This window comes from Bombyx mandarina, chromosome 25 (assembly GCF_030267445.1).
Source record: "Bombyx mandarina strain Sakado chromosome 25, ASM3026744v2".
In the NCBI taxonomy this organism is placed as follows: domain Eukaryota; kingdom Metazoa; phylum Arthropoda; class Insecta; order Lepidoptera; family Bombycidae; genus Bombyx; species Bombyx mandarina.
In genome coordinates this window covers 2,743,937-2,987,729 of record NC_143231.1, presented here as the reverse complement: position 1 = coordinate 2,987,729, position 243,793 = coordinate 2,743,937, and the positions used below count along the sequence as shown (strand labels likewise).

General features: G+C 37.1%; 1 protein-coding gene across 3 annotated transcripts; it reads right to left on the bottom strand.

Moving 5' to 3' along the window:
- Nucleotides 1-333: 333 nt before the first annotated feature.
- Nucleotides 334-211,483, bottom strand: pxb (putative Hedgehog signaling attenuator pxb). 3 transcript variants are annotated; one of them, XM_089738571.1, is made up of 7 exons: nucleotides 210,932-211,483; nucleotides 210,200-210,309; nucleotides 101,857-101,890; nucleotides 47,309-47,860; nucleotides 27,232-27,344; nucleotides 3,982-4,153; nucleotides 334-2,584 (listed from the first exon to the last, which is right to left on the bottom strand). In XM_089738571.1, exons 4-7 carry the CDS (start codon nucleotides 47,837-47,839, stop codon nucleotides 1,952-1,954), a joined length of 1,449 nt encoding a protein of 482 aa, XP_089594697.1. In that variant the 5' UTR covers nucleotides 47,840-47,860; nucleotides 101,857-101,890; nucleotides 210,200-210,309; nucleotides 210,932-211,483; the 3' UTR covers nucleotides 334-1,951. The 3 variants fall into 3 exon arrangements, with proteins under 3 accessions (XP_089594697.1, XP_028031370.2, XP_089594698.1); XM_028175569.2 differs by lacking the exon at nucleotides 210,200-210,309 and having other exon boundaries at nucleotides 210,932-211,482; XM_089738572.1 differs by lacking the exons at nucleotides 210,200-210,309; nucleotides 210,932-211,483 and adding an exon at nucleotides 138,556-138,574.
- Nucleotides 211,484-243,793: the final 32,310 nt, after the last annotated feature.

Below are 243,793 nucleotides of genomic sequence, written 5' to 3'. Positions count from 1 at the left end.
CAATTTACTGGTGGTAGGTCCTCTTGTGATTCCGCGTGGGTAGGTATCACCACACTTCTGCCGTGAAGCAGTAATGCGTTTCGGTTTGAAGGATGGGGCAGCCGTTGTAACTATACTTGAGACCTTAGAACTTATATCTCAAGGCGCATTTACGTTGTAGATGTCTATGGGCTCTAGTAACCACTTTAAACCAGGTGGGCTGTGAGCTCGTCCACCCATCTAAGCAATAAAAAAAAGGTAGGAAAAAATATATAGGGAGCGAGTTAATTGTTAACATGTGTATTCCTACGACATCATATTGTATCATTGAAAGGTGAAAATAAAATAAAAGGCTTTCATAAAAATGTATTTTTTATTGTTATGTTTTATTGTGCTCTTCATATATAATTTATAAAAAAAACGGAACATAAGTGAGTGATACATACAGACAGTATCGGTGAACAAAACAAAAAATAAATAAGATACTTAATTAAATAAAAATAAAAATTAACTAAGTAACAACATAGTGTTCCCCAGGAAGAAAGACAGTCATACATTTCCATGAGCGATTTACATAATACATTTCATTAACAATTTCATTCGTCATACAGAATTGTTTAAAAAAACATTGTATCTTGTCAGTGGTCAATAAATAAAGTAGCTTAATATAAAAAAAAAAACATTGCTAATTCGCGTTATTTTCCTATACATTGCGCGTCACGCGAGGCCCTTGACCCCATGCGTCATGTGCTTTTAATTGTCTTACGTTGCGTGTTGGAAAAAGTCCAAAAATTTCATATTCGAGAACGGTTCTTTTAAGCCACATGTTTAAATGTATTAAAGACGGGAGAATACACAGTATTACTTATTTTGCAACAACAACCCACTATTCAGACGTAACAAGGCCAGACGCGTTTGGTTCCCGAGAGGGAGGGTAATGGGAGAGATGTGCTCTGCACTAAACGCTTCACTCTACCCCCTTTGCCTTTTCATGAGTTCTGTCTCATGCGAGGTTCGGACGTGGGTTGTTGAGCGACAGGAGGTTTTAGTCGATTCGACTCCGACATACCCCACAATACAATATCATAAATAATTCATCATTAAAATTTTAATTAATGAAATCATTAAAAAAAGATAATAATAACCAGTAAATACAAAAGAAAAACCTTTGATTACTGATGCTTGAATTTTTACGGGGAATCCCCGAGGTTCTGCCTACATATTCCTTAGCGCGCATCGATGCGTTGCCGCAACAACTTAGCGCCAGCTTAGTCAGTTGAACCCTCTGCAGATCTCTGCCAAAAAAATAATTAAGCGATCTTAGGCTCAGCAATGGAACTAAAACGGAAATTGTCTATCGCCTTAAAAGGTCTGTGTGATTTTTTTCGTATTAATTACACTTGATATGATTACAAAATTCAATCTTAAAGTATAATTTATTTAACTAAGTTTTTGTACAGTATCTACATTCCGTGGAAACAACTTATCGATAAACATAGCTTAGAAATTTACAAAAAAAACGTATTTATTTCGAATCACATTGTGAAATCTTGTAATTTTAGGACTAGCTCGAATTAACTTACTAGGACGAAACTTCTAAGCCTACGAAATATGGTCATGATTGGTTTGTACAAAAAAAAAAAAAAAAACAAATTTTAACACTAAAAATAATATTATAATTTATAGTAATGACGCTAGTATCTATTCAGGGACTAGCCTACGAAGCGATATTTTACAGAAGTGGAAGTCCCTACTCGATTACTTTAGTAAAAATCAGAAACAACAGGTTTTTTAAGTCACATTATTATCGAAGAAGGCATGAAAAGAATAGGCCATCCAATTTAGGCCCTCGTTAAGGAATCTACGGTATTAAAAATTACGTTAATTCCCGCAAATATCATTATCATTCATCACTTGATCAGTTGATCGTAATTCAGACCGTGAGCGGTTAAAGTCTTAAAGCATATTGTGCTCATGACATAGGCATTTCCGCTGACAGCCTATGACGAGAAGACGCCCTGGTCCCACAAGTTCCACACGTATTGTTGCTGTATCCCGAATCTGAGCCGAAAGAAGAATCGCCGCTAGGAGGTTTCGGTGAAGCTCTCGGTCCTCTCCAGCATTGGATCCCGGGTAATTCACCGCCAGGCCATGCGCCACCCGCACCGACGGGCACGGGGCCTGGTCTAGCGCCAACAGTCCCAACTTGAGGGTATAACCGAAGCAACGCATCCAAAAGCACACCTTCATGGAATTCTGAAGGATCTGGCGGGTGCATGTGTCGAGGGATCCGATGTTGTGCTCTCCTTCTTTCTAGAGATTTGGGTCTACGGTCTAGTCGTTGATGTCTCGGTCTATGCTGTAAAGACTGTGGCGCTGGAGGTCTGGAGCAAGTTCGACAAGGCGCCGCTTCACCGACTAAGCTCAGTTCGTCTTCTGCGAAGTGATCGTCGCTGTGTACGGAGTCATCAGACCGGTGTGGTAGTTCTTCGTAAAGAGGAGCTCCACAGGTCTCGCCGCCGCACGAGTTCCCACCTCGCCATGTGTTGCCTGAGCCGCAAACGAACACGCGGCCAGGACAGTTTGGTCTCCTTGTTTCCACCATCTGCAAGGATACCAAAAAAATGCCTTTAATTTTATAGAATCTGATTTTGAAATACTTCATGTGCCTCAGTTTCAATGAATTTAAAATAATACCAAACTAACTAGATTCAAAATAAATTTCTTAAGTACACTACTTTCTTAATTAGTGCAGATATTATTTTGTGTCGAAATCAATTCAAATTTTGAACTGAGAGGATAATCAAAAAACGATTAATTAAAATCAAAATATTAAGTAATTAAAACACCGTCAACCATCTGGCACTTCGTTACAAACTTACAATTATTAAAACGATGAACATTTTAAACTCAATTATAATGTCAAAAGTAATATCAAGTCTAGACATGACGCACTTTGAGAACAAAAGTTTTGACGGTTCACTAATTGGCTTTTGACAATTTGGCATAAAATAACGAATTAAAGTAATACTTGCTAGGAAATTTGGGCATTGAAACTTTGAAGAGTAAACTTGTCGACTAAAATACCGTATTGTCTTCGAAACAAACTGCTGCCTTTGAAAATTATACTCTTGAGTAATCTTTTTAAGACACCGGGCCTGTTATTATGACGGACTAATAGAAGTTTACTAGCAAACATAAGTAAAAAATAGTTATAAAGATTAACAAAAAGACTCTGTCGCACAGTGATAGTGGGTTAATGTTATTACTATCTTAAAAATCACATAAATCGGTGATATATTAATACCATACCCAAATAAAAACTATGTGACGAAATTCCAGAACATTGGTAGAGATTTGTTGAAAAAAAAAAGAGATAAAATTAATACATTTCAACTGAATTTAAGATTCTAACATTGTGTTTTAACATTATTTCGTGTGGTTCCTAATACCTTAAACCAAGATGAAAACATACAGTAGATTTGACGTACGACCCATATCAAATATTTCATCATTTTTATTAGCATTTTGTTGGCATTAAGGGGCTACTTCAGGCCATCATAAGAAAAATGCTGTCGTCAAAAATGCAAAAGTCTTAACTATCTTGACTATTGGCTAGCTTATCATTTAACACAGAACAAAGCACTGCATTTCGGAGCAAATCAAAATGGTGATATCATAGAATACGCGCTATAACCAACTCCACAGTCCTCATAGCAAGCCATAGATAGCCATCACTGATCCATCACTGTATTGTCCACAGTGTGGCTTTAGCAATAAATATAGACAGTACTCGTGAGGTTCAAATTCGCTTGGAAATATTTAGTGCAAACATTATGATTTTTGGCGTATTTTAGTCAACATGGTTACAATGAATGTTTACCATTCCAACTTTTATCTCAAGAGTGTCAGAACGATGGCTTCGTCGCCAATTCTTGATGAGAGTCTTGGATTTGGAAAATTTATTCTATCGGCTTAACAACCATACAGATATTTTTTTACCTCCAACTGCGGTTCCAATTCTTGAGGTCTATGAGGCAGAGGTGGCCTTCTAGGGAGATCTTGTAAGTCTTCGTATAGCGGCGCCGGCGGTGGGGCCCGTCTCTGCGACCCTGAGCTCTGACTGGGCGCTGATGATTTCGAAGGCAATAAGTTTGTAACTTTTCGTTTGTGCCTAAAAAGAAAATATACATATTTTAATAATGCTTCAGGGCTACAAGACAAGGGCCAATGGAATACATCTTGGCGTGAGAACTGGATGTAGAATTTCTTTGATATATCTCTATGACCGTAAACTCTTAAACAGGACCAGTAGTTAAGGAACAATGCTTTATAAAATCAACTTGCAAAGTTTTTAAGTAGCGAATAAATATTTTTGTAAAATAGCATCATTAATCACAAAACGATTCCAAAGCTAATGTTTTAAAGACGTCAATCTCTTGCGTCATAGAAATTTCTCGCTATCTCTCTCGCACGTGAGTTCTTCAACGGTAGTGACGTCAAGAGTAAAATGAGTTACTGTTATTTAAGCCGTAGCCGATCTGTAAGGTACCAAGTTACACATTTCGGATCGTACATATTTATATATATATATATTTTAGGCTAGTAATACTATATCGTGTTTCACTATGACTATCAAAGATTGCATGAAAAACGTCTAAATCTAGAAACTGCTCAGGCATAACTTATAATTGATGATACTGTGACAAAAGCACTGTAGTGCCTGCCAACAGTTGTACCAAGTTTCATCAAAATCTAAAATAATTATTTTTAGTTAAATATTTATTAACGAAACGCTTAGTTAGCAAAACATTAATTTTTATTTAAATAGATAAGACGTTGCTGAATTTTTTATAAAGAGAAATACGAAAATATTCCTAGTATTATTACCATAGCGTCGCGGCATCTTATAAAAAATGAATCTCCTACAGCGAAAACAAAAGTAAGCCCTAAGCAAACACATTACAGTAAAAACCATATTTACGCTAAAGCCCTCAATCTTTGTTATTTTTTATTACCGAGGTAAAGCTATAAAAGTCCTCTATTAATAAAATTCGAAAGTCCAATATCATATTTTTTGGTACGAAAGTACTCGTATTACGGTTTTATTCTGTAGCTGTTTTTAATAACCGTAAGGAAAGCGTGGATAAGACGTTTTAAAATTAGATTTCGAGCGGATTTGCCATGAGAAATGTTATTTGGTTCGTTACAACAATATCTTTTTATTATATCTATTTCATAGAAAGATATCTTTACTTTTTCATTAATTAAAATATCATGTTACGAACAGCAATAATGCTGTAACTAAAATGCGCCGAATCAAGTCTAGCCTAACCAACTAGATAGAACTAAAAAAGGTAAATTGATTTAGTGAAGTCGTATCGATTACCATGGATCGCGGATTCTTTTAATTCTATGCCACAAATCGGAGAGGCTGCTTTGTGAGTTTTATAGAAGGGGGTTTCTGCTAAAAGGCTGCATGCCCTGTTGGCTTTGAATTTACTTATATTAGCTAGAGTTCAGTCACACATCCGACTCAGGCGAGTAAAGCAAAGCCGCCGTCTCTTGAAATGTGTCTTTTTGGATCCCTCGGATCTACTCTCAATGTCTTTAGGCTCTTCAAGCACCGGTCCTCGTACTCCCACAGCTCGTCGATGATGAACGATCGGATCTTCTTAGCGGGCCGTGAATCCGATCCGGTAGTAGATTGTGCAAAGTATTGCTCTTGCTAGGGCCAGTGTTACCACATTCTCTCAGCTTGAACCTCGTGAGCTTACCTACCAGTGGCGCCGTAGCTGGAATTGTCCCTTACGCTACCAGCGAATGGATAGGAAAATAATTCAGTCAGTTGATAGTGGCTTAGTTGTCACTATGAACTGAAGGTGCATTGTATATTATATAATACACTGTGACGTCAGTGTGCAAATCGACGGCGACTCTATAATGACTTATTCTAAATAATGCATTTTAGGATTAATTAGCACAGAGACATCCACAATATTCTTTCCCCGAACATAATAGCTTTTACGTCCGCGATCCCTTTCAATTACGACAAAAGAAGCGGTAGTTATTATAAACACATTAGACACGCTAATATTGATGCATTGAAGCAGATGTGCCGGTACTTAGACAAATTCGACGGTACTTTAAGATTTTATTTGTTTGGGTTTTTTTATGATAAAATGAGTAGTACAAAGCTTTTGGGCGAATTAAAAAAAATGGAAGCAGTTCTGAATTTGACTCTACTGTTTTGTAGGTTTTCCTGAACTCTTTTTTTATAGGTGAAGAATCGAATTTTAGGATTACTTCTTTCTTTTATTTGAAAACTGGTGATTCTCATTTGGTCTCATTAATTTCTTATTAAATCTAACAAGTGGAATTCGAGTTATTCTTAATAAGGCATATTTGATTCCGTTGTAACTAATGTTCTTTTGGTTGTAACTTATGGATTTGAACTTATTGGACGAGCTCACAGCCCAGCTGGTGTTAAGTGGTTACTGGAGCCCATAGACATCTACAACGTATATGCCGCCATCCACCTTGAGATATGAGTTCTAAAGTCTCAGTATAGTTACAACGGCTGCCTCACCCTTCAAACCGAAACGCATTACTGCTTCACAGCAGAAATAAACAGGGTGGTTGTTGCCTACCCGTGGGGACTCACAGAGGTCCTGCCACCAGTAGCGATGTAGTAGTTTGCGATGGACCGACTAATGGAGACTTTGATACCGTGAAAATCGATAAATATAAATTAGTTGCAAATTACGTAAGTCTACTGGAAAAAATTGTTTTTTTTTTTAAATAAAGAAGTCTTCGGTTTTCATTGCGATTTCGTACCCTAATTCATATGCAATAAGAGCGGTCTATTCCCCTACTCTCAAACAAAGACTCTTACAAGGTTTCATGCCCCCATTGATAGTCCGCCATAATTTGTTCATGTGCATGCTGGCGACATCCGAACATGAAAGAGATGCGACAAGAACAGACATCGAACAGACGACCCGACCACCCACTGGCTGTTTAACCTCGCCGCTAAGTGCTCACAGTCGGCTGGTTACGAATTGGCCATTGAGCTTAATATATTTAAATTCGTAATCTTTGATATTGTTTCGAACTAAAGATTTAGAACACAATTTATAAAAGTAATTTTGCTATTTAGAAATGTTAATAGTAAATTTGGATTTAATGAAATGCATGTTATAATAATACCCTTGAATTGTAAACTTTTTTTGAAAAATATATCAGAAATTAGTTTTCAATATTAAATGTCCGGCAGTGGACGTCTGTTGTGTGATAGTCTACTCGCAGAATAGAAGAAAAAAAATATATCACAATATTATTTTCAAAATGGAATATTATTTTTAAATAATCTTATGGATCCTTTTCATTGATAAAGATTACAAATACGTTTTTATCTATGTTATCATAGCTTCCGATAGTAAATAATAAAATAGTAGGTCCGGCCAATTTCCTACAATCTAACTGTGTGACGGCAACGAAAGCCTAGTTCCACGTTTTTATGTCCACCCTTATCTGTTATCTCATTTTTAAAGATAAATACATTTTATCTGACAATGAAAAGTAAAAGATCAACTTTATGACAATATGCTTAAGGGTTAATTTCGAATTTTTCACGACCGAGACAATAAGACCTTTGGTTTTGGTGTTGCTACGAAAAAGTTTTCGTTCCTTGTCGATAAAAGTAATAAGATAAATCAAGTTAATACGCACGGACAGTAACCACATAACTTTCTTTGTAAATAATAATTTGATTTCGTGTCTCGATTGTGGGGCTATCGATAAAATTTCACTGAAAGGCATTTTGTATATTGTATCGATTCTGTTCGAATTCAGCATTATCTCAGATCTAATTATTTATTTTATTGGTTTCCGATATGAATTATACTATGCGCTCTTTATTATTTATGTCTACTATATAGACATAAATATATAGAAATAAATCGTTTTAGAATGAAGCTCTTTGTCAAATTTCCTTCAGATCAATAAATGTATAGAGTTGGCATTAAAATTACCGTAGACAAGCTGTAAGCTCCCCCCGGTGAAGGTCAAGGGGCGACCTGAGGGGGTGAGGCCGCGCGGCACGCTACCAGCACTCTAGCGCGCTGCCGTGGAGTGAATAGAGCGACCGGTCGACGGTGTATCGCGTCCCGACCCGGCAGGCTGGTTCTGGTCCAGCGGGGTATTCCGGGACACCAGCGGCACCGTCTGGGCGGCCCGACGGGCTGCCGTACCGAGACGGCCGACGTTTCAGAGCCTTCGATTCGCCTCGAAGGCTCCGTCGGCTGGGCGTCCTTGGGGTGAGCCGCGCCGTCTGGTTGTAGTGTTGACCGCGGTAGCCCCCCTACCTCATCCGGGTTCTGACCTCGGAGGGGATCGGACGTCGGGTGTAAGAGTGCAGGGGAGTCGTTTAGTGGGTGGGTCCTAAAATCCTTGGGCCCGCGGTCTGCTCACAACACCATGCAGATCGTTGAGTCTCACATACCCCGCGCGCCCCTTTTGCGCGGGGACCTCGTAGGAGGTTCGGCCCTCTACCCGAAAAAAAAAAAAAAGGTTGTCTTGCGAGCCCGCGTGGGTAAATACCACCAGGCCCACCACTACCTGTTTCGTCACCCGCTTGCAATACCGATTATGCCGCTCGACGACTACCTGTTCTGAGCTTTGTCAAAAAAATGATAATTAATGTGGTCCGTAAGTTCAAAGACCCTCAGCGTGCTATGGAAAGGTGTATGCTTGGAGTTTCTTTGATGGATTGAGTCGGAAATGATGAAATCCGTTAAAGAACCAAAGTGACTGACATAGCCCTAAAGATTAGCAAGCTGAAATGGCAATGGGCCGGACATACGTGTCGCAGAACCGATAGCCGATGGAGCAGACGTGTTCTGGACTGAAGACCACGTACCGGTAAGCGCAGCGTTGGGCGTCTCCCTGCCCGGTGGACCGATGACTTGCGGCGATATGCTGGGAAAGATTGAATGTGGAAGGCGGAGGATCGCTCATTGTGGCGGACTATGGGAGAGGCCTACTTCCAGCAGTGGAGGGACGCAGGCTGATGATGAATGTTGTCGCATAAAGGTGTGGAAAAGAAAAACTATGAAGATAAAACAATGACTTGAATTTCGCGATGAGTCGCTTGATTTGCCGCCCGTGTGTGGTTTACCCTTTTGCACGTCCGCTTACAGCAGCCCTGCGTACCACCGCTCTGTGTTTGTAACCATTTTAAGGTCTGAAGTCACTTGATAGTTTCGAGAGAAATAAAACTGAATTTAAAACAAGCGTCCAGTCAAATCGTCTAAGACAACACGTTTTGTCGATGAAGCCACGATGGACGCGCGGTGTCGGATTACTCGTTATCCCACAATTATTGATCCATCATTAATCTAGCGTGACGTGTTATGAGATTGATTGGCGTTTGTCAACAACGGAATCGACGGGCCGGGCATAATGACGCGTGATTCGGTGTCGCGTTAAGAAATACGTGTCGGATCTGTCACGTTTTTAGGAGTTCGAAAAAATTCGATGGTAGTGTTTTTTTAAAGAGCCGTGTCTGAAATTTTAATTGGTCTAAGATCGTGTTTGAGTTTTTGTTAGTATAGATTTTTTTGTCTTTTTTATTTATTTTTTGTCGAACATGTAGGTACTCATTTAAAGAACTACACACACTAGTATATTATTATGTATAATTAGTAATTATTCAACATATATTATATATGTGTTTATTATGACACTATTCATAACTGCATGAGCTTAACTCGCAAACGAGTTTTGTTATAGCTATTCACCAACAAAGTGATAAAAAAGTACCACATTTTTTTTTTATTGCACACCGATGTAACAGCTCACGACACACCCGATGTTAAGTAACTAACGGTAGACAACGTCTTGGCTCTGCCCCTGGCATCGCTGATATCCACGAGCGACGGTAACCACTCACCATCAGGTGGGCCGTGTGCTCGTCAACAGGTGCAATAAAGAAAAGCTTATCAGGGCAGTCGATAAATGACCACTTCTTGTCACTTAATTACTTAAACTAGCTTTCTTGTTGGATCTTAAATCGCTATAAATCATATAAGATCTTCTCACAGTTTCATCTTACGATCTTTATATACGGAAATTCCTGTTACAGGTGCAATAAAAAAAAGGGTCCGTGTACTTATGTACGCGCGTAAAAAGTTATACTTTATTTTTACTAATTTTTTTTTTTTTTTTTTATATTAAATAATTAATAATAAATATTTAACGTTAATAATTTAATAATATTTAGTATGAACTATATTAAATAATAATTTTGTCATTTATATTACTAAAAAATGAATGCTAATAACACTTTTTTTTACGAGTGTACATGCGCGATAGTTCACCTGCGGCTATATTCAGACTCGCCAAGTTACGTCGGTCGTATTGTAATGAGCGATTTAGTGGGCAACTTCATTTCTGTTAATTTTGTGTCACGGTGCGCGCGCATCGTAAAATTTCACTCTCATCAATTTTTCATAAGGCGCCTAAAGAAGTATAACTTCAAAAATCAGGGCAGTCGATAAATTACCACTTTTGTCACTCACTTAAATTAGCTTTCTTGTTGGATCTTAAATTGCTATAAATCGCATAATATCTTCTCACAGTTTCATCTCAAGATTTTTATATACGGAACTTCCTGCTAAGGCGGTGGTCTAATTAACACAGTATCTACTAATACAATACAGAAAACATTGTAGGTGGCGCCTACGAAGCGTTGGATAGCGGAGTATTACGTGTTGCTTGATAACGATTGAAATTGCTATGGCGATTCGAAGTTTGTTTTAAATTGAGCACCCAGATTTGCATATTGACCAGTATCTATACTAATATTATAAAGAGGAAAGATTTGTTTGTTTGTTTGTTTCGAATAGGCTCCGAAACTACTGGACCGATTTGAAAAATTCTTTTTCCATTAGAAGCCGACATTGTCCCTGATGAACATAGGCTATTTTTTTTTTATTTTTTTTTTGGTTTCATGTGTGTTTTAATGTTTCCGAAGCGAAGCGAGGGCGGGTCGCTAGTTGGTAAATAATTGTGAAGTCGTCGTGGCCTAAAGGATAAGGATAAGATGCAACGGTGTTCGAATCTCTGGCGGGTACCAATTTTACTAATTAAATACGTACTTGACAAATGTTCACGATTGACTTCCACGGTGAAGGAATAGCATCGTGTAATAAAAATCAAACCCACAAAATTATAATTTGCGTAATTACTGCTGGTAGGACCTCTTGTGAGTCCGCACGGATAGGTACTACACCCGCGTCTATTTCTGCTGTGAAGCAGTAATGCTTTTCGGTTTGAAGGGCGGGGCAGTCGTTTTAACTATACTGAGACCTTAGAACTCATATCTCAAGGTGGGCGGCGGTATTTACGTTGTAGATGTCTATGGGCTTCAGTAACCACTTAACACCAGGTGGGCTGTGAGCTCGTCCACCCATCCAAGCAATAAATAAAAAATTTTATTCTTTGTTATGCTTTGTTTTTATTTGTTATTGGAACTAAACACGACCACTGTCGCGTGCACGACATAAAAGTGTGTTTACCTACGCCAAAAAGAAGAGCTTGAAGTATATGTGCACATTCTGAACTGTTATAGTTTGAAAATATTATATTAGTGATGATTTTGTTCTCCGAAATATAACTTCATTTGCAAAGTCCGTGCTGTATAGGAAGAGTTTTTGAAAACAATGATTTTAATGTTATGATGTTGAAAACAAAGTTATTGTGTATAGACACCTACAGACAAAAACAATTAGATTGTTATTTCACCTTTGAAGCTGCCCGCAAATCTGAACGCTTCCAAAAAAATACTCTCTCTGGGATTTCGATGCCCATCGCCACATTATAATGGATCGAAAGACAATTGAACTTTTTGGCGGGAACACGAGGAGTGAAGTTGTGTGATTTGATTTATTTTGTCTATTTAGTGTTTCTTCAGGTTTAAATGTGTAATAACGGTGGTCTATTAACTGTTTAATATCTGTGAAAGTGCACAAATGGGGGAAAATGAAACAAATCCGCTGGACGTAACTTCTCGGGATCCTCCAAAAAGTCCACTGAAAAAATCTCAGTAAATGACCACCATTTTACTGAGATTATATTTCATCTTATATCATCTCATTTCATTTAATTTCATCCCATTTGATTAATGTCTCAAATTAATCATCTTCATTTCATTTCATTTCACTTCATATTATCATTTTTCATAAAATAAGAATATAAATTGAAATAAGACATGACTTAAAGGTCTTAGTTGCCAGGTCATAAAATCCCTTAAAAAAAAGAAGAAAAACAACTGACCTTTGCGATAGCAGTGATCGGTCCATAATCATTAATGTCTATTGAAATTTCACATGCCTTCTCCAGTCGAGTCTGTGTGCCAACAAAGATTCAAACTTTGACAGTTTCATTCCAAAAGTCATCAGATGAGTTGATGTGATCGCTATCCCGGAAAGGTAGCGACGGCTATTGCTATGGCGACACACATTAACTGAAGGAAGGTGTCAAAATTCCAACGAGCGCGTTCAGCTGTCATCCCGGGCACATTGTGAGCACAAAAGCGGATTAAATTACTAGGGTGTTACTCGCGGTGTCAGACCGGGGTTTGTGTGCAAACATTACTTTCCTTCAAAATATGGGAATATTTGTAGCACGATGCTTCAAAATATGGGAATATTATGAAGCACTGTGTTACTTATTTCGAGCCATTGTAACGTTAAAAGTTCGTGTTTTTTAAGTGTGCTTCATTTGTTTTTTTTGTTGCTATATAGTGGATAGGAGGTTCCATTCTGTTATCACATCAAAAACGAATCAAGTTCAGCAATGAAATTATTTATGGATTAATCTTCTAATAACAAAAACTTTTGCAGCGCCAAACATAAGTGTGCTAGACCAATGTTTGATAGTTCTGAACGAAAAAATAAATAAGCACTGTTTGATTTCAGATAGCGAAAATCTATGAAAGCTAGATAATATTGGTGTTAGTAATGAGAAAAATGAGGTAGCCACTGAAGTCTTCTCTCCATTGGCAACATAGACAAAAGCACCCGACTTTAGATCAAAAGGAAAACTCAACGTTGCTCTTAAACCAGAAAGTGTAATTACCTCCCAGCAACACAAAGCTGGTATCGACACATGTAGATTCACAGTTAACCAAAAGTTAAACATACCTTGTGAATCTAATAAACTAGTGTACTGCCTTATTTATGGATCCGTTCCCCTTTAATCTACCCTTGGAATTGATTAAAGACTCCAAGTTATAAACTGTCTCGTGTTTACATTGGAGCCGACAAGTTTTTGATCAATAGCAGTTCACTTGAACCTTACACTAATTAGTTGATGGATTAATTAATTCGTCTTTCGTTGTTTTGGGTGTATCGGACGATGACCGAGGAATCTTTTATTGTTGCTTTAAAATTTTAAAAGTAAGACTACTCTTTATGTTTTTCTATCCTTATATATATTTTTATTCACACTTCTATTTTTGTAATTTATTATTTATCCCAGAACGTAATTAAGTGTATTCTACTCGATTTCGATCTGATTTAGATGTCTATTATGCCGATGATCTTTTACATCTCGCTACAATGATGGGTGCTTGAGGTAGTGTGGTGGAATCATAATTTGATTACAAAGCTTTATCGCTAAATTCATTCATAACGTTATTGTTCATATTTAAATGAAGAATAAATAAATAATAATAATAATAATATTTATTCAAGCCTCTTAAAATACAAACACGTACAAAAATACTTAACACTAGTATAATAATATACATGGCTTTTTTATGAGGTATACCATAACAAATTCCCTGACTTTTATGCTAGGAAAACCTGTGTTACAAAAGTCAGTGGTTCAGTGCTAGGTCACCAGGTAAAGAAAGTTAACCAGGAAGAACGATCTGTAAGAATATAGTACGTACGCGTGTGTGTGTGTGTGTGTGCGTGTGTGTGTGTGCGTGTGTGTGTGTGTGTGTGTGTGTGTGTGTGTGTGTGGTGTGTGTGTGTGTGTGTGTGTGTGTATGTGTGTCATACAATAAAGTATAAAATATTATTATATATTATTATATAAAATATTAATTTAAAATTAGCTACCATAAATCAACAGTATATCATACTATATATATACATCATTATACATTTTTACAACACGACTTGTTCTGTTTCAAAATAGTCTAAGTTTAAGAGCCAAGACTTCAGATTATTTTTAACGTCATACCTATTTAAGCCATCTATCTGCTGAGATATATTTACTTTATTATAAATTCTGCTACCTGACGAATAAATCTGTCGTCTGGCAAATTCCGTCCTACAAGCAATAGTGTCAAAGGCCGGTTTTCGTCTCCTCGTGGAAAGTGAAGTTTCTTTAGGTATTGATGGGAGGCAGGAGTGCTGTCGCAGAACGGACCTGTGGATAAACAGTTGTCTAACCGTCAGCACTCCTGCGTCACGATACAGTTGTCTAGTAGAGTACCCAAAAGGCTTCCCCAGCATCACCTTAAGCACTGCACTTTGCGCTCGTTCGATATTAATAAACTTTGTCTTGCAGGCACATCCCCAAATAGGGATGCAATAAGTTATAAGCGACTCGCAAAGGGAAGTGTATACGGTAAGCAATATTTGCTTATCTGCCGAGCCTCTTAGCTTTTTAAAAATAAAAATTAAGCTTCGAATGCGCGTCGTCACAAGTTCCAGTTGATCATACCAATTGAAACAGCTGTCCACCAACACCCCCAAGTATCTGATATTATCAGTCCTAGCAATCTCCGAGCAATTACATGCAGAATATCGTCCATTACATACATGGGCCTTGAGAGTAATAAGGGTACGACTTGATCGTGACTCAAGAAACATGTTGCTTGGAAGAGACTGTCACGGTCTATCAGCGGCAGTGCACTAAAACCACTCTCAATTTCAGCCTTGCAAATTCAATTGGCCATAAATGTGATTTCCCACCAGAAATTTATTTTTGAAGCTTCAAGACCACGCCGCTATTTTTTTTATTGTTTATTTGGGTGGATGAGCTCACAGCCCACCTGGCGTTAAGTGGTTACTGGAGTCCATAGACATCTAGAACGTAAATGCGCCACCCACCTTGCGATATAAGTTCTAAGGTCTCAGTATAGTTACAACGGCTGCCCCAGCCTTCAAACCGAAACGCATTACTGCTTCACGGCAGAAATAGGCTGGATTTTATTCGATTGCCTACCAATTGAATAAGATCTGTAACTCCCATTTCTCCTTTTGCGTACAAAAAATCTACAACAAACTTTCCTGTAGTCTCATATCAATATTGCAACGCACGAGATTGTAGGATACGTCGCACCGTAAGAAAACGAATTGAGATATTATGCAAATTATTGATTGTATGCAGATTGCATATAATAATCCGTTGCACTCGAAATCAAGTAACAATTCGTTTACCATAATGAGAGAGACAATAGGCTTAATAAAGACGTTATGTGATCCCGAGATAGCATTAGCTATGGCGCCGGTCGTTCCTTTGTCGTGATCGAATTGTTGTCATGAATCTGTTTGGTTACCAGACTGAGTTCGATTGGCTATTTAAACAAAATTATGACGAGAACAACGGTCCACGCCTAAGGGATCATATGGTATTCAATTCCTATAAGAATCCTTCTTAATAAGACGCATTCCTCATGTCTGAGGGCCGTGACCACCTCCTCTCATTATCCTACTCTGTTTTTGTTTTCCTACCTATTCTAGTAACTTTGAAGGGTTATTCTAGGTTCACCGAACTAGTAGGTGAGCTCACGGGGCTCAAACCGGGAGGTGTTGCTAACACTGGCCCTAGTAAGAGTAGTGCTTCGCAGAATCTACCACCGGATCGGAAACGCGACCCACTGAGAAGATCCGGCGAGAAACTCTGTGGGCTGTCTCTATGACTTAATTTACTCGTCAAGCCCTTCGTCGCAAGCGACGGGTTCGGCGAGGACGGTGACCGGTGCTTGAGGTACCTAAAAGCAGTATTAATGGATCGAGAGAATCCGTAATGACGTGTTTAGGGCGATATCGACTGTTTACCATTCGGTCCACCGGATCGGGTATGGGTTCTCTGGATGATGTTTCGCCATCTTCCTCTGTTCTCAACGGTGAGCATCTTAAACTGAGGTATCCAGTATGTATATGGTATGTAGTATCATATAAGCATGGGAGTCTAAATAGGAGGAACATAAATAGTACAGCGTAAATACTTTCATCTACCTTTAGACATTAGGAAGGCTGGCAGAAATTATGCACTGGATGTGTATTCACATACGATTTCCCCGATGACATATTTGGGTATCTTTATAAAATTTGGGTAATTATGTTTTGGGTAATTATACCACCATCCTTGCCCATTTCTGCCGCGAAGTAGTCATGTATTCCCGGTAACACAAACAAACATGCAAACCCACCTATTTTAATATCACTAGTAGATATTAAAGCATAGTTTTGAACGAAAGCTAAGTAAATAAAAGAAAGTAAATTCAATAATTATGAATACATACATATACAGTCAAACATGGATAAGCGACAGTTCAAGGGAGCACAATCTCATTCTCGCTTATAGAGGTTTCTCACTAACCCGAGTTTCGCGCTAATGCTCTCTCTGAGTTTCATTTCCCGATTTTCCGGTTCAAACGCATTTACTATTTTAAATTTATCACTTAATGACAGTACTTTAATTTTCCGTTTTGACATGATGCAGAACAGAACTTTCCTTCGCAATTGATTAACGATAAACTGAGTAAGTCAGGACGGTACACAGGTACACGTGTCCATTCGAAAAGAATGCGATAAAATAACAACGTTATTTAGTTCCACGAAATAGAATAGGTTCAATATTGACGAGAAAACAATTCAAAAATAATGGAAGGAAGTTCCACAAAAGTTAAGAATGAGTCATAAAATCGCAGATGATAAATTTGTAATTTGTTTTTTCATTTGTTCCTCCTAAATAATATAAATAAATATAAACTGTAACAACAACTGTGTGTAAACATTTGACTGTATATAATACGAAATAAAGCTTACAAATAAATTACCTCATGAATTTTTCATGTAATGAATTCACGAATTTGTATACAGAAAAATTGTTCATGCAAAATGTAATTAAATATAATATGGACTTTAATAACAATGTATTTAGGTGCTTGCTCAAAACTTTTTTGTATCAACAATTATGGAACGAAATAATGTTAACAAATAAATTCGTGGAATTTTAATGTAATTAATTCATGAATAACTGATTTTAATCTTGTACACAAAAAACTGTTCATGCGTAATGTAATTTATGTATGTGGGCTTAAAACAATGATAATGTATTTATGTAGTACTAACTATAAGCGTTTGACGGGTGGAAAAACTTGAATACCATCACCTATCTTGAGCTTGAGCTTGATTGAGCATACTGGTGGTAGGACCTCTTGTGAGCCCGCATGGGTAAATACCACCATCCCGTCTGTTTCTGCCGTGAAGCAGTAATGCGTTTCGGTTTGAAAGGGGGTTAGCCCTTGTAACTATACTGAGACCTTAGAACTTATATCTCAAGGTGGGTGACGCATTTACGTTGTAGATTTCTATGGGCTCCAGTAACAATTTAACACCAGGTGGGCTGTGAGCTCGTCCACCCATCTAAGCAATAAAAAAAAACATGAGAATTCAAGGTTTCAACTTGATTGTACTAGGGCGGGTCCCACACTTTGAATCGGAATTTATATAAAACACTAGCGACCCGCCCGCCCTCGCTTCGCTTCGGAAACATTAAAACACACATGAAACCAAAAAATAAAAAATAAATTAAAAAAAGTAGCCTATGTTCATCAGGGACAATGTCGGCTTCTAATGGAAAAAAAATTTTTCAAATCGGTCCAGTAGTTTCGGAGCCTATTCGAAACAAACAAACAAACAAATATTTCCTCTTTATAATATTAGTATAGATTAAATACTAATGGTACCTCAAACTACGCTCTAACAAAATTGATTACGCGAATAGGTAAATTCTACGCGTTTAATATTTATTACACGATGCTATTCCTTTATTGTGGAAAAGGACAAAAGCTGAATACGTATTTCATTCGGAAAAAAAGGTATCTACCCGCAGAATTTGAAGTTCGGCTTTTCCTACCTATGCTGTTTTTTTTATTGCCCTTGTAGGCAGACGAGCATACGGCCCACCTGATGGTGAGTGGTTACCATCGCCCATGGACTTCAGCAATGCCAGAGGCAGAGCCAAGCCGCTGCCTACCGTTTAATACTCTCCACAAGCTGCGTTTGAAGAAGGGCATATCATAGCGCTCGGGAAACACCGTGGAGGGGAGCTCATTCCATATCCGGATGGTACGTGGCAAAAAATACCTCTGGAAACGCACTGTGGATGACCGCAGTGGCTCCAGGTAGTATGGATGAACTTTACTCCGGTGGCGGGCGGTGCGATGGTAAAAACGAGATGCCGGTATCATCTCGAACAATTCCCCTTCCTCGAGATAGCCTTGATAGGCTATATCAGCGTTACCCTAGCGTGTAGGTGAGCTCTCGGGCCTCAAACCAGGAGGTTTTGCTAACACTGGCCCTAGCAAAAGCAGTGCTTCGCAGAATCTACCAGCGGATCGGAAACGCGACCCAAACTTCGGTACCGTCGCGTCGGTCAATACCAATGCTGGTCGTTTTATTCAGTAGGCCACGAAGTCTAGACCGTTCTCTGTGTTGTATCGGGAATAGCCCATTTAGTTTCTCGCTAGATCTTCTCAGTGGGTCGCGATTCCGATCTGCGAAACACTGCTCTTGTAAGGGCTAGTGTTAGTAAATTCTCTCAGGTCGAGGCAATGAGCCCATCTATTCGTCCGGGTGCAGCTGGAATCGCCCCTTAGGCTACCAGGGAATAGGGAATTAATTACATTTGAAAATCGTAATAAGAACAGAAGAATCATGTGCCGGTTATATTTGAATTAATTCAATATTCTGTTTTGTTTTTTAAACTACATTCTAGAATCGTTTTGGAGTAGAATTAGAACGGCCTATTCTGTCGTACCTGGGGCCCTTGTAACTACAGGGCCCTCGACGAGACAAAGGCCCAGTAAATAGTTCATTGTTCCGGAGCCCCGACGGCGTGTCGAGTGGCCGAAGAGTTTACGTGGTTTTTTTTTCTCAATGCTCGCGGGCTGTTCGAAATTCGAAAACTTTTGCGGCTTCAACAATGACGCCGGTTTTTGTTATTCGTGAAAGAGCGTTCGTTTTTCAAGTTCGTATTTTTTTTCTTTCTTCTGTATTTTCAGTATTGAAGTCACCGGATGTTATTAATATTACTAGTGGTCCCGCAGTAGTCGAAATTCGACTATAATTAATTGAAATTATAAGTTTCAACATTATTATGGCCCTATGGTTACAGATTGCCGTCTGGTGTAGTGGTAAGTGACATGGTCACTACACAGGGGGGTCGCGGGTTCGAAACCCGCCAAGGGAAGATATTTGTATAATAAATATAAATGTATTTTCCAGGGTTATGGATGTCTATTAAATATATGTATGTGTATAATAAAAATCTTACATTTATATCCGTTATCTGGTACCTGTAACACAAGTTCTTTACGAACTTATCACGGGACCAGTTAACGTGGCGTGATTGTTAGTAAATATTTATTTATTTCGCCAAGACTAACACTATAGACAAATACTCGTAATATTAAAGATAAACAATACTAACCTATTCTCAATTTGACTACAGACTTTAAAGAATATCAAAAGTTTGACAATAAACAAAAAGTATATGTGTGTGTGTCAAATACGCGGTAGTGTGTGTAATGTTTTCGTTATTTATTTAATGTATCTTTTAGGCATTATTTTAAAAAAATATTAGCATTGTGCACTTCTTCTCTATATTCTCTTTAAGTGTGGAAAATTTCATACTCCTCCGTCTGCGAAATTTTCGTAAAAAGGGTTACAGAGTTTTTGCTTCACGTATTAATATATAGATATATTAATTTATAATGAGACAGCAGACACTAAAATGACCTTGCGTTCCTTGAGATGCGTTCCAGAAATGATTGGTCGCTGTGATAAGGTAAGATTAATGTCATTTGAAAAAAAAAATGCAACGATATAATTGATATATGAAGATAAAACGCATTCATTCGCGACAGATATACAAAACAAATATCCCAATTGCCCCACTGAGTATATCGCCTGATCACGATTCCGAATCGGTGGTAGATTTAGGTACTGGAGATATTGTCAAGCTCTTACAGTCCGAGCCCCGTGAACTCGCCAAACAGTTAACGCGAAGCCAGCATATCCCCTCGAAGCTACTGACAAAAAATTGGTATCGATTTGTGCGGATTCATAACATACTCTATCATTAAATTCAAAACAATAAGACCACAGAAGATAATTCCAAAAAAATATATATTAATATGTATACTTTTCAACATGATTGTACGTATAGTAGGTAGTTCTAGAGGTATAGATTGACGGCCTTCTTTATAATTTATTATCGGAATCTCTAAGTGTTGATATAGATAATTAGGGTATAGTTCGCAGCAAAGCAACCAAGAGATATGTTTCACAGTTTATTCCATTCGAAAGATTAATTGTAAAAACAAAACTATTGCATGTACGAGATCCCCTATCGACTGTTCAGCATAGCGAGTCGAATAATACACTAATTGGGATGGTTACCATAAACAATGTTCCCACATAATGGCGCAAGGCAGCGTGAAGCACAATAGGAAATTCACACACACAAAATTCTTAGTCGATTGAGACAAAAGGCCCCCTGAATATTCATTTTAACGGATCATGCCCAGGAGTCGGCCCGCCCTCGGCTCTGATTGGACGAACGAATTCAAATTGACCAATCAAATTCCTAGTTTATATTTGGCGGAGTTGATCACGCGTCGTTGCGTTGCGAAAAACGTTTTTGCTGTCGTATAACTGATGCGTGTGTTGTAAGTTTCCGGAAGAATAAGGACGTATGTATGACTAATTAAATTCTGTTTTATTATAGTCTCTATATACATATTTTGTTGGTTATCAGTTCTATAGTAGAACGGCTGCCGCACCCTTTAAACTGGAACGCATCACATATGAATTTAGATAATATAATTAAAAGCGTATATAGTGAATTTTTAGTAGTATATTGTAGTTTTGAATAACATATGTTAAGGGAATGGAATGAGGCGTTCGCTCCTGGCCTTTTCATTTTTCATTATTATTATTATTTTTTAATTGTTTTTTTGACTTGTTTTTTTTCCTTTATTGTAAATATTTTTATTTATTTAAAAAAAAAGTAAATATTTGACAAAAACAAAAAAAAAAAGCCCGCTGAGTTTGTTTCGCCGGTTCTTCTCAGGACTGTGGCTTTTTTTGGAACCGGTGGTAGAGTTAACATTGTTATTTATATTTTGACATTCAACAAGTGTGTTATACTGACATCTAAGTTGAAATAAATGATTTTGAATTTGAATTTGAATGAGTTCACTTTACACAAGATTGTTCTTCGCCACCTATGGTATCATAGATTTAAAATTAAGCGCTTGTCAAACAAGTCGAATACTTGTTTTTGTTTTGTTATTAATTTTATTATTTACCAAATTTCGGCATTAATAAAATACACATTATACTGTATTTTGGACTTGAAAAACATTTTTTTTCTAAGTACGAGCTGATGTACAAATATCAAAATTATTTTTTTATATTTTATTTAGTTCTGTTTTTACAAACGGGCAATTAGTATTTGTCCGTTTAGGGTCGATATTTCGAAGCAATCGAGATTTCAACATCTTGTCTCAATACGAACGGTGATATTTCTCATGAACAGTATCTATATGGTAGAGTACTTATAAACTATTCGATAAAATCCTATATAAGACTAGAAATTAGAATAAGAGATCTGATTACGTAATTTCATTAGCAAAACAACAAATCTAATATGTGTTTGAAACAACAATATTGACTGTGTTGAGTTGGGTAATTTTTTGGTCAAACCCTTGGAGCTTATCAGAGAGAGAGAGAGAGTATTCTTTATTGTACACCAAAAAACAAATAAACAGTGCGATATATTAAAAACAAAAAAGTACAATTGGCGGTCTTATCGCTAAGAGCGATCTCTTCCAGACAACCATTAGGTGGACAAGAATCATTTGGAAACGAACTACGCGCGGTGTACCATTCCAGTGAAATACATATACATATATGTACATACATATCTCCGTAAATATACATACAATTAATACAAAGTATTATAATATAATAATAATTATTAAAAATAAAAATTAAATAAAAATTAAATTTAAATTTTGCTTCTTGAAATGAAAGAATGAAAACTTATAATTTTGCTATGATTTACGGTAAGTTTCTCAAAAACTTCGTTTTTGGGGGGGCGGTATGTTGAGTTGGGTAATCTATTTTATCGGTATATAATCTGTGTCGTTGCATTTTTCCCTCCATTACTGCTGCAAAATTTATACAGATTGTTTGTCTCTAAAAAGTTACGTTTAATAAATTCTATAAAGCTATCCAAGTTATTATTTAAATACGACAAAGTTGGTGAACAAACAGACGGACTAATTTAATGTTTACGTACAATGTTATCTTACTGAGCACCCTGTAGCGACAGACAACCACATTTAGCCTCATAGTATTGACATTTTGTATGATTTATTAACTATAAACACACACTCCAAGTTGTATTGTTCTAAAATAGATCACGGGTGTGTAATACGGGGTGTAACTCTGCTATGTGGAGCGATGCTATGGTTCACATGGAACTAAGTGTAAATGTGTATATATTTGTATATGTATTTGTGTATGCATATTTTTACTATTTAATAATGCCTATTTACACTTATATATGTCGTGTGTGTGTATTTGTAATAATTTATATTTCAATGCACCTACCATTATTTAGTCTGACCTACCTTTAGTTGACTGATAGAGAATGCCTCAGGAATTAAGTCCGCCAATGTAAGCAAATATTACATGAAGTGAATAAAAAATAAATGCTTAAATTGAACTTATGTCAACAATTCAAAGAATTTGTGATGTTTGTTAAAAAAGGCTTGATTTTAAAAATTCGTAAATGTTTTTTTTTGTTACCCTTGTAAGCAGACCGACAGTACAGTGTACAGCGCGCTGCATGACGCCGTGGACAGGGGAAAGTGGAAAAAGATCCTAAGATTGAAGCTCATGGGTGATGGTGGTCACGACCCTCAGACATGAGGAACACGACTCGAGGAGGGAGAAAGCAGACCGACATACGGCCCTTCTGATGGTGAGAGGTTACCGTCGCCCATGGACTTCAGCAATGCCAGGGGCAGAGCCAAAGCGCTACCTACCGATACCTGATTTCCATATGTCTGTTTGTAGCATCGCACGATAGCAAGATTAGCATCGCTTCGCTTGTGGGACACAACTATAAGGCACCTCGCACACACAGTCACCGCCTTTAGCTCACCCGTTCCGGATACGATATCCGGTTCAACTTTTTGTTTTCTTCACCTGTACTGAGACGTTAACATCACTGTTCTTATTCAACCAATAGCCACGCGTGGGTGCAAACGTATCTTACGTCCTTGTCTCGTCGAGACCAAACGAAAAGGACGGAGATACCATAAAGCACTGAAGTACAGCGTGTTCCTTTGTTTTTCTTTTTTAATGCATTTTGAATGTTTGCCGCGGTTGTATTAGGATGTAGTAAAAAGATTTCGTGATAAGAAACGTGATAGAATTAACATATAGTATTTATTCGTGATAATAAAAGTTTATTGTTTTTAGTGCGGTAATGGAGTTACAAATCACGTTAACAACTTAGGTATTTTATGTTGGTGTCAACGGAAAATCAAGTGTGTAGACGCTTAAAATAACTGATCGCGTTGTGATAATTGTAGGTTCTGGTAACCAATTCATCCCATATAGACCGTGAGCCTGTTCATCTAATTATGAGCGAAGCACTGCTCTTGCTAGGGCTAATGTTAGCAATTCTCTCCAGTCGAACACGTGAGCTCACCCACCTTCTTACTGGTGGTAGGACCACTTGTGAGTCCGCGCGGGTAGGTACCACCACCCCGCTTATTTCTGCCGTGAAGCAGTAATGCATTTCAGTTTGAAGGGTGGGGCAGCCGTTGTAACTATACATGAAACTTTAGAGCTTATATCTCAAGGTGGGTGGCGCATTTACATTATAGATGTATATGGGCTCCAGTAACCACTTAATACCAGCTGGGCTGTGAGTTCGTCCACCCATCCAAGCAATAAAAAAAAAACTATCCGCGCGTAGCTGGTATAGTCTTTTAGGCTACCACAGATTAAGTAGGAAAAAAATATAATCATCTTGCACTTTTTTTATTATTAGTTAGTTGGGTGGACGAGCTCACGGCCCACTCGATGTTTTTTTTTATTTTTATTTTTTATTGCTTAGATGGGTGGACGAGCTCTCAGCCCACCTGGTGTTAAGTGGTTACTGGAGCCCATAGACATCCACAACGTAAATGCGCCACCCACCTTGAGATATAAGTTCTATGGTCTCACGTATAGTTACAACGGCTGTCCCACCCTTCAAACCGAAACGCATTACTGCCTCACGGCAGAAATAGGCAGGTTGGTGGTACCCACCCGCGCGGACTCACAAGAGGTCCTACCACCAGTAATTACGCAAATTATAATTTTGCGGGTTTCATTTTTATTACACAATGTTATTCCTTCACCGTGGAAATCAATCGTGAACATTTGTTGAGTACGTATTTCATTAGAAAAATTGGTACCCGCCTGAGATTCGAACACCGGTGCATCGCTCAACACGAATGCACCGGACGTCTTATCCGTTAGGCCACGACGACTTCAAAAAGTGATTACCGGAGCCCATACATATCTGCAAGGTAAATGCCACCACCTACCTTGAGATAATAGTTCTAAGGTCTCAGTTTCCACAGTACATTTATATCGGTTATTAATATTATTTATACCGTGTTTTTTAAATGCTTATCTTCTTAAGAAGAATAAAATTACAATTTTTAAAATACAATAAATAAAAACACTAGATTGCCCCTGGTGGCGGGGTTTAAGGCTCCAGAGTGAGAAATTATTATTATTATGTTTTGATATATTATTATATTTTAATTAAATGAATCAATGTGAAGTTAACGAGTTGGCTACTTATCGTCACGAAAGCGTATCGTAAATCCCTTTTCCCGTCAATCTGTCCGTAGCGTGACAGCGAGAATATTGTGACACTTCTAATTATTTTAGTTCTATGCCGTAATGATTTTGAGGTGGCCAGTTTTTAAATCGTAAGCTATCTAAGAATTACATAGTTACTTTTTCTAATTGGCTATCAACTGACTGACTCTATGTCATTAACATTGATAATATAGAAATTATATCAGTCGAGAATTTACTGGTGGTAGGACGTTTTGTGAATCCGCACGGATAGGTACCACCACCCCGCTTATTTCTGCCGTGAAGCAGTAATGCGTTTCGGTTTGAAGGGTTGGACAGCTGTTGTAACTTTACTGAGAACTTAGGACTCATATGTCAAAGTGGGTGGCATTTACGTTATAGATGTCTATGGGCTCCGGCAACCCCTTAACACCAGGTCGGCTGTGACATCGTCCACTCATCTAAGCATTTTTTTTAAATTGTTTTAATGGGACACGACTTTTTTATCGCAATAGGCCGGCTACCAGAAACCATATATCACCATGTGAATAACGCTACTCTCTATGGGGTCAAAGTCGCTGTTATATCGGAGAACTGTCCCATATTTCAAATAGGAAGGCATGGCCACTTCGTGCCAGAAATATTGAGGATCCTGGTAGCTGTCCATGCTCAGACCTCAGTGATATTTTCTTAGGAAATGCACGGTAGTTGAGCATAGTGTTCAAGAAGACTAAAAGAACTCACTAGAGGTGCCTACAAACACAAGTGACGTCACCAAATTCGTTCATAGCCACTTCCCCGCTAAACCTTACCACATGAACTCGACGATAATACGTTAGGATTAAATCTCGTATAGGTGACAGCTACTCTAATCAACTTTCCCCTGCCGTTGTCGCTTCAAACGTATGTGACGACGGTTTTAGTGCCGATTAACTTGTCACACAATGTCGACGCGATCGAGTTAACTAAAGAGATATGCAATCGTAAAAACATAGTTCGGATTTAATTTGACGGCAAAGTTGTATTATACGGTTTGCATTTTTAAGCTATTACATAGCTTTTATCGCGGGCTTTGAGCGCGGCGACCGAATCAAGAAATTCCGTAACGAAAATAAAACCTAACACATCCCACTCCGTCTACTATGTAGCTCGCGTTAACACATTCACACGTTGCGCTTGAAAAACGTTATGCAATAGGTTTAGCGCGACAGTCCCCGAGTGCCACACGTGATTATTTTTTTAAAGTTATAAAAGTTTTATGCGTGTATCGGTACAGTTTGTACGATTTTAATCATAGCTATTTTAATTAGTTTCGATGTTTCTATTCAAAGTGTTATATTAAAACCTTTAAATTGTGCTACTATTGTATTATATTATATCTGTTTGTGTAATTTCTTATAGTAGTTGATTATCTATAGCCGCCTAAATCGATATTTATTTCATCCAAGAAAAGACGCAGAGCTTGTGGTTAATATTTTTTATTTATTAGAAATTTATTTAGGTACAACCAGCCCGCTAAGGCTGCTTAGGGGTCTTTAAAAAAATTTCAATAATATTTGACGTTGTTTTATTTGTTTTAGATAAAATAACACTTATTGCGGCATAATTATAATAGTTAGACATATGCTGTCACTTTTTGTAAATAATAATGTGTTTTACAAAGTCGTAGAACATTATATTATTCTTTCATCAATAGTTTTCGCAGGGCACGCGATGTAAAGAATATTTTAGGTAATTTTTTTACACCTTGGGTTACATTATTGGAGTAAGGATCCCTCATTTTTTCAAAAAATATTATAGCCTATGTCACTCTGGAATTGTGTAGCTTCCAAACTGAGAAATATTTTTTCGAATTGGTTCAGTAGTTTCGGAGCCTATTCAATACAAACAAACAAACAAATCTTTCCTCTTTATAATATTAGTATAGAAGTATAGATAGTATAGACTAGTATATATGAGACATAAACGATGAAGACATTATGAATAATAATTATCGAACTTCGGACTCTTGCCCGAATACATGTTTCTAAATGCTTGTGACTTTTGGGTGTTAAGTTTCACTTACTTCCAAACTAGGATAATTCCGATGAGAACACACGCGGCCAGCACGAAGGAACACAGTCCGATCACAGCAGAAGTCTGCAGCGATGACCCGTTGTGGTTATACGCGTCGATCTTCTGTAAACAAATGAATGGTTAAATAAATAATCTGAGCAAAATTATTGGTGGCTTAGCTGTAACGTATTCGTGTTTTTTATTAGTGCTGTAGTGGGACTTTTTGGTTGGAAAACGTCAAGGCTAGTTGTGTGAGTATGGTGGTAGGACCTCTTGTGAGTTCTGGTGGTAGGACCTCTTGTGAGACCGCACGGGTAGGTACCACCACCTCGCCTATTTCCGCCGTGAAGCAGTAATGCGTTTCGGTTCGAAGGGTGGGGTAGCCGTTGTGACTATACTGAGACCTTAGAATTTATATCTCGAGGTGGGTGGCGCATTTACGTTGTAGATGTCTATGGGCTCCAGTAACCACTTAACATCAAGTGGGCTGTGAGCTCGTCCATCCATCTAAGCAATAAAAAAATAAAAAAAAGTATTTTGGCGATTTAATGGATTTTTCAGGCTTCATTGTCTAATGTAGACTTATTAGGCACTTGAAAGCTGTGAAAGGGTACGAGTGTGGAAAAATGAGAGATAATTTCAGAACGTCACTCCTCGCGTTTACCCAAAAACTCCTGTGAAGGCACAGTAAATTAGTAGATTTAAAAAAAATGCAGTATTTCTCTTGCTTATGTAACATTGTGTATTCATATGAAAGTATGTGTGGGCTTATTTACATTTTTAGTATGTAGTATGTTAAATAAGTATGTAGTCTTATTTTAATGAATTTAAATGCTCCACCATAAAATATATGTACCGCCAATCATGAATTTAGGTTAACTGGTATATAATCCTTTACAGCGTTACGTTTGCCGATATACGTATCATTTGTTATTGCAAGTTTAATACACAGGTGTAGTCCTATCGATCGATATGAGTACCTACACCAGGCGTCCTTATCCTTTAAGGCTTCGTCAAACAGAACGCGTAATTAACGCTGCGTTTTAACGTCGCGTTCGTTACATGTCACACAAATTGACTAGATGAGCCCAACGCTCCTTGACGCAACGCATTCACCAAATCATAGTGCCTTTCGATAGCAGTGTGAAAATTTAAAAGTATTAAGATATCGAGTGATTCAGATGTGGCATTGTATAAACATGGGTGTTTCCTAACTATTTCTATCTATCCTATTCGCCGCCTATCCGTGCCGTCAGTTTAGCGCTCTGAGGCGCGCTAATTACGCGTTCTGTTTGACGAAGCCTTAAAGTCATAACGATAATTTAATTACACTAAACAAAGCATTCCGAGTGAGCACATCGATAATCGTATAGAACGAATTGGATGGTTTCCAAAATACGAAACATCGACCGCGATTTGTCTTACAACCGCTCGTTACCGATGCCAAATAGTGTTGGCGTAGTTCATCCTGAATCGAATCGGGGGTCTTATTAAAATAGTCACTTAAAAACCTCCATAGTCTCTAAGACCGGTTGTCGATCTTTTTTTTTTTGTTCAATGCCCTCACTCACAGTCCGGGCTAAGCGGTCATAGAAATGCCCATGGACGCCATAAATGCGGTTGCTTACATACTTTTACACATATATATATTCACGTCATCACGGATCCTCCTGATCCATTAACGTTGCTTTTAGGCACTACAAGCACCGACCACCGTCCCCTCGTCGAACCTGTCGCTTACGACGAAGGGCTCGACAAGCGAATTAACCCACAGACACAGCCCACTGAGTTTCTCGCCGGATCTTCTCAGTGGGTTGCGTTTCCGATCCGGTGGTAGATTCTGCGAAGCACTGCTCTTCCTAGGGTCAGTGTTAGCAACTCTCCGGTTAGAGCCCCGTGAGCTCACCTACACACGCCTAGGGTAAGCTGACATAGCCTCTCAAGGATATCAGCATAGGTAGGGAAAAAAAAACGGTCATTACTTTGGAAGCTAAACGAAACGCAGCGATTCCCGAGAGATGGCAGCACGATTGCGGTATCGTCGAAACTCGGCTAACTTCCTAGCCGATGGAAGCGCGTAGACGCCATCACACTTACCAACCAGCCTTCTTGAAGAGCGGTGCCTCCGTCCTAAGCACTGTCATTCGTTTTTGTTTGCTAACGTCAAGAGAAGATTTCTACATTGTTCTAAGACAGCAAATGTGATCTTAGCTCGATCGTCTTATTCTCCCCTATGATGTCTGACGATGATGTTACTAATGTGGTTTATATATATAACCGACATATATATAGGTATAATTGATCGCAAACCAAAAATCTTGACGGCGGCGATATCAAAAAGTTGGCGATGGCGAATCATTTTTCAATTACTTCATTTCTCAACGGGTTTAATGACATTCGCCATTTTAAATTTAGTCCAACGCTCATTTTAGATATAAACGAATCTAAATATGTTCACGTAAAAATTAGTCATCGTAGTTTGGTAAAAATCAAATCTTCATCATCGTCATTATCAGCCGATGTTCACTGCTGGACATAAGCTTCCCCCGAGTTTCGCCACAACGACCGGTCTTAGGCAGCTCGCATCCAGCTGATTCCACCAACGATTATGACAACCCTCCCAACGTAACTCACAGACATGTAATCAGATGCACTAAGCTTATTTGGTGTGATCATTGGTAAAGCTGGAGCATGCAGGGGTACGTTCCACTGTTGTATTTTTTGGCCCGGAGAGTGGATGTGTCTTGGTTTGAAGAGTGCGACATTCCTCCAATGTAACCTTCAACGTCATGACTCATGGGTGGGGCATCGATGGTATCCTTTAACTATGAACTAGATGATGACCGACCGATCGATCGGTATTTTTTTTTGATAACGCCATCTTGTTGTGTCTTTAAAGCGGTTAGTTGCCCTCAATTAAGAAAAATAATATTATTATTCGCCAATAGATGTCGGGAAGAGTTGATTATTGAAAACACGGATAAAACAACCTTTTTCTGAAAATAAATCGTAGCTAGATCGATTTATCGCCCCTGAAATCCCCTGTATACTAAATTTTATGAAAATCGTTGGAGCCGTTTCCGAGATTCAGATTATATATATATATATATATATACACAAGAATTGCTCGTTTAAAGGTATAAGATTAATAAGACTACCTAACACTAGATGAATAGTTAAGTTCCTTTATTTATGTAGCGCTACAAGAAAAACTTTGAAACGAATTCGACATCCCTAATATTCGATATCCCTAAAGGTGCACGAGGGTGTGTTTTCATATAAATTTTTTTCTATTTCACAATCACCCCAGTCACGCGATCGTTCGTCGATGAGGCGTTTTGAGGTCGTATACCGATCAGAAAAATAATGTCTTATTATAATTGTTAAATAGTGAAATTAGGTTTTTTTTTTAGGGTTGTATCTAACGTATAATTTTAAATTTTAGATTTTACATTTTAAGTTGTTGCACAGGCGTGGGGCCACCCACGCAATTTGAAGTATTTTTGTCGCAAAAAGGGCTATGCGGCCCTGTTCATTACGTATGATTGCTTCGGAAATAGATGATCACCGGTGATCACAAATGATAAAACAAAGTTTGATTTTTATTACATAAACCTTCACCGCGGAAGTCAATCGTGAACATTGGTTAATTTATTTTTATTTTTTTTATTGCTAGATGAGTGGACGAGCTCACAGCCCACCTGGTGTTAAGTGGTTATTGGAGCCCATTGACATTTACGACGTAAATGCGCCACCCACCTTGAGATTTAAGTTCTAAGGTCTCTAGTATAGTTACAACGGCTGCCCCACCCTTCAAACATAAACGCATTACTGCTTCACGGCAGAAATAGGCAGGGTGGTGGTACCCACCCACTCACAAGAGGTCCTATCACCAGTAAGTTTTTTTATTTGATTTTTATTTCATTAGAAAAATTGTTACCCGCCTGCGGGATTCGAACATCGTTGCATAACTAGATACGAATGCATCGGACGTCTTATTCTTTAGGCCACGACGACTTGTAACTTTGATATCAATAAATAACAATGGCGACCCTAACGTTACACTGTTCAGCGAAATACAATTATAATTGTTCAAAACGGCATTCGTATATTCAGCGCGGAGTGCAGAGAAACACAATTAATATTACGAGTTAATTGGATAGATTCTATCTGCGCGGGGCGTGCTCGCGTCTAATTCGTTTCGGGGTGACTTATAATCGGCCGGTTCCGCTTTCCGTTTAATTTATACACGTGTTCAAAGGTGAATCTATTTCTTGTTCAGATTATTCGCTTGTAACATTCATGGAGATATATTTTATTTTTAAGCAATATTCGAATACTTTCTTGCAATATACGGTCCGGCCATTAGAACGTTATTAGTGTTGGAAGCAATTTATAAGTATATCTCAGAGATGACTTATTTGAAATAAAATTAATAAAAAAGGCCGGTAAATAGGTAAATAGGCTCACTCGTGAACACTCTATTACATCTTTAATTAATGTCAAGGATTTTATATTTATTTACAGAATCTGATTCTAAGCAGTAGATAAGTGCCACTATATAAGAACTTTTTCTTATTAGTAATTTAAGTGAAGAAATTTGTTGTTAAAAATAACAGAATATCCTAAAATTACAAGCCTGGCTTAACTACGTTTTATTAAATATTGTTTAAGTAAAAACTAATCTATGTTTTTCAAATCGTCATCTTGCTAGGAAAGTCTAGTATGACTTAGCAATGTCTTATTGTAAATTCGAGTCTCATCTAAATAATTACGGATTATTTAACATATGTTGATAGCTTACTTGGTAATAAATGCCTGCCGTGGCTTATAATAACATGAATACCACGATCTTAATGATATGAGATCATTGTCTCGATTAATTATATTAACGGCTATCCTATGTCCAAAAAAGAATCCATGACTATCCATCTGATCATAGTTGTAATAGATCAGATAGTAGAACCTACGCGTGCATTCTACAAGCTCTGCTACCGTTATTTATTTAATATACATACATTAAACGCATTTAAACAATTTTTTTTCCTTCTTGGCTGGCTTGGCTTTTTTTACTGGTAGTAAGACCTCTTGTGAGTCCGCGCGGGTAGTTACCACCACCCTGTCTATTTCTACCGTGAAGCAGTAATGCGTTTCGGTTTGAAGAATAGGGCAGCCGTTGTAACTATACTGAGACCTTAGCACTTATACCTCAAGGTGAGTGGCGCATTTACGTTGTAGATGTCTATGGCCTCCAGTAACCACTTAACACCAGGTGGGCTGTGAGCTCGTCCATCCATCTAAGCAATAAAAAAAAGAAGCTTAAATCACTAGAAATTTCGGTCATTTTAAACCCAAGGACCTTCTGTAGGATCAACAACAAAGAACCTGTAAATTTCACTTATCGTAATGCGAAACGTAATACGTGCACGGCCGATATCAAATGGCAACCCACAAAGAATGTTAAGGACCTCTAGCGCCCGTCTCGCGATAACCATCAAAGCGCATGATCCCATGCATTATACCCCGGAGAGGCACGGCGATTTGTCAAAAGCTGGCATTATCTGAACGGGAATCCGTCATCGGCACAAGACGATTTACCGAGTCATATCTCACGGCATCTTCGGAGGCGCGCAACGAAAAAATAAAGAGAAGCCCGTTCGTTTATTGACGCTTCGGATTCTGTAGGATACTAAAATGCTGATGTTGAAACATACGCGAAGTGGCACGCTTAAGTGTTTAAGTTTTGTTTCCTAAATTTTATTTTGCGATACTGACATAACTGAATATATGCGGCAGGCAGCGGCTTGGCTCTGCCCCTGGCATTGCTGAAGTCCATGGGCGACGGTAACCACTCACCATCAGGTGATCCGTATGCTCGTCTGCCTACAAAGGCAATAAAAATATAGGTATAAGTAAAGGACTTAACATATCTCTTATTGAGCGAAGATCAGACATGAGTTGTGAAATTAACGAAGCAATAATTATTTATGCTTGGATAATGAAAAGAATATAGTTTTCGCAAGTTTATTACTGGTAGTAGGAACTCTTGTGAGTCCGCGCGGGTAGGTACCACCACCCTGCCTATTTCTGCCGTGAAGCAGTAATGCGTTTCGGTTTGAAGGGTAGAGCAGCCGTTGTAACTATACTGATATCTTAGAACTTATATCTCAAGGTGGGTGGCGCATTTACGGTTGGAGATGTCTATGGGCTCCAGTAACCACTTTACACCAGGTGGGCTGTGAGCTCGTCCACCCATCTAAGCAATAAAAAAAAAACTTGTAATCTATATATATGAAAATGAGAACCGTTCGTTAGTCTCGCTAAAACTCGAGAACGACTGGACCGATTTGGCTAATTTTGGTCTTGAATTATTTGTGGAAGTCCAGAGAAGGTTTAAAAGGTAGATAAATATGAAAATGCTCGGAATTAAATAAAAATAACAATTTTGTTTTTCCTTTGATGTGTCCCCCGTCGGACAGATTCCTTTTGTTTGTTTCAAGTTTATTTTATACAAAAGTTTAGGTATTTTATTTATCGATTGAGGCACTACGAAGTCTGCCGGGTCAGCTGGTCATCAATAAATATACGGCCAAATTAAAAGACTATTTTCCAGCCAAATTGAATAGTTTCTGTTCTTAGAATGTTACGCCGGTCCCTAATATAAAATAACTGGAATAAAAATATTCAAAACGGTCGCCGATCGTTCCTTATCGAACTGTCGATCTCTAGGCAGTAGCCGATTTGTCAATGGTTCTCTTTAATTAATAAAAATGCCTCATCGTATGAATACCGGGTCCGGTGGCGTCGAGGGCCGTGTGCATTTCAAATTGTATGTATATATGACGCTTGCGTTTGTGTGCAAGTAGACGTTTTTTTGTGCTTAACGGTATTCGATTGCAATTATTCTTTATACAATTAAAACCTACAGTCATTTTTCTTAGGAAACTAGCAATACAGGAAGGACGTTTAGGTGGTTCTTCCAAATGCTCACATAAAAGTTTTATTGACTGAAAAACCCCAATTGTTCGTGAAAACTACTTATATATTGGCAGTTGCACTGCGCAAAACAATTTGAAAAAACTAATTCGTTATTGGAATGATTCGGGTCCAGTTTACTGTTAAATTGTAAAATTTCAACTTCATCTAATGAGATAATGAATAAACTCGTTTTTTAAACCTATTTGTTCAAACAACTCACTCATTGTACATTGTACAATTTTGATGTTGTGACAGAAATTGCCCAGCTTTTGAGACTGTTTCAAAGTACTTTTGTGCTTCGGTTGCCCCCAACAGCTAGTTTATTAAATTCGCCCTGGTCTGAAAGCATACCTATATAAAATTATCCTTTTTTCCAGGTAAAGGCTGAAGACATACAATAGTCTTCAGTCGCGAACCTGCGGCCTCTCGTATGAAAGACATGATAGTGCTAGATCAATCATGTCATCAGCAAAACTGACAAGGGAATATTAGAAATATCACAGAAATGTGTTCCGAAGCCGAAAAAATCAGAATAAAAACGGTAATTAATTCGTGAAAGTTCTCGAACTTTCGTGAATTATGATTATCGGGTGCCCGAAAGTTTCGCCGGGGCTTCCGAGAGACGAAGAGAGAGAAAAAATTGAAGTTCCCCCCGAAATAAAGAAGTGGAATTGAATTTAATTATTCAATTAATGGATCGAATTATTAATATTAAAGGGTCGGTTCAGAGTTTCGGCGTCATCAAGGTTGTTTTTTTAATGGGTCAAGTTAAAACCTGACTCGAGAGAACGAGAAAAACTTTTTACCCCAATGCAATAAATAACTATCAATCATCATTCATTCTGAGTACATATCTTAATTTTTGTGAAGAAGACGAAATATGCTGATAATATGAAACTACCCCATTTTTGGCAACAAAACAGTGTGGGTTTTCTATTGCCTTGCCTTGAGAGGCTATTTCAGCTTCGCTCTAACATGTAGGTGAGCTCACGGTGCTCAAACCGGAGTGTTGCTAGCACTGGCCCTAGCAAGAGCAGTGCTTCGCAGAATCTACCACCGTATCGGAAACGCGACCCACTGAGAAAATCCGGCGGAAACTCAGTGGCTGTGCCTGTGGGAGGACTTGCTGTCGATCTAGTGTTAAATGGCGAAATTGAAGCTATATTTACCACACCACATTATAAACAAAAATTTTATTATTACTTTTATTTGTCATACCACAATATTTTGGTTTATTATTAACACAAATAACCCATAAAACTACAGAGTACATTCTAGAAAAAAGAATACCAAAACCAAATGAATGGAACGCCCAAAAAGGAAGAAGACAAACGTTGTCTCATCAATCTCAAACCCCATTGCTTGTACAAACAAACAAACGACCAGAACTAGCCTCCACGATAATGACAAAACAAATTTTCATTTAATTACCATTTAAAACAATCGAAACATGATTCTGTTTAGCGCACCGGAAAGATATCGAGGAATAAAATATAAAGGGGCCCTTATTATGCGCATATTTATAAGTCTCAGGTTGCGTTGTCATTTCGAATGATTATGTAGATTGCGGGTGCGTGTGTGTGTATCTAAGATAAATGGAAAGTAGTTTTTTTTTTGTCTCAGTTTGGATGGCCAGATGTTTTAGGACCGTGAACGGCCTCCTTCGAGCCAAAAACCTTCAAGAAGCTCTAATAAGAAGCTTATTAATTACTGAGCCACCTTCGAACCTTCAAGGAGCTCCAATAAGAAGCTTATTAATTACTTTTTTTTATTTTAAATGACAGACGAAGGAGATCATAGCTCACCTTGTTGAAAATAGTTATCTATATATTAATACGTGAAGCAAAAACTTTGTATCCCTTTTTACGAAAATTGCGCGGACGGAGGAGAATGAAATTTTCCACACTTATAGAGAATATCGAGAAGAAGTGCACAATGCTAATATTTTTTTAAAGTAATGCATAAAATATACATTAAATCAATAAAGAAAACATTACACACACTATATACCATGTATTTGACGCACACACGCATGCATACTATTTATTGTCAAACTTTTGTTCTTGACGTCTGTTGTCAAATTGAGATTATAATATATTGTTTGTCTTTGTTAATATTTTTTATAGTAAGTATAGTCTTGGCGAAATTTGTGATTATAGAAGTATAAAATACAATCATAATAGTGTACAAACTTACAATTCCAATTAATTATAGTCGAATTTCGACTACTGCGGGACCTCTAGTTATATATTAAAAGACGACATACGCTTCGCATCGTGAATGTATGCAGCTATCTTGATATGTGAGGTCAATGTATTTATTGCATCGAAACTAATTACTGCTCTTCTTTCTATAATACTATAGCACTCAATTATCGGTTATTGAAAATATATTAATTAAAACCTACAATGTACTATGAAAAAAAAGTCTTATATTTATTTCATGCAAGTAACTTTAAAAACAAAATCGAATCTATGTGATTATCTAATATGTTTGTTAGATAATATTAGGTTCTATTTCCACTTGCAAGGACTCGGGTAAAAGCTTTCTCCAAAGATAGCAAATCTTCTCTAGATTGGGCTGTTTTAACCCAATTTGTAGTTGCTAATTTCTTTATACCTTCTTCCCAGCTAGTATATGGTCAATGTGCAAATGTGTCACGAGGCAATGTATTTACCAGCAATTAAAAAAGCAATGTGTAATGATAAACGCGTCCCAATAATAATAGCCTTGTATTTTGTAGTTAAACAAACGAAGATTCTATTTCGGCACGTGTTCAATATAATTAATATGTTGCGGTAATTAATATTATTTGCCAATTAACTAGCGCTGAAGTGTACATAAACGTTACACGGTGGTTTACCCGTATGCTGATTAAATTTATACATGTGTATATCTTAATTTAGGGATGTCCAATCGGTATGTTTCGTTGAAATTTTAAAATAGCTGAGTCGCGAAATTTAGACCATGAATCATACATTTTTTGTTATTTAGTTATGGCAATCGATGGTTGGAAATGATGCAAGGTTCCTAATTGCCGCCAACAAGCTAGAGATGGAATTTTAAATTATACGATAACTGTTTCCCATGTTAAAATAATCTTATGAGTCTTTCACGGCCTAATTATGATGGTGGGGAAGCTGTCCACAGTGACCAGTTTTCGTAAGGGCTCTATGAATTTATATTGCCCCCACGCTGTTCCAATTGATAATTTCTTACAATGAGCAGTGGCATATTTGTTGGACCTTCTAAAATCCCAAATAATAGTTTAGAATCGAATGGACTTATGTTCGTTTGCCGGTAAAGTAAAAAATCGATAAAAAGACTGCTACGAATCGTCGAGCTGCAAACAAAAATCGATATGGGATCAGACCACCGCGAAATTCTCCTAAAGTATGACTAAGGATAACGTGTGTGGATTTTCCTAGAGGTGTCAACATTATATCGTCTTAGTTTACCAACACCTTAAATGATGTCTTAATCACTGCGATAAAGCTGTTCGGACCACAGGAATTTGATTCCGGAAACTGCCCTACAAGTAAGAACTATGCTACGCTATTTTGAATTGAAAAGAATCATTTTTTGTTTTGTTCTTTTCAAATATCTGTTTTACGCAGCTGTGATAAATACATGTGACTGTCAAATTATTTTCTTATTTTATTTGGATAGGTAGGCGGAAGAGCTCACTGGTCACTTGACGTTAAATGGATATTACGCACAGTGGCTATGAGCTTTGCTTAGTTTGTTTGAATTTTAGTTTATTATTATTCTTTCACGTCATCACGTCATTCTACTAGATATTACTGGTGGTAGGACCTCTTGTGAGTCCGCACGGGTAGGTACCACCACCCTGCCTATTTCTGCCGTGAAGCATTAATGCGTTTCGGTTTGGAGGTTGTTGCAGCCGTTGTAACTATACTGAGACCTTAGAACTTATATCTCAAGGTGTATGGCGCATTCACGTTGTAGATGTCTATGGGCTCCAGTAACCACTTAACACCAGGTAGGCTGTCAGCTCGTCCACCCAGATAAGCAATAAAAAAAGGTATTCGGAAAAAAATAGAAATTGTAACGGTATTTGAAAGCGAAATCATTCGGCACTATCACACTGATTCTTAGATGATTCATTGATTTTCTTATTCATTTTACTTGAAATTTTGTCATGAAAAATATGTTCTATACATAAATATAAAAAAAATGCATGTATATCAACTTATACCTAACTCAATTACGAAATAATCATCATTTTTCTCACGTTAAAAAAGTGTATGCTATGCGAGCCGTGGGCTTCTTTGAGAGGCGCGTCGCGCGCTATCGCTCTCCATCGCTTCACGTATGTGGGTTAACGACTTTATACAGTAGCTCCGTATAAATTCGTAATGATTTAAAATAAATAAATAAAAAGTTTTTATATTTATTATTCAACTTTCATTGATACGAATTCATTGTCCAAAACGGGTTGATTTACTATGGTTATTGTACGGCTTTGGAACATACTCGTATTATTTATTTAATATTGTGTGCTGACAGATGGATAAACTCACGAACCGCCCGCTATATGATCCGGAGATCACAAAGATAATGCTGCTACTCACCTTGAGACATTGTATCAAAGTCTATTATCGTTAACAGCTGTACTTCATAAGGGAATTCATACATAATATTTGCGGTAGAAATAGGAAGAATTTCGTTACCAACCCGCGCGGCATTCATAGAGCGACCCACCAGTAAGCATTTAGAATGACGTTAGGCTTGGTAGGCAGCGGCTTGGCTCGGCCCTTGGCATTGCTGAAGTCCATGGGCGACGGTAACTACTTACCATCAGGTGGGCCGTATGTTCGTCTGCCTACAAGGGCAATAAAACAAAAAAAGGCCCGTCTGGCGTAACGGTGAAGTCACAAAATAATAAAAAAACGATGATACGTTTATGCAAAATGTCACACAAAAACTTCATAAATTAAAAATAGAGTGTTAACATTTCGAATATTCTATGTCCTACACAATTCTGAAACTGCTTTAATCTCGCACATTCTATAAATTCAAATACCGAAAGGCGCACCTCTGTTTGAATTAGCGCTCAAAAGCGGCAACATCAAAAGAGTTTTGAACAAACACTTGGGACACATTCAAATGGTACAGAGAATCAACGCGAGTGATGCACACAAAACATTTATATGACGTGATTCTTCATGTAAAATTTTAAAGGAACATAGGGTTTGTTTGTCATTGAAATTGCATTGGTAAGCGGAGAACAGATGGAGGCGGACAGGAGGACTTTAATGGTGGTATGACATCTTGGGAATCCGCGCGGGTAGGTACGATCGCCCTGCCTATTTTTGCCGTGAAGCAGTAATGCGTTTCGGTTTGAAGGGCGGGACAGCCATTCTACTGTAAAATTGAGATCTAAGAACTCATGACTCGAAGTGGGTGGCGGCACTTACATTGTATATGTCTATGGCTTCCGGTGATCACTTAACACTAGGTGGGCCATGAGCTCGTCCACCCATCTAACCTGCTTCACGGCAGAAATAGGCGAGGCGGTGGTACCTACCCATGCGGACTTATAAGAGTAAAACATCATGTATTATGAGTATCTAAATAGTATAAGTCGTATATATAAGTATAAAAAAATATAAGTATGTATAAATATAATGGTAATTACGGTGTTTAAATAAGAAAAGACGAAATTGCGTTTCTTCTAAACAACAAGAAACAACATTTAATGCCCTTTCTTCAATAATTCTTTAACACACATTTCACAACGTCCATTAACCGAAAAATTATTTAAACATCTATCAATTGTCATATGACAGATTGACATTCAATCATTCATTACATCTCCCCCGCTGAAAAGACAATTGTAAGAGGCAGTGAATGGTTTTACAATTGTTTATCATATCAGATAGACACTGGAGACAACTTTGTTATATGGTAGAGGTTTGATTCTGCTTTTTTGTGTCCGGTGTCAACTTCATAGATCGATTCTGAAATCTTCTTTAGTATTTTGTATGGCCCTGTTCTCAATTCATCCATTTTCTTCCTGTTTAGTTTATTTCCATTCTCCACATAAACACTATCTCCTTCTTCCAATTTATACCCTTCTCTGTACTGGTCAAATATATTTTTATTATAATTGTGAGATTTTATTGTGTTTTCTAAGGCTAATTTTCGATCTCTTCTCAAATCTTCTGTTGTATAACTTGTTTTCAAATGTAGTGGTAGAATACTCACATTTTCACCCTCTAGAAGGTACCTGGGAGCAAACTTTGTAACTGTGTGTTCTGTTTCATTATATTTTGCTACGCATTCTTGTGCAATTGTTGTCCAAGATGTCTTCTTATCGCTTTCGTTTATTTTACATCTTATCTTATTTGTTAGTGTTTGATTTAATCTTTCGTTAAGCCCATTCGAAAAAGGCGCATCAACAGCTGTGAAAACTATTTTGATATTATTATTCTTTAGAAATTCTTTAAATTCTTTTGAATTTATGCCAGGGTATTGGTCTGATAATACCATATTAACGTCATAATTTTTTGTTACCTTTTGCATTAGCTTAATGAAATCATTGGAGCCTTGAGTTTTTGATGTACAAATATAGGCATACCGTGTGAAATGATCCACTAGAAGATGCAAATACCTTTTGGTTGATCGGGATCCTCCAAAGCCCCCAATAGTATCGATGGATACAATTTCAAACGGGTGTGTGGCTGGTCCCAAATGTGACATTAAACCATATTTCGACTTCCTCCTGGACTTGTTTTTAATGCAGGTTTCACACGCATCACACATTTTATTAATGTTTGCTGTAATATTTTTGGCTGAAAAGAATGGTGTTATTTTATTTGTCATCTGGGTTCTTCCAATGTGGCAGTATGTGTCATGGACTTTTTTTATTAGAGCTTTGCTAAGTTTTTCTGACAGTATAATCTTATTTCTTCTTTTATTTTTCTTGTAATAAACTTCATTTTCTAATATGTGCTTATTCTTTTCTTTTTGTAGGTCTGGATTTGTTAGCTGGTCATTCTTTATTTCTTGTAGGTCGATTAAATTTACGACCTTTAAAAAATCGTCATTATTATCATTTGCTTCTAAGACTGGATTTCGGCTTAAGCAGTCCGCTTCTTGATTTGATTTTCCTGGGTTGTATTTAATCTCAAAATTATATTGTGATAGATAATATGTTAAATCACCTAGTTCCTCATCAGTTCGAGCTTTAATGTTCATATTTTCCAGGGGTTTATGATCTGTGTATACCATAAATTCTTTTCCCATAAGCCAATGCTGCCAGTATTTGACTGCTTCTTTTATCGCCAGACATTCTAAGTATATTGCCTTCTTCTTTTTCTGTGCTTCTGTTAATTTCTTCGAAAAATAAGCAACCGGTTTACTCACGCCGTTTTCATCGTCTTGTTTCAACACAGCTCCAACTCCTTTGATACTAGCATCTGTGTAAATTCTTATCGGTGAATCTGGGTCAAATATTTTTAGGATTGGTTGTGAGCAAAGCAATGCTCTAATTTTATCAAATGCTTCCTGGCATTCTGCCGTCCATACAAATTTCACATCTTTCCTTAATAAGTTATGTAATGGATCGAAGATAATTGCACTATGTGGTACAAATTTATGATGAAAATTTACTTTTCCCAAAAACTGCCGTATATTTTTCCTTGTTTCTGGAATTGGGAAGCTTTTGACAGCAGTTAAATAATCTTTCAGAGGTCTAACTGAATTGTCTTCTATTATATGACCCAAGTATTTAGCATGGTGACTTGCAAATGTACATTTTGAAAACTTCAGTCTAAACCCTTCCTTTTGTATTCCTTCCAGTAGTCTCGATATGTGTTGTATATGTTCCTCAAAAGTTTTAGAAAAAATTAAGATGTCGTCAATAAAGTTTACTGCAAAGTTAGATAGTCTGTGTTTTCTTATAATATTGCTCAATATTCTTTGGAAAATCGCTGGTGCAGTCTTTAACCCAAATGGGAGACAAGTCCATTGAAAATGTCCTTCTTGTGTCACAAAAGCAGTCTTATGTCTATCTTGAATTTTCAATGGGATCGACCAAAATGCTGAGTTTATGTCTAATGTAGAATAATACTTACAGTTTACTGTTTTGGTCATTAAGTCCTCTATAAGTGGGAAAGGTTGTGATTGTGGAACTACTATTTTGTTTAAATCTCTGAAATCTATGCATAATCTTGTTTTTTTATCATCTTCTTTCTTATATGCTAGAGTTACAGGAGCAGCAAACGGGCTGTAAGATTCCTCTATCAAATTTTTCTGTAGTAGCTTCGATATTTGACTTTCAATTTCTGTTCTGTCTTCAATTGTGCATCTGTACGGACGCTTATAGCAGTATTTATCTACCATCAAGTCTATATGGGCTTCATAATCCTGCACAGAGCCAACATCATATTTGTCCTTAGCAAAAACAGATTTGTATTTATCTACTAACTTCTCAATTTTTAATTGCTGATATAAATCTAGATGATTTACAGACATTTGAAATTCATCAATGTTTACATGTTCATTGAAATTAATTTCACACAATTTGTTGGTATTTATAGTAGTACCCTTTTTTACTATCTCAGAGTATAGTTCCATCTCTATCTTCTCTTTCTCTTCTATTCTCTCTTTAAATGTTTGTTCTTTATTTTTGTCACCTAGTACATCAGGAATTCCGACATTTGTTACATTATTCTCATTAGAACAATGTTCATTTGAGATTATGTTTTTCTTTTCGGGATATTGTATGATGTTAAGTTCTTTATTTTGTATTAATTTGAATTTTTTTATACAATCCAAACCAATTAAGAAGTCATAGTTAAAATTTTCATTATCCACCACAAAAATATCCATATTTCTTTCAATATTGTAGATTTTTATTTTTAGCGTTACCATACCTTTCGTTTTTTTCTCACCATTAATAGTTTTTAAGTTTACAACTTGCATATCATTTGTCTTCTGTTTCTCTTGTATTTTCAATAATCTTGCATTAATTAAAGAAACATTAGATCCAGAGTCATAGATTCCAGAAACCTTCAAAGTGTCATTTATTTGTAAACTTATTTTTATTAATGGTGGTATTTCTAGTTTTTTGGGTTTTTCTCATTCAGTTCTATTTCCAATTCTGAATTATTGACTGTTTTTACCACAGCTTTTTTATTTTTTTCTTTGAACCAACAGCTGTCCTCTGGGTGGAACCGTTTCCCTTTTTTCTCATTTAAACAGATTGGGCATGGTTTCTTTTCGTCAATCTTTTTCCCTTTATTATCTAAATTATATGAGCTGTTCCTTTTTTCATATTTATTTTTCATCACCAGATGTTCCAATTTTCTTATCTCATTGTAAAGGTCTTCCGTTCTTTGTAATGTTTCTTTGTCAATCTTGTCCGCCACATAATTGGGTAAACCAAATGCTATGAGATCAATAATTGTTCCGGTATCCACTGTCTTCCTGACTTCCAACAATAATTTCTCCTTCTTTAAAGCATACTCAAGTAAGGATCCCGATTGATATTTAAAGGCAAGAGCATATCTAGTGGAGGACCATCCTTTGTTCGCAAATGTCTCACAAAATTTTTTCTCCCATTTGCTCCATTCTGATTGTACTGTAAGCTTCATCAGCATACAACTGTACCAATCTACACTAGCATTTTCTAAGAAGTTCTTCAAAATTTCAATTTTTTGTTTATCCTCGTTTATTTGAAAACGTTCACATTCTTTATTAAAATCTTTGATCCACTGTAATGCATTTGAATTACGGCCGTTGAATTTTTCTATAATAAAATCCTTTGCAATTTTCCCTAAATTTTGTTTTTCTGGTTTCTGCTGTTTTTGTTCTTGTAGTTTTTCTAACAGTTTTTCAAGCATGTGATTAGAATCACTAGATGTCGATTCATAACTAACAGGTTGTTCTGAAATCTCTTCCAAATAACAATCATTGAATTGCAAATTTTGTTCTTCATCCAAATATGTTTTTGAAATTTCCTCCGTCACAGTTATCCATATTTTCCTCGTTTGATGCCTTTTTACTAAAGAGTTTTTTACTCTGGTGTAGTTAGGAGTAGTTGTGATCACCTTATGAAGATTTACGGGTTGATATTCGACTGGAATTCCAAAAACTTGTCCACTTGGTGTAGCAATGGAAGTTATGCATATGACGTTTGTTTTTCCATCCGCCATTGATTTCATTGTAAAATCAAATCTTAATTTCTCCATTTTCTCAATATATTAGCAAAAATGTTGTTTTATAATGGTAATTACGGTGTTTAAATAAGAAAAGACGAAATTGCGTTTCTTCTAAACAACAAGAAACAACATTTAATGCCCTTTCTTCAATAATTCTTTAACACACATTTCACAACGTCCATTAACCGAAAAATTATTTAAACATCTATCAATTGTCATATGACAGATTGACATTCAATCATTCATTACATAAATAATAAAAGTATATAAATTAGTTAAAGGAAAAAATAATTTCACAGAGATAGTCACACGCATCGCATAGTGAAAATATACTGAGAGACGTATATGATTCACCATAAAGATAGAAAGATAAACTCCATTGTCGCACACGGCTTCATTAGTGCCCGCATGTATCAAATATTTACAGACAGAGATAAAAAAGTTTTCTCGTAAGTTTTGATTACGTAGCGTCCAGAACAAAAATGTGTGTCTGAATTCTGAATGTCGTCTTAAAAAGAAAGAAAAATAAGCAAGATAACCAGGCTGTATAGCTAAGTTATACGAGAATGTACTATTTATGAATAAGAAAATTGAAAATTAATTCATAGCCCCTCGTAGTTACTAGTTATAGGTAGGCAAAAAATAATAAAAATTAATTATTATTCAGTCGAATGACTACCGCAATAGCGCCCCTGACTGCTGGTCCGAGGGGCGTGAATTCGATTCCCACATCTTCCAAACATTCGTGTCGTGAACAGGCTTATTTGCAATTTATCCATATTTATTAATATGTTTTAAATTTTCCTCTCTTGTGCACGTCCCATGTTTTTTTATACTAATCTAGTTATAAAGAAAATTGAAGAAAATTTACGAATGAGAAATTTCGCCGCTCGCCGTCACCCACTGCAGGACATATAGACCTCTTCCAATCCACACCATTGAACCTGGTCTTTGGCTCTATCTACCTGTTTATTGTTGGCCACGTTTTGAAGGTTATCGTACTACATAGCCAGGGGATATCTCCACTCAAGAGTCCGTCTACTCCAGCAATCGTCAGTTTAAAATGTCCAGACCACTGCCACTCCGGCTTGCCAATTCTCTGAGCCATATTGCTGACTTTAGTTCTCTATCGAATAACCTCATTGTATCATTTAGAGGAGCTCCAAGCACACTTTATCATTTTTTAAATGATTTTTGTACACCATACTTATGACTAAAAGCGTCAATTTCAGTGCACCGAATGCTACGCATACAGTTCTCAATTCGAAATTCATCAATGCCGGATACCATGCACGACAAGCGCAGTTAATGCTTGATCAATGCTTAGATTCACTTAACAAAGATTAAAAAACTAGACCCTTTACTATGTTAAGTTGGTAGTTTTTATCTTAATTCCTCACTTAGTTTATCAGATAGAATTTACATTACACATTAATTCCTGAAGCGAGACGCTCTGGATGGCTAAAAGATAATTTTAATCCTGCTTTTAATAATGCTGCTAATTAACATAGCGTCTCTCCGTAATCAAGGGAGTTTTTTAGTTTTCAAATTTATTATGCAGCTGAATTATCTTTGTCAAATAAACGAGATAATTTCTCACATACTTACATGTTAATAGTCTTGTTGGTAATGAGCCCGGATCGCAACCATAATCTTTATTGAATAGATTTAGTAATCTAGCTTAGGTGTCAAGCACACATTGGTATATGCGTTCCCAATAGCCACGATGCGGGAAACGAATTCTAGCTTGGGGTTTTGTGATTGACATATGAAACTTTCGTTTGTTTTACTTATCTGACTTTGGCTTTATAGATTCAGATTGATTTCTAGTTATAAAGTCCTTCAAAATATTCAGTGTGAACTCTACACGCTGCTCTACATGACGCCACGGACAGGCGTAGAGGAGCATCATTAAATAGAAATTAATCTCTCATCAAGTAAGTCACGACTTTAGATAGTGAGCAAGACGACGCGACGAGAAGTAGAATTCAGTCCTTAATTACGAATAATAAAATAGATATAGTTTAATTTTATGTAAATTATTTATACTATAGAAGCAAAATAACGACTAGTTATTTATTGTACACTGAATCCATTGGCAAAGGCTAGAAGCACTGTTGCCTCTTACAACATTAATATCTCAGCATTTGAGTGGGCGCCTGTCTAATCGAGATAAAGAGACCATATAGAATAGACCGTGTAAATGAATTATTTGTGATACAGCATAGGTAAGATCTCTTGAGAGCTTAATACCTTACTAAAGCAATTATTTAAAAGCTCAATGTATTTGTTTCATGAACGACATTTTTTTTAAATGAGTTTTGATTCTTAATTTGTTCTTCGATGGCTCATTGTGTATCGTACATATAAATATAATAAATAATTGCAATTAATTTCTAAATCATGTTTTTGGTGGCAGGATATTTTGTAAACCCACATGGGTAGGTGTGTAAGCCCACATTATTCTGCCTATTTTTACAGCAAAGCAGTAATGCACTGCGGTTCGATGAATGGTTCACCGGTTATCAAATTAAATTGTGACTTCGACCTCAGGTCTCAAGGTAGGCAGCGGCATTCACTCAGTGATGTCTGTGAGCTCTGCTAATCACTTAACAGTAGGCCTTGAGCTTCTTCACCCATCCTAAGCATTAAAAAAACCTAAATTGACTAATCATGGATATGGCATTTTAAATGGGCCACTTTGACAAAGCCCAATATTTCGCCCGGTTTTAAAGAAATAAAGGCTCATTCGAAAAAAATAAAAACAAACAATGCAAGTGCCAAAAATCAAAGCTATTTTAGATAAAGGACAACAATGGAATTCTGAATTGTTTCTGCAAAGTAACGGTATTACAACTCGCAAATAATAAATAGGATGAGGAAAATCAGACTAAAATTTTTTTACTAAAATAAACTTACTGGTTCCGTATCGCAAGTTTCTAGGTCAGGTATAGGATCGTCGCCGCAGTAATATTCTGACTGAAGGAACGGCGGTCTCGGCGGCGGAGGCAGGAGAAACTCTGGAGGTGGTCCCAAACAGTCGCACTCCGTCAGATCGGTGGGTTCCAATTCCCACATCGCGCTATTATCTAAACTAACACTATTCACAACCTGCTCACTGATATCACTACCACTTACACCACGTTTATTACGCTTAACATCTGTGGTTCTGTGTTTTATTAAATTCGTTATGTATAGTTCGTCATCGACGTCACTCCACACGTTCTTCCTGAGTTGGTCATTTTCGTCTAGCTTAACTTTAGCAGTCGCTATAACATTGATAGCTTCTCGTTCTGTCTCATATTTTGCTTGATTTTTTCCGCTATTGGCATTTTGTTGTTTTAAAACTCCTTTGTTTTTATTGTGATTAAAGTCGGACCAAACATCGCGTCGTGTCCAAACAGCGTTCGTCGACGCTTCCTTTGGACTCCCGTTGTATCTCTCGTCCATACGCAATCTTGAACGTTTTATCTGAAACAAATAATTGTATAGTTTTTAACATTGTCATGTTCTCGATCCAGTTTCGTGTTTGATATGCAACGTGCGGCTTCTACATGCACCGTAACCTCTTATTATTTAATAGGACTAACACCTCATTTTGTTTAACAAAGCCGCCTCAATTAGAGGCTGCCACGTTTGAGAGCACAATGGGTGCGGAGCCCGTATCGATATCATCGGAACGGCCTTCGGTTATTTTAATTTATTTTTTATCGTTTCAAATTGAACGGACGAGTTTCTAGGTATGCGCTCCGAAGTTTATTTCTTTCATATCGAGATGTAGCTTGATGTTTAGAAAGTTTAAAGTTCAGCGTTTTTCGATATTCCATTTTGATTTGCATTTCGTTTTAGAGTCGTTATTGATCGAAAGCCTCTGATCTCGTTTGAGAGCGTCATAGCGAGATTGAAAGTTTTTGATAATTTTAACATAAAACACACATTGAAACAAGTACGCGATATATCTGGCCGAGTAAAAAGATTTTTCTTATTTTATTTAGAAATTCAAGAATTTTATTTATTTTTGGCTGGAATTTGCATTTGGGTATAACATGTACGAGTATGTGCCATTTGGTTGAATAAATTGTTGCCGTTTTGTAGATTATGTATCTATATGCTGTAGATGTTTCGGGACTTCAGACCGCAACAAATCTCTTGACTTATATTATTAAGTCGATGTTTCAATTATTGTAGAGTGTACTATTACTTACATATGTATATTACTTATTTATACTATCTTTCTCTTAAATATAATTTTACTTACTTATACGTATACTTGTGAACTATTCTTTTTTTTTTTATTGCCCTTGTAGGCAGACGAGCATACGGCCCACCTGATGGTGAGTGGTTACCATCGCCCATGGACTTCAGCAATGCCGGGGGCAGAGCCAAGCCGCTGCCTACCGCTTAATACTCTCCACAAAATTCGTTTGAAGAAGGACATGTCATAGCGCTCGGGAAACACCGTGGAGGGGAGCTCATTCTATAACCGGATGGTACGTGGCAAAAAATATCCCTGGAAACGCACTGTGGATGACCGCAGTGGCTCCAGGTATTCTATCCTTTGTATCGAAATATATGACTGCCGTAAGCAAACGTAATGTATATATTTTTTTAATTCTAAACTTTTAAGTTCGTCTAAAATACTGGTAAAGTCTGGAAATCGACTAGGATAATTCCGTTTCATAATTCGCCTTTTTAGAAGCCCGCAAGCACGAGTCCTCAATTATGCATGGGTAAGTTTGCAAGTGGCGCAAGGTGAAAACTGCAAAAATTACGCGAAATCCCAACATGCACACTCTGCTTTGCGCGCACGATTTTATGTATGTTTCAAACACACGAATCTATAATATGGTTCAACGGGCATTGAAGCGTTCGTAATTCTTTTAAAGCACTTCAATCTTGAAATACCATTAACGGACGTGAGAAAATCATACAGAATGACATCGTTAAGTCGCTCAAGAACCCTTCGCGCTACGAGTGCCCGACGGAACAGTGACGTGACGTGAATGTGACGTTTAGAATGCGAAAAATTAATAGAAAGTGGTTGTGGTCCACAATTTTTTTCTACACACAATTATACAGGTTTTGCCTGCTCTATTATTCTTGCACCTCAAGTTCCTGGTTCAAGTACTTTCATAAAAATCTTAATCTTTTTATTTTACTTTTTATTGCTTAGATGGGTGGACGAGCTCACAGCCCACCTGGTGTTAAGTGGTTACTGGAGCCCATTGACATCTACTACGTAAATGCGCCACCCACCTTGAGACATAAGTTCTAAGGTATCAAGTATAGTTACAACGGCTGCCCCACCATTCAAACCGAAACGCATTACTGCTTCATGGCAGAAATAGGCAGGGTGGTGGTACCCGCGCGGACTCACAAGAGGTCCTACTACCAGTAACCAGTAATCATTCTCAAAATTAAATAATCTTCATATTAATACGCTTTTATTAGCTTCAGACGTATCTATGTTGATAACATTTGGTATACTTATTAAGGACCGATGACAATTCAATATTAAAAAAAATTAAAAAAATTGAAATTCAACAATAAAATGTAAAATAAATAATAGTTTAAAAATATTTTATAGATAAGTCTGTGGGTTAATTAGCTAGACGAGAACGACGACCGGTGCTTGGGGTAGTATGACTGTCCCGCCGTCCAACTCGATATGCATTACAGTTTTGAGGTGAAGACAACCAGGGTAGTGGTACCTACTATACGGAATTCAGAATACGAGTTCAGAATAAGTCATTACCAGCCATACCCGATTCTGCGGGCTGAAAAGTTAACAGTCGCCGTCGCCCAAAACACGTCATTTCGGATTCTGCCGAGCCACTATATACTTTAGGCACCCCAAGAACCGGTAACCGTTCTTGTCGGAAGGGTTAGAGGAGAAAATCAACTCTCAGACAACAGCCCACTGAGTTTCTCGCCGGATCTTCTTCGATCCATTGGTAGATTCTGCTAAGCATTGCTCTTGCTAGTGTTAGCAAATTCGCCAGGCTAGCCCCGTAAGCTTGTCTACTCTCTTGGTGAAGCCTGTATAATCCCTCGAGGGTACCAATATAGGTAGGCATCAAAAAACCACTACCAGTGAATATCAATATATACATTCATAAGTCGAAAGAATTTGACGTCCACACTTAACGTTGCGCCACACGTAATGTAAATGCAGATGCAGCTTGAGTGTTACTTAGTACAAATTCACAAACATTACTTAGACTTACTTAGCATCGCACCCGTTATGTCTACGAGAGCTTCATAGAAAGCGCAAACACGATAAAGAGCTTGCGAGTTTATTTGGCTTTCGTAAAGTATGTTTAAAATTTATGGTTTTAATTATATTTTTTGTGGAAAAAAAAACGATCTGCTCTTAAATTACAAGAGCCCATAGTCATCTTGAGGCATGAGGTCGAAGCCTCAATCACATAAGCCGTGATCTTTAAATTTGGTTTCGAAAATACAGCTCGCTTTCCATACAGTTAGTTATAGGTAAATATATTATTAAAACAGGTATCCCGAAGTGATTGCTTTTTGCATTATCTCAGTTCTCGGCCTGTAAGAACCCCATTAGTTCGTCCTGTAGACTAATTACGCTAATTGCAAATGTGTTCTCGTAATAAATTAATTAGTTTCGTGTATAAATGAAAGTACATTACTATGTTTGTCTTTAGAGGAGTTGGTCTTGTTTATTTTTGTTAGAAACTTTTACGACGAAGATCAGTTTCCGTTTTATTATGAAGATTTGTCATCAGCGCTACACGAAAGTATTGTATGTTAACTGTATTATTATCGATTCTTGATGCGTGCGCAAAATTTCACGGACGTCTGAAGTCGTTGAAAATGACTTTCAAAGATTCCAGTAAACACAAAATTACCGTCTTTTCAATTAGAGCTATTTTCAACACTGGAAGAAATCTCTATAAGGGAAAACCCTGTCCATTACAACCGTCTTCAACGTTTGTCTTATCAGCAATCTATTGCGTCTTGGTCTTCTCATCAAATTAAATATATAGATGTGACCCAATCTCACGTATCTTGTGAGCACACATCACTACATAACAACAAGAAAGCGTGTGCTCATCCTAGAAGCCACGTTCACTCGCATCCGGTCATTTAATAAAGCAAAAATGCAACCTTCCGATGGAAATCAACAGTGTAAAATCAAGTCATAAAGCCGTCGCTCCATATTACCGTAACTAATAGTGGTTATACCTAATAATGGCGTTGTTAGCGAAGATTTTACGAGTACCTAAACATTTGAGTGTACGAACCATGAGTCACCGTGCTAGGTGGTCTGTGTAAGGATCCCTTTGCGTGGCCCGCACATTTCGAAAGTTATTGCTTTCGTTTAATACACGAGCTTAACCGCTACACAGAGTAGTCACGTTCAGTTATTAAATACAATTTGTGATTTGAGTAAACGCGCCAACGTAATTCACGGTGTGAACTGGTTACTGGAGTCCATAGCACAATGGGAACTTCCTTCAATTATAAAAAAAAAAACAATGGGAACGCCAACATTGAGATACTAAGTCCACATCTCGATTATATAGCATAACTAGCTTTTGCTCGCGACTCCGTCCGCGTGGAATAGTTACTTTGACATAACGCTAAATTTTACCCCCACTTCACTTACGTTGAAAGTGAAAATATTTTTGAATTATAGAATGTTAAGGAGCTATTTAAACCCCTATTTTGAAACATTCTTTATTGGTGCTCCACTTGTATTTGCCTTACCGTGATGTTATATAGCTTATAGCCTTCCTCAATAAATGGGTTATCTAACACTGAAAGAATTTTTCAAATTGGACCAGTAGTTCCTGAGATTAGCGCGTTCAAACAAACAAGCTCTTCGGCTTTATAATATTAGTATAGATGGATGTGTCTTACTTAAAACCGGAAGGTATAGATGCTACACGTACCAGAAAGAGCCGGATTGGTGGTACCGACCAATTCCGAGGCCACGTTCACTGATGATATCTATGAATCGGTAAACATTATGTATAAGTGGAACTAGACTTCTCGTGACCACCTAAAGCGATTTAAAAATATTCATTTTAACATCGTCGGAAACGCTATATGAGCTGAACTGATTCACAATTCATTTCTACAGAACATTCTCATCACACCCGCTTGCCGATCTCACTAATACTTCAAAATTATTAACTACCAAACCTACTGTTCATTACTGCACTGTGGATTACGTCGGTCGAGCCATTAGCCACAGCGACGCTAACGCCAAAACAAACATTTGAATACACCGCATCTTCAGCTAGAGCCTGTGTCAACTGCGTCTTATCCTACTAACACAAGGGTTAGATTAGACATTGCCGATTCGATTGTAATCGTATTTGTGTTATAGAATTAGGACTTGTTCTGAGACTAGCATTGCTATTCAAGCAATACTAATGAAACAGTGATGGATGATCTATGATCTAACTTATTAGTTTAAAAATTTCGAATAGTTATTGATCTATTGGTAAGGCGTCGTGTGAGCTCATACAGGTAGGCAAGGAATTTTTTTATTGCTTTATTTCTTTGATGGTTGGACGAGCTCACAGCCCACCTGGTGTTAAGTGGTTACTGGAGCTCATAAGCATCTACAACGTAAACGCGCCAACCACCTTGAGATATGAGTTTCGAAGATCTCAGTCTAGTTACAACGGCTGCCCCATCCTTCAAACCGAAACGCATTACTGCTTCACGGCAGAAATAGGCAGGATGGTGGTACCTACCCGCGCGGACTCACAAGAGTTCCTACCACCAGTAAACCTACCTTTTACGTATTTTGGCCACGAAGCAAGAATGACTTCTGTTTTTGAGGGTATGGGCATTGTAAATGAGACTTAGATCTTATGTCTCACGGTAGGGAGGACTTACGTAGCGATGGCTATGGGCTCCGGTAGCTCCTTAATACTAGAAAGAGCGTGAGGTCGTTCTAGGAGAAGTGAAAGCGATTTCCGCATATATTTTACATCTGACCTACCTTCATGATAGTGATCTTACTATAAATGTATATAAGCTATAGAATAGACAAGAAGCAACCTATTATTACCAATGTTCAAGACTAATATTAAAATTTTATTGGAATTCTTCTTTTAGGACTGGTTTTACGACACGCAAATGCTATCCGCATGGAATTTGGGGTTATCTGGTCATTTCGAAGTGTTTCGTTTTGGATAGGGATGCGAATGCAAGAGATTTTCATATTACATTAGCATCCAAAGACCAAGTTTTTTTAAATTATTGCTTAGATGAGTGAACGAGCTCGTAGCCCACGTGGTGTTAAGTGGTTACTGGAGCCCATAGACATCTACGATGTAAATACGCCAGTCGCCTTGACATATAAGTTCTAAGGTCTCAAGTATAGTCACAACGGCTGCGCCAACCTTCAAACCGAAGCGTATTACTGCTTCACGGCAGAAATAGGCGGGGTTGTGGTACCTACCCGCGCGGACTCGCAAGAGGTACTACCACCAAAGTTATCTATAATACAAGTATTCAAATCTAAAATTGAATCTTTTAGAAAATGATCACCACAGTCATAGTGAATCTTTAGAAAGCTACCCTACCCCATAGCTTACAAAAAAAGATGTAATTTACATTAACTAATCCATTATTAAAGCAAACATTATGACAATATTTGAACGAACTATTTACGCCATTTGAAGAGCTTTCATCTCGTAATGGTGCGACAAACTTCAAAAGCTCAGATGCCGTTACACGAAAATAGAGTTATTTTTGTTGAAAGTTTTTCGTTTCTGATGCGAACGAATCTATGCGCAGAAGTTGCATTGCATTCGTTTGTTTTTCACGACAGCTTTTAAAAAGTTGAGTTTCGGAATACATAATCTATTGTTATGGAATTTAAAATATTACTTTTACGGTTTGATAATTTTTACGGTTTGATATTTACGTTTAGCATTTTTTATTTTATTTCTGTCGGTTCAAATACTTTACGGTTTTTGTGGTCACGGAGGATCAAGGGCTATGTATTTACATTTCAAGATTGTACTAACTACCGTAAAATATTGGCGAAAACTTCTTCGAAATAGATTTATTCGAAACTTGATAAAACGAAGCAAAAGTGACATTAAAACGAGATAAAACAATACGAAAGAATGAGACAGAACACTTCTGAATGTTTCACTTCTATCGCGCGTGAATTACACGCAGTTTTTTTTTCATTTACGTTTTACTGCTTAGAGGAAGAAATAGCTCTAACTTTAGACCCGACGTTGGCGTCCCACCGATGTATACTCTACAATAACAAGCAGCTACGCTACGCTATGCAGCTATGCTACTATCACTGTACCTCTCACCTGTACATCAGTCATACCACAAGCAAGTCGATCACACAAAAGAAGCCCAGATCAATAAAATCATCCAGTTGAAACTGGATTGGGTCGGTTAAGTTTCAAAAGAAAAACCCAGTAACCTAATTCTCACTTAAGAATGAGCGAGTCAAAAGCGACAAGCGTATATCTGTGACTGCCGAGCCTTTGCCAAAAGGCGTTCACTGCCAGGGGTCGGAATTCGTTACTGATGGCCCGCCTTATCTAACAGTCATAGATTATGCAGCGTGTAGATGTGAAGAGGTTTTTGACGTGACAATGTCTTATAATTCGACGGAGCGGGCTGCACGCACGAAAAAATATGACCCATGCGGCGTTACCTCGCTCTGAGGTGTTCCATTTAAGGCTTGAAGTGCAAGCGAGAGCGCGCAACGAGCGACAAAGAGGCACAATCGGCCTCCGTGTTCGGCAGCGTTCGACATCTGTCTCTCTCCTACTTGAGTGAGCGATGCATCCGCGTGGACAGCTGCTATACAATAATACATTTACATGTTTTCGTCAAGTATGAAGTTCAGTGAAAAGTGAATGTGTTGTCAATTGTTTATAGCAACGATAATTGCGATAATTTAAAAATGAAACTATTCCATCAGTATTTTCTTATGGCGTTGTCACGTTCAACTATCGTCAGTAAACCGACTTTACAGACAACCGTTTTTTTGTAGTAACTACTATTGACTACTCATACCCGATCCTGTGGACCGAATGGTAAAATTCGACGTCGCCTTAAGCACGTCATTACGGATCCTCCCGATCCATTAACGGTGCTTTTAGATACCACAAGCACCGGTCACTGTTCTCGCCGAACCCGTCGCTTGCGACGAAAGGCTCGATGAGTAAATTAACCCATAGACACAAAAATAAAAACTTTGTAAATTTAACAAGCACGCTTAGGATTTCGATTGTCTTCCATGTTTTTATTTAAAAGGTTTTTTTAAAAGTTAGGGAGCAAAGGATTTCGTTTTAGTATTGAGCACAATATTTTTTTAAAGCTTACACTCTTCAAACATAAGATGTAAATGAAAAGCCAATTCAATACTGCAAACACACATATTTTCTTGCCCTACAGTTTATTCGCTAGTCGCTTATGGGGCTATCTATCTATCTACGCCTACAGATGAGCCTACAGATGAGCTCACGGGCTCAACCCCTAAGTCATTTGCTAACCCTAGCCCTAGCAAGAACAGTGCTTCCATCAGATCCAATAACCTTTGCATTAGACGACTTCAGGTCTAACACTAAGAGCGGGCTTAGGGATCCCGGTAACCCTACTCGTCGAATTCGACAGAAGCTGACGTGCAACCTAACCCATGCATCAGCCCGCTGAGTTTTTCGCTGAATCTTCTCAGCGGGTCGCGATTACGATCCGGTAGTAGATTCATTCGCGGAGTAATTGCTTTTGAGTTGTTAGGTCTCCTTCGGAGGCGCTCGGGCAGTTGTCAATCCCAACCCTCCTGGCTGCGCCTTTGCTCGCCCACCTGTCCTGGTGAAACTGGAAAGGCCTCCAAGCCACCAGTAATCTTTCAAAAATAAAAAAACAGTGCTTCGCAGAATCTACCATCGGATCGGAATCACGACTCACTGAGAAGATCAGTGTGTTGTGGCTATGAGTTAGCATGCCGAACTCTTCGTCGTAACAAGAGTTCGACGAGGACGGTGACAGCTCACATCTGTTCGGCATTATTCTATACGAATCAAGAGAGGGGTGACTAGACTTGGCAACAATTCAGGTTGCTCGCATATTGAGTTCAACGTTTTGTTTGAGACTAGATGAGACATTGCCAAAAATTCGTTCTCAATTTTTTTTTATATGTAGCTTTTTCCTTTTCATATTTATTACCAACGAGCAACGTTAGTGAATAAATACACTTTTATATGTATCTTTATGATTTATTTGTCCGTTTTTGTCAGTGGTTTCGTTGTTTTTTTTTCTAATTTTCGGTTCGGCCAACGAGTCGTTGTGCCTATAAAGCTGATTACTGGAGAGCAATAAATAAATAAAAATAAATGTATTTTTTATAAACTACCCACACTTAGTATTAGTGCGAAAGTACTACCCACATCAGTGTGAAAGGGAGTTTATCTGTTTATAGAACTTTCACTGCTTAACTATTCAACTTATGATCATGAGTTCATGAAATCATGAAAATTACTATTTTTGTAGCTTAAATTAAAATAATCATAAAGAAGTAACATATGAAAGCGCAAAAACGGGTGAGATGAAGTTTGATACATTTTTTGGCATGGCAAGTCGTCGTGGCCTAAAGGATCAGACACTTGGTGTAGTCGTGGCGAGCGACGTGACTATGCCGGTGTTCAAATCCCGCAGGCCTGTACCAATGTTTCTAATGAAATACGTACTTAACAAATGTTCACGATTGACTTCCACAGGGAAGGAATAACACCGTGTAATAAAAATCAAATCCGCTAAATAATAATTTGCGCAACTACTGGTGGGAAGACGTCTTGTGAGTCCATATAAGTGGGTTCTACCTAACACCCTGCCTATTTCTGCCGCGAACCAGTAATGCGTTTCGGTTTGAAGGGTGGGGCAGCCGTTGTAACTATACTTGAGACCTTAGAACTCATATCACAAGTTAGGTGGCAGCATTTACGTTGTGGATGTCGATGTGCTACGGTAATCCCTTAAATCAGGTGGGCCGTGAGCTCGTCCACCCACCCACCTAGGCAATAAAAACAACACAAAAACAATTATGACTGCAGATAATTAACCACAAATTCTATGCGCATTGGGAATATTGACAGTTTTCATAATTGCTTCCACGTATACCCTCATTTGGAAACGAACGTATTCAGAAATTGTTCGAGATCCGAAACGATTTTCGCTGGTACGTGGTTAGGACGCTTTATTGCAATTTCTAACTTAATATAATTAATAATTATCTTTTTTTTGAACTGAATAATCTCATATGCTATTCTCGTACTAAACGTTTCAATAATAAAAACTATGGTATTTATATTGTACTAGCGACCCGCCCTCGCTTCGTTTCGCTTCGGAAACATTAAATTTTATTATTGATAGTTGAGTCCCGCGATGTTAACCCCGGTTATTATCGTACCACGGGTGACGCCGTGGGGCAAAGCTAGTCTAAAAGTAGCCTAAGTTACTCTTTATATCATCAGCTGCCTGTCAGTAAAAGTCCCGTCAAAATCGGTCCAGCCGATCCAGAGATTAGCCGGAACAAACAGACAGGTTTACAGCGGTAGGCAGCGGCTTGGCTCTGCCCCTGGCATTGCTGAAGTCCATGGGCGACGGTAACCACTCACCATCAGGTGGGCCGTATGCCCGTCTGCCTACAAAGGCAATAAAAAAAAAAAAAATCAGGCAGACAGACAAAAATTGTAAAAAATGTTATTTTGGTGTATGTACCGTATATATATTCATATGCATGTAGTAAAAAGCGGTTATTTCAATATTACAGATAGACACTCCAATTTTATTTATATGTATAGATAGTACTTGTGAGCAAAAATTAATGTTTCTCCGTGTACTTTTTTTTTTTTTTTTTTTTTTTTTTTTTTTATGATTGAATGTTTACTGGTGGCCCGAAGGCCTTTCCAGTTTCACCAGGACAGGTGGGCGAGCAAAGGCTCAGCCAAGAGGGGTGGGATTTGCTAACAACTGCCCGAGCGCCTCCGAAGGAGACCTAACAACTCAAGAGCAATTGTTTCGCGAATGAATCTACTACCGGATCGGAATCGCGACCCGCTGAGAAGATCCGGCGAGAAACTCAGCGGGCTGATGCATGGGTTAGGGGTCCGTGTACTTGTGGTCCTTGCGCTTCTTAGCAAGCCCACTGAGTTTCACTGAGTTTCACTGAGCAAATTCCCTCAGGTTGAGTCCGTTAGCTTACATACCCGTCCGGACGTAGTTGAAATAGTCTCTTAGGTTACCAGGGAAATAGGTCGGCAAAAATAGCTGGTAAGCAGTTCATACTATTGTGTCGCAGTACAGTCATAGTTAATTATATTAATACTATTACTTCATGTAGTATTCCCATAGTTACACCATGAACGTGCGATAGGCAGCACGTGTGTAGTGTGCATATCAACGCTTGAAAGGCAAACGTGACTAAGCGACAATAACTGTTTTGTACATAAATGATAGGCAATAACCATATTCGATGCGCGAAAAAAATATATTTCTAGGTCTATTAAAATCATTTCAATCCTACAGCTAGATTCATTAAAATATAATTTTTTTCAGGTATTTCTCAGGTATATTTTAAATTAATTTCAACTTTAAATTAGTCTACTGTAAAATTCACGCACTGTCGCTTAGTCACGTTTGCCTTTCAAGCGTCGATATGTATTGTTTATTTACCGCTAATAATGGCTAAACAGTGGTACCGTTGGCGCTGCTACTCCGTTTATAATTTTATAATTTTGAAAGCATCTAGATGCGACAATACAAAAATTCGTTCTGTCTATAATTTTTAATTGAATTATGTCAAAACGGAAACTCAATTATGGATGCCCTTTTGTGTGAGTACAAAGCGCATTAGAAACTACACACTCTATTGAGTTTCGAAAAACATTCACTTCCCTGTATTGTGTTGAAATAATCTTATTTTAAGAACTTTATATTGTTAAACTATGCAGATATATGTATGTATATAAGAATCGTTTGGTGAAACTGGCTTGATGTATTTTATACACTAATCACGACCACAGTTTGCTGTGACTTGTCTGATATTATTTATAACTTCTCTAGTTGAATTAACGAACAGCAATTCATTTTTATATATAGAGATTACTTTCGAAAATATTTTCATGTTTCTTGTATGTTTAAAGCTGTTATTTTGACTTTATAAGCAATTCTTTTTATTCTAGAATCAAACGCATATATTTATAATAGACTAGTTTGGCAATAAACAATGTACAACTGATTTTTATTAAAATAAGCATTTAAACGTTCAAAATTCATCAGTCCCTTGTTCGTTGACAGCTTAGCGTTTGTCAAAAAGCCACATGTCATTTGTTACTAAGGACCACGTCAAAGTTGTATTATGTCAAACGTCAATCGTGTTTAGAAGTTGTCACACTGGGTTAGGCCAATGAAACGTCGCTTTCGCCTGTTAAGCACAACACGTCAGTGTGTTTTAAAAGCTAGACTTAAAAGGCAAAGGGTTTTTAATACTTATTCCGACATAGAATTTAAACCCGGATCCCGTGTGCTTAGGTTTACTAAACACATGTCCAACAAAAATAGCGTCACAATAATGTTTGTATCTATCTTGTATGTGTTTTATTTGTGTACCGAAGTGTAATATTTTTTTTTACGTATTGATACATTACTGCGTCATTGATATGAAAAATATTTCAATGCAGTAAAACTCGATAAATAGAAAGGTAAACATTAGTTTTTGTTATCATAAAAAAAACTAGTGACAAAAAGTGAGTTCTTTACTTCGAAATCCGTTCGATGTTCCGGTCTTGAGCACATCGCCTGTTGGGGATCGGTTGGACTACGAAAATTTACAAGGGGTATTATAGAAGAAAAATTCTGTGTCTTGCTAATGGCAGGTTTTTTTTAGTTTTATTCTTTTTTTTATTGTCCTTGTAGGCAGACGAGCATACGACCCACCTGATGGTGAGTGGTTACAGTTGCCCATGGACTTCAGCAGTGCCAGGGGCAGAGCCAAGCCACTGCCTACCGCTTAATACTCCACTTAAAATGAACTACCCTTCACTGTCTACGGTAAGTATGTTATTCTGAACGATGATATACGTTTTCTATGATGTCTTTTGATAAATACTATGATTTTCGCCGACTTTTCTGGCTTTTTAACACGTATTATTGAGTCAGCCTAATTATATTATGGTAAATTACGGTACGGTAATGTTGCTTAAGACAAAATTTCCTGCACGACTCCTTATTTTATTCAAAAACATACGACCTACCGAATGAAATATGGATTTCAACAAACAGGACGATGGCATAGGCAATCAAAGTTTTGTATGAGAATACAATATATATACATTATATTATTTCCTTTTTTATTTATAAGAAAATTAACTTCTACTATTCGTCAAATAAAATTAGAATCTAGCGTCATTGGCTTCTGTAATAGCATTGACGGTCTTCATTCTCTTAGTCCGCGCCTTAAGGTCGGAAATATTTTCTATGCACGTACGATCACGGTCGTGATCGGGTAAAAACTGACATTTGATAAGTTATTTGTTTGTGAGATCGAAAAAAAAAAAAGAAATGTCAGAACGAACGAAGGTCTCTATATTATTAATTTGATACGGAATAAAAACGGACGATTATGTTTTTGAGAAAATAATATAGGATTAAGACGTTACAGCGTTGTTTATTTTTGTTTATGTAAAGTATCAAATTATATTTTACTAGCTGTACCCGTCCGCTTCGTTGGGCACTTAAAATTAACATTATTATTTCTCACCCCCACAAAGATTCTCATCATTAACGCCCCCGCAACTGGTGTAGAGAGTCCAACACTCATATAAATATTAGCCTATCCATTAACTACATGTGTTTCCTACATGGATACCAAGTTTCAAGTCAATCGGATGCATGGTTCAGTAGTTATAACGGAACATCCGTAAAAACCACTGTAGATTTATATTATAGTACAGATAATTAATTACATCCAAACAAATACTAGAAAGTACCTAACTAGTGTAAAACAGATAATATAAAAGAATATTTTATCTTACGCCTATGAATAAAATCATAGTATACTATAGGTTAATCATTTTTGACAGCGAGCAATGTATGTAGACTTTTAAAATCGCCTTGGCTTAAAAGATAAAATGCTTGATGCATTTTATGGTATGACTGCACTGCAAAACTCGCCGACACGTATATTATCTTTTTTCCAGAAAATAAGACGGAGTGAAAATAAAACCCGGATAGATTAAAATTCCCGAAATTACCAGTGGTAACACAGATTAATTTAAAATTTTCGTAATTACCGGTGGTGATGATACATCCATCCTATTGTAATTACGGAATACTTGGAATAACCGCTGCCGATAAACTAACATTAATTTCGGTTTGAAGACAATCTATTGATTCTGGTGTGACAAGGTAAACTCTCTCACCCATCCATGCACTGCCAAAACACAAATAGAGATAGATGTTAATTATGATACGATGATTGAGAATTCGACATTATAATATAGTTTTGAAGTCGTCGTGGCCCAACGGATAAGACGTCCGGTGCATTCGTGTTGAAGCGATGCACCGGTGTTCGAATCCCGCAGGCGGGTACCAATTTTTCTAATGAAATACGTACTCAACAAATGTTCACGATTGACTTCCATGGTGAAGGAATAACATCGTGTAATAAAAATGAAACCCGCAAAATTATAATTTGCGTAATTACTGGTGGTAGGACATCTTGTGAGTCCGCGCGGGTGGGTACCACCACCCTGCCTATTTCTGCCGTGAAACAGTAATGCGTTTCGGTTTGAAGGGTGGGGCAGCCGTTGTAACTATACTTGAGACCTTAGAACTTGTATCTCAAGGTGGGTGGCGCATTTACGTTGTGGATGTCTATGGGCTCCAGTAACCACTTAACACCAGGTGGGCTGTGAGCTCGTACAAGCATCTAAGCAATAAAAAAAAAAAAAACAAAGTAACCGGAAATAACTTCGAATCAAGTGATCCATCCGTGCTCACGTGCAGCAATAAGAAAAACTGACTCTTTTGACTCTAGAAATTAGAAGGCTATATGTAAAACTGTTTTTACGATTTAATCTAGCCTTTTTTAGTGTCATTATCACTACATAGTATAAAACAAAGTCGCTTTCTCTGTCCCTATATCCCTATGTATGCTCAAATCTTTAAAACTACGCAACGGATTTTGATGCAGTTTTTTTTAATAGATAGAGTGATTGAAGAGGAAGGTTTATATGCATAATAACATCCATTAAATAGTGGAGAAATCAATAATAAATTACAGTTTCCGAAGCGAAGTGAGGGCGGGTCGCTAGTTACTTTATATTTCGTTGATTTCAGTGACCACGTTTAAAGTATTCAAAACATCGTAAATAATATAATGTCAATAAAAAAAACGTGAAATTAAACCGTAAAAGTTGTTATGATTTGTTTTTGTTATATCTGAGATGCGTGGACGAGCTCAAGGCTGACCTGCTGGTTACCGGAGCCCATAGGCATCATCAACGTAAATGCCGCTACCCACCTAGGGACGTGGGTTCTGAAGTCTCAGTTTTCACAATGAAAAGTCGAAAAGTACGAGTCGCGAAAACCGAAGAAAAAACGATTAGAAGTTTTTTTTTTTATTGCCCTTGTAGGCCGACGAGCATACGGCCCACCTGCTGGTGAGTGGTTACCGTCGCCCACGGACTTCAACAATGCCAGAGGCAGAGCCAAGCCGCTGCCTACCGCTTAATACTCTCAACAAGCCTCGTTTGAAGAAGGACATGTCATAGCGCTCGGGAAACACCGTGGAGGGGAGCTCATTCCATAACCGGATGGTACGTGGCAAAAAAGACCTCTGGAAACGCACTGTAGATGACCGCAGTGGCTCCAGCTAGTATGGATGAACTCTACTCCGGTGGCGGGCGGTGCGATGGTAAAAACGAGATGCCGGTATCATCTCGAACAATTCCTCAAATATTATTTTATTAAGCTCATTCATTGAAAACCCTTACATGAAATTATACGGTGCTTGCTTTGTATTATTGCTATGTATTATTCATAATATATTTCTCGAACAAATATTATGGCAGAAGTAAAACTTTCAACGCAGGAGAACACGTTCAAAGCACACCGAAGTTAAATTCAGTCTGACGGTTATAACGCAAAAACAAGCCGCTTAAAACGATCGTAAATTGTGTACGGGGGGAGTTCTCTGGTTTTTTCTTCGGGTTCAAAATCAAATTTACGGTTAAGGCTACTTTGAGAGGATTTTGTGGTTGTGTTACAGTATCAAAGAGATGCTATGCGTTTATAGCAAAATGGCGGACAATTAGTTCGTGTTGCGTTATAATTGATTAAGCTTATGCTTATGTGGTCTCCCAGACATGAATTAGAGAAGCTCATAATTACGGGTCGCATACGGGCAAGCGCGCCGTGGGCAGAACACCAGCCAGACGGTCAGATCTAGCAAGAGAAGCACTTGGTGGTAGTCTGTACCATGCAGTCCATGCCACCCATGATCATGATCGAGCACATTGGAAGTGCGTCGCATGTGGTCGCGATCCTCAGTAGTGAGGGAACGATATAGAAGAAGATGCTTATGTATAGCTAACTGATTTTCTTTTGTGTTACCGTCCGTGGCACAAGCTAATTAAGAGTGGTTGCTATCGCTCATGGACATTAGAAAACTCAACGTTTTATTGTTTCTTTTTACCTGATGTCATTATTGGCTAATAGCAAAAGCCGTTCGCATGAAATAATTTTAAAATTAATCCACCAATATCATTTTTCTATTATTATCCATAATTATTTAAATAAGTCACATACCATCGTTATATATTATCAACTAAATAATAATAGGTAAATAATAATAATATAGTTTCCGACAATCGATTTCTATCTCTTATTCTTATTAAAAATGTAAGTTTAGTGCTTACTAATCTGAAACCCTATGTACGAGTATTACATAATTCAACCTAAACAGAAAAATCTGTTCTTTATTTGCCATATTTCCAGACAATAAGCAAAAATACGTTGTCTGGTAGGACATTCATATCCATCCAGAGTACTTTTATTAATCCAACCAGGTTCAGGTTAATGTTGGGATTCCAGTCTCCGAGGCTCCGCACTTCAAGGCTCTGCCCTGATGAGGATCGAGCTTGCTGGTGAAATATCAGAAGACTATTACGATCTAAGGCGTTAAGGCGAACGATGTATAAATGGAATACTTATCAATTCAGAAAGTTATGACATCAAACGAGGCTTGTGGAGAGTGTTAAGCGGTAAACAGCGGCTTGGCTCAGCCCTTGGCATTGCTGAAGTCCATGGGCGACAGGAACCACTCACCATCAGGTGGGCCGTGTGCTCGTCTGCCTACAAGGGCAATAAAAAAAAGTTTCGTTGTACCTGTAATGTAAGGTGAAGGTAGATGCATTTTTTACTCGCGTTACACGAGGTTATTGACCTCGCGCTTCACTTGGTCATCTACTCCACACGTTAGTCTTGTCGCATATTGCTTTGAATGCAAATATAGTAAGCACTAGTAAAATACTTAAATAGCGCTACTTCAGAACTGGAGGTCAAGTTCAAGCCATTCGTTATGCATTTTCTTTTACAACTTATCTCCTCAATGGAGACGAGCCATGTGTTTTATGGGATGTTGCAAACATAAAATTTTATATAGGAGATAAAATCTACCGATGGCCATGGTGCGGCAACAGGGTTAAAGTAATTAAAACTTGCCTCGCAGAAAAGTTTCGGGGGAAATCTTGTGTAGGCTAATGGGATTTAAAAAGAAACCGTTAATTTTAATGCGTGACTGAACTTTATGATCGCATTGCACAGGGTACATCGCTAGTCACAACGAAAAGTCAGGTTTTCTTGTGTTAGACTAAAAAATAAATCGAACCTCTTGACAAACCTACAATAAGACCAATGAAATAAAAATAGATCCGATTCTAGCCAATAGCGTTTAAATATTTACTAGGTTTAATATAACCAGAAAATTCTTAAGGGCCAATAAAAAAAATCTTAATTCGAAATGTCATCAATCGAACGTACGCCAATCCGACTTTTGTCCTCAAGACAAAAACAAAAAAAAAACTTTATCCTCTAACATTTGAAGCAATTACAGCGTAATCTGTCACTGTTCTCGGCTATCGTCGGTTTGATTCCTTTAGTAGGAGGGATTTTAAGATTGATTGATTGCTCATTCACGATTCGTCCAACTATTACGCTCTTTGCTTCTTTTTAAGTACTATGTTTTTTTTCTATCACAATCCTTAGATGCTGACGTCAATGCTGCTGCTTTGGGAGATAAGATCGCTGCTCAATTATATCGTATTATCTGCTTTTACACTCTCCGAACTGAAAGTTATGAACGCAGAAATTACAAAGGCGGTATTTCTCGTTGAGAAGTTACAACAAGTCCTATCATCAATACTCAAGATAGCAATTACGCTGAGAAGTTGAGGCACTTAGGATCGTAAGGTTGTGAGCTCGTTTACGCATTCAGAGGATATAAAAAGAAATGTGACGACATTGCTACTGCGGACGAATGATGATCAGGTACTAAAACTGACTCGGGAAGGCGGTGTTTAGACTTTTATCAGTCCCGAAGAACATTTCTGGTCTTAATTAAATCGTAGCATTAAATAAAATAATATACCATTTAGTTATTTCGAAGTTTGTGATACGCTTAATTCAGGGAACCTTAAGCGAGTTCGGACTGGCAATGTTCCAGTGGATTAGCAGTGAACTTTTATTGGCCGAACGAGTCACAAACAGAAGCAGGCCATGAACATTATTCCTCTAATTTATTACACTTGTTTAATTCGCTCGATTTTTTTTATTGTGACTAAAAATTTGGTGAATTCATAGAAACAGGAAACGGCACTGAAAGTTTCAAAGCGTTGGATAATCAAATGAAAGATCGATCGATCGATTGAAGTTGAATTTTCGAATTCAATTCGCTTAGTTCTAAGAACTCGGTGTAATATTAATAACAAAATGCTTGTTAATCAACAAAACGAAATACTTATTAACTTGACTGCCCATGAAATTGGTAAAGCTGGACAAAATTACGCTGATCTTGTAAGGTTTCTTCTAAGTAAGATTATAGTAGGTTCGGAACCTAAGGAAGTGAATATTACTTATAAAAGCGACGATATCGCAGCTGTCTAATTAGTAGTAATTAGATAAGGAGTAACAGCTAACCAAAACGAAGACAGGCGATGATTCTGACGGCTGCTGATACGAAATCAGTGACATCGAGAACAGAAAATTTGCATTTTTATTACCGCGATTGACGATGAATATTTTAATGAGCTTGTCAGCGTTAAAAACTAATAAAATCGGCTCTCGGAAATACTTGTCATACGTTTTAGGGTAATTACTGATTTCGAAGCGTTTTGTCTTGTAAAGGTTGGTATCACAGCTTAAATTACTATTGACACAAAAATAACTATACAGATTTTAAGGTATTCTAGCGATTTTCGATTCTAACCGGCGCCATCTAGGCGGGCTTCGGACAGCCTGCCGACCAAGAGGACTAGTGGTCGTGGCGCCAACGACCGCGGTTCTGGCGTCCCGAGGGAGAGGGTCATGGCAGAGATGTGCTCCGCACTAAACGCTTCACTCTCCCCCCTTTGCCTTTTCATGAGTTCTATCTCATGCAAGGTTTGGATGTGGGTTGTTGAGCGACAGGTTTTATTCGGTTCGATTCCGACATACCTCGCCCGCCATCCCCAGTGGAGGGTGGGAGTCCGGCGATTTCCTACTGAGACAAAAAAAAGCGAATTTCGATAGTTAAGCTTCAGCTTACAATCCTCGGCGCGAGTTGGCTGCTTATCTGCACAAATAAATGTATATTTCGTCCAAAACCAAACTCACATAGTATTTATCATTTATTCTGTTTGCTGTAACATTTTTTTATCATCTATAACCGACGTAGTCTTCATTAAGATCTGCCGGGCAAAAACTCATGTGAGTAGACTATTGTACATACCATTTGAATTGTTCTTTTCTTTGATATATTTATGTGTACAATAAATAATAAAATATTGCTGTTTCAAAGTCTCCCTTACAAACTATTCGCACATCCGCTGTACGTTGTTAAGCTTGATATATGTGCGATCATTATTTAGACGTTTAGGTCTAGTCAACCGCACCTTAAAAGCTCCTTACAGAATATAGCTGTTGTTAGCTATTATTATTGCTGTCAAGATCTGCATGAAACTCTTATATCGATTTTACTGAACTTTTTCGTTGGATTGTGAGCTAAAATAGTGGATATTTTCAGTGTGTAAATTTCACCAACGTTTTCCACTTGTAAGGATTTTTGTAAATAAGGACGTATTGTATTGTTACGCCGGTAAGAGTAACGCCATCTATCGCCGAATAGTCGAACGAATATCTAAGAATCTAGCAGCATCTAGAACGCTCGAGAAGTACGACGCCATCTGTTGTCAGATAGCGGAAACACACATCGTACTTTCGATGTGTGTGTGTGTGACTTGTGGAATATTACTTTGGTGGAATTTGATTTATCTTGAACCCCAGCGCGTAACAGTATATTTTTTTAAGTTTTCAGTGTTGGCTAACGAGCATACGGAGCAATTGTCGGTTTACCATCATGGATGTCAGCAATCTCAGGGGTCAAGCCGCTGCCTACCCTTGAGTACTCCGAAACCCTCGTGTGAAGAGAGACATGTGGAAGCGCCCAAGAAATACCATACAGGGAAGTTAATTTCAAAGTCTTCTCTGAAAGCGCCTTGTGGACGAACCCAGTGGTTCTAGGGAGTATGGATGAACTCCGCTCCGGTGGCGGGCTGTGTGATGGTGAAAAACGAAATAATGAGGTCATCCCAAACAATTCCCCGGATCACATGTTTATATTTTATACAAAGATTGATGTTAACTTAAAAAAAATACATCATGAGTTTTTTAATACCTATTAGGCCGCTATTACAATATGTTTTTATTTTGTACATTTTTTCTTCTCGAATATTCAGCGAAGTCTCAAATTTAAGATCTCTCAAATCAAAAATAGAATTGTTAAATATTAGACCCTAACACACATCGAAAAAAAAAAAAAAAACATACTCAAATTATATTACGCCTTCTTATTCATAAAAGTAATCCTTAATGCGAACAGAAAATTATGTTTATTAACTTAATTTTTTCACAAGTCCATTTCAAATAATATAAATCAGAATTAACTCTGAAAAAGGACGATCTCAGTAAACGAAAGACAAAGGTTGATTTGGGTACAGAGGCCGCGAATAGGGCTGCCACATATTATCGCCAATTTTAATTTAATGCGAAATTCTCTTGTTCTATCGAAGTGAATGCAAGTCGACTCGTGGCATAAGTCAGAGCAAGCTATATAGCAAGATATCGTAAATGCTACTATATAGCTAAAGAGATAATGTTAAAATCTCAATGATACTGCTAAGTTGTGATTCAAACGGGAACTTAATGTATAGTGAAGAATTTATTTGGCAAATGCTAAATCCCTTGATAGTGAGCGTATAGCTTTTTTGTTCTTATGTTGATGTATATAAATCACAACGTGAGGGCCCGGAGACTTAAAGAAGCTTCAACTGGATTCAAACAAAATGGCTGCTTCTATAAACCATACCGCCGCGTATTACGTCGTATCTAAGCACTGACAGCCATCGATTGTAAATTGGATAAAAATTAAGGATTTCAATTTGCCGAAATTCCAAGCCCTCATTGAAAAGAAAGAAAATCTTGACTTCTTTTTATATACAACAATTTTTTAAACTTAAACTAAATTATTTTATTTAATTGTCCAAAGAGAATCCAGGATTTAGTCAATCCCTATTAGATGAAATCATTTATTCAAATAGCACAATGTTTTGAATACAACAATGGGAAGTCATTAAAGAGGAATCCTTGATAACAACGAAAATAGAATCTCTAGGTTTACAAATTGAATTTGATGAGAATCATTCTCGGATTCCGTTGTTTAAAATTTTCGAATTAATTAGACACGGATGTTAGAGTGAAAGAATTACTTTATTATGTGATTAAGTTCGAGAACTATTTTTATTAGTATAATGCATCGTGGGAGGGTAATATTTGGGATTTTTCTCCGAATAATGAGGCACTAGATTAAACAAAAAAAATGCCATCAGTTAGTAAATTAGTAAATTGAACTTAGAAAACCCATTGAATAAAGTATCTATTCGCTCGAGCGTCATACAAAAACACAATGCTTATGAATTTTACGGTTACGGAAACAAGAAACGTGACGACGAATAACATTTTTCAGAACAGAGTGCAACCAATTCGAGTTCCAATTTTAATTCTTATTGCTACTGTAGCACGTGCTATTTTAGTAAAAAATACGAAATCTGGATAAAACCGATTCAATATTAAGGCTTAGTAATTGCATAGTACAAGACGGATAAGATAAGTAAATATAGAAAGAGAATTCGATGTGTGTGAAACCAGTTAATGTAATAGAATTTTTTCTTCAATCCGTATCCACCCAATGCCGAGTGTTCTCCATTCTCACCCATTCTCTCTATCTCTCTGGTCTCTGGCCTTTCACATCCAGTCCCTATCAACCACTTTGACCAGGTCATCGGTCCACCCCGTTGGATGTCTGCCCACGTTACGACGTCTAGTATGAGGTCTCTACTCCAGTACTTTTGTGCCCCATAGAATAGAATATCGTGTCATTATTATTTATTGATTTAGTACAGTTGAGTTAGTTTAAAGACGACGTGCGCAGGATAGCGGGCGGTGGATGAAGATGAGAATCCTAGGATCGGGTCGCGTGGCGTACCTTGGGAGAGACACATGTCAAACAGTAGACTATATTAGGCTGTTAGTGCACGAGTGATGAGTTAGTTTGATGAGGTAGTGAGAGATGTGGTAGTTTAAGAAAATTTTGTACTTCCTTAAGTTTTTGCAAAACTTTTCCGTTAAAATTACATTAGAATTAAGTATTTTCTAAATTTCAATAATCCCGAGTACCATAATATGAAGAATTAACATTTTTTCTTTCGCGAATAAATACGATTTTGTTAAATGTTATAAATTTTTTGGCACAACTATCCCTAGTCTTTTGGCTTATGTATCCAGTTATTGTTGACATCCGCAATTTGTTCCTTAACACTTACCGAAATGGATCTTTTTTTTCCTAGCTAATCACTGGTAACCTAAGGGGCTACTCAACTTCTCGCGGATGGATAGGTGAGCTCACGAACTCAACCTGAGATAATTTGCTAATACAAGCCCTAGCAAGAGCAGTGCTTCACAGAAGCTACTACCAGACCGTAATCGCGAATCCCTGAGAAGATCCGGCGACAAAATCAATGGGCTGTGTCTATGAGATGTTTCTTAGTCAGTCCTATATACGAGATCCCACAGTTTAAAAACTACAGTTTAGACGTCTAACATCACAGAAAATATTTGGAAGGTATTCGTAACGTCCTTAATAATAAAATGTAAATAATTAACATGAGTTAATAATATGGAAACGTAAAAGTCTTGAAAAATAAACGGTAGTTCCCTCTTATTCAATTATACACTAATTTTAAGATACATATATAATATATATGAGAAGAATAAAACCTTAGTCGTCCGTGACCGCGAAAACTGTGAAGTATTAAAAAAATGGAATACAATATAATTATAATAATAAATGCAAGATTAAGCAATAAAAGTAGTTTTATTTAAATGGATTTTCTCTTAGATATTGCGAGGTGAAAAAAATAAATCACAACCAACCCTAATTCAGAACAAGCAATAATTGGATTTGGACGTCCCTGTTGACAGTTCATTTCGGCGTATCCTCCCCTGACGTATTCCTTTAAGATTATGAAAGTTATTATTTCTCTGACTAATTTGGCTGAGAGCCAATTACACGATTCTTCCTTTGATGTGTTAGCGAAGATGTATTTTATTCAACAGTGATTTTGGTGATTATTTACGTGAGAACTTAGAGGGATCAGTTACCTTTGTTGGAACAATTTTAGACATTACTGTAGACGAAAGAAGACCTTGGCAGAGAAATGTGAAGAGGATGGATTTCGGAATATTGTTAGAGCCGTTTTAATAAGGCACATTACAAAGTCAATGATAATTAACTATCATAGTTGTTTATTAATTAGCTCTCCAGGCACTCACTCCAGCGAATTAAATTTTCAAAAATTTCTTTCTCCTTTTTTTCGAATATCGTTGGAATTTTAAAAGTTTACACCAGGAAAACAAAACATAAAATCAAGACAGCTGATTTACTAGATTAGTATAGAAAAGCTCATTCGACTAGAAAATACACATAGAAAAAGTGTTATTGGAAGAGGTAAATTTGAATTAAATTTTATATTTTGTATGAAATGTTACTTTATGACTACCAGGTCTGAGCTTACTGAAGACTGATCAATAAATCTTTAGAGACATCGTCCATAGTTATAATCTTAACAAAATATTTTCATCGCATTCATTGCTAACAAAAATAAAAAATCACTAATTTTGAACCTAACGTCAATTATGTTTAAAAGAGATGCCGAATCCGAATCGAACCCAATTTCTGCAGCAGAGTCAATTTCACTAATCCTAGTACAGGATACGAGGCAATCTTAAGAAAAGCAAGCAAAAACGAGAAAGTAATTTAGAAACCTTTACTGAATTCGTATAGAATTAGTCATGTTGTTTGTTAAGTGAGTGTTCGTTTAATAATTGTCTAATTAGTGCGACTCCGTATAAATCGCTCCAAACTTTACTCCATTAATCCGGCTAATTATGTTTGAGAATTTATTTTCGTTGGAATTAGCATCGTGTTTCTTACGTTTATTTCGGCTTTATTTTGTTTAATTATACCGTTTCAGGGTTTTGAACGAAGCAATGAGTTTGATGGTATAGTGGGCAATTTTAACTTATTGATGCCATTATATTCATAAAATCCTATTCGATCACCCAATTCAAATTCCAATAAAAAATAGATAGAAATAGAGGTTTACTATTTCCACGCCTTAGGTACGTATTAAGTATTATGTAAAAAAATAAAAAAATCTTGTTACAGTTTTCTGAGTTTAATATAGTTGCTTATGTGCGCACTGGTCCACAAGCTATATACAAGTATATATATAGAACCGTTGGTATATAAAATCGTGAACCAAAAAAAATGCACTGTCACGTTTACACACCCATTTATTTGTGTATCTTTACCTAAATTTGTTTAGCCACGTTTGCGTGATTAAGTTACAAACGTACCACATTTTTCATTTATCTCAAATCGGTATACATCGACGACATCAAAAATCAAACAAAAGTATCGATGGGTCTTAATAAAACAAAACAAATTTTCGAAACGAGACAAAGTAATCAAGTAATTATTCCAAAGTTCACGTTGTAACTTGTCAACGAACAAAAACCGGAGACACGAATTCAAAATGGTTTTTGTGCAATACGAATTGTCGTAAAAACGGTCCTATCAAAATGTGTATAGCAAGGGGACAGGACGTTAAGAGTTCGAGGGGGAAGGCAAGTGACAAGATCAGTTGTCTCGTAATGCTCTGGTTTTTGCCCCGAAGATGGGCACATGGTACAAAAAGATCATCATGGTTAATTATCTTTGGCACTTTCTAGTACGTAGCAAAGAGTAAGCAATAGGCACACCGAAACTAAGCAGATCCCAGATTTCAACCCGACGGTAGCTACACTCGCGAAACACCTGCCTTTGAACTAGGAGGCCTCCTTTGGAAGCGCCTGAGGATTTGTTAATATCCCCTCCTGACTGACCTCGTGTGCACCCATGTCTCCTAGCGGGTTTCGTGCAATATTAAAAAAAAATAAGTGGTAACTTTGAAAAGACTATGTCACCTTTCTATATCCAGCATCGGTTAAATCAATCATATGAGAGCCGAATGGGAATTAAAAGTTGACTATCAATAGGTCATGTCTAATGTAGACAATAGTAGTTTTAAGGCAACTACGAAAATCATTGAGGGTCGCTCAAAGTGATGCAGTACTTAGCTTCATTAAATATTTGACTTTAACTAATAAACACAAACATCCCTTAAAACATTCTCATTATAATATATTTCTGCTGTTTAATGAGACAATCATTCAGTACGTCACTTGTCAAGGCGCAAAAACTCGAGACGGGAGAAAAACGGTCCGTTTTAAGACGAAGACGGGCGCAAAAACGGCGATATCAAAATATATTACGGTAATCTCGTACGATTTGTCGTGAAAGATTTTTATCTTAATTTACTTTCATTCACGATTGTCAGTATTCGGACGAATTACTGCCTTTTAATGACACAGTTCATTGGTAGACAGACGAGTTCGTGGTTCACCTAACGATAAGTGATTGTCTGAGTACATAGCGACACCAAGCCCACATTGTCAAATGAGGTGAGAGTTCCAATAAATAATATATAATTAGATCACCAGATATCAAAGTTTGGAAACGAAGATATGTAAGCATTTTTCAAAGTGTACGGACACAGTATTAACACATAAACAAGTCTTACAAACCAATTAGTAGCTATTGAAAAATCATTGTTGTATTTTTGTTGTCTTCAATTGCAATCAGTCCTTTGAGACCATTTGAAGCCATTAAATTCCTTAGAAACGGTCACAAGCACTACATATCGAAACACCCCAGGATAATACTGTAGTTTTATCCAAAATAGAAGACAAGAATATGTTTGTCCAAAGACTGGGTCTGATAAAAAGCTAAGTGACGTTGGAATAGAATAGCATTATCCCATTTCTTTCCACATGTATACAAGGCGACTAAAGGTCATCGGAGAACGAGTAACAGTGTTCTCTCAGTCTAATGTTAGCCTACTAGGGTAAATAAAGCGTATCGAGAGCCTGCACTAGTAGTTACCAAAATCCTGCCTATTTTAGCTGCAAAACCATCATGAGTTCGGGTTTGAAGCCTAGAAAGAACAGCAGTTAAATAATAAAATTGTGACTTCAATCGAGGTGGGTGGCGACATTCCCCTTGGGATGCCTTTGGGACTCAGTAATCGGTTTATTCGTTTACCTATTTAAGCAATAAAATGATTTAAAAACCAACTGATACTGATCAGAAATGAAAATCCACCCGAAAATTTATCAGTCAATCACTCAAGGCTGAAAAGTTAGCCAAAATAAGTCAAGAGTCCAATAGTTTTCCAACATTAAATCCACTTAAAGAAAACAAAAGGTAGATATTAAAATGTATAACACGGCGTGCCTTTTTGTCGCGATAACTTTGTTACTGCAGGGATTAAGCGATTTCCATCGCGTTCACTTCAGCGTATTCTTTTCGAACTTTTTCTTTGAGTACTTAATTGTTTTCTTTATCTATAAGTTCTGAAGCTCCTTCATCTTCAGATTTTGTCGAATGAAGTTCCGAATTAAATCTAATCTGGATCGTTTAAACGAATTTGACATGACTACACACTACAAAATCTTTTACTCTTCATTCAAAGCAGTATCCTATAGTATTTACAATAGGTATATCATCCATCTATTTAGAAATCACACTAAAATTCATTTTTATTAACCGTTACTCACGATACTTGATATGAGCACACCGGACGTCTTATCATATAGGTCAGGGCGACGGAAAAAAAAAAAGAACTATGTTACAAAAATAATCCCAACCACTTTCAATGGACAATGCAAACAAGCATCAATATACGAGACGTAGATAAAGCGCATGATATATCTAAAACAGATAATCATTAGACTAAGGTAATTTGTTCCATCGCTTGTAATTTGTTTATATATAAATCATTTGTCAACACAGGACCCTTCTGTTAGATCCATTGATTCAGATAGCTACACAGTTATTGCTCAATGGCGTTCATTGAATTTGGCTTTTAGACAAACGTATTACAGGCTTGTTCTCGGAATGTATCTTTGATAAAAAAGAATACAGATCTGCTTTTGTTTTTTGATCTATTTATGTTACCAGAAGGATAAGTAAGGGTGATTGAGAGTATTCAATTTTAAATTATGAGAAAACTTACAGTTCCGAATTAAGGTTCAAGTTTTAATAAACACGAGGCTGCGTTGAAACTAAAATATTTATAGAGAAATGATCAGGATAGCTAAATTTAAGAAGTCTTAGTTAAGTTAAGAAATATCGAAAAAGGCTCTGAAAATGTAATAATAATTCATCCAGTCGCCATCAATAAGACAAGCAAGTTTAATCATGCTAATAATATTACTTGTAATGGAGGGCCAGTCCACAGCCACTTCCTAACCACTTTCCAATTAATTTGTCTTCAATACTGGTGTAGACTGGTCAAGCACGTGTCGCTGCGAATTATGCCTACTAGTATAAAATGACATTGATATTGCCAAATGAGCAATGTCTGACACATTGTAGTATATCAGTGTTAAAATTATACATACTTGAACAATTAAGATGTTGAGAAACCTAACCACAGCTGAAACAAAAAGAATTAAAATACATCATCATCGCTTAACTTCAGGTGTCATTAGTGTAACCCATAGAACGTTTCTTTAAAATTTCAAAAACGATTTCAATCGGGACACGAACGATGTCAAATGTAACAACGAACTATGAGCAAAATAATGAAATTACCAACACGAAATTGAGCAAAAGGAAATTAATACCGATGTTGGCGACAAACTCGATCCGGTACATCCTGACATATGTCATGAAGATGAAATATCTTGTCGGCGCGACGTAGCAGGGGATCTTAATGTTAATACGTCTACAGTAATACATGATGACGTTGAGAAATATCAACTTGTTAGTTTTGATTTGAATTGAAAATTAATAAAGGGTTGACATAGTACATATGGAATACAATTTACGAAAGGGCAAATGAGCACGCGAACCTTATACTAAATAATGAATTTCTTTGATTATCTAGCTTGTTCTATATTTTTTGTCTTAGATGTAGCTCAACGGCATAATTTGTTCAGTTACAGTTCATTAGCATGTGCTTGTGTAACTGGAATTCAGAAGAAAATAGTGGGAACTTGAGATATAGTCTGTTGGGTATATGTAATAATAATAATAACTGGGAATAAATTACACACGTCATCCGGCCTCAAATTAGAATTCCCTATGTAATGGGTACCGGAGATCGATATATACATATTAAATATATACATTTAGATAATATAAGTACCCAAACAAAGAGCAAATAAACCTGTTCATCACGCCAATCGAACCCACGACCCTCGGCACAACAGTCAGGGGTGCTACTACTGTACCACCAAGTCAGTAATTGGTATATCTATAAGTATTTCGCCAGTAAATACCGCTTGACAATCACAGCAAGCTGGTATAATACTCGGAGAACGATACTGACCATTCTTCTGTGAGCCCCTCAGTTGCTTCTTACAGCACCTCCGGGAAGAAATGCGGTGGTACTATTCTACTCCACTCCACAGTCAAATTATTATATAACTCACAAATCGAGAGGTAATCGAAATCAAAATTGAGTTGGTGGAAGTATTGGGATTTCTGGAATCATTTCTATGGGTGGGTTCTGGTAGTTACATTTTATTTGCCTATCTAGAGTAATAAAGGTGCATAATAACGTTCTGTAGACGTTTTTAAAGATCTTTTAAAAAAAAAAATATATATATGACGGTATTTCAAAATCATTTAAATCGAATTTCATTCGACGTATCAAACATAACGTCTCACCAAATTTTCAAATCCATCTAAATATAATTCTTTAAGTAAACATTAAACAAGATATTAAAAACAGTTTCATATGACTTAAAGTGTTTTTTTTGAAACGGACGTTTGTACAAACATAAAGAGGTTTTCCTTTCTATGATTAGAAAATAAACAGTGGAGGAGCGGCTGGTAAAACACACATCAAGTGTTTATTAGACCACGGATTCACGTTAAGCAAGTTATATGACCACCCAAGATGAACAATGTTTTTAAAAGATTCCCCGGTATCATAAAATCTACGTTTTTATCGCGTTCACGTTCGTTTAGGCGTAAGAGAATCGAGGAAGAGACTTAGACGCCCACGCGGCTCCATCGAATGTTTTACAACCATAATAAGCGCTGAACTCACCTTTGCTTATGAAATTATTGCTAAATTTATAGGGTCGTATCTCTTGTGTTTATTGGTGTCGTTAAAACATAAAATATCGGATCCTTTGACTTTCGTTCGTATAAGTGACGTCTCTAAAACATTCTGTAGGTACGGTTTTATTGTGGTTTTCAAAAAATCAAACAGCACTATTTGAAAATCAATGCGCATTGACTTTGTTTGTTAAAATTCGCTAAGGATGAAGTAGGCGATTTTAGAACCTGAAGATCAATTGGATTAAAAATTATCTACAAAAAAATGTATTTTTATGAACGGACTAACTAGCTCACGTACACTTTCTGATAAATTGTTACAGTAGACTATAAACATTACAACGCAACTGCCTCCACCTAACTTAAGATGTGAGGTCTCAATTGTAAATTATAACGGCTGCGGCACCTTTCGTATAGGGTAAGCAGGACTGCTTTCCGGCAGAAGTGGTGGTACCTACCGGTGCGGACTCAGAATAAAACCCTACAATCAGTAATATATTTGCGTGACATATTTATACTGCTTTTCATTTAAACGGCCGTCTGGTGTAGTGGTAAGTGACATGGTCACTACACAAGGGGGTCGCGGGTTCGAATTCCGCCAAGGGAAGATATTTGTATGATAAATATAAATGTGTTTTCCAGGGTTATGGATGTATATTAAATATATGTACGTGTATAATAAAAATCTTACATTTATTTCCGTTGTCTGGTACCTGTAACACAAGTTCATTACGAGCTTATCACGGGACCAGTTAACGTGGCGTGATTGTTAGTAAATATTTATTATTATTGGAGTTTACTCCTTTAGAATCGATTTACATATATAGGCCCGGGGTATGAAAATTATGGGGACCAAAATCGTACTAGCATGTCACACGAAATGCGTTATGCGCCTGATTGGCTCCTGATTGCGTGATGCGTGCGCGCGCCAATCAAAATCGTACTAGCATGTCACACGAAATGCGTTATGCGCCTGATTGGCTCCTGATTGCGTGATGCGTGCGCGCGCCAATCAAAATCGTACTAGCATGTCACACGAAATGCGTTATGCGCCTGATTGGCTCCTGATTGCGTGATGCGTGCGCGCGCCAATCAGGAGCCAACGCGCGGCCGCGTTATCGCAGGTGACGCCGGGCTGCTGCGCCGGCAGTCCGCCACAAAGCCTCGTACTGATCGCGCGTTTCTCTCATTATTGTATTTTCATATATTTGTTAGTCGTTTGTTTTGTGTCTCGTTAATTTGTTAATAATCTGTAGTGTATCGTGTTGTCGTAATATAGAACTATTTCTCGTATTGTTTCGTTTAATTTTTTATATCCAGTAAACTCCAGTCGTGCGTCGGAGCGGACACACACACTTTTTATTTAGAAGCGTTTGGTTAATTTATACGCATGTATAACTCTAGTTGAATTATAGTCGTGGGCAGAAAGACGATGTCAGATATTTATTGTGAAACATCTCGTATATTTAAAAACAATTTATTGCTGTTTAAACTTGTATAATATAATATGTTTTCAAGAACTGGAACGTTTCTCATTTACTTGGAGTCGGGTTCGGAGGAAAGGTCTTAGAGGTATTCTTTTTCGACCACCATCAGCCAAATTATGGTCCTTCTCCCAGACAAAATTCAAGTTCCAACTTCACCACAATGATTTTTTTTATTGCTTAGATGGGTCGACGACCTCACAGCCCACCTGGTATTGAGTGGTTACTGGAGCCCATAGACATCTACAACGTAAATGCGCCACCCACCTTGAGATATAAGTTCTAAGGTCTCAAGTATAGTTACAACGGCTGCCCAATCCTTCAAAGCGAAACGCATTACTGCTTCACGATAGAAATAGGCAGGGTGTTGGTAGCTACCCGTGCGGACTCACAGGAGGTTCTACCACCAGTAACTACGCAAATTATATTTTTTCAAATTATAGTTTAATTTTTATTACACGATGTTATTCCTTCACCGTGGAAGTCAATCGTGAACATTTGTTGAGTACGTTCATTAGAAAAATTTGTACCCGCTTGAGATTCGAACACCGATGCATCGCTCAACACGCAATGGACCGGACGTCTTATCCTGTAAGCCACGACGACTTGCAAACAGAACTTGCATACAGATAGATCTGTGTACATGACATTCATCGGATGAAATTAGCACGAGATGCGTGTTCCACTAATTTCATTGAGTATTAGACTTGTCTTGCGATAGGACCTGTCTTAAAACTTTTGTTAAAATATTGATATGTTTGCTTAGTGTCTCATAGGAATCGTGTAAATTCCATAAAAATTGATGAATCAAGTTCTATCGCAATTTTATCTAAAGGTGGATAAATTTATTTTGCATAGATGTAAATTTTTACACTTTACTAATTATATGGGAACCCTGAATCTAACCAGGATAAAATGATTAATTCAAAACTCTTCTTTTATTCAGAAATATTCGCGTCAAAAGCGTTCAGTCAGATTTGGTGAATGGCCCCATAAACAAACAGATGTACAAATAATATTAACATAAAAATTGTATTACTTAAGTACATTTATTACCAGTGTTTTTGGATTGCCCGCAATGTACTACAGATCAAATGACGCACAGGGTCAATGGCCTCTAAGGATCGCAAGAGTCAGCAGTAAAGTTTGCATTTCATTACGGGTTTGCGAAACATTAATAAGCAACAACATCAGTGAATCAATGTTGTTTTCAATTATTTTGAGGTCAGTTTTTTCCTAGGTCGGAATGATAAAGATACTGTTTTTATACTTCATGGAAATAGAAATACATGTTTTATAGTTTTTTTATAACATTTCGTGGTACAACTCGTCTTATAGTCTCTTTTCAAATAGATTTTAGCAATAATTTGGGAATAGCGAAGCTTTTGTCTACCGCAATTTCTTTAAATAGCATAATCCGATTTAAGCCTAAAGGATAAGACGTCCGGTGCATTCGTATCTAGCGATGCAACGGTGTTCGAATCCCGCAGGTGGGTACCAATTTCTCTAATGAAATACGTACTTCACAAATGTTCACGATTGACTTCCACGATGAAGAAATAACCTGGTGGTAGGACCTCTTGTGAGTCCGCACGAATAGGTACCACCACCCCGTCTATTTCTGCCGTGAAGCGGTAATGCATTTCGGTTTGAAGGATGGGGTAGCCGTTGTAGCTACACTGAGATTTTAGAACTTATATCTCAAGGTGGGTGGCGCATTTACGTTGTAGATGTCTATGGGCTCCAGTAACCACTTAACACCAGATGAGCTGTGGGCTCGTCCACCCATCTAAACAATAAAAAACATGTGTGCAATTCACACGTGGTAGAAGTGAAACCTTCCAAAATTAAAATACAATTATCCTAAACGTCTTAAGTATATGTAAAATTTTGTCATTAGTAAATAATTGTAAGGTAGCACCCTCTGTGAATTGATATTTTAATTTCACGTATAATCCTAAATTAAAATTCACTACAAGAGCTTTCATACACACGTTAGTATTAAAAAATCTCACAGATGGCGCTGTATTAAATAGTATGTATATTTCTGTCTCATTCTTTGCTGGCTTCATCCTACACATTTTTGTATTTGTGTCTCTTACCTGTCGTTTTTTCCGTTGCATCCGGTTTGAAATCACAACGATTCTAAAGAAGTTTTAATTTCAAAAAAAAAAAAACTGAAGTGAATTTAAAATGTTATCAACATAATTCTTGTCTATTAAACATTTCGGTCTATGAACCAGTCTTAAAGGCGAAGCTCGTAACACCAACTACCGTGAACGTTTAACTACCACTTAATTCGTTGTAAATAGATACTGAAAATATAAAATACGGAGCAATATCAATAAAATGAAACGAAAGACGTTTACAACTATACCAGGCTACTCAATATTAAAGAAGCTATAAAATAAAAAAGTGGACACGGAAGTATGATAGTTTTGGACATTATAGACAATTGTCTTGAAGGTACAAAGGTACAAAGTAAGCCGTAATGACAGTACGACCGGTTTATTGGTATTGACCATTGCAGTGTCCCAAGTTCGAATTTTTTTTTTTATTGCCATTGTGGGCAGACGAGGTTACGGCCCACCCGATGGTGAGTGGTTACCGTCGCCCATGGACTTCAGCAATGCCAGGTGCAGAGCCAAGCCGCTGCCTACCGCTTAATACTCTCCACAAGCTTCGTTTGAAGAAGGACATGTCATAGCGCTCGGGAAACACCGTGGAGGGGAGCTCATTCCAGAGCCGGATGGTACGTGGCAAAAAAGACCTCTGGAAACGCACTGTGGATGACCGCAGTGGCTTCAGGTAGTATGGATGAATTCTACTCCGGTGGCGGGCGGTGCGATGGTAAAAACGAGATGCTGGTATAATCTCGAACAATTCCTCAGAGCACTCCCCATGGAACATACGGTACAAAATACAGAGGGAACCGAAGTCCCTCCGCAGACCCAGAGGTTCTAAAATTCCAAAATTATTTCGTCATTGCCGAGAAACTTGCCCTTCGCCTTCAAATAGTACTTTTAATAAGCTATTGTAACCCAATAGTGCCGGTTCATGATTCTCTACACTCGGCGGCTGATAGGTGCCGAAATAAAGGACCCAGAATAAACTGTTGTTGCGAGGATGTGGTCACAACTCTCAGTATTGGGGAAACCGAAGCGAGAAGAAGCGCCAGTGTAGCGTGTGCCTATTTGGACAGATTCGTTCTTTCGGACCGTTTTAAAATTTTGCAACTATAAATACTTTCATTTTACGTTACTTAACATACAAAATCAAGAAATGACTAACTGTAAACATATTAAGTGATGTAAACGATTTATAAAAAAAAAAACCAATCGGCTCTATGCTTTTGTTTTATCAATCTATTACAAAGACGGAGATAGAGCGGTTGACCCATGGCAATACAATGGTCAGATAATTTTGACAACATAAAAAAGTCACTAAACGTAACAACAGACACTACACAGAACACTAAAACGGAGACACTAAAGATTTACAGCTCAATGAAACATCAGAAGCGATTAAATTTATTAGCCGAAGTTCGTGCAAACTAAAGTAGTAAATATGTTCCCGAGCGGAATCAAATTTGTAGATCCGGTTCTTGTTTTTGATTACAGACGTTAAGTAGTTTATTTTTCGGGTATATGCTCGCCACTTGTTCCCACCATTGTAACTAATGTGTGGCAAGAATCCACTGCGGCCACTACACGAAAGGCCTGTAAACTATGAGCATCAGTGAGCCCGAGACAAAGCTAATTTGTCTTGGACCCCGCAAGCTCTTTTCTGATTAAGTACATGCATAACGTGTACGATATTACGTCCAGACTTCCTTCACTTCAGTACTGGATGTAGTTAAAGTTGAGAAGGTCCTTTGTTAGAAGCTAAGAAGAGTTGTAGTCGCGGGAAGATGTACTGCGTTGAACTATGACTATTTTTTTAATATATGTAGTATGCGACCTATGTTATGACTGACCACGGCTTATACGCTGTTTTAATTATAATTATATACATAATCATATATTATAAGCTACAACTCGAATAGATAACAGATACAAAATCAAAAACAAACAAATAATTCTATTTATATATACCTAGGAATGGGCCTTAATCCAAATTTGATTAAAAGAACACCTACATATTATGGAGAAATTCAATAACATACGCCAATAAGATCAAAGGAGTACAAAATAATTTTCAAATTCACTTTAGAACAATCAGTAGAGAACAAAATGTAATTAGTAGGACAATAGATTGAGTGACGTATTAAAATTAGCAGCGCTATAGAACACACATTCTATTGATTAAAGTCAATTGCACAGTCCAATACGATCCAATACAGTACGTCTAATTTTATTTCATTCAAACCGAATGCGATATTCAAATCTAACCCAATACAGTTAAGACTAAAATTGCATGAATATATTGCATTGTCATACAGTCCTTTATTAGTGGATTTATTGACAGGACAAAAACAGGTGACACAGGCGCTCACTGAATTGTTTATCAAATATTTGGTCGGCCTTTTAAATAAATGAATTTTGACATAGCACTAACAAATGTAAAGGGAGTTCGGTATATAAGTAAACAAACACTGCCAGCAACAAATGTTTTGATATCTGACAGCTGTTCTCGTTAGGCGTAAGTATTATAGTTATGTTACTGTTGAAAAGTTCTAATATTTGTTCAATCAATCTGCCACTTTTCATGTAGATTCGATTTAAAATTGCGACGACCCAATAAAACCATACAAAGTGAACATATAAAAGAGTTTTTTAAACTAACATTAAAATTGAAATACATTAAAATTGAAATATCCCGTCTAAAATTCAATTTCATCGTAGATTGTTTTTAATTAATATATATATTGCACTAAATTTAATAATTTTGCAAAACTACTTGAATAGCACGCTATTTTATGGCATAGGAATTACAAAAATGTTGATTTGTATAATAAAACAATACTTCTGAAAGAAGAAACCATTTAGATCGTTTTGAATCATAAAACAGGTAAAGGATATGAAGACATAATTCAAAATAGCGCTATGGAAATGAACACGTATCAAACTGTGTGCAGTCATTACCAATTTCTAACATCATTACCTGTTCGCTTTTATGGGGCCGCGCCAGTCTATAACGGCCACTGCCCACTTGGCTACGGAACAAAAAATACCACGACAGCTGGGGGCTAATAATAAAGTAGGAATTTCGGAGAGACAATATCCATTATCTTAATTTTGATGCGGTACAAAAGAGCGTTAACTGGGGACATATGTGTATTGGTGATAAAACACATAGGACGGACTTAGGAGTGAGATAGGAAAGTAATATTTTTCAACTAGTTGATTTAATTGGGAAAATAGCAAAAATAATACCTTATAGTAAAAAAGCACTTAAAAAGAAACATTCTGCATTATTATCCCAATACAGAAATAATGTCTAGTAAATGTGCTTTAAAAAAAAACATTCAGCATTATTATCCCATATAGAATCCAACAATGACAACAAATAAGTTGAACATGTATAAAATACTGTCTCTGATTAAAAAAAAGGGAGTTCATCAATAATCCAAACATACGACAATATAAGGCAGTTGGTAGGATATTTATTTGAAGTAAAAAAAAGGAAAAAAAAGATACTTGTTAGCGGTGCCCGAACAAAGCGAATTGATACAAATCTATAATTCTGAGAAGTCTCGAGGGATGTGAACCAATGAAATGTCCGCCCTACACTTTGTTATTTATTCTTAACTGTTCACACTTTATGAACTCGAGAATTTACGGAATGAGCTGTCAAAGTCCCTGAAGGTTGCCCCGATCGCAGATAAAGTAAATTATGGCACAATTCTCAATGCAGGAATGCGATATGGTCATGGAGGTATGGTCGCCAATGACCCATCACCGATCGAACGAACAGATATTAGTCTGACTCCTAAAACATTAAATTTAGTGGACGGTGTCATCAAAAGCGTTGATGAAGACATTAAATACACACCTTTGTATTATAAATGTAACCGAATAACTTGTTAGCAAGGATTTCCAAGAACAGTTTTGTATTCGATCCTTGAACGTAGTAGAACCGCTTCATAAATTGAGTTGTCTCACTATTTTAAACGAATCTATATTATTTTTTTATCTTTTTTAACGATCGCAGGTAGGCTACAGCTTCAACATATGGCGGCAAACGGTGTATCACGTGATTGATGAAGTTTTATATCACAAAAGTAAGTGGAGACTTCCTTACAAAAGCCGTTTGGTAGGTGCTGATAATGTGTCTTAGAAATATTGAGTGAAATGAAAAACGAGCTAAGTTTTAGAATTCAAGAAACCTAGATCAATAATATTCAAGGCACAGCCCCGTAATGGGAAAGTTTGTTTATTTGATTTTTACAACACATGACATAGAATCTATATATTATATTAATACGTGAAGCAAAAACTTTGTATCCCTTTTTACGAAAATTACGCGGACGGAGGAGTATGAAATTTTCCACACGTATAGAGAATATAGAGAAGAAGTGCACAATGCTAATATTTTTTTTAAATAATGCATAAAATATACATTAAATCAATAAAGAAAACATTAGACACACTACACACCATGTATTTGACGCACACACGCATGAATACTATTTATTGTCAAACTTTTGTTCTTGACATCTGTGGTCAAATTGAGAATAGATTAAATATTGTTTGTCTTTGTTAATATTTTTTATAGTGTAGCCTTGGCTAAGTTTGTGATTATAGAAGTATAAAATACAATCACAATAGTGTACAAACTTACAATTCCAATTAATTATAGTCGAATTTCGACTACGGCGGGACCTCTAGTTATTCAAAAAACATAAACGTTTGAAGATAACGAAATGTGATTTCGAAACGGTGGCGGAAAATACATAAAAATTAAGTTTTACGAGGAGCGTTTTACAGGAGAAGCGTACACGTCACGTTTAGACAATGGCACACAATAGAAGTAACAGCGGGGAAACGTCATCTTGAAGATAAATTCAGGTCGTTTTTCATTCATTTTTGTCGGCTTTTTACGGTAGTCACTAGCGCTAAGAAATTTGGAGACGAATTCGGTTTGAAGAATTCACACGATACTCGACATTAATATTGGAATCCAAGATTTTAGATTTAGGTATCTCAAGGTTAAACGTGAAATTATGGTCGTCGATAACAATTTTACCATTTATATGAATGGCCATGCTCTTACTTAAATATCGTTAAGTTGGGCATAAAAAACAAATGTTGTTAGTTTCGGAAAGGATCCAGTGAATGATGTTCATCTTATTCCGGATACCGTTTAGGGGTTTATTATAGAAAATTACAGAAAATTAATAATAAATACAAAGTCCCAGCTGACTTTATTGAATACTAGTTTCAATCGGACATTGAAACAGAGATCGAAAAATATTATAAGCACTTACATCTCAAAACTTATGTTAATTTTATGTCATTAAAAGTTCTCTTTTATTTGATAGCTTATTGCGTAAAGGAGAAAAAATAATAAGAACAAGAATAATAACAATAACAATATTAAGAAGAATATTTTCAAAAGTTTTTTTGATTGAGTTAAAGCTTGTGTAAAGAGAAAACAAAAAAGTATTGCTGATATTTGATATTATATGTATAATAATATTATGTATAGGTTTAGACATGGCAATCTGGGCTATATAATTTGGTACGCTAGGAGTAATATTGATAACAACGATTTACAGAATTGTGCCTTAAATAAATTAATGGATGCACGATAATACCCAAATTTGCACGAAATGATTAAGAAATTCAGATTTGACTACTAAATCTATCTTAATATTTTTGGGTTTATTTAAGTGCTATTTCTTACCGAAATAAATTGACCTATAGTCTAGAAACGTAAGAAAGATAACTCAAAATATGATTATAGTCTAGAGAGACTATTGCAAAACGAACTCTAAATGACAATCATAATTCTTCAAGAACTGAACAATAGGATATAAAACTTTAAAGACATCCTCAGGTCTTTCAATTGTTCACGCTGTTTAGTATTCATGATCTGAAAAGATTTTTACGTCGAGAATATAAATTTTAAATCTGTCATTGGAAATGCATAGTTATTATTGGTATTTGATTGCCTATGTGACTGAGAATATGAGCAGAACTTAAAGGTTTTATGGTTTTTTTAAATATAATTTAACGTTATCTGATGCATATGAAAAAAGGGACAAAATACTAAAAGGTATATTATAAATCATTTCGATGCCTGCAATGAACACTACTCTAGCTCCAAATTCGTAGGTTTACAGGAGGAGAGCTTAAACGAGAAAAGTTGGTAAAATCTTTATTATTGCAGATATATTTATGGTTTTTTCTCGTGTAATTAGCTGATTTACTCTTGCTTCGAACCCCATCAATAATTAATTTGTAATACTTTTAAAATAGTGAAGCGATTTGCGTGAAAAACGAAAATTTCAAAATTTTGAGTTAGTGTTCATTGGAGGCATCGATTTGAGGTAGCCCGATTATAACATAGTTTTACGAACGCTAATAAGTTGCTAGTTTGATGAAGTACATGAGGTTTAAATGGTACCGGGTACATGTATACCGAAATACGTGTAGTGACCATCTTAATTTGGCAATTTCCAAAAATTAACGATACGAACGATATATAAATATTTTCCAAATTTGGAGTACAATTCTAAAGAAAGTAACTAATCTTAACCTTCAAACCCAAAGGTGCGATTCCTTTGAGGCAATAATAATGAAGTCGGTGGCAAAAGTACTATAAAATTCGATCTACTAAAAATAAACAAAAGCAACACTATTATTTGGCCGTTTAATAAATTCCCCAATGAAACGCACCCTGACCTAGTATTGCAACACATGTGCCACTAATGAACATGTATTCATTCAACAACAAAAAAAGTACAATCGTCCTAAGCTTGGACCCTCATAAAGTGTAAGGACTCATTCACAGTAGCCAAATAAAACAGTGGCGCTGCTAAGGTATCAGTATATTGGACGTATTATTACTAGACCTTGATAGGTAAGTGAGAATTAGGTATGAATTAACCCTGAGCAAAATTAAATAAACTAGGTAAGGCATTTAGAATCGCCTCTTTGGCAAAACTTTAAGTATTTACTTATTTAAATCACGGACGCTTAAAATAACAAAACCCCATTTAAAATACAAAATATTAGGTTTGGTCTGTTTCTTGTCAAATTTATCAAACGAAATATCCAAGTTGGAAAAAACTAAAGGAGTCATTAAATTTAAAGTAAAAGGGTGCTTAAGCCGTACAATAATTTCTATTAATCTGCAGGTTTATAAATAATTACAGTTTTACCAAATATAACTTTATTTTGATACCAAATATTTTTGAATACGTTCCATTTGGTGTGTGTTGTGAATAACCCCTAAAGGATTTAAAAGCGGACAGTAGCATAACAGTTTCCATAGTCATCCTGACAAGAGACAAACAAACTTTACGAGGGGTTGAACTTTACTAGTTTTTTGAAGGATCGTAAACACTTCAGTGAGGATCTCTCGCACCATATGCTTGGCGCCATCGAAGCGCCGCGTGAGAGGATTTTAAATGATAATCTTCGATGGCATTTGACCTGTCTTATCAACAGCTAATAAGTCAGAAACGACAAAGTTATCTATACATATAAAAATGAATTGCTGTTCGTTAGTCTCGCTAAAACCCGAGAACGGCTGGACCGATTTGGCTAATTTTGGTCTTGAATTATTTTATAGAGGTCCAGAGAAGGTTTAAAAGGTAGATAAATATGAAAATGCTTCATGACGGATTCCTTTTGTTTGTTTTTAGTTTGTTTTATACAAAAGCTTAGGTCTTTTATTTATTATCGATTGAGGCACTACGAAGTCTGCAGGGTCAGCTAGTTTGTAATAATTATAAGAATAATGTTTTTTAAAAGTCCTATAATCTTGAGTTATGATTAATTTAATGTACGATCATGAAAGGAATTACTATCTACAACATAGATGACTTTAACAGACATAGAACAGGCTTCATGGTTGGTGTGTGTAAATTTGTATGTAAATTCTAAAATCCTGATTGGAACTTTGGTCTGTTTGTATCACGGAACAGTCGCGATTCGCGAAACGTGTGCCACAAATAAATACATGTAAGCTTTGTGTTGACGTTGACGTTGACAGAACCATTAATATTTGGGTATGTAGGTAGGTATCAGAAAAACATTCAACCATTTTTAATAAAACTCCTTGTGAATTAGCTTAATTATAAAAGTAAAAAGGACGATTCAAATTTGAACATAAGAACAGTAAAGCATGAACATTTAATTGTCGATTCTCTGTTTTAGGTTAGTACATAGCTATTTCATTAGTTGATATTTGTTAAGTAAAAGTTTAACTGTATATAATAAATAAAACTCTGTTTTAGATGAATCACATAGTGTTTTGTTTCAAGAAGAAAGATAATAGATAATCTTATATACATCGAATACTATTGTACCGAAGTCTTCACTAAAGTCCTATGAAAGTTTCCGTGAACGATATGCGAATTCAAAGAATACGAATATTCACATAAACAATTAACTAATACCGATTTATTTTTCTATATATATATTTTTATTTATAATATAACAAATCAAAATAATTTAACACAAATCAACTCACACAGTAGAACAAATCTTCCAATGCGCTTGAAGGAGGCACAATTCCCAAGATACCGGCTACGTTAACTCGTTGGACAGCCAGACTCACTCTCTGTGCAAAGTACCAGCCAGCCTTAGCATCACCTGTAACCTCCTTCAAGCGTTTGGCGATTTCTGATAAAATCGATTTATTATATTAAAAAAAGTAGAACAACACAATTAATTTTTTTGGAGTACTCAATGCAAATACGACCCTTAAATTAAATTTGTACTTAAAGGAAATCTGTACAAGTGTTATGTACACATAATTAAAAGCAATATGAAAAATAAATTCCGGTTCGTTTAAAAACGCCTTTGTCACGTATAATGGGATTTTTATAATAAACAATTTCTCTGAGCTCTCACTTAATAGTAAATCGCTCTATTATGAACTCCCCTAGGATAAAAAGCTATCGAAAAAATGAACTTTATTATCAGTGAATTATGGTTGATTTTTATCGAACTTCTGGTTTTGTTTAATTTATGATTTGACATAATAGTAATTTTAGTTGCTATTCAAAGCATCTGCCGTTTATTAGTAAATATGGCAGCAGATTCACTTGGTTTGGTTCACTTTTGGTTTGTTAAATATGCACACAGTTTATCTAAAAATATATATATATACATTAGAAGGAAACATATGATATCGTTAATTAAAAATCTAAGATGACAACTTGTAAGCTAAACGATTCTTAAAACAAAATAAAAAATAATACAAAGAAATAAAACATTTAAATAATAAATAAATAAATAAATAAATATTTTACTAACAATCACGCCACGTTAACTGGTCCCGTGATAAGTTCGTAAAGAACTTGTGTTACAGGTACCAGATAACGGATATAAATGTAAGATTTTTATTATACACATACATATATTTAATATACATCCATAACCCTGGAATAGACATTTATATTTATCATACAAATATCTTCCCTTGGCGGGATTCGAACCCGCGACCCCCTTGTGTAGTGACCATGTCACTTACCACTACACCAGACGGCCGTTTTTGTATTATTTTGTATTTGTATTATTTTTAATTTTATTTAACTAAGCTATTCTTAAAACAAAATAAAAATAAAACAAAGAAACAGAAATCCAAAATTTCTCATATCTAGAAATCCACATACCTTGTTAATTGTCAATTTTGAATCACACAACACTATTATCAACAAAACTTCACTTCAAAATATGGTTTGACTTTACGAATTAGGTTTAAAAAGTGCAAAATTTCCTTCTAATATAGTTATAAGTTACGCACCCAATTCCTCTTAACTTTCCGGTTTGTATACTAAATTCACGTAACATCCCAAACATCCAAAGGAGACGACAGCGTATTTGCAACGCAGCTTACCCACTAGACATGTGTAAGTAATGCGAGTGATATTACTCGGGTAATATTACTCTACGATGTAATGCAACATCACACATTACGCGAAGGAAACAAACATCACACCATCACCCAACATGTTTCTTTCTTTGTCGTGTAATGTTGCTTAATACACGAACGGAACCGAGCGAGCGAGACAGACCGATCGACGCAAAATAAATGAGCAAGCGACACGGAATTATTCCTCCATTCCGACAGGAGCCCTCTTCTTCGATATAGCGAAGGCGTTCGACAAAGTCTGGCACAACGGTTTGATATTCAAACTGTATAACATGGGAGTGCCAGACAGACTCGTGCTCATCATACGAGACTACTTGTCGAACCGTTCGTTCCGATATCGAGTCGAGGGAACGCGTTCCCGGCCCCGTCACGTCACAGCCGGAGTCCCGCAAGGCTCCGCCCTCTCCCCGTTACTATTCAGTTTGTATATCAACGATATACCCCGGTCTCCGGAGACCCATCTGGCGCTCTTCGCCGATGACACCGCCATCTACTACTCGTGTAGGAAGAAGGCGTTGCTTCATCGACGACTTCAGACCGCAGCTACCACCATGGGACAGTGGTTCCGGAAGTGGCGCATCGACATTAACCCCACGAAAAGCACAGCGGTGCTCTTCAAAAGGGGTCGCCCTCCGAACACCACGCTGAGCATCCCCCTCCCGACTAGGCGCGTCAATACCCCCGCCCCCGCCGTTCGCCCGATCACGATGTTCGACCAGCCCATACCGTGGGCCCCGAAGGTCAAATATTTAGGCGTCACCCTCGACAGTAGGATGACATTCCGCCCCCACATCAAGACGGTACGCGATCGTGCCGCCTTCATTCTAGGACGTCTCTACCCGATGATATGTAGGCGAAGTAAAATGTCCCTTAGAAATAAGGTGACACTCTACAAAACTTGCATACGCCCCGTCATGACCTATGCAAGTGTAGTGTTCGCTCACGCGGCCCGCACTCACTTAAAGTCATTCCAAATTATTCAATCCCGTTTTTGCAGGATAGCCGTCGGAGCCCCGTGGTTCGTCAGGAACGTCGACCTCCATGACGACCTGGACTTAGAGTCCATCAGTAAGTATCTGCAGTCGGCGTCCATGCGCCACTTCGATAAAGCGGCACGACACGAGAACCCTCTCATCGTGGCCGCCGGTAACTACATTCCCGATCCTGCGGACAGAATGGAAAGCAGTCGACGTCGCCCAAAACACGTCATCTCGGATCCGCCCGATCCACTAACGGTGCTTTTAGGTAATTCAAGCACCGGTCACCGTTCTCGTCGAACCCGTCGCTTGCGACGAAGGGCTCGACGAGTAAATTAACTCTCAGACACAGCCCACTGAGTTTCTCGCCGGATCTTCTCAGTGGGTCGCGTTTCCGATCCGGTGGTAGATTCTGCGAAGCACGATCCTTGCTAGGGTTCGTGTTAGCAACGTCATCAGGTTTGAGCCCCGTGAGCTCACCTACAAAAGTTAGGGTTACGCTGACATAGCCTCTCAAGGCTCTCAGCTTAGGTAGGAAAAAAAAAAAAAAAAAAAAAAAAAAAAAAAAAAAAAAAAAAAAAAAAAAAAAAAAAAAAAAAAAAAAAAAAATTATTCCTAGTGATTTGGAACCGTATGTCGCGGCCGCTAGGTACATTTTTATACCTATGGTACGTCTGAATTTTAATATAGGTATTTGTGTTTATATTTTTCATGCGGCCAGCCGGTAGTTTCCCGCAAGTACTTACTTAATTTTTTATTCGCAACTTTTGTAAAATCGCTAGTCGCTCGTAATTGTTTAGTAATATTTCATATTAATTTTTGTGTTTGATTTGAATTACTTAAGCACTTGTTTGAAGATAGTTTTATTATTTGTTTTAATGCGTGTTTAATAAGTGAAAGAAATAACGGCGTCTAAATGAAAGTACAGTCCTCCTTGGATGCACTTTGAGGATATCGCGCCGAAACAATGCATCTACTGCTCTCGTATATTAACATTATTGTCGAGCTCAATTTGCAGTCTAAGTCGCCATATGAAATCCGTTCATCCCACAATAAATTATATTAAGTAAAAAATAAAATTATTATATTATTAAGTAAGTCAATCTCTGTCAAGTAATATAACAGTGTATTACAATACAAAGTTCATACTTTGTATTGTAATACACTACTGTAATGACACACCCGAATCATTACCTAAGTGATGTGTTGATACACATCACTTAGGTAATGATTCGGGTGTATAGATACAATGTATTCGTCGTCACAGTATCTATTGAACGCACCGAGTAATGTTAAGAGTGATGTGTAATGTTTTCGAGTAATATCACCTGTCTGTAAAAGTGATGTCATATCACATTACATTGAGGAGTGATGTTTTGCGCAAGTCTATTACCCACTGGCCTCGAGCGAAGGCTGAATAAAACATTAACCCGGCATATGGTGGTCGAAAACCCCAAAAAAAAAAAAACATTCACACAAAAATTTATAACACGTCAAATCTTCGGAGAACCTTCCTCGGGAATAGAGACATTTAGGAACGTATAAAATTAATTGTGCAGCTCCGAGGAGACGCATCTGCCGCCTATTGTGCGTGGTTTTTGTGTATAAATCTGTTGGTTTGGATTCGTGTAACCAATAAATAGTGTAAGAAGATGTTTATAAAAAAAAAACAAGTTTTTTTTTATTGTCCTTGTAGGCAGACGAGCATACAGCCCATCTGATGGTGAGTGGTTACCGTCGCCCATGGACTTCAGCAATGCCAGGGGGAGAGCCAAGCCGCTGCCTACCGCTTAATACTCTCCACAAGGCTCGTTTGAAGAAGGACATGTCATAGCGCTCGGGAAACACCGTGGAGGGGAGCTCATTCCATAGCCGGATGGTACGTGGCAAAAAAGACCTCTGGAAACGCACTGTGGATGACCGCAGTGGCTCCAAGTAGTATGGTGGCGGGCGGCGCGATGGTAAAAACGAGATGCCGGTATCATCTCGAATAATTCCTCAGAGCACGTGTTGACGTTATGAACAGGTTAGCGAAGTTTTGCGAAACATTCGGCGATCGGCAGAATTTATTTAGTGGTTGAGCAAGGTATAGTGACTGAAAGCTAAGTAAGTAGCACTATTTTATCTATTTGAACGGCCGTCTGGTGTAGTGGTAAGTGACATGGTCACTACACAAGGGGGTCGCGGGTTCGAATCCCGCCAAGGGAAGATGTTTGTATGATAAATATAAATGTCTTTTCCAGGGTCATGGATGTATATTAAATATATGCATGTGTATAATAAAAATCTTACATTTATTTCCGTTATCTGGTACCTGTAACACAAGTTCTTTACGAACTTAGCACAGGGCCAGTCAACGTGGCGTGATTGTTAGTAAATATTTATATTTATTTATATATTTATTTATTTACTATAACTGTAAAAACTGAGACCTTAGAACTAATATCTCAAGGGACTCAAGGTAGGTGGCGGCATTTACGTTGTACATGTCTATGGGCTCCGGTACCACTTAACATCAGGTGGGTCGCGAGCTCATCCATCCACCTAAGCAATAAAATAAAATACCAGTTTCTGAAATCGAAATCTACATTTTTTTCTCCATTCTATTCAAACAAGAACGTGGAGGTTCAAAAAAGATTTTAACATAGTAAAGAATTCTGCATCATTCTCCTTTGTTTAGGGATTGCTCACAAAGGATTACCTAAGCGTTCTGGTCCAAAAGCAATTTAATTTTATACTGTACAGCTTTACGACACCGCCGCTCACTCCATGTACTATATCACCAACCCTTATCTAACAAGGCCCCACCACCCCTAAAGTCACGTTCCCAACTAAGTTTTCGTAAAGCTTCAAGACTGATATCGTATTCCACATTACCATATTATGTGTAATCGATATCAAAATTATTCGAATGATTCGACTACAATGTTCTGTCAGTTACTCGTGTTTTCGATTCGATCATATTAAAACGATAACGAACTAGAAATCGAATGCTTATATTACATTTCAATTACCATATAAAATGTTCGTACAAGACTAAGCAAGACCCATCGAGTCCGTTCCGATAATCATCTAATCAGAGATCATTCAATAACTTTTATTTCAAGCCGATCGAATGAGTCTACTCGAGCGAAATGAGCCTTTAATTGACTGTGAATAGGGGCGGTAATGCGCTGAGGGAATCGGGAAGACTTCAAATCGAATCTCCGGTCTTATCTCTATCCCATTTCGTTGGCGACGTGTCGCGGGATAGATTGGTACGGCAATCGAATTTAATTCGTATTTATTTTGCTGCTGAGTTGGTTTCACTTAAAATTATTTGTTAGCGTATCGATCTTCACGTTCCGTTAGAGTTGAGGATGTGGGGAATGTCAATGAATCCCAATTCGAAATGCAAAGCGCCAAGGATCAAGACAAAAAGCGTCGGTTGCTAAGTGCCTTTCCGATGTTCATTTTACCAGTTTCATTGTAGAGCTTTGTAAGAAATCCACCCACAGACACAGCCCACTGGGTTTCTCGCCGGATCTTCTCAGTGGGTCGCGTTTCCGATCCGGTGGTAGATTCTGCGAAGCACAACTCTTCCTAGGGTTCGTGTTAGAAACGTCGTCAGGTTTGAGCCCCGTGAGCTCACCTACTAGTTAAGGTTACGCTGGAATAGCCTCTCAAGGCTACTAGATTAGGTAGAAAAAAAAATCCTGTAAGCGATTGCCTGTACCTAGAAAGTTGCAAAAAAATATATATCAATAAACTTTGTATGAAGTTCACAAATTCGGTAAGTTTGATGATCAAATAAAAAATTTACTAGCTGTTCAGATTGAATTTATATTCTAGACATACAGGTCCGCATCGACAACTTCTTTATTGTCAACGGATAAGCCCAATGAAGCTATAACTATGTATATCAAATCCAAAAACAAAAAGAATCATCTGTAAATAGCACCATAAGTTTTTTTTAATTCCACTTATATAAATATAAGAATTCTAATACAAAAAGGTAAGTTTACGATCGTACAATCAAAGAGCATTAATTTCCTAACAACAATAAAGCTTGAATGATTTCAGCTCATCGATCGACTGTTCCCCTTGATGGCAATAAAAACAATGTACAAAACTTTACAAGTTAATTACTTACATCTGTTAAATCGAGCCGCTTGCCACAATTTATAATGCGCCATAAATTTAACAGAGTGAATAAAAGTTTTGCGGCCTCAGAACAACAACAAACCAGGGTTTTTATACTAGAATATCTTTTTGATGTAACTGGATTGAATAGGCAGTTCGTTTGTTTTTATTCATCTTTTTTTTATATAACTTCATTGGATTGGTATTATAGTTTTGTGGCATTATTATTGTTAATTTCAAAATTTGTATAGTTTACACCATTTATACAGAGATAAATATATCGATTAGAAAAAATGTAACTAATGCGCGACTATTATGGAATCCAAGCCTTGAAGACGCGTATCCAAACTTCTTAGCAATAACGCATCTGTAACGAAGTCAACAATGACTTCTAAGATGAAATGAATCCACTGAGTCTCTGGTCGGATCTGTTTAGTGGGTCACAATTCCGATCCGGTGGTAGATTCAGCGAAGCACTGCTATTGTTAGAGCAGATTCCTTCAAGCAAAGACCCGTAAATTCGCCTACCACTCATGGGAAGCCAGTATTTGTAGAACGTTGAACGCAAATTGAAGAGATACCTTAAAACAAAGAAACTTATATCTACATAATAGTATATCGTCTATAATTTGAGTCTTAAAAGTTCAATTCCAATGTAGACATCTGCGATCTCAACCCAAAAACGTATCGTATAAATTTATAAACACCCCAGCACTATAATTATGAAGATACTTCCAAAATCATCGGTGAAAACACAAAGCGCATAATGAATTAGGGATCGTAATGTAGTATACACCTGCAGAAATGATGTCTTCATTAAAAATGAGATAGGTCGACAGGTGTCAGTGCTCCTGAATTCGATCCGCTGGCAAAGCGTGCTGTCCTTTGATTACTGGTTTGAGGATATCGATTTTATTTTATTTTATTACTCATTCATTTAAAATTGCCAGTCTCATTTTGACGTTTTAATACTTTTTTGGTTATTCACGTAGTTTTTCGGTAGGCAGCGGCTTGGCTCTGCCCCTGGCATTGATGCAGTCCATGGGCGACGGTAACCACTCATCACCAGGTGGGCTGTATGCTCGTCTGCCTACAAGGGCAATAAAAAAAAGCATATTGTTGTTGATATGAAAAAAAAAAACTATATCCAATGTTAAGTTTGAACTTATGCACGTAAAAGTCATCCAATACCACCAATCGTCGCATTGAAGTTTACTTTACTAAGCCGTAACAACAAAAAAGTACTCGTATTACACGTATTTAATACCGTTTCAAAAGTCACTACACTGTTAATTATTTGCTTGTTCTGTCAGCAGTCACGGCGGGACGCATTGGCGGGAATCTTTCAAGATGGCCGACCCATACGTCAAGCTCAAACACGGAACATCTGTTTTAAAACCGACTGGCAGTTTAATACGAATTGGAATTCTTTTTTTCCTTGAAGCGACGTCTTAATTTTTGAATTTTCAGAATAGATTCCGATTTCTTGTTTGGATATAATCCTTGGTATGTCATTTGGGCGTTAGCTTGTCGCTTGGTTTTTGTTACGTGAAATAAATTTTAGGGGATTGCGTGCACAAATTCGACGCAATTATTCAAGCTCAATATCTACGTTGTTAAACAAATAAATTTTAAGTATGTTAAACAAATACGGGAAGAAGGGAATCTTGCGATATACTAATAGACAACAAACTTCACTGGCGAGCCGAAAAATTCTGTAATCGAGTGATAGAAAACTGGGAAAGATTTTAGCGTTTTTTATTAAACGTATAGAGTAAGCCATCCGCAGAATTTGTGGATTTTTTAAATTACGGACGATAAGGCAGTCTGTGAGTTTACGCGGATACCGCCGCGACCTGCCATGCATTCGAATTGGGTTATACATACAATACAATCGATATTTCGACCTCATATCCCGATGTGGTTCGCAGGACTCACACTGTCAACGGCACCGTTAACCAACTTACACTTACACTTTACACTAGGTGAGCTCGTGATCTCTTTCATCTTATCAAGTATAATAAAAAAAGGGTGCGTGTACTTATGTACGCGCGTAAGAAGTTATACTTTATTTTTATTAAATTAATTTCTTTTTTTTTAATATTAAAAAATAATAATATTTAAGGTTAATAATTTAAAAAATGAATGCTAATAACGCTTTTTTTTACGAGCGTACATGCGCGAAAGTTCACCTGCGGCTATATTCAGACTCGCCATGTTACGTCGGTCGTATTGTAATGAGCGATTTAGTGGGCAACTTCATTTCTGTAAATTTTGTGTCACGGTGCGCGCGCATCGTAAAATTTCACTCTCATCAATTTTTCATAACGCGCCTAAAGAAGTATAAGTTCAAAAATATAATACAAAGAAAAAAAAAACTTGTAATATTACACTGATCTGAATAGTAAAAAAAAAGCTAGTTAAAGATACTTTAATAAACAATTAGCATTAAGGGTAACAATGAAGATGAAAACAATAATTAATATACTATCCAAAAAAAAAACCCGACAGATTTAAAAACGTAACATTTTTAAATGGAGCACACTATAATGCACCGTAAATTCTCCCGAAGCCATCCGTAAACAGACATCAAGAGGATTACGCGTTATCATTGTTTATAAAAATTTTCTTAGCGGCCTCCGCTATAAACTTAATACAAAAGAGCGTAATGGACGATGGCTGGCGGCGTGCAATTTCCGCTTGGCTTCTGTGCCGAAACACAAGCGGTATATATTCCCGGGGTAACTTTGATTGTACATCACTGACTCGTTTTGTTTACAAGAGTCGTTAGCATCTTGAATGATTGTTCGCGGTTTCGTTAGAACGATTTTTGCTTCACGAACGTGATTCAGAAGTTTTGGTGCTCAATCGAGATCGATTGGTGGAGTGATTATTTTAAATGGTTCTGTGATAATTATCTTGTTTCTGTTGGTGCTATTCTAGTTCCAATAGAAATTAAATTAATCCAAACTGTGTGTGTTGGGAATCTTCGTGTAAGCAAATATTATTGTATGTGTTTGAGTTTGGCGAAGCTGCTCTTTAATAACAATATTAACATGAACAAATTACTACTACGCAAGTAGGTATCTATTGAATATGTATATGGTATAATACTTTACTATAGTATAATATTATATTACGCTTCGATTATGTACAAAGATATTACGATTGGGATGTTGAACTTTCCACTGATGAGGCAGGCTATATTTTTTTAAATTCATATTATGCTAAACTTAAATAGCTTTTTTAATTAAGTAGTGAGCAAAAAGAACTAAAATTCGTTAAAAGTTTTGATTGTGTGAACAGAATGAAATAAAAGTTACATAAATATATAATAATCATGACTATGATTCACACAGACACAAAATACTGAGTTTTTGTTGGATTTTCTCAGCAGGTGGCGATTCAGATCCAGCAGTAGATTTTTTATTTATTGTATTTTTTTTATTGCTTAGATGGGTGGACGAGTTCACAGCCCACCTGGTGTTAAGTGGTTACTGGAGCCGATAGACATCTACAACGTAAATGCGCCACCCACCTTGAGATATAAGTTCTAAGGTCTCAAATACAGTTACAGATTCAGCGAAGCACTGATATTACTAGGGTAGATGTAGGCATATCCTCTGAAGATGAGCACCTAGAGCCCAGCAGTCATGGAGAAGCCAGAATAACCCTTTAACACTACGTGCAGATAAGCAGGCCTAAAAAAGTGGGTATGATTTTCTACCATAAAAGTATAGGATATCATAAATGTTGCATCTATTTGTCTAAATAATTGAAATTCATTAACATAATTGAATAGACAAGTCCAGGGTTCGGTTAAGTTACTGGAACTCATAAATGCCACAAAATGAATGTGGACTTTGCGAAATTACATCCAAACCTCATTGGAGCTGAATTCCTTTGCGATAGATATAAAGAAGTATGTTTTATCAAACCATGCGACATAACAAAACGCCAATGCTGAACCTATAATAAATGATTTAATAAAGGGAAAAAAATAGGAAATAATAGTTTATAAAGATACCTAATGATCACTATCAAAATAATATTTACTTTACTTTAATTTACGTTAACGTTAACGTCAAGATCCGTCTGTCTACAATCTGTATGCAGCGTCTCCTCAAGTACTTCGGACACGTGGCCTGACAAAATCCTGAGAACTTGGAAAAAATAATAGTTGTAGGTCACGTGGAAGGAAAGAGAAGTCGAGGAAGATTGCCAACCAGGTGGACGGACATTATCAAGGAGGCCACAAACACCAGCGCCCCGGGCGCCATTAAGCAGGCCAAATGTAGGGAACATTGGAGGAAGCTGGTGCAAAAACTGGACCAAGGTGGTCACGACCCTCAGTAATGAGGAAACGACAAAGAAGAAGAAGAAGAAGAAGAAGGAGAATTTACGTTACTTTAATGTAAGTCGAGTTTACACATAATCTTACTGGTGGTTGGACGTCTTGTGAGTCCGTACGGGTAGGTACCACAACCTTGCCCATTTCTGCCGTAAAGCAGTAATGCGTTTCGGTTTGAAGGGTGGGGCAGCCGTTGTACCTTAGAACTTGTATCTCAAGGGGCTCAAATATTATCTATTTAAATTAAAGATAAATCTCGATTGCAATCCGTAGTAATTTGGATGAAAACGATCTGAATACAAAATTTTATGAGCCGCAAAATGGACGCGTTGAGAAAATTAGATTTACGATAATTTCGTGGTTTTTATTTGTGGTTTTCCTGAGCGAGAGTCTATCTGAGTTGTACTTAATTTTGTGGAACGTTTTTTGCCTTAATATACATATGTAATAATAATGTTTAAGCGGATAATAATTATATACTTAAATCTTAATAATAAATCTAAAATATTTATAATTAGTATGGAAAAATAGTACATAGTTACATTGCAAATCAGTATTATAAATTTCTGTAGGATGTCGGATCTATTATATTTTTTATTGTGTTGATGACTTATTAATTAATGCGATATTTTTTTTATTGCTTAGCTGATGGGTGGACGAGCTCACAGCGCACTTGGTGTTAAGTGGTTACTGGAGTCCATAGACATCTACAACGTAAATGCGCCACCTACCTTGAGACATGAGTTCTAAGGTCTCAGTATAGTTACAACGACTGCCCCACCATTCAAACCGAAACGATTACTGCTTCACGGCGGAAATAAGCACGGTGGTGGTACCTACCCGCACGGACTCACAGGAGGTCTTACCACAAGGTCAAATTATATTTTAGTGGAGCGATAGGTATTGTAGAACAGAAAACTTTTTGACAGCCTTTTGCCTGAATCGCACCAAAGACATTCAAGATAAGCTTGCGTTTATACAAATTTCGAACAATAAAAACTGTCGCTCTAGTAGGCAACTTCAGTGGATGATGTTGCCTATGCTGCTTCCTCCAAACTGACATGACACACCCAGACACACAAGTTTCTAAGAATATGCGTAACAACATACAATATAAAACTCCCATTTAAAGAAAATATTTCAATCACACATAGCTTATTCTCTCGCGTACAAATGGTTGATATCAACTTCTACGACTGACTATGAGAGAGTAGAAACTCTGGTAGGACCTCTTGTGAGTCCGCTCGGGTAGGTACCACTGCCTATTTCTGCCGTAAAGCAGTAATGCGTTTCGGTTTGAAGGGTGGGGCAGCTGTTGTAACGAGTTTACTGAGACCTTATAACTTATATCACTTAACTTAGAACTTATATCACTTAAAATACACAAAACAGTCGAACTCAAGAAGTACCTTTTCATTGAAGACGCCGGAGCCGCATTACCATCTGGAAAACAAAAAAACAGCGATGAGTGTTTTGATTCTGTATTCACAAATTGAGTTTTGATACTCGATACTGTTTATTTATAGTGTGAGCCCACTGAGTTTCTCGCGGGATCTTGGGTGGTAGATTCCAGTAAGCCACTTAACACCAGGTGAACTGTAAGCTCTTACAACCGTTGAGGCAATATAAAAAAAAACCTTAAAAATGACCGCAATGCGATATTCGATGCGATATGCAATGCGATTCGTAGTGCCTCAATCGATAAATAAAATATCTTAACTTTTGTATAAAATAAACTTAAAACAAACAAAAGGAATCCGTCCGACGGGTGACACATCAAAGGAAAAACAAAATTGTTATTTTTATTTTATTACGAACATTTTCATTCATTTATCTACCTTTTAAACCTTCTCTGGACTTCCGCAAATAATTTAAGACCAAAATTAGCCAAATCGGTCCAGCCGTTCTCGAGTTTTAGCGAGACTAACGAACAGCAATTTATCTTTATGGATATAGATAGATAGATTAGCGACTCTATAAGCAATCTGTAAAAAAAATGGAGTTGGTCTATTGACAATTTAAAGTCTGGCAAATCCGCAAATTCTGAATAACGCCACAGATATTGAAGTACTACTCAATAAAGATACACCTAGGTGTATTGACTCTCGGAAGCTCTTATATTTGTAACAAAATGTCCATTATTGATGAGAAGGTGAATATGTCACAGCTACTGGGCAAACTTTTGAATAATACCATAAATAATAAAAATTCCTTTCCTATTCTCAATCCACATTAACACTATGCGTACTCTGATACAGTACGACAAGTCCAAATTAGAAAGATTCCCACTCTATCACGCTTAACCGCACTGACGTAGTCTCTCGTCTCTCTCATTCGCCAATAACACCGTATCTCGGTCTCTTTCTACGTTGTAGCGGCACGAACAGACGTGCATACATACAAAATTAAGCAATTATAGTTAATTTCGTGGAGTCGTGTTAGATAAAAAAATATGTGTTATTTTCAAAGGTAATTTGTGTGAAGGTATCTTGAACAGCTGTAAATTATATGAGAGAGATTATATTATGCTTTTTACTGTCTCTCTAGTTTTGATTAACAATGCACTCAGGTGATATCTTTTGTTTTTCATAAGTGGATCTTCACTATGTGTGACGTCATTTGGGCCTAAAATAACAGGCTTTATTATGATTCACAACAATTATTTTTTTAATTAACGAATGTCAAATAATTTTATTCTATGGTTAAGAGAGGAAGGACTATTTTTCTTGATACTTTGATTGTTTATGTAATTTAAGCGTCTGTATAATTGAGAATAAATATAATGAAGAGCCAAGACTGCAAGAGCCAAGAAGTTTGATTAACTACAAAGTTCGCACAATTCTGACGACAATTGAATAATTTTATTTGATGTAGAAACTAGACCTTGGCCGCTTGTTAAGAAAGTGTTTTTTTATTTATTTATCTTTGAACTATATTTCTATTTTGTTCTAAACTGTTATATATATAATTACTTTGAACGAAAATCATTTATTAAAAACAAAAATCAACGATTGATATAATTAGATACCTTGTTACTTAAATTTTTTACTGCTTTGTTTGTGCGGTGAATTCTTCGATACTCGTTTATTTGAATATATTATTGCGTTAATTGACGTTTGAGTTGACATCACAACGGAGTTATAGTTTATGACGTACAATTTTGACCACAAGTCGTCTCTTTCCGTGGGAATCGTAAGATATGACGAAGAGATTTATCGGAGAAGGCAGCAACGACATTTACTGGTGGTACTGTTATATTACCCCTCACGGAACGACCACCATCCGTCATGCGGTCCGGAGTTAACCAAATGACCAATTGAAACCTCATGTCTTAAGGGCCAACCTCTCGGCCAACCTGCCAGCCTCCCGGGTGGCATAGACATTATAATGAATGGTCTCTGGTACCGGTTTGACTTTACACACTTTTTATTTAATGAATCGAGTCTCTTCTTTGTCGAATGACTCTGCCAATGTCAGGTAGATAGAATATCACTGATATAGTTAAATGATAGTGGATGAGAAAAATGAGAACGTTTTGACTTTAGGTTGGCCATAATCTTGTTGACTTAGTTCAATCTACGCAATAATCTGCTGAGAAGTTAGAGGAAGAGTTTGTTAAAAGTGAGCCCACATAGTACCATTTATTATTTCATTTAAAGTGTCAACCATACCGATGCATAAAACACAATCTTATATCTAAAGTCAGGCGATGTGGGTCTCTGTTTGCTTTGATAGCTGCTTGACATCAAGGTGGGTTATCAGCTAATCCATAAATTAACACAGAATTGCCTTACAACGCTAATTAAACGAATAAGGTTCAAAATCGATATGAACAAATCACAAGATATCGATAGATGTAGCGAGCAGTCATTTATACTAACAATCAATCACATATCACTGGGCCGTAAGTAACCGTTGTCAAATCGAATCACTATTTCATATTTCGATTTTGTTCGTTCGTAACACACAACACTAACGACAAATGTTTTAAATATTAAAGTTTTACGTCCACCGAGTAAGTAGTGTCGGCGACAACGTTGTTATAAATTGAGATGATTTTTTTATGCAAGCATTTTTATTTGAAGACCATGAAATGTCATTAAAATGCGCTATAAGCATCTACTGTTTTATATTAGGGCACGGGTGAACGAACTCTGGACCCATATACGTGATCTGTGGTTACATGAGCTCATAGGGATGGCGGTGGGTACTGACTACCCTTTGTGTGTAACGGCTATCTTAATATTTACACTGCAAAAATAGGTATGATTCTGAGACCTACCTATGCGGTTTTAGAATCACCCTACCACTAGTAAAATACTATTATTATTTGTTGGATGGAATACGATTATTCATTAGGATATTGATAGCCTGAAGCCTGTTTTACCAAGACAGCTGGGCGAGCACAAGATCAGCCGGGAGGAGTGAGATTTGCTAACAGCTATCCGTGTACCCCCGGGAGAGACGTGGCACCTCCCTGATCGGAATTGCGACCCACTAAGAAGATTCGGGCCTCAAGAAACTCAGCGGCCTAATGTATGGGTTAGGTTTCTAGTCAAACTCTTCTTGTAAAATGATACCTCAACATCTCAATACGCACACGTACAGAAATCGTTGCAAGCAAGCACTGGTATCAATGGGACTATTGAACCTATGACCTACTGTGTAATAAGTAGATACTGGAAGCCGTAAACACCAAACGTATTGTAAAAAGATAGGACTCTTCAAATCAGAAATTCACTCTTAGCTTACTTAGCTTTTGTTTGCGCGTAATATGAAGTGCGACCAAAACTATTCACAATTGAGAGAATGGGTTACAATTTCGTTTACCTATAGAGTTTTTGGCCGGCTGGCTTAAATAGCTAACTTACTTGGGCTGCATAACCATACAATTTCGATAAAACATATTTTTTGTAGAAACAAATATCATTTTATTTCAAAATCGGTATTTGGAAATGGTTAGATTGGTACTAAATTTGGAACTGGTTAAGCGGCTAATACTAGATGGTTATAGGCATACGTTGCGGGACTATCGGTCCCGTCAAAACCCAAGTCAAAGTCACACCTAACGGCAGTTGATTCCGACACGACACTCCACGTCTGCGTTTCATTATTTGATTGGACGTTTTTCATATAAATTGCCGCGTAGACTCCGCCTAGTGGTGTAATTAAAAAACATAGATCATTATCGTGAGGTTTCCGGAGTGTTTTTGTTTTGTTTTCGAAAAACGTATTATCGTGTCGTGTAGTTACGGGGTCAGTGTTATTATTAATTACTTTTTATTGTTTTTATTACTTCTATTTTCGAAGGGTGGTTTGTTATTAAATTAGCTATATAATTTAGATTGATGTTTTCGTACGCGCAACATTAAGGGGTGAAAAATAGTGCTAGCTGTATTATTGTAAGTTGACTGTGGAAGTTAAGCCTACTGAGTTTCTCGCCGGATCTTCTCAGTGGGTTGCGTTTCCGATCCGGTGGTAGATTCTGCGAAGCACTGCTCTTGCTAGGGCCAGTGTTAGAAACACTTCTGGTTTGAGCCTCGTGAGCTCACCTACATGTTAGGGTGAAGCTGAAATAGCCTATTTAGGCTATCAGCATAGGTATAGAATAAATAATAAAGTGGAAGTTACTGATTCAAATTTGTATTTGGAATTGTACGTATCGATACAGTCTTCTTCTTAGATTGCATATTGCACACGAAAAAAAGATTAGAGTAAAATATACTAATAAAAAAATTAAGTAAATTATACAGTGGCCACATAAGTCTCTATTATTTGGATAGATTGTCTAAAATGTTGGCAACCTTTCCTATTTTAAGCTTATATGTGTTTGACTTTTTATTGTCTTTATTAAATTTTATATTAATACATTTGTTGTACCCATCCGCAGAATTGGTGTGGTTTGAATAATCTCATGCATTGCACTATCCGACTTTGAATAAATACGATTTTTATGTGATCTTTATGTCACACTAATTGCTTATTATAAACGAGATCCAGTTTTTCCAATGAAATTGAAACTATGGCCTCTTAATATGTAGCTTGATGGTACTTTTTTATTTTTGGTAGAACCTCTTGAGCTCGCACGGATAGGTACCACCACCCTGCCTATTTCTGCCGTGAAGCAGTAATGCGTTTCGGTTTGAAGGGTGGGGCAGCCGTTGTAACTATACTTGAGACCTTAGAACTTATATCTCAAGGTGGGTGGAGCATTTACCAGTAACCACTTAATACCAGGAGGGCTATGAGCTCGTCCACCCATCTAAGCAATAAAAAAATAAAAACCTAGAAATAGAAGGCACGCGTCATAGTCATTATTATCGCGAACATGCGACCTCTCTAAGGCGGCGCAATGTACCATACCAAAGTAGCTACTGATGTAACTAAATACAATACGTATTAGAGACACGAGTAACATTATACAAGCACGTGTCACAAGTCACAATACCGTTCCTTATCGCGTCTTGATGAATTATCGCTGTCTGAAAGCTTAGTTGTTGTGTGGCTTAAGTTATGAGCTGACGTGCGATGAAATTACTCTTTTGAAATAGTCCAAGATTGTTTGAGTTAAACGAATTGTAGGTAAAGTTGAATAGAGTCATTTGTTTCATTTTGGGAAATGGATTATGAGCTGAGATATTAATTTATTTCGAACAAGTTCAGGTTTGTTTTTTTGCTCAAGGTCACGTGTCCAAAATCAAACCTTACTTCGTATAGACAATTAGGTAGAGGCATTGTCTTGCTTATAATTACTAATTTCATAAGAAAAACCGATGGAAATCGTATTGTGTGACGCCATTGACACTTCGGAATCATGTCCCAGGATGAGGAGATGAGTTTGCCTTATCATATCTATAGGTTTCGTTAGCCGCATAGCAACAGATGGCCCGTGTACTCATATATACCCGAAATAATCGCCATATCGCTATATCTTATAAAGTTATAGCCCGCCGCTTACCAAACGGGGCTGGGAAGCTAATATGGCTAAATTCCCCCTCCTGCGCCATTAGCCCAGCGCTGGGTCCTGCGGGGAATCGTTTGAGATGCAAATTCTGACGCTCAGGTATATTAAGCTGATGGTTTATTGGTTACTACGCATAGCTTCAATGGATGACGCGGTTCTAAATAGCAGTAATGTATTCTATCCATTTTATATAGGTTTGTTTGTGAACGGTACACGGTCGGTATGTTTGCGTGTCTTACGCTATGTATGCGGATAAAAATATGCAAAAGTTCTGAATTGATAACTTAGACAAAGTGATGACGGGTAAAGTGAAAGAAAAGAGACCACCCGGCCGATCGCCTAGCCACCGGTGTGACAAAATAACCGCCCTAACTGGGCTGCCAGTCGCAACCGCCCTACGAGAAACTGAGGACTGGACGAGGTGGAAACAGCCCACGACAGGCCACGGTCGAATTTCAAAGACACAACCTTCAGTGATGAAGAAAGTGAAGAAGAAGATGCCTGAACGATAACCGCAGTCCGTAAATAACACAACGCGATAGTTAACACAAATATTGAAGTTGAAGTCTCAATGGTGTGGTACAGCGGCTGGCACGAAGTATGAATTAACGGCCGTCTGGTGTAGTGGTAAGTGACATGGTGACTACACAAGGGGGTCGCGGGTTCGAATCCCGCCAAGGGAAGATATTTGTATGATAAATATAAAAAATGTCTTTTCCAGGGTTATGGATGTATATTAAATATATGTATGTGTATAATAAAAATCTTACATTTATTTCCGTTATCTGGTACCTGTAACACAAGTTCTTTACGAACTTATCACGGGACCAGTTAACGTGGCGTGATTGTTAGTAAATATTTATTTATTTATTTAATTAGTTTTACTGAGGAATAGTAGAAGCTCGCACGGGTAGGTTACCATATTACTGATTTTCATGCGAAGGGCGATACAGATATTATGACACAGAACGATAGGCAGTGGCTCGACTGTGCCCCAGGCATTGCTGAAGTCCATGGGCGACGGTAACCACTCACCATCATATGTTTGTCTGTCTACAAGGACAATAAAAAAAAGAAACGCAAATCTCCTTTTTTCCTTATTTTATTTTTGGGACATGGCGCCGAACCTTCCAAATGAAACCGCGTCTAGGGGGCGCATGGGGTATGTGAGACTAAAAAGAAAGTCAACCTCCTGTCTCAAGGTGATTGACAGCATTAACATTGTGATGTTATTAAGTTATGATAACAGTAATAGGAGGGTCTAAAGTTCGTTTGCCTATACAAAAAAGAAAGTTTAGAAAACCAATTCGGATCGAATCGGCTCATTGCTAAACTAGTTTACACTCCTCTAAAGATAATAAGGTTAATGACTAAATCAACCATACCGCAAGTTCTATGTTCCTGTTTCCTATCCACCATTGCCTATCCAGCAAATCAAAGCTTGCTATTGTTTAGTGTAACGCTTATTTACCTATTACTATGCCTAAACCGCGCTTTTATTTAGTAAGAATGACATACGCCGCATTTTCCCAGGATAAAAACTACATGTCGCCGATTTACCAGTAGATTAGTAAATCCGTTGGGTACCTATAATCATAATCACAATTGCTGGAAAACAATCTCGTATTTATTATTATTATAGCTTTATGACCATACTCTTTTTTCTGTTTTGTCTATTTTTTGCGTGATTCAATAACAAAGATCCAAACATAAAAACTTGTACATCAATCATTTTATATATATCGTGCAGGTAAATTATACAGGGGCAATAAACAATACAATTAAAATTTAATGACTCAATCACACTGGATCCAGATGATTACAAAAAGATTCTTCGTTAAAACGGCATTCGAAATAATTACTAACAATTTAAAGCTAATTACCGTTTGATTACAAAATAATTGTACCGATACTTTACTGTTCTTAGAGATCGACACGTTTATTTCTTGTTCGATCGATTGAACTTCGTATTATTTAATTTACTAGTTTTGTTATTGAAGCTATTGAATTTTAAAATTCATTTAACGATAATCTAAAAAGTACAGTACGTAAAGTTTGTCGCAGACTACATCCACAAGGAGTGTAAGGATTATGTCATGATTTTTTTATGATCGAAGGATTACTCGTGGCCCGGAGGCCTTTCTAGTTTCACCAGGACACGTGAGCGAGTAAAGGCTAATCCAGGAGGGGTGGGATTTGCTAGTAGCCGCCTGCTTAGAAGAGCTGATGCATGGGTTAGGTTGCACGTCGAACTCTTTATCGAGTTTGACAATTTCGTTTACTGGGGTCCCTGAGCCTGCTCCTAGTGTTGGAGCCGAAGGCGTCTAGTGCAAAGGTTATTGGATATGATGGATCCGTAAGGAAGTGTCGTGCTATTAAATTTAGATTGGTGTATATTATTAAATTGTGCAAATACTGATATTCGTAGCATGCATTGTGTGATGCGAAGAATTAATGTGGTCAGCATTTCTAAACAAGACATCTCAGAGTAATAGATGCAACAAACTCTGGCATTTCTAGTGACGTGCGCATCAACGACTTTATCTCTTCACAAGTAATGTGTACTGTGAGGAAATGGTCACAATGATGGACAAACTCTTGAATCTCCTAAATAACTATTTTTTTTCCTACCTAAGCTGATAGCCTTGAGAGGCTATATCAGCGTTACCGAAGTGTTAGATGAGCTCACGGCGCAAGCCTGGCGAAGTTGCTAACACTCACCCTAGCAAGAGCAGTGCTTCGGAGAATCTACCACCGGATCGGAAACGCGACCCACTGAGAAAATCCGGCGAGAAACTCAGTGGGCTACACGACAGCGCTCATACGACACAACAGACGGTCTATAAGATACATGAGCTAGGATTGCAAGTTTTTCGTTATCCACCGTACTCGTCAACAGACTTCTACTTTTTCCAAAGTTAGAACAGCTTCTTGACAAAGAAAAATTCAATACCCGAGAGTCAATACAAAATGACTTCGAATTGTTGGTTGGCTTCCGTAATACCTCCGTGTAGCTTCGGAAACCACTTTCCGGGTCGTGAGTTTATTCATCCATCTAAGCAATATAAATAAATAGGGTTTCTGTAAATGATATTGTGTCGCTCACACAAATAATAAACGTATTTAAGTATATCGACGCTTGAAAGGCAAACGTGACTAAGCGACATAACTGCATTGTACATAAATGATAGGCAATAACCATATTCAATGCGCAAAAAATATATATTTCTAGGTCTCATCATCATCATCATGCTTTCCTATTACCCTCTGCTGGGGTGTAGGGCTCGAATCAAATTTTTCCATTTGTATCGGTCTTGGGCAGTCTGTTCTAGCTCCTCCCACGTCATGCCCAAGACCCCTAGCTCCTGCTCCACCGAGCGACGCCAAGTTGTTCTGGGGCGGCCCTCTTCCTTTTACCAGACACTTTCCAGGTCAGTTCTCTCTTTGATATTATTTCTAGGTCTAGTAAAATCATTTCAATCCTACAGCTACTAGCTAGATTCTAATACAGCTGGATTCTTTAAAATAAATTTTGTTTTCAGGTATTTCAACTTTAAATTAGTCTACTGTAAAGTTCACGCATTGTCGCTTATACACGTTTGCCTTTCAAGCGTCGATATTCATAATTTTGTGTAGCTCTTTCAATTTTCACTTGTTTGTGTTTTTTTTTTATTAATTCCAATTTACATATATTGTTTTAAGCCTAATGGGTCACAGGTAAGTGCTGCATTAGATTTCAAAACCACATAATGATTCTTGTGAAGCGGTAAAATGTCATTGCTTAAGAGCGATGTAGTCGAAAAGGCTTTAAGTCACCTCAGTTTGAAAACCTTCAAGATTGCAGTTGACACTTCGCTTAATACGCGATATATGTATTTGTAATTAATTATAGGTGCATTTTATTTGGTATTAGCATCAACAGTTCAATGTTTTAAATTAAACTTCAATTCAGTTTACTCCATTGGAATAACTGAAGAAGTTTTTTTTGTTATGATATTTTTTGCAATGATATGCAATATATGATTTTTTTTTGTTTTTTTTTTGTTTGCCTATATTGGCGGACGAGCTTACAGCCCACATGGTGTTAAGTGGTTACTGGAGCCCATAGACATCTACAACGTAAATGCGCCACCAACCTTGAGACATAAGCTCTAAGTCTCAATGTAGTTACAACGGCTACCCCACCCTTCAAACCGAAACGCATTACTGCTTCACGGCAGAAGTAGGCAGGGCGATGGTACCTATCCGTGCGGACTCACAAGAGGTCCTACCACCACCAGTATTATTACCTCTCCACGATATTATTTGTGTTGACTATCTACAGATCATTTACACTGTGACCGTCAGTAGCCAATCGTCACGAGCGACGCATTGCACGACTCGAACGTTTTTGTAACATTTGTTAAGGTGTTTTTTTTTTTTTTCATTTAATTTTTTCAACTTGTTGGTTTTGTGGCAAAGGAATCGAGTCGACTGTCGATTCGTTGCGCTTACCCGTTTGTGTACTATGACGATGCTATTTCACTATCATAATATTAATGCTAGAGTTCTATTATAGCAAAATAGTTCTTGTTTCGTTAGTGATAATGATCGATTTTCTTCTTTTTTTTCTTCATCAGGACCCCTGTAGAGATGTGATGGGTTAATTTAAGGAAGACGTGGGTGCAAGTTTGCGAGTTTTTTTTTTTTTGTGATCTGCAAAGTAATTAGCGTGCGGCATTAACTTTTTGCGTGGTCCGCTGTTATTAGAGAATGTAATGAGGTTTTTTTTTATTGTCGTAATTCGAAATTGAAATTTCATCCGAATGCGTTTTTATGTATTCGGTTATTAAAATTATAATGTAAATTTATAATGACATAGCTGCGTTGGGTATTAGAATACTGTGTATCAAAATCTAAAGCGGACGCTGAAAAGTTACGAGTACGTATTACCTTCACCGACACCTTCAAAGGTATCGTCACTAATTAAAGGATGTGTTTTTTAAATGATTCTTGTTATTCTAATTACCATTGAGGGTAGAAGTAAAGAGCAGCATCTCAGTCAATTAAAAAGTGTTCGCTGAAAGAGAGCTAATTAAGATGGCGCCATAATAGCAAACGGAAAGATTTTAAAATCTTTTTCCCTATACAAGATGGTGCTCCTTAAATCTACCCGCCATACAAATATCAATTAAAATTTGAAAACAGAACAGTGTTGCCAATACATTTTTGAATTGTACTTGGCTAATGTGTGCTTTCTTCATATTCCGTCCATTTAAATATGAAACAGAAAAACAAAGAAACAAATGTCGTGAGAAATCACATTGTTTATACGAAGGATAACTAGTTTGAACGCGAAGCAAATGAGAGTGGATTGAGACGTTAGCACAACCTGTTGGGTCTCTGGTTCACAGTTTTTGTTTTTTTTTTCTCGTGGCCTTTTGTTCCTAATGATCCCTTTGCGTTCGTCCAGACGTAAAAAGTTTTTTTTTTCTTTCATAAATCGAACACGATTATTCTAATACCTATTATGTACGGTATATCATGGACGCTTTATTCACATTTTGTGAAATTCAAAAATCGAATTGAATATCAGCAGAAGTCTGTTTGTCTTAAACTTTTATTTTAATAAATTTTTAAACTAAAAAACTGCAAAGTATCCGATTTTTAATTACGACTGATTAACTAACAACAGTTTGATACGGCCATTTTTAAGCATGTCATTGTATTACTTTGTATAACACCGATTTATATAACCGACAAATAAGCAAAGGGCATTATTGGTATAGCGGTACCTAATTGCCTAAACTTGTCACTAGAATTATTAACACTATTAATGAATAGGTAGCCATCAAAGTTGTTGTTATTTGTGAAAATCGTAGTAAGAATCCATTTAATAATAGCTGACATGTAGATAGCCGCGAAAACTTAAAACAATTTGTGACTAGACGATCATTCCCAAATTCAGAGGTTTTCAAGCCTGCGACAATGATAGCGCCGTGGTTAACGGTATTCTTTAAGACCTTATATCTTTATTTTAGGGTTGCAGTATTACTGCTGGCCCGGAGGCCTTTCCAGCTTCACCAGGACAGGTGGGCGAGCAAAGGCTCAGCCAAGAGGGGTGGGATTTGCTAACAGCTGCCCGAGCGCCTTTGAAGGAGACCTAACAACTCGAGAGCAGCTGCTTCGCGAATGAATCTACTACCGGATCGGAATCGCGACCCACTGAGAAGATCCGGCGAGAAACTCAATGAGCTGATGTATGGGTTAGGTTGCACTTTGTCGAGTTCGATGAGTACGGTTACTGGGCCTTATATCTTGATTTCCTATCTTCATTAGTACTGACAATCGCTTTAGTTCATACTGTAAAAAGTAGGTAAAAGACCTCGGACGCGACTAAACGCAGTTCCACATCGTATCACGATTACGTCATATCACCTGACGCTTATACCGGCCAGTATAATTGTCCATTGATTCAAGTATACACATATATAGATGATAAACATCCAGACAAAGGGCAAACAAACTTGTTCACCACAAAAATGTTTGTCCGCTATGGGAATCAAATACCCGACCCTTGATACAACAGTCAGGGCCGCACTACAACACCACGGAGCTATAATTGAACATGATCATCAATCCCGCCGCGAATCACGCTCACAAGCGCCTAATATCTGTAGAATATGATAATAATTGAGCATCGAGCCCCGGTGATTGCCACGCGCCCACATCTAAACCCCGATGAAGACATTCCGAAATAGCCGTAACGAATTAGTCAGTCTTGTTGAGAACTTATAATCTTTATGTTTCCGTATCACAGAGTGGTTCGTCAGACTTGTAATTCTATGTACACTTTCTAACGATATCTATTTAGTTGTATTTCCTTCCAATTTCGGCATACTAAAGTGATTTTTTTTATTATTGCTTAGGTAGGTAGACGAGCTCTCAGCCCACTAGTGTTAAATCGTTACTGAAGCCCATAGTCATTTACAACATTAATGCCGCCACCTACCTTGAGATATGAGTTCTAAGGTCTCAGTATAGTTAAAACGGCTGCCCCACCCTTCAAACCGAAACGCATCACTGCTTCACCGCAGAAATAGGCAGGGTGCTGGTACCTACTTGTGCGGACTCACAAGAAGTCCTACTACCAGTACACAAGAGGACCTACCACCAGTCACAAAAGGTCCTACCACTAGTAATTTTATGAAAAAATCTGTTGGAGCAGTGAAATAGGGTGAAACGTACAGTTGTTGACACTGCATCAATCGGTGCAGTTAAATGCCCATAGTTATACCGTAAGTTGGGTATAATGATTGCCAGTTCTTCTTCACAAATTCGGCCCTGTATTTTTACTGAACTACTCAATCATATAAGATGTTTCCCCATAGACACAGCACACTGAGTTTCTCGGCGGATCTTCTCAGTGGGCTGCGTTTTCGATCCGGTGGTAGATTCTGCGAAGCATTGCTCTTGCTAGGGCCAGTGCTAGCAACACCTCCGGCTTGAGCCCCGAGAGCTCACATACACGCTAGAGTAAAGCTGATATAGCCTCTCAAGGCTATCAGCATAGGTAGGAAAAAAAACACTTTGGCTGTAAACAGAGCCTACATGGAACAATACAAATAGATTTATGATTGAATATATCTTTTTAGTACATAAAATTATAAACCAGGACTCAATAATGAAATAATTACGATATATTATATCACCCTTCAATACCTATAAAAACATCACCCTATATTTTATGAGGACGTGTTAAGGCCGGCACACACACACACAGACACGTAGGCGCACTATAATTACGCGATCCATCCGCGTGCGGCGACTTGTAACAGGCCCAAAACAAAATGGCCGCCAATTTTCATTATTAAGGTGTAACTTTAATAAGTTTATAGTTTCGTATGTAATGGGCGGACAAGTAAATCGTTTGAGGTTGTTGATATTTTTTCATAGTTTGGTTTTAATTAATTCATTTTATTTTTGCACTTTGAACATAAATTTAGTTTTTGGTTAGTTTTATTTTTTTAAGAAAATGAATATGCGACGGTAATCACACAAGAATTATATACTGGACCGCGATCAAATTGAATTTTATTTTACTCATGGAAATTTTATTTTAATAACAGCTAAAATAGCACTTTCAATTAATTATTCTTCTAAAATAAGCGTATACATTAAAATTTGCTTACGCACCTACGTAATTTAATTAATGATAATATATTGTTAAATGGTAATTACCAACAAAGTTAGACAAGCGTACAGCCTATTGACAAAGACGCACCTTCCAGTTGCGAGCTTATTTTCACGTAAATTTATGCTAATGCGTGTATTTAATAATTTCATTATAGAAACTTATCGTTAGTGAAGTGACGCATATTTTTAAAAACATCGATGCTATTTGTTTACTTTGCACGTTAGATAAGAAATGTTTTCAAATAATCTATAAGGTGATAAGCGGTTTTTCAAAGCTTTTATTTCCTCCCGATCCACTAACGGTGCTTCTAGGTACTTCAAGCACCGGTCACCGTCCTCGTCGAACCCGTCGCTTGCGACGAAGGGCTCGACGAGTAAATTAACTCCCAGACACAGCCCACTGAGTTTCTCGCCAGATCTTCTCAGTGGGTCGCGTTTCCGATCCGGTGGTAGATTCTGTGAAGCACGGCTCTTGCTAGGGTTCGTGCTAGCATCGTCGTCAGGTTTGAGCCCCGTGAGCTCACCTACAAACGTTAGGGTTACGCTGAAATAGCCTCTCAAGGCTCTCAGTTTAGGAAAGAAAAAAAAAAAAAACAAAGCTTTAAAATAGGCTTTAAAGCGCCTAAATTGCCAAAGTTTCATCAACCAAATTTAAGCGGGTATCAGAGCCCTCAATATTAATATTAGTTAGTTAGATATCGCTATTGTTGAATTAGATTCTACTCAAATAACAGTAAAACATTAGATACAATTGCCATTGTATTACGAGTATTTGTGAAGTTTATAATAGGTTTTTTTTTATTGCTTAGATGGGTGGACGAGCTTACAGCCTACCTGGTGTTAAATGGTTACTGGAACCCATAGACAACGTAAATGCACCACCGACCTTGAGATATAAGTTCTAAGATCTCAGTATAGTTACAACGGCTGCCCTACCCTTCAAACCGAAACGCATTACTGCTTCACGGCAGAAACAGGCAGGGCGGTGATGCCTACACGCGCAGATTCACAAGAGGTCCTACCACCAGTAAAGTAATTTTACGTACTAAAAAGCAATTTTAATTAATTATATCTACGACCCGCTTAAAACCGAAGATAATCTATAATAGTGATTGTTACGCAACTCTTCAAACTGAATTCGATGGAGAAATAAGCAGCTTATATTTTCCCTACCTGTTCACTGGTAACTTAAGTGTCTATTCCAGCTACGCTCGGATCGGCTCAACTTAGGATAATTTGCTAACACCAGCTCTAGCAAGAGCGGTGCTTCGCAGAATCTACCACCGGATCGGAATCGCGACCCACTGAGAAGATCCGGCGTGAAACTCAGTGGCTAAGCAGAGTATTGCACTATTAAGACAGTATCATCGGGTGTTACGGTAAAATGAAAAGTTTACTGACGGAGAAGGATGAATAGTTAGCCTCTAAAAGACAGAGCTCGCCTATTTCAATCGACTATAATTTAATCAGAAGGCTTAACTATTGAAAGATGTTAAAGAAACAAAGTGATTCTATGTTTATGTTTAAGGAAAATCGTAATCTTGTAATTTGAAATGATTATAGATCGGAGTACCAGCAACCACAAAAGAAGACTGAGTAGACCGATAAGAAATGGAGCTATGGCGTCTTATAAGCTGCAGAAAAATGTGACCAAAAACAGAGCGACAGAGCGAGATGAGTATTGCAGGAGACTTTTACTAATAAAGGCGAACCTATTATAAAGTCAATCGTAACGTAGCTTAAAGTATGAAGTAACACAATTAAAAAAAAAAGTTTGAATCTAAGTGTTTTTTGAACCTTAAACTTAGCCAAATGGGCCGATAATTCGTAGAGGAAGACCAAATAGATTTACATCCCATCAAACAATTAATACTTAAATTATCAACAGTCGCATAAGTACGCAAACCAGTGTCTCCTGTCTATATTATCTGGCAACAATAAATTATTGTCCATTAAAATGGTAGTCCATTTACAAATTTCCGAATAAAATATCGTCACACAACAGCAAGCTATTTATAACATAAGAAATAACGTTAAAACTAAATTATGTTATTAAAGCAACCTGTTATTTAAGAGCCCTGCCCACATTGCTTGTTATATGTTAATCGAGGCTTTATGAATTAAATTACTTTGGTCATCGGTAATTTCTTTAACAGTAGCACGGAGTTACATTCGAGTAACTGAACCATTAATATTTATTAGGGATCTCACTACTATTTGTTTTCTCGATTTGGCTTGTATTTTGCAGTTCGATGTTACTTAGGTTTTTTTTATTTATTGCCTAGATATGTGGACGAGCTCACAGCCCACCTGGTGTTAAGTGGTTACTGGAGCCCATAGACATCTGCAACGTAAATGCGCCACACACCTTGAGATTCTAAGATCTCAGTATAGTCACAACGGCTGCCCCGCCCTTCAAACCGAAACGCATTACTGCTTCACGGCAGAAATAGGCGGGTGTTTGTTAATTTGCTTCACGTTATGTGTGTTGAGTCTTTGTGGCGAGGATTAGGGGAGGCTTATAATAAGCAGTGGACGTTTTTGAACTGAAAGATGGAATATATCTAATTGATAATATTTGTTTATATATGTTTTTATATGTATATATTTATGATATGTATGTATGTATGTATGTATATTTATGTATATCTATAAATATTATGTATGTTATATATATGTCGTAGGCGGCGGGGCCAGGGATGGCTAAGCGGTAGTTTCGTCATCACTCGTATTCGATTGAACTCAGTTCAGTCAACAAAACCTTTCAATAATAATTATTGAAACTCAACACACACAACTTTCACAATGACAGGATAAACCGACAGTTTCGTTGCACATACCGACAGACCGACTGACTGACTGACTGAGACGGACGGACCGTCTGATACGGACTGAACGACTGTCTGACACGGAATGCCACGACTCTGTCCACGTACCGCCATTTTATAACTGTGGCGTTACGGAGTCTACCCTTCATTTTGTGATATTTATCAAAACAACATTTCATCATTTAAAATAATAATCAAAACCACCGTCTTAATATTACTAAAAGTCGTCAACCACGACACGGCCATTCTGTCACTTTGACGTTTGTGTATCGTTGATATTCCGAACTATTGACCCGGATGCGACATATATATATATATAGTTATACACATATGTTTAAGTAATATCACTATCACACTACACCTACCAAGATTCATCTCTGCACTCCCCTAAGGTAGACTGTTAGAGAATGCCTATGGCATTAAGTCCGCCTTTATACCTTCTAGTATATGAAGTTATAAATAAATAAATAGATATAGATAGTTAAGTGAGTTATGGTTGCCATGGCAACGGGAGTAGTTTGGGTCGTTGGAAACGTATGGAAATTCTCGGATAGCGATAGCTTAGTATATTTAAATTCATAATACTAATAAAGAAATGAACGAATGCTAGTTGGTCAATACCTATACTTTGAAAGGATAAGTAACTGGTGGTAGAACGTCATGTGAGACTGTAGCGTTATATTCCACTGCCCCTAATTGTATCTATTGCAACGCAGTAATCCATTCCGGTTTGAGGAGTGGGGCAGTCGACATAAAACTGGGACTTAGACCTCATATATCAAGGCATTTTATGATATCTACGGGCTTCGGCAACAGCTTAATATCAGGATCCTCAGACACAGCCCACTGAGTTTCTCGATGGATCTTCTCAGTGGGTCGCGTTTCCGATCCGGTGGTAGATTCTGCGAAGCACGGCTCTTGCTAGGGTTCGTGTTAGCAACGTCGTCAGGTTTGAGCCCCGTGAGCTCACCTACTAGTTAAGGTTTCGCCGATATAAGGCTATCAGCTTAGGTAGGAAAAAAATATATATCAGGAGACCTGTGAGCTCGTTCACTCATCTATAAAATAATAACAAAATCGAATAATACAAAGGTTTTGAATACTATAAAGTTTTACTCGAACTGGTCCGAAGTTTTGTTACTACTATATGTTCAAGCCTTCGAACGCATAGTAGGGTACCAAAAATTATGAAATCGAAATGAACAAATTCAATGAATGAACTTATATTACGTACCTCTATATCTAATGTAAGAGTAATTTCCATAATTTTTATTATAGAACAAAAATTATACTAATAACAAATTTACATTATGACGTCGCAATTGGATGTAATTTGAGATGTAATTTTGTTGTTTTATATTTTATTTTTTGTATATTTACGTATCGGATTAAAGAAATCGTTTAGATAAAATTCTCTGAATGTAATATTTAATAAAGACATAATATATGTTGATGAAGTTGATGGTTGATATGGCGGTGGAAAGAGAAAGAAAATTGGTCTACGCTCAGAACAGAAGAGACAGGAAATGAGTAGAGATTTGTTGATAATTTCGTGAGATTTGTCTTATTTGGATAAATAGATTTTTATGTATTTCGATTGCCGTTTAGGAATTCTTTCAATTTAGTTTATGATAATAAAGAAGGTATACATTAGTGCAGTAACAAAAATAATAATTTTGAACTCTATGACTTTCGTCATAAAATTAAACGAATTATCAATGTGTTACTTTTGAGATTACGAGAGTAAGGAATCTAAGTGAATTAAAAAAGTCTAAGTTCCATAATAAAGTTTCAAACTGTTTAGTAGACAATTTTGCTTGCGGCCCACACAATGAGGATGGTAAAGGCAAAACCTCGTCGCCGACAATGTTTTAAGCATTAATAAAAACATATAATTAGACTTGTATACATATTGGTTTTTTGATGTGAAATATTAGGCAGTGAACTGTGTTTTTTTTTTGTAATCTCTACTATTATTATTGAGATTAAACAATTTTAATATGAAGCGAAGCAGACTGCGATAGTTTAGTTACGGGGTTGATACTAAATCAAGAATCTGAAGAGTAGCAGTTTCGTCAACTGAGCAACTTGGGCCATTGTCGAATTCCGCCGCCTCTTCGGGTTCCCATCGACTAATCCGCCCGATTTCCTCAAGAAATATTCACGAAATACAACAAAACATGAGGCGTAGTGAGCATAACCGGATACAGTTGCATGAAATGCTTAGACTCAAATCAGACAGTATCTGAGAAGCATGTTAATTATAAATACTGAGAGGCTAATAGAGGGATGCAGACCGTACGCAATTATTACTTTAATATCGTTATGTAATAAAAACAAAAAAATGTTTTGAGATACATATAGCTTTATAGCAGTGTTACGTCATTCCAATTTTAGATATCCCGATCTACACTTAAATAAAAATATTCCTCTAAGCGGGAAACAATTGAATTCTAGAAACATTTAAAAAATTACATGAAACAATAACAAATTTAAATATGATTAAACAATTCTGAATACAAAATCAGACAAATAAACAATTAAGAATAAAAAAGAACATACAAAAACAATTTCCGATACAGAGAATTAAAATAAAAAGAAGACCGCTCATTCGAACGCGTCCGCGGCACCAAACAACATACACATAATCAAGATTGTGGGAAGAATAACTGAGTAATTATTGAAAACACGATCATTATCAAACTGGATGTTTAGCCTCGAGAATTTTATGACGAACTTTATTTTTATATGACTAAAGAATGGTAGCTTGTCGGTTTGTTGATGGCGTAAAAAATATGTTAGTGATTTAAGATTGTTTGGTTTCGACTGACTACTTTACCGAAAGTTGTTTTTTTTCCTACCTATGCTGACAGTCTTGAGAGGCTATATCAGCTTCGCCCTAACGTGTAGGTCAGCTCGCGGGGCTCAAACTGGAGGTGTTGCTAGCACTGGCCCTAGCAAGAGCAGTGCTTCGCAGAATCTACCACCGGATTCACCGAAACATTCTTGCTATCAACAAGTTTGTCTGCTCTTTGCATGGATGTTCATATTTATATTGTATATACATTTAAAGGTTTAACAGTCTTTGGTTTCCATTTTACAAGAAATCCTAGCTTGGGAATACACGACCTTGTGTGACTTGTCCCTGGTTATTGGTACATTCAAGTATTCAACACAAAATTGACAAAATTTCATTAAGCGGCCCCAAATTTGAACTTTGCACTACGTGTGTCGAAAACGGATAAGACACAAGAATACCAGACCAGGAAACCAGACTTGGTTTACCAAATGCCTTACACAAAATGATGAACCAGTAGGTCAATGATTTTCTCGAAGCTGTTTCATCTAACCAGCTTATCTTATCGTAATTGGTCACTGTTGGATAATGCTAGGAGTATAGTGGAAGCGTCGCCTTCCGTGGAGATAATTAAATGGGTACCAGGATTATACCGAGAGCTAATCTATGCATTAAGCTTGTTAAATGTAATTTTCTATGTCTCCTATTATCTGGTATTTTACAAGTACAATCATATACAATTCGGTGTTGCTAAAATAACTTTAAAGTTTAATTAATTTTGTGAACATAGAATTTAAAGAAAACACGGAAGTTCCAGATTGTTTGATTGTTTATAGGAGATTTGACCCTGGTCCAATCGAGCTGCTTATTTTCTCAGTCAACTTATATTCCCACCTAATTTCAAAGGGGTGTACCCTTCAAATCTTAACCCATTAAGTATTGCAGAATTGCACAAGTTGGAGCCACCGCTGATGTCTATTTCGGCTCAGAAGCAACCATACGCAACCATAAGCAAACAAAAAAAAATATCTTATGTATATGTATATTTCGATACGTGAACAAAGAGTTAGGATATCCAAATAATAATAAAAAAAACAAGAGAAGCCACATTCGAAAGATAGTTTTTTGATAAATGGTGCATCATTAATGCTTCTCAGTAATTGTCTGGCGTTATGATGGATTGTAACGTGCTGTCGTGTGTAAGCTCCGAGTGTTTAACACTTTTGAAAGCTCACGGTAATAAGTTAATTAGCTTGCAATGTTGTCATGATTTTTCGGGTTACGGTCTTCTGAGTCGTTTAAAGGTATTTTTTATATCAACCTTACAAATAATTATAAAAGTTTAAGTTTTAAGAGATGTTTTTCTACAAAATAAAACGACCGTTGTATGTACTCAAATCGGGTCATTAAGTGAGCCGGTGTTCAAATCCCGCAGTTATATACAAAAAAATTCTGAATAAATACGTATTTACATGATCAGATAGCACGGTTGAAGAATTGCAATAATTACTTGCTGTAGAGTGTATTGTGAATCACTATTCTGTATTATTATATACCAGTTCAAAAATTTCGACAGTCGGTATAGTTAGTTGGTCAAAGAATACAATACTCAAAATATATAATAAAATAGTAAGAAAAAGTATAATATTTTTTTATATATATAAATATTTGGCCGTTTGTAAATGAGCTTAGACAGAAATTATGTGATTATCAATCGGCGCTAACATATCTTAGCGAAACGTCACGTTCCGCCGCGACTCTAAATATATATTTTTTTAGTTAAACAGATTATTTACCTATATCACATATAAGGTTCCCAAAAAGATAAATAATAATATGTGAATTAAAGCATATTCGATCTAATGTATATAACTAGTCAGGTCATAAATATTGTCACATAGTAAAAACTTTTCTTTTAGAATGCTGGCCACAAAAAAGTTTATTGAATTCGAATTTCGAATTGTTCATGAAAATAAAAATGTATACTTTTAGAATTATACTCATTTTTAAATATGGAGTGGACGCTTAAAGAAGACCGTGTTGCAGTTATTGCGTTGCATCGTAGCGGTTACGCGCCAATTCAAATTTTTAACATACTGATAAATTTGAATATAACCAAAAGATTCGTTTATCGTACCATCAAACGATACAATGAAGACTCTAGTGTAGATGACAGGTCAAGAAGTGGTCGCCCTCGGTCTGTTAGGACTCCAGCAGTGATAAAAGCTGTGAAGGCGCGAATTCAAAGAAATCCCAAACGTAAGCAGAAACTGTTGGCCCTTCAGATGGGGTTAAGCAGAACCACGGTGAAAAGGGTGTTAAATGAAGACTTAGGGCTTCGGGCATATCGAAGAAAAACAGGACATCGTTTGAATGCTCGTCTAATGGACCTGAGACTGAAGAGATGCCGCGCTTTTTTGAAGCGGTACGCGGGAAAAAAATATCGGGAAAATCTTTTTTCGGATGAAAAAATTTTTACCGTAGAAGAGAGCTACAACAAACAAAATGATAAGGTGTACGCACATAGTAGTGAAGAAGCGTGCAACCGTATTCCGCGTGTCCAACGAGGTCATTTTCCATCCTCGCTCATGGTATGGTTGGGAGTATCTTATTGGGGCTTAACAGAGGTACATTTTTGTGAGAAAGGTGTAAAAACGAATGCAGTTGTGTATCAAAATACAGTCCTGACGAACCTTGTGGAACCTGTTTCTCATACCATGTTCAATAACAGGCACTGGGTATTCCAACAAGATTCGGCGCCAGCTCATAGAGCGAAGAGCACACAAGACTGGCTGGCGGCGCGTGAAATCGACTTCATCCGGCACGAAGACTGGCCCTCCTCCAGTCCAGATTTGAATCCGGTAGATTACAAGATATGGCAACACTTGGAGGAAAAGGCGTGCTCAAAGCCTCATCCCAATTTGGAGTCACTCAAGACATCCTTGATTAAGGCAGCCGCCGATATTGACATGGACCTCGTTCGTGCTGCGATAGACGACTGGCCGCGCAGATTGAAGGCCTGTATTCAAAATCACGGAGTCATTTTGAATAAACTTTAGTGTCATAAGAATCTATGTTTTATTAAGTTCATTTTGGTATATGAGTGGTTACATAATGAATAAACTTGTTTCAATTATTTTACATTAAACATGTGACAGAATTTATGACCTGACTAGGTATTTTGAGCTATCTACTTATTTTTTCTTCTTCTTCTTCTCAGTCGTGTCACTCTTGACAGAGTGGTCGTGATCGTCATGTAGTGTTGGAAGGGGCAGACTTGATGCGTCTCACGATGTCGCGCCAACTCTCCCTGCTTGAGGCCATTCTACTGCACTCATTTAGGGGACCTCCCACTGCTGTTTTAATTTGGTCGGTCCACCGCATTGGTGGCCTCCCGCGCGGTCTTGTACCATCAACGCTTCCCTGTACAACGAGACGTTCTATGGACCGGCCATCTCGTCGCGAAACGTGTCCGAAGAAATTCACCATTCGAGACTGTACTATACCAAATAGACGCTGCTTATATATATAAATGAATTGCTGTTCGTTAGTCTCGCTAAAACTCGGGAACAGCTGGACCGATTTGGCTAATTTTGGTCTTGAATTATTTGTGCAATTCCAGAAAAGGTTTAAAAGGTAGATAATATATATGAAAATGCTCTGAATTAAATAAAAATAACAATTTTGTTTTTCCTTTGATGTGTCCCCCGTCGGACGGATTCCTTTAGTTTCTTTTAAGTTTATTTTATACAAAAGTTTAGGTATTTTGTTTATCGATTGAGGCACTACGAAGTCTGCCGGGTCAACTAGTTGAAAATCAATAACAAAATTGCGCAAGTTTCAATTTCGAATCACTCATAATATACAACAACAATCCTTCTTTATAAAATAATAATATCATTCCCCTTTTCACAGAATATCCTCATTTTACTCAAAGTTAATTTGTTTACGAGCTCGGACAAAGTCACAAAAGAACTTAAAGCCTTGTCTTATTTAAATTAGACAGTTAAATAAATACAGTACGTTTGAATGGATAGAGACGATGTTGCCGCGATAATGTTATTGAATTTCCGGCTTTTTTTTTTGATTCTCCAACAAAAGTGTATTAATTATGTTGACTTTTGGAAGGTAATTCGTATTGTGGGATTCGGTTAAATTTATTACGTGTACGTGTTACGCTTATTTGTTTGTTTGTAATGAGAGATAAAATTAAAAATCAATTCAACACCAAAAATATACGCTCTAAAGAAAAATTTGTTAGTGTATCAATAATTACTGCTGCTAGCTTACTGGTGGTAGGGCGTCATGTGAGTCTGCACGAGTAGGTACTTAGGTACCACCACCCTGCCTATTTCTGCCGTGAAGCAGTAATGCGTTTCGGTTTGAAGGGTGGGGCAGCCGTTGTAACTATACTGAGACCTTAGAACTTATATCTCAAGGTGGGTGGTGCATTTACGTTGTGGATGTCTATGGGCTCCAGTAACCACTTAACACCAGGTGGGCTGTGAGCTCGTCCACCCATCTAAGCAATAAAAAAAATAATAAAAAATTGTTAATGTATCAATAACTACCGGTGCTAGCTTACTGGTGGTAGGACGTCCTGTGAGTCTGCACGAGTAGGTACCACCAGCCTGCCTATTTCTGTCGTGAAGCAGTAATGCGTTTCAGTTTGAAGTGAGGTGGGGCAGCCGTTGTACTGTAAAAACTGAGACTTAGAATTAATTTCCCAAGGTGGGTGGTAGCATTTACGTAGTAGATGACTATGGACTCCGGTAACCGCTTAACACCAGGTGAGCCGTGAGCCGTGAGCTCGTTAATACATCGAAGCGATAAAAAAAAGCTAGATTTTTTAAGGGGAAATTTCTATCGTCTAAACCAGTTTAATTACTAAAAGTACAAATGTATGACATATCATATTTTGCTCCCATTTGGTAAAAACATTGTAGGGATTTTGACAAAAAATAATAATAATTTCGATTTGATAAACGTATCGTCACTTATCCTCTGTTGAATAAAACAGGACTGACTGAATAAGAGAAAGGGCCCAACAATACACAATGTGTCCAGAAGCTTGATGCTTTGATATTCTTGATATTTTAATGTACTACTGAGATAATGTTTTTGAGAAATGTCCGATATATTACGTAGAAGATGAAACCTTTTCACAATAATCTTTATGAAAATTAAACAAATAGGTTATAAAAATTATGAAAAATTAAAAAAAAAGAAAACAGAGTATTTTAAGAGCTTTTCATCTCGTTTTTACCATCGCACCGCCCGCCACCGGAGTAGAGTTCATCAATACTACCTGGAACCACTGCGGTCATCCACAGTGCGTTTCCAGAGGTCTTTTTTGCCACGTACCATCCGGCTATGGAATGAGCTCCCCTCCACGGTGTTTCTCGAGCGCTATCACATGTCCTTCAAACGAGGCTTGTGGAGAGTATTAAACGGTAGGCAGCGGCTTGGATTTGTCCCTGACATTGCTGAAGCCAATGGGCGACGGTAACCACTCACCATGAGGTGGGCCGTATGCTCGTCTGCTTACAAGGACAATAAAAAAAATTAAAAAAAATTAAAAGCTGGGAAGTGACGCCTTAATATTTTCCAATACAATAAATAGTCAACAATTGTCATAAATTTTAAAAAGTTGACAACATTCTTTGAAATGTTTTTCTACAAACCCCTGCTCGAGACAGCGGACGCTTTCAACCAAATTGTATTATTTTGCATGTATTTTTGACAAAGTACACTTTCGCAGTGTTCCTCGGACGCCAGATCTTTTAAAACGCGAGTTCGTTAATTGGCTAAAATTCTTCGAAGGAGTATATTTTTGTTCGTTCATTTTATAATATTAATTTTCATTTGTTAATTAAAACTTACTTATATCTGTATTTTTTACTTGCATGTTGCTCATACGTATATTGCTTGACTTGTGTTCTTCGTTGCATGGTTTTTTAATATTTATTTTCCTGCTATTCTTTCACTAATTTATCTTGTTTTGGTTGTAGTTAACGGAATCGTATTGGTTATAACTTTATTTCCGTTTTAATACGTACTTAACAAATTGATTGACTTCCACGGTGAAGGAATAGCATCGTGTAATAAAAATCGAACCCGCAAAATTATTATTTGCGTAATTACTGGTGGTAGGACCTCTTGTGAGTCCGGACGGGTAGGTATGCCCATTTCTGTCGTGAAGCAGTAATGCGCTTCGGTTTGAAGGGCGGGGCAGCTGGTGTAACCATACTGAGAACTTAGAACTCATATCTCAAGATGTGTGGCAGCATTTACGCTGTAGATTTCTATGGGCTCCGGTAACCACTTAACACCGGCTGGGCCGTCAGCTCGTCAACCCAACTAAGCAATAAAAAGAAATAAATAAAGTCTGGCGTGTTTGCTCCATTAAGATTAAAACGAAAAAAATTAACGCTACATCAAAATACGGTCATATCCGTACCCTATAACTCGTCAGTGATGCGAATCTCTCATTAAGAATATCCTTAATGAAGACTTCAAGAAAACGTATCAAATAAAAATAATCACAAGCTGTCTTAAGATTAACACGCGAATCAAAACGGCGAAAACGACTATCAATTTAAGCAAATTCGACCTTTAAATTGTTAGCATCTGAAGCTATTGTCGCTTCAAAGACAAATTGATAAATTGACTTTCCGTTTTCGAAGGATTTAGTTATCAAGGCGACCAATTTGTTGAACGTTAGTCAGGGTTGTGGGTGTGGAATTAATTTGCGGTTTGACGAATTAATTACTTAGAGGTTTTGGGTGATAAAATTTCACTAAACTTATACATTTTTGTGCTATTAATTAGATACTAATTTGAAAGATACACCAAATGCTTCTATAACAACATAACACGAATGAAAATATATTGTATTTTATTGAACTCGCAGCTCGACGCGGCTTCCAACATTGTAGGTATAAAGAAAATGTTATTAACACTAATCATGCCAATAGTAACAAATGTAATGTCTATTAGAGATAGCCGCTTAATAGCGGAAGAGTTCTGAGCTCTTCTGCTTTGATATAAGCTTGAATTTGGAACAGAGTGATTACGAGTAAATCGGATATAATAACTGTGATATCACGTGGTGCGGCGTATTTTAAGGCCGAAAATCTAGGTACAACAACCCTATTTCTGTCGTGAATCAGACATACATACCGAGGGGTAAAATGTTATTTTATTTAAGCGACATTTTTGCAACTTTACAGGAGAGCCATTTACAGGTTTAAAATTTGGAAAAATGTCACTACCAAAAAAAAAACTTGTTCAGCTATTTTGAATGGAGTGAACTTAATTGAAGTTCAATGAAAAACATCGACTTGTTGATCCTAATACCAAATAAACGCAACTTTAATTACAATTATAGATGTCGATGTATGAATAAAATGTCGGTTAAAACAAGCCTCTCGATATGTTCCGATTTTATGATAGATATAGACGTTTTACGACATAATTGTGGCTTAGACCTCATTACTCAAGGTCTGAACATCGTCTCTCAAGCTCTAACTGGATCGAATATAAGATGTGCGTATAAATTACGAACAAATAAACACGCGATCATTTGTTTGTATTAATACAATAAATACTATAAGATCAACAGAATATCAATACTTAACACTGCTATCAATAGCTCATTCCAATAAACTACTCCCCCGTGCGTCGTATTCCTCAGTGCTGAGGGTTGTGAACTTTACGGAGCACTTTTGTTAGGACTATGTTCCTCCATTCACTCCTGTCCTCCGCGCAGTGGATAGCGACATTGATGCTGGATTCTAAAGTCGTCTTAATCTAATCGGACCAGCGCATGGGACTACGCTTCCTAGGCCTCTTTCCTTCCACTTTGCCGGTGATGATAAGTCTTTCGAGATTGTTAGCCTTTTTCCTCGCAACGTGACCGAAAAACTCTAAAATCCTACGTAGGCAAATGGTGGAGAGTCTGGAGGAGACGCCTAGTTCTTCCAGGATTTATGTGTTTGTCCGATGCGCCGTCCAGGGAATCCGCAGCATTTTCCTCCAGCACCACATCTCAAACGCGTCGACCCGACTTCGATCAGCCTTCTTCCATGTCTCCGCCCCATATAAGAAGATAGAAATAACCTAGATATTGGTTGTATAGCGTTGACCCCAATCGTTCACTAAATTACTTAATCGTATTTCGAAATAAGCAAAAACTTATTACATTTTCTGTTCAACCCTATACTACAGATTCGCAGAAATCGTTCGGCCTTTTTGTTCGTCCCCTATTTTGGTCGTTTTCACCAAGTTATTTCGAGTTCCGTTTTTGTTGACGAATAGTTTGAAACTTTTGAACAATAGTATCGATTCGATGGGATTCTAGTACAAATAATTATTCAGAATTTAATTATATTTTTTACCGATAGATTATCAAAAGACTAATCGATATTTTCAAAAATATTAATTTGTAGAAACAAACAATTTATATATTAAAACAAAAAAATCATAAAGTGGGCTATTAAATATATAGTAATGGCTTTACCATCTACTGCATACGAAGTTTCACCAAAGAGTCAAATTGGAAAGAAACAATATGTTTTACCCTTTTTTTCATTAATCACCTTCTACATTACAACACTTATATTTTAGATGAGCACGAAGGCGATTTACTATGAGAACAACTAAGGTTACAGCCAATAGATCTAAATATTATAACTGCACATTAACCAAAAATTTATTCACAACTTTTGCTGTACTAACCAGAATTTCACTTAATGAACTGCTTAATTACCACGTCCCGATCTAGACATTAGCTTCCACGTAGTTTTCATATTATAATGGCTGTAAGCTCTAGTAACCACTTAAGAATATAGACCGAGACTTATCTAAAGCATTATCCAAAACCGCCACAATTCCAAGTTGCATGCCTGACAAAATAGAACCTAATAAATTTACTCTATACTTTACTATACTAAATTTACTAATCAGAGAAGGGCGCCTCAATAGCGATCTCAATTAAAATACCTCATAATTTAAGAAACAGAAACCGAAAGATTCACATATTATGAAATCAATTCGAGTTGATCACACTTGTCTTATAAATCGATAAGAATGACAGATGAAATGAGTTTCGTTTATTGAACGAATTTGTGTAGTAGTGAACCAAACTACATTAGTATTGTTTGCGATATTTTCTCTTATAGATTAATTGATACGGATACTATACTAATTCTACAGATATTAAAGAATGAGATAGAAGAAACTATGATTGGAGAAATTTCCTCCAAGAAAACAGGGTGGGATTGGGACCAATGGTGCTTTATGGTGTCGAAGGCCAAACCTTACTACGAATTGCTGTACCAACTGAGTAGGTATTCTTTGGCGTTTGCCGAGAATAATGAGCTAGCAGTCTCCAGTTTGATAATTTTTTGAAGAACCTTCAACTTTTGCCAAATGAATAATTTTAACAATATTAAAGAAGAAACATAAATAAGAAAGTGAATGTCTCTTTTAATAAAATAAGCCAGCCCGGTGTGGGTTCTTTTTTTATTTTTGACTGCGTAGTTGGTTGCAGTTTGACATGTCTTAAAAAATAAACATGGTAATCGTATAGAGCGACTTTGTTACACAGCACAAGTATAATTCGTTGAATGGGTTTGAATAAATTTCCTTTTTGGCTTTCCAAATTTTAAACCTTTTACGCGGGAAAAACAGAGACTAAAAACTTGTTCTTAATATCATGAGCTTTCCAAATACTTTTAAAATATAAAGAATCATAAGAAACGACAAAAAAAATAAAAAGTCAATCAGAAAAAAAAATGTAATGAAAATATTTTGACTGTAACTAGCTTCTTGGTTCCGTTTTATATAACACTATCCAACTTCCACATACGAGTAATCTACCGGATGACACTAATGGAGATATCAAGAATAATAATACAAAACGATGTATATCAATTAGTTTGATTCAGGAGAATAATTTAATTTAAAAATGCTTTTGCTATTTTTGTATACCCTGTGTTGTAAGCAGATCTTGAATAACCTGTTACGATCTGTCCATATTTTTTTAACCGAAATTAGTATATTTTTTCTCTGTCGCCTTAGTATTAAGCATTTACTAAGGTTTGGGTGAAAGACACGCCTGCCCTGTGAGTTGACTTAGAAGTTTAAAAGCATCAGAACGATTATTCTACTCTTCGCATTGATACCAATAACTGCTTCGTAGCAAAAATTAACGGAGCTGTTGTAACAGCCTGCTTAGACTTACAAGACACCTCGTGGAATAAGAACACAGGATTGATATGTAAAACATTTTGGTCAATAAAATCTGTTTTGAAACTTCTCAGAGTGGGAGACTATTGTGCCATCCCTTGAATCAATAAATGATCGACATTTATTTAGTGATGATTTTCAAATTTAAAAGCAGTGTCCATTTTTTCACTCGATAGTACAAAATTATCTAACAAAACAAGAATACTCAAATTTAAATGACCCTAAAATATTTCGGGTTGTGTAATATAATATGCGGTTTCACAGATGGACTACTGAAGATTGTATCGACTTAATGATACATCAAAACTTAACACATTTTCAACACGCACACACAGTTAAATTTTTGGTCGATTTTTTATGTTTTTAGTGTTAAGAACACTAAAATGATTATTTCGTTTTGAAATGGTTTTCTTTCTATTTAATGAGTTTGGGTTAAATATAAAAAGGGCTAATATTTAAAAGATAACTTATATAATTAGCTACCTTTTTCCGAAGGATTTTATTTTAAATTAATTAAAAACAGTACTGGGGTTGGACACTAAAACATGGTGGGAACAAGCAGAAAATGATTAATTTTGGTAAAACAGTAATACACCCTAATACCGGCCCCTTGAATAGCGACTCAGATATTTACCAACATCGCCAACCGGGCTATCCCATCTGTCTTAAATCATGACTCGCGTTACGTCACTACGAGACCTAAATAATTCATAAACTCAATTTGAATAACGTAATAAAATGTCAGCTGTTAATCCCTCAAGGCATTAGTGTTAAATTGACCATTCACTGGATGGCTTCATTTGTAACAATTAATCATGGACTAGCCGCTAATGACGATGAGACAGACCAAGAATGAAGTATACAATTCGTGGACGTGACTGTTTGTAATTATGAAATAATTTACGTTTTAGCATAGTAGTGGGTAGATTTTGATTTGGGCTAATTGCTTCGAGCATGCAGTCCACATGAAGATGTGTGGTTACGGTAGCTCTGGTACTTCAGTAGGTCCCAAGGTAGAGCAGTTATCTGTTGCCTACCTACTTCAAATTTTGCCCCAAAGCTAATGGGCATTCCAATTTGAAGCGTAAGTAGCATTTTCACTGTCACTTAATGTGGTCGCCAGATGCTATATTCGCCTAAAATTGTCCATGTGTCGTTGACAATAGGTGGAGCGTGAACTCATATACTCATTAGCTTCGTGAAAAATGACCTTAATTTATAAAACATATTATACGCCACAACTAAGGCAGTATTGTTGGAATTTTATCGAAAAATATACTTTAGTACGTAATAGTGTATTATTGTTTTTAATAATTTTAAGTATTGTGAATATTTCAACTTTTAAAACCAGTTTGAATGAAAAATCCATTAGTGGACCGGATTTTTTTCTAGATATGTTTTTAGTCAGGTCATTTAAAATATTTAGAATTTAATGCCTTTTATTGCTTTATAGAAATATTTACATATTTTTTTATAGAAAGTATTACAAGATAAAAATATATATATATCGATTAATTTCGAAAATATAGTAAAATCTTTGAATTATTTTTGAATACTAAATTTTAATATAAAAACTCTAATATCGTATAAGAGTTTAACATAATTTAAAAATCAATGTTCAAAAAGGTAAAGGCCAAATTCACAGTACCTTTTACTTAGCCTAGTAAACAACACTCAATTTGACTTAGTCCAAATTATGACGGTAATAAAAACAAAAAAAAAACAATGAAATTCAGTTAAAACGTACAAATCACGAGGGACGATATGGATGTAAATGGTACCTTCTCTCCGCTTTACAACAATAATGGTAGCCGCTCGTAACATAAATAAGCTAAAGTCTCATCTTACCAACGACTTGGCGACGTGTAAAATATTGTTATCTATAATAAAAACTAACAATGAATCAACCACATTGCTTTATACGAAATCGGGTCACGTATTGAGAAATTCAAGAACGCCATGTAACACAATCTGCTTGTAAACAAGATTGGCTTTATGAATAAATTACGGCTATGTAAAGTATGATAAACGATGGTAAGGATTGTAATGAAACGGCATGGGGCGTACAAACGAACGAACAAGTACGCACGAAATTCTATAACGTGTACTTTAGAGTCGATAATGGAGCCATTCCAGAGATGGATAGCGCAACTTGTGCGGGTGACTGTACGGGCGCCTCACATCCAACTCAGCGGGTGGCTCAGCCAAGTAAACTAGTATCTTGTAGAGAGGGTAACGTTGTAATCTGTGTGTTTCGCGACCAGTTTAATGAGATATTTAATAATAACAACGATAAAGTATAAAAAGCTGGAGCCGATGTATCGAGTTATAGTGGTCATGTAGTATTAATTCTTATGTTCATTGAACACTCACGACTAGAATGATTATGATGTTACGAATAATTAAAGTTCTGACGTGACGTTAGTGTATCAGGTCAAAAGGTTGGATTACAAAAGGAACATTAATATCTTGACTTCGATCTACAAGCGTGTACAAAATTGTGTGGCTTTGATTCGGCCTATTTTATTCTGATGTAGAATTTAGATGGATTGGTAGGTTTGATCGATGACCCATCGATTTGTTTAAAGACTCCTAACCGTGCGTTGACATTTAACATTGATAGATCGCGTGTTGATTGATAAGTGGACATTTAAATATTTACAAATCAGGGACATACAATTCACCCTCCGAACACAAAACATGTACCTATTTAATGAAAATAATGCACAATATGTTTGCGTTTTGTTTTCGTAGACTAGCTGTTAAAGCAATCATGACACGTGTCAATATCAATGACAATGGCTTACTAATCGATATACAGCATGCAATTTCTTGCATTACTCTTATATGTGTATATTTTTTGCCATTCGATTTCATGTGACAATTAAATTTTTTTAAATAAGCCTACAATTTTTTAAATTGAAAGTGTATTTGTGTTAGTTTATTACATTGTTTAGTTTGTTTGTTTTTCCTTCGTTCATGACGAAACGTAGCAAAGTATTGAAATTATTTTTCTAAACTGATAATATTAAGTTAAGAGATTGACATACATGGGCTCTTTTTAATCCCGAAAAAACAAATATTCATTTTCTCGGGAAACTACACTGATACTTTTCCTTGACCACGCCAGCGAAGCCGCGGGTGACAACTAGTGTTATATGGTTATGGTCGCTTAAGACCTTTTTTCGAAGTGTATGCGGTTTTTTTTATTAGTTCTAACTATATTGAACGAAAATCATTCTAAAATACGAAATTCAATAACTTTATTTTGAATGGTTAATAAAACATATTCCCATACGAATCTTAGCTTCATTAAATTTTAAATTCGTTTCTCTATGTAACATAGGTACTTATATTATGCACCTTCGTAAAAGGCGTTACGGAGCAAGAAAATCAAACATTTCGAAATATTATTATCGACTTGCAATCTGAATCTCAATATCTTTCAAGAATTCAACGTGTGATATCACAAAAACAAAGTCTTATATTACACTGAGGCTCCGTTCATTATTATGAACATAATACCTTCGGAAGGCGGAGGCAGGTGACAAAAACTGTTATGAATGCCGGTGCAAGATCCGCGCTTTTTATTCTCGAACCCGTTCTGAATGTGGCACTCGAGAATGCAAGACAGAAGCTCGACCAAGTGGAATTTTATAAGCGACCGAATTATATTTGAGCCGTTCAAAAATGTTTTTTTTTTTTTTATTGCTTAGATGGGTGGACGAGTTCACAGCCCACCTGGTGTTAAGTGGTTACTGGAGCCCATAGACATCCACAACGTAAATGCGCCACCCACCTTGAGATACAAGTTCTAAGGTCTCAAGTATAGTAACGACGGCTGCCCCACCCTTCAAACCGAAACGCATTACTGCTTCACGGCAGAAATAGGCAGGGTGGTGGTACCCACCCGCGTGGACTCACAAGAGGTCCTACCACCAGTAATTACGCAAATTATAATTTTGCGGGTTTCATTTTTATTACACGATGTTATTCCTTCACCGTGGAAGTCAATCGTGAACATTTGTTGAGTACGTATTTCATTTGAAAAATTGGTACCCGCCTGCGGGATTCGAACACCGGTGCATCGCTTCAACACGAATGCACCGGACGTCTTATCCGTTAGGCCACGACGACTACAAAATTAGTGATCAAAAGTGTAGTAAGGTTTTTTTTGCTATATCTACTTGAATGAAACTAGATGTTATTGTGTGAATATCACTATCCAAAGATGAAAGCGGCAGGCAGCGGCTTGGCTCTGCCCCTGGCATTGCTGACGTCCATGAGCGACTGTGACCACTTACCATCAGGAGGGCCGTATGCTCGTCTGTCTACAAAGGCAATAAAAAATAAAAAAGCTTGGCCGCTTTACGACAGAAATAGAAAGGACGCTGGTACTCGCCAATGCAATACGATCAATAAGTCATATGTACATATATTATGTGCAGTGTGTTCTGAAGTGCTCATGATTGTAGATGTTTTATATCTCCTATACATACATCCTAGTTTACTTGTAATACTAAACTAGGATGTATGCATATTAGATATGAAAGAAAGAGCTAGAGTAAAAATAAACTATAATGAAAATACTGACCTTAATCGGATAATTAGACCGATGAGAGAATCTTAGACGTGTGTGGATCGTTTCTCTCCAATATATAAAAAGCTTCCAGAAATCGCTATAAGCATAGCAGTAATGAAGTCTGCAGATACACAATACAAAACGCACGTCAAAGACGTATTCAGAACAAAATACCCGCCACCATCAACGCCCAATAAAACCTCAATACCTGAGCGGATATTTATTAAATATTTCACTTTTAATACCACTGTTATTGAAGCTTGTACGATGAAAACCGAACTGGTCGCGCTTGCAATTAAATACATTGTTATGTTAAAGATTTCTTATTGAGATATAAGACGTATCGTGATTACTATCATCTCGTTCGATGTTCATATGATTAATGTTGTGAGCGTTAATTTAGTTTAGTAGTGATAGTGAGAGAGGATGGTGTGGATAATATTATAACAATCAAGATATAGCTCGCATTTGTATTTGTTTGCTCGGTGAACCTGATAAATTATTTAGTATGATAGACGTAGCTAATGCCAAATAAAGCTTTAATAAAAATTACCAGATTTATTAAAGTGACCTAAAACCACTCTGTGCCTAAAATACTTAACGAAGGCAAAAATAATGACAAAGTACTAATAAGAACGAATACTATAAATAAAGAAAATAGACAATAAAGATAATATTACTCTAATTTGTGCTGACATAGTAAATTCAATTTTGTAATACCCAACTCTTATTCTATGGGACTTTGATCACGACATTTTTTTTTAAATCAAATTAAAATATATTTTATTTACTTATTATAAAGTAGGAAACTAATTAAGAAAATATCTAATGAGGAGCATACTTATTTATAGACGGTTCTTTTAAATTTTAACCAAATAATTAAATTGCCTTCCGTTTCATTCCAGGAAACGTCATATTCAATTCACGTAGAATGGAAAATCCTCCTTTTGATCTCTTATATCCGAACTATGAACTGTCATAACGAATTTAAAAAAAAAAAACAACTCCTTTCGAGTCTCCTCAACATTTGTTCCCAATTAGGATGTTGAAATACGCTGAGAAATATTCTTAAACTTGGAAGGTAATTAATAACGTCAACACATGGTGAGTCCCCCAACAGATTTATTGCATAATTATTTATTTATTTTTGATATTTTATAATGTGTTAAGTGGACCGTGGAGTGAACAATTAAAGAAGTGAGTGAGAGAGCGCATGGTTTATCGGTCGAGTTTCTACACTATATTTATGATAATTGTTTCATTCTAATGTAATGTTAAAATGTGGGAATGTCATTTTAAAGTGTCAGTGAGATGATTCGATTGTAAAAGCTTGTGTATTGAGGTATAAAGCACACAACCGAAGGGATTTGATATTAAAAAAGTTTGAAATAAAAGACCAACGGCAGAACAGTTAAAACAAAACGTCAGCCGAACCCACCCATCTATCATTTACCCCATGGAACCCGATACGTCCAAGCGTCCACTTTAATTAAAAAATGCCCCACACCTTTTAATATCAGCACCGGAATACAAACACAGACGTTAAAGCAAACATACCCGATTTTACGGCGACGGCTAACGTTATCAAAGATATAGCCCGAAACGTCACGCTCGCACAGATAATGGGAGAGGCGGTCAATATTTGAAAACCCATCAATGACAACCACGAAATGACTTCTTCACTTCGCTTTGTAAAACTTAAATGTGCTGTCAAAGATTACGTCATTACTCCTATTCGCACTGAAATAGAGTACAAAATCTAATAACACTGAATTTTTGTGGTGTTCGTCGGCTACTCTAGTTGATGCATTAGGCAGGAGTGTTCGTATTGAAAATAAAAGGCATTGTAAAGTACATGTCATAGTTAATGATGCTATTGGTGTTATTATAATAGAATTTCGGAAGTAAGAAGCTTAAGTATGGTAAGAATAGGGACATGAGGCTCTTGAAAATATTTAAGTAGTGGAAAGCACTTTTGTGTAGTTTTAGCGGTCAATTCTTTCATGTAACCACATTAGTTATTAACTAAAACAATAAAAAAAATATTTGATACAAATTCAGTTCCTACAAAGGAGAGAATACATAATATATAAATATATTATGACCTAAACATAGTTTCTACTATTTCGTCCCTTTACCACGGGTAATCTTGTTGTAAACATTCTTGGAGTTCGGAAGTAGGGAAGGAATGTAATCCAAGGTCCGCTTAAAATAGTTGACAGTTGCAAAATATCCTCTCAACGAAGTCCGAACTTAACTTGGGCTCATTAAAAGTTGGATAATAAATCGCAAAGCAAAACTGTCTGCGCAGACGTCCCAGTAAATAAAGATTAAAGTATTTAATCAGTTTGTACTGGTTTCGTCGTTTTCTTGCAATGTTAAAGCAAAGTTTTGACGTGACTTATATCTCATGGAATTTTGACGAAATTAAAACAAGAGTAACAAGAAAACAAAAAACAAAAGTTAAACGAAAAAAGCTTTGTAGTATTACGAAAAATCCCTTGTGCTTACTTGCGAACGAACTGGAAACAGACGATCGCGTACTTACCTGTAATAAAGACATAATCATTAAAGATCCATTAAGTACAAACAACAATTAAATGTTATAAAACATCACGTGATTTGTATTTAAGCTTTCTTGTTGCTATCGGAGATACATTAAAATTTGACAGTGCATTAGTATTATATTGGTGGTGTATTACTATTTAAATATATGCGTAGGTGTGGGATCAAAGAAACGTTGTGCGCTGCGGCTTACTATACCAAGATAAAGGCGTGTTATAGAGACGCCTATGCTATAGGGTAAAGATTAAAATTTTATTTACTACTCCAAAACGTTTGATAATCTATGTCTTAATTAACTAAGCGAGAGGAATGCTCTTACCACGAGAGCGTTCTTTTTAATTCTTTAGATTAAAACGTCGATTCGAAACTCAACCTTACCCGTAAGGTTTTTCGTTTTATTTTCGATTAAAATATCAGATTGATAGTCATAGAAACATCGTTCTGGCTTCATCAGTGTCGGGTGCTTTACATGTGTTTTCCCGAGTACCAATATCCATTTGCTCGTAACCGATTTGATTACGAGTTATTTTTATGTCCAATGTTGATGTTTACAACAAAATGTCGCTTAAGGAAAGACGCCAGCCTCTCTCCAAGCGAAGTTGTAAAAACACTAATAAATCACAGAGAAATAAATTTTGTTTTAATAAGTACGTCTGCTTCACCCAAAGCGACAGAACCAATAAATTCGAACCCTTCAAATTCACTTTTAATATTCAAACATAAAACGAACTGACAAAGATCCTTAGTGTTATAATCCCTAAGGAAATTTATTAAGAGGAACTCGAATCAATCACAAAAGGTAATCCTGTAGGGCCGTAAACAATCTGGACAAATGTCGATAAAGTTGTTTTACGATCTGCCACCTTGTTTATGGCTGAACGTGTTGAATCGAGACAAAAGTCCTGTGCAATGCGTTTACAAAACGGATAATACTCAGTGATATTGTTGGGAATATCAACGAATTTACGATTATCCACGGCACTATAAATTATGGATATGACGAAGATTAGCTTGATTATTGCATCGTTATCGATTCCTGTCTTTGTTAATGACTCTCGTTCTAAGATCGATTTTCATAAACATTATTATCACCATAAAATGGAAAAGACCCTTAATGAATATAAATTTAACGATTTCCTGACCGTGAATTTAAGAAATCAGAATCTAAGGAGTAATGAAGAATTTTGATTAGAATTCTAAGACATGTCTCTATGAGATATTTAAGCACAAAAGCTTCATTTCACGCGTGTTATATTAAAAGACTTATGAATATTCAATACGCACCAAAGACTTCGTTAACACACTTGACCTTCCCATATTGACGTTGATTCATATCTTTAACGGTGACTATTGCTATTTCATTACTAATATTCTATTCCGATCATCATAGTAATATAAGTCTTAAATCTAAATCAAGTAAGGTTGATTATTGTAAATATGATATTAAATACGTGATATATGTGTGAGAAATTTGAAATGAAGACGTGATTCATGATGTAGAACCCGTGGAAAGTGTAGGCAACAAACATTGGAATTTACCTATGATATGGGTGCGTATCGAAAAATTGTCTAACCATTGGACTAGGAAAGCTTTCACAATTATAGCTTGGTGCAAAGATTCTAAGTCAGAAATGTGTAAGTCCACCTTTACCCAGTAAAATTTTCATCATCATCATCAGCCTTTATCTGCCCATTGCTGGCCATAGACCTTGTGATCTACAGTAATTAAACTAAATAATATGTGTATATGTATGTATGTGTGTAATAATGTGTGTAAAATAGTATGTGTGGACTTGGAAATAGGTTTAGCTTCAGATTGTTTCAATTATAATTGATTAATCTAAGATACTGTGCGTAACTAATATTTTAAATCTTCATTTTAATTCGAATGTGTTAGTAGTTTTAAAATTGGAAATATGCAGTAGCATCGGCGATGTTTTTTTTTTTTTTTTATTGCTTAGATGTGTGGACGAGCTCACAGCCCACCTGGTGTTAAGTGGTTACTGGAACTCATAGACATCCACAACGTAAATGCGCCACCCACCTTGAGATATAGTTCTAAGGTCTCAGTATAGTCACAACGGCTGCCCCACCTTTCAAACCGAAACGCATTACTGCTTCACGGCAGAAATAGACCGGGCGGTGGTACCTACCCGTGCGGACTCACAAGAGGTCCTACCACCAGTAATTACGCAAATTATAATTTTGCGGGTTTGATTTTTATTGCACGATGTTATTCCTTCACCGTGGAAGTCAATCGTGAACATTTGTTGAGTACGTATTTCATTAGAAAAATTGGTACCCGCCAGCGGGATTCGAACACCAGTGCATCGCTCGATACGAATGCACCGGACGTCTTATCCTTTAGGCCACGACGACTTCTAAATACTCGGTGTGGTATATCTCAGTTTTAAAAACAGGTACCCGTTAGTAAGTATCTACCTACCTAATCCGTGTACAAAACTACCCTCCATAATTAAGCAATAATATCGTTGTACACTACGAAGCCTTTGCGTAATTAGTGGCATCGTAGGATCTTATATGTCTGTACAGGTATTAACATCCTGTCTATTTCAGTTAAGGGTCATTTGGGCTCCCGTTTGAAGGATATGGCAGTCTCAATTTAAAATTGGTTTAAAAGGGACTTTAACCTCATCACTCAAGGTAATAGGGTAATAGTAAAGTCATAAAAATACGATAAAATTCCGAGTCTATACGCGATACAATCAGTTTGACATCCGACTCACGAGTAATCGAAATCTTTGGTGCTGTCACGGACAGCGTCCGAGACGGTATGGGAATGAAATGCTTCTGACAAGGTCACTGTGCTCGCACTCAGATTTAACGATAGTGACGATATTTGGAGATACTGATTAAAGTGCAATCCGTAGCCATAAATGTATAAACTTAATACCGGAAAGGACATTAGGATAAATTTATGATTTGTACGACAAACAGCAAACTGGAAAATATTGTTATTTATTGCTTTGATGGGCGGACGAGCTCACGGCCCGCCTGGTGTTAAGTGGTTCCCGGAGCCCATAGACATCTACAACGTCAAATGCAACGTCAAACGTCATGCCAAATGATCAGTTTTAACGTTACAACGGCTGCCCCATCCTTCGAACCGAAACGCATTACTGCTTCACGGCAGAAATAGGCAGGGCACCGGGCGTCTTATCCTTAAATACCTATCTAGGCCACGACGACGACTAATGAATTTGAAAGTTTCACATATTATGTGAGAGGTTAAATATAAGCTATGAAGTTCTTAATTCTGCTAGGTTTCCGTAACTAAAAAAAACACTGTGATATGTCTTAATATGAATCATTATAGATCCGATTACGTTGCATTTCTTTTTGTTACTATTCACATTTTATATATGAAAATCCAGAGAAGTCCAAAACCAATAAAAAGTCAATCCCCAAAACAGGTTTATTAATAAAACGTCCATCGTACAATTTACGTCATTCCATCAAACTAGCCGTGACAACAATCGTGGAGCTTGATTGTTTCCTCAATACTCAGAGAGTCCATTAGAAAAATTGTCCGATCCATTTCTGAACGTTGCCTTTCTGAGAAAAAAAAAATAAGCGACCCAAGAGCAACAAAATGAAGAAATTAACTGGAAATCGGCGAAACAGCGAGAAGATAACTTAATCGTTCGCTCGCCAATAGTGTTGGGATGTCTCGTGAGTCATTGTGAGCTCAAATGAGGCGAATAACATTTATAATACATTATATGTATATGTTTTCTGTTTTCATTTAACGCTTTTTAAAAAGTAGCTTAGCGATTTGGTGATTTATATATGTTACTAGCTGACCCGGTAGATTTCGTAGGGCCTCAATCGATAAATAAAAGACCTAAACTTTTGTATAAAATAAACTTAAAACATACAAAAGGAATCCGTCTGACGGGGGGGACACATCAAAGGGAAAACAAAATTTTTATTTTTATTTAATTCCGAGCATTTTCGTATTTATTTACCTTTTAGACCTTCTCTGGACTTCCACAAATAATTCATGACCAAAATTAGCCAAATCGGTCCAGCCGTTCTAGAGTTTTAGCGAGACCAACGAACAGCATTTCATTTTTACATATATAGATGATTTATATATTGCATGTAACTTCATCTAATGTTCTAACGTTCGCCCATTTTGAACACGCTTTTATTAGTTTAACTTAAAGGTAATCTAAGGTCGTTCATTTACTTCCCTATGTATGTAACCTTTCAACGTAATTTTCCCTAACCTTTAAGACGTCCAATAAGTTAGAGAATTTCCCCACAGATAAAGGACTTATCAAAATACATTATAATAATGATATTGGCTTATTATTAGTATTAGTCGGCCCCTTCCAACACTACATGACGATCACAACCACTCTGTCAAGAGCGACGCGATTGAGAAGAAGAAGAAATTGGCTTAATATTACAACAAAGATAAGCTGATTAAAAACAAAAAGTTTTCGTATTTACTTACCCATACGCTGGGTATTAAAAGGTGTTTTTTTTTTAAAGTTTTGACATAACTTGTTTTTTTTTAATTATTAATATTTTTTTTCAAAAGTTCCTTTATTTATTGGAAGCTCACGCAAGAAACCTCGGTCAGGATCGACCCCGGCACTAGTACGAAACCGGTTTTGTTCCGGTGAGGTCTAAGCTGGATCCGTCGTTTGTAATGCCGGCCGTGATTGCTCCATATTATGTTGTGTGGCATTGTCGAGAGAGAATTCTGCAGCGATCAATGCTTATATGCTCGCATGTCTTGTCAGCTCTTGTATTATTTTTTGTGGCCATGTGTGTTCTGTTGATAGGAATTTTCAGTGTGTACGTATGCTTTATTGTTAAATTGCTTTAAATAGTTTTGCATTTCAACAGGATATCGATTTTTTATCTTCATTTAATGCTCTTTTTATATGTATAAGCGAGTCTACGTCTAACATGATGTTGAGTGGTTATCATGTAACTTGAACTTCCGTATGCAGACAGTTATTAAATAATTCAGTTAAAAAAATTGAGATTTAAAGACGACAATATAAACCTACCAAAGACTCCGTACAAAGCGATAATAATAAAAAAAAAATTATTTACAATATTTATACATATACATTTTTGTTTTCTTTTATTTTGCTATTTTGATATTAAATTTGATTTTATTAATGTTCGAATTTAATTCACATGTTAATAGCTTCCAACGAAAAAAAATAGAAAAAGCTCTGTTCACAAATAGAGCAGATAATGGTAATTAACTGTTCTCTGGTTGTCTATCTAATCGTGCATGTAGAGACAAACTAACACATCAGCTACTAAACAAATAAGAAGATAAAGTTCTAAATAAAAATAAAACCGCAATAAGCAAACTCCGACAAGCTGAGAAACTTGCATCGTAAATTCGGTATCTCGGTAGCAAGCGAGGCTTATGATACTTCAGAGAACACACCGCGCCGCCCTCACGCTACACCGCTCAGCCCACCAAGCTCAGCGGGATTTACACCTCTGCCCGTCTTTAAAACAGACGTTAGGACGTGTTTTAGGCTGTGACATCATTTTCGTAAAGAAACGATACTACAAATATCTTGGTATATATATTTTTGGACACATCTACTTTTATATTCATAAACAAATAATGTTTACGAACACTAACAAGAGATTCATGCCGTATTTACAAATCAGGACTTAAAGTTAGCTTATCAGTAAAGCTAAATTTTTTTGTACTTGTACAACCGTGTCTTGTGAGAAACTTATAAATAGTAAATAGTTTGCACAGAGATAAAATCTTATGCTTTCGGACAGGATTTCTTCGAATTCTTTCCCTTACTGCTTTGACCACCTTTTTCGTATGAACACTACGTGGACGGCCAGATCTTTTTCTGTCACAAACAGAGCAGATCTCATTGCACCTATTAATAGACCGGTACACAAACATTTTACTAATACCAAGCGTATGGAGAGTTTTAAAAATTGCATTTGGCTCCATACCTACTTTGTGTAATGCAATCACAGCGATTCGGTTCTCTTTATCACCCCACTCCATTTTAATATCGCAAAATATTGTACAATGTATTGGCGCCAAAATGAGAAAACTCAATGACCAATCATATAAAAATGACAGATTCCAAATTCAAATGTAATATTTTGTTTATTTTTAATTGTAACAGTATTTATGGCCAGACTAAGTATTTGGATGAAGAAACAAACAAAAACATTACAAAGCAGTTTAAAAGTTAAATACCTAAAAAGCAATCCCACTAATCGAACAAGTATCGTGATCTTAAACATCTAAAAATAATCTAAATTCCATTACTTTAAATATTTTAAAGATCATAAACTCAATAGGCTCGAATAAGGCTTAATTTGCTGTTAATCCTACTACGAGTAACTTGATTATGTCTGCACGATTTAGCTTACCCTCCATGAGTTCGTTATCAACACGGCCGGTCTTGACATCATGGACGTGTTCATAGTGTGGCACAAGTTCAGGAATTTTAGATTTATTTTTATTAACAACTAGCGACCCGCCCTCGCTTCGCTTCGGAAACATTAAAACACACATGAAACAAAAAAAAAAAAAAATTTTTTTTAAAAAAAGTAGCCTATGTTCATCAGGGACAATGTCGGCTTCTAATGGAAAAATAATTTTTCAAATCGGTCCAGTGGTTTCGGAGCCTATTCGAAACAAACAAACAAACAAATCTTTCCTCTTTATAATATTAGTATAGATATAGATAATACCGTCACCATATTCCTAACTTTGAGGCAGGCGTAGGAATATGCATAATAGACAAGATGGGGGTACCCAAAATCTAACTAAACATAAAATTTGGCTCGGCATTAGCAATTAATTGATAGAATTTTGGTGGATTGTATATTGCAAAACTTCAACAATAAATATTATGGTACCAGTGGATATGAACCACGGCATAGTAGCATTGCTTAATACGAATACAACCTTAGGCATGACCCCATAAATATAAAATGAATATATACCTTTTTTGTATTAAAACAAAAAGAATTTTTTTTTTTTTTTATCATAACATTAAAAGTCCACAGATAACAAACTCCCAGAATTACGAGAGCTTGAGAAGAATGATAAAGAAAAACGTACTTTATTTGACGTCGCCGTGAGAGGATATTACAATACGGAGATTGATGAAATTGTACTCTGAAAGTAACTGAAGGCCGCGATGTATTTAGCGGGGAGTTTTATTTCAATTTCGCTGATTCACTTGACGGCTCTTATTCCCGTGTCAGTCGTTTTTTTATTTCATAAAAGGCTTTACACACGATCAACAACACCAACCTATTATTTCCTATGAAAGTATTGTATTGCAAATATTTTTGCGTGTGTATGTGTGTTTTATGAGCGCTATTGTTTGTATTGGCTTAAGGATTTTTATCTCGATAGATGTCTAGACGAGGTCATTGTCCACTTGGTGTTGAGTAGCTTACACACCCAATGTTTACATTAAGGGTCAATTCCCACTGAAAGAGCAGCGGCCGGCAGCGTCTTTTTGAGGCAAAATATTACAAACTATTTTGAATCTTATCTACGTGATTAAAAAGTTCATAGTCATTTGAAGGCAAAGGAGGGGTAGCGTGGCGTCGCGAGGCTGCACGAGCCTTCTACCGACTAGTCAAAAGAGGCGCCGCGCGGCTGATCGCGGCGCAGCTAGCTGACGTGCGGCCGACCGCGGTGCAGCTGACAGACTCGCGGCTGCGCGCGAGCGACCATTTCATACCCGCCCGCCCTGCCGCTTGCGCATTTCGCGTCATTTTATTAGAGGGTATCTTGTTCTTCTTCTACAGCCAGTGCTATGATACATAAATCCAAATCTACCATATTTATTGCCACACAACTTTCCTTGAGTGAAGTAGATCGCACACTAGTTTTCAAAGCTACCACGCGGAGGCTCATTGCGGCGCCTCGGGATGCCGCGCTGCCTCTCGCGGCGCCGCACTACCCCGCGCGGCGCCACACTGCCCCTTGCGGCGCCGCGCTCAGTCACTTGCTCTTACGGCCGCTGCGCGCCGCTGCTCTTTCAGTGGGAATTGACCCTTACGCAACCACCTTCTGAGAGGGGTCGAATTCGGCCACAAGCAATGTGCAAAGCAAATGGAATGCCGGATATCTGCTTAAACCGGAAGATACTCTTATGCTACTGCCACTTCCATTCATGGAAGACCGCCCTCTCTCTCTTCGATCGGTTCCTCACTGCTGAGGATCGTGACTCCGTCCGATTTCGTCAACCAACTGTCTCCATCGATCCCGCCCTGCAGCCCGGTGGAGTGCGTCGCTGATAGGCATCCCCAGTTCCTCCGCTATTTTGGAAGACTGCCCACGTCCACCCTATCCTCATGAAGGGTGACCGGTCGGACCCGTCGAGCTATAGGCCTATCACGATAATTTTCTTACTTTCCTAGGTGATGGAGCGAATAATAAATACGCAACTCCTGAAGTATCTTGAGAATCGCCATTTGATCAGTGACCGACAGTACGGCTTCCGTCGCTCAGCTGGCGATTTTCTTGCATACCTTACTCACAGGTGGGCTGAAGCCTTGGCAAGCAAGGGCGAGGCTCTCGCTGTAAGCCTTGATGTCACGAATGCCTTCGATAGGGTCTGGCATAGGGCAATTCGATGTTACCATCTTACGAAATTCCCGAGGGACTCTGCATGTGGATCGCTAGCTTTTTGGATGGGCGAGACATCACTGTTGTTGTAGACGGCTGTTACTCCCATGATTATAATTAACGCTGGCGTTCCACAAGGCTCGGTGCTCTCCCGCCCACATTCATCCTGTATGACAATGACATACTATCTATTTATGGCATGCACTGCTATGCGGGTGACAGCACGGGGGATGCGCGATATATCGGCCATGAGATTCTTCCTCCATGGGTCCATGGATCCACGGGAAGTCCATGGGTGACGGTAACCACTCACCGTACCCTCGTCTTCCTACAAGGGCAATAAAATAAAAGGTGTAGTCTGTTTATTTTACTTAGTCTATGTATTGTGTAATCTATTCTCTGTTTTCCTTCACACTACGAGCACGTTTACATTGAATAGTCAACATAATGCACTCGGTACTGCCGGTAACATGTTTTCCGTTTTTGTGTTCTGAGCCAGCTGAATATTTTGTTCAAAACTGCTTCGCTAAGAAAGGTTTTTTTATTTATTGCTTAGATGGATGGACGAGCTCACAGCCCACTTGATGTTAAGTGGTTACTGGAACCCATAGACATCTACAACGCAAATGCGCCACCCACCTCGAGATATAAGTTCTAAGGTCTCAGTATAGTTACAACGGCTACCCCACCCTTCGAACCGAAACGCATTACTGCTTCACGGCGGAAATAGGCGGGGTGGTGGTACCTACCCGTGTGGACTCCCAAGAGGTCCTACCACCAGTAAACCATCGGATCGCAATCGCGTGCCACTGAGAAGATCCGGCGAGAAACTCAGTGGGTTAAAATAATATCATTAACCGTGTTTAAGTTATAGTTAGTTGCATTATTAAGGATTACTCAAAAACTAGTGATCAGATTTTCATAAAATTTAAAAAAAACCGTATGAGAAGCACATTAGCTTTAAAATTAAATATCATTGAATTCGGTTCGCCTAAAAAAATTTCGAAGATATACATTAATAAAATACAATCGAAATGAGTATGTACTGTATTGTATTGTATTGTATGAGTATGTGTATTTGGACGAAAAGGCGTCGTTAAAAATTAGTTTGAGCTGGCTATATCTAATGAAATATAATCCAAATTCTTAATTACGTCAAATTCTCAAGTTAGAAAATTTTAATTGGGGTTTGTGTAGGCAAGCCTTGAATTTGAAACAATCTTAATTAAAATTTTGACTTACGCTTGATGATGCGAAAGGAATTCCTCATAAAATATTTACAACGTGATAAAATAAAATTATATTTTAATTATTACAAATCAAACCTTGAGTCAAGTGTCAATGAAAACAATTTTTAAAAATTAATAAAAAACACTATCCGTTTTCAAAGAAATACACATAGAAAAACAAAAATAGGCTGTATATACACATACAGTATATGTCAGTAGACACTGACTAATTCAACATATAATACAGAAAATAAAATTTTAACAAATAATGTACTATTTGAATATTATTATGGATCTGTCAGTTTTCTATTACGTTATATGTTACTCTGTTATGTAAATATATGATGGTAAGTGTCAGCGCAACGTCTAGCCTCTGATACAAGAGGATGTGTTGAAGAGGTATATGAAAGAGTGTGGGATTCAGTTCCACAAGTGGGAATCGCGCGTTCCCATACGCTGGAATAAACAACCACTACACAAAAGCCGTAAAAAATGTTTTAATTATGTTTAAAATTCGTTAAAACTAAACTAAATACTACACGCTAATATCTTTACCGGTGGTAGGAGCTCTTGTGAGTCCGCACGGGTAGGTACCACCACCCTGCCTATTTCTGCCGTGAAGCAGTAATGCGTTTCGGTTTGAAGGGTGGGGCAGCCGTTGTAACTATACTGAGACCTTAGGACTTATATCTCAAGATAGGTGGCGCATTTACGTTGATAGATGCCTATGAGCTCCGGTAACCACTTAACACCAAATGGGCCGTGAGCTCGTCCCACATTGAAACAATAAAAAAAATGCACTTAGTAAAAAAAAAACAAAACAAAAAACCTAATTTGTTCGATTAGAAAAACAAAAATAAAAACAAAACAAAAAGACAAACAGCATCGATCATCCACGATCGATCATCCGCCCACGTGAGCATCTAATCAATTCCAGTGTTTCATATAATTCTGTCGCCTTTCATCGTCCGGTTGATAGCGGCGGCTTCCTTGGCACCTCAAGATTATACGGGAATTGTTTATAATAACGTACGCTTTATCTTTGACACCTGTCAAAGCTATAGTTTGATTGTCAAACCGAATCGGCTTTAATAGTTCTCTTTTTAACTGGTCAATTTCGTTTGATTGGATGGATTGGATATAGGAAATTATAAAAAAAAAAACGATTATTTACATGGTTAAGTTATTGCTGGAGCACAAACATATAAATATCTATATCATATATGTATATTATTATCTTGGCGGGATAATATCACACAATGACCAAATGTCTAAATAAATGGACAAAGGAATTGCAACTGGATGGAAGCAATATTGGGCTTTGAAAGAAATATGAAAGGCCAGGAATTGACATTAAGATCAAGAAGAAGACATTTGATAGGTGATCCTGCCCTCGATCCTCGATCCAACAGTTAGGGGCTCTGACTATTGCACTGCAGAGTCAGGCAAACCACTCGACTCAATCTACACATATAAATAAAATTGGAGTGTTTGTTTGTAATATTCAAAAAATCCCCGCTTTTTACTACATGCATATGAATATATATTATTCGGTACATACACCAACATAATATTTTTTACAATTTTTGTCTGTCTGTCTGTTTGTTTCTACCGTCTAATTTGTGGAACGGCTGGACCGATTTTGACGGGTCTTTCACTGGTAGGTAGCTGATGATATGAGAAGTAACTTAGGCTACTTTGTTTAGACTAGTTTCGCCTCGCGGCGCCACCCGCGGTACGACAATAACCGCGGGTAACATTGCGGGACTCAGCTAGTCTTCTTCTTTATATATGTATAAAAATGAATTGCTGTTCGTTAGTCTCGCTAAAACTCGTGAACGGCTGCACCAATTTAGCTAATTTTGGTCTTGAATTATTTGTGGAAGTCCAGAGAAGGTTTAAAAGGTAGATAAATATGAAAATGCTCAGAAATAAATAAAAAATAACAATTTTGTTTGTCCTTTGATGTGTCCCTCGTCGGACAGATTCCTTTTGTTTGTTTTAAGGTTATTTTATACAAAAGTTTAAGTCTTTTATTTATCGATTTAGGCACTACGAAGTCTGCCGGGTCAGCTAGTACTCCAATAAATAAACAAATCTTATAGTCATTCGAAAACACTACGTTAGCTTTCTAAGCAAATTCAGTTACTCTGCTTAATTGGCTACGCAAGTTTTTAATCACTATCACGACAATCGCAAAGCCAAGGGCATAAACACATCACTTCAGACTTTATTTACAACCCAAAGGACCATTTATAAAGCGTTTACAAATAATTTATTCGGAGCGACTAAAACTAAATCGTTGTAAATTAAAAGTCGCGTTTGTAATGTACAACTGTCACAGAGCACAATTAGTTACATGCTCTGAGAGAAGAGAATTGTGTGCCGAAATTAAACATTAGTTGGTAGTCGATCCGCTAATCCGTATAATGAAATATATACAATTTTAGTACTATTTGATTGTCCTTGGTTTTCGTGAATAGTTGACATAATTAAAACAACTTTTACGTGTTGCCCAATGCGTGTGGACTCTGGACCTCACATACCTGATCCAGTGGAGCGAATGACAAACAGTCGACGTCGCCCTAAACACGTCATTACGGATCCTCAGAATCTACTAACGGTGCTTTTAGGTACCTCAAGCACCGGACACCGTCCTCGTCGAACACGTCGCTTGCGACGATGGGCTCAACGAGTAAATTAACCCATAGACACAGCCCACTGAGTTTCTCGCCGGATCTTCTCAGTGGGTCGCGTTTCCGATCCGGTGGTAGATTCTGCGAAGCATTGCTCTTACTAGGGCCAGTGTTAGCAACACTCCCGGTTCGAGCCCCGTGAGCTCACCTACTCACCCGGCTATGCTGACATAGTCGTTACCAGGTCAAAACGTTATGCCGCCACCCACCTTAAGATCGCCTCTAACATCATTTAAACTCTTATTACTTTTCTTACCATGACAACGTATTTTATATTGCTTCCACATTCCGATAGTGTTTTACTAGTAACATGTCACTGAACGTTTTAGTGGACTTCGCACTTTAAAGCAGAGACACGCAATTAATGGAAGCCTACACTTGCAAGTTATCTCTCGGTAATTAAGTCTTGTAAGAGAAATACAACGCATTGAATCGCTCAGATCTCGAAATACTAGTTTCAATATAATTGCAAGGGTATGTACTTGATTTGAATAATTTTAGTGGAGCGTTTAAATTCACGATATATATAAGAGGTTTTAACTGGTGGTAGGACCTCTTGTGAGTCCGCATGGGTAGGCAACACCACCCTGCCTATTTCTGCCGAGAAGCAGTAATGCGTTTCGGTTTGAAGGGTGGGGCAGCCGTTGTAACTGTACTGAGACCTTAGAACTTACATCTCAAGGTGGGTGGCACATTTACGTCGTAGATGTCTATGAGCTCCAGTAACGACTTAACACCAGGTGGGCTGTGAGCTCGTCCACCTATCCAAGCAATAAAAAAAACTGCATCTCTTTCTGATTAAATCCATAATGAGATCGCAGATAGGATTAACGCTTGACTTTCCTGTATTTATTCCTATTTAATACACACACAAAAATAAACAGTCCCCCGTATTACTGAAGAGCACAAATCCGAATTCCCAACATACTTTAGTTTCTTAATGACTTTTAAAACGACCTGTAACTGAGTTTGAACATAAATAATTAAGACAGAACGTACATTTTGTACGTCCCACGCGTCTCGTAGCTAATTAAACTATAGCCGAGGCTCCCTAAGGATTTCTTATAAGTCAATCTTAAAGGAAAACGACTCTTGTCACGCAATACACAGAAATTAAGTGACGCAGAAAAGCGATTCGTCCGCTATTTCTCTGCGACTCGATTAAGTTTATCGAGATATAAATTGCGTAAAGATTGCACGCTTCATTTCCGAGCCAATATTCGTGGCTGAAGAAGTGTCGTGGCAATTAACAGATTATAATAGATTGTTCGCGGGATGTATGTAGTCAATGACAAACGAAGCTGTAAGAATTTGTTTTTTATCTATTGCTTAGATGGGTGGACGAGTTCACAGCCCACCTGGTGTTAAGCGGTTACTGGAGTCCACAGATCCACAACCCAAACGCGCCACCCAACTTGAGATATAAGTTCTAAGATCTCAGTATAGTTACAACGGCTGCCCCACCCTTCAAACCGAAACGCATTACTGCTTCACGGCAGAAATAGGCGGGGTGGTGGTACCTACCCGTGCGGGCTCACAAGAGGTCCTACCAACGAACAATATTTTGATTTAGAGAAATTAGCGTCACATTTTTTGCGTGTTGAAAAGATTTGGGATCAAAAAGGACAGCAGTTTTAATGTTATCAAGAAGTTATGATTGTTTTGTAGAATGACGTAGCAAGCTCCCCAGAGGTCATGACAGAGTACCGAGAATAAAGAAAACACAAATATTGTGTATTAGTTTTAATAAACTTGGAATTTTTGGTATTAAGGAAGTGTTAAGGAATCATATAAGGTGAATTTATTAAGACACCGAGATAAATGAATGAATTTATTAATATATATCTTTTAATACTGTATAAACTATTATATGTATGTATGTATATATATATATGTCGTGGATAACGACTTTTAGTAATATTAAGACGGTGGTTTTGATTATTATTTTAAATGATGAAATGTTGTTTTGATAAATATCACAAAATGAAGGGTAGACTCCGTAACGCCACAGTATAAAATGGCGGTACGTGGACAGAGTCGTGGCATTGGTGTCAGACAGTGATTCCATCCGTCTCAGCAGTGAGTCTCTGACAGTCAGTCAGTCAGTCAGTCGGTATGTGCAATGAAACTGTCGATTTATCCTGTCATTGTGAAAGTTGTGTGTGTTGAGTTTCAACAATTATTATTGAAAAGTTTTATTGACTAAACTGAGTTCAATCGAATACGAGTGATGACGAAACTACCGCTCAGCCATCCCTGACGTGTGCCAACATATATATATATATATGTGTATATATGTAAATATATTTTTTTGTGTATGTATTTGTAATTTAATATAAATTTCATTGCAATTTTCAATAGTGGTAGGTACCACTATTTACTCTGCACTACCTTTGGTTGACTGGTAGAGAATGCCTTAGGCATTAAGTCCGCCAATGTAAATAAAAATACGAAGCGTAATAAATAAATAAGAACTTTTACTATCTTTTTACTATCTTATGCTCTTATGCATTATTGTAAGTGTAAATTTAAAATATACAAATAAATTATTTAAGACATAGTAAACCCAGAGATATGGGTAAATATTAATTTTTTAAAAACTCAACTGACGCCGTGTTGGGTCTATGTACTACTAGCTAATTCAATTAAACAATAAATCGGAGAGCTAATTGAATTAACACAAACATTGATAAACAAATCGAAAATGAATCGAAACTGGTTACCCAATATTTAATTGGTTAATTGAAATTTATTATTTACGTAATGTAGTAATGGAAAACGGATAACTAGTATGTAACTAAATAGATTGTATTAATTCAATATTTTTTTAGTTTGTCAGTATTTTGTAGTTATTACTCGGGAATCAATTGGTTAAGAATTCAAAACCGCCTCTGAGAAGAAGCAAAAATGAACGCAACACAGATAAAATAAAATCTCTGAATATCTCATAATAATTTTCGAAATATATCGACAGTCACACTGAAGAAAGCTTTCGATCATTCCTTACAAAAGCTTATAACACACTCGGCGGCTAACCGTGTGGAAACTGGGACGTGTCCGAAAATATTGTTCTCAATCGATTCAATATGTCACACGATGTCATGTGTTGCCAGCTGTCAAAAAAAAATGTTCCCCTTCTTAGGAAAAATATTTGTTGAATAATTTTAATTTGTTAAATGCTTCAAATACCTACGTATTTGACGTAAGATTAGTGCTTAAGAGTGTTATAATTGAATTGGGAGATCGGACTTTAATTTAAATTATGTTTTGGAACAATAGCAATAGAATAAATTAATAAATGATATGTAATTAGTAAAACACACTCTTCATTGAAACTATGAGCGTATCTTTTGTCGTATCGTATCTTACTATGATGGTAATATGTATAATTATGAGAACGGCGTGCTTATGTGCCATCAATGCGCAAGGAGTTTTGCCGCGAAGATAGGCTATATAAGCCATCTTCGAGCGCACGAGCGCCAAATCGACGGATAGGAACGAGCGCCAAATCGACGGTCGCCATCGCCGAAATCGGTCGGATGAATCATCAATATCTTCCAAAACCTTTTTGAAAGTGTTAACAATGACATAAGCTTTAACCGATTATTAAAAATGAAGCACAAACAAACAATACAGCATATTTCATTTTACTAAATGAATGCTACAAATTCATTTGATTTATAAATATTTGTGGTTTTTAAAATATTTGTATTTATGTACTAACATTTTCGAAAACTACTTTTAAATTGTAATTTATTTAAAATAGCATTATATTGCGTTACAGCCGCCGCCACTAAACCTACAATATTTCTATTCCTTGATAAACTTATTGAAGCGCATTTAATACAACATACGCCAGTCGACGCTTAGATCAATTTGCAATCGTTATGCAATTATTATTACCAGGCAACATGGTTCAAGCAAAATTGTTCAAAACAAAAAAGAAAAGTAAGCAAATACAGAAACTAAGCTAGCAGCCCCGAAGCGAAGCAAATCGTCAAGGCGGAGTCTACATGTCATTTTTTTTTCTCCATTCGTCCCTACTCAGCGTGTTGACATTTTGATGCATGATCTATTTCCAGTAACGAATGGAACGGATCGCTGGTTCCCGTTCAGGTAGACTGTTTCTATTATTATTATTTTATTTATTTACGTTTTCTGATGACGTGTGCGTAGTGAAGATTGAGGATTATAGAATATCAATCCGATGCTTAGGTACGGCTTAAGTGAATACGCAGTTGTAATGATTATATAGGTTAAAAATTTCACGACCCATCTACTTTTAAGGGATTATAGAAGTGCGTAGGTTTTTTTTTTATTGCTTAGATGAGTGGAAGAGCTCACAGCCTACCTGGCGTTAAGTGATTATCGGAGCCCATTGACATCTACAACGTAAATGCCGTCACCCACCTTGAGATATGAGTTCTAAAGTCTCAGTATAGTTACAACGGCCGCCCCACCCATCAAACCGAAACGCATTCTTCACGGCAGAAATAGACGGGGTGGTGATACCTACCCGTGCGGAGTCAGAAGAGGTCCTACCACCAGTAATTACGCAAATTATAATTTAAGCGGGTTTCATTTTTATAACGCGATGTTATTCCTTCACCGTGGAAATCAATCGTAAACATTTGTTAAGTACGTAAATACTTTAACGTACGTAACCTTAATAAATACGTACACACAGTACGATTAATTCTCTCAGGTAGAAATCATTGATATGCCTAAGACATAGTATATATGGGCGCAAACGCCACTATTGGCAATAATTAAGATAATAATATATAGTTTAGTTTATTCTATATTAATATTTATTTATTATTAGCAAGATGAAACTGTTATTCTACCATATTTAATAATTATCAGACACTGTTTTGATGTGAAAATGTTCATAATATGTTTAATGTTTATATTATTGTTTAAAAACACAAATGACTGTATAAATAATTAAATATGAATAAAGCATAAATATTGATAATAATTTATATTATAATTAACAGTAATAATTAAGTATTGTAAATGTTAAGCAATGATGTTGTTGGCGCCATCTATCATTAGGCTGGATAATAACAATGTTAGTTAATATTACTTAAAAGTAATTCACGTAAAATAAATTAAATGTTAGTCATGTAAAAATCACTAAAATATGTATTTTGAATATTAAGCTATATTTTGTGAATTGTTTCACAGTAATTACATTTGTTTGTATAAAAGAAGTTGTAGTTGCTATAACCATCAATCACAAAATGACTAATTGTGTAAGAACCACTGAATAATTCAGGCGTGGCTATTTGTTGTAAACAAGTAATGTTAAAGTTTTATAGAATTGTATTGTATTTTCATTGTAAAAGAACTTATGTGTGTAAACCCTGGCTTAACGCCGACATATACTTATAGTCTTGTGTATTTGAATCATTGTTAGTACCATCTTTTATACCGGAAAATATTATCATTGCCTATGTTAAATGTATATTTAATTTAAATATCTTCCAAGAACGTAAAATCGACCGAAATATGGAGCGAACGAAAACACAACACCGAATTTGAATCCCGAAACGATCGGCCCAATAACTTGAACAGAAGAACTCATTCCTAACAAAATCACTGGCCGACCTTAATTTTATTCAACGTGCCAGCCGAAGTATTGGTTAGATAAAAATCTGCGAGAAAGGCCCGTAAGAAAACAAAGGAAATGAAATATCTAAAGAGGAAAGTAGACGAGGCGTTTACACAGAATGTTACGCTGATGCAATAAGGGCAGCCCGTAATAAGGAAGCCTTTTGAGATAATACAACGTGAACACATTTTATACTTTTCCCGAAGGTTATTTTTAGTAGATGCCCGTGAACTATATTTTTTTCGTTATGGCGGAAATTTTCATTCAAAGATTTTAAGGAAGCACCCGATGTTCAAAATTTTCTGATTTTAGGACCACAGATGAACAAACAGATTCTGATGATGATGATGACAGATGAACTGTTGAAAATTTAATATTATTAGGTTTATCTTTCATTGCTAAATAAACTAGACCACTTTAAGAAAAACATAGTAAAGTACTTTATTTAAAAAGAATATTATTACAATATATTATTACAATTACTGTTAGCTAAGAAAATGTTGTATTTGTGACAGTTTTTGATGAAGGCTGAATATTTCTAGGAACACAGTAGTTAGTCAAACCATTATTTCTTCGGGTACAGAGAATCAATTTATTTCTCCCCCAAGCAATCACGCGTTTCAGTTCTAAGGATAAGATTGTAGAGTTCAATCTAACATAGTGGGTGGGCGACCCTGGCATTTAGACGACACACAGTGACTACCTACAACATCACTACTTGAATCAAGATACATGTCGCGAGGCACGAGGTCAGTCTTAATTGTACGGTACAAAAGCTGGTTGTAAAGTATAAAAGCTAGCCCTACTAAACGAAAAGCATGACTGATTCGTGGCAGAAATAGCTAGGATGGTTCTATGCAGCTCAGATGAAATAATAATAAAAAAATAGCGACCAAAAAGATAAATTTCGAAGATACACATTTTCAGAAATATGGAATACGAATAATCTATCGTTAAATAAAGATTTAAGAGGCAGGGTTAGGCTACATTACTACCCAAATAAAATTCCGAAAAGAAAAACGGCTAGGAAAGTGATAGTAAAGACTGATAAAACTGTCAGTGCTATCCCTTACGAGTTCAATCAAAGAGAGGGTATGTTTTACAGCATGCGACACGATTTATCGTGAAATAACTTTTCTTTCCACAGTAAAAAAATATATTGTATTCTCTATAAACATTGGAATCAGCTCTACTCGGATTTTTTTAATATTATGACAAGTCTTTCTTCAAGAAACGTTTGAGGAGAGTACTTAATGAAAACTAATGCCGCTAGATTATTGCTCTGGTACTTATTATACGGGAAGTGACTTCTTTCTTACAAACAGACAGATTATAAGCCTGCTTTTAATGACATTAAAGCAACAAGTTGTACAATGTTGTCAATAAACAAGTAATTATTCCTTAATTATTGAAAAAATTAATAAACAGTTATGTGATTCTCGAACGTTTTAATACAAGATTCGTTTGTTACAATATTTTTTTTATCTCAAACTTAATCAAATCAATAGAAACATAAAAAAAAAATTGTAATGTAAAAAATCAGAATTTTTTTACTCGTCAATATCAATAATTAAAAAACATTCAAAATTAATTAAATTCTATCTTTACCTAGTATCGTATGGTCTAAAGCGAAGAAATAATACTCTTGTCCAACCTAACCTCAATCTTTCTTGACATTTGAACGGAAATCCAGAGGGCGACTATGTTTGACTTGAGTTAAATACGTTTAGATTCAATATTTGTACGGCCTTATAGCACGGAGCTGCGCAAATAAAATGGTGACTTAGCGGTGGTCACCCAACGGTCTAGTAATTTGGTACATCAAGTGTTTGTCAACTTGTGAGGACTGGAGTTAAAAGATTGGAAGCTTTCCGAGCTTGTAAGATGAATCGTACACCAATAAAGTCCTATCTTTAGGATTTTTCCAGTGCAATGATAGACAAATTGACAAGATGATTATGCCTGTACGAACCCATAGTCTTCGCTAACTCCAGTAATATCATCAGTTTTATTTGCTGTATATTGCCTTTGGTCTGTTTTTACGTAACTAGCTAGAAAGAAAGCTAGCGTAAGAAAATACGGACGTAATCACAAAGCTCATAACGATATTTTTTACGAAATTTTTAGCAATTACGGTTCTCGTAAATTCTATAAATATAACTTGGGGATTGTCTCCAGTTCCGGGTTTTTGTCGCGTATTTGAAAATTGATAACAATATAAGAACATATTCAAAAAGTTTTTTAAAAAAATACTTCCATGCAATATTTACTTTGAAAATACCGCATTCAATAATATAACATCATAATAATATCCCAACAAGCGGCAACTTGAGAGATTCTTGGTCTAAAAAATGTAAGTTCTCATGCAAGCCCAAGTATCTACACTGCCTTAAACGACCGCATCCATTACGTATCTTTTATAAAACCACTTGAATACTATAAAGATACTGAACTCTCATAAATTATATCTTAAATAGATACTAGTTAGGTCGAGTGGCCACTCGAAGCAGGTGTGGTGGAATCGCGAGATTAGAAAATGCTATTGAATTTTTTTGAAGAGTACTGTTATTTCTGTATGAACACAAAGTGAGAAATATATAGCTATGATTTTGAAAAAAAAGACGGAAATAGGAAACTATTGGATTTTTAATTATTATTAAAGTGAAACGGCAATAAAATGTAACAATCAATCAAATTGCATATGAAAATTTATGTAAAAAAATTACCTTATTCAACACTTGATTTTCTGTAATATATTTTTTTTTAATTGCTTAGACGGGTGGGAGAGCTCACGGCCCACCTGGTGTTAACTAGTTAACGCAGCCCACAGACATCTACAATGTAAAGTGCCGCCACCCACCTCGAGACATGATTTCGAAGGTCTCACTTTTTACAGTACAACGACTGCCCCATCCTACAAACCGAAATACATTACTGCTTCACGGCATAAATAGGCAGGCTGGTAGTACCCACTCGTGCGGATTCACAATACGTCCTACGATCAGTAAATATTAAAATAAAACCGATCAAAGTGAGATGCGAATTCCAAATCCCTAACCGCCGTCTTCCTTATAAAAACTCTCAAAGCTTAAGCCGAAATATCCTCAAACATTTTCCATGAAAAGGAGAAAAAATTTACCCGAATATGTTTAATGTTACAAAAAATAATAATATCAAAACGACAGAATTATAAAAAGAAAAAATCGTGACGCTTTATTATAAATCCTATAAGCAATAGCGGTCCCCAACAAACGTGTAGGTACATCGATAACTCCCTCGCATGTCTGTAGACATCGGTTTTTGTATTGTCAATGCAATTCTAAAGATCGTTGTTATGTCTCGTCTTCAATGCTGATCCAAATTCGTCACAATGTGATGACTTCCGGACTGTTTTGAGTATACAATGTCCAGGTATATCCGTAACCATATGTCGTGAGGTTTTGTATGCGAAGAAGAAACGGTTCAACATTTTGATGGTAATTATTGAAATAGTTGTTTGTTTTTGTGTTTGTTTTATAGTTGTTGAAACAGTTGAATTATTGAAAGTTTTGCCTATTGTTTTCCGCACGCTGCTCTGCCTTATTAGACTTCATTTTCTTAAATTTGACTAACATTGGCCACTTAAGCATACGAAAACATTTTTTAGCATCATAGCCATTGGTCCAAGATATTTTAAATTCATAAAAACAACAATTCTCGTTCATGCATTAGTGTGCGTACTGTAGTGTAAACCGTATCAAAATATTCCACTAAAATATGCTCTTTTATCAATACGAAACGCATACACGAACAAAAAGAAAACTAAAAATTTGCCCACAAAAAGCCAATTGGTCAAACGTTAACACTGATTAATTATTCTCAAATTTACGATCATACATGTCAGACACTATCGCCACTTCATTCATAAATCACGCAATTAGCTCGGGTGTCCATAATTTAAGACAGAGGCCTTTCTTTTTTGATAATTTTTCTAACTGTAAGATTCTTAGAAATAACGATTCATTCACTATTGGTTAACGGAAGTTAAATACATGTCATTACGGATCCTCCCGATCCATTAACGGTGCTTTTAGGTACCACAAGCACCGGTCACCGTCCTCGTCGAACCCGTAGCTTGCGACGAAGGGCTCGACGAGCGAATTAACCCATAGACACCACATAATTAACACCATTGCTAGGGTCAGTGTTGGCATTACTCCGGTTTGAGCCCCATGAGCTCACCTATTAGTTAAGGTTACGCTGAAATAGCCTATCAAGGCTATCAGCTTAGGAAGGAGAAAAAACAAAAAGGAAGTTAAATAACACGTACCTATAAAAACATGAATGCAACGAACGAAATGAATTCGCGAATGAATACTAAATAAACTAAGATCCACTCTACAGTATAATAGACAGTAACAACTCGACAGGGAATGCATTCAAGAGCTTTGCCTACCATTCCCTGTCCCAAGTGGGGCATAGATGATCTAGGATTATGCTGAACAATCAATCTCTGATTCGTTTGTAACTTATCTGTTCTTGTACACCTAAAGTGTGAACATAAGCAACAGGAAATATAAAAATTCGATAAGGTGCCAGAGAATTTTCGCCAATTCTAATACAGAACTAAACTACAAATTTAAAAACTTACACAATAAGAACATATCTATGACAATCGCAGAATTCCGAACGTAATGTAATACGATCTAGTTCAATACATCCGAGGATAAAATAGCTATAAAAATATTGTGTATCAAAATAAACAGGCTTAGTGAAATAAGAGAAGCTCTCTCCACGATTTTAGTCAAAACAACATCAGCAATGGCTTTTGTTAGCGATCCACTCCTGTGGGTATCGAATTCGTGGAAGGGGGATTCTTTGACGTTATACCCTCATTCGCCATGATTTTCATACGCCGACATAAATTTGCAAGGAATTCACGAACGGAAATATTGCTCCTTACAAAAAAAAAAAAAATCTACCAATATTTTTGGTTTATTTGTACAACACTGAATTTTATATTCAAAATTTTAGCGCTCCTGTGGAAGTTCTAAGTCTTATTTTCATGTTTGTAGGCGATATAGCACTATCACCGAGAAATGTAGACGAGACCCTAAAAAAATGATCTCTTAAATAATGAAATATTGTCAAAAAGGAATTTTTAAGTATACCTTAGTCTACTTGCATCAACTTAAATAAGGCATATATACACAACTAAATTCCTTTAACAAAGATATTGCCTCTCATTGAGAAGAATATTGTGAATCCGAATCCCGTCGTGTGGTATGTTGTGATCAAATAAAACCAGGCCACCTATTATTATATTTTTCTGCAATCTATCTTCCAGATGTCGCGCAACAAGGAAGGTCTAAAGGGCTAAATCTTGTTCCCCTAGTAAACAGTGAGATACTGTAGGGTCGAATTACGTGCGCGAGTGCTTTACCATTATAGAACTTAGATTCATAATACAGGATTCAAGAAAAAAAATTACCATGCAATAACTATTTTAATCAAGACGAATAAGGATAAAAGACTCGGATAGAAGAATATTTGAAATGGCCTGCAATCAGATATAGATTAAGAAGTAATAGGACAAGTGGAATACTTTACTGGGGCGTCTTTTGAGCCCAATCAGGTAGGTACCTACCACCAATCTATCCATTTCTGGCGTGAAGCAGTAATGCGTTTCGGCTACAAGGATTAGGGCAGCCATTGTAAAGCTCAGAATATCTTAAAATAAATGGCAGCATTTACGTTGTGGATATCTATGGGCTCTATTAATCACAAGGTGGGTAATGAGTTCGTCCACCCATGTAAGATAAAAAAAATTTTGCTCGATTTTGCCTTTTTAAGTCTCAATTATTTTACAAGAGAAAATCTTTGGTTTAATTGAGTATGGTGTGGTTTAATTGACTGGTTTACTCGTAACAAGTAATGTGACCATGCCGGAGTTGAAAGCAAGACAGGTGACAATTTCTCTCAGTAAGCACGTACCCAACACGAGAAAACACGTCGTAAAACAACAATGAAGCACGCAAACTTTGTGTAGGTAGTACTTTTGTGCAAATACTAGTGGTAGGGGTCATTGTTATCTTATACTTACTTACACAAAACATAAACTATTTTGTCTTTCCTAAAATATACTTTTGTCTATTAATTTCAGTATTTAAATCCAATTGTTAGACTGTTAAATTTATTTTTGGGTAATTTAAGCTTCTACCCCATATCGTAGACGTCATAATTTTTAAAGTATGGATAATTTTTTTATAACGCTAATTCGACGCTTCTAAGCAGAACGCAAGAATGAAATACGTACTCAACAAATGTTCACGATTGACTTCCACGGTGAAAGAATAACATCGTGTAGTAAGTCGTTGTGGCCTAAAGGATAAGACGTCCGGTGCATTCGTGTTGAGCGATGCACCGGTGTTCGAATCCCGCAGGCGGGTACCAATTTTTCTAATGAAATACGTACTCAACAAATTTAATGTTCACGATTGACTTCCACGGTGAAGGAATAACATCGTGTAATAAAAATCAAACCCGCAAAATTATAATTTGCGTATTCACTGGTGGTAGGACCTCTTGGGAGTCCGCACGGATAGGTACCACCACCCCGCCTATTTCCGCCGTGAAGCAGTAATGCGTTTCGGTTAGAAGGGTGGGGTAGCCGTTGTAACTATACTGAGATCTTAGAACTTATATCTCGAGGTGGATGGCGCATTTACGTTGTAGATGTCTATGGGCTCCAGTAACCACTTAACACCAGGTGGGCTGTGAGCTCGTCCATCCATCTAAGCAATAAAAAAAAAATAAAAAAAAACCAAACCCGCAAAATTATAATTTGCGTAATTACTAGTGATAGGACCTCTTGTGAGTCCGCACGGGTACTACCACCCTGCCTATTTCTGCCGTGAAGCAGTAATGCGTTTCGGCTTGAAGAGCGGGGCAGCCGTTGTAACTATACTGAGACCTTAGAACTTATATCTCAAGGTCGGTGGCGCATTTACGTTGTAGATGTCTATGGGCTCCAGTAACCACTTACCACCAGGTGGGCTCTGAGTAATGGTATTTTATGATGATGTTTTATAACATTCCCTATCTTCCCTTTCATGATACGAACAAAAGGGCTTTAAGGGATTATGAAGATCTGCTAAGCAACTTTCTTTTAAAATTATAATTTTTTTCTCTAAACATCTTTCAAATATAACAAATTCAATGTGATAATTGCTTAATAATACGTATTGAGGCATAACATAATAGTGATGTTGAAAAACGAGTAAATTACAAAACATTTATCCAAAATTCCTGATTAATTAAAATGTTAAAGTTTTCAATAAAAATTCGTTCCCTAAACGCAGTTTGGTAGTTCCCTTTCCGCTCTACTAACGAATTTTCCCTATCCATATACTAAATGTTTTATTAGCTTGCATCTTACAGATATCCGGGTGTGAGGCCCGGACGTAAGACCGAGACCCGGATAAACAAACGCGGTTATCCCAAGAGTCAGTTTGAGAAATATTACGCTTCTTACCGGGCATAATTCAGAAGGTTACCTCCGTTTTGGATAGCGGTGAAAAAATTATTTGAAATTTTTGCAATTCGATGCGAGTACACAAGAAGTTTCAACGTAGAACTTATAAGCAAGTATTCATACATTATTTTCTGTTTCTTTTACAAGAACTGACATATGAATTTGCGTTACGCAAAAAATATATTAAATTCCCTAGCTCTTATATTCGGCCTGCTTAATGGCGCCCGGGACGCTGGTGTTTGTGGCCTCCTTGATAATGTCCGTCCACCTGGTTGGCAATCTTCCTCGACTTCTCTTTCCTTCCACGCGACCCACAACTATTAATTTTTCCGTTTAGCAGGCCGAATGCAGGCAGCATTGGAGGAAGCTGGTGCAAAAACTGGACCAAGGTGGTCACGACCCTCAGTAATGAGGAAACGACAAAGAAGAAGAAGAAGAAGCTCTTATATGCACGGTCAGGGTAAACAATAATTATCATAATATATATTATTACATAATGTTTTGTATTTTATAAGAAAAGTAGTCGAAATACGAGATAAAAGATCTTAACGAATTGCGGGGCACGTTTGACGTTTGCAGAGCTTTGAGTGTGGTCAGCTCATACTTTAAATATTCACCTACGACAAAGTAAGCCGGAAGATGAAATGCAAAATCTCTCGCGTTTCTTTGGCGTAAGGGCCTACTTTTTTAAATGAGGTTCATAAGAGGTCACAGCCGTTGGAAAACCTTGATGTGTCCTTGGAATTACGGAGGCAATAAAAACACGACATTCTTTAAAAATTGATTACGCGGAAAGTAATACAATTGAGATAACCACATTTTTTGTTGGTTCAGTCATTAGTTATTCACTCGTAAAAGTAAGCAGCTTGTGCAGCAAAAAAACGCTAATTCGTCCGGATAATATTTAAAAAAATCCGAAATCGAGATTAATCCTGTTGTACAAAATCACTTTACACATTATTCAAACGTTCGTACCTTTATAAAGTCTTAATCGGGTCGGGGAATAGTTTCGTATCGGTTCCAGGTACCGGACTGTTTTTTACGATCGGCCGTGCCCTTTCATTCTGTTTGAGGGCTAAATTCGCTTTCACGGTAAATCGGTTTGCGAAACCCCTTTGAATTAGTGGATGAAATAAAAAAGAAAGAAAAAGAAATCTTGTTTCTCACTGACCTACGATCGTTTAAAAAAAGATTTCGAGCTAAGTATGGCGCTTTGTGATAGACAAGCGTAATCCTTTTAATTTGCGTTCGAATCTTGTTGTCAAATGGGAAGGCAGTGCTTTTTTGCGAGACGGTTAAATAATTCATTTATGAATATTAAATGTGGGTTTTTAAAACGCCTGTGATTTGCCGAAGCAACACCATTATTCTTTAACTATCTTCCGCAGATGTTTGAATATTTTAAAACGGCTTCAGGCTGATATAAAATTGGAAGGATTAAATAAAAAGTCACAATAAAAGTTTCAGTTTTAAGTAACTAAAATGGGCACACGAAATGGTGACACTCCTGATGCTAACTTTTACCAGTCCATAGACAAAACATCAGAAGTGACGTTACCCATGTTAAAGCATAAAAATGAAGTTTCAATTGCGTGGTACAACATGATTTAAGTCGAAACGCTTTGTAGAGCAGAATGTGACAGACTTAGAAAGTTGAAGGTACCTAAAAAAAGGATTCGTGTGTCTGACAAAGATGAAATGGTAGAAGAGACAAATCTCCGAAAATAGAATTAGGTTAGATGTACCCGAATGAAAATGAAAATACATCCAATAAAGCCAGCCCACTGCTTTAGTTCACCTTGCGAGACATCTAGCAACAAATCGCTCAAAAATCTCCTTTAAATTCAATTTTTAAAACCAAAAACGGCTGTTGCTACACCCAAAGTTATTTCATTAAGACATTAAACAACATACCAATACAACAGAACAGATAAATTAAATGATAAATCAATTTTGATAGTACATTCTTTAAAAAAATACTTCAATAGATTTTCGAAGGCTAATAAATTGATTAAGCCAATAAGTGAACCATTAAAATAAATCAAAGGCTATGGGAGCGGAGACAAAACGGGCAACAAAGAGGACCCACCGAAGGAAATGATCACGATATCACTACTAGCGACGAAACTCGTGATAAACTGGTCTCGGCGCGGTCACGAGAAGAATTTATTAGCTATTCCTGTTATATATAGACAGTTTAAATATTTATTGCTGATGAAATTGCTTTGGATTGCTCTATCCATAGATATAGGATTCGTGGCCATATCCGCCTATGAATGTCGTCAATGCGTTTAGGTTCAATGCAGCCATGCGCATTTGCTTGATGAAGGCATACTCAGAAGAGTGATCATAGAATTGCTAACATAATCAAGGATAACGCAAGTATATAGTAGTACCAATCAATTGATTTTTTGCTTAGCTCTTCAGTTCCGAACGTTTTAATTAAGTAACTGAATATTGAAAATCCGCGCTGGTAGCTATCACAAAATTGTTATGCAGCGAAGAAATAACGGGTTCCCTTCATAAATTCAAAGAGTAAGTAGGAAAGACGTTCTACTAATGCAATTAATGCTCGGATATTTCAATACTGATGAGGAATCATTCAAGGTGTGGTGGTAATTAAACGGACACCACTTTCCACTTGATATTAAAGGGACCGCAAGCCAATCTGTCAATTTTATTATTACTAGCCGTACTCGCCCGCTTCGCTGGGAATTTAAAATTAACATTATTATTTATTGTCGTAAGACTCATATAAATATTAGCCTATCCATTAAGTATATGTATTTTCTACATGGATACCAAGTTTTAAGTCAATCGGATGCACGATTTAGTAGTTATAACGGAACATCCCTAAAGACCAATGTAGATTTATAAATTAGTATAGATATAAAAAGCGATTCCTCACCGGTCATAGTAACATTACCTTCAATAGAGTTTAAAATCATTTTCATGTCACATTCAAAATAAAAGCACCCTGTTCGCAATTGACAAAAATGATAAATTAATAAAGTTTAAAGCAGTTTATTAGGAAACAAAAACCGAATTCGTTACGCTACGGTGCCACGAGAAGTCAATATTATCTTGTCAAATGCCGAAAGACCTCTCTCAGTACAAGCCTCTGTCTCATTTGCGGGCCCATTGGAGCTTGACGGGTTTCAGTCACGTATTGAATAATAACGGTTTGGTACAATATGACTCGAGAGCTGACCACTCGCTGAGACCTCTTTGTTACACCTTTGTCTTTGTATCAAAGGTCTCAATGGCTCTTCAACTTCACCAAACCGCAACAGAACCTCGAAAAAACATTACTCACACGATTCTGATTCTTGTACAATTGTAATAACGGCGTTTAAATTTCTATTTCTATTTTGTCAACCGCAAATAAATGTTTGTGAAGAGCACTTGTAACCTGTCTTAGTTGTCTGTTAATTTGGATGGTGCTTTTTTTTTTCAATACCGAGAAAAAAGTTTCAAGTACTCGTGTATGAATGAATTCGTTCCGAGCTCTTTTATTGTACTGATTGTTGTATTGTTTTACGTTTATGCATTGTATTGTACTGCGAAACGCTTGTCAGTGTCAATGTCGACGTGTCAATTTGAAACGGTGAATTGATCTTCGCTATTACTTTAATTATAGTATTTCAAATCATCATCATCATCGTCGCGATTGCTGATTCGTAGCCTCTCTTTTTTTCCTACCTAAGCGGATGGTCTAGAGAGACCACGTCAGCGTCGCCGGGCTAGTAGGTGAGCTCACGAGGCTCAAATCTGACGATGTTGCTAACACGAACCCTAGCAAGAGCCGTGTTTCGCAGAATCTACCACCGGATCGGAAATGCGACCACTGAGAAGATCCGGCGAGAAACTCAATGGGCTTTCGTAGTGTAATACCAAGTCTGAGCTGTGGTTTCAATCGCTTTAAGTTTGTAATTCTAAAATAATCGGGCACGTGACTTTTATACAGTTATAAGTATAGACTATATCGCTTTCTGACCTATCAACCGCTTCTTTGTAGAAAAAATATCCGGCTTTTTAGCTGTGTAAAAGAAGGATGAATTATTTTACTAAGCAAAACTATTTATACTATTTAATCTTGCGCTTTTTTGGTATCATTATATAAGTTATTTTATTGCTTTTATAGGCAGACAAGGATACGGCCCACCGGATGGTAAGTGGTTACCGTTACTCATGGACGTCAGCAATGCTACGGGCACAGCCATGTCATTGCCTGCTGCTTTTCGAATAGTTTTTCAGTTTTCGTACTCACAAACCACTAAGGTGTTATTCGTCGATATTTGAATATTCTGCTAATTATATCCTATCTATGGTATTTTCCTATAAAAACTAATTTTAAATTTCTAGACTTTTACGTTACATTTTCGAAATGTCTGATATAGTATGATGGCAATAAAAAAACGGAAGATTTAACTGTAAAAGTAATTTTAATGATGTCTCCGATTTTTGCATTGTATCGCATATTACTGTTTAATACATAAATACATATATTTGCATGTTTTTAATTTGAAATATATGTACATAGAAAATATGATACTCAAAAATAGAGATTACGAATACAGTACAATTTGATATAAACGTATTCATCCACAAGTGTGAATAAAAATTAATGAGGCGTGCCCATCTCACATGGGTTTCAATAGACAGATATTTATGTTAAAATTTCAATTCATGTAATCGTTCGGATTTAGAAGTACGTTTCACTAGCGACCCGCCCTTGCTTCGCTTCGGAAACTGTTATTTATTATTGATTGCGGAGAAATCATTTAATGGATGTTATTATACATATAAACCTTCCTCTTCAATCACTCTATCTATTAAAAAAATCCGCATCAAAATCCGTTGCGTAGTTTTAAAGATTTAAGCATACATAGGGATATAGGAACAGAGAAAGCGACTTTGTTTTATACTATGTAGTGATACAGCTTTAAACACATTACAAACTAGACTCACACACACAACCGACTGAGTTTCTCGCGGGATTTTCTTAGCGAGTCACGATTCCGATCTGGTGGTAGATTCAGGGAAGCATTGGTCTGGGTAGGGCAGATATTAGCGATGTCTCTCACACTAAGCCACGTGAGTTATCCTACATAATCGGTGAAGCCAGTATCACCCCTCGATGCCGTTGGTAGTAGGCACGCAAAAAATACAAACAAAACTATCATTATATTGAACAGTAAAATTTTAACTACTAAAATAAAATTACCAATCAATTTAATTACATAGATATATTTTGGACACGTATTGCGACGGCCAGCAGAGTCTATCGAGAAACTTGTTGTTCAGGGTAGGGTCAACATTAAAATATCTCGTGGACGAAGCCCCATGCGCTGGACTGATAAAGTGAAAATCCTGACCAAAATCCCGCTTAATGACTGGATGCGCCAAGCCTCAGTTCGTGAATTATGGAGAACAGCTGTCAAGGCCTTAATAAACAAGGATTCTACATGACCACGACTGCGCTGCCAAGAGTCACCGACTAAGACGATGATGACTAAATAAATAAAAAATCACAAATCTATACTAATATATAAATCTAATGTGGTTTTTACGGATGTTCCGTTATAACAACTGAACTATGCATCCGATTGACTTGAAACTTAGTATCCATGTAGAAAACACATGTACTTAATGGATAGGCTAATATTTATATGAGTGTTGGACTCCCTACACTAGTTGCGGGGGCATTAATGATGGGAGTCTTTGTGGGGGTGAGAAATTATAATGTTAATTTTAAATGCCCAGCGAAGCGGACGAGTACAGCTAGTAGTCTTATAGTGTTCATGAAAATTAAACACATTCCATATACCTAACGTTTTTGAAACATACATTATCGATACAAATTTAAAAGCGAAGAGCCCAAAACTTTGTTACGAATACTAACAGGGCCGAAGGGAGCATTGGATTCCACATCAAAGCATATCTGTACAAACCGGAAACTGATCGCTTTTAAGTTCATCGTTTGTTTGAGCTTTAAGTTTATAACTATGCGAGCTTCGATAGACTTTCATTTGGCACTCGATTTATTTGAGGTTTCAGATCTCAAGCACGCTTTGTATTTCGTAAGGCTTCGTACGGTTTTTAGTCCGAAATTCACTGTGGTTATATTCTGTACGATTCACTAGAAACAGTTACAGGGCAAACGTACGTAATTAGGATCAGATTTACATAAATTCTTTAATCAGTATTAGACTGAGTACTAGTAAAACCCGGTTTTTGTAAATGTAGCCAAATGGATGAAAAAGACACTTATTTGGAAACGTCTTGCGTCTTACCTATCCTATGTTACTGGTTCTAATATATTTCCTAAATTACTACGCTGCCAATCTACAAGCTAATGAAATAATCCATATATGAAAACATAGACAGCAATCACACCAAAAAAATATTCGTTTTATTAATTATATTTATTTTGAAAGAGCGTGTTTTAAATCACTTGTATCTTTTCGCAAGCAAGTTAATTTAGGATAGGGAGATGATGTTCAGAGGATCGAGATCAAACCATACGATAATTTGACGGTTTGCTCTTGTGAATTCAGAAGATCCTGGTGTGACTCTCTATTTGGTTAACCCTGACGGATACAATATCATGTGATTATACCATTTTTCTTATCTATATCAATTCTAAGCCCCACTTCACAGTTTCATTCTCTGTCTTAATACTATTCAAATCAAATCAAATAAAATAAAAAATATTCAACATAAATGAAAGTACATACTTGTTTAACGTCAAAAGAACTACCGCAAATTCACAAGAATTAACCTCCGTCCTGAGAAGAATTGGCAAGAAACTCAGCGGGCATGTCTTTTTTTTTATATTAGATAAAAAATGTATTAAATTTTTTTTTAAATATTCATTTTTACAATGACTATTATAACGTAACAATTATTACAATATTGAAATGCCCGGAGCGAGCAACTCATTCTCACTTTGTGCAATCTTCTAGATAATCATTGACTTTATAGTAAGCTTTATTGCACAGATGTTCTTTAATAGTTTTCTTAAACCTATGTATATGTAGGTTCTGAACATCTTGTGGAATTTTGTTGTACAGGCGCACAGACAAACATCCGAATGAATTTCGTATCTTACGTAACCTACTCATCGGCACAACAAGCTTGTGTTTGTTAACTCATAGCCACACCTCAGTCTGTGCACCTGGCAATATTGGCCACAATCAACCGCTCGAACTGGTTGTAGTAATGAAGACATTACTGTCAGAGTGAGATATTTATCAGCCGATACGTAATCGTTCGATCACGATTATGTGCGGTATCGGTCGGACGGTGTGTTCGCCTTTTTTTTATCTTTCTTTTTTTGAGCGACCTTTATTGAATCTTAAGCGTTTGTCCAATCCTACTTTATGGTTACTGTAAATATTTCTTTGATTCCTATCACGATAGTTTTTATATCGATGGTAGTTTTGCTTTGTTTGCGCAAGGTAGCTATGCTTTATAAGGTTAAAAGTATGGACATTTTTTTTTCTCATTATATTTTTTTTTATAACTTAATACGTAGTACATAGCTGAGCCCACTGAGTTTCTCGTCGGATCTTCTCAGTGGGTCGCGATTCCGACCCGGTGATAGATTCTGCGAAGAACTGCTTTTCCTAGGGCTAGTGTAGCAAATTCTCTCAGATTGAGCCCGTGAGCTCGCTCACTTACCCTTCCGGGCGCAGCTGGAATAGCCTCTTAGGCTACCAGTTAATAGATAGGAAAAAAGTAAGACTGGAAGGTTTCAATTTATTACAATAATTAAGCAAAAATACCACTTAACACCAAGTAGGGTGTGAGCTCGTTCACCCATCTATGCAATAAATAAATAAAAAGAGGGAGATGGAAGAGTTTGAAACGGAGAAATTAATTGAAGTAAAGGTTTTCTTCATTAGAATTAATTAAAACTACTGTGGCAGTAGTACCTATGTTAGAGGTCGTGGCCGCCTAATCGCATCCCCTGGCACCCGAACCGCGAATTTTGAGAATATCCATCAAAATATTGTAGCAATCGTGTAGGTCGAACAGAAAAATTAAGAGAAACGTCTTCAATTTTGTCTAAAATCACAGAAAAATAAGCAACGGTATCTCATCTCAATTATTATTCTCCCAACGTCTGCACTGGGACTTGGACAATTCATTAAACGTAATTGTAGTGTGTGAGTCAGCGTATATCACGGCTAATGTGAAAGATAATATTATATTGGTCACTAGTTAGTTATTTCCATTTCTATTCCGCTAATGAGGCAAAGGGTTTTAGGATGATGTGTATTGTGATAATATACCCGGGGTTTTTGCTGCGAATAGTAAGATTTGTCTTAGTTTTTCCGCTTTTGTGTTCTTCATTAATATTATTGTAATGTATTGAAGACTGCGGTAGGCAGCAGCTTGGCTCTGCCCTTGGCATTGCTGAAGTCCATGGGCGACGGTAACCACTCACCATCAGGTGGGCCGTATGCTCGTCTGCCTAGAAAGGCAATAAAAAAAATAAAAAAAACCCAAAATGAGTGTTCGGTTCACGAAGTTTTTATTAACTCGCTTTCCTTCGCTTCCTAATTTGTCGCAGAATTTTGTAATCTATTTTGAACTAATTTCTTGATGAGTTCGATACACGATGTAATGCAACAAATCCAAAGAGTAATAAGCATCATTTACTAGTTTTTATAGGATTTACATTACCAAAGTACATATGCGACAAATTTAAAGTAGTAGATTCGTTGGAGCTGAAGAAGAATTGATAGTTACTAGACCAGTATTATTTGCCCTTTTACGGTAAGAGGCAATAGTACTGGCATTGAAATATGAATGTGGAAGGATAAAGAGAATAAGCAAAACAGATATCAAAGGGTTGATTTAAAAACTCATCCGTATCAGCATTATTAAAAGTAATGCACATTTCAACTGTTGGTGAAATTAATTGCACATTTTTGATCCTCCGAGCTAAGTGATTCCATTGTACCATCGAGGAGTAATTTCAATAGTCAGTGTCATTACTTTACTATAAAAAACATGTTTTGCCACCTTTATTATATAAAAAATGCTGTATAAAATTAATAAATGTAGAACGTACAAAAAATCTCATTACATTAAGTGATTTAAGAAGCGTGGAATACGGCTAATTAGATTAAGAGCAATTTACAATTTATATTTAGATTCATCATCAAACATTTGTGTCTTTTCGAATCCTTCAAGGTGACTTTAATCCGACCCAAAACAAGTCGTAGCCTGAAACATCGAAGAAATGAGACGTTACATTCTAAAATTACCATTGTTAGGTGACGAAAAATCAACAGGTCATTCGATAAACACAAATCCAAGATGCTAAAACATGAAACGCAAGTAGCGCTAGCCCTTTTTCAATTCAGTGAACCTTGGCATTCACGTTCCTCTTATCGAGTTAGTATTTAAGCCAAAGATTTATTCAAAACAGTACGACCATTTACAGTATCCGCTCGGTCCATACAAATGAGGGGAGGGGTGTTTAAAATTTCGTCGATACTTCATCCTCGCTGTACCGCGTCTTGTGTTTTTACTGATTTTGAATGTTTTTCGGGTTTGTTTTTTTTTCCTTTTGGAGAAAGAAAAGACGTGCTAATTGAATGTTAAAGAGCTTTCGTTGTATTTTCTGTGTTTTCTTTTTCATACCTCTAAATGTAGACGAGCCACTTGATGTTAAGTCGTGGCTCAAACGTATAGATATCATAGCTTTAGGTGTTATTTCGATTTAGTTTTTGATTGCTTTGTTTAATTACTTGTTTTCTTAAGGCGTATTTATTCTAAGTCTGTATGGTTATGAGATACGAACCTCATTTCCCAAGGTGGCGGGATTTACATTATGGTTTCAATAGTATTAGGTAACCACATAACCAGTTGGGCCGTAAACTCTTTCATCTTTCTATTCAATAAAAAATAAATAACGAAGAAATTTTCAATAAGTTTTCTTACTTAAAAACCTACGAACTATAATTGAACAAAAGGAAGTAAAAATCTCATTATAGACACCGAACTACCAAACGCTATCATTACCATCTGAATGTACCGTAAAAACGTTAGTCACACATTACGAAAGCTTCCACAATTATTTCGCTCGAGACTGTCCGAACATCCAGAACGATCTATTAGTATTCAGAGGAGCGAATGCTTCATAATTCCCTTGCTGCTTAATACGGCCTCACACTCGACCACCGCTGGTTTAAATCATAAACCAGGCCCCCCTGCCTCCCTAGTTTATTCGAAAGTAAGATTTCACCGATGGAAATGTTTTACGACGGAGGATCATTGTAAAGTGGTCGCCTTATCTCATACTTGCCCTCATCTCTTTGTTTCACGAAAACGTGATATAAAAGATTAACTTATTAGTATTCGGGGAACGGTGGGTCCTGTTCCGTGGACGCATGATGTTATTCGAAGTTTTGTATGAGTTTCGGGATTGTATGTAGTTTGAGAATTGCAGTTGCGCACGGAAACTCCTCAGAATACCGAACTTTGTGTGAAGGAATGTTTTACACTTTGAAAATATTGCGGTGGTGTTTTCGAGTCTGTGAATTTGAACGTGACTGATAATAAACTTTGTCTTAAATTGTTGAGCATGACGTATTCAGAATTTCGTTAATTATAAATACTTTAACGATTCTTTTCTCGGGTTCCGTCCTACATTTTTAGAAATTGTAACGAACACGTCTGGGTTGGGAATTTAAAGCATGCTCGGATTGAGAAGGCCTCTATTTCGGAGGTAAGTTTGGCCTTTTGGATAGCAGGCGTTCCGCAAAAGACTGACGAGAGTCGTGAAGTGAACAAAATAATTCATGTATTTTATTATTGTTGCGTTTTATATTCTAATTCATTCGTCTTATTGGAAATGGGATTGTCTTAAGCAAAAACTTTTCATGGACATGTAAAAACCTCCTTAGTTCTAATCGAAGATGCTGCAATAAATAATATCGAATCTGTTTTGCCCAAACCGACTGTGGTATTTACGAAAAGAGATATTGAAAAACAAAAAACACCGGACCACAATATTCACGAAAGGCATCATCCCATAAGCTAATTGAAGAAATATGTTAATTGCATCAAAAAACACTAACAAACTGCTTGTACAAAGCGAAATGTATACCTTTCCGGGAGCATATTCTTGTTTTAATTAAATTAACATGTGCTAGCGAAACGTATAGAAGGGTCTAACGTTCTTTTGTGGGATTCGGAGTGAGGGTTTCCAGCCGAGCGTTTTTCCCCAAATGTCTGTCCTAATTTGTAAGGTTTTTTTATTTTATTGCTTAGATGGGTGGACGAGCTCACAGCCCACCTGGTGTTAAGTGGTTACTGGAGCCCATAGATATCCACAACGTAAATGCGCCACCCACCTTGAGATATAAGTTCTAAGGTCTCAGTACAGTTACAACGGCTACCCGACCCTTCAAACCGAAACGCATTACTGCTTCACGGCAGAAATAGACGGGGCGGTGGTACCCACCCGCGCGGACTCACAAGATGTCCTACCACCAGTAAAGGTTTCCGAGGTTTTCTGGATATTTAAGTGACATAGTTTATTTAGCTTTTTTTTTTTTTTTTGTGCATACGCGTTTTGTCGTTTTACGCAAATTCTCTCGTACATTTTCACGGAACATGTCGTCTTCTCGCATCAAACATGTCATAGTGTGTTATAAGAGATTGCTGTACATGCCTGTAACTAGCTCACATACCAGTACTTAATTTTATGCATGCTAATTTTAAGCTTGAATGTTTTGTGTGTACTGCTGTGTTGGTGTGTCTAAATAAATAAATAAAAACAGTATAAATCTCAAAACTTACTAATTTTACAGGAGAGCGTTTTAAAGGTTTAACATGTGGTATTTTTAATATTAATCATCTTTGCAATATTATTTTTTTTATTTTTACCAGTTACATTATCTGTCTTTTAAATTAAGATAAAATTATGACATTAATTTTGTTAATAGTAGTCAAAACATAGGTCAACAAAAAAAAACTAAACTACGCTCTTTTGGCAGTATTTATGAGAAAAATATTGGTGATACCAAATTATTCCACATTTTAAGTCAATTTCGAAGATATTTGGAAATTTTACACTTTTAATGCGAAAAAAAGTTGTTTTACGAGTAATTCCACTCAGGCTAATGTGACGATGACATGTAATAATGCCACACTACCAGTTTAAGTTACTGAATCATTTATAGCCATAAATTGTATTGAGAACTCTTTGGAAGAGTGAAAAAATAATCAGAAAAATGTCAATATTAAGATTGGCGAACTGAATTTTTATTCCGAAAGTAGTCGATACTCGGCAAAGACGATTAAAAGCCAACATTATAATGATTATCCTTAAAGGCTCTAAAGCTGACAACCCTGTTCATTACAAGTATAAGGGAGATCAATAATTAGAGTAATTAGTAGGGAAGTACAAATTTTAATGTAATTAGCAATGTTTACATTTCCGGTGTTTTTACCTCTAAGTCGTCTGAATGGAATGATTGGAATTTATTGTGGTTATTATTACTATCATAACAAAACAGTGGTACAATGAAGTCTTTATCTATACTACATCAAGACTGCCAAAAAAAAACCACGTATAATTCTAGCGTTATTCCCAGTTAAATGTTAGCGTCTAAAAGTGGCGCAGATGTCTAAACTTGGTTTGATATACCTAAAAAGGGCGATAGATGTGTGCGCTATGAATAATTTCACATTCCAGTCTCGAAGTTTGCCCGATACCTGGAAGAGATGTGCTCGTTCTAGTTAAACTTGTACAGAGAGTGAATAAGCATGGACATATCACAGCAGGTAAACATGATAAAATATCGTCTTCTCGCATTAAAGCTGTATAATTTCAAAACTTACTAAATTTTACATGAGAGTGTTTTAAAGGTTTTTAACATGTGATATTTTTAATACTAATCATCTTTGCAACATTTATTTTTTAGTTTTTACCAGTTAGTTACATTATCTGTATTTTAAAGTAAGATAAAATTATGTATTAATTTTGTTAATAGTAGTCAAAATATAAATTAGCTAAAAAAAATATGTGAGCCGTCACAGGACGTGTGGCAGATGTGAAACATCGACATTATTTTGTAAAAGTAATATGCAGAAAAGAACAGATTGTGATAGGAACAAAATATGTCATAATGATAAAATAAAATATTACGAAAAAATAATTTGTTTTCAAGTAAAACACAGGTTATGTGTACTGTAGTAAACAACACTGTATACACGACGGAGTACACACTATAGGTATCCGAGCTCAGTGTAGCGAGAGAGATGGCTTAACGCCGGATCGAGTGGGAGAGAATCGCACAGTCGATTGCGCATGGCGACGCGTCGCCACACCGTACACACTACTGCATATAGACAGTATATATATACCATAATATAGCGTGGCGATGCGTCGCCACGGCATGCGCCGCCACGCCAGAAATCGGTTTTACGTGCGGCTATAGATGTTTCACATCAAAAAATTACACTAAACTATGCTCTTTTGACAGTATTTATGAGAAAAATACTGGTGATACCAGATGATTCCGCATATTAACTCATTTCGAATATTTTTGGAAATTGTACACTTTTAATGCGAATATGGCACGCGAATTACTTGAATTTTTATTATTAATTGTAATTAATTATTCTTTTATTTATTTTCTCGAGTTCTAATAAAGTTTGTTAATGCCAGATATATTTCTCAAAGTTTTTTTTTATTGCCTTTGTAGGCAAACGAGCATACCCCACCTAATGGTGAGTGGTTACTGTCGCCCGTAGACGTCAGCAATGCCTGGGGCAGAGCCAAGCCGCTGCCTACCGAGAACCCTTTATTGTTACCATTAATATGCCAAAGATACGCGATATTATGCCATTGAACTAGAGTGCATTATATGTAGTAACAACAAGAAAGGGAAGATATTCCACCAAGCGAGTGTCTGCGCGATAGGCGTAGGGTTAGAAACTTTTAATGTGCAAAAATATTAATTAGTCTTGTTCAGGGTTTTGTCGAACTATTCTGTGATAACTACCGCCTCACCACTTCAAACTGCTGCCTTTATCCATAGTACATTTGCAGAGACCATTTCAGTAATGTATCATCCTTTTTTATTTGTATAAAATGCTCAATGATATCACGGCCCACCTAGTCTTAAGTGGTTACCGCAGCTTACAGACATCAGTAACATTAATACCGGCACTAAGTTTTAATACTAAACGGACTGCCCCAACTGTAACACATTACTACCTCGTATTTCGTACCAGTGTCAGTACACAAGACGCCTTAGTATCAGTAAAATAACTGTAGCTATGAGTTGTGAGCGCCTGACCACGTTCAATGAGACGGGTGATGCTTGTAGATAAGCTTAACAAAATTGATCTCTGAAAACGTAGATGGACACATTTACTCCACGAAAATAGCTGTTCAAGTGGAGATAACTTGTTCATTAGTTCATAAACATTCACCAAGAAAATATAATTTCAACATAAAATTAACAAATTTCTCAGTATCTCTCCGTAGAATGTATTTACAAGTCGATCTATAAAGGCGGGTCTCATCTTATCTGTCGTTTAGTTGGGATCAGATAAGGAATGATAGCATAAACCTTGTGTTAATTTCAAATTACTTATCTTTAAAGTTATAAAAGCATTTACTAAGAGTCGTTTCAAAAGGAATACTTAATTACTGAAAGCTACCGATGTTAAATGAGCTTCGAGCAGTTCAACGAACTTGGTTTTTAACTAAACGAAGATACCACCAAAAGATGAAATAGTGGGTCCATGTTAATTGGTCGTGATTAGATTCTTATCAAGATAATCTCTAATTGAAATCTGATACGAACTCCGTTGTTTCCAGTAACGAGTTTACGTGAGACGTAGAGATTTTAATGATTCATAACTATAATTTTGTTATTAACAAAAGGGAGATTTTTGTAAATTTTATTTATACCTTTTCACCTTACTGCCAAAAAGGTGGTAGAAAGAATATTATAATTGAAGAATATTTACATTTTATTTCACTTTACGACGTCCCAAAAATACGATATAATATTTATTACATGTACAAGTGAAAATGTCTATCTTCCTGAAGAAAGGTAAGTGAATATGGAATTGTAAATTAAGCCTTCCTTCCTATATGATGTAAAGCAGCCATACTGATGAGGTTATAAAATCTAATTTTCTTAGTCTTACGATCCAATTTAATTTTAAAAGAATTGCCTTCTCTTCACAAGAATACTAAACTGGTACTTTACTGGTACTGGTTTTTTACTGGTGGTAGGACCTCTTGTGAGTCCGCGCGGGTAGGTACCAACACCCTACCTATTTCTGCCGTGAAGCAGTAATGCGTTTCGGTTTGAAGGGTAGGGCAGCCGTTGTAACTATATCTTAGAACTTATATCTCAAGGTGGGTGGCGCATTTACGTTGTAGATGTCTATGGGCTCCAATAACCACTTAACACCAGGTCGGCTGTGAGCGCGTCCAATCATCTAAGCAATAAAAAAATAAAAAAAACATATAATTATTATTGTTTGTACCGTTTAAGAAACAAAAGCATTACTCATTAATTCAAGTAACCTAATCCATTCGATGGTAAATACTTATTCAGGATTTTAAATTTCGTGTAGGTACTTAAATGTGACAAATCAACCCTAACGCCAATATAACCAAATTTAACGAGTTTCCCATTAGGGAGGCCATTGAAGATTCCTTTCGTTCGAGTTCGCAGCGAGATAAGGTCGTGCAATTTACTTAATGCCCGTATGGAGTAGTCGAATTCAGTAATAACTTTTGGGCGGGGATAAATTTAGAGTTCGCTAGCGTATCTTCGCGTAGTTCATGTTGCTTTTAATTTTTGACTTTGCATTTATCGTCATCAATTTTATTGTTACCTTCGAAAGCAGAGTTGAATATGGGACAGTTGATGTCAATAATGAGAGGGACATAGAATTAACATTATGATATCTATGGGCTTGGGTAGAATTGGTTTACAATTTCAGGAAAAATGTAAACTAGTTTGCCCAGCTAAAGCAAAATGAAATAATGATATAAATTTTAGATTTAAACATGAAAGTCAAAGGGCCAAATCAAAGCCAAAGGACCATACATACAATTTGTAGGTTAACCATTAACCTTAGGCAAAAGAAAAAAAATTTACCCGTCTAGTTTTTTTTTTTTTAATAATTTTTTTTGCCAAAATTCTTCCATAATCACAAACATCTCAATAGCTAGATTCATTATATGTATTAAATTTCCTTTTTGATAGTTTTTTTTTTCTTAAGTGTAAAAAAAATAATTGTTTCTAATCCTTTTAACAATAGCATGAACTCGAAAGATGTGTACAGATTAGTCTACAATTCTTCAGTTTATGCATGATTATAGAGTATGCAGCGATGGTAAAATCGTGGTAAGAATATGTAGTAGGTAGATATTATCATAGAACACAAGATATTTAACGGTGGTTTTAATCTCGTTATGATCATATTCAATATAATTTTACATAATTGTATACAAAGCGTGACATACTGAACCGTCGGTCTACCGAGCAATATCACTCCCAAATATATTTTAAATAATTGTGTTCATAATATATCCTAATATGACGCAAACTATGAATGACGTAAAACTGTAGTAGGGGATGGAAACACTGGTGTAATATGACAGCAAAGAATGAAAAGCAAGATAGCATAATGTAAACCAGCCACAGGGCCAAGCCAATAAATAGTCACCGTATCAAAGAATTTTCAATGGAACCCTTAAAAATATTTACGTTTTTAGCACAGTGATTAAGGATCCCTCAAATTAGTGTAACAAAATTTAATAAGGCCTAAACAAAGTCAAGAGTACATTTTTGTCGGATATCTAATTCCGCTACACATTAATTTAATTTAAAAAAGGCTAAGTGAATCCAGTTTTGCAAATTCTGTCGTGCTTAACATATTTTTGGGAAAAGTAATCAAAAAGTCAATTTCATGCAGAGTTTTTAATTAGAAAGTTACAGTATTTCTTCAACCTTTAATTCTTAATATCACCACGTCTTAAGTTTTACGTAAACTTAAGCACGAATAAATTTATTACCAAACTGCTTTAATACCATTAACATTATTAAACTTAAGATTTATTTTCAGCGAGTTTTCTTATCCAAGAAATGGGTTCTAACAATTAGCAGCGACAAATACAATCAGCATTACAAAGTCGTCACAAAGTAGAACATCTCGATAAGTTTCACTTACGCCATCTAGGGTTGCGAGGATTTTTTTTTTTTTATATATATATTTTTTTATTGGCAATTGTTTTGATTTCAAAACTTTATGATTGAAAGTTACCGAATCGGATTCAGTATAAATTAGGTCGATACTTAAGATTATCATTTTAGTTTTCCAAAAGTGCTTGCTATACATGCACAGTCGGAGATATGTTCACGGGTACTGACGATTTGACCTGGAAATTGTTTAATCCCGTATTTCCGAAACCTATAAATAACTAGATACAAAACATATAGTCAACAGTTATAGCTTAATGTTAATTAACCTAGCTAATTCCCATACAGAAGACTTCATTCAAATTAATCTTTTGGAGCGTTCCAGTAATAAAAAAACTCTTAAACCGCTCAATAGATTTCCAAACAAATGACTTAAAAGACTTTATACAATTGGATTTTTGTTGAATTAAAACAAAAGAGTGCGAGAGAATTGTTTGAGAAGTAGCAACCCTTTATTTCCTGACTCCTGTTGGGTTTATTAGATACGATAGCGTCAGTTAGCTCTCGATATCTTCCCAGCTACACGGGGACAGTTCGCCGAGTAGATACTCTCTGAAAGAAACCGACTTAATTTAGCTTCTGAGAAGCTTTGCCGCCAAAGATCTCTTGAGTTTCGAAATGAAAGCGGAGTTAACGAAATAGTTTATTAATTTTGTTGTCATCTAAAACTACAACTTCAAAACGTTAAATACTTATTATTTAAAATCAATCAACTTTTTATTCCCTAACGACGTTTAGGATGAACAAACACTTTTTTATAACTGAGATGGTTGGATGAGTTCACGTTCTCACCAGGAGTTAAGTGGTTACCGAACCCCATATACATAATAATATATCAACAACGTAAATGTCGCCTATCATCTTGACATATGAGTTCTAAATCTCAGTTTTACAGTACCACGGCTGCTCCATTCAACAAATCAAAACGCATCACTGCTTCACGGCCAAAATAGGCCAGGCAGGTACCTACCTGTGTTAATTTACAAACATCCTAGCCCCAGTACCATCTAGCTATGACAATAGAATTAGAATCGTTGCAGATTGATGCTTTAAGTTTCATAGCTTCAAATAACATAGTTTTGAAAAATAAATGTTGGTCTGTGTTCAGATTCTAAATGTCAAATGTCCGCCATGACACCAATCCCCTTTCAATTTTTTTTTTTTTTTTTTATTGCTTAGATGTGTGGACGAGCTCACAGCCCACCTGGTGTTAAGTGGTTACTGGAGCCCATAGACATCTACAACGTACATGCGCCACACACCTTGAGATATAGTTCTAAGGTCTCAGTATAGTCACAACGGCTGCCCCACCCTTCAAACCGAAACGCATTACTGCTTCACGGCAGAAATAGGCGGGGCGGTGGTACCTACCCGTACGGACTCACAAGAGGTCCTACCACCAGTAATTACGCAAATTATAATTTTGCGGGTTTGATTTTTACTGCACGATGTTATTCCTTCACCGTGGAAGTCAATCGTGAACATTTGTTGAGTACGTATTTCATTAGAAAAATTGGTACCCGCCAGCGAGATTCGAACACCGGTGCATCGCTCGATACGAATGCACCGGACGTCTTATCCTTTAGGCCACGACGACATCGAAACGACATTTAGCCGCCAAGAGAAAATAATAATTTTTTTCGCTTATATTAAGTCTATTGTAAATAAAGGTTACAAGAAATATCTCAAAACAATAAATACAGTCCACGTTTAATTACCACAACACAACACTGTCTGTGATACGAGCTTTAAAACAATTCATTGCGGAAAAAAACACAGAGAATAATCCCCAACTTAGTACCAAACACTACGTACATCTCACAGCTCACCAACTGATTTAAGTGATTTCTTTCTTGCACTTACGAAATCATCATGTTATTCACAAAACCAAGATTTTCATTAGCACAGCACAACCCAAATCCAAATGGCGTATAAACTATTAATCTTAAAGCCAAAACAATTGTCTCATTAAATTATTTACCAAATGCTACGCTTTCCGTGAGTCGGAGTCCGGAGCTAAATTGTATTTCCCGTTGTATTTCCTGATGCATCAACGATACGATGGATTTATGCAAATTTGTTCAGTAATAGTATCGTATCGCGTGTACATTCATTAACGTTTGCAACAGATAGACGGTAAATAATACCTTATCTCGTGTTTAGTTAAGTTATATAGTGATTTTGATGTGAGAGGGTTATATGAAAATCAAATCAGCGAAATTGTGAAGTTTGCTTTAGTTATTGGAAACCAGTGCTATCACATTCAACAATAACAACATCCAAATTTTCGGATATATTTTTTTTGTAAATGCCTATTTCGAAAACAACAGCTTAATTAGAAATACAATAATAATATGGTCCGACGATTAACACACATGAAAAGATACAAGGTTATATTAAATTCGACCCAAGTCGTGATAGAGGCACAGTGAAAGCTTCGGGAACAATCAACATTTGCGTTGCCATAATATCTCTCCAATAGCTGATAAACCTGTCTACCCCATAACCACACAGCGTGAAGACAAAACACATTCCTAATCACGTAAGTGGATCTGAGATTTCATTGAGCATGGGAACTGTACCGATCGCAATGCGGGTTTGATTGCTTACTCAATTGACGGGCTAATTCTTGTGTCAGTTACTGAAAGGTTATTCCGATTGGGAGCTCTGTGTTTGTCTGATATGTTTATTGGCCGAGGCAAATGAGTTTGACCTGTCAATGTGTGACTCGTTATCGAAATTTAGGTCACGTAAGGAAGATGCTTCGTTTAGCTTGAGCTGGTAGATGAACGAGCTGTTTGCGGCATAAGTACCTGAGACGTGTTCGGGAATGACTAATTAGTATGCATGGTGATATCGCAATCAGCATCACGCTGAGCTGTTACGAGAACTTTTAATTTAACTTGTTTTGTTACTCATTCGTTTCTTCTAAAACAAGACCACCCCGCGATTTCTTCCGCGTTAAATTTGTATTTCAGATAAATGACTATCTTTGCTATATAGATAAAAAATAGCTTGTCATATTACATATATATTACTGGTGGTAGGGCCTCTTGTGAGTCCGCACGGGTAGGTACAACCACCCTGCCTGTTTCTACCGTGAAGCAGTAATGCGTTTCGGTTTGAAGGGCGGGACAGCCGTTGTAACTATACTTAGACCTTAGAACTTATATCTCAAGGTGGGTGGCGCATTTACGTTGTGGATGTCTATGGGCTCCAGTAACCACTTAACACCAGGTGGGCTGTGAGCTCGTCCACCCATCTAAGCAACAAAAAAAAAAGCTTAATTAAAAAAACAAAAACATTCAATTCGCAACGTTTTTTAGTTAAAGAAAACAATCATCAAGAAATAAAACAGCGTTGAAAGCGAACGATGGGAAGAGTTTAAACACGATAATTATTTAAATTCCCTTTAATTACGGGAAACTGGTTCTCTACTGCTTATTGAGACATCTGTGTAGGGGTGACACGAAATTATTTTTTAATTTCAATGTTTTAATTTCACATCTTTGTAAGTGGTATGAAATCATTTCAAATCTGTATTTTATGATTTTAACTGCACTGGATCTCACACGTATTCATTCTGTTCGAGCAGTATCATATTTTCTTAAATAAGTTCATTATTTGTGAGGACATATCTTCTTTGTTTTCACATTTATTTAAACATTACAAGACAAATTATATACATATTTCGGAATTTTATTATTAAAAATTAGAATGTAGTAGGCATTTTCACTTTTCAAAGAAAGAGTGCGAAAGGGATATTGCTACCCATTCTTCCTATGAATATCAAAAGTTTTTTTTATTAGTATTTCTTGCTGTACCGTGTATATATTTTTTACAAAACCTCCGTTACAAGCAGTGATTGGGCCTAATAGCTTTTACAGCACTTTCAATGAATCAGAAATAATTTTGATTATCCGTGTTTGAAACACTACAGTACAAAGGATCTCATCACGAATTCATCAGTAAATATTTCAGTGCAACCGGAAAGACGAGCTTACAGACCAAACAAACTTTTACAAAAGGTCCGCAAGCTGACACCGAAGCTGACCCGCGGAGATCAAAGAGCTTATAAAACCTGTAACCATAAAAGTTTGAAAGGATAAAAAAGTTTTCTTCGTTTCAGTACAAGAAGGTTAAAGCTCCGACGGACATAGTTTGATATGATACTTTTTTTCGAAATTGGTTTATTTGGTAAGTTAGACTATGAATTTTTCTTTCATATTTCATTTATTTGTCTTGAAATGTTATTGATAAACACATTTCGTTACATATTTTTATTGTATAGATGGATATACGTACAAGCTCTCCGCAGCTGCTTGGTTACGGTAAGCATGGCTTGACTCTGCCCCTGGCATTGCTGACGTCCATGGGCAACGGTAACCACTTAACAACAGGTAGGCCGTAAGCTCGTCCACCTAGTTACGCAAAAAAAAAGTGTATATATTTTTTATTACATTTTAAATAGAATCGTTGTGAGGCAGCCCTGTCACATCGTGCGTGTTATGGACGGCTCGATATTTTTCCATCGAACTGTACGTAATTCCTTTAATTACACTCCAACAAAACGATCTCCAGTTTGTACGATGTACGTGTAGAAAAAAATCAATTCCGAATTTGTTTTTAACGTAAGTAATATCACGGTTAATAATACTAAATAAAAATAATTAGATGGACTTAAAAACGCACACACATTCGCGGTCTTCATCACTCCCAATTTTGTAAAGAGCGATCCCATGAATTTTTACTAATAGCTGCAATTTTTTTTACAGTCGACAAATTCCTGTTTATTGCGATTGTGACATATTTTTTATAGCTTTTATATCCCTTATAGGGAGACGAGCAAACGGCCCACCTGGCGGTGAGTGATTACCGTCGCCCATGGACCTCAGCAATGCCAAAGGGGCAGATCCAAGCCGCTGCCTACCAAATATATAATATAAACAAGTACCGACATATTGGCACTTTTTTATATTGCTAAGACGGGTGGTAGAGGACTCGCCGGATCTTCTCAGGGGTGGTTATTCCGGTGGTAGATTCAGCAAAGCACTGTTCGTGCTAGAGCTACTGTTAGCAAATTCTCTCAAGTTGAGTCCGTGAGCTCATCTCCCCGTCTGAGCGTAGCTGGAATAGTCCCTTAGGCTACTAGCGATTAGGGTGGGGAAAGAATGTGGACGGGAACATTGACAATGTAAATTCTTCCTTGCCCTTTGAGACTAGAGATTCAAGTCTCAGTTTTTACAGTACAACGGCTGCCTCGCCCTTAAAACCGAAATGCATTATTGCTTCAAACCAAAGGCTGGAGGTACCCGTGCGGGCTTACAAGACGTTCTACCATCAGTACTATTAGAACGGCTATTACTGGGGTTTGATCTTTGAAAATAAAAGTTCACATTCGGATTCAGTGGTTTAGGACTAGACTAAGTATCATATGTAAGACTAAGTGTCATAGTAACATGTGATAGGAATTCTTTTTTTTATTGCTTAGATGGGTGGACGAGCTCACAGCCCACCTAGTGTTAAGTAGTTACTGGAGCCCATAGATATCTACAACGTAAATGCGCCACCCACCTTGAAATATAAGTTCTAAAATCTCAGTACCTATAGTTACAATGTATCTTGTTCAATTATATGTAACTTGTCGTAATCATGCATTTTGTGAGCTGCTATCTAACTCTAAACTCATTCTTTGAGGCAGGTTGCTTATACTTATATTTTATATGAGTCATGGATACTTGAAATAAAAACATTATTATTATTATTTATTTATATTTATTTAAAATCTTATTAATTACATAATATTTTTTAAAAAAGATATTAAAAATACAATTTTTAAAAAACACTATATAAAAATAGATTGCCGCTGATGGCGGTGTCTACGACACAAGCCACCAGTGGTTAGGACTCCAGAGTGAGAAACCTCCTCACAATGCGTGCAGTATCGAGAATAACTGCTTTCTGTATTAGGCTCTTAACCCAGTTGGATAACGAAAGTTTCTTAAGATGTTGATCGAAACTTTTCGCTATCAAGCCGTGTACCGATACAACTATTGGAACAATGATGGTTAATCAACATGCCACATGGCGGTAGTCTCGTGGGCCAGGTCTAAATATTTTATTAATTTGTCCTTTTCTGCCTTCACGAGGTTCTCGTCATGAGGAATGGTGACATCAACCAACACTGCTCGACACGCAGATCGATCTATTATCACAATATCAGGTGTATTGGCAACAATATACCTATCCGTGATAATAGATCGGTCCCAGTAGAGCGTAACATGACCATTATCAAGAACTGGTTGAGGTTGATATTGGTAATAAGGTACAGCAGAATCAAGAAAACCATATTTCAGAGCAAGTTGTTGATGGATAATCCTAGCCACTTGGTTATGTCTATGCAAGTACTCGCCGTTAGCAAACCGAGAACAGCCAGAAACAATATGTCTAATGGACTCTCCCGAACGGTGGCATGCCCGACAAATGTCGACCGTCCCATCCTTTAGTATATTATTATATTTCCGGTAGTTGTTCGTCATGATAACTTCGTCCATAATTGCAAAGATAAAACCTTCAGTTTCCCCAAAGAGGTTACTGAATCGTAACCAGGCCACGGAAGCTAATTGGTCTACATCAGGCCCTGTGAGAGCCCGGTAGAACCTACCGTGTAACTCCTTGCTCCTCCATACGGTTATGCGATCTGAAATACCCTCTACCTTCAGCCTCTTCCAATTCCCGTTAGCAAAGGATAGCGGAGTTAGCCCCTTATCGACTGCAACGACATCCCGATACATATTCACGTTCATCTTAAGGAAATATTCCCTAAGGTTGTATATCTCTCGGTTATGTAGATCCTTGGCATTCAAAATACCACGACCCCCACATTTCCGAATTATTATTTATTATTATTATTATTATTATACCTTTTGTATATTACAAATAATTCTAGATTTTTTTTCCCTACCTAAGCTGGTAGCCTTGAGAGGCTATTCCAGCGTAACCGTAACTAGTAGGTGAGCTCACGGGGCTCGAACCTGACGACGATGCTAACACGAACCCTAGCAAGAGTCGTGCTTCGCAGAATCTACCACCGGATCGGAATCGCGACCCACTGAGAAGATCCGGCGAGAAACTCAGTGGGCTGTGTCTGAGAGTTAATTTACTCGTCGAGCCCTTCGTCGCAAGCGACGGGTTCGACGAGAACGGTGACCGGTGCTTGAAGTACCTAGAAGCACCGTTAGTGGATCGGGAGGATAATTCTAGAACTAATTTAACTAATACTCATAGAACCTTTTTCTTCAAATCACTTAACTAAAACTAGGTCAATCCCCCTACCAGTTTTTATTATAAAGTAATACTTTCCTATTTCGAAGAATTACTTTCCTCGAGAGCTTATCAACTAAAAGCTTCAAGACGTAATGATAAGTTCAAAGCTGTTTCTACCTCCGACAGTTAAATTAAACCAATCAATAGTTACTTTGTTATCAAATGGATGCTGTAATTAACATCTCTAATTAAGATTACTAAGAAGATACATTGTATTGTAAGAAGACCTCCAATGGGCTTCAATTTAGGCCATGCGTTTATTTTATTTTGTTTGATTTGATACGTTAACGAGTTCATGGCTCAACCGACGCTAAGGCTGACCGCCACTTTCGTGGTTTAATGAATGAAAAAATTCATAATCTTATTATGTTCAAAAAAAAACCTTAGCCCTGTCCTTTTGTTGAACAGCATTTCATAAAAAATCAGAAAGTCTTACTTAATTTTTATTAATAAATATGTATTAATATTTTATAATTATAATATTAAATAAAAATAATCTTTTATAATTTTAATTAAAATTTTAATATTTATTAATATTAAAATTGCTTAATTTAATTATATCCAAGGAACAACTAATAACTGGGAATAAATCACGAATCGACATCCGCCCCCAAATTAGGATTCCCTGTGTTATGGGTATCAGAGACGAACAAACATACTTACATACGTTTAAATATACACATAATATATAGACAATAAACATCCAGACAAAGAGCAAGCAAACCTGTTCATCACATGAATGTATGCCTGATGTGGCAATCGAACTCACGACCCCCGGCGCAATAGTCAGGGACACTAGTTACTGCACCATCGTGTCAGTCAAAAGGAATAACGACTTGTAATTAAAAGCAAACCCACAAACAAGGTAATTTGCGTAATTACTGGTTTTAGGCTGTACTGTAATCCCGCACGGGTGTGTGCACACCACCATGCCTACTTCTGCCGCGAACCGCAAACACGTTCCTGTCTGAAGCCTGGGATAGCTGATATTATATAAAAGCTTTTTTTTATAGCTTATGTGGATGGAAAAGCTCACGGCCTACCTGGTGTTAAATAGTAACCGGAATCTATAGACATCTACAACGTAAATGCCGCCACCCACCTCGAAACATGAGTTGTATGGTCTCAGTTTTAACGCACAACGGCTGTCCCACCCTTCAAACCGAAACGCATTACTGCTTCACGGCAGAAATAGGCAGGGTGGTAGCTACCCGTGCGGACTCACAAGACGTCGTACCACCAGTAAGTAAAGTAAGACTTGAACCGATGTTTGAAAATGGGTGGTGATGTGTGAAAACCCCTAACGATTACATGGAGACAGTCTTATGTAAGCTGCGTCGTGTTATCTATATATTAATACGCGAAACAAAAACTTTGTATCCCTTTTTACGAAAATTGCGCGGACGGAGGAGTATGAAATTTTTCACACTTATAGAGAATATAGAGAAGAAGTGGACAATGCTAATTTTTTTTTAAATTTTTTTTTATTGATTTAATGTATCTTACATTAAATCAATAAAGAAAACATTACACACACTACATACCATGTATTTGACGCACACACGCATGCATACTATTTATTGTCAAACTTTTGTTCTTGACGTCTGTTGTCAAATTGAGATTAAATATTGTTCGTCTTTGTTAATATTTTTTATAGTGTAGTTTTGGCGAAATTTGTGATTATAGAAGTATAAAATACAATCATAATAGTGTACAAACTTACAATTCCAATTAATTATGGTCGAATTTTCGACTGCTGCGGGACCTCTAGTTATAATTTATTAGATTACTTTAGAATGAGTCAACGTCCCCTTAAAATATTTCATTTGTACAAGTGATTCTTAAGATAATTAGATACAAAAGTTGTTTTGTCATATTGTGTTAGGGAATGCAGCGTAACGAATTAGTGCCGCCGGGTTTTTCTGTTTCGTCAACAATACAAATAGACAATGCCGTCTTTACCATAAGGGCACACGGGGCCCGTGCCCAGGACCCCATTCTCAGGGGGCCCCGAAAGACCGACAATTTCTCTCACACGTTTATTCTCAAAACATTTTTGTCGGGCACATTACACTTTTCACAAATCAGTAATCACAAGGCATATACTATGCCTATAATAGAAGATTTTGCTCAACAGAAATCCCGAAAGAAACCGTTATCGTAACCAAAAAACCAGCAGCATTCTAATATCATTAATGACATATTATATCAAACTATATTTGATTACCTATAATAAATGGTCATACTCAGTAAAAAAATGTTATTCGCTTTTTTTACTTTCCAAAAGGCCTCAATTCTATTGTGTACCCAAGGGCCCCGTCCTAGCTTAAGACGTCCCTGCAAATAGATACACGTCGCACGGCAAGGGCTGTCACTAAAGAGAATGTCTTAGGGTTCAATTTAATAAAAGCATTCCTTTTTTTATCGCTTTTATAGACAGATGATACGGTCAATGTGATGTGATGGTCATGGTCGTTAGCAGTGTCAGAGGCACAGCCAAGCTGTAGGTATTAGAATCGATGTTATACAATGCAAATCAAAATTTGACCCTCATGACCATCTGTCTACAGATGAGTAGCGGCATTCACATGTGATGTATAAAGGCTTTATGTGGGTGACCACTTAATACCAACCAGGTGGGCCGTCAATAATGACGAAAAAATAATAAATCGTGTTACACCCTTACTCTGTATAAGTTCGTAAAAATACAAACAACCAAAAAAGGTACTCAAAGAAACAATAACAATTGAAGTGTCATATTAAAGAATTCGGAACGAAAAGGTCGTATGAACAAATTGTGTATAGAAAAATAGATTCTCGTTATAAACAAATAAATATTTTATGATTATCGTTTTTCTCAAAACGAATCAGCATCTTCATACACTGAAACTGTCTATTCTTGAACACCTTAATGACGGTGGTAAAATATTTTTGAAGTGGAAACTACACTAAAGAGGTTCGTTCTATTGTTGTGACAGAAATGATGTCAAAAAAATTTTTCGAAAGTTGTAGCATGAAAACTTATTAAGACTAAGTTAAAATGGGTATGTAGTTTGATCTAGTAATAACTCTGTATACAGAGTGTTCACGACTCAATATAAAACGCAGAGAGTATGTCCATTAGGCGATTCGACTCGTTTAATTATTTTTTTGCAAATAAATCGCAACTAACAACTGTTTTGTATGTAAATTGCTTATTCTTATTTATGTGTAAAGAAGCAAAAAAATTTTTTTAGCAAAATTTTTACATTGTGCATTTGTATCTATATCTATGTATGTATGTATATATTATATATATGTATGGTATTTGTGTATGTATTAACAACCTTTGAAGCAACAGCCTCGTAATTTTTTTAACTTAAGGGTCGTCTTAAGTCGGTCATTTTGGTTAGAAAAGTTATAATAATAAAATCCAAACGATTTTTTGTATGTGAATATGCATATATATGTGTGTATATCTATTTCACTGGATTGGCACACCGCGTTTAATTCGTTTCCCAAATGATTCTTGTCCACTTGATGCTTGTCTGGAAGAGATCGCTCTTAGCGATAAGACCGCCAATTGTACTTTTTTTGTATCTAATGTATCGCATTGTTCATATATATTTGGTGTACAATAAAGAATACTCTCTCTCTCTCTCTTTCTCTAACACGTGTCCTCGAAAGAATTTAGCGACGAAAGTAAAGCGTCGTGTCAAATAACTGAAGCCTGTTACTCGTAATAGTACGTATTCTGGTCTCACAACGGGAAGACCTACTTAATTGGCATATGACATTTCCATGAGAAGATGCTCTCGAAAAAGGAAAATAACATTTTTTTTAGGTTGAAAGAAAGGAATTTAACGAGTCGAATACTCTAATGAACATACTCTCTGTGTTTTGTGTCAAACTGTAATGTTAAAATGAGCTTTATGAGACTTACGAGGGGGGGATCAAAAAGTACTAAGAAGGAGATAGAATATAATGACTATTGATAACTTTTAATTGATAACTTTTAATTTGCGTAATTACTGGTGGTAGGATCTCTAGTAAGTCCGCGCGGGTAGGTACCGCCACCCTGCCTATTTCTGCCGTGAAGCAGTATGAAGGCTGGGGCAGTCGTTGTAACTAGACTTGAGACCTTACAGCTTATATTTCAAGGTGGGTAGCGCATTTACGTCGTAGATGTTTATGGGCTCCAGTAACCACTTAACACCAGGTGGGCTGTGAGCTCGTCCAACCATCTAAGCAAAAAAAAAAAAAAATACTACATTTACAGAGAGTGTGGGAGGAAATTTACATAAGTTTGAAGATTTTTCAGTCATTTTTCCCCTATCTATTTACTGGTAGCCTAAGGCTATTTCAGCTTCTCGCGGACGGGCTTGCAAGCTCACGTGCTCAACCTGAGATAATTTGCTAACACTAGCTTTAACAGGAGCAGTGCTTTGGAGAATTTACCACAGTTTCTTCAAAATATCAATCAAGATGTAAATATAAACGCCACCCTTTCAGCATGAAACCAATTACATCTAACAACAGTTGAACAATAACAATATAACATTTTTTTTATTTATTGCTTAGATGGATGGACGAGCTCACAGCCCACCTGGTGTTAAGTGGTCACTGGAGCCTATAGACATCTACGACGTAAATGCGCTACCCACCTTGAAATATAAGTTGTACAGTCTCAAGTATAGTTACAACGACTGCCCTAGCCTTCATACTGCTTCACGGCAGAAATAGGCACGGTGGCGGTATCTACCCGGGCGGACTTACTAGAGATCCTACCACCAGTAATTACGCAAATTAAAAGTTATCACCCACCTCGAGATATAAGTTCTCAGGTCTCAGTATAGTTACAGCGGCTACCCCACCCTTCAAACCGAAACGCATTACTGCTTCACGGCAGAAATAGGCGGGGCGGTAGTACCTACCCGTGCGGACTCAGAAGAGGTCCTACCACCAGTATACCAGTATTCAATTATATACAAAAAAAAAAAAAAATTATAATAATAATGCACATGGTATATTTTCTAAATTGTCTCCATGTCAGAAACGCAGTGTTTTTGAAGAGCCAGTGAGTACGATCACTTACTCGTTCATCTACGTAATGAGGCTTCATGAACTTCGGGAATGTTTGTTTAAAATATAATTATGTATGTATTTTCAGCATCAAATTATTTGCGTAATATTCTTGTGTATAACATCGACTTAAGTTCTCGCAAATCAGTTTTAAAGCAATCGAATTAATTTTGAAAATTCTAATTACAATGTTATTTAAAGGATCTTAGTATTAACAATACTAGAATTTGCGCACAGAGCATCAGCCCACTGAGTTCCTCCACGGATTTCTTCAGTGGGTCGCGATTTCGATCCATTAGTAATTTATTAATCTCCTTCGGAAGTGCTCGACAGCTTTTCGAAAATCTCTCCACTCCTGCCTGAGCCTGTATTCGCCCACCTGTCCTGGTGGAGCTAAACAGACTTTGGGGTTACCAACAATCCGCCATATCACCCATAAAAACCGCATAAAAGAACCACATTCGTAACCACGAAACACATTTTAGTAATGTAAAGAAGTATAAATAGTTACAGTATACATAGTTTGAGGGTGTTTTTTTATTTATTTTATTTATTTCATTTAATTCAGATTTTGCATCCATATTATATTCATTAACATTTCATATAGTATACCAGAATTAAATAAAAACAATAACTACAATCTCGGAATAGAACAAAAGCAATAATAATAATAATAATACAAAAAAAAATCAAATTATAATAACAAAAAAGAACTCAAAATTAGCGTCAAAACTACCTTAACCCAAAGGCTGATTTGGATCCAGAGTGCTCAACATGTACAGGTCTCCAGTGTTGTATTGTTGGGTAGTCCAGATCCATCCGCGAGGCTAAAAACCCAAAGGCGTTCCTGTAGGAGGGCAATAATATGCGCTGGTTTTCTTATGAGGAAATTTCGAAATCAGCTCCTAAACAACTGGCTTTGACCTGCTCTTTATAGATAGAATCACTTAGACGCAGCCAGGCTAGTTTCTAACATATCAACAAAAAGACAAGCTATTGCTTAAAGAAACCGAAGTCTGAATCGTAATTGATTATCATAAATAGATTAAAGGACAATGAAAAGTCAGCTGCCGAATATATTGATATTGAAGGGACGGTTAGGGAGACCGCGGTGACTAAAGGCAAGAAAGTTTTTTAATAAAATATGTGCTGGTCTCGGAGCGCGGACGATTTTACGATCTCATTTTGTTTTGTTATCGGTTTTTTGACGTTTTCATTATTTGAAATTAGATTTTCGGTACCCGAATATGATTTTAAGTTGATACTAAGATGCTAAGATATAAATTAGGTCTTGCTTGAGTTTTAAAATAATTGTATAGAGTGAAAAAGAAAAATGAAAATTATATATTTTTTGTTTTTTATTGCTTAGATGGGTGAACGAGCTCACAGCCCACCTGGTGTTAAGTGGTTACTGGAGCCCATAGATATCTACAACGTAAATGCGCCACCTACCTTGAAATACAAGTTCTAAGGTCTCAGTATAGTTACAACGGCTGCCCCACCCTTCAAACCGAAACGCATCACTGCTTCACGGCAGAAATGAGCAAGGCAGTGGTACCTACCCGTGCGGACTCACAAGAGGTCCTACCACCAGTATAGAAAGATATTGAAAAGTAAATAGAAAATTGTGTTTCTGTCAAAAAAAATACACACACACACAAGCCAAAAATACGAGAAAGCATCTATTTAAATTTGAAAAAAGCTTCGAAGTTTGGTGGTAAGTTTCAAAGCTTATTGCGTCGTAGATCACACGTCCATAATTGCTCAGTCATGTCAGAGTTTCCGTGCAACGTTCTTTACGAGCGACATAACATAATCAGGGTAAGTTAATACCAACGAACACGTGTTAAGGCATTTACATATTCAAGACGACGGCTCTGATTTTAATGAAGGAAAATAATTAAAATCAGAGCCTTTAATGCTATAAAAAAATAGTTTAAAAAAACTACTGATACCATGCACCCCACGCTTTTTTTACAATAAAATCATTTTTTCTTACACTATTTGAATTAAAATTTATCAAAATTTATTTTCTATTTTTTATTTGGATTTTCTATAAAAGCGTATTTTGTTAGTTTTTTTAAACTATTATTTATTTTACATTTTTTAGTTGAATTTCAATTTTTTCAATTATCTTTTTTTAAATATTTTTAAAATATTGAATTATAATCATCGGTCTTTAATAAGTATACCAATTTTCGAGTTAATCCGACGTTTTGAAGAGGGTCAAAATCATGTTCGAAGTTTCCGTTACATACTAACATACATACATCTAAAACTAATAAAAGCGTGTTACTAAAGGAAAGTGCATTTACTATCAGCAGTACTATCCGGCTGTTTTTTTTTATATATTTTCCAGAGACGCCAGCAGTTTATGTATTTTTGATTGAGTCTTTGCTATTTCAAATTCTCTGTTCCACTATTTCCCTTAACAAAGAACTCTAGAAATATCGGTAGTATCATCATCGGCCTGTATGCTCCACTGCTGGATATAGGCCACTCCCATAGTCTACAATGAACGGTTCTCCGCCTTCCGCATCCAATCTTCTCTAGAATATCGCCGCAAGTCATTGGTCCACCGGGCAGGGGGACGCCAACGCTGCGCTTACCGGTACGTGGTCTCCAGTCCAAAACGCGTCTGCTCCATCAGCCATCGGTTCTGCGACACGTATGTCCGGCCTATTGACACTTCAGCTTGCTAATCTTTACGACTATGTCGGTTACTTTGGTCCTTTCCTCATTTCTGACTCGATCCATCAAAGAAACTCCGAGCATTTCCCTTTCCATAGCACGCTAAGCGAACTTAGTTCTAATTTGGTATTATAATTTACTGCCTATGTTCATTATATTTAATAAACTACATATAGTAGACAGTAATTATTAAAACAAAAATAGGAATGATGAATTTTTATACATAATCTGTACACAGTATTCGTAAATACCTGTTATTTTAGTGAGTTCATGTGAAGAGGCAATGTAACAGAAACTTGCCTAGACTGCAGATCCTACAAATTCGTTGCGTTTCGACTGTGCTGTACATTGCGTAGGGCTTTGAGTTTATTTTGTCTGTTGACCGTCCTGGAGTCTGATAACCGTTTGTCACTCGGAGAGCTAAAAACTTCCCTACGAATCTATACTAATATTATAAAGAGGAAAGATTTGTTTGTTTGTTTGTTTGTATTGAATAGGCTCCGAAACTACTGAACCGATTTGAAAAATTCTTTCACTGTTTGGAAGCTACACTATCCCCGAGTGACATAGGCTATATTCTTTTTTTTTAATAGGAATCCTTGCTAAAACTCCTATAACGTAACCCAAGATTATTTAAAACAATTTCTTTATCTTTATAATTTTCTTTTTTTAGTAAGCTGACGCAAGTAGAATGGTTGATGTGTGTGTTGTTAATTTGGAAATTTTTATTAAAGACTCGAGCGAAGCTGGAGCGGGCCCCTAGTATGTAATAAAATATCCAGTGTATTTTACATCACATTATAAACAGCAGTCACGAAGCAAAAAAAAGGAGCTACTTGCGTTGGCGCAATTCGACCTAAATCATAATTCAGTAATTCGTCTATTATATTGTTCAGCTTTTAGGGCATGAGTTCCGGTCAACAACTGAGGAAGCGTCTTGGGCAACATATCGGCTCTTTTGATGCTGATAAAAAGACATTACTTTTCCAACTTAGGAAATAATCAAATTATTGAAGTGCATGTTATTGATTAAATACGGCTATAGTTTGAATTGCGCTAACGACAATTTCAAGATGAATTTACATAATATAATAATAAACAAGTTTCAACTTTGAAGTAGTCGTGGCTTAAAGGACAAGACATCCGGTGCATTCGAATCTAACGATGCAACGGTGTTCAAATCCCGCAGGCGGGTACCAATTTTTCTAATGAAACACGTACTCAACAAATGTTCACGATTGACTTCCACGGTAAAGGAATAACATTGTGTAATAAAAATCAAACCCGCAAAATTATAATTCGCGTAATTACTGGTGGTAGGATCTCTTGTAGGTTGATACCTAGGGTGGTGATCCACCCTGCCTATTTCTGCCGTGAAGCAATAATGCGTTTCGGTTTGAAAGGCGGGGCAGCCGTTGTAACTATACTTGAGACCTTAGAACTTATATCTCAAGGTGGGTGGCGTATTTACGTTTTAGATGTCTATGGGCTCCAGTAACCACTTAACACTAGGTGGGCTGTGGGATCGTCCACCCATCTAAGCAATAAATAAAAAAATACTAAGATTTCAACTCATTGTAAGTTCATTCATAAAATATATTTCTTTTCCATTCGACTAAATCGTCAATTCGGCTCAAACGCGCGACGTCGGTCCGAGCCTTTAAGCGGCGTCTCATAAAAAGTGTTTTATGACATATTCCGTTCAATATTTATATAATAAATCAATTCAGTGATCTGTTTTCTTTGAGACGGATGCTGCGACGTTATAGGAGGTGCGTCTATTCAGGTTCTGGTGTATATATCGGTTCGAACATAAAAATAGTCTTAAACGATTCCACAATATAACAACATAGCTCATGAGGATTTTTAAGGAAACATTATAAATTTTTATGTGCACTATTATTGTTTTTTTTTTTATATAGAAAATATCTGCTTTTTTTTTGGGTTTATACTTAAAAGTAGTAAGTACATAGTTTCTCGCTAAAGATCGTGAAATTAAATATCGTTTTTCACGGCTAATCACATATTACCGCGATTTTGAACACCAATAACGAGTAATCAATGTTTTAGTAATAATAATCGTAAAATGTATGCATGTTTTTACATGATTGCCACAAAACTATGCTTCAGATAGACATCGCATCTTTTCTGCCATTAATCTCCTACCTGCAATCCTCGGTTTATTGGTGATCATTGGATTTCCAACACTAAATCACTGAATATAATGATTGTTATGATATTATACGGTACGGCATTGTATGATATGTATGTATGTGTGTTTGTCTGTGTATTTACATTTTACATCTACATATATCTATATTTTCCTTTTTTTTTTCCAAAAAGGAATGCACCTAACAGAGGTCTCTACACCATCATTGGTTGTCTGTACTGTCCGACACTGTACTCTTGTGTGTCCTCCTTGCCTTCTTCTTGCGTATTCCTCAATGCTGAGGGTCGTGATTACCCTTCGTTAACACTCTTTCTGGCACGATTTTTGTCCATCTGTTTCTGTCTCTGGCGGTGTGGAAGACACTTTATGCATTCTCGTGCATAAAGTTGTAATAAATGCACGAATGAATAAATAAATAAATGTAAAGTCAATACATTTAAAATGTTTTGCGATAAACTTGCCTGCGAACACAGCTAAAAGCCAAAAGCGAAGTCCAACTCACCCTGACAATGTAAACCACCAATCAGGTGGGCTGTGAGCTCGTCCACCCATCTAAGCAATAAAAAAAAATGGCAATCAGAGTCCATAGATGCCATAAAGTTTGTCTATCATCAACCTGTCATCAATGTACTACCAAATTTCTAATACCGCGCGTGGGAAGCTACCGTGCGTCGCGCCACATATTTTTTGTAGCGAAACCATTGAGGAACCAGTTTGCTGAACTCAACCGTTGCTACTCCAGTACAATATCTTCAACGTCACAGAAGAGGACGGAACCCGTGTTTCTATTATTCGGCTTACCGATCTCAATAAGCTAACTGCCTAATCGTACAAAAAAAAGAACCTTAAAGCGATAAAACAACAGCCATTAGGCGTAACCGTAAATTTTAATGAAAATATTTACAAACGCGATATTAGTGTCCCGTCTGAAACGCTGCCGAGATCAAAGAGCCCGATATAGAGCATTCGATTCTAAAGACACGTTCGCTTACAGAGTTCACGTAATCAAAATACGTACCAAATTAAATTAATGGAACGCTTAGTAAAATCTATGAAATCCTGCGGTAGTTCGGATGGTTATTAATTATGGAATCCAAATTTGGCGTGGAAATGTTATTTGTATCCCACTAACTAGTTTAGACCAGATATTAGTTATTGATCTGGGTATGAGCCCGGTTTGGCCTAGAATACATCTTTGCTGTATCTTCCCGTTGATGTCGTACGTAATTATTACCGTTGTGGATTATAGGTAAGTCTTTGATCTTCTTCAGTCCTACAACCCACTTTGAGACAAGGAGCAATAATGCCATTGTATTATTTACGGACTGCCACAGTCTTCACCACTGAATCTCTGTCTGTTACCAGCAGAAGAAATAGTATGGAGTTACCTACATATTGCGACCCCATAAAATGCCCTAACAGCAATAGAGAATGGTTATACAGAATAAAACCTCACCCATTTTCCGAACTCAATGTAGGATTTGAACCAAAGTGTAATTCTGTATAGAGACATCCAAACTGTTGAGTGCCTTTAGCAAAAACACTGACATTTATCGAGTCATTTAATTCAAAACTAGAACATGACTTTGATGTAGTTTTCGACAGGAAATATGACAAAGTAAATATTTCTATCGGCTGTATACTCACTTAAGTCTCTTATCGCTCCGGTGACTAGCAAAGGAATGATTCACTCAGAATTCACTGTCGTTGTACTATTCAACGACAAAAGTCGACGTTGTGATAACATTCTAAAATAGCTTATTTAGAGGTGTATTATGGTGGAGCTCCCATTACGTGATATGAGGTTGAAGTTACAATATCTATATATTTAAAAAAACACTTTTAAATGTGTTTCCTGTAGACTCCGAAACGGCTCGATTGATTTCGGTGAGGCTTTCGGGAAACCTTCAAATAGGCCTAGCGCGAGATCCTGTGGAGTTTGGTAGCAACCGGCCCAGAGTCGAATCAAGTCTGGAAAGGCTTCTGGGCCACCAGTAATCCCAAATTCATAAAAAAAAAGTCGAATCAAAGATCGGCCCTCAAGTCAGGCTTGATTAGTCTTCTATAAAAAAATGAGTGTTTGTATGTTTGTCTTCTGTTCGTTTTTAAACCATTCATCCGATTATAATGAAACTTGGTACCTTAATTTTACACTCCAGTGAAGATATTCATCCAAATACCGCTAACGTATGACACGTAAGTAATTTCAATAAACCGATGCTATTCATGCAATAAGCGTTAGTCAATTACTATCTATATATTAATACGTGAAGCAAAAACTTTGTATCCCTTTTTACGAAAATGGCGCGGACGGACGAGTATGAAATTTTCCACACTTATAGAGAATATAGAGAAGAAGTGCACAATGCTAATATATTTTTTAAATAATGCATAAAAGATACATTAAATCAACAAAGAAAACATTACACACACTACATACCATGTATTTGACGCACACACACGCATCCATACTATTTATTGTCAAACTTTTGTTCTTGACGTCTGTTGTCAAATTGAGATTCATTATTGTTTGTCTTTGTTAATATTTTTTATAGTGTAGTCTTGGCGAAATTTGTGATTATAGAAGTATACAATACAATCATAATGGTGTACAAATACAATTCCAATTAATTATAGTCGAATTTCGACTACTGCGGGACCTCTAGTTCAAATTAAAACGTATAATTGTTTTACTGCAGATGCAAGTGGACTGGTTATTCTACCCCGTGAGGGCTTTCGCTATGTCCTATCTAGAACTGCGATAATTAGATAAGAGGCCATGGTAAAGAAAACAGTACTACGAACGATTGGAACTACATTAGTTGCATTAACTTGCGAGGATCTTTGAAGGCGCTGTATTTAACAACAAATCGTGAAAAATAAAATATTGTAAAATACTTTTTCTACAAAAATACATAATTGCGTGCAAAATTTTGGACTATGAGAAATAAATATTAATGCGAGAATTTTGCGTCTTGATATAACCAACTCAAAAGTAACACATCCAATTAGATCAGCGTCAAAACACCTCAAATTTACACATATAACTTGCGAGATTAACTTTATTCCAATAAAACCCTCAAAATTAATATCCCCAAGCGTGTACTTGTAAATATACGAAATTAAACTTCCATCAAAGCCGGTTAGTGATGAAGAATGATGATGAAGAATGATAAATTCTGCGAAGCACTGCTCTTGCTAGGGCTAGTATTAGCAAATTTTCTCAGGTTGAGCCCGTGAGCTCACCTACCCGTCTGGGCGTAGCTGCAATAGCCCCTTAGGCTACCAGCAAATAAGTAGGGCGAAAATCATTTCGAATAGCAATTATCAGTGATTTCATGGTTTATTTTTAATTGCTTAGATGTGTGGACGAGCTCACAGCCCACCTGGTGTTAAGTGGTTACTGGAGCCCATTGACATCTACAACGTAAATGCGCCACTCACCTTGAGATACAAGTTCTAAGGTCTCAGTATAGGTACAACGGCTACCCAACCCTTCAAACCGAAACGCATTACTGCTTCACGGTAGAAATAGGCGGGGTGGTGGTACCTACCCGCGCGGACTCACAAGAGGTCCTACCACCAGTAAAAAAGTTGGCCATACTGTTCAGACGTTTACGCAGTAACAGACAAATTAAATAGGAAACTATTTTCAGTACTCATAACTAAAGCTAAAATAAATTCTTATACCACCCAACGTTCAAGAGTCGTGCGCGATCAGCAACTAGGGATAATGTACAGACACGTTTTGAATAACATTAAGCTTATTCTGGCTGATCGAAGCCGATATTGAAATGGCAAGAGCTTTAATCTGGAGTACGTAACTATGCTAGGGTGTTAAATAAAATCGTTAAATAGCTTCAGTGAACAGCGGCATTGGCTGTGTCTCCGGCATTGGTGGTGTCCGTGGTGATGCTGATTACTTACCATCAGGCGACATCAAGTAAATGGTATAGCGGTAGGCAGAGGCTGGTCTCTGCTCCTGGCATTGCTGACGTCAATGATGGCATTGATGACGGCAATAATAAAAAAAAACAATAGTCACGTCACGGCATCGGGCTTGATGCTTAAGAGAAAAGTGTAAAAATGCTTTTAATAATTTCAGCTAGTCAGAAAAACCGTAAAGTATTTAAAGCACAAAATTTTTTAAGTTCTCAACGAAGCTTTTACTTTGTAAAGAACGTTAATTTGTCGCTTGGTTTTATAAATTTCTGTTTGGAACGCAGTTTCTTATCATGTAACAGGGTAAGCTCATACAAATATATATAGGTATATCTGTTTGCCTTGTCGTTCAGGGCAAAGTAGAAGGCACCAGACCGCGCGGTAGGGTGCCCATGCGATGGACCGACCAGATCAAGTCGGCAGTTGGCGGCTGTTTGCATGAGTGCATCAGGCTCACCACAAACTGCGAGGAGTGGCGATTGCTCGTGAGGCGCATAACATCTGCCCACACCAATGATGCTGGATGACGACGACGACCGCTCTGACAAGAGTGATACGACATACGAGATCTACCAACAACATAAATTTTTATCGCGAAGCAATCATAGTTCCTGTTTGAAGATTTGGGTTTACTGAAATGCGACTTCTAGTTTATGCCGCAAAATGGACAGAGCTATTTACTCAGGCTTTATAACTACTTAAGCTGTTTCAAGATCTCTTGTACCCATTGACGAAAACAAACAACTTTTTATTTTATTTTATTGCATAAATGGAATGAAGAGCCCACAGCCCACCTGGTGTTAATTGGTTACCATAGCCCATAGACATCTACAACGTAAATGCCGCCACCAACCTTATGATATGAGTATTAAAGTCTCAGTATAGTTACAACGGCTGCACAACCTTTCAAACCGAAACGCATTACTGCTTCACGGTTGAAATAGGCAGGGTGGTGGTACCTACACAAGACTTCCTACCATCAGTAATTACGCAAATTATAATTTTGCGGATTTGATTTTTTTTATTGCACGATGTTATTCCTTCACCGTGGAAGTCAATGGTACGTACGTATTTCATTAGAAAAATTGGTACCTGCCTGCGGGATTCGAACACTAATTCGTAATAAGTAAACTAATTAGTAAAACTTACCATAATAATAAAATACGTCGCTTAATTAAAAATATCTATTTGGCACGTCTTCGTTTGGAAATACTATCAGTATCACACAATAAGAAGCTTAACATTTTTCATTTTTCATCTTCGGAACTCTAATGATCTTTAATGAAAGTAGGTCGATACAACCCTCCATTTTTAGGGTTCCTCGGGACTAAATTACAAAACGAAGGTCTTGCAATTTTAGGAAGAAAATGTGTAATTATTCTAATGGATTCTGCTCATTTTGTTTGACCATCATTACGTATATGAAATATACATAATTGCTGACAGCTATGTTAGCAACTTACATTAATATACCATAAACCTTTTTTCGATTTAAAGATCCAATTCATTCCGACGAACGTGGCGAAATAATTACATTATAGGCTTCATTTATTAGTTTTAAGTAATATGATGAAAATGTTAAGCGCTCCACAGTCAATCATGACATATGTACGTGACCAAGAAAACTGTAAAAAACGTTTGTAAGAAGACATTGTAAAAGCATAAATATCAAAAAGAAATGTCAAATGTTTGGGTAATTTTCAATTTGAAATCCGCATCGGTAATGAATGAGTTACTACCTGGTTTGGTCTGAAGCGTACACGTCTAACACTAAAATCCCGAATGGCAAACATCTCTAAAATATAGCACAAGCCTTAGTCCGCGATTACGAAGACCTAAAATATCGAAGCGTCTAAAATAATATAACTATAAAAATGGTAGATTAAACCCTAAATCTAATTTTTCTATTTTCAACGAGTATCCAGATTCCAATCAGCAATCGAACCAGAACCGCATTTTACAGGACTCAAGGCTACCAGTGACTAAAACAACTAGGAATCGCCCAATTTCAGTAACATACAAAATATTTAAGAGAACTTCAAATATTGTACGGAGCCCGCCTTGCGAAAATTGATTGTATTTTTCAATATTTCATTCCAACATGGCCGTTCATTACTTATAGTTCATTGGCTCTGAATAAAATATACAAAAAAAATGTATATATATAAATATCTTACAGACGTATCAGGAACACTTGTGGCTCCAGAAACATGCGCTTCGGGAAAAGCGGATAGCTATAAAATTACGCTCTAGAGAATACATTTACTGTTTTTATTGATATTTTTCCCAGAGCTATGGCTTATTGAATTTCTCTTTCAGTACTGCTAGTGTATTGAGCAATAGTGGATATATTTCTTTTGATTTCTTGTAAATAAACAGACGAGCTTATGGCTGATCTTTTATGAGCTACCGCCTTAAGACGTGAGGTCGAAATCTAAATTATAATAGCAACTTGCCTACCTCTCAAATCAGTGTCATGTTTTGCTAACTTTAGAGAAAGATTAGTTGTATCTGTCATCTACAGGGCTTCTAAGCCCCCCTTTTTTATTGCTTAGATGAGTGGATGAGCTTACCGCCCACCTGGTGTTAAATGGTTACTGGAGCCCATAGACAACTATAACGTAAATGCGCCACTCACCTTGAGATATAAGTTCTAAAGTCTCAAGTTTAGCTACAACGGCTGCCCACCCTTCAAACCGAAACGCATTTCTGCTTCACGACAGAAATAGGCAGGGCAATTTCAGAATTAATACTGTTGTATTAGCGCCTAATTATGTAAGTCGGGTATGTGTGGCCCGCTTAATTGTTACTTTAGTGCCGATTTCGTACGCGTGTTGTCTAGAGATTTCGGTAAGACCGGATACTAAGTGTGGGCTTATTTACAGTAGAAATATGTAGATGGCGGCTTGATTGTGCTAATGACCATGAGCGACGGTGATTACTTACTATTAGGTAGACGCTCGTTGTCAAAAAACTTAAGCTGCATTTTTCTTTGCGAATCAAGCAGAGTACTTACATAGGTATTTCTACAGGGAGTATTTTTTTATACTACTATGTCTATGATCACTTTTTTAATTTTTTTATTGCTTATATAGGTGAACGAACTCACAGCCCACCTGGTGCTAAGTGGTTACTGGAGCTCATAGACATCTACAACTTAAGCGCCACCACACACCTTGAGATATAAGTTCTAAGGTCTCAAGTATAGTTACAACGGCTGCCCCACCCTTCAAACCGAAACGCATTACTGCTTCACGGTAGAAATAGGCAGGGTGGTGGTACCCACCTCCGCGGACTCACAAGAGGTCCTACCACCAGTAATTCTACAGAGTGTATTTTTTTATACCGCAGTGCCTATAATCACTTACTACCCGATGGGCAGTGAACGCTTCTAGGTATCTAAACCAGAAAATAAAATAGAAAAACAAAGAAAATCGTATCTCTACTAAAGCTTGCTAGTTAAAGACTGAGCAACACAAAAGATTCTCGTTGAAGTTCGGCGAATGTTCGAACAAAAACGTGTTCTGTTTAAAGAAAGCTTTTTTTTACGTAACAAAATAAGTTGTCGGTTATAAGCTATGCCGAACCTTGTAGCTACAATTTTTATCTATAGTAACATTTTTATCTATTACTGGTGGTAGGACCTCTTGTGAGTCCGCGCGGTTGCGTACCACCACCCTGCCTATTTCTGCCGTGAAGCAGTAATGCGTATCGGTTTGAAGGGTGGGGCAGCCGTTGTAACTATACTTGAGACCTTAGAACTTATATATCAAGGTGGGTGGCGCATTTTACGTTGTGGATGTCTATAGACTCCAGTAACAACTTAACACCAGGTGGGCTGTGAGCTCGTCCACCCATCTAAGCAATAAAAAAAAATTATATTTTTTTACAAAAGACAAATTATTCTCCTCTGTAAATATTTTTGAAATCCTATATCTTCATCGCAGCGCCAAACCAAGGAGTCAATATGTATTTTTGCTTTCCACAGAAACCTAATATCGACCTCGCAGAGAATATAGCAAACGCTTAGTTAACTTCGGTTTTGATCATAGTGAAAATTTAATAAGTTCAATTAGTTGAAGTTTTTAAATTTTTAGAAGCGTCTAGACAATTTTGTGGCTTGACTCAACCCAACAACTGGTGTATTGGTAATATTACTGATTATTATAATTCCGTTAAAGGAATTTTACAGTTGATTTTATTTTTATTTTTCTTAGTTGTCTTGGTTTTCGAGAATTTCTCTTATTCTAATTTGATTCATGTTTTAGATTCTTGATTGACTTTTTTTTTGTATTTACGCTTTGTATTATGTATAAACTATTCTTAATCGGTGTTAGTTTATTTGTATTTCTATGATTGTATTTTAATATAACTGAAGAAGTGAAGTCGTCGTGGCCTAAAGGATAAGACGTCCGGTGCATTCGTGTTGAACGATGCACCGGTATTCGAATTCCAGGCGGGTACCAATTTTTTCTAATGAAATAGGTACTCAATAAACGTTCACGATTGACTTCCACGGTGAAGGAATAACATCGTGTAATGAAAATCAAACCCGCAAAATTATAATTTACGTAATTACTGGTGGTAGGACCTCTTAAGAGTCCGCATGGGTAGGTACCACCACCCTGCCTATTTCTGCCGTGAAGCAGTAATGCGTTTCGGTTTGAAAGGTGGGGCAGTCGTTCTAACTATACTTGAGACCTTAGAACTTATATCTCAAGGTGGGTGACGCATTTACATTATAGATGTCTATGGGCTCCAGTAACCACTTAACACCAGGTGGGCTGTGAGCTCACCCACCCATATAAGCAATTAAAAAATTTCAAAAAATAACATGTTGAGAGCCTATACCTAGTCTTACCATAAATACTGAGACAAAGGAAAAAAAAATCTATTGCAAATAACATTTATTACTTTTACAGTGTGTTAGTTTAAAACATAAATATAAAAAAAATTAAAGTATAAAAAGCTTATTCGAAGTGGTCTCCATTGGTTGCAATACGGTCCTATAAACGTTGAGACCAGTTATCAATATAAGAGCACGCACTCTTTCCATGGGAAAATTTTTCACTGCCAATCGTACGGATTGTTTTAGGGATTCCAAATTATCATGGCGTTTAGAGCAAGCCATACTCTCTAAAACTGACCATAAATCATAATCCAGCTGATTAAGATCGGGACTAGACGACGGCCAGTCTTCAGCTCTGATGAATTCCGAAACATTCGTTTCCAACCAAGACTGCGTAGACCGAGCTTTATGACCTGGCGCCGAGTCTTGCTGGAAAGACCATTCTTGATTATTGGACATGGTGTTGTTAAGGGGCTTCACTACCTTCTCAAGAATGGTATCTTGATACACTTGTGCCGATGTTTTGATATCTTTTTCACAAAAGTATGCCTCAGTCACTCCGCGGACTCACAAGAGGTCCTACAACCAGTAATTACGCAAATTATAATTTTGCGGGTTTGATTTTTATTACACGATGTTATTCCTTCACCGTGGAAGCCAATCGTGAACATTTGTTGAGTACGTATTTCATTCGAAAAATTGGTACCCGCCTCGAATTCGAACACCGGTGCATCGCTTCAACACGAATGCACCGGACGTCTTATCCTTTAGGCCACGACGACTTCAAATGTAGGGTAAATGTCGCAACGCCACTATTAAAAGATGGTACACGAACAGAGTCGAGCTTAATCCTCAGACACAGCCCCCTGAGTTTCTCGGCGGATCTTCCCAGTGGGTAGATTCTGCGAAGCACTGCTTTTGCTACCGGCCACCACCGACCACTGAGACTAGAATAAATGCGAGAGATTTAGCCGTAATAGCAGATTTAATTATTTTGTCTACGACTTGCGTAAACTATTGAAACTATCGAATGTAAAGTGTCGTCCTCAACTTTTTAATTTTGTATGGTTTTTTTTATTGCCCTTGTAGGCAGACGAGCATACGGCCCACCTGATGGTGAGTGGTTACCGTCGCCCATGGACTTCAGCTATGCTAGGGGCAGAACCAATCCGCCTACCGAGAGCCGCTGCCTCCTATACTCGTAGTTGTAATGATAGTTAGTTTGATAATTATCGAAATTCGACCATAATCACTTAGTATAAACGACATCTAAGGTTCATTTTACTTCTTACTTCTACGGTTTTCTATGATTTATTTTATATATGTATTACATATTCGCTTTTATTTAAATGCGGAAGATTTGAACAAAAAACTACTTCCCGATTTTTTTTTCAAAGCTTTTCCGCAGTTTTTATGGTTTATTTCTAAGCCAAAAAAGTAAATATAGACAAATAAAAGACAATATGTCAGTGTTAAAGGAAAAATATCTGCTTGTTAGATATGGGTTCTAATTTTAATGTACCTATTTAACTTTTGACCTCTTTATAATCCAAGTCAATCCTCTCGCGCTGACGCACGAAAATAATTAGTGATCTAAAATTACTTGGAAAATAACTTGTTTTCATAGATTATTTTTACAGAAGTCTTTACTTAATTACTGTGTACGAAAACAAATTATTTTAAGAGTTTTTGTTCACCATTAGACTATTTTGCACAGCTTGTGTGGAAGATTTATAAAAACATAGCTTTTGCCCGCGACTCCGTCCGCGTGGAATAGCTACTTTCGCTAACGCTAAATTTTACCCCCCACTTCATTTACGTAGAAAGTGAAAATATTTTTGAATTATATATTAAGGAGCCATTTAAACCCCTACCTATCCCCTTGAAACATTATTTATTGGTGCTCCACTTGTATTGGTCTTATCGTGATGTTATATAGCCTATAGCTATGCTCAAAAAATGGGCTGTCCAACACTGAAACAATTTTTAAAATCGGACCAGTAGTTCCCGAGATTAGCGCGTTCAAACAAACAAACTCTTCAGTTTTATAATATTAAGTATAGGTTATTTTTTATAATCATTAATATTAATTATAATTATGAAATGTGTATGATTTTCTTTTTATTTTATTTTTTCTCCATATTAATTGACTGATTGACATAATGATAGCTAATATTGACATAGAGTGGTTACTACTGTATTGATATAATTATGTGTTTCTAATTCATTTCCTTTGTATATTTAATTAATTGAATTAGTATATTGTTCATTTTCTATTTGTATTGTTGAACTGTTTGAGTGCTGACTATTGTATTATTATTATTTTATGGATTTTTTCTGAAATAAATGTTTTATTATTATTATTATTAATAAACGCACGTGTTTAAAATAAAAAACGAAGAAAACAAAATATGTTAACTTAATTACCTATACGTCATTTAAAAAAACAGTTCTACGGTTTCAAACCACAATCGTGTTTGTAAATAAATATAAATAAAAACGAGTGAATTTGTTAAATTTATTAAAACTAATGCGAGAATCAACAGTAAAAATGAGTAGTAGTCTTAGATCGAAAACCTAAAAATATTCTACTAAACACTTACTTGATAAAGTTATTCCTCTTAAAAACTTTCGTGTTATTAATATTATGATGATGAAACAATTCCCACTTCACTTTACTGTGTTTTGTAGCACTTATATTTTTCAATTATACCTGAAAAGATATCAAACATTTAACTACATTTAACTGTTTCGCTCGCGTATTAGCTTGCCTTTGAATTTTTGAAATTAATTAGTCTTAAAATAATATTCATTTTTCGCGGTTAAAAGTAGAAGATGCATTTTTGCTTAATTAATATGTTTTATCAATGCTCCCCAAAACAAAGCCAGACCAACTAACAAACTATTGCTGAAATTGATACAATTAATGATTATGAAAAATTGTTTTTTATTTATTTTTATTTTCATTTTTTTTATTGCCCTTGTAGGCATACGAGCTCATGCCCACCTGATGGTGAGTGGTTACCATCGCCCATGGACTTCAGCAATGCCAGGGGCAGAGCCAAGCCGCTGCCTTACATTCATTAATCAGCTTTAATGAAATCAAAATCTCATTCAGGAATTTAAATCGGCAATTGTTTTTATAATATACATTGTACATCCCACTCAAACTACAAAAACTTACACACAAATAATTTAATTAACCAACAAACTCTCGTACGAACGACGAACAATGAACTATTGTTTAATGAATTGTTTTGTTAAATTATCACCAGAAAACAGCCACATCATTACCGACTTGCGTTACTCCCACGATCAAAATATTGTTGTATTACCTTCACTTTTGTCGTTAAGGATCGGCAGCACATACGAATCACGTCGATCGTTTAGTTCACTAAGCGGCACATCACTATGATTAAAATTAAAAAGGCTGTTCTTCTGCAGCTAATCTTCATTCAACGTATCACGATCGAGCCTCGTGACTGTTCTTGCTATTACAATTTCCCAGTCACCGAAACTGCAACTAAGCTATTTGATGTTTCCGCTTTAGCGTCGCTCGTGTGCTGCATCCATTAAAACGTTAATAGCAATGCAACTATCCTATTATTTAACATCTGTCATATCATGTTTACTTTTGCCAATCAAACGGATCTCACTGCATTAGGCACATCCGTATGTTGCAACATGAAAACAACGAGTACCTAATTAACGTTAAATCACACACTGACACAACTGAACTATTCCGGCTTAATTGTCACGGCACGTATCCTTAGTAAACACTACGTAGGAACGAACATCCCTATAAAAAGGATGCAACGTAGCGATGTTTCGTTTGCGGGAGCGAGGGGAAACGATTCGCCTCCTCCGGCGGTCGGGAAGCGACTGCCACCAAATTATATTCAGCTGAGCACACCGGCTATTGCATCCGAGCATAAACGAAAACGGCCGAATGTGATTTTGAGGTGGGAACGAGATGCACGTTAAATCGAAGGGCGGAGAGAGGGACGGGTGAACAGGTGGAATGGGCTCTGCATGTACATAAAGGGGTTCTATGCAGGTCGGGGCTAGGAGTGCATTCGGCCGACAGACGCCGCTGGGAGATGCCCCCTGGCGCCCAGGGACCTATTATTTAAGACTATTAATGAATTGATGACTTAACTGGCCTCAATAGCGTCCAATCTCACTTAATTGTGATCGACGATAAAGCAATTTTATGATAAATTGCTTCGGGATTAAGAAAATTGTTTTATGCGTTCTCCAAGCAACGCTTTTTCCCTTTATATCTACAGTTCGTTATAGTTTGTATGTGTTTATTAACGTCATAAAACATCGTGTTTAATTTACACTGATAATTGCTACAGAGATGCCACACTTTTACAATTAAAAATTTCTTATGTGGATATAATTATAAAAGTTGGTTGTATTCATCTGGTCGTCCCATAATTTTTATTAGATTTTTTTACGAGGTAAATAATACATTAATTGACCTATCTACTCTACAAAGTTTACGGCTTAATATAAAACAAGACTCTAGCTAGATCAAAAATCATAAGTCGCTCTACATTTCAGATTAAGTTACCATATTATTATGAAATATGTATATAAAAATTTAAAGTGTATTTTTTTATAGCGTAGACAAGTGAAAGAGCTCACCACCCACCTTATGTTAAGTGGTTAGCTTAGCTCATACATATATACAACGTAAATGCCGACCTTCCTTGAGTTCTAAGTTTCATTTTTACGGTACAACGGCTGCCCCACCCTTCAAACCAAAACAAACTCCTACTATAACAGGCAAGATGGTGGTGCGCGCTCACAGAACCAGTGGTTTTCTCTCTCAAAATCTTGTTTGTAGAACAACATGTCATAACGCGCGGAGAACACCGCGGAAAAGATTCTATTTTAGCGCTAAAACCTATAAACGGAATGTGGTCGCATTGTGACTCCGGGAAGTGGGGGTGAGCTCTGATCCAGCGGCGGGTGGTATCATCATCAGCCTGTATCTTTCCACTGCTGGATGTAGGCCTCTCCGATAGTCCGCCACAATGAACGATCCTCCGCCTTCCGCATCCAATCTTTCCCAGCATATCGCCGCAAGTCATCGGTCCAACGGGCAGGGGGACGCCAACGCTGCGCTTACCGGTACGTGGTCTCCAATCCAGAACGCGTCTGCTCCATCGGCCGTCGGTTCTGCGACCTTATGTCTGGCCCATTGCCAATTCAGCTTGCTAATCTTTAAGGCTATGTCGGTTACTTTGGTTCTTTGACGGATTTCCTCATTTCTGACTCGATCCATCAAAGAAACTCCGAGCATACACCTTTCCATAGCACGCTGAGCGACTTTGAGCTTACGTCAGTAGCGGGTGGTGCGATGGTAAAATGAACAATCTCCCAAAGTACTTTCCATCGATTAGACATAATAATAACTGGAAACAAATCACGCACGGTCGTCCGGCTCCAAATTAGGATTCCCTGTGTTATGGATACCAGAGACTGACATACAAGTATACATTCAAATATATACATTTCATCATCATTATCCTGCCCTTCTCCCAGTCACCTGGGGTCGGCGCAACATGTTTTCTTTTTCCATACTCTTCTATCATATACCTCTTCCTCTATATCCGTCCACTTTCGTAGTTAACATTCTCTTACCAACCTCATTTTCATTTCGTCTCATCACATGTCCATACCATCCCAAACGCGCACTTCTCAGCTTCTCTGACACAGGTGCCACTTTCAGACTTCTTCTAACATATTCATTCCGTATTCTATCCATTCAAATATATACATAGATCGATAATAGATACCCAGACAAAGAGCAAATAAACCTGTTCATCATATGTTTTCTCGATGTTGGAACCGAACTCACGGCCCTTTTTTTATTGCTTAGATTAGTGGACGAGCTCACAGTCCACCTGGTGTTAACTGGTTACTGGAACTCATAGATATCTACTACGTAAATGTCGTCACAAACCTTGAGATATAAGTTCTTAGGTCTCAGTATAGTTACAACGGCTGCCCCACCCTTCAAACCGAAACGCATTACTGCTTCACGGCAGAAATAGGCAGGGCGGTGGTACCTATCTGTGCGGACTCACAAGAGCTCCTACCACCAGTCTGCGCTACAGTCAAGGACGGTAATTACTACAGCGCCGAGTCAGTCAAATTACTTAATAATATTCATAGTTTAGTATATTTTGATTGAAAGTTTCTATTGATATCGTTTATTACCTTTGAGAATAATTTACCAAATACATTCACGTCAAACTAGTTTTATATTAGTACACAATAAGCATTTTGAATATGAATTGTCTTTTATACATTTCACTGTTAATGTATTATTATAATTCTCGACTGAACCAATCGATAGTACAAACACTACAAACCAATATTTACTTTTTGAATTAAAGTTGTTGAATATTTTATACGAAATATTCCTAAGATAAACTCGGAATATATTAAAATAAAACCCACAGGACCATTCGTATGGACACCATAAAAACATGGATAATCTCATCTTTCATAAAAATTGTACTAAGCAGGTCGAGGTAAACATAATGTATTCGGGATCTGTTCGTGTGATAGCGATGTGCTAAAAACGATATATTATTACTATTATATTATTTTTATTGATGTTGAGTGATTACCGTCGCCTTCAGCAATATCAGGGGAAGAGCCAAACTGCTGCTTATTATACACGCAGTTGTAATGTTATTTAGGAACTGAGGTTGACTTTCGTATAAGTGAGTATTGTGTGAAAAAAATAATTCCGTATTGCATATTTTAAAAAAAATCCTGTCTAAGTCGGAAGTAAATTTGAATTTTTTAAAACAACAAAAATAATAAACAATAAAATCGTTCGTCAATTAATTTGAGTTATTAATAATTAATAATTTCATCGGACTTGGTTGAGGATGACGGTCGATCGAACACTACGGCGTAACATAGGTGAGGCCTAGCAGTGATATATGTAAGTACGTACATTGAGGAGTAAAAGGCTCTAAAGTAATTTTGTTGATTTCCCTCTTCGTTCTTCTTACCTAAGGCGCCGGAATATCTAGTAGACTCTCGGAAAGACGAATTCGAAGATACTGACAATGAATCTATTTCTAAGAGATCGAAAAGACTAAAACATACAATAGCAAACAAAAGAAGGCCAGGTTAGGCAACAGAAACCGCTGTAGGTGGCGGCCTCCCCCCGGTGAAGGTCAAGGGGCGACCTGAGGGGGTGAGGCCGCGCGGCGCGCTACCGGCACTCTAGCGCGCTGCCGTGGAGTGAATAGAGCGACCGGTCGACGGTGTATCGCGTCCCGACCCGGCAGGCTGGTTCTGGTCTAGCGGGGTATTCCGGGACACCAGCGGCACCGCCTGGGCGGCCCGACGGGCTGCCGTACCGAGACGGCCGACGTTTCAGAGCCTTCGATTCGCCTCGAAGACTCCGTCGGCTGGGCGTCCTTGGGGTGAGCCGCGCCGTCTGGTTATAGTGTTGACCGCGGTAGCCCCCCTACCTCATCCGGGTTCTGACCTCGGAGGGGATCGGACGTCGGGTGTAAGAGTGCAGGGGAGTCGTTTATTGGGTGGGTCCTAAAATCCTTGGGCCCGCAGTCTGCTCACAACACCATGCAGATCGTTGAGTCTCACATACCCCGCGCGCCCCTTTTGCGCGGGGACCTCGTAGGAGGTTCGGCCCTCTACCCGAAAAAAAAAAAAAAAAAAGGCAACAGAAACCGACATAATTACTTTAGTTCACATGGCAGTGAATGTGTTAAGCTTCTAAGACCACCAGGTCAAGCAGAAGGCTTCAAGAGTATTTCGGCATCGCGGTCGGTTTTAGGCTACGCGCTGTACTTTGGGCCAGATTAGCTCAATTGTCTTCATGTCCGCTGCCACGGTATCCGCTAGGTCTGCTTGGGACGCCCTACTTTCCAATTAATTATCTGGGTATGCAATATTTACACAATATTACCTATTCGTATAAGTATACATATCATTCCCAGTTCACATAGTACAGGAAAATCTAGTTTGGAGATTGAGGACCATGTGGGATTTGAAATGTTATAAGGTAGCGAAATCCAAGTTAGGGTTGACCATAGGCTACAGAAATCAAGGTATTTTATACTGTTATTTGAATATCAACATAATAATATATCAATATCACTACCAAAATGCAATTTAATAAACACACTACAAAATCTCTGCTCCATTATAGTTGATACTTTAGCAGACCCCTATACCTACTTTCTGTATAGAAGCATTGTAAAGATCATTAAGTACACAGAGAGCCTGTGAGTTGCGGCGCATTCTATGATCGTACTTTACTTATTATTTACACCAATAGTCAATGTGTGATTTGAGCGTAAAGCTGAGTTTAGAAGTACCTTAACGATTTAAGTATATTTTTATTTTCAAAAAAGGAAATTCTGAAAATCGGTACAAAAGTCGTAACTTTTTTTCCTACCTAATCGTTGGTAGCCTAAGAGGCTATTCCAATTTCGCACGGACCGGTAGGTGAGGTCACGGGCTCGACCTGAGAGAGTTGCTAACACTAGCCCTAGCAAGAGCAGTGTTTGGCTGAATCTACTACCGGAACGGAATCGCGACCCACAGAGAAGATCCGACGAGAAACTCAATGGGTTGGTAAGTTTAATTCTTATAAACGTCTATAGATTGGTATTTATAAGCATCGAGGAACATACTTTGAGTGTCTTAAGTCACATACGCACTATGTTTGTATACATATGCATATATATGTATGTGTGTGTGTACAAATTTTGACATCTGGTCAGCCGCGACAACCTGACAGCTAACCGCAACGCAAATAGTGACAGCAGATATCTATGTGACATATTTACTAGAGCGTATTATGTATGAGCATATTATGTATGCTACGTATGTATGGTGGACGAGCTCACAGCCCACCTGATGTAAAGTGGTTACTGGAGCCCATAGACATCCACAACGTAAATGCGCCACCCACCTTGAGATATAAATTCTAAGGGCTCAAGTATAGCTACAACGGCTGCCTCACCCTTCAAATCGAAACGCATTACTGCTTCACGGCAGAAATAGTCGGGGTGGTACCTACCCGCGCGGCCTCACAAGATCCTACTACCAATAATCCGATCCTGTAGTAGACGCATTCGCAAAGCAGCTGACGTTGAGCTGCTAGGTCTCCTTCGAAGGCGCTAGGACAGCTCTTAACAAACCCCACCCCTACCGTCTAAGCCCATGCTCGTCCACCCTGGTCAAAATGGAAAGGTCGCAGGGGCACAGGTAACAATTTCTTCGTAAAAAAATGTCTCGAAGTAGCGTTCCAGTTTTAGGGGTGGGTTAGGAATCAATAAGCTCCCCCTTTGAGATGGATGTTACAATGTAACGTCTGCGGGTTCCTGTAAGCATTTAAAACCAGCTTTTAGCCATAAGCTTTTCAGCATGTTCAATTTTCGATTGTCAATATTGTCTTTTGGATCATCAATTTACGTACCCTCAGAGAGAAACAGTAAATGTCTTTAGAAGAGGTCAGTGTACAATAAGCCTAACGAGGCACAGGACCCGTCAAACTCAAAAAGCTCTGCGAAAATAGTAACGTAACTTGCAATTAGCGAGCTTGTCTTTTAAAATATTTATTGCCTATTCGCCGTCCCGACTGAGAATTATTATTCCAAGTGTGAAATTAACATTTTAGTAACGGCTTCGTGTGCTTCGCAAGCTTTCTTGTAAATGACAGTAGGTAGAATTAAAGTGAGGTTCAAATTTATTTAAGATACGACACCGTACACATACAACAATACTGTTTCGATCGAAAAAAAACAAATGTATGATTGCTATATATTTATTGAAGATGGGATAGCGGTTCCATATTTAAGAAGGTTTTTTCTAGTCGTAGACATAATAAATGTAGAATTCGGATCGTGGTGCATAAAATAAAACTATTCCACTGTTGCATTTTTATTCTTCTTTTTCAAAATCTTCTCTATTATAATAATTAAAAATAAACTGACATATTTTTTAAGTCTAGCTCATTCAATCGTCTCGCTAAATCTTTTTCTTTCTTCTAAATCTAAATCTTTTTCTTTTTTCTGAGATAATGATCTCTTTTCCCTTTCTTATCGTTTTCTCGCACTCACCTACACTCATCTTAGCGCTTCGTTCCACATTCTTTTCATGCATTCCGTTCTTACCGATCCTAGATTAATGTAGTTACAATAGTTTTAAGTCTCAAATCCCGCAGACGGGCCCCAATATGTCTTAATTACCCACGAAATATATGTCAACGAAAGCTTTTCCGGTTAACGCACAATATTCTTCATATTGTAAGCCCGTACGGGTAAATCCCACCAAACTGCGGTTCCGTTGTGAAGGATGCGACAGCCGTAATACAATTCAAACAAGATTTTCGCGGAGCTTTACACGTTAGCAACATGAAAAACATTTTTTTAGTAAGCTCTCGTGAGGGTAATAAAGTTCTTGACCATACTTAACAAACTGTAGGGACAAGTCGTGAAATGTTCGTTTGAATATGGTCTGAGTTCTAGCGATTTGATAGATGCTAATTTAGTGAATGTTAATTAGATTGTTACTGGCTGGCAGAACTGGCTAAACAGAATAATATGCAATGTCCTCATTTGCTAAAAGTATTCAAGTGCCATCTATTTAGCGCTGATAGTACTATGCTATCATATTTTAAGCTTTTTTCCTACCTAACTATCCCAACTACTCGCGAACCGGTAGGTGAGCTCACGGTCTCAAACTAAAATTTCGGATTTGCTTCTCAATCGAAATCAGTATATTCGTTAAAGACATATAGTTTCTGCGTGCTCTTGATTTCTATCAAATACGTGTCGGTCACTCATAACATGGAAAATAATACTAGGTTGGGGCTAAAATCGATATGTCCACTTTTTAAATTGATTTTAATCAACAAAGTTTCGACTCTATTGCCGTTACTGCACACCCTGTACGTTTATTGGTAGAAACTTAAACTGTAACCAACAGAATGTGACAGCATTTATTACGTATCGACGGAAGAAAGCGAAATAGTCTTATCTTGAAAAATCCAACTGTATACCAAAGCCATAAATCGATGTATTAAAATTAATATAATCAGATAGGATTTAGATACCACACCATACTAATTTTCAACTTTCTATCACTATAGATATAATATGAGTTATGCATTTTTGAAAGAATTTTATAGCTCTGGTGTAAAGTTGGCTTTTTGAGGTACAACAATTTTGCTTTCTTCAGTCGATATATACTTTATCAGTATTGAATAATCAAAAATCGCTTTCAAACAGGCCACACCCCACACGCCCACAATATAAACTGAGTACTTGGCGATGTTTGCACGAATGTGACGCGTCAGTTGTGGGCGAAATCCTGATTTTATTGCTTTACTTATTCAGCCTGTTTTATATAATAAAAAAAAGCGTGTACCTATAGCTCTGATAGAAGTTCTTAACGAGACCGATAACGAGATTATAGAGCGGATTCTGTAAGATATTACGTTAAGAAGACAGTAATATTGTCTATTGAATGGTAACGATTGGATTCTTTTCCTTTTGGGATACTTAAATCTTGATATTTGAAATCTTAAAACTATTGTCACTAATTTTAGGGTTCCGTAACCGAAACGATAAACAACGGAACGCTTGTAAATTTGTCGTGTTCATCTGGTTATCTTGGGCACATGTCCGTCTGGCTGGGTATCACAAAGCCAAGTACTTCCAAGCACTCGCCAAAGGCCCATCAACTATTTTTTTTTCCTACCTAAGAGGTTGGCCTTGAGAGGCCATTTCAGCGTAACCCTATCAAGTATGTGAGCTCACGGGGCTAAAAACTGACGACCCTGCTAACACTAACCCTAGCAAGAGCAGTGCTTCGCAGAATCTACCAACGGATCGTAAACGCGACCCACTGAGAAGGTCTGGCGAGAAACTCAGTGGGCTGTGTCTGTGGGTTAATTTACTCGCCGAGCCCTTAGTCGCAAGCGACGGGTTCGACGAGAACGATGACCGGTGCAGCGTTTCCACTTTAATGATTTTCTTTCCCCAAGCCTCAATTCAAATTTCTCCTTCTCAGGCCTTTTTTCCCCTCAACATTTTTTCTCTGTAGTTTTTACTTTTGGCCCCAGTGTAGTAACGCTAGTCCACGGTAGAATCTATAAAAAAATAGAAAAAATAGTTCCGAATTACCGAAATATTTTATGCTAGGTTTTACCCATGATTTCCCTCAATTTCCCCTTTTAATGTCTTCCCCCTTTTCTGCCCATATGGGGAATTTCCTCTCATTGTGGAAACACTGAACCAGTGCTTGTGATACCTAAAAGCACCGGTACTGGCACTGAGGGCATTGATATAACAAACAATAGATTGAATACAAAGAATCCTTTGGTGACGTGTGTTCGGGTATTCAAGTTTTGAAACTCTTTGCGATACGTCAGTCCTAACTGTGCTTGAGGTACTTAAAAGCACCGTTAGTGGATCGGGAGGATCCGAAATGACGTTTGATCATCTATCAATTATTTACTTATTTATTACACTTCATGTAAAATTTACATTGGCGGACTAAATGCCTAAGGCATTCTCTACCAGTCAACCAAAGGTAGTGCAGAGTAAATAGTGGTAGGAGCAATGAAATTTATATTAAGTTACGAATACATACCCAAAAAGTATATATATACATATGTACACAATCACATATACATATACAAACATACATATAATAGCTTATACAGTATTAAAAGGAATATATTATAGTATAGTATAAATGGTATAGTATAAAGGAATATATTATTATTTAATTTACTATCAAATACTTTACTCGATTCAAACAGCTCACAGAACCAGCTACGGGTCGTTTGATCAAAAAACCGCAGGCAAACACTAAAACACTGTGTATGCATGAACCATTGTTCGCGTAATGGCGACCCGGCACCGAAACCCATAACTCTATAGAGCTGCATCGTAAATATTCTGCATGTGCCGGCCAACATGTCATTGCGGATAAAAACTCGAGCAGACGCGTTTGATGACGAGTTGCAGGTTGTATTACTCGGTAGATATAAAGTGTACGATAAATGAGACGGGCTCGTGAAAGATTCATTGATTTTTCCGGTTTTTTTTTAAAGTTTGAATTACGACTGGACCTTTACCAAATAGAAATGTTAATGTGAATGTGAAACCTTGAGATGTTAGATCGATTTCTCATCTGAATTATATAACAATTGTATCACAATATTCAATTGCACGATTAAATAAATTGATGAAATACAAAAGATAAATTACAACTATTGGAACGAAGTTCCTTACGGCAGGCTTGGAGGGGATAGGGATTTTGCTGCGCGACCGAACTGAAAAAAATGTGATAGTAAAACCGTAAGAAAAAGTCCATGGAAAAAAGTGCTTGGAAAAAATCCGTGGAAAAAAGTGCGTGGAATAAAACCGTTAAATGAGACGTGCGCAGGCGCGACAGTCGCATACACAAGCGAGTAGTGTATAATACCTTTCTCTTTCTTCCCCTTTCTTTTTCGTTCTCTCATCCCTTCTCTCTCTATTTTGTAATTATTTATATTTCTATGTAATTTTATGTTGTCAAACAAAAATAAAGAGACATATTTTGTTATTTTAATTGATAATTTGAATTACGATTTTATTTTTATTTTACGTAATTTATTATTTCCTAAAATACTGAATTTCCTAAATACTTTCCTGTACTTAAATAAAAACTAATCAGCAAAATTTAAGAGAAAAATCAAGAAAACCAACATAAAATTGGGCTCGATTATTTTTTTTGCATATTGTGTCGATTCTACATTAGCCGAAGGAACTTCGTTCCTACCTGGTGTCCCATGACACCACATTTTTTTTTTTAAATGTTCTATGCAATTATATTTTAATAATTAATAGAAAATGTTATCAGTTTTTTAGATGTTAACATCATCAGTGGTATAATGAAAGCTGTCGCCTTAAAACAAACCATGATCGGATTTTTATACAACATAATAACATATCTTTTATAAGTTTTAAAGTCATAACTACCTCCATGCTTTGAGTTGAGTAAAACACAGAGTATATGAAAAATGTAGGCTTAAGTTTAAGTAAAAGTCCCTAACAAAGTAAAAGCTTCTCGCATTGAGTTCACCAGCTGACTGATAGTGGAACTGACTCTCTAACTATGCGAACTAGAGCTCAGCTCAGAACTAGAGCCGCACACCCGAAAAATATACGACAAGCGTTTTAAATTATTTTCGGTATTAAATATAAAAACTCTACTATGGTTATATGGAAGAGTTTTACATAAAACAATCTATATTCAAAAAGGTACTGGTGGTAGGAGCTCTTCTGAGTCCGCGCGGGTAGGTACCACCGCCCCGCCTCTTTCTGCCGTGAAGCAGTAATGCGTTTCGGTTTGAAGGGTGGGGCAGCCATTGTGACTATACTGAGACCTTAGAACTATATCTCAAGGTGTGTGGCGCATTTACGTTGTAGATGTCTATGGGCTCCAGTAACCACTTAACACCAGGTGGGCTGTGAGCTCGTCCACACATCTAAGCAATAAAAATAATAAAAATAAAATACAACTGCCCCTCTATTTTTTCCGCACACCATCACCTGGTTTCTGAAACTCGAGGCCAATGTATAAAGCAATATTTTTATTACCTTGGACAGTTCGTTAGATGATGATATTTAGGCATTAACTTTAGTCAGCAATCCCGGGAAAACTTCTGTATGTGGCAAGAATTTAGTTCTTCCTTATTTAATAATTTTCGTACGAAATATAAGTTCGTTAAGTCAATAATATCCGCTGGTATTATAGTTTTATGCATTATTATTTGCGGATGCCGCACATTCAATAGCAACTACTTTCAGCAGCAACTAATTCATTTAAGTCGTCGTGGCCTAAAGGATAAGACGTCCGGTGCATTCGTATGTAGCGATGCACCGGTTGTTCGAATCCCGCAGGCGGGTACCAATTTTTCTAATGAAATACGTACTTAACAAATGTTCACGATTGACTTCCACGGTGAAGGAATAACATCGTGTAATAAAAATCAAATCCGCAAAATTATAATTTGCGTAATCACTGGTGGTAGGACCTCTTGTGAGTCCGCACGGGTAGGTACCACTGCCCTGCCTATTTCTGCCGTGAAGCAGTAATGCGTTTCGGTTTGAAGGGTGGGGTAGCCGTTGTAACTATACCTTATATCTCAAGGTGGGTGGCGTATTTACATTGTAGATGTCTATGGGCTCCAGTAACCACTTAACAACAGGTGGGCTGTGAGCTCGTCCACACATCTAAGCAATAAAAAAAAATTAAAAAAAATTCAAGCGTGTTGCAAAAAGCCTTTAATCCTTATCGAAGTCGTCTCACTAATGAAATAAGATCATCGATCGCCCCAATGCTTTATTCAGTACACATAATTTATACTATTTTTACGGTTTATAATTTAAGTTTTACTATATTCGACTACGGATTTTTGTTGTCACGGACGATTAATGTCAAACAGAAATAAGAAAGTTGCAATGAACAAATAAAATTTGAGAATGTAAAAATAATAATCAAATCAATTATAAATTTGGACAATGATATTTTTATAGCCAAGCGCTCTTAGTCGAACCACGCACTTGTATGCATGAAAATCGTTCTGTTGAAAATTTGTGGTTTATGCACAGAGCAGACAAACTTAGATTCAAATTCGAACCGGTCGGTAATACTGTATTTCATAAGGAGAGTGGGAATACGGCTGCACTGTATGTGTGGTTGGAAAATGGTTCCTGTGATTTTCAAATGATTTTCAAATGAAGAGCAGGTAGAAGCAATGGATCAGGTAAGGTTTTTAAGCAGCACGATGACTAAAGAAAAAGCAGTCCCAATCAAATAATCTAATATCAACCAAGTTTTTTTTTTTAGGATTGAAATATTACTGGTGGCCCGGAGACCTTTCCAGTTTCACCAGGACAGGTGGGCGAGCAAAGGCCCAGCCAGGAGGGGTGGGATTTGCTAACAGCCGCCCGAGCGCCTCCAAAGGAGACTTAACAGCTGCTTCGCGAATGAATGTACTACGGGATCGGAATCGCGACCCGCTGAGAAGATCCGGCGAGAAACTCAGAGAGCTGATTCATGGGTTAGGTTGCACGTCGAACTCTTTGTCGAGATCAACGAGTACGGTTACCGGGGTCCCTAAGCCTGCTCCTAGTTTTAGAGCAGAAGGCTTCTAATGGAAAGGTTATTGGATCTAATGGATCCGTAAGGACGTGTCTAGGGCGTCGACGGTGACTGGCTCCTGCGTGATCAGGATTCGAGGAGTAGTCAGCGGCGGCAACGATAAGGCGATTATCATGACGCATAGCCTTATCGAATCACGAACCACGGAGGAGCTTCGACGGTTAACCTGCAAAAGCGGGATTGTAGAGATTGGAGAGTTTCTATGTGTGTGCGGGCCGCGTGAGCAAACACCGCACTCGCGTAAGTCATGACGGGCAACCAAGTTCTTCCTCTGTTCCAACGGTAGGGTATCCTAATGGCAATCAAATGGAGGCGAGGAATTCAATGTAACATGAAGTCTGGTATGGTAACATACCGACGACATAATTAAAATTGAAGAATATATATGTCGGAGACGGTCATTAGTTTGGTAGCTAAACGAAACGCAGCACGATTCCCGAGAGATGGCAGCACGATTGCGGTATCGTCGGATCTCGCCTAACTTCATGCTACGACAGAGCTTAGCCGATGGAGACGCGAAGACGCCGTCACACTTACCAACCAGCCTTCTTGAAGAGCAGTGCCTCCATCCCAAGAACTGTCAATCGTTTTCGTTTGCTAACGTCAAGAGAAGATTTCTAAATTGTTGATTGAAATCCACTGAGCTTGCGTCGTAATCTTGTACTCTAAATCTAATATTATGTTGAAAGATAAAAGGCGCTTTTTTTGCCGCCACCCATCTTGAGATGTGACTCTAAGTGTCAATTGCATAGCAAAACCGCTGTCCCAGAAATATGCATGGTGGTGGTACCTACCCGCACGGACTCGTGACACGTACTACCAGATAATTACGCAAATTAGAATTTTTGGGTTTTAATTTTTATTACACGATGCTATTTCTTCGTCGCGGATGCCAGTCGTGACCTTACGCCGGCTACGTATTCCATCATAAGAATTGGTGGCTGAATGTGGAGTTGAATAGCGGCATAGTCGTATCGCGCGATACAAGTAGGTTGGGTGTCTTATCCATTTAGGATAGATGAATATAATACAAAATTAAATATATAAAAAAACAAAATACAATCAAATAAATAAACAAAAAAAAATTAACTTTGAAACATTTTATCGAGGGTAGGACCTCTTGTGAGTCCGCGCGGGTAGGTACCACCACCATGCGTATCGGTTTGAAGGGTGGGGCAGCCGTTGCAACTATATTTGAGACCTTAGAACTTATATTTCAAGGTAGGTGGCGCATTTATGTTGTAGATGTTTATAGGCTCCAGTAACCACTTAACACCAGGGGGACTGTGAGCTTATCAACCCATCTATAAATGAATAAACTTTTGTATAAAATGAACTTTAAACAAACAAAAGGAATCCGTCCGACGGGCGACACATCAAAGGAAAAACAAAATTGATATTTTTAGTTATTTCCGTAAATTTTCATTCATTTATCTACCTATTACTTACTACTACCTTCTCTGGACTTCCACAAATAATTCAAGACCAAAACCAAAGCCAAATAGGTCCAGCCGTTCTCGAGTTTTAGCGAGACTAACGAACATCAATTCATTTTTATATATATATATATATAGATGAGATTAGATTCGATGCTTTACGAATTTAGCATATCGCGTGTTCTATATAGTGCATTCCCAGAGGACATTATGGGCTGTCTGTTCGTATTTGTGTTCGTATGCTCCCACTGGGAATAGGGCGTTTTGTAAGCTCGGCGTGTGTTGCATAATGATGCGTTCCGTTTTCAAAATAGGAGCAGCCGTTACACAGTACGATTGAGCTTTGCGGCATTCACGCTATGACGCGAAGGAGCTTTGATAATCACTTATCACTAGGCGGGTCGTGAACTCGTATACCCATCTAGGCATTAACACAAAAGCGCGAAACGCAAGCATTTTTATGAGACTTCTCAGACACTCATTTTTAAGTTAAGCTTAATCAAATCTACCGTACAATATGAACATAAAAAAATTATATCCTTAAGTCGCAACTTGTGATTAATTTGCAACTAATTAGTACTCATCGTAATTAAGCAAGACCGCCGTTGTTGATATTATATGACTAGCAACCCTACAGACCTTCGTAGAGCCTCCATCCATACAGATCAGCAATTGCAAAAATTATATAATTTACACTTATGTGTAGTATGTCTTTTTGTGTACCTGCGGCTATTTCAAGAATATTAATATAGATTTATTGTGTTTGTGTATGTATGTTTGAAAACAACTACAGTCACTTTTTCTGTATAAAAAAAAACGAGGATGTACATATCAAATCTACCGTACAATATGAACATAAAAAAATTATATCCTTAAGTCGCAACTTGTGATTAATTTGCAACTAATTAGTACTCATCGTAATTAAGCAAGACCGCCGTTGTTGATATTATATGACTAGCAACCCTACAGACCTTCGTAGAGCCTCCATCCATACAGATCAGCAATTGCAAAAATTATATAATTTACACTTATGTGTAGTATGTCTTTTTGTGTACCTGCGGCTATTTCAAGAATATTAATATAGATTTATTGTGTTTGTGTATGTATGTTTGAAAACAACTACAGTCACTTTTTCTGTATAAAAAAAAACGAGGATGTACATATGTGTGTATTGTGTTGCATTTTTCTTTTTTTTTTGGAAATTTAATTTTCTTTTATTTTCTTAAGTTCACTTCCTACTTATATGTAAATTTTTATGGTGGTAACTTGTTTGGTTTTTGTTTTAGTTATTTCTTTTAAATATTTTATATCTTTGTTTTGTATATTTTTTTCCAAATAAATTGATAGGAATGGAGAAATGGTAGTGCAAGGTAGAGGGGGAAGAGGTCGACCGAAGAAGACATGGATGGAGTGTGTGAATGACGATATGAGAGAGAGAGGAGTGAGTGTTGAGATGACGACTGATAGAAGAGAATGGAAGAGAAAAATTAGCAGTGCCGACCCCACCTAGTGGGATAAGGTGGAGAAAAAGAAGAAGAAATTGATAGAGAAATTACGTTTAGTTGACTCATAGAGAATGATTTGATATTAAGCCAGCCAATGTATACAAATACTAGCGGACCCGACAGACGTTGTCCTGCAAAAATTCATTCAAGTCGATCCAGCCGTTTCGTTGTAGTATAAATAAATAACCTAGATACCGACCGCAGCGCCATCTGCCGGGCTGGTTTGTGAATCTAAGCCATCCAAGGTGACAGCCAAACGCATACAAGAAAAATCATTCAAATCGGTCCAGCCGTTTAGGAGGAGTTCAGTGACAAACACGCACTGAAGAAATATTTGTCTATACTAGGTATATATAAAAATGAATTGCTGTTCGTTAGTCTCGCTAAAACTCGAGAACGGCTGAACCGATTTGGCTAATTCTAGTCTTGAATTATTTGTGGAAGTCCAGGGAAGGTTTAAAAGGTAAATAAATATGAAAATGCTCGGAACTAAATAAAAATAACAATTTTGTTTTCCCTTTGATGTGTCCCCCCCGTCGCGTCGCCGCATCGAACGGATTCCTTTTGTTTGTTTTAAGTTTATTTTATACAAAAGTTTAGGTCTTTTGTTTATCGATTGAGGCACTACGAAGTCTGCCGGGTCAGCTAGTATATATATAAATATAAATAAACTTTGGGCTTAAGACGATGTCGCTTACACACGGACCATACGCCGACAAAACACGTTGTTTATAGTGCCGGAGTGTCCACGCACGTCCCATGCTACAGTAAAACTGCGTAACCATTGTTTGCATCCACTGTATTCATAAGTGAGTCGGCGAACGTGATTTGTCGAGTAGATTGTTAACTTGATTTGTATTGTTGTGTCTGATGGTTCTAAATCATGACGTTTCGGTGACCGATTTTGGGGGGTGTGATGTTTTATTTATTTATTCGGAAATCGACCTTAAAATTGGGCTTCATTTTTTTTTTAAATTCGGCTTCACCATTTTTAATTATAAAAAAAGAAAAGTTACTTATCAGTTTTAGTAATGGAACATATTGTAGAACAGAAAATATATATTTTTTTTTAAATTGGAAAGATATGACAAAAAATCAAACTTTTTTTTATTATTTTTTTATTGCTTAGATGGGTGGACAAGCTCACAGCCCACCTGGTGTTAAGTGGTTACTGGAGCCCATAGACATCCACGACGTAAATGCACCACCCACCTTGAGATATAAGTTCTAAGGTCTCAGTATAGTTACAACGTCTGCCCCACCCTTCAAACCGAAACGCATTACTGCTTCACGGCAGAAATAGGCAGGGTGGTGGTACCTACCCGTGCGGACGCACAAGAGGTCCTACCACCAGTAAAAAACTTTATAAACGTACACACACAATATGGCTTAGATGTAGTTTCATTCAGTTATTAATTGGTTTGAAAACTGGGCTCAGATCACGACGACTTCATACCTACATGTTTATCTGTGTCTAGGTGATGGACAAATGTGAAATTATTATAATAGCATTTCAGAAAGATACAAGCTCAAAAACTGCGCGACCACCAATACCATCACAACCTTTAGCGTTTTCTGACAGTCGTATAATCCTATGGAGTTCGACCTCATGACAGAAGCTATTGGTATACACGTCTTGAAGTCTATAGACTCTGATAACCACTAAAAACCATGTAGGCAATGAGCTTGTTCTCCCACCTTTTTTTATTGCTTAAGTGCGTGGACTAGCTCACAGCCCACCTGTTTTTTAAGTGCTTACTGGAGCTCATAGATATCTACAATGTAAATGGCCACCCACCTTGAGATATGAGTTCTAAGGTCTCAGTATAGTTACAACAGCTGCCCCACCCATCAAACCGAAACGCATTGCTGCTTCACGGCAGAAATAGGCAGGGTGAAGGTACCTACCCGTGCGGACTCACAAGAGGTCCTACCACCAGTAATTACGCAAATTATATTTTTGCTGGTTTGATTTTTATTACACGATGTTATTTTCTTTCACCGTGGAACTCAATCGTGAACATTTGTGAAGTACGTATTTTATTAGAAAAATTTGTACCTGCCGCCGGCGGGATTCGAACACCGATGCATCGCTACATGCGAATACATCGGACGCCTTATCCTTTAGGCCACGACGACTTCATATTATAAAAAAGAAATAAACATTTTGATATCAATATTCACATGAAGACCGGACCGTTCTTATTTTTCGAAATTACCCCACAATTATTATAAAATGCAATAACATGCAACTTCAGTAAGTGTGATGTCAAATTCGATAGCGTTAACTGAGTCGTCTATTATCAAAGGTGGCAATCTGTGCATTTGGACAAAAAAATGTTATTGATATGTCAATACAGATTGATTTGAATATAATCGTCTCCTTCAAAGAATACGGTTCAAAACCTGCATTAAATAAAGGTTAATAGTTAACCTGTTATTTATCTAAGATGTCGTTCCGAAGAGTTTTGTGACTGCCAATGGAATACAAAGTCAATAATTCGTTTTTCTGATTTACCAATAATTGTCCAAAAGTCAGATTGCCGGCTTTGATAATAGTCGACTCAACTATGCAACGATAGTCAATATTGATTAGCCACAAATGTAACGTGTCGTGATTTATGTTCAAAGTGCTACTTATTAGAATTTATTGAATAACTAGCGACCCGCCCTCGCTTCGCTTCGGAAACATTAAATTTTATTAATGAATAGCTGAATCCCGCGACACTAAAATTAATTTTAAAAAAGTAGCCTAAGTTACTCCTTATATCATCCTAAGCTACCTATCAGTGAAAGTCTCGTCAAAATTGGGCCAGCCGTTCCAGAGATTAGCCGGAACAAACAGACAGACAGACAAAAATTGTAAAAAATATTATTTTGGTGCATGTACCGTAATATATTCATATGTATGTAGTAAAAAGCGGTTATTTCAATATTACACACTCCATTTTTATTTATATGTATAGATAATCATTTATATTAAATCAATTATTAGGTTTTATTTAATGTCTTAAAGACGAAAATACTTATTGGATAATTGTTATTATGAAGCAAAATGCTATAAAATGATCTTTATATTAAATAAATCATATCAATTCCGGTTACAAAAAAACTTATTTATTCCCATAAGCCTGAAGTACTTTCCTAAGAACTCTAAGAAGTAATTCACGGCTTCTGTGATGCATTGTAAATATATCCGCTGACATTTTTATCTCTTGAAGACAATGAGTGAGTCAGAGTAACAACGAAGTCACGTAAGCATTTTGCTTTCACTTTATTTCATTTAAAATAAGGGATAATTTCGTGTAACTTAGGGGCGAGATATGTTTGTCGGTGTTATCTTGAATGATGGAAAGTTTTTTACGAGTTTGCAACATTATGCTCGACCAAATATTTTTGGCTTATTTTCATTATCATTCTTTTGTATTTCGGAGTGTGTTTTCACTGTTGTGAATATACACCTAAAATTCTTTTTGTACGTACGTGTTTCTAATGTTTGACAACGTCAGAATGCGTCTACAAGAAAGCGGCGCGACACGTTAATGCGTTATCGTGGTCGCTGTAAGGCTAGCCGTACACACGCAATCATATTGTCAATAAAGTTCATATTGTCAATATTATTGTATGTGTGCGACCTTTATTTTAGTATTGTTCAATATTATTGCGGATTTCTAGAAATTTGCATTTTCTTGCCACAATAATGGGGGAGGCAGGGATATTGTCAATAATATTGTCGTGTTCGGGGCTCGCGAGTCGCTACAATATTTTAGTCGAGAATTAAATTTACGGGAAGGTGGATGTGCTTGTTATACCTCTCTCGTTGTCTCTCTCTCGGACTCTTTGCCGAGTTCGACGAGTACAGCTACCAGGGTCTCTAAGTTTGCTCCTAGTGTTAGAGCTGAAGGCGTCGCCGGATTTTCTATGAAGGCGGTTGATTCAGAGACACACTGCTTTTACTTGGACACATGTTACCAAAGTCTCTCAGACTGAGTGAGCCCCTACCAGCCCGGTGAAACTAGAATAGCCCCTTGAGGCCACTGGGCTACAGGTACGCCAAAAAGGTAAAGTTTTCGTTCTAGAAGCGTCCGTGTCCTAATGGATAAGGCGCCCGGTGTATTACTGTCGAACGGTGCCGGGATTCTCGCTACAGGAAAATGTTTTTTTGTGAATAAATACGTACCTAACACATGTGTACGAATAACTAATACAACAATAGATGATTTTTATTGAGCAATAAAAAATCGACCTGTAAAAATCTGCCATTGACAATTATACTAAATATGAAACTCTATTAAGGTTTATGTGAAACAATATAACAATAATAATATGCAATACTGCTGGCTCATTCTTCAAGGTTTGTAATGATTTTATTATATATTTTACTATGGATTTGTGGGTTATAGAAGGTTTTAGTTCTACCCCAACGTACATAACTTACTGACCTCACGCCTGAGTTGGAAGTTCGACGACTTTCTTCTCTTTATAAAGCCATCAAACCAACAATATTAATTAACAAAAAATCTTGCATGCTGTTTAAAAATGTTCATATTTCATGAATCCGTAATTTAAGGTGAAGGAAGCATCATATACCCGTGCTCCTCCAAGGTCATTGACCTTGCTGGTCAGTTGGTTTTGAATTGTCTTACATTGTGTGTTAAGTTAAAAACATAAGTAACACTATTTTTAAACGTGATTATTTTGTGTTATAGAAAGCAAAATAAACTACTTCATTTTTTTTTTTTTTTTTTTTTTTTTTTTTTTTTTTTTTTTTTTTTTTTTTTTTTTTTTTTATTGCTTAGATGGGTGGACGAGCTCACAGCCCACCTGATGTTAAGTGGTTACTGGAGCCCATAGACATCCACAACGTAAATGCGCCACCCACCTTGAGATACAAGTTCTAAGGTCTCAAGTATAGTAACGACGGCTGCCCCACCCTTCAAACCGAAACGCATTACTGCTTCACGGCAGAAATAGGCAGGGTGGTGGTACCCACCCGCGCGGACTCACAAGAGGTCCTACCACCAGTAATTACGCAAATTATAATTTTGCGGGTTTCATTTTTATTACACGATGTTATTCCTTCACCGTGGAAGTCAATCGTGAACATTTGTTGAGTACGTATTTCATTTGAAAAATTGGTACCCGCCTGCGGGATTCGAACACCGGTGCATCGCTCAACACGAATGCACCGGACGTCTTATCCGTTAGGCCACGACGACTACATTACATTACTACATTAAAAGATAGATTACCTCAAAGGCGCTTTTGAATTCGAGATTCGTAAAATACGAGAAGAATTGGTAAGCAACTCAGGGCATGCTATTTTCTATCACGTCTACAAACAACTTTAGTAATGCTACGCGCTGGAGTTCGGGATAAATAAATGTTCCACCAAAGTACAACTTAGAACTGTATTTATCACTTAGAACACTCACAGAACACTTTAAAATTCTCAATCCGCTTCTTCCGCTTCGCTTCGGGTGATCCGTTCGCTGTTTCGCTTCGAGTAGTTCCGATTACTAACTAATTGCATGCCATCTCTGCAACGTTTTTTAGTCTATACGACATCCCTAGTATCGTCAAGAAAATTCCTCACAAGTCGATCACTTTCAATGCGTGCTTATGCTATCTGACAATAGATGGCATTGTACTCGTCGAGCGTTATAGATGTTACTAAATCCTTCGATATTCGTTCGGCTAATCGGCGATAGATGGTGTTACTCTTACCGGCGTATCAGTAGTAATAAGGGTGACTAGCCTGCAGAAATAGTTCCACATGACCAGGAACAGGCTAAAGATCTATTCGTGCTGTTGCTATGTTGCTATCGGTCGCTCTCCCTCTTCCTCTCACTTTCTTCCAAGCTATTCAGCTCACATAGTGGTGGGGTCAGTTTTACTTATTTTTCTCCTCCATTTTGTTCTGTCTTCGTCACCCTCCACTATTGCTCTGTGAAGCTCAAATTCAACCGCCCACGCGCTTTCATCATTCACATTGCCGCTGATCAGCTTAATATCTTGTCGGTAATCGCTAGTAGCTTGTCTTTATTACCCAAGACGTTTCCAGTACATCATGTATATTGTATTTCGTCATGACAAAACCGCCAACTTAATAGACCCATCAAGAATAGTCAACGATTGAATTAATATTCCCGTAAATAAAATGCTATTTGCACAAAAGGAAATCCTGGGGTACGCTGAAAAAACGCCTTTAACAACTCGGTGTAAAGATTAGAATCGCTTACAGTACCCCCCCACTATAATTCGTATGAAAGATCCCGGTAATTAGTTACTGCCGATCAATTATTTATAGTCGGGGACTTACATAATAGACGAAGTCCGGTTTAGTGATCCGCTCCGAACCGGCAGAAACCGGATTATCCGGTTCGTTATTGACTTACGGTTTTTCACGTGTCATTTGGGAGCCTATTGTTTTTGGGATCGATTGCGCTTTGTCCGTCAGATCGCGGTCTCTCGGGAAATGGTTTAGTACAGAGTATTGCGGAAAACAGTGACTGGTTCATTCTGAGCATTGTGTTGTTATTAATAACAAAAAGCCACGAGATTAACCTACCCAAGCATACTTCAAAGTTAATATTAAGACTTCTATAAGGATACATTTAATTTTGTATTTCTAACGCAATAATTTCAAATTGGATCGCACCCAGACTCGAACGCTAAAACTAGTATCTAGGAAGTGAAAGTCAATCATCACTGAAAGAAAATAATAGCATTGGTAATATTTAAATTCAGCAAATAATTCAGAGCTATACCCACGACTCTACCAAATTACAGTTAGGACTGACGTATCGCAAAGAGTTTCAAAACTTGAATACCCGAACACACGACTCCAAAGGATTCTTTGAATTCAATCTATTGTTTGTTATATCAATGCCCTCAGCGCCAACAGTGAGAGATAAAGGCGGCTAGCTCTTTGTGTCGCTTCCTTCAAGAGCGAAACAAAGGTTGAAAAGTCATCTATAGAATCCCACGGTCAGTGTAAACAATCTCAGTGTGATTGCGTGTTTTAGAAATATAAAGTGAATCGGAAAAGATCTCGAAAACGGAGGCTAGCGGTTCTTAAGTCGATCACAGTAAAAATATTGAATAAAAGTTTAATTCAACCACTCTATAGCACGCAATGTAACATCGACAAAAATCAGCCGAGCAAGGGATGTATCTACCTTCACGATACATTGCGGCTTTACGAAAAATGAAACTAGGTAATAAATTATATTTTATGTAATTTAAATTTGTAATCATGATCATTTTCCTGCCCTTTGTTTTTCCATACCCTTCTATCGTATACTATCTTTTCGCTCACTGCTTTCTTACACTTATCGTCTTTCAGGCAATCCATCCATTTTTTCATAGGTCTACCTCTTCCTTTAAATTTGTAAATGTAATTACATTATCAACGAAATTGTAACCACCTTTTTCTAGAGTTCCAAATAAGTCGAATTTGCTCACTTATCGAGGGCCAGTGGACCTGTCATTGTTTTATTGCGATGATATCAAATGGCTACCGGAGCTTACCTCAATGCACATTCACTTTGACACATGAAGTTTAAGTAACTTAGTTGCATAATAACAGATCATAATGTAAAAATAGGGCGGCATGATTTTTTGGATGACGTAATAGGCTGGAAACTAAATGTGCAATTTTGCATCCTCTATTATTAATAATATGTTTGATCTAGATACACTGACAATCTGAAATTGTTCGCTATCTGGGAAACTTGCTCGTAATGTCAATGAATGTTTCTGGAATAATGTCCACATCAAGAGAAGAACCAAGTTTAAAAAAATAATCTTTTCTCTAAAGGAGCGCGGTCAAACAAAACTAGGTATAAGCGTGTAGGTAGTTTTTCTAATCTCCTCCTTGCGTCATGTTCCTCAGTGCTGAGCATCCTTTATGGAACACTTTTGTTTGGACTATATTCCTCCATTCCTTCCTGTCCTCTACGCAGTGAATAGCGACATTGATGCTGGAGTCCAATGTCGTCTTAAATTGATCGGACCAGCGCATGGGACTACTGGTGGTAGGACCTCTTGTGAGTCCACGTGGGTAAGGTACCACCGCCCTGCCTATATCTGCCTTGAAGCAGTAATGCGTTTCGGTTTGAAGGGTGGGGCAGCCGTTGTAACTATACTGAGATCTTAGAACTTATATTTCGAGGTGGGTGGTTTTTCGAGATTGTCACCCTTTTCCCTCGCAACGTGACCGAAACACTCTTTCTCTTTCTAATCTAATGGACTAAAACTGTTGAGCTACCCTCGCATTACGAAAAATAGCATAGCCACGTTAAAACAAACGCGTAACGAATATAAAGCAGAATAGTAACTATAAGGGAGGCGGTAACACGTAGCAGTTTAGCGAACAGCACAATGGGGTATTTACATTACAAGTGGTATCTTCCGGATCTCGCCCCCGAGACCTCCTTAAGGCGTAATGTGAAAATCTTTTGTCCAAGATCAAATGAGCACACGTTATGGAATTTTGGATGTGGTAATTTGTAGTATTTATTTTAATCTCAGACATTTATTTTCATGTGGCTGAGATTTTTTGCCATTCGTATGCTTTGCCGCCCAGGGGAGTTGGCTATTACGCGACTTGTGATTCAGGGAAAGGTCGAGGTTACCAGGCCAGGAGGAAGATCACCTATAAGGTGGATTGACCAGATTTATGGCTTATCGTTGCATATCTTGGGTTCTATGTTGGCTACCTCCACATAAACATGAGCTATGTTATAAAGAAAAACTCATATGATAAATTAAAAGTTTTATTATGATTACATTGTACTTAATAATGTTCAAACTAGCAGCTATATTAAAATCGCACTTTCTATGTGCTATATCGATAAAATAGCATCAAAATTATGTAGATATGTACTTTGAAAAAATGTGTTGTTTTTTGCATTATACCACATCCACGAAAATTCGATAGTCCGTGACACGAATGGCCCTTTTGTATAGGGCCTCTTTGTTGCTTTGCCACAATAAGTGTGTACCCTCGCGACTGACCGGTCCGGTGTCGGCGAGAGTACACCTCTCGAGGAATTATGAGATTTCACACGGAGCTCTTAAATGTGCGAAAAGCCGACAACTCATAAATTTAAGAGCATTCATTACTTTTGTTTTGTTCGAATTTGCCGAATATGATTTCGATAGAATTCATATTTAAGATCTTATTAAACTCACTGATGTTTGAAAGAATTATCGTAGTCAGGAAAAGTATGTTGAATTTTGTGAGTTATTCGATGCGGCCTGGTATTGCGTCGCATTTTTATTAATTCATTTTTTTTGCTCTACGTGTGTAGGTTTAGTGGTGATCTTCTCAGAGGTTCGCGATTCCGATCCGGTAGTAGATCCATTCTCAGCAGCTGCTCTTAAGTTGTTCTATCTCCATTGGAGGCGCTCGGGTGGCTGTTAGCAAATTTCATTCCTTCTGACTGAGCCCAAGCTCGTCCACCTGTCCCGGTGAAACTGGAAAGGCTTCTGGGCCACACAGTAATTTTTCAATCTTAAAAAACGTCCAGCGGAATCCATAGACACCAACTACATCGTAAATGTTGACGCCGATCTTGACATATGAGGCTGAAGTGTCAATAGCATTACTTAACGACTGTTTCATTAAAGAGTGAGTTAAATCCAAGTGCATTCTTGTGGTAGAAATAGACAGAGTTAGTTTTTACGTGCGGCGTGGTGAAGAAAGAGTATCAGTGTATTTTACCGTGGAGTTGAGGTGTTTCTTCGGGATAAAAGGTAACCTTTGTCACTCTGCTGACCTAATACTATAAACTCTAATAAAAATCATATTAATATTTTGCTTCGTTTCGAAATGACATATTGATGAAATCAAGTAATCTTTCTAAAGATACAATAAAACATAAATTAATTTCCCGTGCGACAATGATTTTTTTTGGGAAAAAAGTCACTTACGTCACTATTCTGATAAACAACGATAACTTCAAAAAAATCATTTCAATATATTGCAACGTTTCAACTTGAATAAAGGGCAAACAAGCACACAAACAAACAAAAGGACGGACTAGTTTGGATAATGCAAAGGGCAGGAAACCTACGTACTTATCGGAAATTATGCATACCATTGCCAGTTAATTCAAATTATAATGAATGTAATTACAATAAAATTCCCATAGAGAGCTGATTTGTTCGTATTGTTTCGAACATCAAATTTTATAACAATTTTGCGGTGTAAACAAGATGATCTCTCGTCTACAGGAAACTCGTGGGCGTTAAGTGCGAAGGCGTCATTGAAATGAAGCCTCTATTGCAAGTATCCGAAGACCTATTTTCTGTTAGCTACAAAATTGAAATTTATATGCGTTAAATGTATTTGCAAGTATTTACTTACGTTTATTTTATTGTTTGAGTGAAATTAAAATGAACTCGCAATAACTTCGAGTACCATTAAAGCCCTGTCAGAATGTAAATATTGTTTTCTACATTGAACTAAATTTGGTATTAACTCAACTCTGAAAGTTTGCATTGCGAAATCGAATTCAATCACAGAGTTTTTGAGTTGTTCTTTAATAAAATACTGACGGTTTGGAAGGAACTATATCCTAATAAGATGTGTAGATGAATAGATATTAAAATGCAATTATCGTAATTTGGAAAATATGGACAACCCACAATAGAAACAAAGCTAAGCCCTACCTGGAATCGCTGCATACATTCACAGTGCGTTTCCAGATAACACCACCCGACTTTGGAATTGGAAGTCTCTTCCACTGTATTTTCTACGGATAATAACAAATTCTCCTTTGAGCTGTATTTAAAAAATTCGATTCCGTTAACCGCAGCTTGACTGTGTCCCTGGAATCGTTAGCGTCCATGCGCACAGTGAGTCCTTATGCTCATCTGCCACAAATGGCATCGATCATTTAAAGCTAGCCCAACTCTGATATATAGCCAAAAAAATTAACAGTGGCAAAGTTCAACAACCGTTCATTTCCCCTGCACCCCCTACTGAAGTCCAAAACGAACATTTTATATACGGATTATGGAAGGCTGAGTCAGCAACACGGGAGCCATTAGAGGCGGCACAAAGGGCGTTGGCGATACAAACACAAATCCTGTAGGGGAACATCATTCTGTGTATGATAAATGATTTTAAAACGATTCGACGATGCTTCTGGGAAAATAGTGGACAGGGGATATTTTGGTACTTAGGAAATGTAGCTATATGTTCGATTAATGTTCAGCTATATGTTCATGAGTTGCCTATATGAAGTAATTTTCGAGTTAACTTCGTGATGATGACCTTTGAAGTGTACAATTTTCCAGAGCCTGTATTTACTAAGGCCGCAGCTGATCAGGGGCAAGCACCAAACACGTCATTTCGGATCCAACCGATCCACTAGCGGGGCTTTTAGGTAACATATGCACCGGTCACCGTTCTCGTCGAACCGTCACTTGCGATGAAGAGCTCGGGGAGTAAATTAACACACAGATAGAGCCCACTGAGTTTCTCGCCGGATCTTCTTAGTGGGTCGCGTTTCTGATTCGGTCGTAGATTCTGCGAAGTACTGCTCTTGCTAGGGCTAGTGTTAGCAACGTCCACAGGTTAGAGCTCCATTAGCTAACTCATTCGTTCGGTGAATCTACCATGACTCCTCGAGATCACTAGAATAGGTAGGCAAAAGAAAAAAAAGGATAAGTACGTCGTAAGTCTAGAAGGAAAAGGCGCCTTAAATCCTTTAAAAAGTATCTTGCATATTTTTGCCGCGAAGTAATAATACCCATTTAATAATAAGGTGGACAATGAGCTCATTCATGTCTCATGTCTTCTCATCCGATGTATGCGATGAAACTAAATAAAATCTAGACGCCGCATTTGCAATTTGTAAGTTTGTAAGCCTTTATAAGGTAATCAAACTAACCCGACGGCTACAATTGTATACAAAGTCTTCAGTCATCGTCTTCTCCAATATTATCAGAGAGGATCTTTCCTCTGGGACACGTAACTTTCCTGTCAGGTTTTATTGTTCTTGTTTTGTGCCACTTTTTTTTTGTTTTCGCCGGGAAAAAATGAAAAATGACAAAAAATTTCGTTTGATTCCGACCCGCGAAGTGTTAACCGTATTTTTATTATTGCTTCCCTTGTGATATTTATCACGGGGTCTCCAGGTGGTTTATTTTCCGTTGGAATTAAAGTAAAATTACTTTTTGCGCCTATGGTTTTTTCTACTTATGATTGTTTTTGAATTGCAAAGAATTCTTCACTGATTTTTTTTCTTGTTTTTTTTTTCGGGCCTGGGTCCGAACTCCTACGAGGTCGTCGCGCCTAGGGAACGTGAGTGGTATGTGGGACTGGTTCGCAAAAGCGAACCGCGGGCCCAAGGATATTAGGACCCTACAAGATGACGATTGACGCCCTATCTAGCCGCCTAGCGGATAATTTTTTTCGCTAAACTGAAGCTCTATACGTTGTTATTCTAAACTTGGATATAAGCTTATCTTACAAATATCGCTAGCACAAGTGTCGAAGAAAGAAGAATTGTGTTGATAAAGATTACAGGGTACAATGGAACTCTAAGTTTGAATTAAGAAAAAAGAAAAGGTTGAGATTACTAAAATAAAGTACTAATAAATGTAAAAGATATTTATGTAATGTGATATGAACAATTAAAAAAATACTCAGTTAAATTAAAAGTGATCGCCATTTCAGTTACTCATGTTAGTTACCTACTTATTTTTCCCCTACCTAATTATTGATAGCCTAAGGGGATATTCCAACTACACACGTACCGGTAGTCATGTCGTTTCTCAAATGTAGGTATATATTATGATGTGTGGCAGTGTCCGTGAATCCTTATAATCCGAAAGCGCATGGTAAAATGCCTTTTGGCCATTGCAATAAAAAGCCTTGTTTTTCTTTTTTGCTTTTGGTAATAGTATTTTTTCTTAACTTTGTAAAGAGACGACCACGGAATAGATAAATAAGGTACTTTATGACGACAATATGACCCACTAAATGGTGATTGGTTACCGTCGCTCATAGATGTCAACTATACCAGGGGCTGAGCCAAGCAGCTGACTACTGCTGAGCACTCCTGGAATCCTCGTTTGAAGATGGAAGCCCATTCAAATGCTTGATGGTACATAGCAAAGAGAAAGAAGATCTCTCCAAACGCACTGTGAATGTATTTGGCAGCATGGATGAACACTGCACCGTTGGCTAGAGGTGCGATGATAAGATTTAGAGGAATCATCTTGAAAAATTTCTTAGAGCGCTCCCCTTTGATTTCTTTTCGGTATTATTATCATACTAGCTGTACCAGTCCGCTTCGCTGGGCATTTAAAATTAACATTATTATTTCTCACCCTCACAAAGATTCTCATCATTAACGCCCCCGCAACTGCTGTAGGGAGTCCAACACTCATATAAATATAAGCCTATCTATTAAGTTCATGTATTTTCTACATGAATACCAAGTTTTAAGTCAATCGGATGCATGGCTCAGTAGTTATAACGGACATCCGTAAAAACCACTGTAGATTTATATGTTAGTACTAGCTGACTCAGCAGATTTTATAGTGCCCCAATCGATAAATAAAATACCTAAACTTTTGTATAAAACAAACTTAAAACAAATAAAAGGAATCCGTCCGACGGGGGACACATTAAAGGAAAAACAAAATTGCTATTTTTATTTAATTCCGAGCATTTTCATATTTATCAACCTTTTAAACCTTCCCTGGACTTCCAGAAATAATTCAAGACCAAAAATCAGCCAAATCGGTCCAGCCGCTCTCGAGATTTAACGAGACTAACAAATAGCAATTCATTTTTATATATATAGAAGAAGAAGATAGATTTAGCAATCGACTCTGAGTTTTCTTACCTCGTTCCACAAGCGGCTCCTCCATCAAGATGTTCCTAAATATTAACTAAAGCTCAGTCATTTAAAGATAAGCAACATGACTGTACGGTGAATTTCACTTCCACTCTACCCGTTCCTGCCGTAGCAGAAAGCAATAAAACTCGAGTAAATATTATGTCTCGGCTCTGTAAATAGATAAAAGCACTTTCGCGTCTGAAACTTACTTTCGCATTCTATTCAAATAACCCTTCCACATAGGCCGTTAGGTTGGAATTGTAACGGTGTCAATAGAAGATCTATGGTAATATAAATAATTAAATTGAATATTCCAAAAGCGGTAGTATTGAATTCAATTCAGCAAATTATATTATTGAGGTTTTTTTTTCTTCTCCAGGACAGATGGGCGGTCGAAAGCTCAGCCAGGAGGGGTGGAATTTGCTAACAACCGCCCGAGCGCTTCCGAAGGAGACCTAACAACTCAATAGCAATTGCTTCGCGAATGAATCTACTACCGGATCGGAATCGCGATCCGCTGAGAAGATCCGGCGAGAAACTCAGCGGGCTGATGCATGGGTTAGGTAGCACGTCGACCTCTTTGTCGAGTTCGACGAGTACGGTTACCGGGGTCCCTAAGCCCGCTCCTAGGTTAGACCTGAAGACGTCTAATGCAAAGGTTATTGTATCTGATGGATCCGTAAGGACGTGACGGTAATTTTTGGTACATTGCGTCTTTTACTGCGGAACCCTGATTGTCGCACTGACAACGTCTTAGACGATTTTTACTCCAAAATATTCAAATTACGTGAAAAGAATCCGGAGATTCCTCAGAGGTGCCGTAGTGATAAAAATTTTGTAAAGCTTGTTTACAATCAAAATTAATATACAAAATTAAAAACTAAAAATAGACTCATCAATAGTAAACCGAAAAAAAGTGACAAATAAAACTTTATTCTATCATTAATCCTAGTCAGCATATATAACTCAATTTAAATTTTAAATTAATATATTAATACGTAAAGCCAAGCAAAAATTTTATACCCCTTTTTACGAATATTGCCCGGACGGGGGAGTATGAAATTTCCCACACTTATAGAGAATATAGAGAAGGAGTGCAGAATGCTAATATATTGTTTTAAATAGCCATAAAAAATACAATAAATAAAAAAAAACAAAATTACAGACACTACCATAATAATAATATATTTGACACACACAACATCCAAACACACCCACACACAACACACAGGCACACACACACACAACACACAGGCACACACACACACACACACACACACAAACGACCGCGCGCGCGCGCGTATTTATACTTTTTTTTATTATTACAGTCTGCGGTCAAATAATTGAGAATAGAATAATATGAAATCTGGGAAATCTGTGATTGTAAAACAATGATTATATCGGAAATAAGGATTATATAAATGTTATTTTCACATTTGCATAATGCTAAAACTTATAATCTCAATTAATTATTGTCGAATTTTGATCAACGGGCGACCACAAGTTAAAATAAAACGCTAAAATTGTTGTATCGTCAAAGATGCAATATACGTGTGCAAATTTACAAGTTGATCGAAAGTTTTGATGTTAGTAAAAAACTGCTCTGAAAGATTCCGTTACATACCCTTTAGATAGAATTCAAACTAAGAAAATCGAATTAATAATCGTGATTCTTCATAATAATTGAGGTTAGGAGACCTTACACTAATAGAAGACTCTAACCACCTTTATCTAATGATATTTTGTTTCCTTAACTCGGTCGTATTGTATCCTCGCTCGCCATAATCGTTCATTTCACCAGTAGGCCATATTAAAAGCCCAAATGCGACACCCTGTATATTTATGTCAAAAATCATTCGTGAATTAACCCTGTAGTTTATATACAAACTATGTAAAACTGTGTAAAAATAAACCCTACCAAAATAATACGTCTTTTATTACTTTGAATTAATTTGTGGTCACAGCGCAGTGTCTGACGAATTTATCATATTTCTTCAAGGTTTACTTACTTCAAAGCAGTAAGTTAAACATGAAGAGTTTTTGTATACAGACAATTAAACGAAATCTTTAGTACAATTATACTGGTGGTAGGATGACTTGTGAGTCCTCACGGGTAGAGATCACCACCCTGCCCCTTTCTGCCGTTAAGCAGTAACGCGTTTCGGTTTGAAGGGTGGGGTAGCCGTTGTGCTGTTAAAAGCGAGACCACTCATGTCTCAAGGTGGGTGGTGGAATTGAGGTTGTAGATTTCTATGGGCTCCAGTAACCACTTAACATCAGATGGGCCGTGAGCTCGTCCACCCATCCAAGCAATAAAAAAAAATTAATGTTTAAAAGAGATTATATCTAACTATTGCATCGTGAAAAATCGAACACCCTGTAACGTGAAGTGACGCCGCGGGCGGCTCCATATATACAGGACGTTTGAAAAATTTATAGTTATTAATGTTCGGAGCTTGCATTGTGCTTGGCTTGAGTGGAATTGGCTTGTGGGCGACCAGTTCCGATATAGCCCGATACGATAACGTGGCGATTGTTGTGAATTTATATTGGTACTTTAACTTACAAATATCATCCTCCCGGTATTATAGGTCACGGACTGGTGGTGCTATTGCTATATATTCTATCTTCATCTTGATTATTATTGCGACAAAACTACAAGGGTTTTGGTTTTAAAGCCAAGTAAAACATTTGGCAATGCAATGAAGACTTCGATCTAATGTGGCAGAGACTTCGACCATAATATCCATAAGATTCGATAATTTAATAACTAATTGAGCTTGCGAAAGAGTGATAGTGTTTTCCACGCGAACCATACTTTTAATATGACCTTGAGTATGGTTTCATCATCTGGTTTGGTACTAAAAATGTAAATAAATGTTACTCTAATAATATTTTTACTGGTGGTAGGACCTCTTGTGAGTCCACACGGGTAGGTACCACCACCCTGCCTATTTCTGCCGTGAAGCAGTAATGCGTTTCGGTTTGAAGGGTGGGGCAACCGTTGTAACTATACTGAGACCTTAGAAGTTATATCTCAAGGTGGCTGGCGCATTTACGTCGTAGATGTCTATGAGCTCCAGTAACCAATTAACACCAGGTGGGCTGTGAGCTCGTCCACCCATCTAGCAATAAAAAAAAAATCTGTATTCTGTCTAAGC

Bases quoted from the DNA above. Each gene is read 5' to 3' on its own strand.
- pxb (XM_089738571.1), bottom strand. From the start codon at position 47,839: ATGGACGAGAGATACAACGGGAGTCCAAAGGAAGCGTCGACGAACGCT. The intron at 27,345-47,308 runs GTAAGTTTATTT...ATTTGTTTACAG, and splicing joins AAACTTGCGATACGGAACCA to AAGATCGACGCGTATAACCA. The intron at 4,154-27,231 runs GTAAGTGAAACT...TTTTCTTTTTAG, and splicing joins GGAATTATCCTAGTTTGGAA to GCACAAACGAAAAGTTACAA.